The 277352-nt window shown below is 39.5% G+C and overlaps 7 protein-coding genes and 1 non-coding gene across 10 annotated transcripts; 4 read left to right on the forward strand and 4 right to left on the reverse strand.

The window, feature by feature from the left end:
- The first annotated feature begins 71048 nt into the window (after positions 1-71048).
- Positions 71049-90345, forward strand: LOC135471084 (uncharacterized). Its single transcript, XM_064750132.1, has 7 exons — positions 71049-71076; positions 81179-81470; positions 84001-84131; positions 84830-85030; positions 86988-87090; positions 87361-87402; positions 87732-90345. The coding sequence occupies exons 1-7, from the start codon at positions 71049-71051 to the stop codon at positions 87934-87936; spliced, it is 1002 nt and encodes a 333-aa protein (XP_064606202.1). The 3' UTR covers positions 87937-90345.
- Positions 90346-90390: 45 nt separating this feature from the next.
- Positions 90391-157212, reverse strand: LOC135470278 (uncharacterized). Of its 2 annotated transcripts, XM_064749120.1 has the most exons (8): positions 156448-157212; positions 104137-104356; positions 100638-100768; positions 100033-100236; positions 98805-98904; positions 97835-97873; positions 96610-96648; positions 90391-95315 (listed from the first exon to the last, which is right to left on the reverse strand). In XM_064749120.1, the coding sequence occupies exons 1-8, from the start codon at positions 156461-156463 to the stop codon at positions 95096-95098; spliced, it is 969 nt and encodes a 322-aa protein (XP_064605190.1). In that variant the 5' UTR covers positions 156464-157212; the 3' UTR covers positions 90391-95095. The 2 variants fall into 2 exon arrangements, with proteins under 2 accessions (XP_064605190.1, XP_064605191.1); XM_064749121.1 differs by lacking the exon at positions 96610-96648.
- A 6767-nt stretch (positions 157213-163979) lies between these two features.
- LOC135470277 (F-box only protein 7-like) lies at positions 163980-175373 on the forward strand. 2 transcript variants are annotated; one of them, XM_064749118.1, is made up of 10 exons: positions 163980-164156; positions 166646-167195; positions 167571-167718; positions 168698-168778; positions 169199-169288; positions 169481-169533; positions 171087-171210; positions 171455-171492; positions 174463-174640; positions 174983-175373. In XM_064749118.1, the coding sequence occupies exons 1-10, from the start codon at positions 164044-164046 to the stop codon at positions 175189-175191; spliced, it is 1584 nt and encodes a 527-aa protein (XP_064605188.1). In that variant the 5' UTR covers positions 163980-164043; the 3' UTR covers positions 175192-175373. The 2 variants fall into 2 exon arrangements, with proteins under 2 accessions (XP_064605188.1, XP_064605189.1); XM_064749119.1 differs by having other exon boundaries at positions 164018-164156; positions 166837-167195.
- A 2539-nt stretch (positions 175374-177912) lies between these two features.
- Trnai-aau (transfer RNA isoleucine (anticodon AAU)) lies at positions 177913-177985 on the reverse strand. Its single transcript has one exon. It is a non-coding gene; the product is annotated as a tRNA-Ile (tRNA).
- A 660-nt stretch (positions 177986-178645) lies between these two features.
- On the forward strand, positions 178646-217371 carry LOC135470079 (uncharacterized). The gene is made up of 23 exons (XM_064748821.1): positions 178646-178730; positions 181341-181771; positions 182022-182042; positions 186725-186968; positions 189076-189221; positions 190753-190911; positions 191127-191286; positions 192358-192563; positions 193522-193689; positions 196247-196436; positions 196898-197010; positions 199328-199489; positions 200440-200652; positions 200879-201009; positions 201233-201393; positions 210508-210651; positions 210822-210996; positions 212109-212226; positions 212558-212745; positions 213121-213273; positions 213801-214016; positions 215067-215671; positions 216153-217371. The coding sequence occupies exons 2-23, from the start codon at positions 181381-181383 to the stop codon at positions 216358-216360; spliced, it is 4272 nt and encodes a 1423-aa protein (XP_064604891.1). The 5' UTR covers positions 178646-178730; positions 181341-181380; the 3' UTR covers positions 216361-217371.
- Positions 202172-205107, reverse strand: LOC135469705 (uncharacterized; the record flags this gene model as incomplete). Its single annotated transcript, XM_064748266.1, is given in 4 exon segments — positions 202172-202523; positions 202525-202980; positions 203455-203603; positions 205027-205107. Coding segments are annotated over 4 exon segments (1038 nt in total), but the record flags the coding sequence as incomplete, so codon positions are not given.
- Positions 217372-219117: 1746 nt separating the features above from the next.
- Positions 219118-224419, forward strand: LOC135471085 (uncharacterized). The gene is made up of 4 exons (XM_064750133.1): positions 219118-219235; positions 223318-223467; positions 223812-223922; positions 224264-224419. The coding sequence occupies exons 1-4, from the start codon at positions 219137-219139 to the stop codon at positions 224417-224419; spliced, it is 516 nt and encodes a 171-aa protein (XP_064606203.1). The 5' UTR covers positions 219118-219136.
- A 13025-nt stretch (positions 224420-237444) lies between these two features.
- Positions 237445-263531, reverse strand: LOC135471087 (uncharacterized). The gene is made up of 10 exons (XM_064750134.1): positions 263323-263531; positions 263011-263115; positions 262184-262299; positions 261750-261860; positions 261290-261448; positions 256960-257101; positions 255035-255127; positions 254539-254654; positions 247936-248038; positions 237445-237782 (listed from the first exon to the last, which is right to left on the reverse strand). The coding sequence occupies exons 1-10, from the start codon at positions 263495-263497 to the stop codon at positions 237445-237447; spliced, it is 1458 nt and encodes a 485-aa protein (XP_064606204.1). The 5' UTR covers positions 263498-263531.
- Positions 263532-277352: the final 13821 nt, after the last annotated feature.

Genomic DNA, 277352 nt, shown 5'->3' on the forward strand with positions numbered 1-277352 from the left:
ATGGCCAGTAGAACTGCATTGGTTACAGTTTGTTAAGGTTTTCTGCATGTGTCGTTATACACCCCTCAATGAAATCAGGGGTGGGAGGTATACTGGAATGACCCTCTGTGTCTGTCCGTTAGTTGAATGCGTTATATATATTGTAAGTTAACCTGTTTTTACAATTTATATGATTGGTGTCTTGTTCTGTATTCAAGACTATTTCATTATAAATGTAAATAATACATTCAGTGGAAATAGAGAAAGCAAAGCTGAGCCGGTGTAAAATAGCTGCACCTCACTCTTTCCATAGACATTATGCTCTTGACATCGCCAACCAATTACATGCACATTGTAAAGTTATGAGAGCATAATTCTTTTGTCATTGAATAGAACAATCAAAATGTTTATTTAATAACACTTTAAATTATATTTTTTAAAAATTTCTGCATATTTGTGGAACCCAGAAAAGTTTTAAATAGAATACAATTCTGGCTCTCACAGTGCCTCCATATGTTCTTTTTGAAGGTTAATGTTTCAAATGAAACAAGGGATGGACAGTTCAAGAAGCCTATATTATTAATTTCCCATGATTGTTTTTCAACTTGATACTAAAATATTGTTTGCACAATAGATCATGGCAGCCAGTTTCATGGGTGGATGAAAGTTGGACGCCAGTGTTATAGCACAACTTTGTTGGAAGACAAGTGCTCTCTAATAAACATTAGACTACACAACTAGCACAAAGGACAAAGAAAGTGGTTGAATACACAGTGAAGATAGACAAGACAGGAATTCGCTTGATTTACCAGCACTATCCTTGCAGTTGGGATTCCTGCTCTCTAATAAGCTTTCCTCAGTGATGAAGGATAGTTCAAAGAAGTGTACAAAGCACATGTATTATGAATAATGTCTCAGAAAAACTCAGCACAAAAATATTTTCATTGATATTCATTGATATACTTTAGTACTGTACATGACTAACAAGAAATTTATTGTACAAAATATGTCTAATATGTATATATGTATGCTTGGGATTTAACGTAGTACTTAACAATGTTTAAGTCATATGACGACATAGAGTCATTACATGTATTGTGTATTCTTGTGGGGGGCCTCCGCGGCTCAGTTGGTTAGCGCGCTAGCGCAGCGCAATGACCCAGGAGTCTCTCATCAATGCGGTTCCTGTGAGTTCAGGTCCAGCTCATGCTGGCTTCCTCTCCGGCCGTACGTGGGAAGGTCTGCCAGCAATCTGTGGATGGTCGTGGGTTTCCACCCACCATAAAGCTGGCCGCCGTCGTATAAGTGAAATATTCTTGAGTACGGAGTAAAACACCGATCAAATAAATAAATAAATAATAGTGTATTCTTGTGGCGGGGCAAGTTCATGCCTCCAAAGTGCTGCAGGCACTGAATGTTATGTTTCCTTGCTCTGACGTCTCAGTGCTGTGTGCCAAGTGAGGCGGTAGCGAGTACCATTTTTAAGCCTGGTACAACCTGACCCAGGTTTGATCCCAGGGTTTCCCCACTTCGAGGCGGACGCTCTAACCATTAGGCCACCAAAGCGGTCGCGAAGATGTCTAGGTATGTTGGCCACTGATTGTATCAGGTATGCAGACCTTTTACTGCATCAAGTGTGATGTCATGGGCTCTAACTGCATCAGATGTTATAAGGTCTAACTGCATCATGTGATAAGGTCTAACTGCATCACGTGATAAGGTCTAAATGCATCACGTGATAAGGTCTAACTCTGTCAGTTGTGATGTTAGACTGTACCAGATGTGATGAGATCGGGCTTTATCAGGTGTGACTGTAACAGGTGTGATGAGGTCTGACTGTGTCAGATGTGATGAGGTCTGACTGTATCATCAGGTGTGATGAGGTTTGACTGTATCAGGTGAGATGAAGTCTGACTGTATCAGGTATGATAAAGTCTGACTGTATCAGGTATGATGAGGTCTGGCTGTACCAGGTGTTATGAGGTCTGACTGTATCATCAGGTGTGATGAGGTCTGACTGTATCAGGTGTGATGAGGTCTGACTGTATCAGGTATGATGAGGTCTGAGTGTATCAGGTATGATGAGGCCTGGCTGTGCCAGGTGTGATGAGGTCTGACTACCAGGTGTGATGAGGCCTGGCTGTGCCAGGTGTGATGAGGTCTGAGTACCAGGTGTGATGAGGTCAGACTGTACAAGGTGTAATGAGGTACAAGTGCAATGAGGTCAGACTGTACAAGGTGTAATGAGGTTTGGCTGTACCTGGCGTGATGAGGTCTGGCTGTACCAGGTGTGATGAGGTCAGACTGTACAAGGTGTGATGTCTGACTGTATCAGGTGTGATGAGGTCAGACTGTACAAGGTGTGATGAGGTGAGACTGTACCAGGTGTAATGTGATGAGGTCTGGCTGTATCAGGTGTGATGAGATCTGGCTGTATCAGGTCTGACTGTACCAGGTGTGATGAGGCCAAACTGTACCAGGTGTGATGAAATATGGCTGTATCAAGTGTGATGAGGTCTTGCTGTACCAGGTGTGATGAGATCTGACTGTACCGGGTGTGATGAGGTCAGACTGTACCAGGTGTGATGAGATTTGGCTGTATCAGGTGTGATGAGGTCTGTCTGTACAAGGTGTGATGAGGCCTGGCTGTGCCAGGTGTGATGAGGCTTTATCACTTGTGATGGTTGGTCGAAACAAGCATTTTTTGAAGGACAGATTGTAGAATACACGTACATGCATCCACTGTATGATTCTTAACATGGTCCATTGTAATATGCATGTAGAAGCTGTATTGTTTTATTTACAGTCACTTTCATATAAACAATTTAAATGTTACACATATAGGACTACATGTATATACTTATTATTTTTATTCCTCTCCAGTCGTACATGAAGTGTGTCAGGAATCTGCCGATGATCATGGATTTCCATCAGGCTTTGCCCAGTTTTTTCCCTTCTTGATACAACCGTTGTTAATTAAGTGAAATATCCTTGAGTATGGTGTAAAACATCACTCCAACAAATTAATGAATAAAATAATTTTATCTCTGACCCCCATTTACAACTAAATGTCCAAATTCTTTCTACAAACACATCATCACATGAGCACCTGTTTCTTGCATCATGATGTATAAATGCCACTTATGTGTTAACTGACCGAAGTACTCAACTGTGCACCCGATATGAGTGAATAAATTTGTTACATGAAAATGCTGTGTGACCGATTATGTTATGGGGGTTACCAAGGGACAACACCAATACTGAGTTCTCTATATTAGGCACAAAGATTATTTGTTGACTTGATTGTCCGTTGTTTTATGTTGTGAAGACTGTTTCACTTAAATGTTTATGACAGAAGTTTCAAGGTTTATAGATGGATGGATGGGCACGAAGCATATGTAGCATCTTGCCTGACAAATATCTCCGACAAATACTGATAAAAGCTACTGTCGATGTGACCTCATTGGACAAGGACCAGATGTACCAGATAAGTGATTCACAGATCTACGGAAATGTTTGCAAATCCAACAGTGGCTATTTGAAGTGCGTGATTATAAGCACATAATATGTATTAATATATGTAATGTAATGTTCGGGCAGGTCTCATTTATCAGAGTAAATTAACAGTGACATTACTATAGGTAACACCTCATACAATGAATACAAAAATTAAAAATAGAAAAAAATGTAGTGTTACTTGTAACTCAATTATGTTTCGTAAAAAACATGTATATTACAAAATTTACACTTTTGTCTATGTATGTACTTGCACGTGGCTCGGGTGTGAAGCACTATATAATGAAATCGATCATTGATCAACAAATCTGAATTCTACTGTAAAGCTGTGTACAAACTGGTCAGAACTGCCCATTTTTTTTCCATTTTGAATGTGAAGCACCAATAAAATTTAAAGATTGCGAGTAGTATCAAGGTAAATATTTCTATGTCAATCAAAATACATAGGCTTATATCACTGGAATATAGGCCAATAATACCTGTGTATTGTATACATTGAGGCGTATATCATTGGTGGCGTTCAGCATAAAGGGGATAGTGCAACGACTGGTTGACCCGTATCAGTATAATGGCTCGGGCCGGGGCGGCTTACTTGCCTTCGGTAAGGCGCCTCAGATGAAAGAGCGGTGGAAATCCGTCCTGCATCAAGGAGGCACAATACATGCACTCTAAGGATTCCTTCGTCGTCATATGACTGAAAAATTGTTAAGTACGACGTTAAACCCCAAGCACTGGCTCACTCACTATATGATTGGAGGATATGTAAGCCTACGTGTGTACTGTATACCGGTACAACTTGGATTGAGGCCTGTATTATTGGAGTATATGTAAGCCTTCGTGTCATTCGTATTCCGGTGAAACTTGGATTGAGGCCTATATCATTGGAGTATATGTAAGCCTACATGTCAATCGTATACCGGTACAACTTGGAGAAGCTGGTAGGATTTCAATTCTAAGCTAGTGAAAAGCCAGAGGTTTTTCACTTGCTTAGACTGTAGATAAGGACAGATAACTCTGTTTGTCTATCGTGTCTACCCTGTGTTTACCTACAGGCTAGCACGCACTGCAAAGCGTTATTTTTCATTTACACTGAATTTCACGGATTAATTTAAAAAAAAAAAATAAAAGAACGCATAATGTAAATCAAAAAAAAAAATAATTAAATGACCCTATACAGGCCACTGTAAGATACAGGAAAAAATGAATAAAATGCTTTGTGAAAAGGGAGAGGATAACGGATGGGCTGTCGAGCTTTTACTTTGTTACCCTAATTGCAATATTAACATCTATAAATCCATAAAATTTCGGACCCAATCACGATAAATCTCCCATTAATCGTCATAACCGATCCGTCCATATGGACTCTGCTCCAAGATGTCTCATTTGTGTTTTTCAGTAATTTCCATAACATTTCGACACACCGATTCTTTCGAATTTTAAGAAGAACTCATGTTCGTTTTTTGGTCTAGATGTATACTTCAGTGGTGCCTTACTTGAATAAGTTTAGGCTTATTGCATGGTATATATGTCTGTCCTTCAGTGGAACATTTGTCAGTCATTTGCACTGAGTATATATAGTCCCATGGGTTATCAGCCATGAGCTATATCTTCATATCATGCTGTAAAACAGTCTGCATCGTAGGACGACCAAAACACAAATAAATTCTTTACATATGTGTGAAAAATCTGAAATGATGGCATCACCTTTTGGTTATTTATTTATTTATTTATTTGATTGGTGTTTTACGGCGTGCTAAAAAACATTTTACTTAATCGACGGCGGCCAGCATTATGGTGTGAAGAAACCGAGCAGAGCCCGGGGGAAACTCACGACCATTTGCAGGTTGTTGGCTGACCTTCCGTCTTACGGCCGAAGAGGAAGCCAGCATGAACTGGACTTGAACTCACATCGTGTCATGGTGCCGTGCTTTTTTCAACACGTTTTTTTTGTCTTCAAAACTGTTTTTTCTCTTTGAAAAATTTCACCATGTCACCATATCCCTTTTTACGGCTCCGTAATTTAGTCCTCAGCTGGTAGGAGTACGAGTACCTATTTTAAATTATTTATTTGATTGCCGCTTAATGCTGTACTATCAGGTATTTGTTGGCGTGTCGTTCTCTGGGTGAAGGAATCCGGAATAATGGGTAAAACAATGACCCAGAAGCCTCTCACCAATGTGGTTGCTATGAGTTCAAATCCAGCTCATGCTGCTTTGAGCAAAATGCGGATGGTCGTGGGTTTCCCCCTGTCTCGCGCCGGTTTTCTCCCACCATAACGGTGTATTCTAATCACATGATATAATCGTCATGTCCGACATTCGTATACCATTCGTAGTCCGTAAAAGGCGTTCCAAGTCGATAATCGCAAGATCCATTTCCAAAATAACGTTTAACACTAGTTCACAAAGACAAAGCTATGTAATAACAATTACGGCCCGCCCCAGGTTAAACGGTATTAGATAAAGTTCGAAAATGACGAGCGTTACTGACCTTAACCAAAAAAATTGTGATGCAAAAGTAATGGACGATTACCTCTTTACCGTTAATATGTAAGGATCTTATACTGCAAGGCGTGCCATCTATGATGTTACATATGACATGCTGGTCTGTATAAAAGCTGTCTACAAGATAGACGCTTACACTCGGCAACCAGCGCCACCTGTGTTGTTAAATACCATGTACGCGATAGATATGTACATGCAGATAAGGGCGCCGTCTATGTGGTTGATCACATTGCAGATTGCCAGAGATTCCGAATGCTCTGTCCATACCTGCCAACGAGAGTGTTATACTCATTGTAAAATTTGAGAAACTTAGAATGAAGGCGTTTGATAGAGTATCCTTGAAAAACTACTTTTTGAAAAAACAACATGTGACGAATATTAAAGTCATAACAATTTACGCAAGATCTGACAAATGCTACAAGGCGAGATATGTATACGCCATACACTTTGGTATATTGCTATCCAAATAAGGATAATTTACAATATCAAAATTGAAATCATCCCTTTTGGGAATTAACCGTAAAGACGGCGTGAAAGGAGACCTTGTTCGTCTTTGTACAGATATAGATCCAAATAGGATGTACCATCCGGACTATCTGTTGTCTCCTTTAAATCCAATGAAGGTGGATAGATTTCTTTCACCGCTTAAGCAATATGGGGATTATTTAACGCCAGTAGATCATCAATATACCGTTTGGTAAATGAAAAGGACCGAGCTTTAAAGATATTACTTTTAAGTAATTTCTACATATAGTCGTATTCATATGAAAACAGGTATACGTCTTCCAAAAGAGGCGCACAATTGGTACCCATTGGGATATCAATGCACTGTTGGTTAATGGTATCCCCGAATTTCGCATAGATGTTATTAATGAGAAATTCAAATAAATAATGTAACATCCCTTAAGTGGTAACCTTTATAACTAGTAGAACTAAAGAAGGCCTTCTGGCGTTAATGTAACGGTGACCTGTCTCGGTATTTACCGAGACAATGAACGACGATATTCTTTCAATAGGATCTTTGTGAGGAATTGTAGTATAGAGAGTAGAGAATTCCCATGTGGATACGTCTTTGTATGGTATATGCATATGAGCATCGAGTTCTTCTGTTAGGCGTTTGGAGTTTTGAAGAATCGACATGCAGTTGACACCTGAATTTTTTGTTATGTCTGAAAAATACTTATTCCAAAATGACTTTACTTCTTGTAACGTTCTCTCGTAGGTAGGGTTGACAAGAGTTTGGTGGTACAACTTCTTGAACCCGCAATAAATCGGGCCTTGTAGGAGGATTTATGCATTTTAGGAATCCAGTAAAGTTGTGGTATTTCTGTATGACGGGTGTGTATATTTATGTGCCTTTCTTTAAGAAAGGTTTTGTGTTTATTAAATAGTTCCTCCAGAGTACATGTAGTAGCAGAATACGTGGGTGTTGTGGTAGATGTACATAGCTCTTGAACAAGAATTTGATAATAATTATTCTCGCAAATAAAGATGACATTATTAGGAGCCTTGCCTGCTGCAGTGATGACAAATTTTCTATGAAGGTCAGCGAGTGTTTCTTGCACATTGGGATTCACACACACATTTGGCGGCGAGTCTCTGCAGTTAAGAGGAGAAAATCGTCACACAGATATTACACACTTGTGGCCACACTGGTGTTTAAACGAACATTTGTGATTGGCTGACTCGCACGGAGATAAGTCTGCTAATTTGGGGTAAAGTAACTTTCCTCGGCTTATTGAACCAATGGTCATGCTGCGTTCTAAATAAAGGCATTTCTGATTGGATCACTAACATGGGGGGGGGGGGGGTAGAAAATAAATTGTCTTTTTAGTCTATTTCCTCTAGAGAGTCACCTATATTCATTTGTCTCTAAAATCAGTCATACCAAAATTGCCTTTAGGCAGCGACAAGTAACAACCCAAGCTCTACACATTGACATGTTGACCGTCCATATTATTACAAGGAAAATGCAGTCTATTTTATATTGTTACTCCATAAGCTTAGTTTCGACACCAAGAGGTCATTGCCTCGGGTGACGTCGTAATTATTCAAAAGCAAGTTGCTTGTTGGACAATGGGCGAGGAGTGTAATTTGTTTTACAATGGCTGCGCCAAGAAGCCGTTAGAACAAACTCTTCACAGTAACACAGCCTACACTACTGTCTCTGCAAATAGACTACATGGCTAAAATTTCCTAACGTCCATGTCTAAATTCATGCCGCCGTGAGATCATATATTACAACAGACAAAATAAAATTCATTTATTAAGGTTATGCCATACTAAAACGCGTAAACAATTTCAAGTATGGCAGTGTCACTAACAGGGTTACCAGTTAAGTGGATAGCAGTTAAGGTAGCTGGTGTCGCCGTCTTTCAAAACCCGTTGAACTCCGCCCAATATCCAGCATGCCACTGTTTTTTTTTTTAAATAATTATGACGACACCCGAGGCAATGTGTTCTTGACTTCAGTTAGAGTGAGTGAGTGAGTGCTTGGGGTTTAACGTCGTACTCAACAATTTTTCAGTCATATGACGACGAAGGAATCATTAGGGTGCATGTACGTGTAATGTGCCTCCTTGTTGCAGGACGGATTTCCACCGCTCTTTTATTTAGTGCTGCTTCACTGAGACGCCTTACCGAAGGCAAGTAAGCCGCCCCGCCCGAGCCATTATACTGATACAAGTCAACCAGTCGTTGCACTATCCCCTTCATGCTGAACGCCAAGCGAAGAAGTTACAACTTCCTCTTTTAAAGTCTTAGGTGTGACTCGATCAAGGATTGATCCTGGATCTACCTGTCCCGAAGCGGACGCTCTACCAACTGTGCTATCCGGGCCGGTCGACTTCAGTTAGACCGAGCTTATGACCTTTAACATTGTGAATTAGAAAAAAGTGTTCTAACTTCATTTTCCGTGCACTAACATAGACTTTCAGCATATCCATGTGTAGAGCTTGTGTTGTTACGTGTCACTGACTAAAGGCAATTTTGGTAGCAGGTATGACTGACTTTACAGAGAGCTGATTATAGGCGACTCGCTAAAACAAACAGACTATAATTCAGTTATCAGCAGTTTGATTCCTTTGTTAAGTTGGTTAATCAGAACAGTTTGTTTATTTATTTCTTTTCATGTCTAAAAAAAAAAGAATTACAAAACGATGTCCCGTATGTGGCTTTGTAGTAGTTTCTGCAGTGAATGGGATACTTGTTTATGAAAGCAATCTGCTATTGTGGCTTGTGATGGCCACATTTTGCAGTAACACACGTACATACTTATCATAGCACACGTTTCAACGACTCCCCAAGATTCACAATTGCAATTTCCGTACTCTTGAGCTTTACATTGCTGGTTTCAAAAAGACTTTTCCATACAAAAAAAAAAAGCACTGCTGCAACACTGCTACCCATGGTCTTAGTTCGGCCGCCCTCGTCCTTAACACTTCTACCGTCGATCTTAACACTGCCGCCGTTGGCCTTTACAATGTACCACCGGCCCTAACACCACCGCCGTTCGCCTTTGCAATACCACCGCCGGCCATAACATTGCTGCCCCCCGTCTTAACACTTCTACGGTCGCCCTTAACACTGCCGCTTTTGGCCGTTACAATGCTATCATCGGTTTTAACGTTACACTGCTACGCCGCGGGCCTTAACTCCGCCGCCGTCGGCATGAACACTGCTACCACTGACATTAACATTGCCGCCGCCCGCCTTAACAGTGCTACCGCCGACATTAACATTACCGCGGCCGCCTTAACACTGCTACCGCCAACATTAACATTGCCGCAGCCCGCCTTAGCACTGCTACCGCCGACATTAACATAGCCGCGGCCGCCTTAACACTACTACCACTGACATTAACATTGCCGCCGCCCGCCTTAACATGGCTACCGCAGACATTAACATAGCCGCCGCCCGCCTTAACACTGCTACCACTGACATTAACATAGGTGCCGCCGGCTTTAACACTGCTACCACTGACATTAACATTGCCGCCGCCCGCCTTAACATTGTTACCGCCGACATTAACACTGCCGCGGCCGCCACTGATTTTAGAAATGCCGCCGCCAACCTTATCCTTCGGTAGCACAAAGAAACATACATGGCTTATCTAGGGTATACACGTTTAGGCCTACAGTAGACCCATATGGAAATGTAGTCATCATTAACAAGGGGGTAAAATAAAATACATATCCCTTAATGTATAATCGAGATGATACATGTTATAACATCTCCATAAGAAGGGAGATAGAGCGGCATGCTTTGGACATTATTTATTTGTTTGTTTGTTCTTTGGCGAAAGAGTACGCCAGTTAGACCTATTGCAGTCACGCAACAACAAAACCTTCATGGTGGCATCGGATTTAGGAGAGTGTCAACTACCCCCCGCCCCCTTCTCCAACTCTCCACCACCAAATTTTAATATGGAGGGGAGAATTTAACCTTGTATAAAGTATAAGGTAGCGTCTCGTTCTAAAATTTCAAATCGTCCACAATATTTACTGCAGTAAAATGAATAACAAAGATTAGATAAAATAATTATTTCTTAAACAGATTAAGTACTTAAAAGAGAAGAAAACATAAAATTGATGCCAAAATCAGATGAAAGAGCGTCAAAACTTATTTGCAAATATGATCTTTAATATTTTTTTTGGATTTTTTTTTCAAGAGAAAAGGGTATTTGAAAATATTTTTGTATGGTGAGTATTTGGGGCCACCTTTTGGTATTATAGTCTTTGTTTAATAATGTCATAAATTAGGATGTAACACAGGTTTAATAAATATTTTTGCACTAGAATTTGTTCTTTTCAGCTAACAAATGTATTAAACCTCTATTTGAATCATATTTATATTTTTAATATGTTCGTAAATATTATCATAATTTAGGTTACATGCATACGTTTCGATATAAACAACAAATTTACATTCAAATAAATTTATAGACAAGCATCACATCCTTATTTAGAACATTATTATGCAACAACGATAAATATCAAAATTGGTCCCAAAGACCCACCATACAATATGTTTTCAAATACCCTTTTTTCTTGAAAAAAAAATCCAAACAAAATATTAAAGATCTTATTTGCGAATAAGTTCTGACGCTCTTTCATCTGAATTTGGCATTTTCAAGCGTCTTTTTCTCCTTCAGGAAAATCGGAAAAAATATTGAAGACAACATTTGGGAATAACTTTTCGCACTCTTTCATCTGAACGTTGTCATTTTTACGTTTTCTCCACCTTTAACTGAATAGTTCTTATTAAGTTATATATAATTGCATTTAATTATATAGACAGCCTAGGATATACAAATTTTAAGAAAATATATAAATTTTCTGTCTATCAGATAAGACCGTTCAACGGAACCTTTTACAGGGTCGTAGTGAAAAAAAATTCGCCATCCGTGGCTACCATACAAAATTCAGGTCCCAAATTCACTTAAACTCGGAATACCGATACCTTCATGTAAATTTGGGGCACTGACTTTTTACCTTTAACGTTTTTTTATCATCTTTACAACTCCGTCACTATAATTAGATACCACGCCTGGGGACACCATTTAACTTTCAATGGCTTAAAGGTAGCCTATATGTAGATCTAAAGCAATCTGGGATTTCCCTCCTTTAAAATCCCTTCTGAAACGCTAAATGGTTATTGTCAGTTTCGAATCTAAATGGACTTATGGGAGTATGTATGTATGGCCTAATGTAGTGCTCAGCAAAGGACAGCTTGGTGTTCTCCCAGAAGTGCACCCGCAGCGCGTGTTTGTTACAATCAGCACGTGGTCTGTCGTGTTGTGAGCGCGTGTTTCAGTCTCGAGCCACCAGTGGCGCTGTGGTTCTGTAACTCTACACTGATGGAGAAGTGCGAGCTTCGTGCACCTTCCCGTTCTGTCACTGCTCATTACCTCCTGAGCACCTCGGATCAACGCTAGCTAGCCTACCATGAGAACTATTTCGACAGTCAGTTCCAGTTCATGTTCAGAAAGACAAGCAGCGATTCGGTGTACATCACAGGCCGGGAGGTTAATAGAGGAAAGTGCAACTGAGTAGGACATGTAGCCGAAAAGAAACAAGGCTGAGTGGAGAAAGCATCGGGTGAACGCATGTCGTGGCAGCATCGCTCTTTTCCAGATTTCAAGGATTAAAAACTTATGAAACTTTGAACCATTGTTAAACTGAAACGTTTAAACATTCATTTTTGGTTTTGACATTTCGCTTTCACACCATTGCAACATCACATAAAAATAGGCAATTTATTTCCTGCCCAGTGATGCTATTCAGAGTTTGCTGACTAGGTTGTAGAGGAATAGCTGGTTACCGATGAAGATGCCTGAATCAGGTAGGTTTCCTGCATGTTTGACACCTTAAATCATCATGGTCTCGTGGTCAATACAAATATGCTGCCATGAAATTACAGGCCTAAGGTTTTTTTATATGTAGTCCTACTCATATAATTTATACTAATTTATTTTTTTAGAAATTCTAACTTCAAACTGTATAGATAAGTGAAAGATATATTAAATTATTGTAATCAGTCAATTTCATATCATAGATATAAATATAGATTTACATCTCCATAGTGAAAAATGTATGTAAGATATATGCAGTTGTATTTCTGAGAGAAATTTTTGATTTTATATTTTCTTGAGTATGTTTTCTTTTGAAGTTTTAAATTCATTATAGTCCAGCTTTAGACACTGTCTATGGTACAGATTTTTACAGGCTTTGATGCAAGCTGACATAATTTGGCTTCTGTGAAATTGACAAGATTGTTTTTCACTTTCATCATTCAAGCATCACTGGAAACTGTTCAGTTTTCGCAGTTTCTACATTTATAAATACTATGTGTATGTCTCATTAAACTTGCTCCAATTACCCTTTATCAGTGCAGGTTTTCATTCTACTTGCCTCCTTTTAATACATCCAGCAGAATTTCTGCATAACATGTGTGTTGAAGGAGAGTTATGAGTTGTGGTTTCTTAAACAGTTCAGTAATGCTTTTTAAAATTGTGGTGCATTTTAGACATGCTGAGGTGAAGGTACCTTCATGTATTTCAGGTCAAACCTAGAGATGTGAGTTTTAGCTGCAATTCCTGAATTCCTGCAGGCAAGATGCTACTCTAAGGATTTTTCATGTGGCATATGATAAAGAAATAGATGTTGAAAGGTTATTAGCCATTTGGCAAATTAGATAGGTATATCTTGGCAGGCAGCTTGCATCAGGTCTTGTTAATCTTTTACTTGCCAGGTAAATTGGGCATTTGGTGGGCTGGTTAGCACCCAAGGCTGTTGTAATACACCTCAGGGGATTTACAGTTAAGTCAACAAACTATAATGCGGTCGTGTATTCACTTGGATTAGGTGGGAAAATTCAGCAGTAATGATGCATGGATGGCCATGGGGGAGGCAATGGCTGCTCATACCAAACCTGGGCTAAATGATTCAGCCTGTATGTACATGTGCCAAATGTCAGTATGATAGGATGTCATGGTCTAGCTCTGTGGGGTGAAATGTCTTACTATGGCTGACTAAACGTATCATATATAATTTTGCTGCACAGGTATAAAAAATATGTTTTTTATGGTTAGAGCCAGATTTAATTACTTCACACAGTGTTTGGTCCTGCAATATTTGCAGAATTTTTGGCATTGTATATGTATAGTTTTAACCACTGGAGTGGCTTCACGCTTTTTCCGTGGCAAAAACATTCTACCAGCAGGGTATGTGTATGTTTTTAAAATTAGGGCCCATTACTCGGGGCAGGTGTTAATATACATCTTAACAGGTAGACGGAAAAAGTGTTCATTCTCTCACCACCACATCTAAATATATCAGGTGTATGTCGAGGGATGCCTCTGTTTGATGAACTAAGCTACGCTGAGAAACTGAAAATAGGGGAAAAATGGTGATGATTGGATTAAGATAGTTTACAGGTATTTTTCTTCTGGAAGTATCAAATTGCTCTAAGGGAATTTTTTGGGAAATTGGATATCAACACTTCTTTCCCATGAATATATTATATTTTTTTGTAGGGGTTTTGACTGGTGGATGGTTTCCGTTAGATTGCCTATCTTAAATGTTTCTGTTACTGTGCCTAGTTGAAGTACACACATGTTACAGAAGGACAAACAGTTAACCGTTGATATGTTGAATTAAGTTTCTAAACCGTGGCACAAGTGCTTTTGTTATGACATCTTCATATTATTGTGATAATTTACCCATAAGAGGGCTGAAAAGTTATCCCTTCTTATTTTTGTTATAATTTGCCAATAGGAGGGCTGAAAAGTTATCCCTTCTTATTTTTGTTATAATTTGCCCATAGGAGGGCTGAAAAGTTATCCCTTCTTATTTTTGTTATAATTTGCCCATAGGAGGGCTGAGAAGGTATCCCTTCTTATTTTTGTTATAATTTGCCAATAGGAGGGCTGAAAAGTTATCCCTTCTTATTTTTGTTATAATTTGCCAATAGGAGGGCTGAAAAGTTATCCCTTTTTATTTCTTTTCTGTTATAATTTGCCAATAGGAGGGCTGAAAGCTATCCCTTCTTACTTTTTGTTATATTTTGCCCATAGGAGGGCTGAAAAGTTATCCTTCTTTTCTTTTCTTATAATTTGCTCATAGGAGGGCTGAAAAGCTATCCCTTCTTATTTTTGTTAAAATTTGCCCATTGGAGGGCTGAAAAGTTATCCCTTCTTTTTTTTTGTTATAATTTGCCTATAGGAGGGGCTGAAAAGTTATCCCTTTTTATTTCTGTTATAATTTGCCAATAGGAGGGCTGAAAAGCTATCCCTTCTTACTTTTGTTATATTTTGCCCATACGAGGGCTGAAAAGTTATCCCTTCTTTTCTTTTCTTATTATTTGCCCCATAGGAGGGCTGAGAAGGTATCCATTCTTATTTTTGTTATAATTTGCCAATAGGAGGGCTAAAAAGCTATCCCTTCTTATTTTTGTTAAAATTTGCTCATAGGAGGGCTGAAAAGTGATCCCTTCTTTTTTTATTATATTTGCCCACAGAGGGCTGAAAGCTATCCCTTCTTATTTTTGTTAAAATTTGCCAATAGGAGGGCTGAAAAGTGATCCCTTCTTTTTTTTTGTTATAATTTGCCCACAGGAGGGCTAAAAAGCTATCCCTTTTTATTTTTGTTAAATTTGCCCATAGGAGGACTGAAAAGTTATCCCTTCTTATTTTTTGTTATAAATTTGCCAATAGGAGGGCTGAAAGCTATCCGTTCTATTTTTGTTATAATTTGCCCATAGGAGGGCTGAAAAGCTATCCTTTCTTATTTTTGTTATAATTTGCTCATAGGAGGGCTGAAAAGCTATCCCTTCTTATTTTTGTTATAATTTGCTCATAGGAGGGCTGAAAACCTATCCCTTCCCTCTATTATGGTGACAATTTGCCCATAACATAGCTATAGGGGCTCTCATGGACCCCAGATGGCACAACACATGTTCTCATCAATTTTTTTGGGGGGGGGGGGGGGTGGAGGGGCTTGGTGGTAAAATGAGAAATTCTGACAATCAATACAAAGCCATATATAGACTTAATAGATCATAATATACTGATTCTACAACTGGCTATCTCTTTTATGATCAGTTGATGCTAATTATTGCTGGGACCAAGGGAGGAGAGATAAAGATGTATTTGCCAGGCCTTTCCCCATTTAGTCCTAATTATTGCTCCTTACCTATGGTTTCGCCGCACACGTAACAAAAATCTTTACTCTCCAGCAGGCCACAAGACTTAAATTAGCAAACCAGCCAAAAAAGCTGACTTGCTTACCAATGGCTTAATGACATGTTTACATCCTTATCTGATTTCTTAAAATAAAAGTATCCAAGTTTCTATGGCAACTGTTCAGTTTGGCTTTCATCGTTTTTTTTAGTTATCAAGCGGGAACACATGTATACATCTAAATATAATCACTGCTTAGTTTATCATGGCCACTGTCTGTGACATTAACCTTTCATTTTTATGTATTGAAGGGTGTTTCTCTCAGGAAGTCAACAATAATCTGTGTCTTTTGCATCTTATTGCTAGGGTAGTATCTACAAATGCCATAGCCCATAAAGATACGGACGGAAACGGTCATGTGGTACTTGATTTATCCTTAAACAGTTGGTAAAGTTTACACATTCTCTTACTTCAGCAAGAGAATGCGTAATTTTTGAAAGCATGGCATTTAATTTCTAAGTGGTGAGTAAAAAGAACAGTATCAATTGTGTAGGTGTATGTATTGTGTTGCATTCAGGCAGCCAATAAATGTAGCCTAGCTTGGGTAAAAAAAGTGTGGTAAAAGTCAGTGGCATTCAACTAGGCATATGCCACCACCATCCAATCATCAAGAAAATGCTAAAGTAGCCAAATATTTGTTTTTTTTTTTGCCTGACATTAGTTATGCATATGAAAATCTCTCTGTACATTAGTGGTTCCCTCCATTGATGTTTCCTTGCAAAATCATACATGAAAAAGAAAGCAAGGAAAAAAATCTCATCATTTCCAACAAAATAAAAAACCATGGATGTATAGTGGTGTTTAGGGACCTATTGTTGCATCATAGTTTTTTATGAATAATTTCTGAAGCTGCGCAGTTTGCCAATAAATTCCTTACTGTGCCTTATGTACAAAACTCTGTTAAGCTGAGTTAAGGGAACTGGTAGGCTGCAATTAAGGGAACTGGTGAGCTTGTGATTAAGGGAACTGGTGAACTGTGATTAAAGAAATTGGTGAGCCTCAATTAAGGGAACTGGTGAGCTGTGATTTAGGGAACTGGTGAGCTTCAATTAAGGGAAATGGTGAGGCTGTGGTTGTGGAAACTAATGAGCTACAATTAAGGGAACTAGTGAGCTACAAATAAGGGAACTGGTGAGCTGCAAATATGGAAACTTCTGAGATGTGATGAAGGGAACTGGTGAGCTACAATTAAGGGAATGGTGATCTGTGTATTTTACTGCTGATTCCCACAAGAACAAAAGAGACAGTATCAGTCTGAACCATGTATTTTATCAGGTAGCCAATGTGAAATGTCAGTCCGTAACCCAGCCTGGATAGTGGTATCGCCCCAAGTAGCATGTGACCCCAGGTTCCTGTTCAAAGCCCTATCTCAGGCCCATAACTTACTCAGAAGTATTCTCAGAGTTTTGGTAAGGGGACTGTCTTGTTTATGTTCTGTTATCTCGGACGTCAGACCTGCCCCTGGATATAAGGTTTTGTGCTCGATAAAGGATATATATATATACATTGTTATTTGAATACACAGACTATTTGATAGCTTTGAGAAAAACATTTGGAAATGTCTTCATAATGACATTATCTGTGTTGGTGGTGTTTTGTTTCATAGATTCAAGCTACAGCAGTTCTGTTATATGTTTTTTTTTCATGTGGAGGGTTTTGTCAGGCTTTGGCGTAATCTGCATTTAGTGTTCATGAACACTGGAACAAGGCAGCAAATTATCACAGAAGAACTGCATTCTTGCTGGAAACTATTTGCTATCAGAAATCTATGATAAACTGTTGTCTCAAAACAGGATGTTCTTCTGGATACTGTGTATGTACTACTTATACATGATGTATGCATGTACATATTTCTGTAATGTCAGATACTGTTTTTAAAATGATAAAACGTAAGTATAAAGTTATCAACCAAGGTTTTTGTAGGGTTTCAGAAAATGGAACAAAAATGCATGGAATTCTGTATTTTAGCATCTGTTGATAGATCTAAGGCTGGTAGGCGCCACACTTATAGTGAAGGAGTTATTTTGTGTTCAGACGGTTTTTGTAACAAAAACTTGATCGATTAACATCACTTACTGTCATAATAGTGTGAAATTGAAATTAACATGCAAAGACCTGCTGCCTAAGAGACAGAGCTTTCAGAAGGATCCTTGACAGCAGGACGTGAGGGTTGCTGGCATCACAGTCACCATTCTACATGCAGGTGACTGCTAAGATGTATCTAATGTGTAAGAATGCATCTGTAATTTCAGTTTCATGTGTGGAAGTTAAGGAAACAGGTTACATGCACAAGGTACATGCAGATAAACAAACCAGGTACTCACAGAAAATAATTAGCATGTACCAAATTTCTGAATGTCCAGATTTCTGTCAGGAAAAGATTTAACTGTAATAAGTAGGTACACGAGTGAACAAGTCTACATGTTATGATGTAGTATATTAAACTAAATAAACCTCATCAAAATGTTTGGAATAGTTGTATACCTGCAGTATACATGAACTGTTCAAGATTTTCTACATGCCACCCATATTTCTAACATTGTTTTAACACAATTTGTTGCCAACATGGGCATAAAGAAATTAAACTATACTTGTAAATCATTGTCTGGTTAATTAGATTTAGCATTTACCAAACTTTGAGTCTCCCAGATGACTAGACAGCAAACCTTTTAACACAGTTGTCTTTTTTTGTCCAGGGCTGTGGGATTTGGAGAGCATTGGCTCTCAGGGAGCTTACACACTCACTGATTTTTGAAGTCGCCTGTTAAGTATGGACAAATTATTTCCCCACCCCGCTGTAGCCACTTACAGAGGGTATGTCTGTGCTGTGTAGAAGTGATGAGACACTTGAGTTATGAGAGCTTAGTTCTGTTGGAAAAGTTGACCACCCTGGGTGTCTTGTGCTGCTTCATTTCAGTGAATAGAACTTTGATTTGGTCGAATATTGCATGGACAAATTGCAGGGGACAAGTCTTCACATAAATTATATCAAATGGTTTGAAACTGATTTTTGTTCTTGATAGGAGTAATTGTTCAAATGTTTGTTAATTATAAAATGAAGCTGTCAGAAATGAAACTTGTAGGATGCTCATAAACACACAGACAGATTATTATAGTGGGACACTCGCATTATGGGACTTTTTAAGGGATTGCAGATGGATGTTTTACAGCCATTTGAAGGCACAGATTTTCTGAGTTATAGCAGCTTCTTAAGTGCATGTCTCTTTTAAAGTAATAACCCATAAATTAACTTCTGATGGAACACAAGAGGAAAGTAAACAAGGGAATGAGAAGTTTAACTAGGTGCTAATTCAGAAATGTTTGAGAAAAAACTCTGGTGGAGTTTTCTGTGGGGCACTGTCTTTAAGCGATTGTTTGTGTTGATTGTCTATTGATGATTAAGTTCTTTTCCAGCCTGAGGGTGGATGAAAGGTTTCATGCTGTGACTATGAATTTGACTAAATATTTAAAAACTCTTTTTTCAGATTTCCTTACTTTGAAAAGTACAATTTCTATCCTACATGTACCTCAAAGAACGGTGAAGTTGTAAGGGTAGATTGTCACATGTCTTAAGACAATTTTTATGTATAGTAAGGTAACTGTAGCCCTTGGCTAGAGGCATGTTGTCAAGACATGCCTAATGTGTTTTTCTTGGGGGTCCCAGTGGAATTGCAAAAGTCTGGGGGTGTGGGCAAAGATAGACACCACATGCTCTCTGCTGGACCCAAACTGGGAAAGCTGTGGAGTGATGGACACAGCAGTTGGAATCAAACTCTGTGAATGCAGCAGAATGTAGCAGGATGTAGGAGAATGTAGCAGGATGCAGACAGAAGCATATACTTGTACATCCATTAAATGACTGACAAAAATTTAAAAATTTGGCTTTAAAAATGATTCTCTGAAACTGAGCACCAGCGTCTGTAGCTGCATGTAAAGTTTATTAGTTGTATGTTCCAAGGTTATTAATGTGGACAAAATTTCTGCTGTGTCATACTGCTCAGTGTTTGATGTACCAACAGGTGCTGCGTCATACTGCTCAGGGTTTGATGTACCAACAGGTGCTGCGTCATACTGCACAGTGTTTGATGTACCAACAGATGAATTTTTCTGCTGTGTCATACTGCTCAGTGTTTGATGTACCAACAGGTGTTGTGTCATACTGCTCAGTGTTTGATGTACCAACAGGTGCTGTGTCATAGTGCTCAGTGTTTGATGTACCAACAGATGAATTTTTCATCAACTCACAGCCACTGCACTGTTGAAATTCCTGAGTCACTGTGCTTTGCTAGCATGCTAAACACTTGGCCAGTACATAATGACATGTTCTTGACTGTATAATATATAGTAAGCAGCTATAGAATACATCAAGATAGATCTAGGAGAAAGAATCACACATGTTGATATTATTATTATATTTCTGCTCAAATAGCCCAAAAAATAATTAACTTTCACAACATTTCATCATTGTTTGTTGAAAATTGGTAAAGTGTGCCACATTATATTTTTATCACACTTTAGAATAATTGTAAAACTATAAATATCACAGATACATGTAGGAGTATGATATTTACTGAAAGGCAATATTTTGTGCTTTTCTTGGCTTATACAGAAAATTTGATTTAATTTAATTTTAGGTCAAAAATTTCCAGTATAGCTGTTTAAAGAGTCAGGGTAATGAAATGTTCAGAAAAAAAACCTTATCTACTAAGATACTGGACATTTTTGGGGGAAGGAGTAGCTCAAGCGAGACGAAAACTTCTGTTGCATTTAGCGATATATTTGGGATGTAACATAAGTATGTATGGGGCTAAGATAAGGGGGTAAGTGTGTTTGTAAGTGGTAGAGTCAGTTTGTTTGTCTTCCCAACAGGGCTTCAGGATGAAACCTGTGTACTTTGGGAATCAACAGTTACCAGTTTTATTGTCTATTGGTAAACAAGGTCTTAAGAGAGTCATTTATGGGGCACATTGGGTTATCGCATGATGTTGCCTTTCTGCCAATGGGGATACTTGTCAGCCTTGTAGATGAGAATCTGTAGATATATCAGTGATGGCATGAGAAAAGGAAGTTCTAGTAGAGAAGCCAGATTCTGTTTCCAGAGCGGAAGTGCAGCGATTGTTTTGATTTAGCTTACCAAGTGGAGCCTCCTTATTTACATAACATGGACAGAAACCTGATCCTGTAACCCCGTTCCAGGATGGCCGTCCTGTATGCACCTCTTACTGAGCCTATATAAGTGGTTGTGGGTGATCAGTGAAGGTGATTGGTGTGATGGTGTTGTTACTTCCTCACATCAGTGAAGGTGATTTGTGTGATGGTGTTGTTACTTCCTCACATCAGTGAAGATGATTTGTGTGATGGCGTTGTTACTCCCAGACATCAGTGAAGGTGATTTGTGTGATGGTGTTGTTACTTCCTCACATCAGTGAAGGTGATTTGTGTGTTGGCGTTGTTACTTCCTGACTTCAGTGAAGATGATTTGTGTGTTGGCGTTGTTACTTCCTGACATCAGTGAAGGTGATTTGTGTGATGGCGTTGTTACTTCCTGACATCAGTGAAGGTGATTTGTGTGATGGGGTTGTTACTTCCTGACATCAGTGAAGGTGATTTGTGTAATGGTATTGTTACTTCCTGACATCAGTGAAGGTGATTTGTGTGATGGGGTTGTTACTTCCTCACATCAGTGAAGGTGATTGGTGTGATAGTGTTGTTACTTCCTCACATCAGTGAAGGTGATTTGTGTGATGGCATTGTTACTTCCTGACATCAGTGAAGGTGATTTGTGTGATGGTGTTGTTACTTCCTGACTTCAGTGAAGGTGATTTGTGTGATGGTGTTGTTACTTCCTGACTTCAGTGAAGGTGATTTGTGTGATGGTGTTGTTACTTCCTGACATCAGTGAAGGTGATTTGTGTGATGGCATTGTCACTTCCTGACATCAGTGAAGGTGATTTGTGTGATGGTGTTGTTACTTCCTGACATCAGTGAAGGTGATTTTTGTGTGATGGCATTGTTACTTCCTCACATCAGTGAAGGTGATTTGTGTGATGGGGTTGTTACTTCCTGACTTCAGTGAAGGTGATTTGTGTGATGGTATTGTTACTTCCTGACTTCAGTGAAGGTGATTTGTGTGATGGGGTTGTTACTTCCTGACATCAGTGAAGGTGATTTGTGTGATGGCGTTACTTCCTGACATCAGTGAAGGTGATTTGTGTGATGGCGTTGTTACTTCCTGACTTCAGTGAAGGTGATTTGTGTGATGGCATTGTTACTCCCAGACATCAGTGAAGGTGATTTGTGTAATGGTATTGTTACTTCCTGACATCAGTGAAGGTGATTTGTGTGATGGGGTTGTTACTTCCTGACATCAGTGAAGGTGATTGGTGTGATAGTGTTGTTACTTCCTGACTTCAGTGAAGGTGATTTGTGTGATGGCATTGTTACTTCCTCACATCAGTGAAGGTGATTTGTGTGATGGGGTTGTTACTCCCAGACATCAGTGAAGGTGATTTGTGTGATGGCGTTGTTACTTCCTGACATCAGTGAAGGTGATTTGTGTGATGGCATTGTTACTTCCTGACATCAGTGTACGTGATTTGTGTGATGGTACCTATCTCTGGCTGGTGTCTTTGCTTGGGATGATCCTAGGGGTATGGTTGTAATGTGAGGCAGTTGGCATTTGGAACTAAATCTGGCCTTAAAACTGTCTGTGTCAGCAGAGCATGACAAACTGACAGTTAACTGGACATCCCATTGACAGCAGGACTGCAGATGTGTGAGGAAAATGGTTTTTATGCCTGTGAGAGGCCAGAAATTCTCTCCCTGCAAACAGCTGGGTCAATCTAAGTGTAAACTGCCTAAAGTATGAGAGCGGAACCTTTGAAAGTTATTAACTGCATAAGTACACAATTTTTAAACCTTTAATCTACAAGAAGGAAATACAGTTCATGAGCTTGTTTCATATATCACACACATTTTTAGAATTTTTTGTGTGCTTTTTTTTTGTCATAACATATGCAGCCATTACACCTTTTTACTCAGTTTTCATTAGAGAAGGAAGAGGTTTAAAGAAAAACAGAAGCCATTAGGGATGATTTAAAACTGAAATCTCATATTAATTCACGACGTATGTGTAAAGCTGGATGAAAATGTTATACGTATGTATGTGTATATTTGCTTACAGTGACACTGAATTTATACTATTGCTGTCTAAATACCATTATTATTCAGTCTTCTTATGTCTACTTCAGAAAACTGCTTTCTTAAACAGGGTTTTGATGTTAGTTGATTTCTTTAATCCTTTAGGACATTAGTTTCTTAATTAATGAATGTGCTTTCTAGTAAATCGTGTCTTTACTTAAAGTTAATATTCAAGTTATATGTAGTGTTTTTTCATAAATTACACCTTTTGTGTCGCAGTGAGGTTTGGGTGAAATCGCCCATCATAGTGATGGTTAAATGTATTTTTAAGAGCCAAATGCCAGATAGTTGGAACAAAGATGTATAATTAGGAAGTTTATGGTATGATAGTGGCAGTTCTTGGTTGGCTGGCTGTCATGAGTTAAACAGTTGAACTGTTTACAGACATACCTCTCTAATTGTCAGTTCAGATCCTCCAAACAGATAGATGGCATTCTAAACAGCCTGTAGTATTGTGGTCATGCAGGAAGAAACTAACCCAGTATTTGTGTACGAAGGAGACCTGCAACAATTCAAGCACCTGGCTCTCTGCTAGGTTTACATAAGCCTGCAAACCTCATGGACAAGAGCGATATCTACACCTGGGCAACATCTTGGCTTTGTTCCGTTAATGACCAAAACATCAGAGACCTTTGTCTTCTTGGTTATCTCAAGTAGCCACCTTTAGCTCACTTTTATGAGTACTTAAGTTACGCAAGCATACATATACATATACATGTTTTCGTTTATGTGTATGCTCATGTATGTAGTAAAATTTCAATATGCTGCTTACATTGGCATAAAAATTATTTTTTGGGGGTTGATGAGCATTTTATATAATCTTCCGAACTGCTTAGAAATTTTGGGTATGGTATCTTGGTTTGATGGTTTCTGGTGAATGTATATTGATACAGGTAAGTAGCATTTTATATACCTGTGCTTGTTTCTACATTGTAGTTATATGGATAATTGGTGAAGGTAGACAGAGGATATGTCTATATGGTTGTACCGTTATTTTTGTGGTATGAAGAAAGCTGCATGGAAAACATCTGATATAACTTGTGCCACACACAGCTGAAGATGAACCAGAATTGGCCCATATCAAAAACAAATGTGCAGAAAGAGTGTATAAAAGATATCTTTTGAGGAGTGAATGAGTTGAACATGCGAGTAATCTAAAGCATCTGTTTGTGGATAGGAACATTATGGATCAGAGGTAATTGCTTCTGTGTGGAACTGACTACAGCACCAGTACATCAACATGCACAACCCAATTTTTCTGCCTTGGACTGCACATGTTGTCCTTGATGGAGGAATCTAAGATGGCTGCCACCCAGATGGTGTGATGTAAGCACCAGATGGGTGGGGATGAAAGGTGCATAAAAGTCTGGAGCTGGGGATAGGGGTGGTTTGGGGTGGGGTGGTTTTAGTGGATTTGGGGTGGGGATTAAAGGGCAACATTAGAGTCTGACAGCTCAAGAAGAGCCTGTGCTGCCCACCCAGGGGGTTTAGTCATTCATTCATGACATGCTAGCTTCAAAACACCTGCAGGTAATGAAAAAATATGACATTCAATTTAAAAATGAACACCACAAATGGATCTTCGTGTGTCTAGTATCTAAAATCTATGTTTGCCATAGGTGAAGAATGCAAAAATGTCTTGTATTTCAACTAATTAACCTTCCTATCAGAACATGCAGAATTGAACTTCATTTCTTATGGAAATTAAATGAAACATAAAACACAGGGTCATGAAAAATGAAGCATGAATGAAACATGAGTCTAAAAACAGACTACCATGTGCAAATTAGACCTGCTGGTAGCCCTAATCTCTGAGGATGGTTGTCCATTAATTATCAAGTAAGCTTGAAAATGGAAGACCAAGTTCAGTCGTACATGGTATCACCTGTAAGTAAGTCTTAGGAATCTGGATATCTCTGTCAGGGCTATATTGATAAAAGGTTTTTGATCCCAATCTTAGAGTGATGCAAATGCAAATCAAAAAGCAAAATGCCAAAAAACAAATAGAAAGAAAGAAAGGAAAAGAATTGCTCTGTAAGATCTTTTAAGTCCTGTGAATAAAAGAAAGCCAAACTCATTGTAGGTAAATCATCATGCTTCTGTAATTACTTGTTAGCTTTTATACGGCTTGATTAGTTTTGGTGCTCAAACATTTACAGAACCAAACTTAGCTCTAAAAATTGCCTTTTCTGTGCTTTATTTTCTAAAACTCCAACCAAACAGGTGACTGTAAGGTTGGTTAGTCACTGTATTTGTAGCTTTCAGCATCTTAAAATAGTTCAGTGGATTACCTAAGGAAAATGGGCCAGGCCTGGTTTCCAGGATTCAGACTAGGTGCCACCTCCTTCCCAGGGGAATGGTGACATCTCTGATTGATGGAGAGGAAGTATCATTACATGGCATTAAGGGAATTTTGACTGGTCACAGTAATAGGGTAGTCTCTGTCTGACATGCTCATAAGTCTGGGACAAGCTGCTACAGCTGGGTGGTGCCCTCAGGATAAGGAAGTCACAGATACAACAATTTCTCTTACCATAAGACTGGAAACTCTTTGATTACACCATCTCCAAAACTCCAATCCAGACAGGAAAAGGTTTGGAGTTGTCAGCGTGTATGATGTAGGCCACATTTGTTTTGCTTTTGACATCAGTGAATCACACTGCATTATATATGTGTATTAAGTAATTACGGAAATTAAATGACATACCAAGATCCTGGTAGGCAACAAGTGTATGTACACACATGACATACCAAGGTCCTGGTAGGCATATTGAGCAAGGCAACAAGTGTATGCACACACATGACATATCAAGATCCTGGTAGGCGTATTGAGCAAGGCAACAAGTGTATACACACACATGACGTACCAAGGTCCTGGTAGGCGTATTGAGCAAGGCAACAAGTGTATGCACACACATGACGTACCAAGGTCCTGGTAGGCGTATTGAGCAAGGCAACAAGTGTATGCACACACATGACGTACCAAGGTCCTGGTAGGCGTATTGAGCAAGGCAACAAGTGTATGCACACACATGACGTACCAAGATCCTGGTAGGCAACAAGTGTATGCACACACATGACGTACCACGATCCTGGTAGGCAACATGTGTATGCACACACATGACGTACCAAGGTCCTGGTAGGCATATTGAGCAAGGCAACAAGTGTATGCACACACGTGACATACCAAGGTCCTGGTAGGAGTATTGAGCAAGGCAACAAGTGTATGCACACACATGACGTACCAAGGTCCTGGTAGGCGTATTGAGCAAGGCAACAAGTGTATGTACACACATGACGTACCAAGGTCCTGGTAGGCAACAAGTGTATGTACACACATGACGTACCAAGGTCCTGGTAGGCGTATTGAGCAAGGCAACAAGTGTATGCACACACATGACATACTAAGGTCCTGATAGGCGTATTGAGCAAGGCAACAAGTGTATGCACACACATGACATACCAAGATCCTGGTAGGCGTATTAAGCAAGACAACAAGCGTATGCACACACATGACGTACCAAGGTCCTGGTAGGCATATTGAGCAATGCAACAAGTGTATGCACACACATGACATACCAAGGTCCTGGTAGGCGTATTGAGCAAGGCAACAAGTGTATGTACACACATGACGTACCAAGGTCCTGGTAGGCGTATTGAGCAAGGCAACAAGTGTATGCACACACATGACATACCAAGGTCCTGGTAGGCGTATTGAGCAAGGCAACAAGTGTATGGACACACATGACGTACCAAGGTCCTGGTAGGCGTATTGAGCAAGGCAACAAGTGTATGTACACACATGACGTACCAAGGTCCTGGTAGGCGTATTGAGCAAGGCAACAAGTGTATGTACACACATGACGTACCAAGGTCCTGGTAGGCATATTGAGCAAGGCAACAAGTGTATGTACACACATGACACACCAAGGTCCTGGTAGGCGTATTGAGCAAGGCAACAAGTGTATGCACACACATGACACACCAAGGTCCTGGTAGGCGTATTGAGCAAGGCGAGAAGTGTATGCACACACATGACGTACCAAGGTCCTGGTAGGAGTAGTGAGCAAGGCAACAAGTGTATGCACACACATGACATACCAAGATCCTGGTAGGCGTAATGAGCAAGGCAACAAGTGTATGCACACACATGACGTACTAAGATCCTGGTAGGTGTATTAAGCAAGGCAACAAGTGTATGCACACACATGACGTACCAAGAACCTGGTAGGCGTATTGAGCAAGGCAACAAGTGTATGCACACACATGACGTACCAAGAACCTGGTAGGCATATTGAGCAAGGCAACATGTGTATGCACACACATGACATACCAAGATCCTGGTAGGCATATTGAGCAAGACAACAAGTGTATGCACACACATGACGTACCAAGGTCCTGGTAGGCGTAGTGAGCAAGACAACAAGTGTATGCACACACATGACGTACCAAGATCCTGGTAGGCGTATTAAGCAAGGCAAGAAGTGTATGCACACACATGACGTACCAAGGTCCTGGTAGGCGTAGTGAGCAAGGCAACAAGTGTATGCACACACATGACGTACCAAGATCCTGGTAGGCGTATTAAGCAAGGCAAGAAGTGTATGCACACACATGACGTACCAAGAACCTGGTAGGCGTATTGAGCAAGGCAACAAGTATATGCACACATATGACGTACCAAGAACCTGGTAGGCATATTGAGCAAGGCAACAAGTGTATGCACACACATGACGTACCAAGGTCCTGGTAGGCATATTGAGCAAGGCAACAAGTGTATGCACACACAGGACGTACCAAGAACCTGGTAGGAGTATTGAGCAAGGCAACAAGTGTATGCACACACATGACATACCAAGAACCTGGTAGGCATATTGAGCAAGGCAAGAAGTGTATGCACACACATGACGTACCAAGGTCCTGGTAGGAGTATTGAGCAAGGCAACAAGTGTATGCACACACGTGACGTACCAAGGTCCTGGTAGGCGTATTGAGCAAGGCAACAAGTGTATGCACACACATGACGTACCAAGAACCTGGTAGGAGTATTGAGCAAGGCAATAAGTGTATGCACACACATGACATACCAAGAAGCTGGTAGGCATATTGAGCAAGGCAACAAGTGTATGCACACACATGACATACCAAGGTCCTGGTAGGCATATTGAGCAAGGCAACAAGTGTATGCACACACGTGACGTACCAAGGTCCTGGTCGGCGTATTGAGCAAGACAACAAGTGTATGCACACACATGACGTACCAAGGTCCTGGTAGGCGTATTGAGCAAGGCAACAAGTGTATGCACACACATGACGTACCAATGTCCTGGTAGGCGTATTAAGCAAGGCAACAAGTGTATGCACACACATGACGTACCAAGGTCCTGGTAGGCATATTGAGCAATGCAACAAGTGTAAGTACACACATGACGTACCAAGGTCCTGGTAGGCGTATTGAGCAAGGCAACAAGTGTATGTACACACATGATGTACCAAGGTCCTGGTAGGCATATTGAGCAAGGCAACAAGTGTATGTACACACATGACACACCAAGGTCCTGGTAGGCGTATTGAGCAAGGCAACAAGTGTATGCACACACATGACACACCAAGGTCCTGGTAGGCGTATTGAGCAAGGCGAGAAGTGTATGCACACACATGACATACCAAGGTCCTGGTAGGAGTAGTGAGCAAGGCAACAAGTGTATGCACACACATGACATACCAAGGTCCTGGTAGGCATATTGAGCATGCAAGAAGTGTATGTACACACATGACATACCAAGGTCCTGGTAGGCATATTGAGCAAGGCAACAAGTGTATATTCATACTGGACATACTGAGACTAAGGTAGGCATCTTGAGCAAGACAACAAGTGTATATACATACAGTGCAATCACTATAATGTCTTGTCCGTGGGTTGTGCTTAAAACCTACTATTGTCTTTAAAGCATAGGTTACAGGCTTGTGGTATTTAAAATTGATAGAATGTAACATTGTATATAATGTTACAGATTCTCAGAAGAAAATATCAGGCATTTATAACAGATGTTTCCAGGTGTTTGACAACTTGAAATTAGAGAGGGATTATTTTTGTTTTAATAGGGAGAAGATTTAAATCATAAAATGTTCTGTATTTTATTTTATTTTAAAATTAGCTTAATTGTGTGTTAGGATTGACTGAAGCGGCATTTGCAGAGTTTGCATTTTTATTCCTGATTGTTGATAAGGTGTAATTTAACTGTTTCCAGAAATTATTTTTGTTTGTAAGGCGTATGTACATGTATAATTTGTGGTATCCTTTTATGCCTTATAAGAAATCACAAGTTTGTGATAGAGTTATGTTGTTTCACAGTTTTATGCTTTTGTAAATGAAAGGAGAACTTAACACCGGTGGGGTGTTTGCATCAGTGATGTTTATGACATAGTGCCTCTGCATGTCAAGTGCAGTAGGCTGGGCCTTGCTTCCTGTTACTTGAGGTGAAGTTTTTTTGTATTTGATCATCTTTAGGATGTCAGTTTTGATAACAGGGGTAATGATAAGGATAGCTCTGCTACTTGACCTTGGTACCACAAGTCCCCACCCAAACATGGGATCAATTAGTTCAAGATTACTGTCCCCAGACTCCCTTGGGGTGCTTCTGTAGCCTAAGACACATTTTCCCATTAATCATGCACCATGTTAACTTGGCTCACTTGGGAGCCTCACCAAAGCAGTGGAGCTTCATAAGAGTTAAAACAATTAAGCAAATTTTGAAGAAGATTGGAACATTTTTTTTACAATAACGAAGAAGTTGAGGCATCCCCATGTTGCCAGGATTTTTGTCAGATTTTATTTCAGATAAGTGGTGTACAGTAGAATGGTGGGATATTAGGAGCTAGTGAGTTATAGCGTTGAACATTTTTCAATGCTATAACGCTAAGGCAACATTTTTTTTTCTTAATATTTATTTTTGTTGTCTTTAAGTTTTTAAGTGGGTGAGAGCCCCATTTCACTGACAGACAGAACCCTCCTTGGCATGCACACATAATGGTTTGTTAAAATGGGCAGATACAGTTATATTTTATTCAGAAATTGATGAAGAGTCCATGTCAATACCATGTAGCTATGATGTCAGCTTCTTATATAATTATAAAGAAAAGTTTCAGGAAATATTGAAAATAAAAATATGAAATACTAGTACCTCTCTACTTAATATTATTCCAGTGGATCTGCTTGTTGTATAGACTATTTCCTATTATTCCAGTGGATCTGCTTGTTGTATAGACTATTTCCTATTATTCCAGTGGATCTGCTTGTTGTATAGACTATTTCCTATTATTCCAGTGGATCTGCTTGTTGTATAGACTATTTCCTATTATTCCAGTGGATCTGCTTGTTGTATAGACTATTTCCTATTATTCCAGTGGATCTGCTTGTTGTATGGACTATTTCCTATTATTCCAGTATTCCAGTGGATCTGCTTGTTGTATAGACTATTTCCTATTATTCCAGTGGACCTGCTTGTTGTATAGACTATTTCCTATTATTCCAGTGGATCTGCTTGTTGTATAGACTATTTCCTATTATTCCTGTGGATCTGCTTGTTGTATAGACTATTTCCTATTATTCCAGTGGACCTGCTTGTTGTATAGACTATTTCTTATTATTCCAGTGGATCTGCTTGTTGTATAGACTATTTCCTATTATTCCAGTGGATCTGCTTGTTGTATAGACTATTTCCTATTATTCCAGTGGATCTGCTTGTTGTATATTATTCTAGTGGATCTGCTTGTTGTATAGACTATTTCCTATTATTCCAGTGGATCTGCTTGTTGTATAGACTATTTCCTATTATTCCAGTGGATCTGCTTGTTGTACAGACTATTTCATATTATTCCAGTGGATCTGCTTGTTGTATATTATTCCAGGGGATCTGCTTGTTGTATAGACTACTTAGTTGATTTTCAGTTCATTCTGTGTTTTTCTTTGCCTTATCATATCCTTTGCTAAAGCTGGTGGGTTCTTTGTCTGAGGGCAGCACATCCTCATGATACCTGTAGCTGCATACTGAAGCTATGTGTACAACGTTTTAATGATGCTTTTGGCAGGGGGTGTGCTAGGCCCTCAGCTCCCTCATCCACCAGCTCATATAATCCGCTAGGCTTTAATGAGCTGGTCGCCAGTCTGTCTAGCAACCCGCTGACAAACCAAAATGATGTCCCTGAAATGGGTGAGAGAGCAGTGGTGACGTTGGTGTGCAAATTATGAAAAAATTGTGGAGGCATAATTTGATGAAGTGGGGTGGTAGATAATAATATGTCACTCTGATAGAATCAAGATGTGACAGACAGACAGACGGAAAGTGATTTTCTCCCACTACATATAACACTTCAAAATTAAGTAGGGTTTATCTAGTGCGCAGTTTAGAAGAAACTCACAAAGGTTTAGGTCTCCAGGCTATATAGTCCGATTTTGTTTCAACTAATCTTCACAAGTGGCAGGTGTTCAGTGCTCATTTGCTTGCAAGTGTGTTAGCTGATACTGGTATTAAGTCCTATTATATATTAGCTGGTACTGGTAATAAGTCCTATTATATATTAGCTGATACTGATATTAAGTCCTATTATATATTAGCTGATACTGGTATTAAGTCCTATTATATATTAGCTGATACTGGTATTAAGTCATATTATATATTTGAAAATTTTGAGAAACGTAGCAGTCAAAGTACAACTGCCGAAGACATGTAATCCATATTTAATACACTGTTATGCAATTATTTTATTATATGCAATGAACAACAGCGAAAACTTGGCTTACCTTTAAATCTGCTTTGACCAACTACCCCCAGGCTAGTATACCACAAAGCAGATTTCTGAGAAAAGGTATGAAGAAAATGTTGTTTCATGAAAGTTTGTAATGTGTACAGCCACATTTGACCCTTATTACTCTTTGATTGACTCATTCTTCAATTAATGCTATGTGGGAAAATGTAAAGGATGAAATATGCTTTCTGGCTGAGATTTGCCATATTTTATTGTCACAGTGAAATTACATGGACTGCATGGTTCTGATTTCCAAACTGAGCTCATGTAATTTTGATATGAGTACATACAAGTAGTGAGGGAGCCAACAGTTCATCGCCTGATTGAAATAAATGATTGAGAATTAGTACTTATGATTAGGATGCAACATACCACGATGTCTTGATGAGTTTTCCTACAGATGGATGTGTATGAGCTATTAGTGGTGTATGATAGGTAGTTTATGTAATGACAATCATAGTCAGATATATCAGTATGTCAGAACCATAGTTACATCTGAATCCTTAACCCTGGACGGCTGTAGAGCTCTAGATCTGAAGATCTTCCAATTGAGCGGATTGGATGATCTGGTCTGCCAATCACTCTGAAACCCTGTATGTAAATATTTGGAATCTTCTGACATCATCGTTATGTGTTTTTTCTCCCCCAGCCACGAGAGCTCATGTGATAAAATCTAGCTATGACCTGTGCATTTTTTAGTATTAGTAGTGCTGGCCTTTCTGACAGGGGAGTGGAAACGAAACACCAGCATTCCACACTTGGTTCACAAGGCTAAGCCACAGCTGGTTCATGGTTCATCACGCAAATCTGCTTCTACCAGAAAAATTCCCATACCAACTTTAAGATATATCATATTTTAAATGTATCAGAGATTAACAACACATTTAGACCGTATGTTAAAATATTAGTATATTGCATGTTCTGTAGCTAGTACACAATTTTATATGTGAGTGCATGCAATGAAGAATCTATAAGGGTGGTGATAAAGTCGTACCGTATCCAAGATAGCATATTTTTACTACCACATGTAGGTATTTGTTAGAAACATATTGGAAAGCATGTACATCATAGCCAATCTATATAATTAGAACAAGCGCGATTGTTACATTGTTAAGTGCTCTTTTCAGTAACGTCTCGCCATGATATGGCTGAAATAGTCTCGATGTGGTGTTAAGCCATGCTCATTCAGTCATTCATTTGATAACATGAAGCTTTGATGTGTACCACTTCAGGTCAATATATTAGGCTTTGTACATGACACTTCACAGTAACACACATACAATGTGAAAAATTCAGTTGTAAGAATTAAAGCATGACAGGATACAGGAGACATTCTTTGTTGACATGCTATAACTGTAATTTACAATAAACACAGATTTAAAAAACATTGACCTAAAAAAAGTACTGGTTCATTTCTTTTTCTAATGAACTTCTCACTGCTCATTTGGAAGAATTGGACTGAACTCTATTATCAGGATTTTTGTAGGAAGGGAGACAACTCCATCAAGCCTGCAGTGAGCCTTTGGACTGTCCATAGCTTTGGCATGTCTGGCTCAGCCTAAATAAGGTTTTACAATAAAGATAAACAGCCTCACGGCCTTAAAAGAGCAGCATGTGAAACTTAAAGCTTGAATCTGGACTCTCATTTATGTATTATTTATCAGGTTGAGACTACATTGTGAAAGCTTTAAACACTTTTGAAAGCTTTAAACACTTTTGAAAGCTTTAAACAGTTGTGAACAGAAGGAGTTAACCCATTTCCAGTCCTGTATAACATACCAATGATGGTATAATGGGTGCAAGCGATCTGCCAGTATTAATATTTATACTTCATTAGCAAGTTAAATCAAATTCCACTTGCGACAAGTGTGGCTATATGTGAGTAGAGGAGTTATCAAAATGTTGTTTGGTAAAAAGTGTAGCACTTGGTGCCCTGAAACTTTTTAACTGGAATGCTTGGAAGAATTATGACGTGTCTGTAGTGTGTAACAGCTGGGCTTAGCTGGAGGTTTGATCAAGCCCAATCTAAATTTACCAAGATAACAGTATGCAAACCTCATTACCGGCATGGCAGAGACCACTATCTCTCGCTGAGGGAAATAGTTGTGCCAGGTATTTTGGCCCCTAAAGCTTAACTCCGTACTTTTCACAGAATAAAAAGGAAAGATGTTACGTCTCATATCATATTTTGATAATTCAGTTGACTGGTTAGATAATTTTTCCATCATTAGGAGCAGAAATTCAGGTGCAAGAGAAAATCCTTGCTACAAAAGGCTGAAGAGCAACTGTTCCATATTGCAACCCACTTGTACCCCTGTATACAGATATTAGTCATTGACCATATTATGTAATCTGATTTGTACCCTTGTATACAGATATTAGTCACTGACCATATTATGTAATCTGATTTGTACCCCTGTATACAGATATTAGTCACTGACCATATTATGTAATCTGATTTGTACCCTTGTATACAGATTTTAGTCACTGGCCATATTATGTTATCTGATTTGTACCCTTGTATACAGATATTAGTCACTGACCATATTATGTAATCTGATTTGTACCCTTGTATACAGATATTAGTCACTGACCATATTATGTAATCTGATTTGTACCCTTGTATACAGATATTAGTCACTGACCATATCATGTAATCTGATTTGTACCCTTGTATACAGATATTAGTCACTGACCATATCATGTAATCTGATTTGTACCCTTGTATACAGATATTAGTCACTGACCATATTATGTAATCTGATTTGTACCCTTGTATACAGATATTAGTCACTGACCATATCATGTAATCTGATTTGTACCCTTGTATACAGATATTAGTCACTGACCATATGATGTAATCTGATTTGTACCCTTGTATACAGATATTAGTCACTGACCATATTATGTAATCTGATTTGTACCCTTGTATACAGGTATTAGTCACTGACCATATCATGTAATCTGATTTGTACCCTTGTATACAGATATTAGTCACTGACCATATGATGTAATCTGATTTGTACCCTTGTATACAGATATTAGTCACTGACCATATCATGTAATCTGATTTGTACCCTTGTATACAGATATTAGTCACTGACCATATGATGTAATCTGATTTGTACCCTTGTATACAGGTATTAGTCACTGACCATATGATGTAATCTGATTTGTACCCTTGTATACAGGTATTAGTCACTGACCATATTATGTAATCTGATTTGTACCCTTGTATACAGATATTAGTCACTAACCATATTATGTAATCTGATTTTATTAGATCACTATAATCTTTCTTCAGACATGAGAATGTCATGAATAATGTATATTATCTTCAGTTCTGCTTGATATGTACAGTATTAAACCTTGACATAAGGTATCACCAGGTGAAGAATGATATGGATCTATCTCACCTGTATGTTTTTCTCTAGATCACACAATTGAATATATTGTTATACTTATTATCTGCTACAGTGTGAAACATAACCTATAAAGAGTAAATTAAATACCAGTTATAGCATCTGCTAAGGTGCTGACATATACCACATGGTGCAGAATGTTGAAATCAGGATGCCATAAAGTGACTGTTTGGAGTATATTAATGACTAGGGGAAGCTCACACCACTGGGTTAGTGTTTGTGGGTAGTCATGGAGGAGTTGTGTCTGGCAGCCTATAAATACCTGGATTTATCAGAGTGATTTTCCTGGCGTATGATCAGGTAACAGCTATACGATACATCCAGTCAGCAGGTAGCAATCTGCTATCTATCCTTCAGGCAGAAGATCAATGTCTCGCAGAGTTCCAACCACTCACCTGGATGTACTTGAGACATACCTTGCATTTGTGTAAAGGTGTGTGTGGCTATGTTTCCATCTCACAGTGAACTGACCAGTCTGTTTGATTTATCTGATGTAGATGCAGTGACCAATCGCTGACAGATGAACCCAGTGTGAGGCAAGATCAGTGGCACTAGTGTTAAGCTTGACCTCTAGTCATTGTTATATCAGAAATCCTAGGTAGCAAACTGTTTACACTGTTACAATGTATTATTGTTGTTGTTCTGCTGTAACAATGTACTCTCTTCAATGTGGCAACATGATGGTGAGAGGAACATTTGACATCAATAAAATTGTTCCTGTCAGATGCCCATTTTAGATCATGTAGATGGATAATATTCTTGGGTATTATCCTGGGTCCATTATACTGTAAATGATACGGTAAATAGCTCTCCAAAGGGCAAATCAGTATTACAAAATATTCCTTTTGGCGATTAACATACAACATTAGACATAATCCTATGTTCAAAATCATGGACCCTTTTAAGATCAAATAAACTCTCAGGATTAGCAAAAATGAGCAACTTACCGATTGACTAATTTAAAGTCATTTACAATATGTTGACGCAATTTTAAGAATACAAGAAAAAAGTATGGGCATGAAAGTTGATTTGTAATTGTGAGGTAATCAGCAGTTGTTATTCGGACTGTAAGGGAAGCAAGAAGTACGAAATTTTCTCTATTTTCATCAAGACTGTATATTTATTCAAAGATCATAAACACACATTTAATTGTGATATGGTTGTGATTGTTAAGGTTATATCTGATGATTTCTAGGAGGTAACAAAAGGTTGATCCTTTCCAGTCTGTCTGCTTCATTGTAAAGACTTTTCGATTTGGTCGAATTTTTGTTAAAAAGAATGAAAATATTTCTGTACATTATTGAAGGAATCTGATATATGTGTAGCAGATTTCAAATGTACATTTATCCCATAAATGTTTTGCACCACTAATATAAATTCCTAAATTTTGATTGGTCTGTGTATCTTTTCATTCATCAAATCGACCAATCAATCAAAAGTTACAACTCAGCTGCACAGGCACTACTTTGTTTTACAACTTTTTCTTGTCTTCAAATGTCAACATGGCCGACATTCGACCCAGAGATATCGTAAAAATTGACAAAAAGAAAAAAAAAAAAAAATTAGCACATCAAACAAGAATACACTATTACCATGTAATAGTTCAATGCTTAGTGTATTTGAAGGAAGGAAAAAGTAATATATTTGCTATATGAATTGTTGAAATGTTCAGCAGTGTCCTTGTTCCATATTGTTCTTAGCCAACAATATCCTTGCCCAATCATGTCCCTGGTTTAAAGTTGTCCTTGTCCGAAAATGATTTTTTCCGCTATGAATTTGTAATAAGGCATATATGGGATAAATAGGATGCAATGAGTGACCGGAAGATATTAAATTTTTTAAACAAGAGTAGTATTTTTCATTTGTTCCGAGCCTCCAGAAGATATCAGATTTATTTCATGAGAGTAGAAGTTTCATCCTACTACTGCGAGGAACAAATGAAAACTACTACTCAAGATTAATAAATTTGATATTGAGGGTCACGAATTTCCTATCCTCTATTTATATGTTGTAGCCATTATAAAAGTGCCCAATAATGTAATGAGGGGGTATTATTTGGTCTGTGCAGTGGTTCACTGTATTAGACAAGTAATAAATTGAAATGACATTACTGCACACTTTCCCTTATTCTGATTGCCATAGTGCAAGGGGGCATGTAGTTTGATACTTTTGGGGATTTCTATGAACAGTTAGACTTTTAACAATTCATCCAGTTTAAGTGTGAAATAGTGGTAGTATAAACATTCTGCATAAGCAGCTTTATTTGGTAATTGTCTCTTTATGGAAATTTATTTATCAGCTATGACTAGTTTTTCAAAATAAGAAGAAACGGAAAATTAATATTGTCAGATAAGAATGGCTATTCTCCCTAAAGTAGATGTGGCAAGGGCTTAAATAAACATGGTTGTAATGATATATCTGGCAGAAAAATAGTCCCAGCATAACTTATAAATCTTACCCTTAGTGTTTGCTGAGTGGGGTGAAAAAGGTTTCAAGGGAAATGTATTTTGTCCATTAATAACCATCTGAATGGAACAGGGAAGGTCATTTGAAGCAGGGAGTATTGAGTGGGGAGAGCTGTAGGCATTCAGAGGGGTGCAGGGTTAGAGGTCAGCCAAATATCAGGTCTCCATACACTGTTCTCAGCAGCTGTATTAGACTAGACCATCATTTAACCAGCACATGTTGGCTGATAGCATGCAGCCGGAATTTCTCTATACTTTTTTAATCAAAGCCAAAATGTTTTCCATAAAAAATGTCAAACTCTGGAAGATGACCCTGGTTGAAGCGGTTCTATATGAGATGGAGAAAAGCCCTCAAAACCTCAAACCTTTACATATTTGTTTTTGTTGAGTCTTAGTGTAAACAGCAGACAGGACCATTCTTACCCCAGCCCTGGGAATGTCTGGGGCATATTACTCCGAGTGTTTGGACAGAATGGATCTCTGTGGTGATAAATAGTCTGTGAGTCCAGACAGTTTCAATGTGGTGAGCTGTAGGAGTAGCACTTCAAACAAGAATACACTATAACCATGTAATGGTTCAATGCTCAGTGTATTTGAAGGAACCAAAAAGTAATATATTTGCTATATGAATTTTTGAAATATTCAGCAATGTTTTTGTCCTATATTGTTCTTACCCAACAATATCCTTGCCCAATCATATGTCCCTGGTTTAAAGTTGACCTTGTCCAACAAAGCCCTTTTCCAACCATGCCCTTTTCCATTAATACCTTTTCCCATCAATGTCCTCTTCCAAGGATGTGCTTCTCCATTTGATGTCCATTTCCAACAATGTCTGTTTCCAACCACGTCCTTTTGCAACATTGTCCTTTTACAACTATGTCCTTTTCCAGCATTGTCCTTTTCCAATCATGTTCTTTTACAATTATGTGCTTTTGCAACCATCTTCTTATAAAACCACATCCTTTCCCAACAATGTCCTCTACCATTGATGTCTTTGTCCGAGCATGTACTTTGGCAACCATGACCTTTTTAAGCCGTGTCATTTTCCTACGGTCCTTTGGCATGAATGTCCTTTTCCATTAATGTCCTTTTCCAACAATGTCCTTTTCGGATAATATTCTCTTCCAGCATTGTTATTTTCCTGTAATATGCTTTTTCAACAATGTCCTTTTCAGATAATATTCTCTTCCAGCATTGTTATTTTCCTGTAATGTGCTTTTTCAACAATGTGCTTTTCCAGTAAATGTCCTTTTCCAGCCATGTCTTTGTGCAACATTGTCCTTTTGCAACAATGTCCTTTTTCATCCATATCATTCTGCAACCATGTCCGTTTCCAGCAGTGTCTGTTTTCAACCATGCCCTTTTTCCAATGAAGTTCTTTTACAACAATATCCTATTCTAACCATGTCCTTGTCCAATCACATCCTTGTCCAAGCATGTCCTTTTTCAATTATGTTCTTTTGTAACCATGTTCTTTTCCAGCTGTCTTTTCCTACATTGTCCTTTTCCAACAATGTCCTTTTCAAACAATATCCTTTACCATTAATGTCCTTTTCCAAGGATATCCTTTTTTAACTGTCCCTTTGCAACCACCTCCTTTTTCACTAATATCCTTTTCCAACCATGTCCTTTTTCACTAATATCCTTTTCCAACCATGTCCTTTTTCACTAATATCCTTTTCCAACCATATCCTTTTTCACTAATATCCTTTTCCAACCATGTCCTTTTTCACTAATATCCTTTTCCAACCATGTCCTTTTTCACTAATATCCTTTTCCAACCATATCCTTTTTCACTAATATCCTTTTCCAACCATATCCTTTTTCACTAATATCCTTTTCCAACCATGTCCTTTTTCACTAATATCCTTTTCCAACCATGTCCTTTTTCACTAATATCCTTTTCCAACCATGTCCTCTTTCACTAATATCCTTTTCCAATGATATCCTTTTTCACTAATATCCTTTTCCAACCATATCCTTTTTCACTAATATCCTTTTCCAACCATATCCTTTTTCACTAATATCCTTTTCCAACCATGTCCTTTTTCACTAATATCCTTTTCCAACCATGTCCTTTTTCACTAATATCCTTTTCCAACCATGTCCTTTTTCACTAATATCCTTTTCCAACCACCTCCTTTTTCACTAATATCCTTTTCCAACCATGTCCTTTTTCACTAATATCCTTTTCCAACCATATCCTTTTTCACTAATATCCTTTTCCAACCATATCCTTTTTCACTAATATCCTTTTCCAACCATGTCCTTTTTCACTAATATCCTTTTCCAACCATGTCCTTTTTCACTAATATCCTTTTCCAACCATATCCTTTTTCACTAATATCCTTTTCCAACCATGTCCTTTTTCACTAATATCCTTTTCCAACCATGTCCTTTTTCACTAATATCCTTTTCCAACCATGTCCTTTTCCATTAATGTTCTTTCCCGTTAATGCCCTTTCCAGTAATGTCATTTTCCAATGATGTCTATGTCCAACCACGTCCTTTTCCAACCATGTCAATATTCAACCATGTCCTTTACCGTTAATGTTCTTGTCCAACCATGTGATTTTCCATCCACCCCCTTTTCCGACCATGCCCTTTTCCAACCATGTCCTTTTCCAATCTAACCACTTCGGCAACCCAGTGGTCAGAGTGTCAGCCTCAAAGTCAGGAGACCCCGGGATCAAATGTGGTTTGGGTCACACCAAAAACTTTCAAAGTGGTACTTGCTGCTGTCTTACTTGGCTCCCAGCTCTAAGAGGTTAGAGCAAGGAAACAGGACTGGTTGGCCTAGTGTCAGTATAATTTGACTTGCTCCAACAATGTCCTTTTTCCATTAATACCCATTTGCAAAAATGTCTTTTTCAACAATGTTCTTTTGCAACTATGTCCCTTCCTGTCCGTTACAGATACGTACTGATCACATGGAATGAGTTACTGTAGTAATGAAAATGAGTAATGGTTTAAAACCATTTCACCATATACCCATATTAAGGCAGTACAATATGTTGGAAGTCTATCAGTGAGTGAGTGCTTAAGGTTTAACATTGTACTTAGCAATTTTTCAGTCATATGATGACGAAGCATGTAATGTGCCTACTTGTTGCAGGACAGATTTCCACCACTTTTATCTAGTGCTGCTACACTGAGACGCCTTACCGAAGGCAAGTAACCTGCCCTGCCCGAGCCATTCTACTGATACGGGTCAACCAGTCATTGCATTATCCCCTTTATGCTGAACGCCAAGCATGGAAGTTACAACTTCCTCTTTTTAAGGCCTTAGGTGTGACTCAACCCAGAATTGACCATAGATCTACTGCTGCCGAAGCGGACGCTCTACCAACTGTGCTATCGGGGCCAGTGGAAGCCTATCATGTTGATAGTATAAAGACAAACATGTTTTTCAGCAGTCTTTGTCTTTTTGGCATGTTTTTACCTGAATACCTTAGGCCAAAATGTAAAAGTAGGCTGCTAAGTAAAGGGTGGTTGAAATGGCAGCTCTTCTTTGTGTGTGGGAAAGGTAGTGATCGCACAGAAAACAAACGTGTGTTTTGCCAAGGAAAACACAAACATTCTAAGAGTGGGGTAGAAATGCCTGTGTCGGACAGGTTCACATTAGTCTGAGTGGCTACATCACAGGTTAACATCTCTATTACCATAACTCCAACAGCTCTGGGTCGGCCATACCTTACTGCTGTTGCTGCTGCTGTGACTAGTGCCAGCTAGATCTTACTAAGTCGCTGTTACACCTGCCTTGTTGGTAATAGGTGGAGTGGCTCCCGTCTGACGCTTTTATACCATATGCTTATCCCTCAGTCTTGGAGGCGCCATAAGACGTCACAGATGGTTCTAAGCTTCACTCATAAACTTGATCATGTGCACTGTAGACTCCATGTAATTGTCTGTGTCAAAAACTTCAACAAAATTTGTCTTATTTAACTAAGGTTAATCAAGACCCTCTTTGTACTGTATGGTGATTAAGCAGAGTACTAATGATTAGCTGGTTTAATGTGTATATATTTATATGAGAAAGAAAAGTTTTGTGTTCATGTGATTAAGTGTGTGTCATAATTACATCAGCAATATTGACAAGCAATACTGTGTGTTAATCAGCAGCACAGGTGAACTATGTCAGTCTTTGCATTGTGAATACAAGGAGAAAGGTGAAAAATATTTAAACACAGTTCATAGAGTGACATTGTAGGTAGAACTCATAACACTAAAACCAGATAACAGATGAATTTGAAGACTTAGCCAGTGATGTGTTGAATAATTTTGGATTTATTACTCTATTTCACACCTGGTTGCAGTTAATGGACATGTCTATAATGTCATACATAATAGTAACCCTGACAGATAGAGTGATACGTGAAGATTTTGGTTGGAAGCCTGCAGGATTTGCTTGAAACACTGGTATGCTATCCATTTTATCTGCTTGGTCAGTGATACAGAACCAGGGGCTCAAAATTCCACTGCCTCGAAGTGGTTTATCGTCAGGCCATTCCTGATTCTAGCTCAGCAAAGAAGGTCAGCAGTTCAAATGGTACCTGTTAAAATAAAAGAATACTTAAAAAATAAATAAGTTTTAGTGAATAGACCATGGGAATCTGCATGTATAATCATAACTGTCTTACTTATTTCTTAACATTTTTTATTGACCGCATAAAGTCAAAATCTTCTGATATATTTGTCAATGATCTTTCCAGTGAGGCTTGCTAATTATTTGTCTTTCCCTTTGAGTGTATGTGTGTTGTTAACAGATTTTTTTAAAGCAATTTAGTCTATATACTGAAATACCAATTCTTTAAATGCAAAGTGTTGATACATAAAATTATAGTATTTTAAAACAATTTAACAATTTTTTTCTGTGGATAGTGAAAGTATCCAGTCACAGTTGTCACACACCAATGAGGTTGTCCTTTCAAAGAAAGATTTGTGTGGAGGAAGAGTGTTGGTTTTTTTTTTATAGGTGTGAAGGTACATGTATGGCCCTTCTTGGTGGTCTTCTGAACTTGTTGAGACAGTTCGCTGACCAAAGTAGTTGGCGGAAACACATCGCAGGTTGTCTGTGTGTTTATCTAATGGTCAAAACTGACCGGTAGTATGAACATCTTATTGACCAGTTTATGTCCAGATGATTCCATCAAAGTGTAAACAAGAAGATTAGAAGAGACTCTCAGCATTACTAGGGTATCAACAAAAACTGCCCCAAGGAATGGATAGTTTAAGTCCATCTTCAGGGCACAACAACAACATAGCTGGAAGCTTTGAGGTTCTTTGCTAGCACCCAAATGGCTGACCACTTTGTGTTGGTTTTAGTGTGGCTCAGTTTGTTGTCATTTGATCTGGGTGAGATACTGGCTGGTTTAAGTTCGCTTTGGGGTGGTGCCAGGTGGTGGGAGGGATTTGCAAGTACAGAGACCCCTGGTGGAGATACTTGCATGCCTTTTGCCAAAATTATATCACAACAATCTGCTGGGTGGGAAAATAATAACGATGATCAACATAACACCTGATAACAGGTTATTTTGGCCCCGAGAACAAAGCATAAGGTATATGTGGATCACCTGGATTGACCCTGGCTGGGAAGCTGATAGAGGTGGGGCACCTCATCACACTGGCTTATTATAGAAGAGCTAAAACAATGGTATTACTGGCCTGGTGGGGCTAGAGATAAACTGGAAAGAGGCTTGCAGATATGTGGATCCCTGGGGTATAGGTAGGCCTGATCCCAGGGCGAGACTTTTAGAAAGGCTATCCTGCTGTACATCACAACTTCTAACAACCAGGCCAGTTTCACCTACTTTCTCAACACTAGGCACTCAAGAGAACACCAACACTTATCTCTCCATCAACTGGCTGGCATGAACCATACCTGTCATCATCCAATAAAGAATACATATTTATCAGGTGTCAGAGCTGAGGTAAATTCTTCACTCGGTAATGATCCTGTCTTAGTTTTAGACACACCTTTTGTATAGTAGATGCCAAGGGTGGACTTACACAATAGGTTCTCTTCAGTCATCACATCATGTCAGGCAGTAAAGACTTGGATATATCTATTTACCTTGCTACCTAATAATTGAGACCTGATTTGTTCTACACTTTCCTGATAATGTTAGGGGATTTGTTTGATACACTTCAGTTCACTTAAACTGATGTGACTAATTCTTGTATATTAGTTATCTAGGATGCGCTCTATATGTATTCACTTATTTAAGTGACATTAGCAAAAATTAAGTTCAATAAATTATAATTAAGTACAACATTTGATCAGTATAGAAGCATTTGATGTTTTCATAATTTCTATTCCATTTGCATCTAAGTGCAACTTTCTATCGGTATGTAAGTATATGATGTTTTCTTAATGACTATCCCATTTGCATCTAAATACAGCCTTTGATCACTCTGTAAGTGTATGATGTTTTCATAATGACTATTCTATTTGCATCTAAGTACAGCTTTTGATCAGTATGTAAGTATGTGATGTTTTCTTAATGACTATCCCATTTGCATCTAAGTGCAACTTTTGATCAGTCTGTAAGTATATTATGTTTTCTTAATGACTATCCCATTTGCATCTAAATGCAGCTTTGATCAGTCTGTAAGTATATGATGTTTTCATAGTGACTATCCCATTTGCATCTAAGTGCAACTTTTGATCAGTATGTAAGTATATGATGTTTTCATAATGACTGTTCCATTTGCATCTAAGTGCAACTTTTGATCAGTATGTAAGTATATTATGTTTTCTTAATGACTATCCCATTTGCATCTAAGTGCAGCTTTTGATCAGTCTGTAAGTATATGATGCTTTCATAGTGACTATCCTATTTGCATCTAAATGCAGCTTTTGATCAGTCTGTAAGTATATGATGTTTTCATAATGACTGTTCCATTTGCATCTAAGTGCAGCTTTTGATCAGTATGTAAGTATATGATGTTTTCATAATGACTGTTCCATTTGCATCTAAGTGCAACTTTTGATCAGTCTGTAAGTATATGATGTTTTCATAATGACTATCCCATTTGCATCTAAGTGCAGCTTTTGATCAGTCTGTAAGTGTATGATGTTTTCATAATGACTATCCCATTTGCATCTAAATGCAGCTTTTGATCACTCTGTAAGTGTATGATGTTTTCATAATGACTATGCCATTTGCATCTAAGTGTAAATGCACATACCTATATGTTCCTCCGGGAGTATTGTCATTGTCCTACATCTGTGGTAACCTTCTGTAAATGTGCGAGAGCAGTTCCAAACTACCTTGGTAATACAACCCATGGACCCCTATGTGGACAAAATTAGCAAACAAATGGACCCTTTTTTGTACAATTCCTATTAACTCTAGTTAGTTGCTTTCCCTGAAGACCATAGGATGTAATGGTTTCCATCAGTTGTTTTTAGCCCTGTGACAACCAGCCTTGGCGTCTCCACCATTGCCAGGATCACTGACATTTTCATCGCCTGCTTAGCTGGCACCAGTTTTATTTGTATTTAATTCTTGGCGAGCTGACACTAAAAATTCCAAAACTGGAATAAAATAAAAGTGAAAGTCTACCTTTTTATTCTGTTTGATCTTGACATTTTATGATTTTTCTGTTTTTCAAGGTTTTCCGATCCTGCCTTCAACATGTTGTTGGCACAGCACTGAAATTAGATGATTTTCAGGCTTTATTTTATTTTATTGTATACCTTCCTCTTTGAGAAAGGATTTATTCTGCACGTAAATTCTAAACAGTTTGAATTGGCGTGACCTCATGTCAACATGGATAAGCCATGATGTCACCTCACTCAGAACCATGTGGTCTTAGCGGATCTTTCAGCTGACTGATGAGTTTGGAACTTCCATCACACCTGTGACTGATGAGTTTGGAACTTCCATCACACCATCACACCTGTGACTGATGAGTGTGGAACTTCCATCACACCTGTGACTGATGAGTTTGGAGCTTCCATCACACCGGTGACTTATGAGTTTGGAGCTTCCATCACACCTGTGAGTGATGAGTTTGGAGCTTCCATCACACCTGTGACTGATGAGTTTGGAGCTTCCATCACACCGGTGACTGATGAGTTTGGAGCTTCCATCACACCTGTGACTGATGAGTTTGGAGCTTCCATCACACCTGTGACTGATGAGTTTGGAGCTTCCATCACACCTGTGACTGATGAGTTTGGAGGTTCCGTCACACCTGTGACTGATGAGTTTGGGGCTTCCGTCACACCTGTGACTGATGAGTTTGGAGCTTCCATCACACCTGGTTCTATGTAGACACTTTGCTGAACTGACTTTGCCCTGGCCCTGAAGTGATTAGTCATCCACAGAAACTCTACCACTTTAAACAGTTAAACTGCTATGATTTATGATGCTAATGTGACAGTCATTGTTATTTTTTTATTTTAATTTTTTTTATTAAGTGTTTCTTTCTCTCATTTGTCATATCATTTTAGGGTGAATAGGAATGTGAGACATTTACTGGTAGATACTAATGAATTTGACTAAATTTTTCATTTTTTCTCTGATAACTGCAGTTATGTCCATTTTGTCTGAAAATATGTAACGATTTGTTTGTTTAAACATAAAATATTAACCATAAAGCAGTGCACCACTTTATGCCTACATGTGTCCCAGCACTGTTATATCCAGTGGAAATGCAAACACTTCTCTAACTCCGGGAGTAGCATCACCATGTCCTCTTTCCTCATCATAATTAATTTTATGATGTGTCTTTGTGAATTTACTCAAATTATATTTACTCCAAACACTGTGTTAGTGAGATCTTGCTATTGGTTTTTCTTGTGTTTTGCCAGTTAGGTAATGATGATGTACATGTAGTTAGTAGATAGCATGTATGAGGTGAACAGGTAGAATGAATTGTGGAGTTTACCTTCCAGTCCCAGGTGCATGAAATGTATCAGAGATAATTTCCATATCCCACCTCTCTCATCCCCTGATGATTCCTGGTAGTTTTCACCCCAGTGTACTGCTGTACTACCTCTAATTTCCCTCTGCAGGGCCCCTCTATGGCCGACTTTGAACAGCATACTATGATATTAGACAAACAAGACATCCGGAGAAAATAAATAAACTTAAAATAGCAAAGCCAGTGTGACTTTCCTATGTTTTCCCATGATATAGAGAGTGCTGTAGAAGGGTATAGTGGAATCTGGTGCCGATCAAGTAGGGTCCATGTGGTTGGAAAAATGGACACATTTTTCCATGGAGGTGTAACCCTCTCAGTAGCCCTGCACCCCTTAGTGGCAGAATGGGCTGGCCTGTAAGAGGTTGGGAAACCCCTGGCCTGTTACATGGTTAAGTATAGCGTTATCATGTGCAGATGGGCTGTTATCACTGAGTGATGAGACCGTGACAATTTGATCAGACAGGGGCTTACCTGATATCTGAGCAGGGGTAAACTGACCAATTTGAAGGAGGGTCACCTATTAGCTTTGCAAACACTTAGAGGAGGATCCTTGCCATGGGTAGCTGGGGACATAGCTGCAGACATAGGCCATAAACTGTTCCCTCCTGTATGAAATATGGAAGTCTTGTGAATGTGACTTTTTGAAGTTTGACAGACTTGGTGTTGCCAGGTAAACTTTCAGAGAACTGTCATAACAGTTAGTGATCTGTGATTCCACAGGGAATATGCATCAAATATCGACTGATTTTCATTGATTTCAAACGTTTCTAAAACTGTGTCACTGAAATATTGTGGTAAACTTTGCTCTTACTAAAGAAAATGGGGAGAAGAAAGCTGAAGCAGAAAAAAGGTAATCTTTTTCAATATATTTAATTCATTTTCATAAGCTTTCAAACAAGTATTCCTGAGAATTGTTTAACACATTTGCATGAGCTTTTAAACTAGTATTCCTGAGAGCTGTTTATACATCATATACACATGTGTGCTCCTCAGGCATAAATGGATTTGTAAGCCTATATCACAATCTGTGAAAGTACTTTTACCTGTACCCAAGAGTATGGCGAAGCTGAGCAACATTGCATTGATAAATATTTCTCTCCATGGAATTTATTTATTTGTTTGATTATTGTTTAAAATTTGCAAATTAAATTTAAATGTTGACATAACATGATATGGGGTATGGGCTGTAGTGGTACAGTGCTGTGATGTAATGGTGTATGGGCTGTACTGGTACAGTGCTGTGATGTAATGGCGCAATGTACTGGTGCAATGCTGTGATGTAATGGTGTATGGGCTGTACTGGTACAGTGCTGTGATGTAATGGCATATGGGCTGTAGTGATACAGTGCTGTGATGTAATGGTGTATGGGCTGTACTGGTACAGTGCTGTGATGTAATGGCGCAATGTACTGGTGCAATGCTGTGATGTAATGGTGTATGGGCTGTATTGGTACAGTGCTGTGATGTAATGGCGTATGGGCTGTACTGGTACAATGCTGTGATGTAATGGCATATGGGCTGTAGTGATACAGTGCTGTGATGTAATGGCGTATGGGCTGTAGGCCTACTGGTACAGTAACTGTGTGTTGATCGTAATACCCTATAGTGGCAAAAGAGAATCAGCGGTTCTGTAATGCTCATCGACTAAAGCCCTTCCATCAGATAAGATTTTACATCGTTCTGTGTTATGTTTTGGTAACTCATATGTCAGTATTTTTATATCTATCTCAAATATATATTTATTGGTTACAGTATGCAAACAGTCTGTTTTGATGCAAACCAATCAGTGTGGATAATGTAACATCCAGTGCAATTCATATGCTACAGACCTACTCATCTTAAAATGTGTGCAATGAATTTTGTTCTTGGAAGATTACAGTCTTAATAGGTGATGTAATGGGATTAAAGTATCACATCAAGTGACTACTTTTCTGAAGCTCAGAGTACAGGATCAGTAGAGATAGGAGATACCAGGGTAGACCTCCAAGACCCCAGACAAGTATGACCAAAGCCGACTCCTCCTTATAGCCCTTAATTGCCCGTTAATGATTCTGGTTGTCAGGCAGAATTACCGTTACTCAGCTCAGAGATTTACCTGCTGGCTGAGGACATTGGTCTTTGGCTACCCCCCTAGAGAACAATGCTGGTATTCAGCAGGCCTATTGTTCTCCTTAGCCACACAATGGGGCAACTTTCCCCACAGGCTTATTGTGATCAGGCTGTTGATTGATGGAGACCTGGACAGTTGGGCTACACTGTCATCACTTGGACAGCTCAGCTACCTTGTCATCACCTGGCTTCCATGTAGGTTTTCTTACACCTTTACAGCCCACAAAACTGAAAGCCATAAAATACTGCCTGTGATTCATGTACTTACAAAGTGTGTGCAAAGTTCTGGGATGTCCAAGGCCCTGGGGCTGTACTGTGAGTTTCATCCAAATGAAAATGAGTTACAGTGTGAGAAGACATCACATTTGTTTTACTCTGTTTTTACATATTGTAAACCTGTAAAAGCTCCAGCCTGGATGATAAATGGACTACATAACTAATTCATCAGAAAACCCTTATTTATTATCATTTAATCTAACAAATGATATTACTGAGTTTGTAGGTTTTATTGGAAAATATAAGTTCATTGTTGGATTTGACTACATATGTAATTTTACCAGGTGTTTTCATTTCTTCATTATTTTTAAACTTTAAAACTATGTGCACCTTTAACATTCCTGCGATTGTCATGGCAGTCATATACTGAGGCTTGTTGTACAAAATTTAATGGGGTTATGAAGTTCAAACTCTTGACCTCACATGAGCAACAAAGATTTGACAAGAAATTGAGATGGATTGCAAGCTAGATACAAGGAGTCTGTAGAATCAAAACTGTGATGGAGAGAACAGCTTGAAGTGGGTTTTGTGGGTATTTGTCTGTGTGGCCAACCACTGTTAAAGTTATTGGTAAGTGTATAAGTACATGGAGTTTTATCAGAACCACTTGCTCAGATTGGAGTCCCATGGTTCACTCAGTGGGTGAGCCCATTGGGATCACCCAGTGTGAGATTGATGTTAAAACATTAATCTTCATTTGAGCAGCCTTATTACCATACATTTAAAGCTGTTTACTGAGAAATTCATCATGCTTTTATAGTGAGTCTATTCTGTAAATTTCTGTAAAAGAGATTTGTGAAGCAAGTCTGGTTGAAATGACTCTCTTCTCAGACATAGCTAATGTGGAAATTTTTCAAAAGTTGTTTTTTTTCTGCACCCATTCTTTAAGAATGAAGTGATATAAAGCTGTATGAATTCTGTTGCATAGTGTAGAGGCCTACTTGTGTCCACCATTCCACACTGTAGTTTTGTTCTCTGGTGAGTGTACTCAATCACGAATAACTGAAAGAATATGTGCTCACAGTTATAAGGTTTAAAAAATGCACATGGAAACAAGGGCCTTTTTATTTCTGTTGATTGTTGTTGTATTCAATCTCAGTAGAAAGTTGTTTTGATACGATTTTGAAGTAGGATTTTATAAACAGGAAGGCTGTTGCTCAAAGTTTCTATGTTCCTGGCAACAGATGTGGGATGATTTGGCACTTATTGAATTGGATATGAAGAGTTGTTTTTAACATTAACTTTACAGTTGTGCTTAGTGAAAATGAAATGACATGTTGTTGTAAACGAGGGATTGGTTTCTCTGAGATGAACTGTGATTCATTAATACTGTCATATCTTAGTTAGTTAATCAGCTTTGTCAGGAAAACTCCAGGGTGGGGTGGAAAACTTGCCAGGCTTTGGCTGATTTTATTGCATTCTCAAGGATGTGATCAATTCAAAAGGTTCAAATCTGTCATGGTTCATTAGCAGAAAATGAACCTTTTATGTTTCTGATTATATCACTGGCTGGTTAACTCTGGCACCAGAGACCTTTTTATTGCTGCCACATGTTCTCCCTATGTAAAGTGGGTTGGAGGAAGCTGTCTCAACCACCTTGTAATAAAGTACCCAAATGGACCCAGTCTATGTAGTGTTGAAATGTATCTTTTACCCCTTGGATTGCAACAGTGTTTGATGATGTCTATATGATTTGGAGGCTTGAATCCAAGGTGACTGATGGAAGTTTGAGCCATTCTGTGAAATGGGTGGTAAATATTTGAAGCTGGGAGTTTTTCTGAGAATAGGTTGAATTGAAACAGTTTTGAATTAAGACAAAAGATTTTCATTAGTCATAAGCTAACTAAAATATGGTTACATTTTACATTCCCCAACACATAAATTATGTTCTGTTAATATTGTTGTTTGACTTATAGTATCAGAACACACATTGTCCCTTTCCTATCAGAACCTGTTACACCTTATGAATTGTTGAAAAGATATCTTTCTGGGATTCACAACTGTAACTTAAGGTACCTGTAAGTGTGCACCAATAATCTATTAATTTTCAGGAAGAGTAAAGCTCTCTTGTCCTGCTTAAATATAAAACAATTGCTTTCTATAGGTGTCTGAGGAGATCAAAATAGACTTATTAACTGTAATATATTCCATTGTTGGAATTCCTTCATATGAAGTATAGTGGCAGGTCAATGAAAAGCGCACATATTTGTGAAGCGTGCGCCATTATGTCTACATGGCAAAGGTGTAAAATCTTGATAGGTAGGCATGTATTCATTGTTAGAGGAGGTAAGCAGTTGAGGCTACTAGTTAAACAGATGTTCTGGCCTTGGTTATAGGAGTCTGCACATGTTACAGCATTGTCAAACAGAAGTCTGCAGATCTCATCAGGAAAGTCTGCAGTTATGATGGTTCAGAAGTTAGCCAAACAGTAATGAGTTTTGTTTTTCCATGACAGGTGAGACACCCTCAACTCCTCCCATCCTTACTTCTGTGTTCCTCCTAAACATACCTTGATGTCAATTTGCCAGACTCCCAAACTTTTTAATGTGAGCAGGACAGGTTTCTCTACACGGTTTTTATAAACACAAATTGCACACATACATGAGCTGTGTGTCTTGTTTTGGGGGGCTGTGCAATTAATTTGTACTGCAGCTGCATTGCAGTTGCACTGCTGTTGCATGTTTTATAGATCATTTGTTTGTTGCCCTTTGCTTTGGGAAAATAGCTGTACTAACAACTGAAGGTCATAGTTGCTGTTGTGAGTGTATTGTCTGTATTGTATTTTACCTGGTCCTTAAAGAAAAGATGAATGTCAGGACAGAGGTTGGTCTGGAATGGCAGACACCACCAGGGAGCTGACTGCTCAAGTGGAGGTATTCTTGTGGGTGCTGTCAGTATTAATCAACTGCTGGGTGGGATGAAAAAAAAACACCTCTGTTCACTCAGGTCCTAGACTAGGTCTAAGAGCAAGGACTGGCCATCTTTTGACCAGCTAATGGGTGTTGGAATGCCTTTGCAGAAAGGTGTTCATCATCAGAAGATTTGGGTAACAAGACTTCTGAGTTCTCCCCCTGATTGAATCCCAAATGTTCCTTCTTGCATGTGGGCTTGATCGTGTGTGACCCTTAAGGATTTTACATAAAACTCACCCTTAAAAACTTAACCTTCAAGCCTTTGAGTGTTCATACCATGTAGCACCAAGCTTTACTGAATTATGAAAAATCAATCTTCTCAGGTCAAAGTTTTGATTTTATTAACATTTTGGTAGTAATATCCCTAAAACTCTCTGTAACTACAAAACAAAAGTAGTTAACACTGTACAATACTAATTAAGGGTAGTTTGGTGCGTGATGATGCATGTAAGCAGAAGGTCGGTTTGTAAAGTGTCTTGTGCTATAGATTTCTAGATGTAGTGTTCTGTGCTATGGCGTACATCTTGGGTAACACCCCACAGTTGTTAGCAGCTCTTGCTTCCAGGTGCCTGTTGAACTTTTATGCACTGTGTCACTTTTTTCTGGAGTAAACAAATAACACTGATAATGATAACAATGATAATATTTTTCATTTATCAGTAGACCTGTTAAGGAAGAAAACTGAGTATTCTATTACCCTTCGATTCCTTTTTATTACATACAATGCACTGCTTGACTCTGTGCCAAGTGCACATTATCTGAGTCGTTAGAAACCCCCCATCACCAGACAGAAGCGTTTGACTTCTGGACGGGTCTATTGTAGTTCTATGGGTGGATAGAGGTTGTTGTTTACATTGAATAAAGCAGACAACAAATATAAACAAAGACACAAAATGGCTATTTTATCTGTTAGAGCGAACGTTTATTTTAAAGAAGAAAAGTATCATGTTACAGATAAATTAAAGCCCATAGGGATGTTTGAATGCTACAAAATAAGAGATAATAATGGTTTCACGAAAAGTTTTTTTTTTACATACGGACCTGATAATTCTTCCTGCGAGTCTTTCTTTCAGTGGCCTCTCCTAAACGTCCCAGTTGACCACAAACCATGGTATGGCAATCAACCAATGGGTCACAGAACGATCGGATCCATGATGTCTGATATTTCTCGCGATGCAAAACTTAGCCGCCGGTACACGAATCACTGCATCCAGGCTACGACAACCACAGTTCTTGCTGATGGCAGAGTTTCCGTGATGGACGTTATGTCTGTGACGGGCCACTGCAGTGAATCCAGTGTACGGAGTTATGTCACCAAACCATCCATTTCAAAACGCGGTGAAATCAGCAATATCCTGCATGCTTCAAGTGTTATCAGAAAATGCTGAAAGTGAAAATGCCGTTGAGTGAAAATACTCCCATGTCAGTCGCGCCACTCGCAGTGCAAATGCCCGACGTTGTCGACTATAATGTTACACGTAACAGTAGCAATACCATCCAAATGGCAAAATCCCAGTTTTCAGTCACACCTCAACGTTTTGGAGTGTTGTTCAACAAAGCAACAATAAATAACAGCACAGTTCACATCAACTTCACATCCTCTGGATAACAGACTGGCTGCAGATCGTCCTTTTCAACTCCCAGTCCTTATTTGATGTTGATATGAGTTAAATTATTGTGTTTTTTCCCCCACAATGTTCAGTCCATTCACTCCTGTTTTCTCCCCGCAAGCGCTATTGTCTGACTGCCGCCAATATATTGCCGTTGACCCAGATCTTCAAATTTGGTACATCATGTCACTTTATGCATGAGTGTGACGTGTATATTTTACGTAAATGGTACGGCGCACTGAGTGAAACCTGCACAGGGCTGATTTAATGTACATATAACTTTGTACAGATTGCCTCATAACAAATTTAAATTGTGATAGCCATCCATTGTATTCCACAATACAATAAACGCAAATCATATTTATCCTCATGATACCTTGAACATATAAATTATAATATATTTATTTGCTTACTTATAATAAGCATAAACACATATCTATGATGCTGTTATTGTTTTGTTATTTATCAACATTTGTTTATTAAATTGAAATTAATATTGAATTGAAAATGTGAACTGAAGTGATCCATTATTTCAACATTCGTTACCCAGCGTTTATGAATTTGATACAGAAGACAACACGACCGCAAAGCATTTACACAAGTAAACGAAATAAAATTCAGTATCAAACTATTGTTAACCTAATTTTGTGTGTTTCAGTTATTTTTTTTCGTACGTAATTCAAACTTTAATTATGTTTAAATGGTTGAGCTTCCCATTTTTGTTGTCGTTTTGCTGATGCCAGAGGTTTCCAGCTCCTTTAGCTCTGTCAGACAGAGTTTGGGAAAACTTTTGACCTGCCCGAACTCTTGCTGCCACCAACGAGCGACCTCCCCGGCTCACTGTAAGTGTGGTCGCTGTTTGACACCGTGCCTATCTCACCGAAGCCTACCCTGATAACAGCGTCTTAGCTGAAATATGAAAACAACCCTGCAGATGTTTTATTTTATAGTGGTATATTTTATAGTCGGAATTGTTTTCGAGAAATAAACGTATTCTTTTTATTATTCTATCCCAGTCGTGAAGCACATCCGTAATATTTAGCATCGCATTTTAACACCCTCTGTAAAACACTTCATGGTTTCGTCCAGAATTAGGTCATGCCCCTTTAGAACGTTCGGTTGGACAAAAACAACGTGTCAAGGAAAGTGGGGGCGTTTTTTGCTGTTAATCTATACCGCAATGGCGTTTTTGTTATAATTGCGAAAACATTTTGCTGCTACCAAGGCAATAGAATATGAAGGCGAAGCCTGAGACCTAAAATTTGTAAACTCTTCCACATCGATTTGATGTAAAACTACCGTAAAACTACCCTCACGCAAACATTATTTCTTAAATAGAATGAGCAGTGTTTTCAATGTTTCTCATCTATTTTAATGTTCATGTGTTGGAAATTGGTGAGCGACGTTTATACGTGTACTTGTATTTTTAATGTAGGTTTGTTTAAATAGCCTTGAAGTAGCTAGTGTTTTCTGGTGAGAAATGGGCGACTGTCTAGTTCTGGCAGTGATATCAGGAAAGAAATGTTTGTCATCTCGAGGTTTAAGTTTCCATGGTAATTGATTATCCAGCATCTTAACACAGTCTGACAACAACTATGGTGCAAGACAAGGATGACTGCTTGGCCCTGGTGTATTTTAACAACTTGGGTCGTTTAGTGTAAAATGTCAAGATAACTCTCTGTCTGCTTACTGGACAGGACTGTCTGGAATGGAAATCACTTGATGGAACTAAATATATATTGTTAGTGATTGTTTGGTGCCAGCACTGTTTTATTTGGATAGTTTGCAAACTTGACCACTGAGAGATACATTAACATCCTGATTGTATTTATTCTAAGATGGAATAACACTCCCTGTTTTTGTACATGCCATTTCTAAGGATGAAAGAGGACAGCCGGAGCATCACAGAGTATCTTCATCAAATACACTCTTTGTTGTTTGACAGTGTCAAACTCAGATTGTTACACCATGTATATGTATGTAGAGTGTACAGTTTCAGGACAAGAGATCATCTCAAAGGAGTATTTTGTAAGAAAACAGTCCTGGCATTATATTTACAAACTTGTAAAAAGCATTTACATTCTGGAGTCAAATTTGGAGTCGCCAAAATTTTTCAGCATAATACATGTAAAAACTAAATATGTCAATGAAGTAAGAATAATGTTTTTAATTTTCTGTTGTATAAACAAATTAAAACAAACCTTAGTCAATATTTTTTGTACATCTCTTATTTTGCTCTAATGTATGCTGCAGTATAGTTCATAGAATTATCCATAGAATGTGTTTGTTGATGTGAGATAGGGGTATATCAATACTTATTTTTATTGTTTAATATCAGCCTTTGAAATCTTGTGGTCAGCATAGCATTAAATTTAGTTTTCCTAGAACATTATGAAAATATTTCATTGTGGTGCCTATATACAGACGGCACCTGGATTCTTAAAAAAAGGGAAGATACATAGACTGATTGCTTGGGGTTTAACTTTGTACTTAAAAAATACATAGAGATCAGAGAAAGGTTGTTTTGGCAGCAAAGGGTTGAGAGTTGAGCATTCACTGTACATCTTAAATTTATCACCCATGTCAGTATGACTGTTCTGTTTACCATGCCACTTGTGCCAGTATATATACACTCTGCTGGAGTCACTTTGGACTTCCTGTTGGAATTGTTAAGCCATTCTCCAGAGATTACAAGATAAACCCTGCCCTTAATTGATTTATGTCTGGATTTATCTCTCAGTGACTTTGTATTTGACATGTCAGTTAGGTCTTGGTACAGGTCCAATTCTCTCTGGAGTTAATCTCTGCACATCAGCCATCTATTACAACCACCTCCAGCTTAACAAGTGTTCCCTCATTGTGCTGGCTGGCAGGAAAACAAGGCCACAGTTTGCATTCCAGATCTTCAAAAGTACCCTGGATGTCAGAGGGCAGACAGGCCATGTTTAGAGCCTTGCGCCATTCATGGAACCTACATTTGCAGGCTAATCTTCCATTTGATTGTTTTGGTAATATACACTGACTAATGTTTTTTTCAAAACTATCAGTTATGGAATTAGATTAAATCATTAAATATTAAATTTTCAAGTCCCTGACGCGAGGGTCTCTGCAAGGACAAAAGAGCCTTTCACTAGAATGGTCGCAGTAAGTCCAAGTCTAGCTCATGCTGACTTCCTCTCTGGCCGTACAGGGGAAGGTCTGTCAGAAACCTTTGGATGGTTGTAGGTTTCATCCAGGCTCTACCAGGTTTCCTCCTACCTCAATGCTTTCCGCCATCGTGTATGTGACATATTCTTGAGTACGGCTGAAAAACAAATGAAATAAAAAACATAAAAAACATTATTTTCATCGTGCCATGTGTTAATTGTGTGATGCAGAATAGTACCTTGATTGTGCATTTGTCTATTCAGTACCTTTATTTTGTTCTGCTAATTTGAATATCATTACATTCCCAGCACATACATCACTGCATGTTATTGTCTCAATTATGTCTTTATTAAACATAGCTATTAAACATAGAGCACCTGATACATTTGGTGTGTCATCATTGACAGGTAGTCATGATGATACCTCATAAAAAAAAAACAAAGAACTTTAACATGTTTACCAATAATTTCCTTGATGTCACTTCTGCCTGTGTGCTCCACACATCAGTTTTAAAAATTGCTGTGGAGCGTTATATCTTTCAGATTGGCATGTCTACAACCTTTGCGGTGTTGGTGGTAGGATGTATTGGGGGGGGGGGGGGGGCGGGGTTATGGCTGGTCTGACCACAAAGGGTGAAAATATGTGGAAAAACTGCCCCTCCCTACTGCCAAACTAATGAGAGAAAATGCAAAGTGCAATGTGGGAGAGGGGAGTGGGGCATTACTGCTTCCTCAGCCCATGCCTAGATGGATGGGAATCTTATCTAGTGTAGAAGGAGATACTGGAATACCTCTATTTACCCTGATCATTTGGCAGAAAACAAAGAAAAGGGGGTGTGGTTCTAATCAGTGTGAGTGACCCCAAGGGACTGGACTAGTAACCCAGAAGGAGGCCCTGGCGAATGTCTTCATGGCCAAGTTTCTGGCCAAGTCTCTGGCTGGCGAATCCACTGACCAGTTTTGGGGGACTCTAGTCACAATATCTGCCAACTGTACAGCAGCAGAACAACTTTAAAGAGCTATTTCCTCAAAATAGCTGTCAACAGGGTTATAATAAATGGAGGATTTGATGGGGGCTTATCTGATCTGATAGGAGACATATGGCTGTAATGGGGTGCAGCATTATTGTCATTCTCTGTCACCATATCTCCTCATGCTTCTCCAAGTTATGGGAGGACTCAGGAGGGTCATAGGACGGGTAGTACATGAAACCATGACCAAGTGATCATAGGTGTACCTAAAGGCAGTAAGCAGGGGCTGATTCAGGGACTGAGTGATGCAGAGCACAATTCCTGGTCAAAAGGGTTTCTTGAGAGATAGATGGCCCGCTAAAGACTGTGTCAATGAATATAGCCTTGATCAGAGACCGAAGAAAGTTCACACTGCTTTAGCCACAGGTATGCAGTCATCTGGAGCATGGCTGTTTAAGAATGAGATATGTATGTAATCCATCTACACTAATGATATAACACCAGAATAAACTTGTCAGGGTCTGAAGAATCCTTGTTTGCTCATTGACTCTTGTGTAGCTTTTACAGGACTGCTGCAGAAGGGCCCTTTAAGGGAGTACCAACCCAGGCTGGCTGTCAGGATTGTAAGTGGATGAGGGAGGCAGACATGATACATGCTGTAGTTTAACATTCACCTCCTTACAAACATGATGTTGAAGTATCAGTCGTGTGTAACAATGACACTTGGTAATTAATTGTGACACAAAAAGTGTTTGTCTAAATTTCCTGTCCGTGACACCTGTCGTTGTTTAAATAGATATCTTATTTTTTATGCTTTAGTTCTTTTACTTCATAACTTTTACTCAGGTGCTTGTATTTTATTAAAAGAAAGGGTTGACCTGATGTCAACTACCCAAGATTGTTTGAGCTGGTTAAAAGATCAAAATTTTAAATAATATCCCATCATATTTTCAGTGCATATTTCAATGGCTTTATGTTGGAATCTGTTGAGAAAGAAATTCTGTTAACCATATATTATTGGATATTAATTTGTTTGTTAAAGTCATAATTACTTTATTAGTTTACAAACTAATGTTATGGTGATGGTAAAGGTGTAAGCATTCAAATACATGCATATTAGTGTTATCTTAGAACAGGGTGAATACTTCAGAAGCCCCGATGGATGGCATACCTTCGGTCTGTCCATCCATGCATGGGCTAGGTAGATGTTGGGGAGTCAATAAATAGATCAGTATTTGAGGTTCATGGAGCTAAAGCCAGGAATCTCACACCCTTTTCTCCACAGGGCCCACAGGCTGTCCTCCACTCCCCTCCCCTCCCCAAGTCTGCAGTGTAAGCCTGGAAGTGTAAGGTAACTCGTCAGCCATGTCCTAGCTGACCCTTCCACACAGGGGAGGTTTGATAACATGTCCAGTATTTCCTCACTAGACAGTTGCCACACTGACATTTTTATCTGCACTCGTCTCACATTGTTTTTCCTGTTATGGTGGTACACTGTTGTTCTCTTGAGCGATATCTCGGACAGGTGAGAAAGCCAGATGGTGTTACCTGAGTCTGAGGTACAAGGCCATATTCAAACACAAGCACCTTCCTTTGGTTTACACTATTGTATTGTATGCTACGAAATAATTATTCTCACAAAAAATTGTTTTTTCTGCAGCATGTTTCACATTTGTATTTATACATTTGTTCTAGTGTCCTCTTGTATTTTAACTTAAATTTTCTACGTGGAATGATATTGAATCTAATCATTGGTTGTTCACATAGAGGAATGTGGATGTCTGTAACATTCTCCATTGGGAATCAGAAAGGGTCAAACTCGATTTGATTTTGGGGATTGACCCAAAGCTGGATTGCTGGGGAATACTTCCATTATCCAGATTGAATTGAAACATTAATGTGTACAGTGTCTCAAGTAGGTTAGCCATAGTCTATGTGACCTTAGCTGCTGTTTCCAGCAACCTATATACGCCCAATGTGTTCAGAATGTGACTTGTGAGGGCACAGAGTGTGCATACATGAAAACCAAGCCTCTGTGACATAACCAAAGTTGTCTTTTATTACCACCATGATAATGCCCCTGACTGTGTTTTGGCCCTCAATCTAGGAAATCTGATGTCACAAGTATAAATATTTCTGGTTCAGCCTCAATAGCTGGATGTTGAGGCTGGTTTCTTGTGTAGGTAGAGCAGATCATCTGTCTGTAGATTGCATGGATGCATAGTGAAGGTGTGATTGAATCTCATACTTCGGCTGTACCCGAAACAAAATTCATGGCAAATAGTCTCAAGCAAGTTTTAACATTTCTCATTTTTCAGTTTTTTGTGAAAACGCTAAGAATTTAAAATAAGCTTAGTGGTCCATTAGCCAATTAGAAGACAGACTTGTGTACAATATTTGCATCTCTGGTTTGGATGTGCACACAGCTTATACACGAGCACCTTCTGCCGTATGTAGCTGACATGGCAGAATACAATGGGATCTGTGGAAGGTTAAACAATGTTACCTCCAGACAATCTTACATGTTATTTACATAAATTTGGTACATGGTTTCACTTATCAAGTTCGAGTCTTCCTTCTTTGTTTTCAGCAAAACTATGGCCATTTTGTCTTATACTCTGCATTATTGTCTATTGAAATGTGAGACAATGCTTCTATCAGATCAGTTACAGATCAAGGTAGGATTTTGGGATGTAATTTTTCTAGAATGCCCATACATATCTGAAAACAGAAACATGAAATCATTTTGCTAGTATGGCCAACCTTGAAATTGAGTGTTTGATTCAATTTGAAGACGTGTGGATGTGTAAACTGCTAGTGTTCAGTTCTGGCGTATGTTCATGGTTGTAAGTAGGCCTCTTCATCTTTATCACAAAGCCAGTCAAGTTTGTCCTTAGTAGAAAACAGTCCATCTAGAATGGTTCACAGTTGATGGTAAGCAAATCCTGCTGGGGTTTGGATAAGACTTCTGTTTATTTGTGTGTGTTAAGCCCAGAGTATGAGTAGCACCATATTGTACCAGGCAGGCAGCCTCTAGAGTAGGGCCACACTCTCTTTGCCCCACAATACGCCCTACCCCTCCCACCTCTTCTCCTCCATGGTTCTGGGTACTTAATTATAATCCACACACTCCCATCTACACCGGGAAATGGGCACGTGAATATTAGGTCTGAGAGATGTTGGGTGATTTTGTGATAAACTGTTATATTTCTTTACAGCATCTGTATAATTGGGTCTTGTTTATGTAAGGTCTGACTGCCCAAGGGGCATGCTGTATGCTAAGTTTATCCTGTGTATGATTAACTGTCCTGATTTTAAGATAAACATGATCTTATACAGAAGTAGATTACATTTACTTACGTTTTCAATACAATTTCATAAAATTGCTGCTCTGACCAGGCACCTAAGGCTAATTTGCTTACAGGACATGAGTCTTAGGTAGGTTTGAAGGTATAAAGACTTGATAAAGACAGAGTTGTGTTATTAAGGACATCAGTGGAATGTATGACAGGAAAAATCTTCTTTTGGTGTGTTACAATGTATATTATTAGTCTAAACACTATACATTGAATTAATTCAGAGATATTTGTTGGTTTTTACACCTGTTGAAATACGGATCAGATTGAAAAACTGCATTCCATGAATTATTTGGCAAATTTTATTGGTCCAGTTTGATGGAACTACATACATGTAGCCCAGTAATCAGCCTGAAGTATTTCCCTGGCTTGTTTTATGCCTTTCCTATTTGCTTTGCTGGTGAGGTAGCAAAAAGTGGGAAACAATGGCCGTCTGTGTTTTGATTACAATCCAGAGTTTAATTGAGTTCTTTGATGAAGCCAGTATGTATACTTGCAGCATATAGCTGTTTGTATTGGAGCAGTGTTGTCACATGACACACAAATACCCATGACAATTTGATAAACAGGTTGTTTGAATTTTCACCGAAGTCGATTCAGTTGTCACCTAAAAGGATAAGTGTAATTATAGATGATTGATCTTTTCTTAGCCACACGCTTACGTTGATCACTTTATAAAAAAAAATTAATCAACGACCGGACAGCTTGTGAGCTCTCAATCAAAAGAGGGTATTGTTGTCAAAGTGAAATGCTGGACGGCTGGTATTGATATCAACTGAACAGTTTGATTGTTTGATGAGAACACTGGATACTCGCTGTGACATCTGGCTGACATGATTTCCTCTTAGTTCTCTCACACATTGATATATATGCATGAAACTGATATAGGAGGTGCCTTTAATTAATACCACCAGGACTAAGTGCAAGATTTCTGTGAGCCTAAATCTTTCATAAAATGGCCTTCACCAAAACTCATGCCAAACCCATGCACTTAAATCATATATCCGTAGATATTTCTGCTTTAACTAAACACCCCTATACACTAATAATTGTCTAAGTTAATGCTACTCATGAAACAGATATTTCTAGCTGAACATTGTCACAATAATGATTGTCTAGTAATGCCTCTCACAAAACAGGTATTTCAGCTTTAATTAGCTCAACACTGTCACAGTAATGATTCTCATGAAATAGGATATTATTTCAGTAACAATTCTGTAATAATACTTATCATAAGATAGGAAAAAATGGTAGGTAAGATGAATACATTCTAATTCAGAGCTAAATCACATCATGTCTTCTTTATGTATTATATATACTTAATATTGACACGCTTTAAAATGAAGCATAATGAAAAGGCATTTTCTGCTAAAACAGTCTTCTTTTAATGGTTTGTTATTGTTTTTTTTAAACATGCACCTGCTGTCTTGGCATTGGGGAAGATTTTAGATTCAGTCTGGGCAACTTGCATGGTTAAACTCCTTGCAGACATGCATGACTGTACTTGTAGAACATAAAGATACTGAGATCACATGCATGTGGGTTGTTGTGGATGCTGTTATATCCCTGAAAGGGGTAGTATAAATCTACTTTTGGCCGAGACATTCCATGTCCCCGTTGACCTCGTGCCGGCTGATATACTTGTACTGTTCTGCAGTAACACAAAACAATGTTTTGGCCTTGATTCCAGGTTGTATTTGGCTTTTTACATCAAATTGTAGTAGTATTTTTCCGGAATTCCGAGTGTCATTGATATAAGGAAATGATTGCAGATTCATTTAGGTAGATGGAAAAAACTATTATTCATTTTTTATATGAATGTGGATGAATCCTGGGCCGAGATCTTTTGAATTATTAATTTCCTTTTGGTAAAATGAAGTATAGATAAAGTACATACATTATGTCTAGGTGAGATAATCGTGAATGAAGAGTCACTTTTCATTATAGCACTTGGAGAATCAGTCTGGATTTCAGATTTGACATACTACATATTGATTTAAAATTTTATTAGTTAATATCTTGAGACTGTTGGCATGACTGGGCAGACGTGTACCCCTAGTTATCAGATGTCAGACTGGTTTACTCATCTGAGGGATGTACCCAAAGGTTTGTGATAGGGCTTGTGAATTCAATTAGCCAAGGTCAGGAGTTTTTATGAGATTTGGATGAGAGTTTGGAGATGGGCTCTAGTACACATGGGAAAATTTCATAGGCCTGGAATTGCTTTTTGAACGAGTTGGTCAAGTGACTTGAAATCTTCTCAGGAGAAAGATAGGGGGGCTGAGAATTCCACTCACTGAAACTGCTTTTATTTAATAAATGATTCTCAATATGTGCCCTGCTGCTTTAGGACCTTATGGCCATGCAGTCCTGGAGTACTCTGAGGCTTAGCATGCCGGGCTTTGGGCCATCATAAAGATATGTATTAGAGTTATTGGCACATCTCTGGGTCTCGCTTGCTTGAGTTCTCCCTGTGAATCTTGTATCTAATGACTGGCAGATGGTTTGTGGCTGTCAGGGTCTACCTCTGGAGACAGTCCATTTAGTCTGGGGAATGGGAGGCCAGGGCAAACCCACTGCCACATACAGCCCTGCCATTGCTACCTTAGGATAAGATTTATCTGTTCCTGTAGTAGATCTACATACGTTGGTAGAAAATCTATCATCAACCTTTTTTGTAAAGGGCTGTCAATGTGCGACTCTAGTTGACTTCATTCAAATTTGACACAGTATTAAATACTTTCTTAATGGAGCCATGAATTATGATTATTAAGAGCCAATAGTCTGAAGACACGATTGCCAGAACAATACTTGTTGACTGTTTGAAGTCCTAAGGCTTTTCTGGAGGAAGGTGTGGGATCATACATGTATTTTGGCTCAGCTTTTCTGTCATAGGGCTAAAGAGTGCAAATTTAGTATCTAACCAGGAAAATAAAGAGTTTTTGTAATTGGTTGTTCCTGTAGCAATTACCTAAATGCCAGATAAGTTTTGAGGACACACTTGACTGAACAAGACTATCACAGGGCCAGATCTAAATACCACAGCAGAGTCACCAAATTATTGCATGTTAGCAATTTTTTGTGCTCCCATTCAAAAAGGCATTATTGGTGTAGATGATAGTTTTGTGTGATAATGGTAGGTTTGAGGGAGATATCTGGGACATGTGGAAGCAATAGATAGCAGGGAGCATGCACAGAATGAAGAGCCCCTCACACAAGTCCTAACCCCAGGATGTTGGCTAAGGGTGTTGTAAGCATGGTGTCATGTCAGTAGAAATTATATCAAATTTTATGTCTGGCATTTGGCAAGGGCGACTTCTTCCAGCTGGACTCTTTTTTTCTGTTGTTATGAAAACAAAGCATTAATAATATTTTCTCCTGATTAAGTCACACTTCCACTACTACATGTATATTTGAATTAATGTCCTGTTTTTTGTTCTGTATTAGAATGTAGCGGAAGTCCAGAATTTGAGGACATCAATCACTCATATTTTCCCTATGAATAAATTCGATATCCTTAGAGGGTTCTTTATATTTTTTCATTCTCATCACTTCATATAATGTTACTTATACTTTTTATACTTGGGACCTTGTTTCTTGGGTTGGTCAGAAAAAAGTTTTGCTTTTTGATTTATTCAGTCCCAGTTTTGAAATGTCTCTGCAACATGTTTTGCTGCATACCGACCATATAAATAAGCTTCGATTGGCAGTATGTAGATAATTGGTGTGTATGGCAGCGGGAGACTGGTCTCTCTGGCTCTGACAGGATAGGCTCTGTTTGAAATGGCCTGATATATGTAGCCTTAAAGGCTGAGGGTAAATCATTACCAGATTGTTGATGGATACTTGATGAACCAGTTATTAGAGGCAAAGCATAGCTGATTCTGTACTTAGCAAAAACATTTGAGTGTGTGGCATCAAGGCAAAATGAAGTTAATGTGTGTGTCATGTGTAAAAAGTAAAATATGTTTTGACATGGCTACATGTAATTGGGCGTCTGAACATTTCCGCTCACAACATTTCCACATGTGACATTGCAGGTAATCCCAAGATCATTCATTATTAAAATCCTATTTCTAATTATTCTTACTACTGATCGTTAGGTTATATTTACATAAATAGGCAAGTACATGTAATGCATATGTGATTGGGATAAGTTCCTGCGTTTTTATTTTCATCTTCATTTTCAAATATCCAGATGCTGAAATGTAATATTCCGAAATATTTCATTTTCGAAATATCTTCTTTCTTCTTCTTGCTCTGAAATATTCCATGCTGAAATGTCATGAGCTTAAATGCAGTCATAGGAAGATCTGTCAGCAAGCTGTGGATGAGTTTTCCCAGGTTCTGCTCGGTTTCCTCCCGTCATATAAATGAAATATTCTTGTGTATGCTGTAAAACGCCAATCAAGCACTGGTTTCAGGTGACTAGATGAATGTAAGGCCAGATAAAGAGATTTCCATAATTCAGCATCCTACATTTACATTTAAATACATGGAAGCTATCAAAGCCAAAACAAATCTATATTGCATTGTATTTTCTTAAAAGTATAATCTACCATCATAAGTGTAAGGTACATCAACTTGTGCCAGTTTCAGGCCACTACATTAAGGAGGCATCAGTGTTTGATATGGCATCCCCTCAGATGGTGCCCTCAGATTAGCCTACAGTGACCAGTGCAGATGTGGGATACAAACATTGACCATTGTCCCCCTGGGAAATGTGATAAGGGCTGTTATAATCAGGTGTTTACCTAGGTCAGCAGATTTCCGATTGAGTGACCAGGTTTCATCCAAGTTAGGAGACCAGACTTTTGCTTCACAAGGTCAGCTTTTGCCTGAGGAGAAACTCTATTGGCCTAGTAGCTTTCATGGTAGTCTACAGATGTTGATCATTGTAACAATAAGGACATCACCACCTATAGGCCTTTCAGCAAATGTTTACCAGCTATTTAGACAGGCTGGTGTGTAGGTAGTTCAGACTCTCATTATTTAACATCTATAGATATTTTTTCCACATTATTTAACATCTATTTCACAGATATTCAACTACCATCTGAACTTTTTAACATTTCAAGAAATGATAAGTAAAATACAAAAGATCTTTAATGTTTATTGGTTTTTAGCTTTCAAATTAAATTATCATAGTTTGCATTATGCTCTGAATAAAAACGTTGATCTCATCTATGCTATGCTTACTGTTTTATGTCAGACTTAGTTCAAGGATCACATGGATTTGTCCTGGTTAATACACTTGACTAACAGTACAACACAGTGCACTTGAGTAACAGTACAACATAGTGCACTTGACTAACAGTACAACATAGTGCACTTGACTAACAGTACAACACAGTGCACTTGAGTAACAGTACAACATAGTGCACTTGACTAACAGTACAACATAGTGCACTTGAGTAACAATACAACATAGTGCACTTGAGTAACAATACAACATAGTGCACTTGACTAACAATACAACATAGTGCGCTTGCTGTACATGAGCAAGTGCATGATCCAGTCCTAGGGAGGGAATGGAAGCAGCTACACCTGTTCAAAGAGATCAGTCACTTTTTGTGGCTCTAAATGGAACACTGGTAAACAGTAGGTGAAGGTGAAAATTGACTTAATTCTGGTCAAATATACAAAGACTGCGTTAAGCACTGTGAGATAATAAAGGTGTAAGCGACTGTGGTCTTACGTTGCAGACCACACAAGTGTACATGGGGTAGTGTGGCAAATTGTGTGGGTTAGACAAGAGGCTCAGGGTTCGTTGACAAGGCAATGGACTTAGCAGGAAAATGTATATACAACATGGCCGTACTCTGATTGTAACCAGCGTAGCAGGATCAGTTAAGTACTGAAGGATGGACATTATTATATAGACTTTATGACACATAATGTCTACCATACAGAATATTTGGTGTCAGCAAACATGGAATAGGCCTACTAGCTGTATCATGACATTGGACAAGGAGTATCTGTGTACAATACCTTCCATTTAAGAAGCAAATGGACTTACGGTTTTCTAGGAAATATGGAAAATTTTATCTTACTGCATCTTCTTGAAATGCAAGGTGATACACACTGAGTTAATGTAACTTACACACTTAATTTATTTATATGTATATAAGAAACAATGTTTATGTGTGTACATGTTTTGTATAGTGCTTTGTTTAATTGTGCTTCTATGAACTAAATGGATTAGATTTTAAGAATCACCTCAATTAGATTGCCTAAAGCCATACTAAAACATTTTAGAATACCAGGAAGGGTAAAAATGATGCGTAGGGAGGGATATCTTGGAAGCAGGCTCAAGCAGTCCGTACTGGTGTGAAGTCATCATGGTCAAGCAGGTGTACAGGTGTTTGCCGTTCAGCCTATGGGAACTGATGACTTTGGCAGCAGCCATTAAACATCCATTCAGACTGATAAATGGGGGACAGGTTGTTTGACAGACCTCTAGCATACATGTACTCTTGTACAGATGGTATTGGTCAGAGATATTGTAGCTTCTGCACCATGCAATCAGCTTACACCAGGCCTTTTGCTCTCTGGTGTGTATGTTATCTAGTTTGATTTGGCAACCATTCTAAATCCACAGACCTACAATCACACTGATCATCTTCCCACTTTTCCATGGAGAAAGTTGGGTTTCAAGTGAACAAGTGTAATATATGCCCATTAAAGGCATACATGTGCTTTTAAAAAAGTTTATCCCTGAAAACGATGTTTTTCTTTAAGTCAATCTACAAACTGCAAACAAGAGCAAGGGCTATTTTTTCACTCAATGGGGAGAAATCCCTGCAATTCTCATTAAAACCCATGATCCCTTCATACTGACCATAGTGCACTTGTACTTCATTAATCCACAGCCATTGACTATCATATCTGTTTTTTGTTTTTGTCCTAATAAAGGGAGTTCCAGCTGGCAATGATGAAGATATTTTAACAAAAGCTCTTCCATCTTGACAGATGCAATGATAATCTGTCCACCTCTTCCCTCGTCCTGCCCCTAGTCCTCTTGTCACCATGGGAACCTCTGGGTGGGCCAGAACCAGAGTGCCATTGGAGAAACCCCAAAGGGATCCATCATGCAGGATAACCAGCTTGTTTCAAGCAATATTGCCAGTAATTGCTTGGCTAAATCTATCAACACTGTTCCCTAAACACTTGGGTTTCAAAGGCAAACTGTTGACAAGGTCCAATAGTGGTTTCTTGTTAAAGCAACAATTGATGAGAAATGCATAACTTTAGCCTAGTTAGAAAACTCATCTTTTCCATCTTTCATTGTAAGACTGTGAGAAGATTTTGTGGATGGAAAAGAAGTGTTCCTTTAGGAGATTGATGAAGATGGTATCCAAAGACATTGCCTTCATGACCACAATGATGTGTCTAACTACTGTGTTCAGGAAAAGTCACACAACCATATGGCACAAGAAGAAATACAAAAATACTTCTGAATGGAACAATACATGTCCACAAGTATATGATCAGGCTTCAAGTTTATTACTGGAAACACCCATTCTTCTACAATAAAACAATGATTTAATTTCTGGAAATGCATATATATATATATATATATATATATATATATATATATATATATATATATATATATATAGATAGATAGCTATCATACTGATTCCAGCTCAGCAGATAACGGTCACTGAATGGTGGGCTCAGACCTCCCTCAGAAATTGGTAAGTGTGTGAAAGGAAATCAAGCCCACAGTCCAGACAAGAATGTCGGCAATTCAATACAGATCTCCTCCTCTCCTCTATCAGGAGGTATTTTTCTCTGTTTGTTTCTTGCCCTATCTTGATGATGCCTTGCCAGTGCACTGCCATGAGCTGATATACAAATTTGTTTTCTCTAGAACTGTCAACAGGCCCATTAAGGGGCTCTCAATCACTCCCAATGCGAGCAAAGACTACAGCCCAAGGCTCACCAGCCATAGATACGAGCATGTTGTAGTAGATATGATAACAAATATCCCAGAAAAGATTTGCAAAAGCGTTCATGTTTTGAGTGAGGACAGGCTCAAAGCAAACTTATATCACATACCTGTTTGTGGAAGGTAGGCCTGACCTTCAAAGCGGCTCCGTTAACAAAGTGGGAACAGTTTATCATGCGTACATGCAGTTGACTGCACTGGTATAGTTTCATTTTTGCGCTTATACCAATCTTCAGAGTTTTGTTGACTGTGTGCAGTAAATACATTAACTTGCATTTGGACAGTCTAATTTTCTTGTGGCTGTTTCAGCAGGTGAGAATTTTGCACGTGTATTTAGCGAACAACATGATGTAAGGTAGTGGTATCATATGAGGGCACCCTGAAATTCTTGCAGCTTCAACCAATGATATATGAAAAGGGCAGTTTTGCAGCACAAGAGAAATTTGATTCTGCATGTTCCTAATGCATCTATTTTTGATCTGTTCTGTTCTCTCTGTTGTGGAGAGTGTCCTCTTCCTCTCTGAGCTCTTCTCTAGCCCATCATCCTACAGATAAGGCAAGGCTATGAGGAGGAGTTGATGGTGAAATAGTTACACTTAGATGGTCTACAGGAAGACATGGTGTTTACACAACTGTAAACTGAGCAGATGGAAGCTCTTCCTGACCTCAGAAGAAGTTAAGTCTCCAAGTGGGCAAGGATGTGCCAAAGATTAGTTTAATGTAACTGACCTGAGGTCAGGTGTTGTCTCCTTTTGTGGTTTTGCATTCCTTTGCCACCAGGAGACTTTCATTGACTCTTGTGAGTTTTTATCTCTTCTTGCTGTCAGATAGCACATTTTGACCAGCAGAGATAAGGCAAAGCTGAAGGGGTTGCACAATCTCATCTGTTTTCTACCCCATCCCCTACAGTTTCTGTTCCATTACATAAGATTGTCAGTGTCTCTGCAGGGGCTATTAATGCCAACAATTTGTGACAGTGGGAAGGGCTGTAATCAGCATCATCGCCCTGTGGCAAGTATTATACCTTATCATAATAACGTGAGTTTTACGTTTGTCACATGACATTATGATTGAGGACATTACAGGCATTTACTCTTGGACACACAACTCATGAGGGTTTGGTGCATGTGGGCTAGTTTCAGACAGCCATGCCACCCAGAGAGCAAGCAGCTGTCTACATGTAACTTTATGGATAAAAATTATTTTCAGGTCTCTTTAAAATGTGATATTCTATTGCACTATAGTCAGTAGAAGACTTCAAATAGTGCAATACACGAGTATGTATGGGGACTGAATAGATTAAGCAAATGCACCATTATGTATCAGAAGGATGCGAAGCATCTCAACAATATTTTTGTAATATTGTTGATGTTTACTTTTGATCTTTGATTGTGGGTGCACATAAGGACTAAGGATTTTATCAGGCATATTCATTTAATGGTGCCCTTTGAAATTAACACACTTTGCTAACCTGCCCTTGAACATACATGTACTTTTATCAAGGGTTTGGAGATGTCTCCTTCAGTGTGTTATCTCTTATCTGGGATGTACAGTGTCATTAGAGGAAGCCCAGGCACAACCTGTGAGGGCTTGGTCTAACTCTTCAGCAGGAATCCGGGAGTTGTATCTCTGCATCTCATCACCCCGATGTTACCCAGAGACCATGTCTCTTTGTAGTCAGGCTTTAGGTACATGTATAGTCTTAATTCATATGAAATTAGCATGGATTCAAGAGGGAAGGCTCTGTTGGTTCTCAGAAGGAAACAGGCGAGACAGATACCCCGGCTGTCGGCAGCTCTTAAAGACACTAGCCAGAATGTGACTTGTCCAAATGGATCCTAGCCATATTCGGTTTCCCCTCTCCCAGCGTTGGCAGCAACTCATCCCACCACCACTCAGAGCTCAGTCCTATGAATTAGTTCTCTCCTGCATAGCTATACCCCTTTCCAGATTGCTCTCAGTGGCATTTGTTGGTCTGTACAGTTAATTCCTGGTAATGGAGGTACAAACAGCGTGTGCTCAGTCACACCACAACACTGTCCACGGATCTTGTGACTTTATAGAGAACCACCACTATGCTTGATACCTTTGTCAAATAAGCTGGACCTTTTTTTGCTTGGGAGAAATTTATTTCTTTGATTGCCAGGATGGTGGCTAGAAATCAGCAGTCTAAAGGTGAGATTTTCACCAAGTTTTTTTTTCTCATTTCTAAATATATATTTCTTGTGGTTTATTTTTGATAACTTTGTGTGTGTTGAATATGTTATGGTTCCATATTACTATTGCTTTTTTATATACTTCTTATAACTCTGTTTACTAGTATAACAAATTCGGGAGAGAATGTTTTATTACAGCATTCAATGTAAAATTTGAATCGTTTAACTGCAGCATTAATTTACTTGTGTTTTACCTCTGATTTTACTTTCTGCAAGCTGTGTTATTTTACACCATCATAAATCTACTACTTGTGTTTTTGCCCCTCTTGTTTGTGTTTCCTTTTGCTGAAGTGAGTTAGCAACATTGTTGTTTTGTCTATCAGAGATGCTCTTTTTGACAGACTGCTGCATTATCAGCATTCAATGTGTGGGTATACAAGATGGCAAAGTTCAGTTTATGCTCAGTTGATGATGCCTTATCTCAGTATCTTGGGCTTTTATTTGTTCAACACATGTTAACATTTGCTTAATAGGCCAGCTTTGTTGTTCAAAGTGCTAGTGATGCGCCCTCCATATTATTTACTAGTAGAAGTGATGTGAGTTGTGTGTCAGCTAGTCTGCAGCTGATGGAACCTCTGCATGCGCTGCATGTAGGTAGGTTTGGCAGGCAGATGGGCATGGGCAAGTGTGTGTACCACTTAAAGGGGTTATGAATAAAAATGCATTTGTACAAGTGTGTGCTGTTAACAGTTGGTGTGTAAATGCAGCAACTATAAGACGACAAAACTTGGTGCAAAATAGAAAATGATATTGTTATGTATTAATTTTTCATCAGCATATTCGAGTTGGAAAGACTGGAGTAGACTGATGGTAATACTAGCAGCTTAATCATTGGCATGGTTAAATGTTATAGGTAGGATTCAGGTAGTTGAAACATCTACAATTGTCAGACATCAAGTGAAACAAGTCTGCAACCAGACTGTAATTTTTAGGAAGTTAGGAAACAAATGCAATGTTTTGTAACACTCTAGTGTAGTATTTCATTGGGTACCTTTTCATGGTTTCCTTGTGAGGCTAAAGGTTGAAACAATGTAATATTTGAGGGCTTTACTATGTCATAATTCTGTATTTATTTGTAACAGAGTAGAGAGAAGCATTAATCATAGTTTAACAATTATCTGTAGAAAAACCCTGATGGTGTAATGGACTTAAAACAAGTAGAAAGATGTTGAGGAATGTTGATTGCTTTGACTGTGCTTACCTGTTCTTGGCCTGTAACTGCTTAGGTGCCAGCAGGTGGCAGGTAGATTGTGCCAGGAATGGTGGGAGATAATGTGTAAGCTATGTTCAACCACAGACAGTAATTATGTAACTCCGCCAGATGTCAGAGCATACACCCAGAGGTGAAACGTAATTTATGAAAAGTTAAGGGCAGGGATTATAGGAGGATCTAATTGTCCACCTGAGTAACAAAGTAGCAGGAATCGGTAGCAAGGTTTAGTCTGATAATGAACTCATCTGGCACATATCAACACCTTTACTTTTCTTTACACAAGCCTGATTCCCTCCCTCTGTAAAATCTGATGTTTCCCAGATGGCCATATAATTGCCTGCAAAATGGTGGGAAAAAAGCCTCACACAAAATGCTGATAGATCAGTTAAATAAAATACAAATGATTTGCATGTTACTGGGACAACAGGACAGGTCTGTAGGTTTAGTGTTATATATATTACTGTGGGAACAAACTTTGATTGACCAAATTCATCATGCTGGTTATTTGCATGAAAGCCAGATGTAGACATTTTCATATAAATTGTGTACGCTTAATATCCACATTGACTATTCAGTCAGCCTGCCACTGTTAGTGTGTCAGGAAACAAAAGCGATAAATATTCAAGTATTGTGGCCACCCCTGTCTTTCCTGCTCTCAAACAGGTTATATGTTAATCAGTGCTGAAACGAAGGAGCCCTGTTAAACACTGCCCACCTAAATGGTGAAACGAACCTATAGCATTGACCAGAAAAAAAAGCTTACAGCCCAATCTGAATGTTGTATTTTTACCCAGAAAACCTAAAAGGAATCTCACTAATGTTGCTATTTTCATGGCCCACATTCCTGTTCTGTTAATACTGATTTGTGGGAAGCTCTGTTATTCCAACTCCTTGTCAGGGCCCTACCATTTTACATGAGTGAAAGAAAAGCTACTGGAAAGCCCCTGTGCTGTTCCAATGGTTTTGTAAAACAAAGGTAATATTTTATGCCAAAATATCTGCATTAAAATGACTTGTCATTGTGATCCTGAGTTTAAAACCAACTTTTATTTCTGCTGACGTTTCTGGATCAGTTTCATTAGCACTGAAAAGAAATTATGAAAAAGTGCTTAGAAAAGAAACTTTTCAGCATTTTGTGGGTTTGTGTATAAATGAGTTATCTGAAATACAATTATCATAATGTTGATATCTACGTAGTTCAGCATTTAAGTCAAACATTTTACTCTTATAACTTAGTTGAAGTATTTCGATGGGAAAAGAAATTGTTGTTTTGAGAATAACCATATGTTTGAAATCTCCTGTATATAACAAAACCCAGTTCAAATATTTAGCACAAAATTTAATCTACTCTTAGACTTGCACAGAACTTTGGAGCTCAGTGAAACAAACTGTGAAGGAGACTCTCTCAGCTGAATCTTTCAGATCTGGACATTTTGGAAATGGTACTGTTAAGCAGTATTATGCGTTGTTTTCTTATGACATCACATACTAGTATTGTACTCAAAACATCATGTGATAGGAAATCATATGATACAAAGAATTTAATTGTTTCCCTCAGAGCTGCATGAGTAAACTGAAATCTTCAACCATTGCCAGATTATAAAGTGCAGTGTATTGTTAGAGATTTATTATATATTGCTCAGGTGTTCTGTGCAGTTTGCTATTCTGCTCAATGTATGTAAAACATAGCAGGACACCAAGAGCCTTTTCAAAACCAGAAACAGCTCAGAGTTTTGTGCGTTTCACTTGATGCTGAGTAAACACAGTTAGATTTGATTGGGTGCTTGTACAGAGCCACTGGTGGCTGCATGTCTCGTTTATTGACTGATGGGGTAGAGAAGATAAGTGTGACATGGCTTTATGTGTAACACAGGAGTGACATCCAACTTCTATGAGTGAATTTCCATCTTTTAGGTCAGGCTAATGTACAGTTGCAAATACTTAGTCCTTTCAGCAGCACTCTCTCTCATTTTGAGCAAGAAAGAGGCTTTTTATTGGAATTTTAATGGAAATCCAGGAGAGTTTCTCTGTATGTGTACTTCATTCTGATATAGTAAACTATCCCAGCACTGTTAGATGTCTGCAGGATGACTGACCTTTTCAGAGTGTTGTTGGCTGAAATGTTATCATTCGTCGTGTGCTTATACATGTGCATGTAGTCTTACTGACTTAACATGGATATTTGCGCACTGCATGGCTGTAATTTGTCATGAGGATCAGAATGATACTAGCTTGAAGCTGATTGATCTGATGACAAATTGCCTTACCAGTGAAAGTCAAAAAGAGATTTTATTGAAGGACAATGTTGAGAAGTGAACTCCTAAATAGTGTGTTGATTTGATTCTTGGTGTTCTTCATTCTGTGCAGTTCTTATAATAGTGACCTGTGCCTATGTCATAAGAGCTGCCAGCGTATAATGGGCACATGGGAAGGCGGTTTGTCTGTGTAATGGGCACATGTGAAGGCACTTTGTCTGTATAATGGGCACATGTGAAGGTACTTGGTCTGTATTTATCGTCTGTGGGGGTATATATTCCATGTTGCTAGCAAATGCCTGGGGGCAACTATTGTTCTGCAGATGTGGCCCTTAAGTCTGACTAAACTCTAATAGTGTAAGCAGGAAAATGTAAAAACACCTAAAACAGACATCTGTCATCTTCTATAAAATAAATAGCATAAAATCCCTGTGTTTGTTTTGTAGCAGCACTGTGATATTTTGAGGGGCTGAAGTTATGCCTGAACTGTGCCATGTCAGCCTCTGTCACTTTCTCGATTCCACTGGTATCTGTTCTTCCAATACAAGTATAGTGTATACTTTTTGGTACTGCACACCCAGTTGAACAGCTAATATGTGTGCTGTTAATACGAATCCAGCACATTTAGAATGGCAGTTGCTCGTAAGTATCATTGAATGGGAATGAACTACTTTTACTGAATGCATCTCTTAAAGTGTTTGTAAATGTACATCCAGTAAAAAGGTTGGAATTTAAAGCAGTAAGTAGAAAAAAATTTGATGTGAACACTTTTGTCAGCTCTTAATCATTGGGACAGCAGAATGAAAGTTACGGTAAACATATCTTACTGAGATTAATCACCTTACAGTAACCACTGGGTGTTGACCCACTCATATCTGAACAGCAATGACAGGAACTCTCTTTCACCCTAAGTTCTCTTATGCTGATGTGTGATTTTATTTATTGCTTGTATATTTAATATTATTCACTGCAAAGAATTACAGTTATGAGGGGCTTGACTTTTCATATTTTATAATGGTATGAAGAAGTTACTGATTTTCTACAGTATTTTATATGAGAGCTATTGTATGCTAAGTAGCATTTTAACATTTTTAAAGTGATACTTAAATTTTCGAAGACAAACACCATCATTGTTTATGAAATATTCTTCAGAAATAAATCCCAAGGAAATAAAAAAAAATGTTAGGGGCACACAGATAATTTTAACAGTGGAAAGGAACATGGCAAAAAAGGAAGATTAAAAAGTTGTAGAATGCCTAGCGACCTTCATGTGATACCCGTGTCAGGGAATCCGTCTTGATGAGCATGACACAACCCAGTTTGTAATGGTATTTTGACGTCCTGAGCATCATGGGAGTTAGCAGCCGGTAGTGGTTGTGCCAGTCTGGTGAGGGTTGGAGTGGGTAAATGTCACAGGAATTGTACATATGCCTACCAGTGTAAAGGGCAGATTCTTGGGCACCTTTCTTTATCACAGAGATTGCTGGGCAGTAAATAATGGCACTGAGTTGAATGAAAGCTGACGTTTAGTGGAATTGTTTTGGAGAACACCCAATACCATATTCATGTCATAATAATGGGCGTAGTCTGCCGGGCACACCCACTGACAACTAGAAGTGACTTGTGAAGAGTTTTTAAGCTGTAATAAAAACAAAAATATAATTAGTTGGAGGTGGTAGATTGAGTGTGGGACATGGCTGTGAGAATTACAAGTAGTTAGTTGGAGACGGTAGATTGAGTGTGGGACATGGCTGTGAAAATTACAAGTAGTTAGTTGGAGCCGGTAGATTGAGTGTGGGACATGGCTGTGAAAATTACAAGTAGTTAGCTGGAGGTTGTAGATTGAGTGTGGAACATGGCTGTGAAAATTACAAGTAGTTAGTTGGAGGCGGAAGATTGAGTGTGGGACATGGCTGTGAAAATTACAAGTAGTTAGTTGGAGACGGTAGATTGAGTGTGGGACATGGCTGTGAAAATTACAAGTAGTTAGTTGGAGACGGTAGATTGAGTGTTGGACATGGCTGTGAAAATTACAAGTAGTTAGTTGGAGACGGTAGATTGAGTGGTGGACATGGCTGTGAAAATTACAAGTAGTTAGTTGGAGCCAGTAGATTGAGTGTGGGACATGGCTGTGAAAATTACAAGTAGTTAGTTGGAGGCGGTAGATTGAGTGTGGGACATGGCTGTGAAAATTACAAGTAGTTAGTTGGAGCCGGTAGATTGAGTGTTGGACATGGCTGTGAAAATTACAAGTAGTTAGTTGGAGACGGTAGATTGAGTGTTGGACATGGCTGTGAAAATTACAAGTGGTTAGTTGGAGACGGTAGATTGAGTGTTGGACATGGCTGTGAAAATTACAAGTAGTTAGTTGGAGACGGTAGATTGAGTATGGAACATGGCTGTGAAAATTACAAGTAGTTAGTTGGAGACGGTAGATTGAGTGTGGGACATGGCTGTGAAAATTACAAGTAGTTAGTTGGAGGCGGTAGATTGAGTGTGGAACATGGCTGTGAAAATTACAAATAGTTAGTTGGAGATGGTAGATTGAGTATGGAACATGGCTGTGAAAATTACAAGTAGTTAGTTGGAGACAGTAGATTGAGTGTGGAACATGGCTGTGAAAATTACAAGTAGTTAGTTGGAGACGGTAGATTGAGTGTGGGACATGGCTGTGAAAATTACAAGTAGTTAGTTGGAGACGGTAGATTGAGTGGTGGACATGGCTGTGAAAATTACAAGTAGTTAGTTGGAGACGGTAGATTGAGTATGGAACATGGCTGTGAAAATTACAAGTAGTTAGTTGGAGGCGGTAGATAAGTAGTTAGTTGGAGATGGTAGAATGAGTATGGAACATGGCTGTGAAAATTACAAGTAGTTAGTTGGAGGCGGTAGATAAGTAGTTAGTTGGAGATGGTAGATTGAGTATGGAACATGGCTGTGAAAATTACAAGTAGTTAGTTGGAGACAGTAGATTGAGTGTGGAGCAAGGCTGTGAAAATTACAAGTAGTTAGTTGGAGCCAGTAGATTGAGTGTGGGACATGGCTGTGAAAATTACAAGTAGTTAGTTGGAGGCGGAAGATTGAGTGTGGGACATGGCTGTGAAAATTACAAGTAGTTAGTTGGAGCCGGTAGATTGAGTGGTGGACATGGCTGTGAAATTTACAAGTAGTTAGTTGGAGACAGTAGATTGAGTATGGAACATGGCTGTGAAAATTACAAGTAGTTAGTTGGAGGCGGTAGATTGAGTGTGGAGCATGGCTGTGAAAATTACAAGTAGTTAGTTGGAGACGGTAGATTGAGTGTGGGACATGGCTGTGAAAATTACAAGTAGTTAGTTGGAGACGGTAGATTGAGTATGGAGCATGGCTGTGAAAATTACAAGTAGTTAGTTGGAGGCAGTAGATTGAGTGTGGGACATGGCTGTGAAATCTTTGAAAATTGGGAAATTTTGTTAGGCCTGCCTCTTGTTCAGGACAGTTGACACTGATGTCAGATTACTGTGATTGAATGTGGAAGCTTGTCCAATCTCACTGAGTGTGGTGCCATGTCTTATGTCTACACCATTGCGTTCCATTTGGAGTGCTGTGAATGAGTGGGATGTCTGGTGTCTGCAGTTTAGACTTCCAGTGAGGCAGCATGACAAATATACCGGCGGAGATGCGACTATCACATTAGGGATACAACATTGTGATATCCTGACCAACATTTTTGAATGTAACAGCAGCGAAAGAGAACATCCTCTGTACAATAAAGCATAAAAAGTATGTAACCTTAGTGTGTTCCATGATAGAAGTTTACAGGAAATTTAGGGATTGGTTATATAGATAAGGTAGAAGAGGAATGGATATATTTTATGATAATGGAAATTTGAGCTCTTGCTATAATATTAGGATTGCCATTTGTGGAAAATAAAAGATCTCTTAACATGGGTTCAGTTACTCATTTGTCTGAAGCCAGCATAAAAAATATGGGTATAACCTGTCTCGTAGAGTTTTCCTCTCCCGCATTAGAAAAAGCTGGCAAAACAAAAACATGGCAACTCTTTATCATAAGGTTAATGTTTGATAGAGAAAAAATAATAATAATTGAATTATAACCACTTTTATGGCATCTGTTTGAAGCTGGTTGGATGTCCTAGTCGACTGTGTTTGGTGTGCGACAATGTGTATATGTAGAGATCTTGGGCTATCTACACCTCCATCCCAGCAGTAGCCTTATTCTTGTGCTCTCCTGTCAGCCTAAGGAGAGTCTTGGCCTCATTTTGGCTGACCCAGTGTAACTTGCGGTACTCAGTGACTTCCTGTTCCGACTCTGGTAAGGGTTACACCATCGTGCTTGTAAGATCCACTGATGCCGGCCACATCTGCCCATCTTACAGCATACCTTACGGCATGAAACCTTACCCTGAACCACAAACTGATATATTGTTGCTGTGATAAACAGAAAAGAAATCCAAAATCATCAGTTTCTTAATGTCATCAATATTTCCTGTCTGGTGTATTGTTTACAGGGAAAATGGTGCTTGTGGCAGTAAAGGATTCTACACCACTTGCATCTAGAAATAGGGAAGTGTAACTGACAGGTTAGTGTGGGTATGAAAGCCACTTAATGTGAACCACTCAATTGCTGGAAAAGGGTTAAGACAGGGAAAGGTAAACCATTTGCCAGTAACAGTAACACTGAGTATAGCAGTGAATGGGAAACAGTTTGCCATCTGCCAACTGTGTTGGCCATAAAACTGTTAGCTGTCACAAAAGGGATTCCCACAAAGCACTGAGGATCTAGCTAGTCAGTGTGCCTGCATATTTACTGAAGCACAGTCTTGGTAATGGTGCCGTATATTTCAGCAGCACTAGAGAATCAGCTGTTAAGTTCAGCCACTAAGCTCCAGGAAGAAACAGCTACATATAGATCAATCATTTAAACTGCAGTCACACTTGCGTTGCTCTTATGTTGCTCCTTTGAATTTCTGAAAAACAACAGCTGGATTTCAGCACATCAGTAGTGAAAATTACCAAGTTACATTGTGATTGGACAGAGATTTCAATATCTCAGAATATTCTGAAAAGGGGCAGAACATGACTAGGCATGGCTCGTCTGCAGTTATTTTGTTATTAGTTAATGCTGAAATGTATATTAAGTATGACGTGTATCTGTAATTAGGTGATGCATATCACGTTAGGGCTTCAGGTTCATTATGAGGACCTTTATGTGGAAGCTAGGTTTATTAATTTAATCATTAATTTACTTCTGTCTGACATTATGCCAGCAGTAGTCCATGTGTATATGGCCTCTGTGGTGGCAAGTACCACCAGTGTTGTCAAGGATATCAGCAGTTGGGTTTAGAAGAGCATAAATCTCAGATTCCCAGCCAAGCTGCAGCTATCTAAATGACCCCTGACACTGCTCTAACCCAGCCCTAGCCACAGCTATGGAGACCTGTCACTTGTAGTTATACAGGGGCCAAGACCTACTGCACGTTTTTTTGCTGCAATATGTCAAAAAAATGTCCCCACTGAAAAGTTGAAATCACTTTCCCATCAGTTGGGGGGCATGTTATTCTGCTATGGGGTCACTGTTATGGACATCAAAGTTTCATCACCAGGGAAGAGAGTGAGGGAAATAAAATAGCTGTGTCCCCAAGAAAGGTGCCAGAAAATGATGTTGGCCAGAAAATTGTGTAGCAGAACTGCAGAGAATCTGTTGGATGTCAGATATGAAATGGGATTTGGTTATTTGTGAAGATACATGACAGAGGAATGTGAAAAACTTGTGCCTATTCAGTGGAGATGGCCCATTAATGGCACACAGCAACGTTTGTCTTCTCCATGACTGATGATAAGGGACACACAGTTTGCTCTCAAATTAACCCAAACTTAAGAAGCTGCCAAGATGATTTCTCATGTTGTGAAAACTCTTACCCGTGACTCTTCACTTAAAGGGGACCTTTGCCACCATCTGGCTGGCAAAAGTTAATGTGTTATGCAGAATTGTCACATCTGTCGCTAACACAGAAGTCCATGGTGACATACAGTGACATCTGCTTTAGTGCATACTTCATTGCTTCTGGCAATTTTCTTGGTGGGATTGTTTGGGATGGATGAAGAATAACGACACCATGTAAACATATCAGGAGCCAAAGTTGTTGTCAGAACAAAAGAAAATGGTATTTGGAAAATTCAGCATCCTCAGAATGGGCTCTCAAACTGTCAGCAGCATTTACTTCCCAAATCGTCCAAAAGGGGTGTGAAATTTTTGTGGATTAGGGGTCTGTTAAGGCAGAAGGCCTAGCCAATCACAGCACTCTAACACATCTGGATAACTATCCAAGGCTATGTGTGGCAAATTGTTCAATGCTATGTCATTCTGTTGAGGTTAGAGGTTACTACTCACCTGTGAGTTGTTGCCATGAAGGACAAAATCAGTGGTAACCATTAAATATCTGAATGGGTTTCCCTTGACGAATTATTTGTACAAATAAGTTATTACATGTATTTACAGTTGAATATTTGAGTTGAATGTATACCTTTTTGTAATGTGTTAGACTGGCATCCCATTTTACAGTGATTTGTTTTGTTCATTTATTTTTCAGGACAACATGAGATTGAATATTGTCCAGGATATGTGGATGAACATGGTCAGTGGAACAATGGGTTTTATTGCCCTAAGTGGTCATCAAAGCCAAACCAGCAGTATTGCTGTGGCTCCCAGTATAAGCGTCACTGCTGCCCTCCTGGTGAGTCCCCACAAAGGGTCACACAGCAGGCCCTAACTACCTCAGCATCCTCAAAAACTACCACAGGAGTTGCAACAAAAGCCTTGACCACACCACTTACCACAGTTAGTGTTACTTCTGTGGCATTATCTTCACCAATCCTTGAAAAGTAAGTACTAATAACAGAATGGTGGAAAATGTTTTTTTTTTAGTGTAACTGGTCTCCATATCTTAACGCCTCTGAGGTGTAACAAAGTAAGAAGACAATATTGAAATGTTATCAGTACCACAGTGGAAGAAGCAAAAAATTAAAGAAGCATTCTTTATTAAGAAATACAACCCTATACTTAACAGAAACTTCACATCAACAATATACGGGATAAGTTTATTACAACGATGTTACTCCAGTTTAGATGTAATAGTTATTGCATGATCTCATGATCACTGCAGATTATAGTCTTTAAAGGGTGTGTAATGTGGTTAAATATTATTTCATATGATATTTACGCTGGTAAACAAACATTCTGTTTACTGGTTATGTGGTTCTTGTTTTCAATATATGTAAGTTCAGAAGTCCATTACCTAGAAGTATGCAACTTCCGTATTGCTAGTTTCCATGGCACGGTACACATGGTATGTTATCTGGAGAAGTTCATGCCTCCTGGTGGAGAAATATGGCAACCTCTTGGGTGGAAATTGCGGACTGAATCATGGGAAATCTAATTGTAAACGGCTGCTACAAGAACTGGCCACACCTTGAAAGCGAAACTCTGTATTTAAAAACTATGATTTCGATAATCATGGTTGGTATGCAGTTATAAACCCATTGACTATTTTTATATTTGCAAGCAACTCCAAAACAATTACTATCAAAGTCCATTTATAAAACTCTCCATTGTCGTAATTCTTTTAAGTCTATTTCAACACAACCGCGTTTGGAACCTGCCATGCATCAGCCATTTCTCAAATGTTAGCAATAGAGAGAAAAAAAGTACATGGCTGAGCAGATACATCATATAAAGTGTTAGAGAGCGAAGAAAAGTGTAAAGTGCTGTGGAGACTACCTTTATGGAAGTTGCATACTTTTAGGTAGTGGACTTCTGTTAAGACGCATTGTAAACTGCGTGACGTTGTTCCACAATACAGTGTATGGTGACATTATTCTAGACTTCATGCATATGTAGTTTTTTTCCATTAGCGTTTATGACATTCTAATTATATTGTGACATAATGCTGTGGTTGTAGGTAAACACTGCCAATGATTGGCTCTTGTATGTACACGATATACCGTTTATATTTTTTGAAATAAAGTGGTTAGTCATTTGATAATGATCCCATTGTGTGGATCGAAAGCTTGTGAAATCTTTTACATAGTGATGCCTTGACTTCATTATTGTTATTGAACCCGTGTAACTTCACGTAAAATCCTTTGTGCATTTTTAGTAATTTTATACATTTTGAGAAGTTTATTGAACATGAAAGGTAAGTTGCATTATAAGAATAGGTCAGTGAGTTTGCCCGACGCTTGAGCTAGTTTATTGCATGAAGATTAGTTCAGCAGTTTTGAATGCTAATTATTAGAGTGTTAGTGAAGTGTCAAAATAACTTGTAATTCCATGAGTAATTAGTACTAAAAATTTGCAACTGCTATAATTGTTCACCTGACACTTAACACCTTTTTTTTTGTACAAAAAAGGGCAAATATGTTCTAGGATTATAGGTTTATGCATAACAGTTGGTCTTGTTCCTGACATTCTGGGAGATTGGCACCCACTGATTTAGGGCATTTCTCTAAATCCTTCATGGTCTCACATCTAGCAATTGGCCCAACATGCCAAGCCTGACAGAAAAATTGCACAGCTAATTTGTTTGATATCTGGTCCCTTTGCAAAGTTTATGACTCCCAAGCCTCCATACTAACCCTGAGACCAGGCTGATGCTTGTAGAACTGAAGTGGTACGATGATCAGGGTATGATTTCCCTTTATCTCCCAGACTCTTGAAAGTCTCTGTCAGGTTACACCAGGACTCTGTCCCAGAGATGGGTCTACAGGAGTGATGCTGGCCGGCTGCTCTCAAGTGCCCAACTGTAAAAAGCACTTGATGCTCACGTGGCAGTGATCACTGGGAGTGCTTCGCAACCCAGACAACACTACTGCCCCTGTTACTTGCTAGTTCAGTTCCATCTGGACCTCAGATCTCTGGAGTAACCCAATCTATGGCCCATGGGCTGTCTACTCACCTTAGGTGTGAACAATCAGAGATCAAAGCTAAACAAGAAGTACCTGTGATTTAAGTGCAGCCTTGAGTCAGATTCATATCTCTACTGGCTCACCTCTAGGGACAGATTACATGGCTACCTTAGTAACTAGGATGTGATGTGCTGATGAGGTTGTGTGAAAATGGTCAGCTGACACAGGTTAGTGATTACACTGAAGTCAGTCTCAGATACAGGGGCACATTTGATGACTTCTGGGGACAGATGGATTAATAGGATACTGGTAACTTCAGGAACAAACAAAATAACAGGATTATTAATATCTTTAATAATGCACCCAGATTTGATGAGAAACAACTGAAATTCTGGCTTTGACCAGATTTTTAGCATTATTTTTTGTCAGATGGCTTAATCTGCACATTGCCATGTACAGTATTTGTCTTCCCCGATGTAATTGCCTTTGTGTTACCCTCTGTTGTCAGCATTCCGTTGATCGTGGGGGTGGCTGCAGGAGGAGTTGTTCTATTGGTCCTCCTGATTATCATCTGCTGCTGCGTATGTCCATGTTGCCCAATGAGAAAACATGGTCGCGACAAAGGCGTCCCACCTGATGGTAACTATGCACCATACTTTGCTGCCAGCTCCTGTTGTGAGACCTGTTCTTGTCAGACCTGCCTCCCTGTGCACTCTGTACAGTGCATTGCAAGTGCTGAGTGGACAGCAAGGTGCATTGTGCAACAACATGTCACCCTACAAGAGCTGACAACGAACTATGGCGATTGCATCAATTCAGAACTTGGGGAATAAAACCACCATTGTTTTTTGTTTTTTTTTGATTACCTTTTAAAATAGCTTCCTTAATGTACTTGTCTATTTAATATGTTTGCATTTTATGCAGAAAAAGATTAGTATCTCATTGTGAAGATTTATAAGTTATGTAATAGCCTAGTTGGTGGACATATTACTCATTATGCTTCTGATGAAAAGTATTGTTAGCAAATTAATCAAAACACATAAATATTATCCATTGGAGACATACATGAAGAAGAGAGTGAAAACAGAATTGACAAGAAGGAGAAATATAGTAAACAGTTTGAACTATTTTGCTTAAAACTGAGTTGAACACATCAGCAGATGTTTTCAAAATGATCATCATTTTAAGACTTGATTCAGATTGTCTATGAAATGACATATAAAGAATGTGGTTGTGGTAAAGCATTTATCATGGTTGGAACAAATGTATAATAATTGCTATAACTAGACAGAAGAAATGTCTACTGACAAGTTATTTCATGCATGTTTTCATTGCAGACGAGAAATCAGTGGAAAGAGAAAGAGAGCGGCGGATAAGTGATGTATCAGACATTTCCCTTCAGCGACCTTTGACCCCCAGCTACCGTAGTGAGTCCCCAACAAACCAGGAGATGACAGTGATCCCCACCTGTTATACTGATTCGGACACCATGTCTGGCAGCATCCCCCTGTCCAGAACCAAACACTCTCCATATAAAAGTGAGGATTTAAGCATTGCAGATTTCTCTTACCTACATGTAGTTGTACTACGTATACCATACTGCATTATGCTATTGCTCTTCTCCATTGAATATGTGAAGTATGCAGTGTATTGAAAAGGTTTTCTGTACATCGTGTACAAAAAACAAGATTTTAAGGTGGTATTTTTCTGTAAAGAAATGTATTGGATAGATTTTGTGATTTTGGTCAGACTGGAGTGATCCTGTCAGTCAGTCCATTTGTCTGTGGACATGATTTTATCAGTGCATCTACTCTCAACCTCCTGCGCCAATTTTGATGAAACTGACCATACATCTTCGCTATCATCTGAACTTCAGGTACTTGCAGTAATGGATTTCCATTTATACAGATTATGGCCATGCAACTCCTGCTAACGTATTGCACTATTTTCCTTGAAACTTGTGTATCTTGTATATCTGTGCGTATATCTTTTCTAAACATCTACATGCTGGATAATAATGATTTCTATTTTCATTTTCTTTCTTTGGTTTTGTTGGTGGAAAAGGGGTATTTCAGTTATTAGTGTATACATTTGTTAATGATGATTTACAAAAGGGGTATTTCAGACCTCACATCTTTAGTTATTACTGTGTACATTTGTTAATGATGATTTACAAAAGGGGTATTTCAGACATCACATCTTTAGTTATTAGTGTGTACATTTGTTAATGATGATTTACAAAAGGGGTATTTCAGACATCACATCTTTAGTTATTAGTGTGTACATTTGTTAATGATGATTTACAAAAGGGGTATTTCAGACATCACATCTTTAGTTATTACTGTATACATTTGTTAATGATGATTTACAAAAGGGGTATTTCAGACATCACATCTTTAGTAATTAGTGTGTACATTTGTTAATGATGATTTACAAAAGGGGTATTTCAGACATCACATCTTTAGTTATTAGTGTGTACATTTGTTAATGATGATTTACAAAACGGGTATTTCAGACATCACATCTTTAGTTATTAGTGTGTACATTTGTTAATGATGATTTACAAAAGGGGTATTTCAGACCTCACATCTTTAGTTATTACTGTGTACATTTGTTAATGATGATTTACAAAAGGGGTATTTCAGACATCACATCTTTAGTTATTACTGTGTACATCTGTTAATGATGATTTACAAAAGGGGTATTTCAGACATCACATCTTTAGTTATTACTGTGTACATCTGTTAATGATGATTTACAAAAGGGGTATTTCAGACATCACATCTTTAGTTATTAGTGTATACATCTGTTAATGATGATTTACAAAAGGGGTATTTCAGACATCACATCTTTAGTTATTAGTGTGTACATTTGTTAATGATGATTTACAAAAGGGGTATTTCAGACATCACATCTTTAGTTATTAGTGTGTACATTTGTTAATGATGATTTACAAAAGGGGTATTTCAGACATCACATCTTTAGTTATTAGTGTGTACATTTGTTAATGATGATTTACAAAAGGGTATTTCAGACATCACATCTTTAGTTATTACTGTGTACATTTGTTAATGATGATTTACAAAAGGGGTATTTCAGACCTCACATCTTTAGTTATTAGTGTATACATCTGTTAATGATGATTTACAAAAGGGGGTATTTCAGACATCACATCTTTAGTTATTACTGTGTACATTTGTTAATGATGATTTACAAAAGGGGTATTTCAGACATCATATCTTTAGTTATTAGTGTATACATCTGTTAATGATAATTTACAAAAGGGGTATTTCAGACCTCACATCTTTAGTTATTACTGTGTACATTTGTTAACGATGATTTACTAAAGCAAATGAAATTCCTCTGATGACCACGATAAAAAATATGGCTCTGTGGATTTGAATTAGATCAGGAGGTTCTAGGACAGTTCTAGGAAGTAGCCATGAGTTAAAAGGCAGTATGCATGTAGCTAACAATGCTTGCCTACCTTTGTAGCAGGTGTGGTGGTGGGAACAGTACCTCCGTATGTCCGTGAGGAACCTCCGGCTTACCCCGAGGAAGTAATGGAGACTCTGAAACCCCTGATGTATGGACAGTTGTAAGTACATCAATATCAGTGAGACCACAGGTTCTGTGAAGTGTATAGTGTCCGTGTGGCTATGAAATTGTTGTGACCATTGACTTAAGTGCTATTTTGATTGATTTTGTTTTCACAATGCCTGTCTTCTTTGAACAAAGAGACAAGGTGTCATCAGTATTCATATCTAAATGGATCTTTGAAACTGGGGTAGTTCGTTGTATGTGATTGAATGCCTGTCAAGTGTTATCTGACTATTTGTAATGGTTAACTTTGGTTTTGCTGTTACAGTTGCTGTGGCCAAAGGAACTGTCCGAAATGCCAGAATATGAGGTGAGTAAACACAGAGTTGTCTCCCATCTGTGTTGGAGCATCCAGGTTTCGATTTCATGCAAGCCCCAGATTCTTTTTTAGTGTTCTCAGAGAATGCATAGTTTGGGGAAAATGTTATCTTACACATTATAAGTCACAATCTGTATAAAATCAAAGGCTGCATGGATCAGTCATTAGGATAAATTCTTTGTCTCCATGATCTGAAGTTAATTAGTTTTTATGGGAAATGTTCTGTAATTACGAAAGAATTTGTCCATTGTGATAGTTCTGTGTTGGTGTTCCTTGTAATTAATGATTATGACTAACAGATATTTATTTCTCACCTCAAGACTACAAGAGGTGTGTCCTATGGAAGTGGAGATGGACCCACACCAGCACTGTATGACCAGTCCTCTGTCCAACTCTGTGTCCAGTTTGCACAAGCAGAACTATGGCCACCTAAAGCAGGGTCGTTATGTCCGGCCGCTCACACCTGTGCTCACCCCTCAGGGATATCGTCACTTCCAGATACAGAACCGCAGCAACATAATGTGACTGAGGAGAAGGATCAAGGTAGAACACACCTGGGGGACCTCTGCCGGTAACCATTCAAGCATTACTGACTCATGGATCCTTGGATTCTCTAGGATCATTAGGATCAGGTGCTAGCTAACACCTGTTCCCTTTGATTCAAGATTACAGTGTGGTCATGTTGTCAGCAAATTGGGCAGCTAGGAGATAAACCAGCACTGGATCATCTCTTGTATGAACATTTTGACCTGAATGAATTATGTTGGCAAGTCATCTGAGAAATAGAGATATATCATTCACAGGCGTGTGAGACATTCATAAACTTTTTTGCAAGTGGATGAACTCTTCTGAAAACATGGGTTGCAAAAAGTACAGAATGGTTTTCTGTGCCTTGAACTTTGCCAAAGACTTTTGCTTCTCTCAAAGGACTATTTGAAAGAAGTCATTTCAGTGTCAATCCAGAAATTCGGCCTGGACATCAATGGAGTTTCATATGCTGCTCCCTGCATGGAAGCCATATTGTCTTAAAGTGGACATAAAACATAAAAGCCTGCCATTATATATACATGACAAAAATTATATAGGACACAGTTAGCACAGCAAATAAGTTTTGAAAGCCGAGAAGATGAAGTTCAGCATTAGGGATATGGCATTGACAGACAGTTGACTCCAAGTAGCCATGTTGTAGAAGTCTTTATAAACTTGGCCACTCACTAGCACTGAAAGCATGATGTGATACTTGGCTGTCATGTCAAAAAAACCTATTAGCTCTCCATTGTCAGTGTGGTTTTGTATAGTGAATAGACAGATGTCGATGCAGTAAATTAGATTTTGTTATTAGTTCAAGTGTTTAACCGATGCGTTTTGAACCACACATTATGAGGAGGGACCTGAGAATGGCTGCTCATGTCACAATGCATACACGTTGTGCAGGATACTGCAGTAACTTGTCAGGGTGAGCTGGCAAGAAACTGCCTTGGGAGAGCCATTGCTTGAACGAAAATATTGTGACTTTTCATTATTTTTCCTTAGCAAAGTCAGATTTGTCACGAAAATATCTTCCCAAAATCTGAATGAAAGGGTCTGTTATCAGTCAAAAGGTCATACAGTGTTCGATAAATTCCCAGAAGTCGGTACAGCCAGCTAGACCAAATGCTTACACCCATGCAGGATGAGCATGAGCAGGGTTGTTAAAACACTACGCTTGTGTTCACGAACATTGCCCTGACTGAGCACCAATCTAAAATAAACATTTGCCCTTTGAACACGGAACAGAGCTGATACTCTTTTGGTTGGGTGTCAGGCATTTTTGTTTGCATTTTCTCATTTCACACTGTTTAACACAGATGGTGCGGGAGAGCTTCTAGGTTTGTGACATCACTCTCAATAGCTATAACATGGCGTCATCAAATGAGTGGCTTGGTACTGACGATTGTTTGCTATTTACTTTGTTGACAAGTGGTGTAGAATTTTTAAAATATTTTTAGAACATTTCTGGAATACTACTTTATCAATTTATTCAGCTTTATTGGCTGACTTATGTTCACCTTAAGTACGAATATTCGTACTATTTGTCATAGTGGATGGTATGTGTTACTTGCATTTTTGAATGTAGGAGAAAAGTGTTTTCCAGGACTAGAGAGCTACACGATAGTCCCTAGGAAAGAGCACTTATTACCTGTAACCATAATTATACATTGCACAGTTGATGAGGCATTATGCAACACAAGGATTTTTACCCCTTCTGTTCATCTTTATATGGCTCATTTTGTATACTGGAAACTGCTTCCTTACTATTGATTGTATTATGTAGTCAGTGGTGTGTTGTCTGGTAAAGGGTTTGTTCGTGGTTCAGTTTTGAATGATGTGCTATAGAAACTACATTTACTATTTTTATCGCAAGTACATGTGTGTATAATCTTTGTTCAAATATCTTACAGTTTTTGAACAGTTAAGTTTTCTTTTGAAGACTAAAATTTTTCTTGGATTGGTCAGATCTTGCATTTTGGTTGGTGCTCATATAAAACTGTCTTTTATTATACATCTCAGGAATAAATCTGCCATAATTGACCACAAAATACATAAGGAAATTAAAGGTGCTAATATGTAACAGATGCAGATCTCAAACTTTTCATCAAACTAATAAATAAATTTGTTCATAGTTCTTTGGCTGAACCAAAGCATGCAGGCAATTTGGTAACAGTGCTTCTTCAGATTTATTTACTGACATACCATTAAAGGGCCGAACTTTCATCATAAGGTAGTGACTAAAAATACACAGTAATTTGCAGATTTAACTGCTTAGCAGCGGCACTGTGCAGAAATGATGCAGATGACTGCTTTCAGACATGTGTGATGAATAAAAGATTAATTTAAATAAAAACCATTTATCATGGCTCCACAGAAAATGTTCTGCGACATGTGAATAAAGATTTATGGAACAAAATTCTTCTTGGTTTTGTTTGTATTTATTGCCAATGAATGTTTCTAATCTCGGATATTATATCAGGGTATGAGTACTAGCTCTCCTTGTTGATACAATGTGATAATTTTCCAACACGAGTCTGATTTCTTTAGATTGCACTACATAAAGCGTGTTTTCCAGATTATCAAACGACAGTCTTATCTTAGTTCTTAGTCTCCCCTTTATTCACCCAGTACTTGACCATTATTCAGTCTGAGGTTTTGACTCCTATTTCTATGGCAACAAATGTTATCCTACATTCAAAAATATGTATACTCCTTGAACATCAACATCAAATTCAGTATATATACCATACGTAGCATTACAGCAGACAGCAACACAGGTTATTCTTAGCCTGAGAAGAGTAATATATTAAGATCTGAGAAACATTTCACCTCCAAGAAGGTTATAAAAGTGTATCAGGTCTTTAACAGTATAAGTTATGTGAACTTCAAGTTGATCAAGCACACGTTTCAGATTTATCCCCCCTGGTGCTCCTGAAATGTAATGACACAAAGAGCAGAACCCTAGCGTAGGTTACAGGAATGCAATAATTGCCTTTATAACAATATAATGTCACAAAGTATTGGCTTGACCCTATGCCATACCACCACTGGTAGCTTCCTCTTTCTCTAAACCATTCAACCACTATATATAGCCTGCCTAATGTCATACCCTGAGCATCAGCTTCCAATAACAGTGAAACTAATGTTACTGTAGGGTGCAGGTAAATGTTAAAGGTGATACCTAAGATAGTACTGCATGTATCTGCCCAAGTATTGTATATGTATATTTATTTATTTTATTTATTTGATTAGTGTTTCATGCCGTACTCAAGAATATTTCACTTAAATGAAGATGACCAGCATTATGGTGCAAGGACATAAAACCTGTTACAATTTACAGGTTACTAGATCTTCCCATGTACATCCCAACAGGAAGCCAACATGAGCTGGACTTGAACTCACAGCGACAACATTGGTAGTTTTGTATGTATGTATGCTTGAGGATTACTTAATAATTTGTCAGTCATTTTAAAAACTGTAGATTGCTATTTGTGTCAGGATTGCTGACTAAGAAATATTGAAAGGTACTTATTGTAAAATTGAAACATAAATAAAGTAATTCGCAGTGCATACATTATTGTTTTTGTGTCATTCATAACATTGCAACAGGGAGATACATGCCAGGTGTTTATTCACAGGATAAAGGAAACACCTGTCTAGTCACCTGACAACATCTGACAGTTTAGTTCATGTGCACACCAATTGCTAAGATTCAAAGGTATCTCATTTTGGTCATGTACATAGACTAGTCATGAAACACTGTATACATTAGCATAAATTTTTAATAAGGCCTTAGACTTAGATGTTTAGCATGAATTTATCTAATAATAGACAAATGAAAAGCCTCACCAGTGTCCTCAATGGTGCACATAGACATTAATAAGGCTGTTCGCTGGTATAAAGTGACTGCTTTCTGTCTGATGAGCATTTAAAAGTTGGATCATTAACTTGATCAGTTTAAGGATTACAACCAATTTTGTTTTACAGTAAACCATCACTTCCCGCTATCCATCTTGGAAGTGTTGTATTTTACAGTAAAATTAAATGGGTAGTACAACAAAAACTGTCCAAGTCTATTCTGAATTGTTTGTCCTTGTTTGTTATTTGACGAGTGCAATCTACAGCAAATAGTTCATGACAAAAATTATTTCTTTCCACTAGGAAAGACCCCTTTGTCAAAAACCACTGAGAGAAGATTGCTCTTTTCAAATAGTTTTAAAATAGTGCAATGTAGGCATCTTTAATAATAAGTTGAGCTCATGTTAAAAACACTGTAGATATGGAAATCATCATCACTGGATATAATGATAAATAAAGAAGACATTATTTTGATAGAAATCATTCTTTCCATTAACTGAACTAAAAACCAAAACTAAATACAGCCACTGAAAAATGCTTTTAATTAATATCCATGTACTAAATAAACAGCCAAATCTGTCTCAGCACTAACCCTGAAATACACAGACCTCTACGCATGCAGACACTCTAGATAGCTCATTTACATCTGTTTACAATTAACCTGTGTACACAAAAACACAACAGGGTTACTCGAGTATATATGGTGATAAATTAAACAAGTTTTTGCCTGGTGAAATAAAGTCTATGAGACACTCTCTTGTCTCTTGCACACCATGTTCAGCCGTTAGTGCGCCTATCCATCTCTGACTTGTCTCCCCTTTTTGGCACAGCCCATGGAAACAGTTTAAGGAAATCCAAATAACCTCTGTAACCTTTTCAAATAGAAGAAAAAGCATCTTCTGCACCAGTTATACAACTTCCATGTGTATGTTATGAGTCCCTTGAGCGATTAATCCATGACAGCGTGGAGAAGGACATGGTGACAACTTGAGGCACTGGTTCAATGAAAATTGTGACTTCCTGAATTCAAAGGAGCATATGTGAGAAGATGAAGTCATCATGTCACAAAGTGAGCAATACAAGCAGTACACAACTAAAGAATTTTGACATCTGAAGAGGCTTTAGCTCATCAGTCAAACCACCATGGACTCACTCTCACTTTAGCAGGTCAGCATGGCATAGTTTTATAAGTACCGAAGACAATGATCCAACTTTTAAACACTACATGAAGGTTGCACAAAAATATCTGTTTTCACACACCCTGTTTTGAATCTAATGAATGATCATTCTGGAACAGGTCTCTTGAGTGCCTAGGATGTTGTACTCTAGACCTACGCATGTGAAAACATTTTAATACATCTCTATAAAGTGAATAGAAATCTTGCAAAAAATACAGCAAAAAGAGACCTGAAATTTCTTTTCATGGCCATTTGAAAAAAACTGCATGTACCAAGTGGGTTTGCTGAATATTATCATATTTATATAAACATTAAAAAAGAATAAAAAACAACACTGAAAATTGTATACATCACATACAAGTATTAAATTACAGGTATAAAGGACAAGAGCTCACATCATGTAAAGCACTAGAATCCTACAATCGGTCACTAGAATCCTACAATCTATCACTAGGGTCCTACAATCTGTCACTAGGGTCCCACAATCTGTCACTAGAGTCACACATGCTGTCACTAGAGTCACACATGCTGTCACTAGAGTCACACAAGCTGTCACGACATGCCTACAAGATGTCAAGAAAGGCTCACAAGCTAACTCCTTAGTGCCACAAGACATCCCACAAACAGGCAAAGAGTTTGTATAATAGTCTTCTCTTAATGTGAACAAAGCCAAGCTGCTTGTGTGATCACAGGCTTTTTGTGGGAACAAAACCAAACTGTTTGTGGGAACAGAGCCAGGCTGCTTGCGTGAACAAAGCCAGGCTGCTTGTGTGAACAAGGCTGGACTGCTTGTATGAACAAGGCCAGACTGCTTGTGGGAACAAAGCCAGGCTGCTTGTGTGAACAAAGCCAGGCTGCTTGTGTGAACAAAGCCAGGCTGCTTGTGTGAACAAAGCCAGGCTGCTTGTGTGAACAAAGCCAGGCTGCTTGTGTGAACAAAGCCAGGCTGCTTGTATGAACAAGGCCGGACTGCTTGTGTGAACAAAGCCAGGCTGCTTGTGTGAACAAGGCCAGACTGCTTGTGGGAACAAGGCCAGACTGCTTGTGGGAACAAAGCCAGGATGCATGTGTGAACAAGGCCAGACTGCTTGTGTGAACAAGGGCAGGCTGTTTGTGTGAACAAAGCCAAGCTACTGTTGACTACAACTGATCAGAAAACCATCTGCAATGTTAATCCTTTATACATTTACCTATGTATAATACACATCACACAGGAAGACACTCCTTCTGTTTTTTGCACCATTATCTTAGAGCAGCAATGTCCCTCTCTGCAAATTCCCTAGGTATACTCAATAGGATTAGCAATCTCAATATGCATCAAAAGTTAAAGCTTAAATGACTGAAACTTGTCATAAAAATTATCCAAACTTGTCATAAAAATTATCCAAACTTGTCATAAAAATTATCCAAACTTGTCATAAAAATTATGTAATGGCTTCCCAAGAACCAAAAATTGATTCTCTGGGGAAATTCATCCATTTTGTTTATTTGCTCTCAGGAATTCTGAAATTGGGCAAATCTGACTGAGTGATACGTTGTATAGACCTACAATGATGTATGAAGTGATATATATAGCTTTGCACATAGGTTCCTATACAACTCCATGTTGCCTCCGCAGTAATCTGTAGTCATAACCACACGGTTGGCAAGATCTTTCCCACAGGTGTTTAAAACAATGCAAAACGCCACCATTTCCACAGGTAAAACTAGTATCCATATGTGGTTTGGATATACGTGTCCAGTGAGCCATTTCCATTCCCAGCCTTCTCTAGCTTGGACAATATCTGAAATGACAAGCTGGAACAAAAATCTCCATGCCGCTTTCTCTGGATCCTCATGATACAAATCATTTCCTCTTCCACATATCACACTATTCAGCATGTTGATGGAGCTAAAACTATGTCCACTTCCCCACCTGTGGAGAAGACTAGCATTATAATTCACAACAGGAATGGACACTGGTTCACACTTAAAGTCAGTCACCAGAATCCCAACTTAGTCTCTGAAGAGCTCTCGCATTTCCACACCATGTGCAGTTTTCATTCTGTATTTGTAAATGGCTAACCACTGACAAATGTATGTCCTTGTCAATCTCTCTGAAGTTGTTTGAAATGTGATCACATTGCATATCTGTTCTGGATTTGCACATGCCGGCACGGGGTTGCATTGTGCCCGGGAGAAGGAGAGACTGGCCGTGGGGAGTGGGCACGAGCATAGCGCCCCTGGGTGTGGTGCTGGTAATTCTGGGGGAGTAAGTTTGTGACAGTGCTGGTTTGATGGTTCCCCACGTGGTGGACAAGGGGATCAACCTCCTCATGGGGACACACCTCTGGAGTCCTGGAACAAACAGAGAAACAAATTAACATAAGTGTGACACGAGACATAACCATCGTGTGACATGAGACATAACCATCAGTGTGACATGAGACATAACCATCAGTGTGACATGAGACATAATCATCAGTTTGACACAAGACATAACCATCAGTGTGACATGAGACATAATCGTCAGTGTGACATGAGACATAATCATCAGTGTGACAAGAGACATAATCATCAGTTTTACACAAGACATAACCATCAGTGTGACATGAGACATAATCATCAGTGTGACATGAGACATAACCATCAGTGTGACAAGAGACATAATCATCAGTTTGACACAAGACATAATCATCAGTATGACATGAGACATAATCATCAGTGTGACATGAGACATAACCATCGGTGTGACATGAGACATAACCATCAGTGTAACAATACATAACCATCAATGTGACATGAGACATAACCATCAATGTGACATGAGACACAACCATCAATGTGACATGAGATAATGTGACATGCACTCTGTGGCCACTGACAAATCAGAGCTGTCAACTGAGTCTCTCTCACCAGACCACTACCCATTAACCTTAACAAGGTGCAAAGATAAGTTCCCCAGGTTACACCACGTAAAGACAAAATCAGTTAAATGATTTGTGTGGGTGAATGATTTAAGCCTGGGTGATTTTATACCAAAAAACTTTGGATACAGTACAACTGTTTTTCTTTATTGCAAGGCTCAAGAATTAGGGTTTAAAAATTCTTTACTTTTAGTATTGAATAATTTACAACTGCTACAGGTATATGGAACATACACGTGCTAATGTGTCCTTAATGTGCAATGATGAGAAATGCCTAGATGTGTCTGAATATACAGAAGCATCAAATAAAGACAAATGAAATGACATTGATTTCATTGAAATGTAATATGTAGGAATAAAGCTGAAGATACATGCGACAGAAACAGATGTACATGTAATAGCAAAATATGAAACTATAATTAACTATCTGCTTACAAACTACATATACAGCTATACAAGAACCGTAACTAAAGACTATGAAATGACAAGGTGGAGATCATCAAGTAAAATAAAGTTTAACCCATATATAAAAGAATAGTTCTAATTTACTTAATTGCACTTTTATAAAAATAACATGGAAATGACAGGTTCACAGGTACACACCTGTAACTATGGTGACCACACCTGTAAAATAAAGTTTAACGCATATATAAAAAATAGTTCTAATTTACTTAATTACACTTTTATAACAATAACATTGAAATGACAGGCACACAGGTACACACCTGTAACTATGGTGACCACACCTGTTCTGACAGCATTGACTGAGGAAATAAAGACAGGTGACACAATTAAGGAGAAGACAGAATGAATGAATGAATGAATGAATAAATGGGGTAAGGACAAAATGGCATTACCTCCACTATATCGCGGTGGGGAGAGAAGGTAGCATGCTGTTCCAAAATTGTCCTACACAATATGATGTTTATCTCGCATAGATTCTCTACTGAGATGCATAGCCTATTTTGACATTTAAGGCTTCAGTTACCTTGAAAATGGATGATGAAAATACAAAATTAAATACTACCCTCTTCAAAATTGTACAAATTATGTGATTTGGAACTACATGTAGCCATGTAATTTATCCATTGAAGCAGTTACAGTGTGTGAGTACGCACAAGGGGAGATAATCATGGCTCAATGCAATTTACTTTCATTTGATTGGTATTTTATGACATACTCTCATGCTTAATGCTAACATTAAAGTTTATGAAAAAAATTACAGTGAAAATTTAAGACAAATACTGAAAGAAAGGAAATTGGTTTGGCAAGCCAAAAATCTTTCTGATTAGTACTAAAATGTTCAACCTTGTCGACCTCTAAAGCACTTTTTCAGTGGAATTTATGAATACAATTATAATCAAAATAATGCTAAAATGTTTTGTTTGTGTGACTAAAGATGCAAGTTTTAAAAAATGGGGTAAATTAGTTCTCCACATGCCATAGTTCTCTCAGAATGTTTCAAAATACTGGTTGCAGAAGGTTGACGAATTAGGGTAAACCTTCACTCAGCATAGAAGGCTTGCAATAATTGAAGTTAAAGGTAAACCAAAGTTTTAGACAACATAATGAACAACAGAAATGACGGATGAGAGAGTGACAGATAATTACTTAAGTAAGAATTTTACAGAATCTTCACATTTCAGTATGAAGCAGCAGAGAAGACTGAACAGACACATATGGGCACATGAGGGATAGGCTACCATGGAACACAATTTTATCAGGGAATAACAGTCGTAATAGATAAGGACTTTGTAGAAATCCAGATACATTTTCCATTTTTTCTCTTGTCATGCACACAGAAAATGAAAGCATAATTGCCAAGAATGAATGATGAATTATGTTAAACAACTTTTAACTGAATTCCCTCAGCCTTGAAAACATCCAAATATAGGCAAGAGTCTAGAGATTTAATCACTAGTTTGAGAATGGAAGTGATGTGATACAGACCTGTAACTGTGATGAACACAGTTTTTCTGGCAGCACTGACTGAGGAATAAAAGCAAACGAAAGAGAGATATAACCTGTGCATTAGCATTAGCATTAGCCAGAGATTGATTACAGAATATGTGAACAGCTGATTATTGCTAATAACCAGCATCAGGGCAGTTATGGAAAAATATGAACAAAATGCTCTAAACATCTAATGCTACAGGCAGAAAAACGAATCATGAACAATGAGGTTAACCCATAGAGCTATCTATGACACAAATTTAATACAGCGGTAAAACTGTCACACTCTGTTTGCCACAGTTGTATGGGAAAGCTTCAAAGGCATTATGTGGGGCCTCCGTGGCTCAGTCGGTTAGTCCACTAGCGCAGCATAATCACCAATGCGGTCGCTGTGAGTTCAAGTCCAGCTCATGCTGGTTTCCTCTCCAGCCGTAAGTGGGAAGGTCCGCTAGCAACCTGCGGATGGTTGTGGGTTTCCCCCGGGCTCTGCCCAGTTTCCTCCAACCATAATGCTGGCCGATGTCGTATAAGTGAAATATTCTTGAGTACGGCGTAAAACACCAATCAAATAAATAAATAAATCAAAGGCATTGTGGGTGCAGCTTTCAAAATCACAAAACTTTAGTTAAACAATACCAAGTTTTTACACATAGCTGTTCTAAATAGCTACAACAGCCATGTTCAGCTAGACTGTAATGAAACAAAATATATCTCAACACTTCTCCCACAAACATAATTTTATAATCAAACTTGGAACCAACAAGCAAATTATATTGTCATAATATTATTGACATATAAAATAATATTGACATGTGAAGCCATAATGTATTCCCAGACAAAATCAAACTTTAGCTATAAAGGGAACTAGCCACTGTCACAGGTGAACACTTTGTTAATTGTGTCACCTGTTCGTATATTACATGTACTATGTACCTAATCATCAGAATGCCTGAAGGTGAGTACTTACAACTGGCTACAGGTGAGCGGTTTAAGTCCCTCGAGGACCTCAGCAGGATATGGAGGAGGTTCTTCTCTCATATAGGGAGGCACTGTTCCTATAACTATACCTGAAACACAGTAGATCCTGTACAGTTTGACGCACACTAAAGAGGGGTAACTGTACAGTCTGATGCACACTAAAGGGGGATAACTGTACACTTTGATGCACACTAAAGAGGGGTAACTGTAGAGCATGATGCACACTAAAGGGGGATAACTCTGTAAGTGCTTCAGCTGAACGCATATGAGATAGTTTGGATTGGTCCAAACGCGTGCAGCTTCTGTTTCAGGCAAAACTCCAGTACACCTTGGCAACTATTGAGCTATTTGTCTCTTCTTTCATTTCCCACTGATGACGCTATTTCATGTTGGTAAATTTATTGAATATACAAGTAGGCCTACTGCATTATTACTACCGTATACCTTTGGTATTTACTATAATGCAGATTATGTACTTTCTTCCACATGAAGAAGTAGTCTGGTGAATCAAGATGAATGTGATAAATATTTACTGTTTACTGTTAACTGTTTGTTATCAAGTGATAAATATTAGAAGTAAAACTTGATATGATGATAAACTTACAAGGATAGGTGATGTTTTGAAACACAACTGTGCAGGTGAGTGTCCCCTGCCAAACAATGTGTTCATGTACTCGGCTTTTACAGGTACATGAAGTCATCAGTTAACAACATGATGGAGAAAGGAAGTTTTCATTTGTGGAGTCATTGTAAGGTAAAATGATTCACAATTCCCAAAGCTATCATGTGAAAGATATGTAATCATTGCGATTGTCAAAATCATTGCCTACTAGCCATTTTGTTTTGTGCACATAGCTGAAATCCACCTGAGCCAAACATATCAATGGTTGGAAATAGAAATTGGTAGTACCAGCCATTTAGTTTACAATATAATCAGCTTAATATTAATCCATGACACCCTCTCTATAATGTCATCCCACTGTCAAGGTATGAATTCACTCCATTATTTTTAGTTACACACATTTTTGTCCCGTTTAACAATAGCAAATATCACTATTTGGACATCATTTGTATGACATGTTCATGGATGGAATGCGAGACAGCGCAAATCTCTAAGTTTCCCTACCAATTCCCAGCGGGGGACAAAATGGCAGGGATCATACAAATTTTGTTTTTGTTAAAAATACGTGAACTGATGAGATAAGTGTAGTGCTAACCCCTGTAGTTGTTTTGGCAGGTGTGTGGTCTGCCATCCATCCCCTGCCTGTCGATGACCAGTGGTAGCTGGGTGGTGCCAGGGGGTGGGGGAGACTCTGCCCTGGAGGGTGTCGATGTGAACTGGGTGTTGACAGAGGTGCGTAATGTGTGCGAGGAAATGTCACTTCGCCGTCGCATGTCCCGACCATCAATGCTGGCTTCATCTATGAGGGGATAACACAGGTAAAGGTGAGACAGATTTAGCAACATCTACCTGTATTCATATTCACAAATCTTTGATTACTATACTTCTGGCATCATCTCAAAGTATTAGAGTGTACACTGTAAGACCTTGGTAGAGTGTAAATCATCTTACATTACTTTGTAACTACTTTTTAACTCTTCTTGACTTTTTTAGTGGGAGTTAATTTTCTCATGACATTTGCCCTTTATATATGAAGAAACTTTTACAAGTGTTTCATAAGTGTAAAAAAAAATTGTAACTATTTTTATTACTTATTTTTTACCCTAGCTTTGAGATACATTTCAATACTTCTAGTATCTGAGAGTCACAGATGAGAATTGCTAGAAATAATCTATGCAGATAACTGACAATGTATTTTACCATCAGAAGGTGGTCGTTTTCGCCCTCGGTTTCTGTTCAGTAAGCAGCATGGACAGAGAAAACAGCACAGCAACATGAATATTATAAACAGCACAACTCCACCAACGGCTATTCCCACAACCAACGGAATGCTGCAAATTAGGAAAAATGCATGACATGAGTGTATACATGACATAATAACCTATGTTGCAGGCATCTCAACATAAAATTCTTTACTGCTAATGTGGTGTTAAGCCATAATCATTCATTCATTCTTTACTGCTACCAGACACACACTACTCTCCCTCTAAAGTGAACATAATGTCAGCCACTAAAGCTGTATTAATTAAAGTGAAGGGCAGCACCTGACTAATGTTTATGTCCACTGAAAAACTACCATTCAAGGTATCTTAAAGCAGCAGTAAGTATTTTTAAACATTTTTTTCAGCCCAGTGAAACTTCATCTTGATACAGCTTCAGCGCATCCCCATTATCGACAGCAAGGTGACATCATGCTTACCCTAGCTTTCTAAAGCTAAAGTCTAGCTTTCTAAAGCTAGAGTCAAGTTATTTTCTGTACTGTAGTCAAAGCAGTAGCTTATGGCAAATAAAAGTTGTGGACTTCAGCGATGAAGGTCAAAATGATATATAGCTTTCTCAGAAATTGGACACACTGGAAGGATATTTCTTCCACTGCTTGAACTGTTGATACGTAAGCGTGTTATATCATTCACAGTTTAAGTAGCTCGCATAGGCATGGCCAGGGTATTCCTGGTTCAGGTTGTGGCCTCTGAAGAGGTTGTGCTTGTGATTTTGATCCCTTTTAAATGTTTACAAAATTACAATAGGATTTTTGTACAACTATATTCAAGCTCAATTCCGAAAGAAATGGAAATAAATCTAAGCACCACACTGAGGTTGATCTAGGCGTTCGACTGTCGCCAAATTTTATTTTTCAGTTTTGTGGTGTTGGCTTCTAAGATGACAGCAGAGCTGACCTAATTATCACGGACACGGCATATCTATAATTTTACAGTATTTTATAAAACAAAACAGAAAAAATATTCCCTTGTATGCAAGACAAAAGAGCAAAATTTAAATTCTTCAGTTCTCATAAACTTAGAGAAAAAGTCATATCATAAAATTAAATCACTCAGCATTCTTCTCATTCCCTTCAACCTTAGGCATCCCTAATGATATTTTCACAGAGTCTGAGATTTGTTATTTAGAAACTGCTGAGAAAACAGTTAAATGAACAACAGAAATGTCTGAGTTGGCCTAAGGTCTACTGGGGAGATGAATGCAGTTTGGGCTGAGATGGTATGCCTGACATAATTGTCTGACATAATTTGTGATACCGTCGCTCAATATTACACGGCTTGTAAATCAACTAATTTTACATCACTAAATCATTGTAAATGATCTCAAAATGATGTCTTATGCATTAGTTCTGTGTTATCATACATCACTTCATGGATTAAATGGGTAAGGCTGCGTCACAGCTTAGGCCACGCAATCTGATGTGTTTGATTGAATAAAATTCTCAAGATGTCTGCCTCGATTCACCTCAGCCATGTTATTTGGTGAAATCTCACTAAAGTAATAAAGCACGATACTTTTTAGAAAGTTCAAGAATCCTGCTTTTGATTGAAATATGCTTTAACTAAGTGTTGCCTAGACCTTTAATACAGTAGTATTCCAGGAATGTTCTCAAAATATTTAAAAAACTCTACACTGCTTATCAGCCAAATAAATAGCAATCATCAGTACCTAGCCACTCATTTGGTGATGCCAATTTGCTATGTTACAGCTATCTAGAGTGACGTCACAAGTCCTAGGAGCTATCCTGTAAACAATGTGACTCAGAAAATACAAACAAAAACTCCTGATACCCAATCAAAGAGTATCAGATCTAGTTTGGAGCTCGGTCAGGGAGATGTTCGTGGACGTAAGCACTGTGGTCCTGCTCGTCCTGTATGGGTGTAAGCATTTGGCCTTGCTGACTGTACCGACTTCAGGAAATTTACCGAACATAGCAGGGCCTTCTAAGTGATAACAGACTCTTTCATTCAGATATTAAGAAGACATTTTCGTAATAAATCTGACTTTGCTAAGGAAAAATAATGCAAAGTTACTATGTTCCTTACCATCTTACCCCCAAAAGTTACAGCAGTATTCTGCTCAACATGTAAGCATTCTGACATGGGCAGCTGTTCTGAGTTCACTGCTCAGAAATGTGTGGTTCAAAATACAACAGTTTAACACTTAAGCTAATTGCAAAGTCCAATTTTTTTCACTGATATCTGTTTATCACTCTAAGAAACCACACAGACAATCGAGAGCTAACAGGTTTTTTCAAGTGACAGCCAATTATCATGTGACGCTTTCAGTGCTTGTGATTGGTCAAGTTCATCAGGGCTTCTACAACATGGCTACTCGGAGTGAATTGTCCCTCAGTGCCATATCCCCAATGCTGAACTTCATCTTCTCAGCTTTCAAAACTTTATAGCATTTTTTTTACATATTTTTCTGCGATAACTGTGTCCTATATCCTTTTTTCAGTGGCAGGCTTTAAGTTCACCTTAAGTTACATCACCATGACGGGAAGATACAATTTCCCCCACTTTCATTGTTTACATATACTGTAAGGAAGATTTTGGGCCAAAAACATCAATCAGTGCAAATCCAATGAGGGAGTTTGGAGTTAAACGTAAGGAATGTTCTACTGTATCACGTGACCTGTCAAAAATGTATCAAGTGACCTGTCTCATTTACTATAACTTGGATATCCGCAAAAAAAGTTTCTCAAAAGTTTTTTAGAATAGACAAATGATGGAGAAAACTGAGGTGTCATTTCTGCATCTGGAACATGATGAGATAAGTTTATATTTGTAAATTAATGTCAACAAATTTTACCTAAGTGTTTCACAAGTCACATGGTACAGAAGGACTGTTTTTACCTTCAATGACAAAAACATCTGAACTCAAATCTCCCATATTACTCATTGCTTTAGAATAGCCCAAATAATTACCTCATATTTCATAAAATAATAGCCACGTCTGTGCACATGATATGGTTAAAAACTGGTAATTAAATTCATGAAATTTATGATTACTTCTAAGTTCAGAACTTTTTAAGTTCAAAATCATTTTACCATTATAACTAATACAGGTAGGAGTCACTCAGGTTGAGCTATTCTTGGCAAATAGAATCTTTGATTTGATTTGCGATTATAGACATCTCACACATACCCATCTTACTTTCTTTCATTTATTACATTCTCCTTTCACATCAAACATCTCATATTGTGCATGACAACTAGTGTTTGTTTCAACCAACATGGTGAGTACATCTGTACATGACATATGTGACAGTTTCTCAGTAACTTACCACAATCAACAGAAAGCCATGTTTCAACAGAAAATTTTTTTAGCATGGACAAAATGATCATAAATTTAAAAAGCATAACATAATCTGGAATCGAACAATACAGGAAATATTACTAGTACATGCACTTACTTTTCTAGCTCTGAAGATACAACTGCCACTGTTGTGACGCGGGGTGTAGTTGCCAAGGTGAGCACTGTTGATGGGCTTTCTCCAGGTGTGCAGCAGTAACGCTTGTATTGTGATCCACAGCAGTACTGCTGAGTCGGCGATGATGACCACTTGGGACAAGTAAACCCATTGTTCCATTGACCATGTTCATCCACATATCCAGGGCAGTAATGGAAGTTCTCTGTAATAAAGGGAAGAAGATTTGAGTATACTTAATGCTCAGCATCCATATAAAATTGTCCCAATGTAGTTTGTCAACTCTGAGATTTACAGATGATACACCATGACCCTTCTGGTGAGACTGTTACCTAAATACTAGTCAGATACTCTTTAGTGCGACCCTGTAAATCAATACATATATATTCTGGAAGTGAAAAGGTGTGCAGTAGTAATTTGGCCAATCAAACAGCCAAACTAATCAGTTTAACAGATCCCTTTACATCTTACACCATTACAACTATTGCTACATAAAACAAAATTTACACATTCTATATATATCTGGTTAGGTTTTCTGCACTTGCTTTCATTAAATTCAGTAAAAGCAATCTTACTGAGTTGATTGGTTTGTCTCGCTTCAGAGGAACAAAAATTTCTCCTTTTTAACGGCAATTTCTTCGCAGTACGCTGCCACATTTAAAATTCCCCCTATCAGTGACTCTCTCATGACATTGAAAATGTTTTCTAGATACAATGCATAGTCGGTGTTAAAAAAGTACCAAAATAAAATCTCAACTACAAGTGCATGTGCATGGAAATGATAATTAGGCCAATTTGGATAACATATATTCAACTATATGGTTGAAATTGAAGTAATAAAATGCAAACCATAGGATTAAATGTATATAGGATGTTGAGGCAGATGACGCTGACCAATTTCTGATAGCCAGAGAGATTTCTGGTGGGTAAAGTTACCAAAAAGGTAAAACCCAAGTTCTGCTCAGTCTATATAGCCTGCAAGAAGTCTGACATTTCTGTACTTATTTCAGTTTGATTGGCAGGCAAGGGTCTATAAGTCAGTGCCATATTGTCAAATCAAGGGCCATGGTTTGTAGTGAACTGCCCTGTTTGATAGACATGAACGGCCAACCCATCATGGGCCCCCCCTGCACATCTCTGTATCCATCATCAGACCGGCCTACAGGCAGCTACCAATGATGACAACTCAAGGAGCCAAGCCAGATTTATTTCTGATAAATGGTCTTCACAATACAAGCAGGTCCTGGCCAATAACCTGCAGCATTAACGCAAGGTTCACACAGCCTGAAAAACAGTTTGGGAATCTCCACCAAGTGGCTGTTTTTTTTTTTGAGCAGCCCTTAAAAAGGATGTGGCATATGGGTGAATTTGTATGGGTGGTTAACAAAGCCATTTGTCTTGGCCTATACTAATGGCCCATGCTGACTTTTGGTGACCTCTGGTGATCTTTGTTGGGCATGCAATAGATTTCTGCGCCACTTCCTCAGGTGCTCATCCACCATACCTGTATGTGTTACATAAGCCACACCCTAAAGGTGTTTTATAAGTTTTTTTAGTGTTCATAGATATAGTCTAGTACAATTTACACACTTAATTCACATCATATCATTTACATACCGGTTGAATTTGAAGTCATTCAGTAACACTTTGGTGCAATAAGATATTTAATATAATTTTATTATCTTTAGTATTTTAATGTAATTTCCCTGGAAGCTGATAATGCACACTAGGGACAATGGTTTATCCTGTAAACCTGTCTGACCCCTGGATAGATAAGGTCACACAACTACCACACATTTATGACAATTAGTGTATCTTTGTGCCTACAAATACCTTGTATTGTCATCAGCTTACAGGTACTGTAGAATTTATGCTCCAGTGTGTTTTTGTTTATTGAAATTCACCAGTAAATTCTTTGATGTTCTGTTTGCTGTATACATGTATATATTCATTTAGCAATATCATATCTATAAAATTTCAATTTTTTTCCCAACTTCAACTGCAATATGCAGAAATCTGAAGTAATATATGTTTGAAATGTTATCATCTGTAAATATAAGTATAGAACATGTATCTACTGCAATTTAACTTTATTTCATGTGTATGAATTACATCAGGAGATACATTAAAAGTATGAAAGTGGTAAGCAAGGAGATGCATACCCAAGTTTAGCTTTAAGACCTTAGCTACAATAATAATCAGGCCCTGTTGTCCTGAGCATAAAACACCGACATTATTATCCATTATAATGTCCTAATTTTATAAAACAGAAAACAGAAAATATAGTCATATTCTAAAATATACGGAAATACCTGTTATATCAAAACATAGATAAAGGCACATGTTATTAAGCTTAAAACCAAATCTGATTATTAAGACTTGGTCCCTCAGTTACTATTAATCTTTAGGACAACTTTGGTATTAAAAGATATCAATGTTAATTTTGGAGGTATCACATGAAGAAGTTTGTACATATATGTACTAAGCAGACAGAAACCATGAGGTAAAAAGGAGTTGTCATAAGTAACAAAGGCTGTCCATCTGCGGACAGTCTGCATGCTGATACAATAACACCAGTGAGTACAGAGCACCAGTGGTACAAATTCACCCAATGATCTTTAGTTGTCATGTTCAGGTGAACGCTCTCATGGTTTTTTCTTACTGACCAAAGCTGTATGAAAAATACTGATGTAAGATGCATGAATTTCAGGTGTTCAGAAGTAAGTATTTGTCAGACTATAGTTAGACCATGTAATCTGGTGTGCACCTTCCCCCTGAGCCCTTTAGCAGGGGCGACTGCAGCAGCGTCTGCAGATGTAAGAACTCCGGAAAGCAGCAAGGAAGCTCCCAAAAGAAAATAATCTCAGTTCCCGAACAAATCCCCCAAGATATTCCCATAGATTCCTCTGGCGATGGGCTGATGAGAAAAACCAAAGTCTTACACACAAAATTGTGATGTGAAAATTACACTAACAACTGTTGTTATGCCATCGCCGAGCCACCTGGTGCCAATATATTGCACCATGTTGTGTTGATGGCCAATGGGAGAGCACTTGGTGTATACAGTCCTGTCTAATCACAGGCAATCGGCGTAATCTGTAGCCCATAAGGAAAGCAGCGTGCAAATGTGCCAAACACAAATTACTCCCTGCAGCTTCTCTACCATTCCACGTAGTAAAGGCTCATCAGCTCTTGTTCACTGACTGATATATTACGTGCCAATGTCTTTCTGTTTGCATTCAGATGAATATAATTGCTTGCTGCAGTTCTACTTGAAAAAAAATAGCTGTCTGTATGATAATCCCCTAGTCAGCTTCAATATGGATGAATTTTGAAGATGAAAACATTTTTTTTTACTGAAATAAAATCATTTTTCATTATCAAAGGATGTGCACCTAAGTAGCACTAAAAGTGAAATGAGGTATAGAGATGGAGTAAACCAAACCCATACATGTACATACTACGTACATGTAAGTCACAAGACGCCCTAACGTTCAGATGAAGTCACTTATTTTCACACTAAATGTTCCCTAAACGCAATATTTATGCTATATTAGTCTGTAGACTGCATTTAAAAATCTATTATGTTAAGTAGCACCGTTTACAAAAAACATTAAAACTGGACCTTCTGCCTATCCTGTCGACTGTGGAGCCTTCTGAGTGACGTCACGCCGTGAATATCTGCCAGGAACATGTATTGAAAAGCCCTGCAAGCATAGCTGAATCCATGCATTAGGCCTACTTTTGTTGGCGAGGTGTGAACAGAGGTGGGGAACCGCCCTGCAGCCTTGTGGCTGGTCTAGTGCAAAGACTATGGTGACTCTCTACAGTTCGTGTCACAAGCTGCTGTTTCTAACAAGCAAGTCACTAAACAGCTTCTGCATACAGGGAGTGAAAATGCGGATGTCTTTTCTGTTTGGCTTTTTGGGGGGATGTTATAAGGCTCAACCTTCGGCCTTTTCCTTTAGAAGGTGCGATTGTTTCCTGCTGTTTGTTTTGTACACATAAAGAAACCTCAGATGCCTGAAGTGAATGTACTGCTGTAACGCCACAAGGTCAAAGGTGGCTGGATTGTAGCGGAGTATATTTTCTAATCTTTGATGACCTAATTCTGCAATTTTTCTTGTTTTCGACGTTTTCATCAATCAGAATTGATCCAGGAGGCATGAAACTAGCCATCTGCAGTTTGGAAGGCCCAGCGCTAGGGATCTACTTTAATGATCAGACTGAAATATTTTGAACAGAATATAATTTTGATGATGAATTTGATTTGCTTAGGAAATTGGAAATTTTTGGTCGGTTTCCTTTGTTCCTCGCTGGCCACTGGAGGAGGTAGTGGCCACTGAGGTGTCGTTCCATTGGCCACTGGAGGAGATCAGCGCCAAGTTGTTCAAAAGTGTATTAAGACAAGCCCAGTATTAACTATAGTCCAGACTAAAGTGCCATTTACTTTGTACTAGGATAAGACTTTATTAAGATTTAAGCCTGTCTTAACTTTAATACACTTTTGGGTGCCACTGCCTCCACAGAGTCTGACTTCAGTGTGTGTATTGTAACGTCGTAACTCGTGCGACTTGATGTGACTTCCAAAACACTGGGACCTCACACTGTACATCCTCCGATTGCAACTGAATCTGATTGCAATTACAGAGGCTCTGGAGATGTACAGCATGTAGCAATTGTATGGGTTTATTTATTTATTTGTTTGATTGGTGTATTATGCTGTACTCAAGAATACCACATTGGGCTAGCACTATAGTGGCAATAAACCGGACTGTGGAATGTAAAACTGAAGAATTCAGCGAGTAATGCTATTGCAATAGACATCCCCTACTGGTTTGAGCTGTCAGAATATCAGCCATGTTAAAGTCCAAAGTACCATAGGACCATAATTTTGTCAAAAAATTGACGAAATGTATCTGTGAACTTCAGAGAATATTATGGCACTATTTAATTGCTTGACATATTTTGAGTGGGTTTTGGAAACAATGACTTCATAACATTTACAAATGTGTACAGATCAAAAGGTATGCACCCTATGTAGTATAAACTGACCTTTATCTGAGGCGCATGCAGGTTAAAGAGATAAACAAGCAACAGTTGTGAAGGTCAGGTGTGCGCCCCAGGTGTGCCTGCTGCCATGTGATTGTACCGCTAACAATAAGAGCATTACTTGCAAGACTCTTTTTTTCAAAAAGAAAAACTGTCCCATCATTTCTATTAAGTTACACATTTAAGTCTTTTCATGACCTTCTTTAGATTTCATATGTTTTGATGTCTTTAATTGAAACAGCAGAGTTTTACATCACTATCTATGATCATACAAGTACTTTTGACAATTTATGTATCTCATGCAGTCAAGAATTACAACCATTTCTTGAAAATGTGTAAATATAAGCGTCATGTCTGACATTCATATACCATTCGTAGTCCGTAAAAGGCATTCCAAGTTGATAATCGATTAAATGTAGATCCATTAACACTGACACATTAAAAACCCCTGTATAATCAACCTTTTTTCAGCCCTCGATTATTTTGGGAGCACTGGGCTTCCATAGCTATCATGTTTAGCATGTTTGCATCTCTGGGTAAAATGCAGCTGTTCCTCTTCTCTGGGCACATCAATCCTGACTGACCCACCCGCGCGCGCCAGTAACAGTATAGCTGTGGAGAGCCCACTGCATCATAAAGTGGGTAGACAGACAAATTAGACCCCATAACCCCAAACTAAAGGGCAGTCCAAGAAGCACCTGCCAGAAATTGGTTCTGACAACCTTTGGCACTCAGGAAAATGTTTTCAGGATAAGCTTCTTGAAATCCATTTTGAGCAGATTGCATGCACACAAACTGAGGCTGACACACTTCAAACAGCACTCATGGTTAAACACTAACAGTTTTTTTGACTGGCTGTAGAAGAGCATCTGATTTAGTCGGCTAGGTGTTGATGGCCACACCTGATCAATCTCAAAACAAACAGCATCAACACCATAACATCACTCATTCAGGCACTACACCCAAAAGCCTTCCCCAAATGAAAGATTCATAAACTTGCCATGTCCACCTTTATACCAACTCTTCCTGGCCAGCTGGCCAGCCATGGCTCAAAAACCATGTTAATAAGTCAGCTGATACATACATCTTACTGTTGTGCAACAGCAAGGCATGTGCAGATGATCATTCCCGAGATGTTTGACACTCAGCTTTATTTGAATGAGAGACTACTCTGTCAGGAGAGGAAAGGTGGAACCCTCTCATTTTGATCACCGAGTGATAATCACAAAGACTTTGACACTGTGTGCTTTCACAAGCAGCCCTAGCTCAGGTGTGGAGTTCACAGGTAAATGCAGTGTATATTCATATCCAATAAGGGAGTCCCTCATTCTTATGGTAACCCACTTTATCTCCATTGTCCATGTGACATGAAAGTACTGACAAATACCTCTCTCTTAATGCCTACAGTGTAGGCCAACATACACTCACAGACTTCACAAGTTACACTTGCCTAGTGGTGGCAGTGATATAAAGCAAGCATAGAGTATGAGATACATGTAGTTCCATCAGAAATGATTTGGGTGAAAATAACTGTTTCAAAAATGTTTTGTAGACAAATAAGGGAAATTTTTATGAAAACATTGATCTGATATCACAATAACACTTGAATATGGTCTGAAACAGACACTATATATTTCAATCTTACTTCATTTGGTACTGACTCTGTCACGTCGTTTGGTACTGACAATGTCACGTCATTTGGTACTGACTATGTCACATCATTTGGTACTGACTATGTCACGTCATTTGGTACTGACTATGTCACATCATCTGGTACTAATTCACATCATTTGGTACTGACTATGTCACACCATTTGGTACTGACTATGTCACATCATCTGGTACTAATTCACATCATTTGGTACTGACTATGTCACGTCATTTGGTACTGACTATGTCACATCATTTGGTACTGACTATCTCACATCATTTGGTACTGACTATGTCACATCATCTGGTACTAATTCACACCATTTGGTACTGACTATGTCACACCATTTGGTACTGACTATGTCACATCATTTGGTACTGACTATGTCACACCATTTGGTATTGACTATGTCACGTCATTTGGTACTGACTATGTCACATCATTTGGTACTGACTATGTCACATCATTTGGTACTGACTGTATCACGTCATTTGGTACTGACTATGTCACATCATTTGGTGCTGACTATGTTACGTCATTTGGTAGTGACTATGTCACATCATTTGGTAGTGACTATGTCACATCATTTGGTACTGACTTTGTCACGTCATTTGGTACTGACTATGTCACATCATTTGGTAGTGACTATGTCACATCATTTGGTACTGACTATGTCACGTCATTTGGTACTGACAATGTCACGTCATTTGGTACTGACTGTATCACGTCATTTGGTACTGACTATGTCACATCATTTGGTACTGACAATCTCACATCATTTGGTACTGACTATGTCACATCATTTGGTACTGACTATATCAGGTCATTTGGTACTGACTATGTCACACCATTTGGTACTGACTATGTCACGTCATTTGGTACTGACTATGTCACATCATTTGGTACTGACTATGTCACACCATTTGGTACTGACTATGTCACGTCATTTGATACTGACTATGTCACATCATTTGGTACTAAATAGGTCACGTCATTTGGTACTGACTGTATCACGTCATTTGGTACTGACTATGTCAGGTCATTTGGTACTGACTATGTCAAATCATTTGGTACTGACTTTGTCACGTCATTTGGTACTGACTTTGTCATGTCATTTGGTACTGACTATGTCACATCATTTGGTACTGACCATGTCACGTCATTTGGTACTGACTCTGTCACGTCGTTTGGTACTGACTATGTCACATCATTTGGTACTGACTTTGTCACGTCATTTGGTACTGACCATGTCACGTCATTTGGTACTGGCCATTTCACGTCATTTGGCACTGACTTTGTCATATCATTTAGGTTCACTTTAGGGCTAAATTATTACCAACGTGTTTTCAGATATGGAGAGAATTACTACGCTCCAACGACACTCTCTCTGCCTGAAGTAAGGACAAGATGATGATGTGCATGCTCAGGACAGAGGTTATATACATTACATCCCTTTGGGGGTTTAAATGCAGGGTGGGACTTTGACGTACCATTTTGCCATATAAGTAATATTTGAACATTTGAACCTGTGAATTTCTCAGAGGCGACTGTAATCTGGCCAAGGAAAGCCACTTTAGGCCTCAAAGCTCTTCAGTTAAGAGGTGTTGAGAATCTGTGCATGTCACTGACCTGGAACAACAGAGGTCATCTGTACCCAGCATGCACTCAGTGAACCAGGAAAAATGACCTCATCAAACAAAGCAACACCTTAAATCTTCTTAAAACTAAAACAAAAACAACCTGCACATGAAGGTGACACAGTACACTTTGTGTACGTCACCAACATGTAGACAACATAATGTTCACTAATCAGTTTAATATGATTACAGGTATTTATGCAGATACAGATTTAACATGGCATTCTAACAATGAAATCCTTTTGACTTTAAAGGTAACAGAAGACAAAACCTTAACAAAAAATATGATAGGACTTATCATCATCTCTAAGCTTTACGTGTAAGCCTTTATTATAGAGATGGTTATCACAGAGCTTTTTGCCTAATAGCCTGTCCTCATGTTTCATGTTTATTTTTGATTAGGGTATCTTTGGGAGGAGTACAGGCATAATCAGGAAGGGGGTGGGGTGAGATGAGACACCTAATCCAGTATAAAGAGACAGGATGGATGAGCTTTCCTGGATCAGTAGTATAGGCATCAGTTGACATGATGTCCATACCATGTGGCGTTTGATTGACAGCTCACAGGGATGGCTGACACGGCAACTCTGAACACACAGGTAGGCCAGGTGAATTGGTGTTTAATTAAATCTCATCTGTTTGAACACTTCACAGAATGTCTTCTTATCAGTCTGTATCTTTGGCAAACGATGTTAGCATGTCTGACAGAGTCTGACGAATGTTAGCTGTTCTTCCCACATGTATCCTTGTTGTGTAATGCATTAGTGGTCGACAACATAATTAAAATGCCATTTTCCAAAATGCCAAAAACAGCTGACTGAAAAACTCTGAACCCAGTGAGAAAACAAGTATCTTTTTGTGAAAATGTACATGCTTGAAGGTAAAAAAAAAACACTGTTTGTTGCAATTATTTTACAAAGCACTGTGTAGATCAAGTTGTACCACATGTGCCTCTCCTTGGTTGTAACAAACAGAATCACATAAAAACTCCTACTCAATATTTCGCTAGTAAATCATGCATAAGCAGATGAAATGAAGCTTCGTCAACTGTGTTTTTCTGGCCAAGGCTTACTTCGACAGATGTAACAGGCCAAGGGTAGGAGAAATTAAGTGTAAGTCAAGTGATGTCATGTGTAAGCATAAAAAACTAGGGAAGATATTAGCCCAGACAGGCCAAGTATTTACATGTTATCCAGCATTGGTTGGAAGTGTCCATTTTGAGAAATGGAGAGTTTTAATCTGGATGAAAGATACTAAAAGTGACATTATGGATTATATTCACTTTAGATGCCCTATTTCATCTTGTATATACATGTAATGTAAAAAAGAAATAAATAAATAAAACTGATGTAAATGGCTTGAGTATGTTATTTTCTCACATAACCAATCAGTTGTAGACCAGTGTCCTAGTGGACACTTCCAGAGAACCAGGCTTCAGTACAATATGTAGGTATCACCTGATACCTAAAAGTGTTCAGTCAGGAAAACAAACAGGAAACAAAAGCCATTCTATGTCCACAAACAACAGAGGCCCTTTTTATCTGCTCACAAGCTCAGACAGGCCCAGGCACTAAATGATGATGATAGCCTCACAGAACAATAAAATGGGTTACTTACAGGTGAGGCTCACAACAGCATTTCTGTATCAGTTTACAATGATCCCTTTTTATATCATTAGTTAAAATAACAAAAAATTTCTGAAGCAACACATGCACTTATGAACAATTTAGATTTCAATCCAGCATGTATGTACTGTGCACAAATGTAGGCAGCCTATTGGTGGAAGGTGTAAACAGGAATGTTATACAGCTAAACTTTACAGTTGGAAGCAGCAGAATTTACGTTCCAACCTTGTAGGCCTACCCCACAACTTTAAACCTTGTGACAGTTAGTATGTACATGTATGCATGCTTGGGGTCTGTACTTAACAATTTTTCAGTCATATGATGCTGAGGAGTCATTAGATGCATGTGCATATATTGTGTCTTCTTGTGGTAGGGCGAGTCCATGTCTCCAAAGTGCTGCTGCCACTGAAACATCATGCTGAAGACACCGGACATGACACCCCACCCAGTCACATTATACTGACACCGGGCCAACCAGTCCTGTTTCCTTGCTCTAACCTCTCTAATATTGTTGAGCACCAAGTGATATACATATGCCTAACTATATCATAGGAGTCATACATATGACTCACAATATCATAGGTGGTAATGTTACGCATGCCCAATACTAACTATGTCATAGTTGGTAATATTACATATGCCTAACTATATCATAGGAGGTCATATTACATATGCCCAATACTAACTATACCACAGGAGGTAATATTACACATGCCCAATACTAACTATATCATAGGGGATAATATTACATATGCCAAATACTAACTATACCATGGGTGGTAATGTTACGCATGCCCAATACTAACTATATCATAGTTGGTAACATTACATATGCCTAACTATATCATAGAAGGTCATATTACATATGCCCAATACTAACTATACCACATGAGGTAATATTACATATGCCCAATACTAACTATATCATAGGGGATAATATTACATATGCCAAATACTAACTATACCATGGGTGGTAATATTACCTATGCCAAATACTAACTATATCATAGTTGGTAATATTACGCAGGCCCAATACTAACTACATCATAGGGGGTAATATTACATATGCCCAATACTAACTACAGCGTAGGTGGTAATATTACATATGCCCAATACTAACTACATCGTAGATGGTAATATTACATATGCCCAATACTAACTACATCATAGGGGGTAATATTACCTATGCCCAACACTAACTACATCGTAGGGGGTAATATTACCTATGCCAAATACTAACTACATCGTAGATGGTAATATTACATATGCCCAATACTAACTACATCGTAGGGGGTAATATTACATATGCCCAATACTAACTACATCGTAGGGGGTAATATTACATATGCCCAATACTAACTACATCGTAGGTGGTAATATTACATACGCCCAATACTAACTATATCATAAGGGGTAATATTACATATGCCCAATACTAACTACATCGTAGGGGGTAATATTACATATGCCCAATACTAACTACATCGTAGGTGGTAATATTACATATGCCCAATACTAACTATATGAAAGTGATTCTACTCAGTATTATGGGGGCGCCTCTTTTGGAAAAATGTAAAGAATGAAACCAAGAAAGCTAACTTTTTCAAGTTACATGTAGTAAGTCAGAATCTTTGTGTATACCCAAGTCATCCTGGTGGCTTATCCTGCTATTTAACCTTGCACTGCAAGGGGTAACTGAATGAATTAGCAAAATTCTTCACTATTCATGCAGCACATGTGGTAGCACTCATGTGCTCTGAAAGGCAAAGTGGGAAAGTGTTCATGGCTGAAAGATTACACGGAGTTCAGCTACATAATTATCACAATCTGAAGGGCCAACCACTGTATACACTTTACATGCATCCTTTTTTGGGCTATCAAAGAGATACCATACCACAAGTACTCAATCTACATCCACATTGCCTCATAAAATCACTATACTTACAATACAATTATTAAATGACTTTAAGTGACTGAATTAAGTCAAGAATCAAGATCTCCCTGCGGTGACACTGTGACATTCTCATGTGAGGGACTGATTAACGTGCATATCCTGACAGTTACCTGTACGAGGATAAGCTGCCTGACTTTCCACAACAACCTGCACATGTACAACTCGTGTACACTGTACTTACTGGTGGGTTTGTTTGTCCTTCTCCCCATGCTGCTTGTCAGATATTCTGTGCAATCAGGTAGTAATGCTCTGGCATTCTAACCTCAATAAAGCAACATTTTGAAGCACTACAAGTCTGGTACATGCTCTTCTACATCTGTTTTTCTGTGAATATGTACATTTTTTTCCTACGGACACACACTCCATCAAAATTCTTCTAGTTGTGCACGGCACAAACATTTAGGCCTACACATCCAAAGTCATTTTTTTGTTTAACAATTTATTGACATCTTTTTGAAGTCAATGTATGAGAGATTCTGTAAAAACACAAATGAGTGTCACTAAGCAGTACTGCGTGGAGTTTGTGAGAGCGTGATACAGCAAGGCCGAGCTTGGCTGTGAAAAGGATTGTCAGATCTTATGTAACAAAACACACCTGTCCTGGTTTCTTGTTAAGGTGTTTTTCTTGCTACAAAGGTTCTTATACTTCATCCTAAATGCTCACTGAAGTGTTGTTATTTCTGAGGATGTGCCTGGTCAGTGGACTGTTGGTGATATACTTTCAAACTGGATATAAGTTTTTTCCTCTTGGGAAAATTCTGACCAAAAAAAAATAATCATCCATAAACCACTTTGGGCAACTCCTTGTGTTTCCCAGTGATTCTTCCATTTCATGCCATGATTACTGAAACTGTTGATAAAATGCATCCTGCATTTACAAGTGACTCCCTCATATGTAGCCACAGGTTCAGCCATTGCCAATGGAACTACTGTTCATGTATGCCAAATGTGCAAAGCACCTGCATAATGGAGTCGCACAATCTCTGATAAACAATCTCCAGAAATAATGACCCCATTCATACATTGTCATGAGTGATGGAATGGTTATCTGATCCAAAGTCTGACCACTGTGGGGAATGTGGAAGGAAGAAATTCTGTGAATAGCTCTAAAATATGGGTGGGGAAGAGAGAGGGTGAAACATGTGGCAGATATTAAAACACCAATAGGTCCAGCAATTCAGTCTGTCAAAAGCCTGCTCTAGTGGTACGCATCATTTAAAGTGGTGGTAATAATTCTGCATAGTGATGCCTTAAGTTGTTCTGCTGGAGGCGGCTCTCTACCAATAACATGCCCTTCTCTATCTTAACAGCTCATTACAATATATACCTTAGCAAACCAGTATGTCTGCATAGGTTTCTCACTGCCACTAAAAAAGAAAGCTAACTCTTAAGAAAAAATAATACATCTCATGAATGTGGACTATAAATAATTTTATCTTCAAGGCATCGGGAACACACTACAAGCCGGAAAACAGATAGAAAGATAGAAAAGAGAGGGAGAAAGAAAAAGGAATTATTCCATTGCAGACTTCATTCACAACAAACATCTTATCATGCGCATACTTATACACCTGCATACTTATACACCTGCATACTTATACACCTGCATACATATACATCCGCATACATATACACCTGCATACTTATACATCTGCATACTTATACACCTGCATACATATACATCCGCATACATATACACCTGCATACTTATACACCTGCATACTTATACACCTGCATATGCATACTTATACACCTGCATACTTATACACCTGCATACATATACATCCGCATACATATACACCTGCATACTTATACATCTGCATACTTATACATCTGCATACTTATACATACTTAAACATGCATGTATTCTTCATTAAAGCAGCATTAAAGATATCAGATTACAATGTCACACTAATAACATTGTCTATTCTCGTAGGAAAAAAATGGCTAAATTTATTTATTCCAGAGTAAATGATAAGGAGGTGTTCACTGTACTGTGTATATTCAGCTGTGTGAAATAGGGTCAGATGTGTGAAACAGGGTGAGATGTGAGAAATAGTGTCAGCTGTGGGAAATAGGGTCAGATGTGGGAAACAGGCTCAGTTGTTAGAAATAGGCTCAGGTGTTTAAAACACACTGTGTGAATGATTTTCAATACCAGGACCAGTTGTGTGAAATAGGATCAAACATGAAATAGGGTCAGGTGTTGGGAATTTATTTTATTTTATTTTATTTATTTGATTGGTGTTTTATTTGATTCAGCTTTACGTACATACGTACAAGGTGTTGGAAATATGCCCAGGTGTGGGGAATAGACCCAGATGGAGGAAATAGTGTCAAGAATGAACTAGGCTCTGATGACTGAACTGAGAACACTTGTATGTGATATGTTCACATGTGTGAAGAAACTAAGACACCCATCCTCACTGGGGCCCCAGGGCTTTGTTCCCATAATAGTATAATGATGCATCCTACAATGTCCTGTAAGATTCATTCACTGGTGAATAAATCAAAACCAGATCAAATCAATAAAGATTAATAATACTAAATTGAATATTTATGACCACATATTTAAAGCTGTCATCCAGCTATTAATAACCCATGTCTGGCCAACCATCTTTTCTCACTCAGGCCTGTTTATTTGTAAATCTTGCAGATTTCTCCTCTGTGGTCCTGGGGAGGACCAGGTGGGAATGTCATTTACAGCTCTAAGCATCATCACAGGTCATCAATGCTATCAGAGCATCTACAACACCCACTGATGATCAACTCAATGTTTCATAAAACCCCTGTTTATTTCATCTCTGCCTGAAAACTCCTACAGAATGGAGTTACCTTTGATGTCACAAATATTTCACCATCTGAGTTTGCCGTCCACCTAAACGTGTAAGAACTACATGCTGTCATCCTCTGGCTAATGCAACAGTTGTATCACAATGGACTCCATATGCTGCATATGCTTGGGTTTTATCCTGAACACTGTAAAATTTCAGGTCAATACATACAATATTTTTTAAGATACCAACACTAACATTTTGTTTAACAGTGATTCTAATACACAATACTCTAAGTCAAGTATTCAGTAATTTACAGCACTTAATAAGTACATACCCCATCAAAGATGAAATATCCCCCTTGTAGTATGATGTTCTACATGTGTGCAAACCCTGAGCTCAATTCAAGCAGTGCTTTTTGAGACAACACTCCTAACACCCTGTTTAACATTGATTATTATACACAATACACTAAGTCACAAATTCGGTAATTTACAGCACTTAATATGCCCACATCCAATCAACAATGGAATATCCCCCTTGTGCTGTGGTGCTCTACATGTGTGCAAACCTTGCAGTATTTTTAAGATACCACCCCTAAAGCTGTGTTTAGCATTGCTTTGAATATTATTGAATGCTGACGCTCATGTTATGACATAAGCTACGCCTGTACTTTATTCGGGTGAGATAAACATTGTAATTCGAGAATGTTGCACTCTTTTCATAAAATCCACATCATCACATACAATGATGAGGGAAAAACCAAATGCAGAACTTTACAGTTATTGAATTTCCTCTATATTGATATTAGTTGTTGTAACTCCACGTAAGGGAGGCAACTGGGGTAGTTAAGGATATCCACGTACCAGAATATTACACTTTAGATCTGTATAGTTTTATGCAAATAGGACAGTCTGCATCACCCACTGTAACAAACCATGGTTTTATGCATGGTTTTATACTAACAGGACACACTGCACCAGCCACTGTAACAAAGAGATCTGCATGGTTTTATACTAACAGGACATACTGCACCAGCCACTGTAAAATAGAGATCTGCATGGTTTTATACTAACAGGACACACTGCACCAGCCACTGTAACAAAGAGATCTGCATGGTTTTATGCCAATAAGACATAAAGCATCGGCCACTGTGACAAAAAGGTATACACAGTTTTATACCAATGGGATTTTCTCCAACAGGCTCTATAACAAAACGAATGATGCTGTCTAGGTGTTCACACAATTTAGGACAAAATGTGTAGCTTCATGGAAATGGGTCCTCAAATTTTGTAATACATTATGTACATAGCATCCATTATTTATTAAAAATGCAATGGGACCTACTGGAGAAACCACATGTATATAATTTATGACACACATTTCCTTACTTCAAATACTAGCAAATAAATATCTAATGTGTAACAACTGTGTAGGACCAGTGTACATGTACATGTGCATGTATGTTTGCACAAGATGTGGATATCTCATACCGGTACAGTTGGTGTATCAGAAAAGAGTGCTCATTCCAGCACTAGGGCATTATAAAAAGTATGACGCACATCACTCCACCAGCATGACAGCTTGAAGCCAAATTCACAGTAGGCTGTACTAGCGTGTGGTAGGGCTAATAAAATAACCTTCAGCAGTGCACCAAGAGTTTGCGCTTTACCTTTGTAAAGATATCATGAGTACAGGGTTAGAGTTACTGTACATGAGAAAAATCTCATATTTATATAAATTTTTATAGTTTATATGTTTTACATTTTCTAAAATGGTGTTCTTTACTCCCTCACTCCAAAACTTTAATTGTAGGGTCTACAATGGCTGAAAACCAGTAACTTTGCCAGGCACCTGGCAAGATATACGTGGTTTCCACACATCAATCTGACTTATCATGTGGGGAGTATTCTTGGGCACACAGTAAGAAACTGTTTAAATAAATAATTAGACACATATAATCATCATTTTACAGATGCTGTATTGTGACATTTTATACCTCTTGGCTCATATTCATATAGATGGCAACATTTTATGTCAAAACACCTAGCAAGTGCACTACAGGGAGTGGCGTACCTGCTCTTGTGCCAATAGCTAAGGCCAGCATCACAAACTCAATCTGTCTGTTGATGTGGCTTTTATTATTTGTGCTGAGGAGCTGACACCCATCACGTATCAGAGCAATGCCCCCCACCCCCTTCCCTCCCCATCAGTTAGGCTTCTGAGGAGTCTCCCCCTCCCCCTGCTGTCACCTACTGCTAGAGCCCAAAACTACAGTCAGGAGGTGATAAGACATAAACAAGTACACACTCTCACTTGTAAGCTACTGCTAACACAAACTCTTCATCAGGATCAAATTTCATAAAAGTTATTCTGGTTAATTTACGATAACCAAGAGGGTCCCAAGGTTTTGGGGGAGTGACACATTCTATTAACATCAATGTGTACTCTGCAGAGTACGAGCTTAAGGTGTAACCTGCTTCTATACATCCACAAAGGTGTGTACATTTCCATGAAACCTCCATTTGTAATACTTATGACTAGACTCACAGAAAAAGAACCAATCCAACCCATTCAGTAAAAACACAAGAACTTGTGGGTTGCCATTAATTATGCAGCCATTGAACATAAACATCATCTGACGGTTCTGCAACTGGATGCATGCATCTTTATAATCAGTGGTTATACCTGTAAAGTGCCACAGCTGCTGCATAGGAGATTTGAAGCACTAGTCCACTGACAATGAGGAAAATCAGCCAGTGACAGTCTACAGCCAGTGCCCTCAACACAGGCCTACACTGAAAATCCAATAGGTTTTGACATTTCAAATGACTTGATGTATGAGAATGGGCAATGTATCATCACAGTTCCAACTGCACGATTGTCTGCTATCACACATACTCAGTTTGTTTTACATCCACATGGGCAAAATTAACCTGCAGAGAAACTTGGTCAGTTAACAAAAATTCCTTGAAAAAGCAGTGTGGTAATTTGACAAGTGGGCCCAAAACACATTTAGGCTTTATACAGCCTATACCTTTCAACTCAAGACTTCACAATTTATTTCTATAGCCACATTTAACACAGTTTATACCAGTATACATTTGGCTCCATTATTATAACAGGATAACAGACAATATGTCCCGGCTTAGGTTGGGTTATGCAGGTGATCATGTAGGGACAGAGTGCACAGCCGCTACACAGGGACAACTCTCTGACTGAAGGGAGGGTGCAAGGTGAGAGGTGATCAAGTAGGGACAGAGGGCACAGCCGCTACACACGGACAACTCTCTAACTGGAGGGGGTGGGGGAGAAGGTGATCATGTAGGGACAGAGAGCACAGCAGCTACACAGGGACAACTTTCTGACTGGAGGGGGTGGGGAGGAGGTGATCATGTCGGTAGAGAGGGCACACCCGCTACACACGGACAACTCTCTGACTGAAGGGAGTGTGCGGGGTGCAAGGTGATCATGTCGGTATAGAGGGCACAGCTGCTACACACGGACAACTCTCTTACTAGAGGGAGGGTGCGGGGTGGGAGGTGAGCACGTCGGTATAGAGGGCACAGCCGCTACACACGGACAACTCTCTGACTGGAGGGACGGTGGTGGGGGGTAAGGTGATCATGTCAGTACAGAGGGCACTGCAGGCTATACAGGGACAACTCTCTGACATGTAGGGACAGGTAGGAGGTGATCTTGTACATGTAGGGACAGGTAGGCGGTGATTTTGTACATGTAGGGATGGGTAGGCCATGCTTTTGTACATTAAGGGACAGGTAGGAGGTGATTTTGTACATGTAGGGACAGGTAGGCGGTGATCTTGTACATGTAGGGACAGGTAGCCCGTGATCTTGTACATGTAGGGACAGGTAGGTGATCTTGTACATGTAGGGACAGGTAGGAGGTGATTTTGTACATGTAGGGACAGGTAGGAAGTGATCTTGTACATGTAGGGACAGGTAGGAGGTGATTTTGTACATGTAGGGACAGGTAGGAGGTGATTTTGTACATGTAGGGACAGGTAGGTGATCTTGTACATGTAGGGACAGGTAGGAGGTGATTTTGTACATGTAGGGACAAGTAGGAAGTGATCTTGTACATGTAGGGACAGGTAGGCAGTGAGTTTGTACATGTAGGGACAGGTAGGAGGTGATTTTGTACATGTAGGGACAGGTAGGTGATCTTGTACATGTAGGGACAGGTAGGAGGTAATTTTGTACATGTAGGGACAGGTAGGTGATCTTGTACATGTAGGGACAGGTAGGAGGTGATTTTGTACATGTAGGGACAGGTAGGAAGTGATCTTGTACATGTAGGGACAGGTAGGCAGTGAGTTTGTACATGTAGGGACAGGTAGGAGGTGATTTTGTACATGTAGGGACAGGTAGGTGATCTTGTACATGTAGGGACAGGTAGGAGGTGATTTTGTACATGTAGGGACAGGTAGGCAGTGATTTTGTACATGTAGGGACAGGTAGGTGATCTTGTACATGTAGGGACAGGTAGGAGGTGATTTTGTACATGTAGGGACAGGTAGGCGGTGATGTTGTACATGTAGGGACAGGTAGGCGGTGATCTTGTACATGTAGGGACAGGTAGCCCGTGATCTTGTACATGTAGGGACAGGTAGGTGATCTTGTACATGTAGGCACAGGTAGGAGGTGATTTTGTACATGTAGGGACAGGTAGGAAGTGATCTTGTACATGTAGGGACAGGTAGGAGGTGATCTTGTACATGTAGGGACAGGTAGGCAGTGATTTTGTACATGTAGGGACAAGTAGGAGGTGATTTTGTACATGTATGGAGAGGTAGGAGGTGATTTTTTACATGTAGGGACAGGTAGGAGGTGATTTTGTACATTTAGGGACAAGTAGAAGTGTTAGAATAACATTTTTCATCTTTATAAAATCTGTTGTACTATAATTATTTTTTAAAAAACCTTTTGTGATGTGGAAATACACCGACAATGCAATAACAAATCCCCACCTGCTAAATGAAACAAAAACAAAATATGGAAAAACATTTTAAACCGAATACAGTTTAATACCCACACGTATAAAGTCACCTGGAGAGTTGGCTCTTCCTTATGAACTATCACAGATCATACAGTATATAATAACCATACAAATGGATCTCAAGTCTGACCTGTCTGTTTCATTTGACTCTCGCTTTACAGTTTACTTGTTGTGGCCTGCACAAGAAGGTAGAACTTCATAGGTGCTCCAGAAAATGGCTGCTAAATATACATTTCAATCTATATAAATACACCAGCGCCCTGTGTGACTCCCCTTGACTGTGGAATTCAGGGAGAGAGATTTATTTGGGGGCCAGGGGTCTGTCACAGGGCTATAAACTTGGAGTGGTTAGTAGTGATGCTGTTTGTCTATCAGCAGCATCGTTAGGGTAGGCTGAAGTGGGAGGGGTGAGGGGGTGGGGTGGTGAGGGGCCATAACACAGACATCAACCTGCATAACTCCTACAGCAAGAATGATATATACATAGATGAACTGAGCCTGCTTTCAGAAGCCTCTTTGCTAGGCTATAAATTATAACCTTGCTCCTTCCTTCTCTAACTGTTACTTTAGCAACAGAGATATCCATTGAGGGTATCACTAATAATAACCGTGATGATGGTGACATCTAACTAAAAAATGAGAAAGCAGTTTTATTGACTCCTGTTGGTTTACTTGATGTGTAATTTACTCTACTGTAGGTATGTTTTTCTCTCTGTCAAACTTCAGATGTCGCATACCTCCAGTTCAGGGATACACTCCACAAACATCTCTGTCACACCTCAGAATTCAAGTGTTGCATACCTCCAATTGAGGGAGACACTCCACAAACATCTTTCACAACTCAGAATTCAGGCATAGCACACCTCCAATTGAGGGATACACTCCACAAACATCTTTCACAACTCAGAATTCATGCATAGCACACCTCCAATTAAGGGATACACTCCACAAACATCTTTCACAACTCAGAATTCAGGCATAGCACACCTCCAATTGAGGGAGACACTCCACAAACATCTTTCACAACTCAGAATTCAGGCATAGCACACCTCCAATTGAGGGATACACTCCACAAACATCTTTCACAACTCAGAATTCAGGCATAGCACACCTCCAATTGAGGGAGACACTCCACAAACATCTTTCACAACTCAGAATTCAGGCATAGCACACCTCCAATTGAGGGATACACTCCACAAACATCTTTCACAACTCAGAATTCAGGCATAGCACACCTCCAATTGAGGGAGACACTCCACAAACATCTTTCACAACTCAGAATTCAGGCATAGCACACCTCCAATTGAGGGATACACTCCACAAACATCTTTCACAACTCAGAATTCAGGCATAGCACACCTCCAATTGAGGGAGACACTCCACAAACATCTTTCACAACTCAGAATTCAGGCATAGCACACCTCCAATTGAGGGATACACTCCACAAACATCTTTCACAACTCAGAATTCAGGCATAGCACACCTCCAATTGAGGGACACACCCCACAAACCTCTTTCACAACTCAGAATTCATGCATAGCACACCTCCAATTGAGGGATACACTCCACAAACATCTTTCACAACTCAGAATTCAGGCATAGCACACCTCCAATTGAGGGAGACACTCCACAAACATCTTTCACAACTCAGAATTCAGGCATAGCACACCTCCAATTGAGGGATACACTCCAAAAACATCTTTCACAACTCAGAATTCAGGTACAGCACACCTCCAATTGAGGGATACACTCCACAAACATCTTTCACAGCTCAGAATTCAGGCATAGCACACCTCCAATTGAGAGAGACACTCCACAAACATCTTTCACAACTCAGAATTCAGGCACAGCACACCTCCAATTGAGGGAGACACTCCACAAACATCTTTCACAACTCAGAATTCAGGTACAGCACACCTCCAATTGAGGGATACACTCCACAAACATCTTTCACAACTCAGAATTCAGGCATAGCACACCTCCAATTGAGGGAGACACTCCACAAACATCTTTCACAACTCAGAATTCAGGCATAGCACACCTCCAATTGAGGGAGACACTCCACAAACATCTTTCACAACTCAGAATTCAGGCATAGCACACCTCCAATTGAGGGAGACACTCCACAAACATCTTTCAAAACTCAGAATTCAGGCATAGCACACCTCCAATTGAGGGATACACTCCACAAACATCTTTCACAACTCAGAATTCAGGCATAGCACACCTCTAATTGAGGGATACACTCCACAAACATCTTTCACAACTCAGAATTCAGGCATAACACACCTCCAATTGAGGGATACACTCCACAAACCTCTTTCACAACTCAGAATTCAGGCATAGCACACCTCCAAATGAGGGATACACTCCACAAACATCTTTCACAACTCAGAATTCATGCATAGCACACCTCCAATTGAGGGATACACTCCACAAACCTCTTTCACAACTCAGAATTCAGGCATAGCCCACCTCCAAATGAGGGATACACTCCACAAACATCTTTCACAACTCAGAATTCATGCATAGCACACCTCCAATTGAGGGATACACTCCACAAACATCTTTCACAACTCAGAATTCAGGCATAGCACACCTCCAATTGAGGGATACACTCCACAAACATCTTTCACAACTCAGAATTCAGGCATAGCACACCTCCAAATGAGGGATACACTCCACAAACATCTTTCACAACTCAGAATTCAGGCATAGCACACCTCCAATTGAGAGAGACACCCCACAAACATCTTTCACCCTACAGAATTCATGCATAGCACACCTCCAATTGAGGAATACACTCCACAAACATCTTTCACACCTCAGAATTCATGGATAGCACACCTCCAATTGAGGGAGACACTCCACAAACATCTTTCACAGCTCAGAATTCAGGCATAGCACACCTCCAATTGAGGGATACACTCCAAAAACATCTTTCACAACTCAGAATGCAGGCATAGCACACCTCCAATTGAGGGATACACTCCACAAACATCTTTCACAACTCAGAATTCAGGCATAGCACACCTCCAATTGAGGGATACACTCCACAAACATCTTTCACAACTCAGAATTCAGGTACAGCACACCTCCAATTGAGGGAGACACTCCACAAACATCTTTTACAACTCAGAATTCAGGTACAGCACACCTCCAATTGAGGGATACACTCCACAAACATCTTTCACAACTCAGAATTCAGGCACAGCACACCTCCAATTGAGGGATACACTCCACAAACATCTTTCACAACTCAGAATTCAGGCATAGCACACCTCCAATTGAGGGAGACACTCCACAAACATCTTTCACAACTCAGAATTCAGGCATAGCACACCTCCAATTGAGGGATACACTCCACAAACATCTTTCACAACTCAGAATTCAGGCATAGCACACCTCCAATTGAGGGATACACTCCACAAACATCTTTCACAACTCAGAATTCAGGCATAGCACACCTCTAATTGAGGGATACACTCCACAAACATCTTTCACAACTCAGAATTCAGGCATAACACACCTCCAATTGAGGGATACACTCCACAAACCTCTTTCACAACTCAGAATTCAGGCATAGCACACCTCCAATTGAGGGAGACACTCCACAAACCTCTTTCACAACTCAGAATTCAGGCATAGCACACCTCCAAATGAGGGATACACTCCACAAACATCTTTCACAACTCAGAATTCAGGCATAGCACACCTCCAATTGAGGGATACACTCCACAAACATCTTTCACAACTCAGAATTCAGGCATAGCACACCTCCAATTGAGGGAGACACTCCACAAACCTCTTTCACAACTCAGAATTCAGGCATAGCACACCTCCAAATGAGTTATACACTCCACAAACATCTTTCACAACTCAGAATTCAGGCATAGCACACCTCCAATTGAGGGATACACTCCACAAACATCTTTCACAACTCAGAATTCAGGCATAGCACACCTCCAATTGAGGGGTACACTCCACAAACATCTTTCACAACTCAGAATTCAGGCATAGCACACCTCCAAATGAGGGATACACTCCACAAACATCTTTCACAACTCAGAATTCAGGTATAGCACACCTCCAATTGAGGGATACACCCCACAAACATCTTTCACAACTCAGAATTCAGGCATAGCACACCTCCAATTGAGGGATACACCCCACAAACATCTTTCACAACTCAGAATTCAGGCATAGCACACCTCCAATTGAGGGAGACACTCCACAAACATCTTTCACAACTCAGAATTCAGGCATAGCACACCTCCAATTAAGGGATACACTCCACAAACATCTTTCACAACTCAGAATTCAGGCATAGCACACCTCCAATTGAGGGATACACTCCACAAACATCTTTTACAACTCAGAATTCAGGCATAGCACACCTCCAATTGAGGGATACACTCCACAAACATCTTTCACAACTCAGAATTCAGGCATAGCACACCTCCAATTGAGGGAGACACTCCACAAACATCTTTCACAACTCAGAATTCAGGCATAGCACACCTCCAATTGAGGGAGACACTCCACAAACATCTTTCACAACTCAGAATTCAGGCATAGCACACCTCTAATTGAGGGATACACTCCACAAACATCTTTCACACCTCAGAATTCAGGCATAGCACACCTCCAATTGAGGGATACACTCCACAAACATCTTTCACAACTCAGAATTCAGGCATAGCACACCTCCAATTAAGGGATACACCCCACAAACATCTTTCACACCTCAGAATTCATGCATAGCACACCTCCAATTGAGGGAGACACTCCACAAACATCTTTCACAACTCAGAATTCAGGCATAGCACACCTCCAATTGAGGGATACACTCCACAAACATCTTTTACAACTCAGAATTCAGGCATAGCACACCTCCAATTGAGGGATACACTCCACAAACATCTTTCACAACTCAGAATTCAGGCATAGCACACCTCCAATTGAGGGAGACACTCCACAAACATCTTTCACAACTCAGAATTCAGGCATAGCACACCTCCAATTGAGGGAGACACTCCACAAACATCTTTCACAACTCAGAATTCAGGCATAGCACACCTCTAATTGAGGGATACACTCCACAAACATCTTTCACACCTCAGAATTCAGGCATAGCACACCTCCAATTGAGGGATACACTCCACAAACATCTTTCACAACTCAGAATTCAGGCATAGCACACCTCCAATTAAGGGATACACCCCACAAACATCTTTCACACCTCAGAATTCATGCATAGCACACCTCCAGGCATAGCACACTCTACAGCACAAGCTCTACACATGTACATGTTGGAAATCTGTATTATTGCAAGGACAGTGAATGTAGAACACCTTTTCTACTTTATAATGTTGAAGTCCATAAGCTCAGTTTCCACGGCAAGAACCCATTGCCTTGGCTGATGTCATAATTATTAAAAAAAAAAGTGGCTTGCTGGATACTGGGTGGAGTTCAACATGTTGTGATGGAGGGCGACACAAATTACATCAACTACTATCGACTTAACTGGTAACCTTGTTACTGACACAGCTATATTTGAAATTGTTTACACTTTTCAGTATTGCATAATCTTAATAAATGAATTTTATCTCTTGTAGTATATGGTGGTATGGATTTAGAGATGAATGTTTGGAAATTAAAGTGATGTGTAAATATGACAAATTTTACAGCCAATTCTCTGAAAGAAATAGCATCACTCACACATCAGGATTAATTTTTTGAGTGTACGTTTATGCTGTTTACAAAAATTACATCATCCACTTGAGAAGAGACTTGTATGTCAGGAAGACTTTATTTTCTAACTTTCACATCACAAAAAATTCTTTTTGCCATCCTTTTCAGCACCTATCTGCCGTCAGAAGGCTTACAAAACACTGCTTATAAACTTTTAGCCATAGGCCCACACAAACTGCACACTTGAAATGTTCTTGGGCTTGATTATCTAGAAATAAAACAAGGGGTCTGCCCATAAAAGTGCCAGCCATAACAGACTTTTGAAATAGTTGTGACAACGCCAAGTCCCGGGGACTAACACCTTTTTTATCCTCCATGATAATGTGTTGAATCTGATGTTAGCACAACTGAGATAGGTTGTTCCACAAGCAGGGAATGCTTCCTCAGCATGATAAGCCATGGCTGGAGCTGCTATAGAGCTGCCAGCTAACCCATCAGGGCATACTTATGCCTGCGCCCCACAGAGGTTTATTACACAACTTGTCAGTCTCCCCACACAGGTTTGGCCCCAGAACAAATCAATATAGTCCCAACCCAAGAGAAGAGGACTGCACCTCATTCCCATGTGGCCTGATGTTTCTAGGAGAGGTTAGGCTTTTGCACAAGAATGTTGTCAGCAAACTATAAAAATACTTATGCATCCTACACTAAGTGGCAATTTATCACACACTTGTTCATAAAAAGAACTGTCTATTCAAGTATGACATGTACCTGAACCAGTACCAGTTGTAGATCTGCACCTCTACAGGTTATGTTTGCCTTTGTACACAAGAGGAGAGCTCAATCACATCTATTCCATGAAGAATGCACCTGTGGCCAAATTAAGCAACTCTCTGGAACATCCATCTCTAAAATTTGTTAGATTTTGATGGAACCCTCTACTGATTCATTTATTTCACAGTTGTTTTAGGTTGCAGTCAAGAAGGAAAACAATCTGTTGATGTTGGTTGCTATGGGTATGTTAATGGTTTCTTGTGTGTCAGGTGTACCACAGCCCCAAGAGTACAGGTGGAGAAAAAGTTTTTCAATTTCCACTAACAATAAACACTTACATGTACCAATACCTATACCCTTAATTTCATAAAGCAACTTCAATGAATTCCAGGCACTGACCTTTCACCTTCTTAGCTCATCAATGTTTTTCAAATGCGAGTGTTTTCACTTTCTTCTGATTCTGATTCTGATTCAGATAGCGAAAGTGAAAACAATCTGACAAACAGTTGACAAGTAGCAGATTATATGTAACATGTGAAAACTGCACGGACATTTTTGAGTTATTAACGATAACTCTGTTGATTATACAACAACAATATACTGTTGATTACAGTGTAAAACTTATAGGTGTAATATAGATATGCTTACAAGTACATGTAGCCTCACTCCTTTCTACCAATTCCAAAGTTTCTCTTTTTGCAATTAACGAACAATTCAGGAAGATGACATCAGGAGCATATTCATCTGGCCTTCATCACTTTCAGTCGTCTTCTCCATCACTCATCTGGCTCTTCATTTGACAACTTGATCAAGTCCCTGTGACAGCTGATATGGCACCTTCACTGCACGGAAGTTATTACCTTAGCATGTTTACATGTATGTCAGAGACTATAGTGTGCATTCTACAGTTACATGTAACCCTTTTCATGTTTTGGTTCAACTTGTATCTGAAAGCTGTATTTTTATCTTAAAATTCTGAGTAAAATTTTACTGACAAAAATTAGTATCTGTTGCAGTTTCAGGCTTCTTATGGTGTTAAAGTGTTTTATCCTATTGACCATTGCAGAATTCCATTAGAAACAAAAGGTTTTACAAAGAACTATTGTTGTACACTAAATGAAAAAAATCGCTAGACCTTGATAACTTTAAATTTCTTGTTATGCATGATTCAGTCTATTGTTGGAACCTCTTCACACATATTGCCAACTCATTCACAATTAATATGACTTGCATATATGCGTAATATGGAATGTTATACTGTACATGTACTGGTATACAATGTTTGCCATTAAAATGAAAAAAAAGACTGGAAATGTGAACTGAACATACACAAAGACATGATACCAGCTGGCATGATTCCATAAATGTTACTAAAAGAATTAAGAACACATTTAGATCAATCATACTGAATTTAATCTATCTGAACTCTGTAATCCTGACCTTAAAGCATATTACAAATGTTCCCAATATTTCATCCTAGTTATTTTTCCCAAGACTTTTCAAGATGGAGTGAAAGTTACAGAAAGTTTAACAGAAGGCAAGGGGATTCAAGGATTGAAATATCTGATTTATAGAACCAGTGGGGCTGTTATCATACACCTCAATCAGTGTGTTATCATTAAGAAATCCTGCATTACATTTCCAGATCCTCCTGGAAGGGTGAGAAAGATTGGGGAGAGGGGGGCAGGGCTGGAGAGAAGCGTGAGGTGTGTGCTGTGTCTAATGTACAGCAGGATACTGTACAGCCTCAGAGTTATCTCTGCCAGATCCATTCCCCTGATACACCAAGTGACAACAGAGGCAGTTGCTCACAATTCTCAAACTCTAAAATCTTCTTTATGTTGGAGGATGCTGTAGTAAAATTAAAATAGGTCAGGTGCCTGAACAAATAAAATGCCTTTTACAACTTAATGAAAAGGAGATTAATTTGTATGCTTGTTATATGAACATCCCTTTTTTTAAAAATCATAACAAGCTAAAACGTTGGCTTTATAAAGACTTACCCAATTATGATATAGGATTAAAACCCATATAAAACACCTCAAACTTTACTCATCCCCTCTCATCAATATGAATTCCTTCTTAACACTTCTAAAATATGTAACCAAACACTGATTAAACATGGACTAAAATATAATCGACTTAACTTTCACTCTTTACTCTGCTAAAAATTGTATGTAAGAAAACACTGTCTTGGAATCTCTACTCTGCTTGAATTCAATCCAATTTCATAATTTCTAGGTTCTTTAGTGGTTTGTGTTGAAAGTTGGTTTGGAAATTCATCTTGTGATTATTGAGCTGGTAGACAAATATCTGATATGACACCTGAATTCTAAAAGAGGGTATATCTTTCTTGGAAATGTTGGACTTTTATTAGAAGACATCTTTTTGGGAATGTTTTGAGGGGATGAGAAAAGTTCTAACAAGCTTCCAAAATTGTTCTTCAGATTCCAACACTCTTTGTAAGTCACTGTAACACTTCTAAGTTACTATAACACTCGATCTCCTTAAGTTGCTATAACACATAACACTCTATCTTCCTAAGTTGCTATAACACTCTTCCCAAGTTCCTATAGCACTCTGCCTAAGTTGCCATAAAAGTGTTCCTTCAAAACTCTTCCTAATTTAATAACACACACCTGTCGTAGATTCCCTCCAAATATTAAATACTCTGAAAGTACTACCATCCTTGCATCATCATGTGTGGCTACTCCCCTTTAACATGATGGATTGATTTTATTTATTTATCTGGTATTCAAGAATATTTGACTTATACGACAGCAGCCAGCATTATGGTATATGGAAACCTGGCAAAGACGGGGGAAGCCCACGACCATCTGCAGGTTGCTGGCAGACTTTCACAATTATAATAATGGATTAATAAAGAGAACGGCACAGTTGTAATACAGTCCAGACATTTTGCTTGTGATCAAACACATATAAACTGTATAAACCAGCTCTCAGCTGTTGCTACTACCACACACACATCTGGAATATACATCAAAGGATTGGATAAGCATTAGCAAGATTTCGCTTAATGTAACTGAACTGGTAGAGAGTACTTCCTATCATAAAATACACATACCATCGCCTATATGTATGCTTCACTTTAATATCTCTACATCAATGTGCACTTAATAGTGAACAATATTGAGAAAATTCAGGATAATATTATAGCTGCAAGTCTTTACCCCCAGATAAGCTCTAGGCAAAAAGCTGTCACTGCTCCATCCTACTTGAAAATCCATGTAAAATTTGGGAGAAAATTAGAACCAGATGTTTCTGTGCATTAAACGTGGCTTAGTGGATGTCTAAGTACAAGGTGGTGTAAACTTAGAGAAATTAAATTCAACTAAAGAAAAAATGTTTGGTTATAATAAATGTTACACTTGCTGGTTGAAATTGCAGTAGTGTAAAATGCAGAAGATACATACATACATAATGGATTCTGGGAACTCAGGTGAACAAAGAGGCTGTAGCGCCTATGTTTGAAGGCTGTAAACTAACTGATATTCCTTCTGATACTGACTGGCAAAGCACTTTGTTGGTTCAATGATCATACAGCAACGACAGCTGAAAACCCAGCAGTAACAACTTTATCATTTAGAATGCTTGGAAATACTATCAAAGACCACCCACAGTTTTCTGTCTTTTGCTTAATGCAGCGCATCAATATTATAAACATGTGCTAGTTGAAAAATCTGGATTAAAATGTTTATGTTATACTCAACACACACTTACCTTTGAACCTTTTCCCATGATGTGTATATAATCATATCAGCATGCAATAATTTTTTTCAAGTTCATATAATAGTTTTAATAGTTCATTGGTCCCCCGGTGGTTTAAGACTTGCAGAGTAATAGAAATATGGGCAATAATTAAGCCCCCTTTACTCTCTTGTCTCCCCAGTTTGTCCCTCCCCCCTGTTAACTCTCACATTAGATTGTCGCTCCTCTCTCTTACCTCCCATGTCAGCCCTCCCCTCTCTTACCTCCCATGTTTGTCCTTCCCCTCTCTTACCTCCCATGATTGTCCATCCCTTCTCTTACCTCCCATGTTAGTCCTCTCCTCTCTTACCTCCCATGTTTGTCCATCCCCTCTCTTACCTCCCATGTTTGTCCATCCCCTCTCTTACCTATCATGTTTGTCCCTCCCCTTTCCTACCTCCCATGTTTGTCCTCCCCTCTCTTACCTCCCATGTTTGTCCATCCCCTCTCTTACCTCCCATGTTTGGCCTCCCCTCTCTTACCTCCCATGTTTGTCCCTCCCCTCTCCTACCTCCCATGTTAGTCCTCCCCTCTCTTACCTACCATTTTTGTCACTCCGCTCTCTTACCGCCCATGTTTGTCCCTTCCCCTGTGGCCTCCAAATATGTCTTTCCCCTGCTTTCTCCCAAGTTTGTCTTGTTCTTCTCCCATCTCTGGCCTCCCATGTCTGTTACCTCTTCCCCCACCTTAAACCTCCCAGATTTGTCCCCTCTTCCTCCTCCCATCTTTGGCCTCCCATGTCTGTTACCTCTTCCCCCATCTCCGACCTCTCAGATTGGTCCCCTTTTCCTCCTCCCATCTTTGGCCTCCCATGTTTGTTACCTCTTCCCCCCATCTCCGACCTCTCAGATTGGTCCCCTTTTTCTCCTCCAATCTCTGGCCTCCCATGTTTGTTACCTCTTCCCCCCATCTCCGACCTCTCAGATTGGTCCCCTTTTCCTCCTCCCATCTCTGGCCTCCCAGATTGGTCCCCTCCTCCTCCTCCCATCTCTGGCCTCCCACTCTTTCCACAGTGCAACTGATTCCAGGTCGGCTCAGTTTCCAAGCAGTGATTAAGTTTTTAGAGTTTATACCTGAGAGCCATTAATCAGTGCAAACCATCTGGTCAGCAGGATAAGCTGCTCACCTACAATTAGCTGCCTGACCTGTCTGAAACATGGGCAGCTTTCAGCAATAAGACATCTCTCTATCCCAAACTCTAAAATTACCAGCTGTCCTAAGTACTTAGACCTCTCTAGCTGTCAAAACATTGCCAGTTCATGTTAAAACCACCTATGATGGATATTGAGCAAAACGAAATCCAGCCATTCCAAAGCTGGTTCCACATGCTTCTGGAGGAGTCTGTTTTCAGCCAGTTATGTAGGTAAAATAAAGTGCTCTGTAATTATTTTATTTTCACAATAAAATTGTGTGTAACTTGCTATGCTAAAAATTTCAGTACTGCCTAAAACCTATATTTAATGGTTGTAGCTGAAATATCACTTACCATTTAAACCTCAATATATCTGTATAAAAGCATCCTGTAGTTTGCACAAGAAAAAGACTTCACACATTTAGCAGATAATTGCTTGCACACTCTGTGGCAATGGCCTTACAATTGATGACAGAATGAACATTCAAATACACCTGCAGAACTGTTCACTAATTTGATCCATTTATTTCCCTTAAGCAGTAGTAAGTTCTAATGGGCTGTAAGCTTTGGCCACAGTGAGTCTCCCAATTAGTAACCCAAAGTAAGATCCAATTCAAAATTAAATTTAAATTAAAAACTCATGATTAAATTTAAAGTCAAGGTCAAAATCAAAAATTCTTTACCATACTATAAATGGTTTCAGAGCATATATTGTGACAGATTTTGTCTTCATTATACCACCTATTACACGTATGCAAGTGTAAGTGCTTGGGTTCTGAAAAACAGAAAAACCTAAACATTCCAATCACATTTCTAATGTTGGTGTTGGGCCAGATTGTCCTCCTAGATCACACCAAGGGGTATATGCAGAGTCAGAGAAGAATTTAACCACAGCTATATGTAGCATACCCAGGCAGAAATATTAAATCAACTTTCTATCATGCAGTGAAGAAATCTGTGAGAATTGTGCAAGATTTCAAGCTGAGACTGGACTGGATTACCTCTTATTAGGCCATGAGTGTGGGTGCATGACCTAGCTGAGTCCTGCTGTGGTTATCTCTTATTAGATCATGGGGGGAGTCCATGACTTAGCTGAGTCCTGTTGTAGTTACTGCTCATCAGACAGTGGGGGATGGGGGTGGATGTGGTGTGTGTGGGGGGGGGTGGGGGGGGGGGGGGGGGGGGGGGAGGGTGTGATGTGCATTACCTAGCGGAGTTATGTTATGATTATCTCTTATAGACCATGGGGTGTGTGTGCATGACCTAGCTGTCCTGCTTTGGTTACCTCTTATTAGACCATAGGAGTGTGCATGACATCACTGAGTCCTGCTTTGGTTACTTCCTTATGGATCTGTAAAAAAGGGTGACCAAATTTGTGCTTAATTACTCTTGGTTCGGCATAGATCATCTTGTTTGAGATGGTTTGTTGTAAGAAGGCGTGATTTGGTTTGCTCTATCATCCAGGAATTATGTCAAGGTAGGAAATTAAAAACAGAAAGAAATGGAAAGAAATGTTGACGCACATGTATTGTTGAGGGCACGTGTTTGCACAAGTACAAACATAAATTTTTGGCAGCAACTGATTGCTTCACACATATCATAGTCCACCAATCACATATACTATATTTCAGCTGAAGTTTGGTATGTAAACACGCACTTTCAGAGACTCATAAAGATTAAGACATTAATAGAACTTCAAATAGAAATAAAACCCTCTAAAGTGAAACCCTATAAGGTGAATGAATCAATAAGAATCAATCAAAATGTGTCCCTTCAAAAATGCAACCTTCTGGTGAAGTATCTGCAATTAAATTGCTGTACAAGTAGAAAGTGGAAGCACACTACAACTGAGTATCTCAAAAGACAAAAAAATCTCTAAAATTTGTGGAAAACTCACTGAAAATCACACTTTGTGTGTAAATGGTATCATGTAGCACATTTTGTCTCACAGGATGGGAATGGTTAAACAGCATGGCTCATCCAACTTGTGGACACAGCCTGACACAGGCCAGTTCCCCTCACAGTCTGTACCTCATGTAGAGGGGAGAAGTTATGAGGAGAGTTTGGGTGAGGCTTGATATTATGAAGTTGTGAAATCTGAGAGGTGTTCTGAGCTCTCAGGATGCTCTCATGTTTATAGGCTGCCCTATGTAAAGACAGGCTGAGTGATGTTAGGACCAAGTACTGCTGGACTGCAAGGACAAGGCCAGCTGGACCATTTTACTGACCACACTTATACCAAATGGACAAGCACAGTGACCACAAACACAATAACAAATTACACCCAAGATCTCAGTTAGCCACACATTATCCCAGAGCTTTGGATATGTGCACATCCATGGCCACTGAAGTGGGAGAATATGACAGATCTCATGATACACCTTATTTGCCATATGTCAATATACATGTGCATCCATGGCCATTGAAGTCGAAGAATATGACAGAACTCATGACACACCTTATTTGCCATGTGTCAACATACATGTACATCCATGGCCATTGATGTGGAAGAATATGATAGATCTCATGACACACCTTATTTGCCATGTGTCAACATACATGTACATCCATGGCCATTGATGTGGGAGAATATGACAGACCTCATGACACACCTTATTTGCCATGTGTCAACATACAAGTACATCCATGGCCATTGATGTGGGAGAATATGACAGACCTCATGACACACCTTATTTGCCATGTGTCAACATACATGTACATCCATGGCCATTGATGTGGGAGAATATGACAGACCTCATGACACACCTTATTTGCCATGTGTCAACATTCATGTACATCCATGGCCATTGAAGTGGAAGAATATGACAGATCTCATGACACACCTTATTTGCCATGTGTCAACATACATGTACATCCATGGCAATTAAAGTGGGAGAATATGACAGACCTCATGACACACCTTATTTGCCATGTGTCAACATACATGTACATCCATGGCCATTGATGTGGGAGAATATGACAGATCTCATGACACACCTTATTTGCCATGTGTCAACATACATGTACATCCATGGCCATTGATGTGGGAGAATATGACAGAACTCATGACACACCTTATTTGCCATGTGTCAACATACATGTACATCCATTGCCATTGAAGTGGGGGAATATGAAAGAACTTATGGCACACCTTATTTGCCATATGTCAATATACATGTGCATCCATGGCTATTGAAGTGGAAGAATATGACAGACCTCATGGCACACCTTATTTGCCATGTGTCAATATACATGTGCATCTATGGCCATTGAAGTGGGAGAATATGACAGACCTCATCACACACCTTATTTGCCATGTGTCAACATACATGTGCATCCATGGCCATTGAAGTGGGAGAATATGACAGACCTCATGACACACCTTATTTGCCATGTGTCAACATACAAGTACATCCTTGGCCATTGAAGTGGAAGAATATGACAGAACTCATGACACACCTTATTTGCCATGTGTCAACATACATGTACATCCATGGCCATTGAAGTGGGAGAATATGACAGATCTCATGACACACCTTATTTGCCATGTGTCAACATACATGTACATCCATGGCCATTGATGTGGGAGAATATGACAGACCTCATCACACACCTTATTTCCCATGTATCAACATACAAGTACATCCATGGCCACTGATGTGGGAGAATATGACAGACCTCATGACACACCTTATTTGCCATGTGTCAACATACATGTACATCCTTGGCCATTGAAGTGGAAGAATATGACAGAACTCATGACACACCTTATTTGCCATGTGTCAACATACATGTACATCCATGGCCATTGAAGTGGGAGAATATGACAGATCTCATGACACACCTTATTTGCCATGTGTCAACATACATGTGCATCTATGGCCATTGAAGTGGGAGAATATGACAGATCTCATGACACACCTTATTTCCCATGTGTCAACATACATGTACATCCATTGCCATTGATGTGGGAGAATATGACAGACCTCATCACACACCTTATTTGCCATGTATCAACATACATGTATATCCATGGCCATTGAAGTGGGAGAATATGACAGACCTCATGACACACCTTATTTGCCATGTGTCAACATACATGTGCATCCATTGCCATTGAAGTGGGAGAATATGACAGATCTCATGACACACCTTATTTGCCATGTGTCAACATACATGTACATCCATGGCCATTGATGTGGAAGAATATGACAGACCTCATGACACACCTTATTTCCCATGTGTCAACATACATGTATATCCATTGCCATTGATGTGGGAGAATATGACAGACCTCATCACACACCTTATTTGCCATGTATCAACATACATGTATATCCATGGCCATTGAAGTGGGAGAATATGATAGATCTCATGACACACCTTATTTGCCATGTGTCAACATACATGTACATCCATTGCCATTGAAGTGGGAGAATATGACAGAACTCATGACACACCTTATTTGCCATGTGTCAACATACATGTGCATCCAATGATATCTATATCCTTTCATCTTAAACTGTTTTCACTTAAAATGAAAAATCCAAGACCAAAATGAAGCCCTTCTCTTTGTTTTTCATTGTTTAAATTTCCTATGCATTTAAAGAAAGTTTTAATTTCCAGACCAGAAAACATGTATAACTAATGTGTTTAACAACTCAGAATCTAACCAATCAAAGTGCAATACGATTTTTTACCACTGAATACTGAACAGATAAAGGTAAGATTAATGAAATAAAGCTAACTTTCTGACCATAACACAAGGTTTATTTCCACACATGCACTGACAGTATGGATTACTCTGGTACATGTACATCATAACTTCTGGAAATTCTAGCCCTTTTTAAATACCTCATGCAATATTCGGCGCTGGACAATTCTACTTTGCTGATACAGTTTTAAACATTCCACAAATATTGAGACACTCTCTTTAAATGGCAAAATTTTTTTTCAGGGTTGGTAAGAAGGCAGAAGAGTGTTTTGGTGTCTTGCATTGACAAACATCACATACTATACCATGTGCATGGTATACTTTATGACCATATGTTGTGTAATCTGTCTACATGTGAGATAACAAGCTTGGTGGCTTGAGCAGGAATTGAGTGTTGCACTACATTACCACTCTTGGCCAGCTGATACCAAAGCTCAGGCGCTATCAGTGGTATATGCCTGAGAGGTCTCCTGTACCACACATAATCTATCTGGAAATACCCCAGATGACCAGGGCTTTGAAGTGAGTAAAAAGATACTGACTCCCGACAACAACAACAGTTCTCAAAAGGAGAAGGCTGGTAGCATGAAGCCTTGTTTCATACCCCCAAGTCATTAACACATTCAAGATAGAACAACAGATGTGAGGCAAATACTTGGCCAAGCGTTTAAGTTGTGATTCATGTTGGCACAAACTGTTTCCTCACGGCAAGAGGGTATTATTACACTTGTGAAAACATTATTTCCGCAGAAAAGAAGGCCGCCAAACCACTGTGATAGATGCCCAGGGATCAGGAAATGTTATTGTGCCAAATTTACTTTTGTTTGGGTGCACTGTTTCCTCATACTAAACAGAGCTGACAAAAGTCATAATCATCTTAAGGCTATATTCTGTTTTACATCCACTATAACATGAACATGCTATATGCACATGTATGTAATATGTTGTAAATTGAAACGTAAATACTCAATACTATGACAAACTATGATAGCCTAAAAATTTCATCCCAACAAAGTGCATTTTAAAAGGTAAATGTCATCAAATATTAGTTCTGAACAGTACATTTTACAGCCGGATATCATATTACCTTTCAAAATTCTTTTCTGAAGATTGAAAGAACTTTGAGAATTCAGCAAGCTGTGGAACTTAGTCATAGCTGTACTTTTTACTCCTTACTGTAAATTAAACACACATGAGTATAAAATTTCACCCATGACATCGAACATTCTGTCTGATTTTGAGGGTTAAATGTAATATTGATCTCAGAAAAGCGTTTTGAGGATTGTTTGGAATTATGAAATAGTACTGGGAAAATGTGTCTCAGCACCAATTTTATGATATTTATTTGCTTCTTAACAGCACTGCCATCACATACCAGTTAAATGTTACTATCCTTATATTTAAAACATTGTATCTATTCTTTGAGGAGAGTTTCACTTTCAGATCCCTTAACACAAGTACCGGAGATACTTGTTTGCTTGTCAAATATGTCAGACCCTACTGTGATTCTAGGCATTGACCAAGAAAGCACTGGTCAGTAACAAGTGTGCCACATGAAACCAACCAGGCTGTGTATGTTTCTGCTGAAGATCAGGCTTGTCTTTTGGTCAACATACTGCCTTAGAACAACAATCAATCTCTGCCTGGTCAAAAGAGAAAACAAACTAACGGCCATGGAGTCTGGGAGTACTTTAGATTATGGGCATTCCATCCCATATATATATATCATCATACACAAGTTCATCCAGTTTAAGTCATTTCATCTTTAGTACAACAAACAGATGTTTTTCAGTACTGACGAGGCCTTCAAGAAATTTGATATATAAATACATGTATATATAAAACTACTTGTTCTGCCTTCAAATAAAGTCTGTCTGTTTTCTTGCAGACTATTAGAATGTAATTTCATTAAGAAATCTTACCAAATATGTGAAAAAAAGTTTTACAAAGTATTAATTTACTAATGCTAATTTATTTAAACAACACACTAATAATGAATTATTTTCAAACATCTTGGCCTCTAAATCTATACTAAAGTCAATGACTTTTTTCACAAAATGCTGGGCATTATGAAGACTTAACATAACTTTCTTAGCATCCCATTTATTGCTTTTGGCATGTTTAGTCTGACTTGGTTATGAAAAGCAGATAATATTAGTGCAGGGAAATTTGAAAATCTGGTCCAGATGAGAGTTATGGGTGATACTGTGGTATGATGGTGTCAGATACATTCCACTAGGAAGGTCTCACCAGCACACAACCTCACTGGAAGGCCAGGAATCAACAATGTTGCCAATAAAGGGATAGGAATATGAGTATGCCACAAAGAATCATGTCTAATAAAAGCTACACATACATATTTGTGTCCACCTGTACCCTGAAAATACATGGTTGATGTTCACTGTTGTGGTCTATGGACTGAATAATGCGGAGAGAAATAACCATGATGTCAATAATATCGAATTAAAAGATATTTGATAAATATAACGTATAATAAGGTAATTCAACAAGGGACACTGTCATTAATTACAAGCTAACATTGACTAGTAGCCTAAAAATGTAGTTTTACTTGAAAAGTTGTTATTGATGTGGTCAGTCATTCAGTACTGTTCTTTCCAGAGAAGCAAAACACAGGATTATACCATATCTCATAAACTAGCTGACTGTGTCTAGACAGATGAAATCTGTGGACATACATACATAATAATAGTATATACATGTATTCTGGCTATTCATGATGTACCAGTTATCTATTTCACCTTGACTCTGATAGAAAAAGCTTCCCTTATCTTAAAAACCTTTCACCACAGTTTTCCAGTATAGAAGTATGTCTTGACTACACCTTGAGTGGGGACGGGAATGTGCAGGGTAACATGTCTCCCTTAATGAGGAAAAGCCCAGGCTCTTCTGCCAGCACAATTGTACAGCAACCAAACTGCCACAAATGAGATGCATTAGCTACATGTATGACCTATAACAGTTGAATGAGACAAAAAATGGCATTTTGTAAGTGACGGTCATTCCATGAATGACTGTGTCTTTAAGCTGCTTACCTTTCCTTCAGAGTGTAAAACACTACAGCTACATGATGAAAATGCCAAAGAAATAAACACACATGAAACAGAAACTACATGAAACCAGGAATTCTTTCCAATGGCTAGGCACTGCAAATATGCCTTCCTGTCAGCAGGAAAGCCAAACAAATGGCACTGTGATTTGTGATCAACTACATACCAAAGGTGTTAATCTAGTGGTTGTCTTAAAAGCTTCAAAATACAATAGAGCGTCTTTTAGTGAGAAAGGAAACACAAACACAGACACTGCAAAACGCTTCCAGACGTGGTTTATTCTGCCAGTGAACAGTAGATATTATATATGCATGAGGCCAATTGTAATGAATGTCTCATGAAAATATATTATCCTGACCATAAAGACAACAAACAGCACTGTGCTATCAGAAATCTATTTTTGTCCCTGAAACAAGAAAGACTCAGCAGTGCACAACCTCTAGATCTGTAATTTATATCAAACATTTCAAAATCATTACAAATTACTACAGAATATAAACTTTGTTGAAGAAATAACTGATACACTATGGCATTATTCATTTCATGGTGCTTTGATAAGAAATGTTATCTTACCTACAGATACCAAAATTTACTCAATATTAAAATAATTTTCAGTTATTTGTGAGTTTAATTTTTTACTCCTGACTTGGGTTGGTGGGAAGTGATGCTTTGGTGCATGGTACCAGGGGTGTGCTTCTGAAGTTGTTACCTCCATCAAATGGCCCCTATCTCTACATTCCTCTCATGCCCACATGGAGTCTATCTGTGCTTGAGCTCTTACCCTGGGGTCCAGCCCCAGTCAACAAAACAGTCATCTGACAAATCCCCCTCCCCCCCACCCCCATGCCCTGCTGTTGAAATGTTGAAATGAAATATGAAAATACTATCCAGGTGATATCAGCCATGCAGGGACCACCAGTAAATATCATCTCATTCAGAATTATGATTCACTGGCATGTCGTAAGCATAAGCCATTGTACTGCTAACACTGTCAAGAACACATTCTTTCAAATCTGTATCAAAGAATCCACTTGATAATAACATTTTAAATGGTATTAATATCAGTGCTTTTTTATATGTGTGATTAAAATATATAATCATGAAGCCATTTGAGTTATGAGTAGGAGAAGCCTTTCCAATCTAAACTAATAAGTAAACAGATGTAAGGAGACTACACCTATTTGCATTATATAAAAAACTTTGTACTACAGATCCTCAATCAGAAACACCAATACTGTACAGCTCCTGACTGAAAAAACTTTGTGCCACAGGCCCTCTATCAGAAACACTAATAATATACTTCTGCCTCAAAAAAACATCATACCACTGATCTTCAATCAGAAAGACCAATACTGTACAGCTCCTAACAGGGAAACATCGTCCCTTACCCTTATCAGGTGTACTGGAGGTATACTTGAGGTACATATGAGGTGTACCATTGAGGTGTAGCATATCTGAACTGAGGTGTGTCTAAGGTATACTTGGGGTGTATGTGAGGTGTATTGAAGGTGTATCTGAGGTACTACAAATTATGCAAATTAGCACCTCAAGAACAACTATAGTACACCTCAGTGGAGGTGTAAACATTAGGTAAAAAATGATGCCTTAGGTGTACCTGAAGTATATCGTTTAGATATTTGCGCAAATGTCTGTCATATGCAGCGGTCCTGCTGTAGCAAGGCATTTGTGTCTGCTGCTTTGAGCAATCTGTGTAGCTGTTTTGCTGTTTATTTGCCACAAAGACTCACTCTTCAGAACTGTCGAACTGTCAATCTGTCTACCCTGTATACACTGTCTACGCTCTATACGTGGTCTACGCTGTATTCTGCCGGGCCACAGCCCAGACGAATTGATACCCGGTCCGATACAGCACTGTATGTACAGAGATTGCCATCACAGTCGGAGATTCCTTTGTCAACAGTGTCGTCAAGAGGCACTCACAGTAATTTGTCTAATTCTACGAGCGAGTCACGGGAGCCAGCCCAGAGAAATCATGGTCCACCACACGAAATGGACGTGATGTCTCCACTCGTATCACATGCACCTGATATCCGTCCACAGGCACCTGAATCTCGTTCATCGAGATACCAGATACCGCCCAGTCCAGAGCCCGTGGTGCCATATTCAGAGTGTTTTGACTCTTGGATAGATTCTTTTAGTAGAACTTCAGGAAACCGAAATTCCACCACCAGTTAGGAAAATGTCAGTAAATGAAGCCCTTCTTAAACTTGAGGCTAGCAGAGATATCCCTATAAAAATGTTAGATAAATCTGATGGGGATCCCTTGAGCTGTGTAGATTTTGTAGCGAGATTTAAAATTTACATCCATTTACATCCATATTTGTCAGACGATGTGCAAATGGTGTAGCTGCGGATGCATCTCTCAGGCGACGAGGAGCGCGCGATCTTAGGCTTAGGCGCAAGCAGTTTGATGTACGCTACAGCTTTAGAATGTTTAAAGGATCACTTCAGCCAGAAAAGTGGAGTTGCACACGCATGTTTCAAAAAGCTGACCATCGGCTCTACAATAGGCAAAAGGGACAGACAGGGTTCGCATGACGAGTTTTTGGATGTAATAAGTTGTATTTCTGTTTTCCATATAATCGGGTGCCAGGCTGACATAAATGCCAATGAGAATCTACGACAAATAGTGAAGTGTCTTCCAGTCTTACTCATAGGTAACTGGAAGCACATGACAGCTGAGATACAGGACAGAGGCCAGGTTCCGACCATAAATCAGGTGAGTGATTTGATCGGTAAACAGGTAAGGGCAGAGTTTGATCCGGATTTTGGGGACATATAATCTGGGACTATAGTAGAACAACCCGGATACACAGATAAGATAAATGGTGTACACTCAAATCTGGTGAAATCAAAAGCCCTGAAGTGTTACATCTGTGAGAAAATCCTCGAAATTCTGAGTGCCAGAAGTTTGTGGATTATGCAGTAGCGGAACGAGTGGAACTGGTGAGAAAACACAGGCTGTGTTTTTCTTGTCTCTTTCGTGGTATAGTTCGGCTGATGGACATAGTTCAGGAAAGAGAAATCCTCTTCGAAAGAGACATTTGATATAATTTCATTGAACAAAGATGGTGAGACAGAGGTTTTGGGGTTATCTGAAACGTCTAAAAAGATGTGTTCAAGTACGAAGTCAAACACATGACCCCTTGTGTCTTGACAAAATGGATTGTGTTATCCAGAATATCGGGGATCTTTGATACAGGACATCTGGAAAATGGAAACATTCGATTGGGATGACAAGTTACCCCAAGATGTTCAGGTAAGATGCGAAAAGCTTTTCCAAGAGAACTGGATATGGTTGAGTTTCCATGTAGCTTGAAGCCCACAGATGCGGTTGGAAACCCAGAACATGTATTCTGTGATACGAGCCCTGAGGCTTACGGCACTGTGGCTTGTATCATGTGGTCATCGGAAAGAGGTCAGAATCATTGCCGAAAAGGCTAGAGTCGCGCCATTGCAACAGACTACCATTCCGGGGATTGTGTTGATAGGAGCACTTGGAGCCTCCAGACTAGCCAGAACGCTAATGGAGGAGTTCAAAGTGAAACCAGTGAGAATTACACTGTGGTCTGACCCTCAAACTGTGTTGCACTGGATCCAGTCACAAACAGTTGCACTCAAGGCATTTGTGGAAGTTCGAGTATCAGAGATCCAATAACTGGAGGTTTGCACTTAGTGCACAAAACCCTGCAGACGGTCTCACAAGAGGTTTGTCTGTATGTGACCTGGATGAAAGATGGAAACATGGTCCTGCTTTTCTTCATGAATTGGAAAAAAACTCGCCTGCCGGAGCAGTGACTACTCTTGATGAGAAGAAAGCAAAGCCAGTTGCTGTGGTGAACGTCACGAAGCCAGCTATCAATGCAAGCAACTATTCCAGCTGGCAACACTTGACCAGGGTGACAGCTTATGTTCACAGGTTTTGTCACAAAGTTTGGATTAACACACAACAGTCATCAGAAAATCGACTGTCAGGTATGTTGCAGCCAGAAGAAATAGACCTAGCTGAGAGGTACTGGGTTATCATAGCTCAGCAGAGTTTGAGCGATTGGAAGGCGAATTGTCTGAATTAGTCACCTTTCCTGAAAATGAAATGGTCCAAGTAAGAGGCAGACTGAGAAAATCCTGTCTTCCGTATGAGCAGATTCCTTCCGTCCTACTACCAGCGTCTCATGACATCTCAAGACTGATTACGAGAGAAACACATCTGCAAATGTGGTATGTTGGTCCTGAAAGGACACAAAGTGGATACAGAAAGGTCAAAATATAATGAAGTCCATTGTCCCAGATTGTGTAGTGTGTTGCAAATTGCGACAAGCCCCGCATGTCACACTGATGGCAGACTTGCCGCCAGAAAGTATGACCCCTTTCTCACACCCGTTTTCAGTCACCCTATTTGAATTGTTTGGTCTGTTCATCCTCAAAGGAGAAATAAGTCACAGAAGGCATGGGGAGCGATCTTCACTTGACACTAACTCCAGCCCCAGTAGTTAATCCTTGATTAACACAGCCAAGCATCACGATTAGTTTTGAATTGTTTTCAGTTTTAATAGTCCTCTGTAACTGGTCAGAAACCGCTAGCATTACTGTAGCTGTCAAACAGCCATTATGTTGTTGTACACAGTTCACAGTTTGTTACGAGCTCACTCATTGGTCCACAGGAAAGACACAGCCAATGGGATAGCGTGTAACAAAGTGACATTCACTGGAATCCATCACGTGGCTGTATCTGCTTTTCTTTCGCTTTACCGGCATACCAAAGATTGATCAAACTAAGGACGAATGAACTCTCCAGGCCCTATCACCAGAGTTTATAACAACAGTGAATCAGATATACATTTAGATGGGATTTTTTAGCTGCTTGATCAAAATTTAGTGCTACTCCTAATCTTTGCCCGTTAGAGCTGTTCATGTACCCAAAACATGTTACAAATTATGTCCCAAGAAACATCATCTCATTGCATAATTGAGTTTTTCACCAACAACCTGGAATAAATATGCACATTGTCAACATGTAAATGGTCAATACTTGCACACTGAATGGCAAGTCATTAAAGGGTGAGACAAGGCATATATTTATTTAATAAACATTTTTCTTTTGCACCAAAAACATTTGTAATTTTGTACTCACCATTTTGTCTGAAGTAAAATGTCTAAATCTGATCTCTTGTTTTAAAACTTTAAAACAGTGGTTGAGGTGTACCCGAGGTACATAACTGCTAAATTATAATTAAAAACTCTCAAAGCTTCTTATGTGTATCTGAGGTACATCCTCTAAGTGATAATTTTTTTCAAAGTTACTGAGGTGTACTTGAGGTACGTTATCTCGTATTTAAAAATCTCTAAAAAAACTCTCAAAGTTTCGAAGGTGTACCTAAGGTACATCATTCATTTTAATAACTTTCAAAGTTTCTAAGGTGTACCCGGGGTACATCTTCTAAAAGTTGATTCTTCTCGAAATTGCTGAGGTACATCTGAGGTATAGGCATATGGTTGGGGTGTGCTTGAGGTACAGCACACCTCAGATAATATAACCGGCCCGGATAGCACAGATGGTAGAGCATCCGGTTCGGGATCGGTAGACCCAGGATCAATCCTTCGTCGTCAAATGACTGCAAAATTGTTGAGAACGACATTAAACCCCAAGCACTCACTCACTCACTCACTCAAATAATATAGGTGGAGTGTACACCTCTTCTATACCTCACACTATGGTGTACATGAGACGTACACCCCATATACACCTCATGTTTGTAAGGGGTACCACAAGTCCTCAATCAGAAACACCAGTACTGTACAGCTCCTAACAGCATGCCACAGGTACTAATTGTGGTGATTCAGCTTATGAATCAGAATAGCCCTGCTTTTGTACAGCTTATAAGTCAGAACAGCCATGCTTCTGTATAGCTTATAAATCAGAATAGCTCCACATCTGTACAGCTTATAAATCAGAATAGCTCCACATCTGTACAGCTTATAAATCAGAATAGCTCCACATCTGTACAGCTTATAAATCAGAATAGCTCCACATCTGTACAGCTTATAAATCAGAATAGCCCCGCTTCTGTACAGCTTATAAATTTGAATCACGGCACCTCTGTACAGCTTATGAATCAGAATAACCATTCTTCTGTACAGTTTATAAATCAGAATAGCCATGCTTCTGTACAGCTTATAAATCAGAATAGCTCCACATCTGTATAGCTTATAAATCAGATTAGCCCCACAGCTGTATAGCTTATAAATCAGAATAGCCCCACTTCTGCACAGCTTATAAATCAGGATAACCGCACTTCTGTACAACTTATAAATCAGGATAACCACACTTCTGTACAGCTTATAAATCAGAATAGCCCCACTTCTGTACAGCTTATAAGTCAGAATCACCACACTTTTGTACAGCTTATAAATCAGAATAGCCCCACTTCTGTATAGCTTATAGATCAGAATAGCTCCACATCTGTACAGCTTATAAATCAGAATAGCCCCACTTCTGCACAGCTTATAAATCAGGATCACCACACTTCTGTACAGCTTATAAGTCAGAATCACCACACCTCTGTACAGACTATAAATCAGAATAGCCCCACTTCTGCACAGCTTATAAATCAGAATCACCACACTTCTGTACAACTTATAAATCAGGATAACCACACCTCTGTACAGATTATAAATCAGAATAGCCCCACTTCTGTACAGCTTATAAGTCAGAATCACTACACTTTTGTACAGCTTATAAATCAGAATAGCCCCAAGAGTCACTGAACTTCTGTACAGCTTATAAGTCAGAAGAACCATGCACACTTATGTAGAGCTTGCAAATCAGAATCAATATACATGCAGTTCTGTACAGCTTATAAATCAGATTCACCACACTTCTGTACAGCTTATAAATCAGAGTCACCACACTTCTGTACAGCTTATAAATCAGAATTACCACACTTCTGTAAAGCTTATAAGTAAGAATCACCACACTTCTGTACAGCTTATAAATCAGAGTCACCACACTTCTGTAAAACTTATAAATCAGAATTACCACACTTCTGTACAGCTTATAAGTAAGAGTCACTGAACTTCCGTACAGCTTATAAGTCAGAAGAACCATGCACACTTATGTAGAGCTTGCAAATCAGAATCAATATACATGCAGTTCTGTACAGCTTATAAATCAGAATCACTACACTTCTGTACAGCTTATAAATCAGAATCACCACACTTCTGTACAGCTTATAAATCAGAATCAACACACTTCTGTACAGCTTATAAATCAGAATTACCACACTTCTGTACAGCTTATAAGTAAGAGTCACTGCAGTTCTGTACAGCTTATAAATCAGAATCACTACACTTCTGTACAGCTTATAATCAGAATCACCACACTTCTGTACAGCTTATAAATCAGAATCAACACACTTCTGTACAGCTTATAAATCAGAATTACCACACTTCTGTACAGCTTATAAGTAAGAGTCACTGAACTTCCGTACAGCTTATAAGTCAGAATCACCACACTTTTGTACAGCTTATAAATCAGAATCACTACACTTCTGTACAGCAGATAAATCAGAATCACTACACTTATGTATAGCTTATGGATCAGAATCACCACACTTCTGCACAGCTTATAAATCAGAATCACTACACTTTTGTACAGCTTATAAATCAGAATCACCACACTTCTGTAGAGCAGATAAATCAGAATCACTACACTTCTGTACAGCTTATAAATCAGAATCACCACACTTTTGCACAGCTTATAAATCAGAATCACTACACTTTTGCACAGCTTATAAAGCAGAATCACCACACTTTTGCACAGCTTATAAATCTGCAGAATAACAATATACACATTTCTGCACTGTGCCTGGGTCAGAATCACCTCATTTACCGTACATTTCATCCAAAACACAAACTTATTATAAATCTTATGAAACCAAAAACAACCATCTGTGTTCTGTGTGTCCCTTTGTGATATTGTATAACAGCCCAACCTCTGGAAACAAACAGAGTCAGGCCAAAGTTATACAAAACATGGCAAACTTGCTGAAACCACCAGTGATGGTGTACCTTAGAAAAGGGGGTTTAAACAGTTGAAAACTTTATAGCTTTAGTCTTTCACTGCTATAAAGCTATAATGCAATATCAGAAGTCATCCAACATAGTAATTCATCAGAACAACATCTTGCCGGCATTGTTTCTCAGCCAATAGCTTGCATATCCATGACATCAGATCCACAGTAGGTTGCTGCTGAGTATTGCCCAGATAATAAATTCAGTTACAGATGAAAGTCAATGGTGAGGAAAAAACAACATGTTTTTATAACCTTCTATCTAGCTAAAAAAAACGATCTTAAGCATTGAGTTTAAAGGAGAGATAAATATTTCTTCACTGCTACATTCAAAGTCAACTTTGGTCCAGAACCTACAGTACTCTATGACTATGCTGCAGTGGAGACAACTCATCAACTTCACTTTGCAAGTAGCACACAAAACATACCAACCTGACACAATGCAAACCAGCTATGAAATTTCTCAGACAGAAACATCGTCTGTGGTATGCAGACTATTTGGCGCTAAAAGACACATTGCTGCTTCTCCAGAATAGTGCAAGCAGAAATGTGGAACATGATTCTACTGGACACAAGGGCATATTAAGTAGTTGGATAACACTTAGCCATTCTGACTGTGCCATTACATTGTGTATTTCAGCTGGTCTAGACTTTTGCGAGCAGTTGAAAGGGCTACAGAGATAGAGAGCCACATGTATACTCTTTGCTCATGATGCTGTATTTTTATAAATATATGGTAATTAAGAAAGTTGGCAGGAGTGTGGATCTTGCACATGCATATCTGGAAGCTGTGGTTGTCGACAACAACTGGCAAATGAATGTCTCTGTTGTCTGTACTGATTAGTATCTGGCTCAGCAACACTTTGTTACTATGTAACCAATGGCATCCACACAGTAACCTTTAAGGAATGTATCTAGGAATGTTCCTGCTTGTTCATGACCTGGGTTAAGGCAGTCACCATGACTGTCTATAGGAAATGCTTGCTCACAACCCACTCTCACTATGAGAGTAACAACACACACGAAAAGGTATCAACGCTTAATCCCATAATCCTTCCTCTGTTGGCAGTTGGCCAAAACAATACAGTACAAACAGAAGACAGAAAACTAAGAACACCTTAAAAGGAATGACAGGACATGATGCTGCTTTGTTTAGCTTCATATAGATTGTTTCATGAGCCACTGGTACACCCAGTTTAAAAGGAGAAATATGTATCAGTCATAAGAGAATACAGTGTACATGAAAATCCAATATTCCACTAAGTACATGAATGAGGGAAAATATGAAAATAATGTTCCTCCATGTTCAGTAATTATGAAAGTATGAAGAAATGAAAATTATGAAAATAATTACCTGATAGTAATTAGAATTAAGCAAGCATAATTTTGGATTATAGTGAAGATGTATGTTAAGTATCATGGAATTATGTATCGTAGTTTGGGAGGCAATGTGAGGACAAAATCTGAATCTGAATTGTACATGACAAAGCACTAGGACTGTTAAGTCCTAAATAGGGGTAATTATGAAAATAATTAAACTTCAGCATGCACAAGTTCAGATAATAGGCAATATGTATGGTAAGTTTCATCGGAATCGGTGCAGTAGTTTGGGAGGCAATGCAAGGACAAAATCTGAATACTTGTACATGGAAAAGCACTATTATTATTGGTGCAGTATTTTGAGAGGCGATACATGGACAAAATCGTGTGTACAGACAGACAGGGTGATTCCAGTATAGCCCCCTACCCTTGTGTATAATAACACATTAATAGTTTTGTTACATACACAGATCAGTTTCTCAACTTTATTTATTCCTAAATTTGAACAATTAACTTATACACATGTATTTTTATTGTCCACTAGATATCAACATAAAAGGCACCTGACAGATTGTATTAGACAAAACACTTTAATAATATAGGGCTGATTTCCCCCATTCTCTGCCCAAACTGCTAGCCCTCCACCTGAACTTCCTTACAGCCCACATCTCCTCACAAAGATCGTGCGCCTGCTGGTTACATGTACTTTGCAAACCCTCCAGAAAGTACTGCAGCCCCTTGAGTTCACTGATCTGTGCCAGGGGCATGTGTGAGCAAATCACCCCAAGGATGATAGCCTGGCCCCTTGGGCCTCTTATCTTAACACCAGGGGACAGGTCACTTATCAGCTGCTCAAACACATGTTCAACTACAATATGCAGCTACGGTTTCATTGCTCTTAGGCCAAGCAGGGCAGATAAAGACCACATTATTTCCCCAGATATTTAGGCACATCTACTTCCAATAGACCAGCGGATGAAGACCTCCAGCTGCAGGTCAGTCCAATGAAATGGATGCCACAACAGAAAAAACTAATTTCTAAACTTCTAGCAGTTGTCTGAACTAGTCCCAATACTGATTTACATATTACATTTCACCATACATGAAAGGGTGATTAGCAAAGTATTAATTCAGTGAATCACTGATGTGTTTAAAACTGTTCATTCTTTAGCATAGCCACTGGCTATTTCTAGTTAACTCATAGTAATGATATTTTCTCAATAATATATTAACTTTTGTGTCCTAGAAATCTGTTTATCTTTAGGAACTAAATCATGCTCATGAACAGTATCTTGATTTATTTATTTATTTGATTGATGTTTTATGCTGTACTCAAGAATATTTCACTTATACGACGGCGGCCAGCATAATGGTCGGTGGAAAATGGGTAGAGCCCAGGGGAATCCCACGACCATCCACAGGTTGCTGGCAGACCTTCCCACGTACGGCCGGAGAGGAATCCAGCATGAGCTAGATTTGAACTCACAGCGACCGCATTGTTGAGAGACTAATGGGTCATTACGCTGCGCTAGCGCGCTAACCAACTGCACAGTATCTTGACTGTGTAGGTATATTTATACAGTAATGATATCTACCTAGTGTGTATTGTCCAGCAAACATGCCTGCTATTATTGTGGAAGTTAGTTTCTCTACATGCATGCTCCACAGACCACATGGACAGTCTAACCTATGGTAGGAAGGCTAACATCTGGGCTCTCAGCTCCTGGCTGAGCATTTCCTCCCTAGGCCCACATCATATAATGGTTTTTATGTCTGCACTCGCATAAACAAAGACCCAGCTAATAGCTACCTGGCCACATAATAATAGTTTATACATGTGAATACAAATAAACAGCATTCAACTGACAACAGGAAGCCTAGAACCTTAAATACTCTAAATATATTTACCTCAACATTCTCCCCAAATTTTCTCTTCAATTCCTGGAAACATGGCATGGAGTCTCCTGGGTGAGCGTTTACACACATTTATCAGTAGTATTAATACCATTTATCAAAACTAGTTTGATGTTGTAGATTGTATGTGAAGGTAACTCATGTTTCTTCTTGGACTGACATTGTCTGGTATCAAACTGTCTCACATTAGGTATTAGGTGTGACCTTTATCTTGTGCTGGAAGTATCTGTTACCTGCAATCACAGAGACTCTGTCAACACTTCTGGGACTGTGTGGCGATCCTGAACTCTATTGGTGGACTAATTTTATCTCATTGTTCACACTGTTCCATCCGTAACAGAAATCATGTCCGCTTCAGGAGATTTAGGATAATAACAACAACCACATTTCCATATTTCTTCCAGATTCATGCCAGTTACGAGCAAATATCACCGTCTTTAAATCCACCAACCCATATAAACACCATTTCCGGTAGTGCAACCCAATATCTGTGATATACACCAGAAAACATGTTCAGGAATAGACATGTATATGGGCATGTTTAAATGATTCATTTCCCAGCTCATAAAAAGATTTAAAGAAAAAAAGTAGTGACACATGGGTATACAGAGCGTTCACATTCCTGAACATGAAGCTTCTGAATGAGGTTGCCTGTGTTTCAAATGATGAGTGTTTCTTCTGTAGTCAATTCAGTGTTTTGATTTGTCTTGTGCTTTGGCATGGAACACCTGTCAGATGCTTGTCTATGTAATCCAGACCAAGATGTGTTGGAAATGGGAGAGGAGATTCTGTGGACTGAGCGGAAACAAACCTGACAATCCAAACTACTGAAGAAGTGAGCTAAAGGGGCCACCCTGCTGAGCTGTAAACTGAGAACTGGTATTCATCTGGGGCCTTTCCATAAACCAGATCAGAGTTGAGAGGGAGAAATAAACTGAGTGTGAACAAATTTAGAGTGAAACCAGTATACATGTAGTCTTAAATAAAATCACACAAGAGTATAAGATCGTGTCTGTGTCAGAAGAACAATGTTTGTGTAATTACAACACAAGCATTGCTTGGGGTTAACTTTGACTTGAAGATTTCAATGACCACTGCAACATACAGGCTTACTTGACCATGCTTATAAAACTTCTCAGAAACTGGCTATGTTGTGGTTTTATCAATTAGCCATCTTCAGACGTTATCCAAAAGTGTCAAGCATTCTGATTTGTGTCAGGCCATGATGAATAAAAGTGAATTATATCTTTAGTTCATGACAGACATTTGGACTCAATTATTGTAGTCAGCTGACAACTTATCTCTGCTGTAATTCAATAAAGTAACAGCAGAAAAAATACTGACTGGTGGATGCCAAATTGCCACTATAATATTGTATGTCACCGTTACTGTTAACTAGCTATTTATGAAAATGTTGACAAAAACACCAAAAAAAGAAAATGTCAGAATAGAAAATGACTTTGTAGCTGGGTGAGCAAAGAAGATAAACCATGCACAGCGGAATAAGTGAATTTACCGACAACTGTTCAGGAAACAGGGTGTGGAAGCAAAACATCAAAGGCTATCGATTGGATACAACTTGTGTAGCATAGTTTCTGAACTCAGAACTAGGTGCCTTGGGTTGTGTAGTACAGCACAGCCTTACTGGATTCCCTCCAGATCATTTTATCATCAGCCTTTAATCTCCCATATTTATTTTGGGCAGCCAGACAGCTTTCATGAAATAGATGAAAGGCTTGTCAGAAGACAAATATTATGTGCGCGTATGTATCAACAGGAATGCAACATCGTGCATTGTATCCAATGTATGAAGTATGAACATGAAATAGCAGTATGCTAGTCATTGTTAAATTGTACAGGACTTTATATGAATATGGATGAAATCCCTTGACAGGAAATAAACAAAGGAACATATCCTTATAACATATACTAGGAATTCTAGGACGAACTAGAAATAGTATGTATTAAATCTGAAGTCTAGATTGCGATAGTAAAAAGACTTCAGTTAAAGACTTAAAAACTGAATTCAGTTAAAGACTTACTTCTAGTCTACATAAGCATGCTTTCACCTTTAATTTAAACAAACTTTTAAGAGAACAGTAAAACTTACCTGCGCTTTCTGCCATGCTCGAATTTCCTCTTTTCAGCGACCACCTTCACTGAGAAAACAGTTTTCAAAGACAAGGGTTCGCCCAGGAGTGTAACCAAACTAATTTCCACTGTAATTCATGTCACAAAGCCTGGTGAATTCCTGTGCGATGTATTTCACTAGATCCAAAAAAGAGTATATTGCCTGAACACAAATCCACGGAGAATGGTCACGCGTCGGCCATCTGGAAAAGTAATACTCGACTCCGCTATCCACCCAGGAGAGCTTTCTTCCAGTGGGCACGAAACATTAAGTTTTGTGGGCTATCTGTTTCAGTGACACTCGCCTATTCCCGGCGTAGTACCCACAGATACGTCCTCGTTTGTATGTGTCTGCCTCCAGAAAACACATGTGCCCGCGTCTAAAATTGATGATCACCAAGATCAGTCAGTGGGCCGAAATGAACATGATGTCGGTAGCCGGCAATAGAAAGATCCGATAGGGCTGTTCACGGCACGATAAGGCTGCGGAGGAGAGGCGCACGGCGCTGGCTGAATTACGATACCAATGTAGCCCTATACCGTACGTCTCCGCCTTGGGCCACGTTCGCTCTGATATCTTGGAAATCTGCAGAATGACGGTTTCAAGGCGGAGGTAGAACGCGGCCCTAACATTCGGAGGTGCACTCTTCGCATGTCCACGCATCCCTGAGGGTTGACTGCCTGTCACCTAACACGTGGGTACCTGCAAACTACATCATAAACTCCCAAAAGACGACTGTCATTCGGTAATGTATCAACATTACTTTGTGGAATTTAGTAAGGCAAAGTATAATGTACCTGTTTACAGATAAAAATCGCAATAACTATGGGAAAATACTTGCAATCATGAAGTTTCCCCACCCCAATAATTATGTCCTGTCACCGAATTGGTGATGTCTACTTGGCAGGTTATACTCATCAAACTACTGCGGGCATCCGTTTTGTACAAGCTGGTGTGGGTATGTTTCCAGGACCGCCTAAATGGTCAAAATGACAAGTATCTTTACGATTTGTACTAACTTTATTCAAAAGTTGCAAAACGTTGTTTCTCAAGAGTACAGCAGCATTTGATGCTGTCTTTGACCGCTCCCTTCATCAATTAAGTCCTAAACGTTTAGGTACTCTTTGAATTCTGATATTATAAATATGTGCATCGTTGACGTGAAGAGATTGTAAATTTATACATTTAGTACCGTGACTGCTTTCCTTCTGGCTGTGACCAGAACTGGAAGTTCTGCCTAAAACAAAGTTATTTTGACTTTTACCTGGATTTATGCGTACGAGTTCACCTGTAAATACATATATATACGAGACGGTTAGACAATGTTAACAATAAAACTGAACAATAAGAAAATATTATTCATAACATTTTTATTTTTTAGGTAATCGCTGCACCAGCTAAGGGAATAGATATCAAAATCATCAGTACCCACGGTAATGTCAACTGTTCAACTGAACAAATTAAGATTTTAAACTTAGCCCTTGATTTTACACCTACCCCTATGTCTAACTCGGATGACTTTTGTAAAGACACCTGAAAATTTAGTAGAAAACTTTAACCCAGATAGCAATAAAATAAGCCCCCAAAGTGATAGTAGGCCTACATTAGATTTAGCAACGATGATCAGTGGGAACTATTTACTGACAGGTTAAACAACCTACCTCTAGCATCATCGTGAAAGGCGAAATCTAATGTTTTCTACTCTCAAAAGATTGCAATTACAATCTATTTATAGCAACCCATATACCATCATCAAAGAAGCAGACAAGCTGTAGCTATTACGGTCGGAGTTACTATAAAAACAAAATTCTAAAAATGCTCAATTATAAGCAGACATACAGACATATTTCAAGTAATCCTGATAATAGCATTTTAACGAAACCTCGTAAGTTAGTTCGTATATACGAACACCTCCTCACGTAAAAAGGGATTATTTAACGAATCCAAAACCAGCGATTTTTATGGCATGCCAAAAATTCATAAATTAGCGCAATTCAGGAATGCTATTGAAAGTCAAAAATCGGAATACATTACTCTATCAGATTATTACACACACATAAGATTAAGGCATCTTACGGATATCTTATTTAGATTATTTCTAGATTACATTAAAAGTTTACTTTAGGACAACTCTTTTATCATTACCTCATGAAGTAGAGGGAGATGATACAATGGCTACATTTCACGTACATAATATTGTATTCCACACGGCTTAGGGCTAAGAGCCGTACAATTTTGGCGTACTAAAGCCTCTAGCTCACTCCACCAACGTTTTAAGTGAATTCATTAGTGATAGTATTAAATTTATTTTGAACAATAATTCATTTTGCTTCAATGATGAATACTACGTGCAAATTTTAGGTACTGCCACGAGAACCAAAATAGCCCCAATATACGCAACATTAGTAATGGAATTTCTTGAAATTAAATTGTACGAAATATTTAACTGAATATGGGTAAAATTTTTGGAATATTAGTTTGTTTCTTGGTAATCAAGAATGTTACAGTCAAATTTCTGTTGGATATCTTTAATGCACTGCATCCTCACATTTCTTGTACTATGGATGAAATTATATCAGTATTCCTTTCTAAGATATTCTGGTTGTTATATCTGGACCAACCTATACCCAGTTATATCCTCATTTTAGTTCCAATCACACCAGTCACACACGGAAAATATCCCTTATTCACTGGCTATACGGGTGTGTACGATTGTCATCAACCCAACTATTCGCAATTAAACTTATTGAATTAATGTCTGCCTTATTCTGAAAAGGGATTAATAGAAGTTGGGAAAAGAAAAGTTTTATCGCACTCCATAAGCGTTTCAAGACAAATCTCACACACAAAAAAAACTCAAAACAGTATCCCTTTTATATCTACTTACAATCCCAGCAATAGTAATATACTCCCCATAATACTGAATACGTTACCTATACTGAACAGGTGGGAGGAAACCGGATAGAGTCCGGGGAAAACCCACGATCATCCGCAGATTGCTGGCAGACCTTGCCATGTACGGCCAGAGAGGAATCCAGCATGAGCTGGACTTGAACTCACAGCGACCGCATTGGTGAGAGGCTCCTGGGTCATTACGCTGCGCTAGCGCGCTAACCAGCCACCTTACCCTTTTTGATCTGTCACTGCATAAAGCTTGACGAGCTGTTATACTCCATTCCTTGATAGGAGCAAGACGTTCGAAAGTCTCATTTGTTTTTTTTTATTCTGTCATTTCTCCACATCAGAAAATCGCTACATCATCCGTGATTCTCGATTGCCATTGACTGATTGGGCGAATTAAAATGTTGATACAAACTTGTCAGAGCTACAGGCCACACCCACACATGGTATATATTGGTGGTTTAACTAGTTTGTATCTTGCGCAGTAACTGAATAAGCCTGACAATGTCGACCTCGTAATGCTACATCCCATGGCGCGTCAATGAATCATAACGCCATTATATCTGCGCTGTTTGCAGTGGACATGGCTTGCATGATTTTTGTTAGCTCAGCTTGGTATATGCGCAAGAATAGTTTCCTGTGATAAATACTGTGTAGACAAAATCGTTATCCATGTGTTGATAAGGGTATGTGGGGATTTAAACCCTAGCTGTGTGTAAAACTTTAACACCGAGTTCTCGGTATAAATCGCACACAGATATTACTAACGCTGTACTCAAGAATTTTCACTATTATAATTTATTTTCATCAGGTTTATAGACGGAGGAAACCGAAGTGCACTGAGTAACGGCCAGTGGACAGATATACATGGCACATTTCCTGACGAAGTGCCCTGAGTAACTCGCGGTCAGTCGACAGGCATACATGGCACATTTCCTGACAAAGTGCCCTGAGTAACTCGCGGCCAATGGACAGGTATACATGGCATACTTCCTGACGAAGTGCCCTGAGTAACTCGAGGCCAGTGGACAGGTATACATGGCACACTTCCTGACTTCATGCAGCTGCACTCTAACGCACCACTTCCTTGTTTGGGCCGTACAGTTAAGGGCGTGATCATCGCAACGAGCAAGCAATCTAACCTTCTGACAGAATAATTTAGACTTCAATTAAGGACATCAATTAATGAAGTTTTGGGGAAAATCTAGTCAACAGTTTCTTATATATGCACAATATGTGGGTTGAATTAAAAGAAATGTATGCTGTTATCTATATATTTCTTATACGCATATAGATGTCTTTAATTCTGCACTCTATTGATTCAGAATATACACCCGCCATATATAGGCGGTGAAAGGCGCGAAAATTGCCCTTTATGTGTTGTAACCTTTACACGCCGATGTATAACGCTAGACTGCCACATACCTCGCATAATATTTTCTTCTCTGGAACTATTTTGAACCCATACATATATTAAGAAATTGTTGAAAATTAATTGACAAAGCTTCCCACTGTTTCGACAAGGAGAAACATCACGCGTTTGCACGGTTGGGTGACGTCTTTGAAAGGCTTCATGACGCGCTTTAAGAAATCCCTCGGCTTTCGTATAACGCTCCCATACTTGCATACCGGTATACATGATTTGTGAAGATAAACATCATGCAGCAGGTTGTCTGGGAGGAGCCAATTCTCTCGCTCATGATAAAAAAATAATAAGAAAACAACTTGACAGACGTCGAGTAAGACCGAATGCTCGAAAGTCGTTGCTAGCTTATGTGGTGGGCAGGCGGGTGCCAAAATGGTGATAGAAGGTGATGATGTGTAGATATTTCCTGTATTTACATATATACACATATAGTTGTTTAATCATAAGGATCATAATGGATATACAGCATATATATAGTGGTATTTCAGATGTCTGCCATGGGCGTGAAACATTTAGTGCTAGTTCAATTATTCCATGGGTGTGCGGCATCTATAGAAAAAAAGGGTAATCCATTATGTCAGTAAGTCAGAACTGCCCACGAATGTTGGCACAAAAAACCGTTTTTTGACGGTCTTGGCCGGTAAGCCTATATCATAAAATTGACATTTTCTTCAGCCAAAAAAATAAAATATATATAATAAAAATAACTGCTTCCTTGTTAGTGAAAAGCAAGTCTTCAAGAGAACTTCATATAAAACCAAAGGAAAATCTCTACACATGCAACAGCACCCCTATCCCTGAATATCGTACTACAAGATCCACGAGAAGCTCCAAATTTGCATCTCATGCTGGGATTGAACACGTAGTGCTTATAGCAATTCAAAGATAGGCTTTCGTCTCATCCATACGACCCCCACCCCACCACACCCCACCCCGACCACCACTCGCTCCCCTCAACCTCCACCTCCACCTCCACCACCACCACAAATCCCACGTTAACAGAACATGTATAGATGGTAGTTTGTAAACGGTTTCGTGGATGCGCCACAGGGAAGTGTTGTGTTTTAAGGGCCTTTGAAGCTTCACTTGCTGTGAAGCTGCGGGTAAAAACATTTCAACGGTTGGCCGTCAGAAGCAGAGTGTCTTGTCAGGTACTATCTAGTTAAACATTCCCCATGGCGTACCTGGGGCCTGGATGAAGTGTTTTTGAGTAATATACCTTAACTATAGATGCTTTAGTCTGCAGCTCATTTTGCAAGTAAATATAGATATACGAGTCAAACTGCATTCATATAGTAGTATAGGCTGCTGTACATACACGATATATATATATATATATATATATATATATATATATATATATATATATATATATATATATATATATATATATATATAAGAGGCTGTTGTGGTATACATACCAACGTTCCTCCAAAGAAACAAGCTAATTTAAAAGATCCAGAAAGCTATATACAAAACATGTCTTGGCTTGAAGTCAATATCTCATGCCATATAACTGTATTACTGGTCCATATGCACATCAAAGTTAGTATTGTCCATTGCTCTTGGTAGGTCACAGTGACATTGTTTTTCCTGTTTTTGTCCCGCAACTCCTTTTCTCCGAAGAAGGAAAAATGTTTCTACTGGTTTGAGTGTAGTCCATCGAACCTGAAACAAAGCTTTTTTCTGTTTTGCATAGGATGTCTTTTCATTTTAGGCTTTACTCCAATGAAACGTGATGCAAAGTTGGGTTCAAATATCTTTAATTCAACCAGAAAGGTTTCTCCAAGATCCAACTGAAAGCATTCCTCACGGGCACAATAAGATCATTCATGCCCACATACATTGAAAATTAAGTGAATGTAGGTAGATTATTATAATTTATTAAATTGATTTGTGATATATGTAGGCCCGATGTGTGTATATGAACTGGCCGGTTTTAATTTTATTGTACCGGCACAGAACCCCCTCTCACTCCTACCAAACGTAGGGCGCAGGTATGGGTATAAATACACAGAGCGAGTGAGTGATACCGTAGCCTATTCTGACGGCTTATCCGCGAGAATCGCGATATGGCTAATGGTATACATAATGCCACTTTTAAAACTCTTCCTTTCTATCTAGCCGAACACCGATTATCGTCTAGACGAGACCAATAAATCACATGCTGGTCGCCATCTGCCCAGATGGTCACTGCCCAGGTCAGGGTCTTATTCCGGGCAGTCCAACTAAATCGTTCATTAACTCCTTGCGCCATCGTGGCAACGTCAAGCTCCCCATGCGAGCTCTCATACATGTCTCATTATATTTTAACCCATCAGAGCTACCAGAATATTTTACTGAAGCTGAGTGTCCATATACAGTTTCACTTTATTTTAACTCAGTGAAGTTGAGAGTCCATACCAGTTTAATTTCATTTTAAAACAACAGAATTAGGGGGATATTTTAAGGAAGTTGGGTGTCCACACCAGTTTCATTTTATTTTAACACAGCAAAGTTAGCAGTTTATTTTAATGAAGTTGAGTGACCATACTCTCTGTGCCATGATGTATGGATTTGGAAATAACTAAAAAAAAAGAAAGGATGTCAGCTGATTTGATCTTAGTTTCTTTTTTTTGTCTACATTATCATATTTTTTTAGGCTGTGGTGAATTTAGAAAGCATTTCCTCAGTAATCGTATTAGCCTATTTACATGTAGTGTTTTAATAGTTATTTTCTGCAATGTTAGCCTGTTTAAATGTTAGAGACAACATGTAACATTCAAAGGAGCACCATGCATTGGCTATACTTGCAAGTTTATATAATTCAGCTTTTGTGATGTGAAAAGTTGTTAATATCGGGTAGTACAATACTATAAATATAACTCAATAATTAAGCGGATTAGGTCGTAGACGATTAGAGCGTAGGCGGATGTGAAATGTTACTGGTACAGTAACTAGGGTCTATATACAGAGCAGTAGACAAGACTAACATCCCTTCTACTCCTCCCTTGTGCACAGCCCAGCGCAAGATTAATATAACGCAGAACTCTGTAAATATTAATGATTCTTCACCCATAATTCGGATATAATCCATATCCATTAAATTACCGCTATAGGTACGTTATGAAAGCGCCCCACTCTTGAACCCTACGTATTCTCCGCTCTCCTGTGTTGGAGTACAAAAAGGTGTGCATGGCGTATTCACAGGCGAATTTCATCAAACGGCGCAAAAGAGCATTTGTACTTTTTTCGTAATACTTTAAGAAATGAAGATCAGAGTACGACATAACAGAGCAACCAAGGCTTTGGAGGTTGAAAGTGGGAGTCTGAAACTTTGTCAACTGAAAGACATCGTTTTCACTATTATCCCCGGCTTGGGGTATGTTCTACAGGTTCTACTTCATGTCAGTCATGTCACTTCGGCTTCACCAGTTTACCTAGTTGTGGACGCTCGGTACCATTGTTGCTTTGCAGCATGGCTTATTTTTGAAGATATTTTCCCGATAAATGTCGTCAATCAGAAAGTCGACATTTTAGGAAGGATTTCACATTGTAACTCTCGTGCCTGCCCCACTCGATAGATAGATTAGTTACATCATGGAAGTATATACATGTATAGCAGGAACAAGTTGGGCTCTTCAAGGTGTTCAGTGTACAATACCGACACAGCAGGACTCGGGCTTTGTTTTAACAGGGGATTAACCTGTCTGCCTTGTGACAGGTCTTCTCGCTCTCGAGACTATAGCAGATTTTGACACCTGGCGTAATAGGTACTCAGGATGCATCCCAGTCGTGCGTCACTTGTTCACAACAGAGCCCCCTGTTCAGGCGGCGAGTAATGAATACAGAACAACAGAATGGTTGTCAAATCACTTTGCCGGTTTCCTTTCCCAGTATCATGTTTTAAAGTAAATAACATTATAAACAAAAACATGCTACCAGTAGTTGAATGGTAATGACCGCACTTGCATGGTTTGTATGCCCTATAAAGACAACAATTTCTGATTTGTTACCGTACATTTTAAAACCCTTTCCAAGCAAATGAAGATACCACTATTTATACATACATATGAACTTATCATGAATGCTTATTTCTGTCCAATCATTAAAAAGTGTTTTAAGAATATATTTACAAACAGTTCTAATATAAAGACTTTTTCATCAATTTAATATTTTTTTCATCGATTCATGAGTCCCCAGCCGAAAATGGACACGAATAAGTTTCCAGACATTTTCTTTCGCAGTGCTTCAGTGGAGCGAATTGAAATGTGATGCATTGTTTCGCCATGACATACAGATCACGTTTGAATTTCCGTCCGTTTCCTCCTCATTTTCAACAAAATTATGGCAGTTTGTGTCCAATATTTTCTGTATCTCTGACGATAATTTGGAGTGTGTATTTTTGCTTTGCACCATTTCACCTGAAAACTCTTTAAAATCTGGATGAAATATAGCTAGGCCTACTGGCTGATACAGTTACTCGTGTAGAGAAAACTCAACTTCTTGTCGTTAATTCGAATTTCTGTTTATGACATTTCACCATAAAGAGCCATTTTTAAGTAATCATAAAACAACATGCTGCCAAGATATATATTATAACTGTGGAGGTTTAAATCATTCCCGTCTAGTGGGATTTGAATTTGCCATTAAGTGGCATAATTGTCTGACCACTATTTGTGCCTAATATCTATAACAAGGTACATAACTTCAGTGCCTAGGAAGAAGACCCAACTTTTTATAACTGGACACAAAACACAGAAAAATTGTCCAATCTCAACCAAACGACATTCGTTCAAAAGATGACACATTAAGCTCTACACTGGTGTATAAATTGGCCCACAAACGCTCGCAAAGGCCCGGTGAGATGTGGTATCATACATCGGACATCATAGACTGCCTGGTCGCAGGAGGATTCATTCAGAGTAGAAAGGCACATCTGGTATGGCTGGCCGACTCGCTGGGCTGACTGGCTGAGTTGTTCCTCCTTCCATATATACCTACATGGTTACATTTATTGCAACTACAGTTTGCCGAGGTGTTAAACTGGGAGATGAAGCTAAGTGTATTTGACTATGTTGGAGAAGGAAAGAATTGGGTGATGCCAGTATTTGTTTTTGGCCTGCTTGTTGAATGTTCATTTTGAAAGCAAATTCGTCAATGAAAATATGTGACTCTCTCACCAGACCTTATATCTATAAAATTGATAAAAGTCGACAAAATTGCATTGTGCTTTTTATTGCTTGAATTTGTTGAGTTGATATGATAAATTGAACTGTATGAACACTGCTTCTGAGAGATGTCAGCAGTGATGTGTGATTTCAGTGGATTGGAGTCAACCTTTCCCAACTGTCAATCAAGGACATGCAATTGACCAGCCATAAGCAGCATTGTTGCAAATAGGTCAGCTGGATGGTTACAAATGTTCAATCTATCTGTGATGCCATGACGTCACAACTGCTTTCACCGTGAATAGAATGAAAGTAATGTCATGAGAAAGTGTGCTGGGATATGGGATGTGTTGGAATCATCCTTATATTTCTAATTATCACAAGTCATTGCACTTTATAGGTGAATACTGAATTTATATAATTAGTCATTGTGGATTTCAAGGAATGCTACAAACACAAATGACAGAGACAGGAACATTAATTTAAATACCTGTTATAATGCTAATAATGTTACACCCCCCCTCCCCCCCAAATATAAAACCACCCCCCCCCCCCCCCCAAAAAAAAAAACAACACAACACATTTTCATTCCAGGATTATTGTTTTTTTATCCGTGAAGTTTTATTGATATTTATTTTGTTAATTCTTGTTCATTGTTTTACATGGTGTTGAGATTGGTTGTCTCTTCTGTATTTTGCAGAACGGACTTTCAGTTCAGTTTGAATGGAAAAGACTGTTTACAAGGTGATGATGTAGAACTGGAAAAATTTGGCATTGTATCTGGTGACCTTGTTCATATTCTCTCTGAAAATGGTGATAATAATGGTAAAACTCTGAGAAATGGAGCCTTGGCGTCACAAGAACTTGAGGTGTCTCAGTCGTCATTTTCAGGTGGTGACCAGACAGTCAAGTGTGCACAAAAGCCAGACAAAGAGGAACACTTTGTTTCCCAGGAAGATTCATCCAACATGGATGTTCTTTGTGCAAAGGATGATAGAGAACCAAAAGTTACCCAGTCAGACAGTGAAGTGCTACAAACGTCCATGAAGTTGGAGGAGCCGCGATCCATAGAAGAACTGACTGAAATCAAAGGTTATTTAAATGAGCCCATGCTGTGTCGGGAAGCTACAGATACTTCTGTGCCCAACAGACTTGTTGAAATCTTCAAGAATGAATGCTCCTCCTCACAGCCTGAAGCCCTTTGTGCTGTTTTACATGTGCTAATGTTGGAGACAGGATTTTCACCAAATGTTAGTACATGTATATCCAACATCAGATTGACATATGATAAACTTTTGTTTACTGTTTTATATTTTACTGAAATGAAAATTTATATTTCCATTATTATTGTAATATTTATGGTGACATAAATTCCTTTGTCAGGGTTCCTAAATGTGGTTCACAAAAGGGGAGATAATTGATACTACCTTCTGTTGTGTGGTGTACAAGCCATTTGTACACTGCATTACAGGTTAAATGAACCAGTGTCTGCCACTGATTATGCAGTGCTGTTAACAAAAGAAATAGGTTTGTCATGAGTGTCACATGCAGACTTTAGACAAATTATCAAAATTAACAATTTCCATTAAATAAGTTTTCTAATCATTAAATCCTTCTCATTGCAGCGTAGTTCCAAATGTCATTCTGGCTACTGTATGCCAGATAGTTGGCGGTGTCCAGGCTCCTACAAGCTGACCTACTCCTATCCGGCCAGTGAGGCCTCCTCCTGTAATCTCCTCTTAGTGCCCCTCGGTTCACAAATGATGGTTCATGGTAAGCTTTTATGCTCATCAGCAGCTTTTTGTGATTTCACAATACATAGATTACTTCCCTTTACATGGATTACCACCCCTTGATGGTAGATATCAGCTGTTAGCATTTGGAAGTATTGGTGTGTGATGGAATTTAAATGACCACAGTGATTAGCTGTGACTAATGCAAAGATTTGTTTTCTGTGATAAAGTGGCTTTACAGAAGAGAACTATCTTAACATCTTGTCACAAGAAATCACACCACATCAGCTTTATATGGGATCACAGGTTTATATGGTGTCAGCTTTATATGGTATCACAGGTTTATATGGTTTCAGCTTTATAGGGTATCGCAGATTTATATGGTATCACAGCTTTATATGGTAACACAGCTTTATATGGTATCACAGCTTTATATGGTTTCAGCTTTATATGGCATCACAGCTTTATATGGTATCACAGCTTTATATGGTGTTAGCTTTATATGGTGTGACAGATTTATATGGTATCACAGCTTTATATGGTGTCAGCTTTATATGGTATCACAGCTTTATATGGTGTCAGCTTTATATGGTATCACAGATTTATATGGTATCACAGCTTTATATGGTGTCAGCATTATATGGTGTCACAGATTTATATGGTATCACAGCTTCATATGGTGTCAGCATTATATGGTGTCACAGATTTATATGGTATCACAGCTTTATATGGTGTCAGCTTTATGGTGTCACAGATTTATATGTATCACAGCTTTATATGGTGTCAACTCACATACAAAGTAGATATCTTTCAAGGTAATTATAGTGACCTGCCGCATATACATGTATGGGTTTTACCATGTTGGTCTATTTGTTTAATATTTAGTTATTGCCTCAGTACTTGTTAACCATTTGTGAGTACCAGTCATATGAATTAGTAAATAAATATTAACAACGTGTACCATAGTACTGTTATTTGGGAATTGACCTGTGGGAATTTACCTTGTTCCTTGTTTTCAGGAAATATCACAGGTGGGGAGCCACAGCCACCATGTAAGATTCAACTCAAGGTGCAGGACTACATAGGGTCCTTAGATCAAGGTACATCCTGTGAATTTCTCTCCTTTGCTGTGTGGGTTTTCTGTTCTCGATGATGGACAATGTATCTGGATTATAAAGTATAAGACAGTTATTGTTCAGGGTTAGTTTGATCATGAATCCATGCTGCTTTTGCATAAAGCAAAGAAGTAATTCAACACATCTCTTTAAACATTAAACATCTCTCCAAGTGAAAATAGCTGGATGGGTTTGTTCACATGGAAAACAAATCCTTTGATTTGGGAGACAGAAGTTATTAGTATAAGATTGGGCTGTAACATTTATATTCTGAACAGGACAGAGACACTTTGCTGAGTAAATTACACAGCCTTTTTCACAGTACATTCTTCATGCACAGTGAAAATACATAGTTGACATCAGTTCCACTCATTTGTATGCATAGTAATGTTTTAACTTTTACAGATGTTCCTAAAGTATACAGTAATCTGGCGAAGCTATCAAGGGTGTTTAAGGATACTATTTCTCTGCCTCTCTTACACAAGATCCATTCTGGTAAGCTTGTATTTTAGCATGGTGGCTAATAAAGGTCTGTTTACATGAATTATGCCTTTATAGTTTATTCTCGAAAAACACTATGTTGTACACACACAATTTAGTTTTACTATGATTTCCAGTTGGTATAAATGATGCATATGGTAATATAGGATTTGCATGTAATAAATGCATGCTTTCTTTTTCTTGTAGCTGGGGGAAGTTCTGTCCATCAAGGTTTCATGAGCCTCCCAAATGAACTGAAGGTATGGGATCTCGAATATTGCAATACAATAAGTAAATAAATTTAGATAAAATACAATTTGATACTTGTGAAAAAGCAATTTAAGAATTTAAGAAAGAACTACAAGACATTTGTGCATGAATATAAAAATTATCTCCACTTATTTAACGTACATGTGCAAAAATACTTACTAGCGCCTACATATCCAAGTATGGTAAAAGCAACATAAGTCTTAAAACATAAATATCTTACGTAAATTTTTTTGTACAGTCTTGACAACATGGTTGGTGGGGGGATATAGCATCTTCTGGTTTTTTTTATACCCGTGTACAACACAGTTGATAGACCCTAGATATAAAATCTGTCCATTTTTTTATTCCCTTAAAAACACAGTTGGTGGAGATGTTGGTGGAGGTATCATCTCTGGCTTTTTATCTCCTGTAAAACAAAGTTTTAAATTGTCATGTCATTTTAAAAATCGTGCTATTCACATTTTATTCCGATCTGCTGGTGAAATTAACCTCAGACTGTACAAACAATTTCTATCATAAATTAAAAATGTGGGATATTGCGAAAGTATATATCAAAACAACTTAATCCACCCCAGTCACGTTAAAGTGTACATAAAATGTTCGTTTTATTTCTAAAAATACAGTTTAGAACGTGTCCTAACATAGTTTTTCCAAGGCTCCAGCAGTCAGCCTGGATATTATGTAGCATGGAGCCATAATGTGATAGTTGTCAAATCATCTCTGTGTTTGTGTGTGTATGTTGGTTGGTGTTGGAGGGTGGGGGGAGGGGAGGATAAATGGGATGTGCTGAGCATGTCCAACATTACCAGTATGCCTGCTGATTCTGAACATGGATGGAAAGCGTGTGTAAAATTGGAGGGGTATTAAGAGATATAAAATGTCTCGAAATAAAGAAAAACGCTTTTTCTTCACTACTCTTAAAGTCATAATCTTCATTTTAGAGTTCTGTTTCTGTATTCTGTAAGGTCTTTTTTTCTCTCCTCTTCTAGCCTAATTATTCTCAAAGTTAGTTCCAGTCCAATCATGTTAAGGTTTATTTACTCTTATCTACTGGCTCAGTTATTCCCAAAGTTGATGTACAGCTCACCCAACATGCAAAGAGTAGAATGTCATAAATTCAGTGGTTATACACATGTCCATATGAATTACCTTAACAAGCAGGTTAGTTAAAATTGATGCTCTTATTAACATTTTTGTTTTTCACAGGGAATACAGGGAATTTGTAGATTTCCCTTCTCTCACTGATGGTGTGTCCTTGGTGACAATTATAGTCGAAAGTGCTTGTGTGGTTCATGGAAGATCATTTGTTATCTGTGAATATGATGTGCAGATCTCTGTGTCACATGTGGGAAAGTTCATCAGTGACACCGTGGAGGTTGTTGGTTTTGCCTGTGCAGTCTAACTCTCTCCACCCATGAAACTGTGAATAAGTGAAAAACTCTTCGAACTTTTGGCAAAACTCAACTAAATAAATAAATTAATAAGTAGTATATGGAGTTAACAAATGATATGCTATTATTGTATGTTTTACACTTTTCTGCAGCTTGTAATTTTGAAACATTTGGATGTTGGAAGCCTGTTGAAGGTTGCTGCGGTATCAAAGTCCTTAAATAAACTGGCCAAAGATCCTTGGCTGTGGAGAAGACATTACCTTCTGTATTGGCCCAGTGAGTCCTTCGTAAAGTTTATATAAATGAAACTTATAAGTTCTGGAATGAAAAGATACATTAAGATTGCTTAAAGATAGTATTCACTATAACTACTGTCTCAAAATTTGATGGATCAAACAGTGAGGAACTAACTGTTGGAAGTTCACTTTATACAATTTAAAAAAAAACAGTGCTTATGGTTCATTACTTTAATAAAGATATATAGATTTCTTAATTTTCTTATTTTATGTTTGTATTTTAGAGAGAAGTGATAACAGCCTAAATCAGGACTGGTATGAGGTAAAATGGTCAATTTTTTGTTGTATTGAAATATCAGTTCTTTAACATTCATATAATCATATACATTGACTTTAGTAAATTAAATACATGTATAAATACAATTTGAAAGCATTGGTCTTTTCTTTAAAATGTATATAAAATGTGAAATGTTGTGTCTTTGATAACATGATGGGTGTAGAAGACATAATCTTTGATTCAGGAAGCTGAGGCGGTATTAAAGGTTGGTAGTTTGCCCTAGCATGTAACTGATAGATCAAATCAATCCAAAAATAGTATTTTTCCACATTTTTTTTTTACAATTTATTAACATATAATGTATGAGTGTGTTTGTAATCAGGTGAAACTATTGGTATTGATATAGATGGTTCAACCACCTGAAAATGTGCTAGTGTTCATTTCTGTCAATTTGATGCAGTTTTGGACTGATTCAAGTCTTCATTTAGGAATTAAGGAAGTTATGCATCAGAACACCAAATGAACAGGATTTTTATCTCGCTACTTTTAAGCCTTGTCATACATGGTGAAAAGTAACTTGTCTTCTGTTTTATGAGAATTCTTTGACATACTGTTGTTTTAGTACACTGTTTTGATTGAGCCACACAGTCGCAAACATTCACTTGTCTTATTCATAGTCATGTAGTACCTGACCCATTATCTAAAGACTGATGACCCAATCAGTTTGTTGTAAATGATGACTGCTAAGGTAGATGTGTCGATGACTTTCAGTCTGACACACTCCGTTTCAGTGATGGGCGAAATCCCTGTATCATTGCATCGCCTCCTTTAAGATGCTTTGATAAAACAATGAGTTTTAGGTTGCAACAGGGTTAAGGTAAAATCTGATGGTAGTGTATAGATTTGATATTTGGGAAAATGGCACATAACATGGTTAACTTAATCCTCATTGTAATCACAATGTATGTATACATGTGCACGTAGCCTCCCTGTCACCTGGTGTATCAAAACATAATGACACATAAAACTGCCCTAGGCAACCCATGAAATGAAGATAGTAGGCCATTTAGGCCTTTTATAATCAACTTGACAATTAACTGCACATAGTTTGAGCAAAATGACATGCTGAGTGTTTTGTCATAGAATAGTATTATATTATAATAATGATATAGAGACATACCACTACATGATTCAAGTCATTACATGACATGTTTATATCACCACCTAATCTAATATCACCCTTACCTTTAGGGAGTTGAACAGGCCTGATGAAAAAAGCCATGCACTATTTTGTAAGCTTTGTTCTAATAATGTTAGTTTCCCCATTTCACGCCATCAGCTGCCTGGCATATTTGGCCATCTTTAAAAATTATTTGTTGAGTTTATCCTGACTCTGTCAAACAAAATGTGGTAATTCAGGACAAAGTTTGTGGGGATTTTTTTTATCTCACTAATGAAAAAAATAAGGACATTAAGGACTTTTCATATTCTAATCTTTCCTTTCACTTAAGTATGAAAAACAAATTCAAAATGTAAATACATTAAATTTAACAAAAAGTATAACAAAGGCAGTTGTATTTTCTTAGTTTCTCCTGAGTAAACAAATTAACTCTTTGAAAGGGATTGCCTGCTTTGAATAGATATGCTAGTAGTTACTGGTAATTGCCTTCTGCTCACATTTGTGTCTAAACTGTGCACCACTCAGTCTGCCTTATATACATTTACATGTGAATATAACCACAGTCTAATCACCCCACTGGGATGCCATTGTGGGAAATGTTTATAAACACATTCCAACAGGTTTTCCTCAGAACTGTCAAGATAAGACATGGGCAATATTATTTTTTAGATTTTAGTAGGTTGATCTGTTCACATTTTAACTGGAGGTGGGATAATTTTGATCAAAATTAATTTGCAAACTAATTAATGACTAATTTTGTCACACAGGAGGCTCCTCAATACATTTTAGTAATTTTCTCCCTTGTTTGTTTCTGAGAAATACTTTTATTTCTGGCAGTGTTTTTAAATTTTGGACTCATGTTGGTGAATATGTAAACTAAAAATGGTTCGACAGATTTTAAAGGGATTGAGAAAATAGGAATAAAAATCTGAATGAAATCTAGAGTAGGGCCAGTGAGGATCACTAAGGTTATGCCCAATAGACAGAGAAGGCCTCATAGGCTTGTGATGTCTACATTTCAAGATGGGTATCATATCTAGCTCATATTGTCATGTTATTTTCAAGAGATCTGATGATACAGACGAGGTTAAACTTGTTTATCCAAATTATCTACTGTAATAGCACATTTATTAAGAAAACTGGAAATAGGGGATCAAAATTTTGAAAACAGTATGCTTTCATGTACATGTACGCAATGTACAGGCCATCATTGGACTATCAAACTTCAATTCTGCCAAGGCAGCATCAGTCTGTCCCAACACTGACAATATGTTTACAGGAAGAGATGATTGTAAATAATTTATAAAACAAAATTGTCATATTTGAAAACCCATTTTCCTCAAACAAGACCAAAGATAACCTCCCAATGACTAGTTTGGAAAGAAATCTTCCAATTATATAGAGCTGGTGAAAAATCAAAACAGTATACTAAAATTTAATTTTCAGAAATGTCTTATTGATTAAGTGAGTCTATTTTTCACTTTAAACTGTTACAAAACTTCACTGTTATGTTTTTAGGCAATGAAAATGACAAAGACTGGGAGAACATGTTTATAGTCATATCTAAGGTTTAGAAAAACAGTTGAACGTACCCTAATTCCTCAACTTTTTCGCATATAAAAGAACAACATTCTGTGCAATTTATGTATCTTTTTTTTATTAGATTTTGGACAAAACTGCATTGGTTGGATTGGCAGATTTCAGGGCTTCATAAAAAATAAAATTTTTATTGTTCTACACAGAATAATGCGTTCAGAATATGCTTGAATAACACCTTGCATGTTGAAGAATTACAGTAATGCAATTTTTAATTTCTTCTTTTTTGTCCAACAAAGGTCTACAGAGTAGAATATAAACAGAGAAAGGATCTGAGGGAGAGATTAAAAAGGATGACCCCAGTTTTGCATCACCATCCCTTCTTCCCTAGAATCCATCCTATGTCAGACTTCATACCACCTCCTCCCACTTTTGTCGGTATTATTGGAGGAGAGTATGATCTCAATCCTAACTTTGGTAAGCTTACTTGATATCTCGCATACAGAATGTCTCCATTGCATTTATGCAATGTGTTGATGATTCCCATGTTGATGAAACAGAGCTGGCTATAGGTTTGAAGGTATTCATGTTTTTCGTAAATTTTTTTCAGGAGTATTTGTGCTTTGTTGGTTATGTTTACTTTTTAAAAAGGTAATATTTGATTGTTGTGAAGTGAGAATATTTCACTCATGGTATGGCAATCCTGTTTACCGCTGGAGGAAACCAAGTAGAGCCTGACCAACCTGTGCTATAAAATTGCACACGTAATGCTTACAGTCCATCCATGAGTATGATGTTTGGCTTAATTGATGTTGACAGGTTTTCCTGATCCCGTATTTCCTGGAACAGGGCGACTTATTACACCAGAGCGTCACCCTCAACTTCTTCAGCCTCGCTTTGACCCCATGGGATCTGACCCCGATATGAACATGTGCATTCCCACAAATCGGCCACGATCTCCCCAGCATGGTGGGAGGTATGGGGGCGGACGACCCTTCTTTGGAGGGATGAACCCACGCTTTCTGTAGTGTTTCATTTTTTGATCCAACAATTTGTCATTCTGCTGTGATATATATGACGCAAATATCAACCAAGGGAAGCTCCGAAAAGTAGCTTTTTGCTGCATTGTTACCAGAAAGTTTTGTTGCATGTTACATCAAAGTGTTGATCATTTGTATTTCTGAAGAATAAAACGTGTTATATAATGTTACACCAGTGGTGACTTTTGATGTTTTGCCATACTGCTGTACTATTGCTGAGAAGTTACAGCCTCTGCCCACTAAGCAGGAACCCTGGTTCAAACCCCAGTCGGGGCCTAATCTTAAAAGTTGGCAATATTGATTCTACTCCATTTTAGCACTGAACAGAAGCGGGTAAGCCTAATACTGATTAGCCCTGTGTTATTGCAATGTGGCTTGGCGTTTGATGCCTATGGAGGCAGTGATGTTTCATGATATAGTAGAATTGGGTCTGGGGAGCCTGCAACAAAGACACATCTGTTTTTCTTTTTATGAACAAATTGAGTTAAAAGTGACTTTAAACCTAAAGCACACACAGTCTTTAAAATTTAGTATGATTCCTATTTACTGAGATTACATTGTAACAATGAGTGGTTGTTCCAACCTGGAGATAGGACATGTAACAACAGGGAAACTGTAGACTGGATGTTCCAACCTGGAGATAGGGCATGTGACAACAGGGAAACTGTAGGCTGAATGTTCCAACATTGAGATAGTGCATGTAATAAAGGGGATGCTAGACCTGATGTACCAGCCTTGAGATAGGGCATATGATAACAGGGAAACTAGACTGCATGTAACAGCAGAGAAACTGTAGACTGGTTGTTCCAACCTGGAGGTAGGACATGAAACAGCGGAGAAACTAGACTGGATGTTCCCACCTAGAGATAGGGCATGTAACAACAGGGAAACTGTAGACTGGATGTTCCAAGGTGAGGAAAGGGCATGTAACAATAGGGAAACTGTAGACTGGATGTTCCAGCCTGGAGACAGACCATGTGACAATAGGGAAACTAGAGTAGTCCTTCCAACTTAGAGATTGGGCATGTAACAACGCGGAATCTTTGAACTGGATGTTCTATTCTGGAGATAGGGCATATAACAACAGGGAAACTGTAGACTGGATGTTCCAACCTGGAGATAGGGCATGTAACAACAGGGAAACTGTAGACTGAATGTTTCAAGGTGAGGACAAGGCGTGTAACAACAGGGAAACTTTAGATTGGATGTTCCAATCTGGAGATACACGTAAGGCGTGCAGCCACAGGAAAACGTGGACTGAATGTTTCAAGCCATAGGGGAACTCTAGTCTGACAACCAGGAGAGAGGGCACATAACAAGAGGGAGATTGCATGTTCCAACCTGGAGATAGGGTGCAGAAAAACAGGGAAATTGTAGGCTGGGTGTTCTCATACTAATATAGCACAACTTTACTGGATTCCAAAAATGTAAAAAATTCCCTTACAAAGTTTGCTGTATTGAGAGATCATGAAGCTGTACTACCAAACTTGAGCATCTACTCTCATAACGAAAGCACAAATAGAATTTTGGAAAAACTAATGATGTGCAAGTGCAAAAAAATCAGGTGTCAACCATGTGGATTCATAAAAACTCCAAACATCTCGCTGAGAAACAAGACGCCCAAATACATGTACTGTATAACTACATCTCCACTTGGGATTTCTCTACTCTCTACACTATTATTCCTTGCAAAGATTTAATTTACACAATTTCATCACTAATTGTATGTGTGTTTAAAAAAATTGGTCACTGCTATATTAACAGCAAAGGCAACAAAGCCTTCAGTTCCACCGCATACAAGGGTTACTATTCATGGGATGTTTCGATGTTCATCAAGTTGTTGAATTTCCCATTAATAACTTTTACGTTAAATTCAAGGAAAACATATATCAAGGGTGTATTGATATTCTGATGGGTGCAAACTGTACCCCCACATTGGCTGATCTATACCTGTCCTCGTATCAATATTACCATAGAAACTGTTAAAGAGTAATCCTCACAAGGTCTAATGTTTCTGATTCACTAAGCGGTATATTGATGATCTGCTTCCTTTAAACAAGTCAAATATAAGAAAGGCTGTAAATGATATTTACCTACATTTGCTGGATTTGTAATGAAACCACAGACTCTTCAGATGGCACATCTTATTTGGACCTATATTTGCTCGAAGACCTTATGACAAGAGGGATAATTATCCTGACTTGAACAGCCACATACAGAAGGATCCAGCACATAGCATGCACATATCTGGCCTTATAGCATTTGCTAAATCCTGTGTGTCACTTGTCAGTTTCAGATAATGTAACAAGTTATTACTGCAAAAAGAAGTGTCAAAGTTATTCAATCAAACACGTTAAGTTTTGCGATGATTATCATTTTCTTGTAAGTAAACATGAGTGTCCGTGTGCTTCATGATTGTTTCTAATTCTGCTTAACCTGGGGCTGTAGCTAGTGGGGGGGGTATCACGTTGAAGTGGATCAGAGAAAAGAACTTTCAGCAATCTTACCATATCATATCAACAGAAACTTATTGACAACATTTTTTGTGAAAATTAAAAAAAATAAATGGGGTGGGGGGGTGAGGTTCACTGTTAGGCGCTTAGGCATTAATAAATACAAAGTATATTAAGAAACTGTAATCCAAACATTTTGTCATCTTTACATAACGATAATAAAATGCAAAAACACAGAGTGAACAAAACTGTACATTGGCCGATATGGGGCTCGAACCCATGACATTCGCGTTATTAGCACGACGCTCTGCCGACTGAGCTAACCGGCCGTTCATAATTCACGTAAAAATTCTATGGGAAAATTACAATTTGTTGTATGAATCTCCGGCGATGACACTTTGTTCCACAATACAACAAATATTACAATATTCCAAGCACGACAATTTCGATAATTGCCTTATCCGCGCAAAGTTACTTTAATATATAGACGTTTATCTCTTCTTTGGAGTCTCCAGACAGTGCTCACGGTGCTAAATGCTTTAACCAACTTTCGTTTAGCTTGAATTCATTCGTGTGTTTAACAAATATATCTGTCATCAATTAATGCTGGGAAGAGCTCTGCCCAGTTTGGATTTAAATCCTGAGCTCAACCAGCTTATCTTCATTCCCCTTAGCTCACATAGTTTTAAAAACCTTGTCAAGTGCATTCAACTTGCAAGCGACAGCGCGGAGGTGATTTGTGTTGTAGCAACAGACCATTTAACAAATCATATTCCTCCGAGTTAAAGTTAGCAACGATTCAGTAAACTTAAATTGTTTGCAGTAAAAGCTTTTTCGTTTCTCTTACTTCTATATTGTGATTCTTTTTTATTGATATAAGATATGGCACGATATGGTCTTTATTTATTCGTTTTTTGCCTTAGAGCTATTTTTCTTATCGGATCGATACGGTTGTTAACTTAGGTGTAAATAGGTTCGAACATGTGCCAGGGTAAGTGTCTACAGGCGACACAGGACGCCGCCGTGAGTAGAAGGCAGAAAATAGGGAAAGTAACTGACTGGGTTGATAAAGCGGTAAGAAATAAGGGGTTTTGTATAAGACTGTTTTAGACCGGTTACATTTTATATGGATCGTTTTTCTAGGAAAGTTTCCAAAAGTTTTAACTGCGGGTCACATGATCGTCATTTATCTTGTCACCAACCCACTGCACTCACGGGTTGTAACAGTGCCCTGGGTTTATACTTTTAACTTGTAAGCGAGCGACGTATGCACTTCAGACTCAGTGGCCATAAGATGTAGGCCTACCTCCCATTCCTACCATCAGATAATGTACGCGAATCACATCGTCAGTGTATGGATAGAAAAAAAAAGTTATTGTTATGGGTAATCGATATATATCACAATATATATTGCCACTGGTGTTCACATTAGTCACATTAGTTGTGAACTTGTAAGATGACGATTTCAAGGGTCCTGATATAATACATGTACTTGCATGCAGTGTTACCTCTGTCAGGTAATTAATTATAAGCTTGCAATATCAAATACAAACTCTGTGTTAGCCCTGTAATCGAGTGTGATTTAATCTTGTAGATATTAGGCATAATGTAGCGCAACATACTACTACACCTTCACTAATCCTGCGGGATAGAGGTACACAACGTTCTATTTGATTTTCTTGGAGTAGTGCCAGAGTTTTGCCAACTCACATCTCAGTCACTTTTCTCATGTCTCCTGCAAAAGTACAGACCTACACAAATATTCAATTACGGGGACCACACCTTCATTCCTTAGGACATTGCCAGCTTTGAAGATCATTGCCCCATGTTAAACCGAATCCAACCTGTAATGGCGACCATGTCCCATGTGTAAGCAATGACCAGTGACTTTCGTAGCATTTTACCTTGTTTAAATTTATGCAGAATTGAATTAGTGACTTTTGACGACTCAGGTTGACCATTTTTTGGCAAGTAGTTTCATCTTTGTCAGTGGAATATTGCAGCTGTTGTAGGCTCAAAATGAGCTTAATTAAGGCAGCTTCACAGGGGAGGAGATTTAGTTTAAATTCACCACAGCCATCATGACGGATAGATTTCTTTTTAACATGGGGCGATGATCTTTGAGGTGGGCAATCTCCTAAATAATGAAGGTGAGGCTGCTAAAATTGTAGGGCGCATATTTGTGTTGGTTTGTACTTTGGCAGGAGGCATGAGAAAAGTGCCCGAGGATCAAGTTGGCAGAGCTCAGGCACTACTCCAAGAATCAAATACAATGTTGTTTAGCTCTACCCTGTAGTCTTAGCAAAGGTGTACTGGGATGTGGAGCTAGGTGTAGTAAGACTTCGGATACTGGGCCCTCTTTCACAAAACTTTGTGAATCAATTTTTCTTAAGTTTCCTCTTAAATTATGGCACTATAGCCTAGACAACATCTTTTATGAAAAAAGTTACAAGAAATACCTGAACATGCTAGATATCATTATCAGAAGATAGAGGTGGTTATAGGCCTTAACCTGTCAAAGGTAGCTGGATTTAAGCTGTTGGGCAGAATCCTCATCTTGGCTTCTAACAACAACTTCCATATTGGCTCGTTCACTGATACCACCAGGACCTTAACCAGTGAGGTCGCAAGTTTCAGTCTCACTCTATTTTTTCAGCAGTGGCTTTAAAGTGCTACTTTAGTCCTGAGAGAAACTAGGCGGAAATATTAAAATGATATGAGCCATACCCTTGGGAAAAGAGCTGTTACCTCGGTTCATAAACATTTAGGACGTATAACACTATTTAACCCCTATAGAGTCCTCAGAAACAAAATCTTTGGATTCTGTGAAATTTTCCTGATGTGACATGAAGTGATAATATTACTTACATGTGACGCTGGCAGATGTGATGTTGAGTAACACAGTTATGCAGGAATTAAGTCATGGATGTTTCAAAAACAACATCATTTGTTGCCATACGTCAGCGATGGGCTACGCCAAGTGATCTTACATGCTATCATACCAGTCAAAATCGGAAATGACAAAAAGCATTTGTTTCCGTGTCATCCTCGTAAACTAATGATCAGCAGTTGTAATACATTGCAATTTTTGTACAGTTTAGGATAGCAGTTGAGACTTTTCAATCTTTAGTATTTAACCGTGCTTTCATGACATACATGTACAAAGTCTTCATAGTGTAGTAGCTCTTTAAGTAAAGAAGTTTGTCAAATACCTGAAGGTGGGTGGTTTACTCCTGACACTTGAGTGTGCTTTATCCATGAACCCAATTGTAAACATGGCTTTAAACACCAATTATATATCAATGAGTCAATGAATCAATAAATTTGATTGATTAAGAATGTCACAGAGTTTGAATGTCATAGATGTGGTCTCATTTAAGTCAGAGTCAGATGGGCGAGATAGACTGTAGTCTCTTTCTGAGGTCTCACCTACATGGAACTACAGCGCTGTCCAAACAATGCAGCTTTTACAGCTGAAAGTGACAAGGGCTCTCGTTCAGTGGGACTCTATACATTCAGTTCGAGTACATGTCATAGATAAGGAGTTAAAACTGCTTTTGAATTTCAATGCCTTGTTTAGTAAAATTGACCCATGTGAACTCAATAATTTGAACTAAATCCTTTTGTTTTTATGTATCGGTAATTGAAAAATCATTGAAATGTAATGAATGGTTTCTTTTCAAGAATGGCAAGGGAGAGGCTGAACAAGCACAAGTAAAGGACAATGTCTTCCACTAGAGATAATGCAATGGAAGGAGAAACGTCTCCGGAAGCGCTGGAGAATTCTGACCAAGTGGTCGATACAGAAGGAGAAAATAAAATCAAGGCTGAGGAGTCTGCCTCAGAGAAAGAAACGACTGCAAACTCCGAACCTGGTTCAAGACCAACTAGCTCACAGTCTGCCAGCAAATATGATTCAAGGGAAGATGATGAGGCTTCAGGACGACAAGTTAGTGGAAAGAGTGAGGAGACACCTGAGAGACGACGACCGAAAAGCAGTTGTAGTGGAGAGGTCATATTTACAGCAAAGAGAAAACAGAAGTCTAAGATTCCTCTTGCTCCAGGAGCTCACAATGTAACGTTCACTGTCACCATAGCACTTGCTATCCCATCAGGTAAAGTTTTGGTTTTTATTTCAAGGACTCACATATTCAAAGAAGCCATGATCTTGACAATAAATTTCGAATGATTTTAATAATTGATGTTAAACCCAACATTTGTTTGGTGGTAATGCTGTTATTTATTTTGTGTAATCAGGTGTAGATCCTTTTCAGATAGCTTCGTTCAGAATTTGTAGTGTGTATGTTCGTTTTGTTTGTGTGTGCATTAACTTTTTTAACTGTTTACTATATATTAATTTTCAAGGTCCGAAGAAGCGTCGTAAGGGTATGTGAATTTCTGTTGATGTTTTATTTATATTTATGTAGGCCTTGCTATTTATCTTTATTGCATGTTAAATCACTTTCGTTCTTTTAGTGTATAGTTTGTAGTGATTTGCAAGTTGTTTGTAAATTGGTTTGTTTGCTGGCCAATATATCCTGTAGAAATTAGACTTTCTAGTCAAAGGGCAGTTTCAAAGTTTCATATTTATATAGCTACATGTAAATGTAGAGGTAGGAGATATAGATAAAACAACACTTACCAGTATTCTAATATTAAGGATACTGTAATAAATTCACATTGAATTGAACAAAAGCCCTTTGTCATGGGGCTATTTCAAGAGCCCTACTGAAAGGAAGTCAAAGTGCAGTTAAAATTAGTTGATTATTATTGTGATTTCCACAGTTTTCATGTTCAGTTTGCATGAGTATTAAGTAATACAGGTGTTAAGTCATATTTTGTATTGAAGAGTCTAGCCAAATTCAGCAGTCAATGCAGTTGTCTAGTCAAAGTCTAACAGCAGCACATTTAGTTAATAATACCAGTATTTAATACAGTGTATATTGTTATGTGATTTATTTTTTAGCTAAGTACCAAAATGAAGACTTAGCTTAAAGTTAAATCTGATATTAAATGTTAAAACAGTTTTGAACAACCCGGTCCTTGAGTTTAGTAGCTTAGTATTAACAGAGCAGAATTTGAACTCCAAATAATCCATCCACAAAACAGATGTACTTGCTTGTGATCTGTTTTAGAACTTCATTACAAGTACGTGCACATGTAGTGGCACTCCAGTAAGACCACTGTGTCATGTTTCAGTGCTTCCACGATGAAAAAAAAAATGTGGATATAATGTACTGTTTCAACATATTTTGGCTTATTTTACCAGATTTTAGAGCAGATCATGTGTTTACATCTAGTCTTTCACAATTTGTTTACACCCTTCATCTCCATACAAGAATGTATGTACATATACATGTAGATCTTTTAGTTGTATTCTGCTTTGGTTTTCACATTTCTTTGAATTTCTCTCTGCATATCACAGTATTAAGCTTTTGCTTGGTCAAAATGATTTTGGCTCATATTATAAGACGCTCTGTACTGTTCTTTACTTTGAAAATATTTGACTAATAACCCAATATTTGGGTTATTAATTATTGCATAGAACAGATAACTTAGTTTCGCTTATAGGGGGAGTGTTTGTACATCAGTTGGATACTATGTCATCGTGTGGAACATGTGGTGAATCTTTACGGAGCAGTCTGGTGTATTCATGTTATATCTCATACTACTGTGCTGCTTTATGGCTGGACTCAAGGGGTCAAAGTGTTTCATATTTTGAGCTCTTCAGAGTGATGACTGACAAATATTGAAGCCTTCCAATATGGTTTAAGATGTGAAGTGTGTTGCATTTCTTTTGTATCATTGTAAAACATTATAGAAGTGAAGAAACTACATCAATCATTTATGTGCCTGAAATTTTGATTTGCACCTGTGCTTACTTTTAGGTCATCATTTTTATGTTGATCTCTTGAAAACAAATGAATGAGCACACATTTTGACCCCTGGAACACCTGTAGCATATACATGTAAGGATACATATACAATGTGGCTACCACTTGTTTTTACTACAAATGACTTTGGTATTTTCAGTTTAACATTAATTTCTTTCAGTACTTCACCTTCAACGGAGGATCCAGTGCCCTTGAAGCCTTTTTGGGGTTTTAGCATATAAATGGTAATATGGTAATTCTCATACATGTGCCATTTCCCATACCCTGCAGGTTGCGCAGACTCAGATTCTGATGGTGAGACAGTGTCTTGTATGTCCCGTAGGGAGTCCGTGTTCTCCACTGCAATGTCTAACTGGTCACAACACAGCTTAAGTCAGTCTGCGCTCAGAGGTATTACCTGGATGTTGTAGCAATCCAAGTGTGATTCCTAGTTTGCTAAGTGATGTTGTCAGCAGAGTGCACGAGGTGGTTTGGTCTGGTGGCTTTTATATCATTGTATGCATGCAAACAGCTATCATCTGTGTGTACCACATATATGTATAGGTATTATCAGTAGGTGGCGGTACTGTTTAGGATTCACACAGCGAGTGGTGCAGAGCTCAGTTTTATAATTTGTCTTGTACAAAAAGAATGTTGCATGTCTATTATTTGTTGGTGATAATTGTTTTTGTGGTGAAAGGTATTTGCTGTATAAATGCATGATAATTTAGTCTGGTTTCAATGAGAGAAAAATAAATGTTATTTGAGATATATGCTGCAGCATGATAAAATATTTTGAATGGTACACCTGTCTGCATACTTGTCTCAAAGTTTTCACTATGACTGTGAAACATAAAGTAGTCATTGAAGGAATATCTATATGAAGAAAACTGTGTTTGACAAATGCTTGGTGTCATGCAGGCCATGGTTTCACTGTTCTCGGGGCCTTTTTTTTGTGCAGGCTGATGTTTGTTGAAGACCAGCGTCCATGTCTGTATGTCACATATGGGAAGGTTTATTAGCAATTTGCCAAAGGTTTTTGTGCACGACATGTGCTCAGGTTTCCTCCACTAATGAAACGGACCCATTATACAAGGGAAAACTTCTGGACCAACATGTTAAACAATGATCAAATAGGAAACCAGCAACAAAGTCAAAATACATTGTACCTTGGTGTAAGTCATTAAGACTTTTTTCTTGTGTTTATAAATACATTAAGTAATAATTTTAGTAATTGAATGAGTTTGATTTATGTATTCGTGTATTTTTTGGATTTGGGGTTTGTGCCGTACTCAAGAAAATTTCACTTACATGATAGTGGCCAGCATTTTGATGGGGGAAAACTGGGCAGAGCAAGGACCACCCACAGGTTTCTGGCAGACCTTTCCATGTACGACGAAATTTGAGTTTGTCGCTGATATTGTCTTAAACTTGATGCAACATTTCTAGGACTGTACATTGTGTGTTTATGTGCAGAACTCTATTACTCAATCATTAGAAGCCTAATTTATTCAGGCTAAGTAGTAACATGAGGATTTAACTGGTGGGAGACTGATGTGTTCCAATAGAGAACATTGCTTCCCTGAAATCAATATTAACTGGATGGGGGTGATTGTACTGACATTGCAGTGAGATCGTCCCATATTGTCACTGTATTTCTACAAATTTAATAATATCAGGCTTTCAGTACAAGGCTTTGAAACATTTTTATTGTTATGGAAGGCCTAGAAACCAGTGTTTGTAATATACGTCTTGTTTTGCCTCATGGGTATCCACTTGCTAATGTCTGTTTACCTCAGTATTACATGTGGAACAAATTTAACATGCACAGTGAGTATGTACTGTACATTTAAAGATAGAATAAAATAAAATAAAAAAAAAAAGGTCACCTGAATAAATTAGACGTATGAAAGCAGGATTAGAAGTGTCAAAAAAGATCAGACTGTGTAGATTACGTGTATGTGATAATCAGTGGCTTAAGCAGGCTTTATGTCAATGTCAACCTGTGCAAGATGTCAATTTCCTGCTATTGCTTGTAAATCTTATTCCAAACTTAAGTGGGGTTTCTCTAGCTGGCATTTCTTCCACAGTGTGTTATTCTGAACAATTCATTGTTGTGTCTTTGACCTGAACTGAGGCCTTCACTGAGATTACAAAATATTTTGATTAATTGCTTCATTTCGCTTTCTCATCTAATACTGACAAGTGCTTCAAGCCTAAGGTAAGACATGCATAGGTTTTGTACACAGTCATTTTGGGAGCACCTTCCTTGTCAGACATATAAATATGTATCTTGACATCTAAATGCAGAGTGACTGAACAGAATAATGCACATCATCTATGGTTAGCAATATTAGGATGTAATTGGGAAAATCTTAGTAATAAATCATATTCACACTGAATCAGTAGCCAAGCTGTTTGTTTATCTCAACAGCTTTCCTGCGCTGGAAAAACACTGCAATCATTGTAATGTAGCAATAAGCTGGACATCATGGTTACATGCCCCTGGTTATCTCCTCTCTAATCGGCCATGGTCTGTACATTATGTTAAGTTTTGATAGATCTGGAAGTTTAAATGTCTGAACTTGATTTGAAATATAGTGTTTACAAATTGGTTTCCGTAATAATTTACAATATTACACATACATAGTTTAAGACATATGTTTTATAAATCATTTGCTTTGAGATTTGTATGAGATTGATTTTAACTAAAAAAAGTTAGAATGGGTAATCTTATGCCCTTTAACAGTTACCGGTAGGTGTGGTTTGAGTTGTTTTCACGTCTTCTTTATAAGCAGGGTGATTATTATACTATTTGTAATAAAAATAAAGTTTTGTTTGTTAATTGTTTTACAATGTGTTTCTTTCAAATTTGAATATATTGAATTTCTCTTTTCAAATTAATGCTTACTTAAAAAATATTTGTTGTGTAATATGAATATGTTTTTTTTTTACAGCTAAATGGTGTTAACAGCACTCTGTTTCAGGTGTTTACTCTCTCAAATCAGAGGACAGTTAGTTGCTCTACAAAGGAGATTTTATATCTTTTATGGAATGCAATGTCTTGTACATGTATTTCTTACTTTCGTACTATACTAACTTTTGATATTTGGTAACATTTGGTTATCCTTTCCAGACTTAAAATTGTTACACACACATATTTATAACTTGCAATTTTTGGTTGTTTTATTACAGAGGAAGATCCTGATATTCCTGACCTCAAAGACCTGATGAAAAAGAAAAAAAGAGTGTTTGAAGCTCCTAGGGCACAAAATTACTATCACTTAGAATATTATCTTCTTCCTGATGACATTGAACCTATTAAGACAGATGTTGTAACATATGGAATAGCAGCAAAAATATACATGGAGCGCCATGATCCTCGGGTGTTGAAAACCTGGCAGGATGGTGAAGTTACTTGGGTGGCTTGGACACACAGGTGAGACTTACCAGTTTGCCTCGTATGAACCATTTCATCTATTGTGTATTTTGTAGTGTAGCTTTAAGGTTTTGGAGAACATGTATGTAAAACTGCTAAACCACTAATTTTGGTGTAGATTTTGGAAAAAACTAGCGTCTTTTATCTCAGTTATTTTATTTTGGAGGTAAAGATAATACTCTGGATGGGGCATCATCAGAGCTTTGACAGCATGTAATTTTATCTGTCAGTTATATAAAAGCTAGGGCAGTTAAAACTCGTATGTCTAAAGGCCAGTATACACTGAGTATACTGATGCGACCCGACTCGACTAAAAAATTGCATTAAGTTGCTGACAGATTTTCTTGTGCGTACCACTCCATGAACGAAAATCTTGTCCAGTTGGCTTTAAGTGGTGAGTGAACTGACTGTGGTAGTTATTTTGTAAAAAAAAATAGGGCCCAGTCGAGCATTTTGACTTTCTTTCCACTAGTGTATCCACCCTCCTACGACTAACCTCGGTGGCAGTCTTCAACCTTCATCCAATCAGAAGTAGGTGTATAGTCATGCTGATCAAATGCAGTCATGTTTTTGGTATGCAAAATGGTGGCACCCAAAATGGTGGCAACCATTGTGGTAACATGAACGACACAGGCAGAAGACAAGCTCATCGAGCTTTGGAGCAATGAGCCTTGTGAAAAAGCCCCTACTGTTCATGCAACAGTAGTCACAGCTGTACCCAGCAACTCCTGACTGGCTGTTTTCAGCGACGTCTTCGGCGAAGAATATTACTGATTGCTGCAATAGCTGCAAAATATCGGATATCACTATTATCCGGAGAATCCATGCCTGGTGAAGAGATGTGTGTATAGTCAAAAAATGTTTGTTTACTGGTAAACCGAAGCTGTTGAAAAAAATTGGAACAACTGCAACACTATCGGGAAATTACATTCGGACCTTCGTAGCAAAGGACAATGGGCACATCACTCGCTAGTTTATACATCCCTGTTACCGAGCGTGTACCTCCCAAAGATTAGACATGGCTTAGACTACAGTTGAGATAAAATTTTTGTTTACGGTTTCCTTCAAAGATTTCAAAATTGATGTCATTTCATGTCATTTGTCTAGAATATGATTTCTTGTGTACATGCTTGAATACATTTCTCGTCAAAACCTATATATGTATGTCTTTTTGGTAGGACATGTATTACAGCCCCACTGTAAGCCTGAACCTAAACTGCCATAACATAATTGAAAGTTTTTGAGTAAGGCATGAAACAATAATCATATCAAGAATTGACAGTATGAACCTACAAATTTGTCTGTTTGTTTGCTTCTGTGAAGTATGTAGTTAATGGTTGCAACATTCTATTCAGTTATCATATGTATATGTTCATATATTCTGAGTTAGAAATATTAATAGTTCTTCTTTTTCACATGCAAAATACTTGCTTTGATTAGAGCTTTAACAAACTAAATTTTGTCAAGGATAAAATTCTGGAGGAAAAGAATTACTGATGACTAGTTTGTTTGAAGTTGATGTATTTTGTATCTTAAAAATATTCATCTAAAGCTTTTCATGTTTAAGTCAAGTTAGCTGTTACAGTATTAAAGTACGCTTGCAAGTTTTAGTAGAACTAGTGAGCAAACAATGCCCTGCCTCATCTAAGAGCAACTTTGCTTATTGAGCAAACATTTCAACCCAGTTAATGTGTGTTAGGGTTAGGGACTTTAGCCATGAATCTGGTTAATTGATAGACGTGGAAGAGGTTGCAGTAGAAAGTGTTGATGTGCATTACATGTACACATGCTTGGTGATGCAGGGAATTGCCCAGCAAATACTTGCATTGGGTCTCGTGTGTACAAATGGAGAAAGCTGACTTTTTTACCTTCCAGCTATGATTCCAGTCCTGTTGAAATAAGCCTTTTGTTTGTGGGATCAATTTATGTGGGTTACCCATTAGACAGGCACATATCAATAATCCCATCTAATCGTCAATATCAGAAGGGACAATGGCTGCATTATGCCAGCTATTATTTCAGCAGCAACTTTCTTTATTATACCTGGTCATGCCTTTTTTGATCATCGTGCTATAATTGTAGCAATTGTCAATGTCCTGTTTTTCAGCCACTCAGTCACTGTTACAAAAGATGTTCTCCTACAGCTGTTCAGCCACAAGTTAGAGCTACGCATATGGGATTCTAAGGACAAATGTTCAACACGGGCACGCTTTGATCGCCCCAAGGCCTTTCGTATTCCTCAACCCAGGCCAGGTAAAATACATTATAGCACAGCTTTGCAAAAATGTTCATGTTACATGCATGTAGAAGAAGTTTCATTGAAACATTTATTTAATGGTATGGATGGTTTGCAGTGGCAATCTTTGAGGTAAGTTTGTGTATTGCCCACAGGGCGTCTGTTGTTAGAGTTGTCATAAGCTGGGCAGAGGCCCTTGGCTGGTAAGGCCATAAAATGGGCAATATACACAAACTTATCTCAATGATGGCTGCTATGGCAAACCATCTATAGGTGTATGTTTTTTGAAATCAGTGGAAGTAAAGCCAGATGATTTAGAAACTGAAAATGGTAATGAATTTTATGGGTAGTGTATAAGGTCATTGTATGATTTTTCATCCATGATCGCAAAAGCCATATACATGTATAGCAAAGTCTGTGAAAGATCAATGAATTTCATTTATTCTTTTTATTTGGTTGGTGTTGTACGCCGTTGAAGAATATTTCACTTATATCATGATGATCAGCGTTATGGTGGGAGGAAACCAGGCAGAGCCCTGGAGAAACCCATGACCATCCACAGGTTGCTTGCAGACGTTTCCATGTTTTGACCGCAGAGGAAGCCAGCATGAACTGGACTTGAACTCACAGCGATCGCATTGGTGAGAGGCTCCTGGGTCATTACGCTGCGCTAGCACACTAACCAACTGAGCCACAGAGGCTCCCTCAATGGATTTATAGTAAACTTGCAAGCTCTTAAGCTACTGTAGTACATTTATATTACTTGGACAAAAATCCTTTCCTGTCACCTAAAGTTTCACATTTGGTAGATCAAGTGTGCTGTGTGTATGATAAATAGTGTGTTAAGAATATATTTCATCATATGTCTTCACAAGTCAAGTTTATTAAATTTTACAGTTATAATTGTCTTGTAAGTAAACATGGACCATGTGCAAAATCATAGTAGTGTCTAATTCCACTTAACTTGAGACTAAGGGCCTTTTTTTCATCGTGTTGAATAAAATCTCCACATCAGATATATGAGTATTTGCTGTCAAAGCACAACTCAGATACATACTTTAAATTAATGCCTTTGGAACACTTTGTGTCCATCGTTCCAGGTCCATTAAAAACTGTTGACGACTGCTTCTCTTTATATGAGTCTCACCCAGATTCTTACTTTATACACGGTCACTGTAAGTTCAAGTTCAGCTCATGCTGGCTTCCTCTCCGCCCATAAGTGGGAAGGTCTACCAGCAACCTGCAGATGGTCGTGGGTTTCCCCTGGGCTCTGCCCAGTTTCCTCCCACCATAATGCTGCCCGCCATCGTATAAGTGAAATATTCTTGAGTACGGCGTAAAACACCAATCAAGTAAATAAATAAATTTATACCTTATACACGATCTTCTGGTGTGTGTTGAACGAAATTGAACTCGTGATTATTGACCCTGAACTTTCATCATGGTTGAGAATTGGTGTATGAATACCTGCTTTAAAGCTTAGATGTTCAAGCATTTTACGTACAAAAAAAATGCGATCTTATGTTATACCCTGTTTTTCTATTGCAGGAGAAGATCCAGAAGAGTTAGGTGGGGTTAAATCTCAGGTAGTGAAACAGTCACGCAGTTTTGTGAACATGCAACCTAGGAAGTCTTGCTCTGTTCGTCCTCTCCCTTCTCAAATCTCTATTCCAAAGCATGGGAGTAGCAGATCAAGTCGGCAAAAAGGTAAGTAATAGAATATTTCTCCTTTTCTCTCTCCCTTCAAGTGGTATGCAGGACATGTTTTTTTATTTGGGGGGGGGGGGGGATGGCATTTGGCCAATGCAGTAAGACAGAACAATAAGATTTAAGCTTATACAGACTTATGTTCTGATAATATCATGTACCCTGTTCATTTGTGTAAGTGTCTTGGAAGGCTTGTAACAATGTTTTGCTTGCAGAGGAGCATTATGAGGCCTCCACAGATGTATCTCCTGTTGATAAGAAAGTGATTCCACAAGGAGAAGTAGAAGCCCCCAAACCAACTGGTGATGATAAAACGCCCAATACTCTTGTTATTGTCCAGAAGGAAACTAATGATGGAGCTGATACAGATGAAAGGTAAAGTAGATATGACGTTTACAAAACAAACTGTATTGCCATTTTGTGATACCCCATAAACAGGTAATGTTGGGCTGGGTTTATTGCCTGGCTTTAGCGTGACAATTCATCCATCAGATTCTCTTCAGACACTTTGTTTGATTGTTTGAGTCCGGTTCACACAGCTTTGTAGTTTCATGTTTTCTTGTCATGAGGGTTGTTCAGGCTATAAGCCCATTAGGCTACATTTTTTTCAAGCACTCTATTTATGGTGAAATTGTATGAAATTGTATGAAGAAGGGACCTGGGCATTATACCTCTGTTTCATGCATCACCTCATAAGTAATTTCAGTGTGTTGCTTACCATGAAACTTTGTTTCGAGTTGTATTTTTTCAGATTCTTCAGTATCTGTAATTGGGCATGTCTGATTGACAAATTTCCTATCCAAATTTACTGTTGTTGGTATAAAATCAGGGTCTGACATGACAAACTGGTGTCATTTAACTTAGACAAGGCAGAGAGTGCCTGCCCAATGTGGAAAGTCAAAGTGCAAATTGTACGTATAATTTCCTGCTCTCGTCTCGCATTTGAGGAAAGTGATGTGTATTGTGAATCTGACTGGGAAGCTTAAACTTAAGCTTACATGTATGTTGCCTGCTCACTGAAGCATGAGCTTGTTCATGTGTTTTGTCAGCTGTCTCTATGCTTCTCCCCACTTCTCTCCAGTGTTACACAATTAATAAGAGCCAACACTGGACACAGTTTATAATTTGTGCTAAAAACTATCCACAGATAGTTGTTTGACGCTTGTTTGATCTATTTATTCATGGAGTGCTTGCATCTCCATGCTGTATGGGTAAGGTAGTTTGGTTAGCCAATCATTTTCAGTGTGAAGCTGAACTGCCTGCTCTCCCATGAATTTGAGACTTGTAATTGGACAGCATTGTATGTGGCTTTACAGTGACATTCAGGGACAGGCACTGTATGTATCTTCATACAAGTATACATTGCATATACTCTGGCATCAGACTGGGTTCTGATGTTCATATCATTAAAACATTAATGGAAGGCATTTATCTATATTTTATCAGTCCCAGAACATTTAGTCGCCTAGGTAGGCTAGCAGGACTGGAATCACCAACTAAGAACTTGAATGGTGCTGAGCAGCGGTCAGCAAGGTCCAGCAGAACTCAAAGGAACACTGGGTCTTCTAAGGAATTCTATGGTAAAAAGTCACCAGGAAGTGGTAGACCCACGCCATCACATCTGAGATCTAAGTCACCTTTGGACTCTGATTGTAAGTAGCTCATTTGGGAACATCCCAACAATTATTCAGGGACATCAAAGTGAAGGTTGAAGTATATGTTTAAACCCAAAGTGAATGCTCAATTAACAATTAACTTTGGTCATCATTAATGTGTGTGAAGTGCTGTTCTCATAAAGGATAATCATATCGTACTAAGTCGGGGCATCATTCATTCATTAAAAGGTGCCTCTTATACAGTGCTGTTTACCTCTATAATTTGGGCAAGTCATCAGTTCTTTAGATGGCAATGCTGAAATAGTGATATGCATTTGTGTGTAAAGCACATGCTTCTCTCACAGATGTAGTGTATAACAAGTATCACATATCCAAAGTCATAGACAGTGCATTTAGGAAAGAGTGAGACATGATATATGAGACGTGATATATGTGAGGTACACCTGTAGGAGGTGCAGGTTCTGTGTTGGATTGGGAATTTCTTCTTGTTTACTCCCCATATTTCGTTCCCTGAAGACAATTCTTTATTTACATATGTATTTGATTGGTGGTAATGACTTGATTAAGAATTTGCCCCTATATAGTGACAGTTGGGTGGTAGAATTTAACCATTAACCTTCATTTACAAACCTGACAAACCTCCTGACTTAGGGCTGCAGCCAAAACCAGGAGATAGCGCTGGACTTGAGCACATAATCTTTTGGAAATGGTCCTGATGGTAGGGTACATGTTACAGCAAGTTCATGTATTAACCATCTGAGCCAGAAGTCCACTTGTCTTCCACCAATGTTGAGACCAAGTTGGTTAGTAACTTGACCAAGGTTGGTGGTTTAACACAGTAATATTCCTTCCATCTGCAAAACATACTGCAAGAGTATAAGTGAAAATTCTTGAGTATCATGTATGGCAGTAAGGAATAATCAATCAGGGATTAAATAAATCAGCTCCATATGTATAAGGTTCTGTAGCAAGTCATTATTTGTTATCTCATCAGATTTTCCAGATTCAGCTGACAAACCACACTCTGAGCTGAAAGCAAACAGTAAATCTCCAGTTGTATGCAGAAAATCAAAGACAGACACAATTTCTGTGGCAGAGGTGGAAAGAATAAAGAAATTTGGAATATGTAGTGTCCCTGTCAGAATGGCTATATTGTTTGCAGGTAATGACATGTTTTAGTAGATGTTGTGGAAAATATATTATGAATGTAAATCATAGCCTTGTATTATAAATACATAGATTTCAATTGATTGAATCGCTAAAGTCACTTAAGTGTTATTCATTTTAGAGAGATTAAGAATTTTACACAGAAATAACAATGTACATAATATTTACAACTAATGTCATATGACTAGTCTATTACCACTGATGATTTTATTTATCATTCGTTCCTTCACTTTATTTCATCTAAGCTTTAGAGTGTAAAAATGCACTTTCAGAAGCACATAAGCAAAATGTGTCATCAGGAGTAAAGGTGGAGTTAATTATTGTTGTTGGTGGGCGATGTGGTCGAACCCATCCTTAACTGACAAAGGTGGAGTTAATTACTGTTGTTGGTAGATGATGTGGTCGAACCCATCCTTAACTGACAAAGGTGGAGGTAATTTCTATTGTTGGTAGGTGATGTGGTCGAACCCATCCTTAATTGACAAAGGTGGAGGTAATTTCTGTTGTTGGTAGATGATGTGGTCCAACCCATCCTTAACTGACAAAGGTGGAGTTAATTATTGTTGTTGGTGGGTGATGTGGTCAAACCCATCCTTAATTGACAAAGGTGGAGGTAATTTCTGTTGTTGGTAGATGATGTGGTCCAACCCATCCTTAACTGACAAAGGTGGAGTTAATTATTGTTGTTGGTGGGTGATGTGGTCAAACCCAACCTTACTTGACAAAGGTGGAGTTAATTACTGTTGTTGGTAGGTGATGTGGTCAAACCCAACCCTACTTGACAGAGGTGGAGTTAATTACTGTTGTTGGTAGATGATGTGGTCGAACCCCTCCTTAATTGACAAAGGTGGAGGTAATTTCTGTTGTTGGTAGGTGATGTGGTCAAACCCATCCTTAATTGACAAAGGTGCAGTTAATTACTGTTGTTGGTAGGTGATGTGGTCGAACCCATCCTTAATTGACAAAGGTGGAGGTAATTTCTGTTGTTGGTAGGTGATGTGGCCCAACCCATCCTTAACTGACAAAGGTAGAGTTAATTACTGTTGTTGGTGGGTGATGTGGTCCAACCCATCCTTAACTGACAAAGGTGGAGGTAATTTCTGTTGTTGGTAGGTGATGTGGCCCAACCCATCCTTAACTGACAAAGGTGGATTTAATTATTGTTGTTGGTAGGTGATGTGGTCGAACCCATCCGTAATTGACAAAGGTAGAGTTAATTACTGTTGTTGGTAGGCGATGTGGTCAAACCCGGCCTTACTTGACAAAGATGGAGTTAATTACTGTTGTTGGTAGGTGATGTGGTCGAACCCATCCTTAATTGACAAAGGTGGAGGTAATTTCTGTTGTTGGTAGGTGATGTGGCCCAACCCATCCTTAACAGACAAAGGTGGAGTTAATTACTGTTGTTGGTGGGTGATGTGGTCCAACCCATCCTTAACTGACAAAGGTGGATTTAATTATTGTTGTTGGTGGGTGATGTGGTCAAACCCAGCCTTACTTGACAAAGGTGGAGTTAATTACTGTTGTTGGTAGGTGATGTGGTCCAACCTTTCCTTAATTGACAAAGGTGGAGTTAATTACTGTTGTTGGTAGGTGATGTGGTCGAACCCATCCTTAATTGACAAAGGTGGAGGAAATTACTGTTGTTTATAGGCAATGTGGTCCAACCCATCCTTAACTGACAAAGGTGGAGTTAATTACTGTTGTTGGTGGGTGATGTGGTCGAACCCATCCTTAACTGACAAAGGTGGATTTAATTATTGTTGTTGGTGGGTGATGTGGTCAAACCCAACCTTAATTGACAAAGATGGAGTTAATTACTGTTGTTGGTAGGCGATGTGGTCGAACCCATCCTTAATTGACAAAGGTGGAGTTAATTACTGTTGTTGGTAGATGATGTGGTCCAACCCATCCTTAATTGACAAAGGTGGAGTTAATTAATGTTGTTTATAGGCAATGTGGTCCAACCCATCCTTAAATGACAAAGGTGGAGTTAATTACTGTTGTTGGTAGGCAATGTGGTCCAACCCCTTCCTTAATTGACAAAGGTGGAGTTAATTACTGTTGGTGGTAGATGATGTGGTTGAACCCATCCTTAATTGACAAAGGTGGAGGTAATTACTGTTGTTGGTAGATGATGTGGTCCAACCCATCCTTAATTGACAAAGGTGGAGGTAATTTCTGTTGTTGGTAGATGATGTGGTCGAACCCATCCTTAATTGACAAAGGTGGAGGTAATTACTGTTGTTTGTAGATGATGTGGTCCAACCCATCCTTAATTGACAAAGGTGGAGGTAATTTCTGTTGTTGGTAGGTGATGTGGTTGAACCCATCCTTAATTGACAAAGGTGGAGTTAATTACTGTTGTTGGTAGATGATGTGGCCCAACCCATCCTTAATTGACAAAGGTGAAGGTAATTTCTGTTGTTGGTAGGCGATGTGGTCCAACCCAGCCTTAATTGACAAAGGTAGAGTTAATTACCGTTGTTGGTAGGGGATGTGGTCAAACCCATCCTTAATTGACAAGGCACTGTGTTAATCCCATCATATAGGTCCCAGGAGTCTAACATGTCGTCTGGATAGTCCGGTGACTGGAGTGGAAGACGCCTTTGTGAGTGTTGCCATTGATGGGCCTCTGATGTCGGAGATGCAGAAGAAGGAGCTTAACCCACTCATCTTCAAAATACATGCTGCCACTGATATGCCAGAAACACCGTTGGGCTATAATGATCTCAAGGAAAGGTGAGCTCCAAGGCATTGTTGTACATGCACCTGATGACAGTGGTTTATTGTCAATTGACATGTACGATAATAGTTAAAGAAGGTGGTTAAGTGGAAAATCTTTCTGAACTTGAACTTGTTCATACAATAAACCTGCTCTAGTTTGCTGCCTTCCTCTCTGGCCGTACGTGTTAAGGTCTGCCAGCAAGCTGCGAATGGTTGAGGGTTTCCCCGGGCTCTGCTCGATTTCCTCCCACTATAATGCGGGCATATAATGAGGATGGCATAAAACACAAATCAAATAAATAAATAAATTATTTTGCTGCCTGTGCTAATTGTTTGTGTAATTTGTGTAGCTATCATTCCTCCAATGTAATCAACTAGCTCTTGCTCATATCATGTGTAAAGATTTCTGTTCAAAAGATAAATTAATGTGTAGATTAATTATGTATATTATTGTAAAATGTTTTATCTGTTTTTAGGTGCAATCCAGTGTATTGCAATTATCAGTTTTACAAACAGCCTGAGCACCGAAGTATTGGAAAAGAGCATAGCAGAAATATATATTGGGATGACATCAGTGTTTGCTTAACAGGTACTGTACAAAGATATCATCAGTCTGACAAGAAGCAGCTACATATATATGTAGATAACAACTCTGCAGTATGATTAATTATGATGATACATGTAGAAAACTTTGTGACAAGTGCAGACTGGTCTTCATGTATCGTATAGTTAGCAACAGTACCGCTGTATGGAACATGTAAACAGCATCCGCAGGGTAGCTTCATGGAGCATGTAAATAGCAACCCTGCAGTATGGCTGTATGGAGCATGTAAACAGCAACTCAACGGTACAGCTGTATGGAGCATGTAAATAGTAACCCTGCAGTATGGCTGTCTGGAACATGTAAACAGCAACTCAGTAGTCCCGGCTGTATGGAGCATGTAAACAGCAACTGCAGGGTATCTTCATGGAGCATGTAAATAGCAACTCTGCAATATGGCTGTATAGAGCATGTAAATAAGCAACTCTGCATTATGGTTGTATTGAGCACGTAAATAAGCAACTCTCCATTATGGCTGTATGGAGCATGTAAATAAGCAACTCTACATTATGGTTGTATGGAGCATGTGAATAGCACGTCTGTCGTTCTGCTGTATGGAGCATGTAAATAAGCAACTCTGCATTATGGCTGTGTGGAGCATGTAAACAAGCAACTCTGCATTATGACTGTATGGAGCTTGTAAATAAGCAGCTCTACAGTATGCCTGTATGGAGCTTGTAAATAAGCAACCCTGCATTATGGCTGTATGGAGCATCTGAATAGCACCTTTGTCATACAGCTGTATGGAGCATGTAAATGAGCAACTCTGCATTATGGCTGTGTGGAGCATGTAAATATGTAACTCTGCAGTATGGCTGTATGGAGCTTGTAAATAAGCAGCTCTACAGTATGCCTGTATGGAGTTTGTGATAAGCAGCTCTGTGGCATGATTTTATGGAGCATGTAAATAAGCAACTATGCAGTATGGCTGTATGGTGTTTGTAAATAAGCAACCCGGCAGTATGGCTGTATGGAGTATGTAAACAGCAGTTGTGCATTACGGCTGTATGGAGCATGTAAATAGCAAAACTGCAGTATGGCCGTGTGGAGCAGGTAAATAGCAACTTTGCAGTGTAGCTATATGGAGCATGTAAACAGCAACTCAACAGTACAGCTGTATGGAGCATGTAAATAGTAACTCTGCAGTATGGCCGTATGGAACATGTAAGCAGCAACCCAATAGTCCCGGCTGTATGGAGAATGTAAACAGCAACTGCAGGGTAGCTTATGGAGCATGTAAATATCAACTCTACAGTATGGGTGTATGGAGCATGTAAATAGCAACTTTGCAATGTATGGAGCACGTAAATATCAACTCTACTGTATGGGTGTATGGGGCATGTAGATTGGAAAACTGCGGTATGGATTTATGGAGCATGTAAATAGGAACTCTACAATATGGCTGTATGGAGCATGTAAATATCACCTCTACAGTGTGGTTGTATGGAGCATGTAATTCGCAGCTCTTCAGTATGACTGTATAGAACATGTAAATAGCAACTATGCAGTATGACTGTATGGCACATGTAAATAAGCAACTATGCAGTATGACTGTATGGTGCATGTAAATAGCAACCCTGCAGTATGCCTGCATGGAGCATGTAAATAGCAACTTTGCAATGTATGGAGCATGTAAATATCAACTCTACAGTATGGGTGTATGGGGCATGTAAATAGGAAAACTGCGGTATGGATGTATGGAGCATGTAAATAGGAACTCTACAATATGGCTGTATGGAGCATGTAAATAAGCAACTCTGCATTATGGTTGTATGGAGCATCTGTATAGCAGCTCTGTCGTGCGGTTGTATGGAGCATGTAAATAGCAACTTTGCAGTATGACTGCATTGTTCATCTAAATATCAACTCTACCATATGTTTGTATGGAGCATGTAAATAGCAAAACTGCAGTATGGCTCTGTGGAGCATGTAAATAGCAAAATTGCAATATGGCTGTATGGAGGATGTAAATAGCAAAACTGCAATATGGCTGTATGGAGCATGTAAATAGCAACTCAGCAGCATGACTGTGCGGAGCATGTAAATAGCAACACTGCAATATGGCTGTATGGAGCATGTAAATAGCAATAGATACTCTGTACCAACTTTGCAGTATGGATGTATGAGTCATGCAAACAGCAATTATGTAGTATGGCTGTATGAAGCATATGGATGCATGTAGTTGGTCTGTGGTGTAGTCATCTGAAGCCTGTGTTCACAGTGTGTAGAAAGTAAATGTGTGTAGTGTTGGCATAAGGCTAAAACTTTAACATGTGTCAGATGAGGACATCTTTTCTTTGAACAGGTGTATTAGAACCGTCTGAGTTTCGTCAGTTCCTCAATGGCCCACCCCTGGAAATTGAGTTGCATGACAGAGACAGAAAACAGTCATCTATGAAAGTAAAACCTACACTCTTTGGGGATGACCTTGAAGATGAGAAGATCAATAATGTGGGTACTGTCACAAGTAAGTGTGAACATTATTTTATGAGCTCATTTGCCTGCATTATGTTTTCAATTTCATCTTCAAAGAGTACTTTAATGGTTTATTGAATTTTCAAGAGGTGGCTTGACCATCCTGTCCCAACAGGTGAAGCGTTAAGGACCAACTATATGCTCTGGATGCTCTGAGATCTGAAATGGCATTACTTGAGGCCCAACTCAAATTTTGTGCAAAGTAGGCTAGCCAGATCAAGTGTTGTAGTATTGCATAGTTACTCTCTGAAATAATATCTTTTCCTAAGTTTTCCTAAATATGGTACTAGAAAATACCTGAAGTATCAAATGCAGTGATTTGATTAAAAATACATATATGTATGCATTTGGATTTACTTGTGGACTAACTCTCCCGAACGTACATGTACAAGCAAAATACATGTACATGACATGCAACACGTACCATTTTTGGGGACCAAGCCTGGGCCTTTGGCTTACAAGGCTTTAATCACCCTGCTTCAGTATCCGGTTACAATTAACTTCTTAATCTCTATATATGATATGTTTTTTTCATAAATACAAAGCACACATATTTCCTTCTTTTCTCTTTTTTTTCTGGGTCATGATAGTTGATCATAATATTCATTTCACAATAATTAACTTGATATGCAAGTCTTTGCTAGTTACAGTAAAATAAAAATGAGTTTTTAGCTCTTAGGAAGGACAAATATTCAAAAGTAGACATCACTCTTAGTCTCATTTTGTGTTGAATCAGCATGTACACTACAGGGTAATTGTTTCTAACGGTTATTGAGGATTCTCAATAATTTACCAATCTAGTTTTACCAATAAGCAGTGCAGCTTTGTCTCCAAAATAAAATTAAAAATGCACATAAACTGCACTGAAAGTTGCTCTTTCATGTATGAAAAGGCTGAGGAATTAGGGTAACTTTCACAAGCTGTCTACATTGACTTTTTCAGGCAGACGAACATTGCACAATGCCTTCCAAGGTAGAGATAAACCCTGGGACCCTTTTGGGGTTGCCAAGGTAGATCTCTCAGAGTTATTATTAGGTAACAAGTTCTTGTACCTTAAGGTACCTGTACATACCTGCAAGTCTCCAGATGTCTTGGGACTCACAAACACATCAGGTGGGCGATTAGTAGGAATCCCAGGTGCTGTGGATGGGCCAGGTGAGATGTACTTATTTATACAGATCTCTCTAGACATGGGTTGAATATTTGACACTCCCTGTTCAAGAAGTAACATCTGAGTTAAAAATCAAATGTCGTAATTGCCTTGAAGTTACTTGGCTGATGAGTAAACAAATTTGTTTAAAAAACAAAGAGAGAAATATGTACAGTGATACTATCAAAAAATAAGCATTGCCAACATTTTTACTGTACTCTGTCTTATTAGTTGCTCAACCCCTTCCTGCTGGTAACTTTGTGGAATCCAACACAATGCTAAAAGTGACTGTGGAATTGGCCTACCCACTTGCTACTCCAGAAGATATTGCTGCCAAGAAACCGGTACCATCAACTGTTGAGGTCAGTATGAGTGATACCACATAATTGTTTTTTTCTAACCTTCAGAAAGCAGTGCGTGGATGTTTTCAATTTATATTATTAAAGTATAATTGAAATCCTACTAAAATATTGTATTCAGTACTGTATGGCCATCTGACTGTTTTGACCTTAAAATGCTGTTTTGTCCATTGTACTCTTGCAGTGGAAGGTTAATTTTGAAGTTATGTGTTTTTTTTGTTTATAGTGTCCTTTTGGAAGACTGGTGTTCATATTTGACTACACCAATACCGAGGTGTTACTGTGCTTACTGAATGTGATATGTGCTATCAATGCACGAGCTTTAGACCTGGATGATATGCCTCAGCATGTTGTAGAGGCTGCCCTCTCCACATACAAGCTAACCCTGTAAGTTTTGCCGGTGTCATTTTCTGAAATGGGAAGTAATCCTAAGCAACTTCTACTTTCTACATACTTCTCTTAATTGAATTTTGGGAGCTTTAGGAGGAGCGAGAAATCTGCAGCAGACAGAGATTCAAGGTTGGGATGGGTGTACATCAAAGTTTTTTTTCCACGATCAGTTTCCAAGCTGTTTATATTTGTACCGACCCTCTGCCTCCATCAAAAAAAGTATGGGAGAAATTACTCCGCAGGCACAAGTCACTTGGGGTTGGAAGTAATCCTAAGCAACTTCTGCCTTTTACATACTTCTCCTGATTGAGTTCTGGGAGGTTTAAGAGGTGCTCTTAATACCACCTCATACTCACGGTGTCTTTCAATGTAACCAAATCTTTCACTGCTTGCTGTAACTTCTCCCAAAACTCATTCAAAAAAATCTTAAAATCAGCTACCGTGTGCAAAATAATTCCTAAATTGAAACCATCTGCACATGCAATCACTAGTAATCTGCATGAAAAGAAAAAGACAGTCCCACAGCCAATAAATAATTTAAACTTCAACATCCCAGTTGTGTTAATTACACTGATAAAACTTTATTCTTCAACAAAAAGGCATCCCATTAATATTTGGGTTACCCTCATGTTTAGATTATGATCATTACTTGTGCACTACAGTTCACAAAAGGAAATATTCAACATTGACCTCTAGTTACCTGAATGTCGGGACGTTTGCTTTAAACAGAACATGATATACTATTACAACTCCTAATACTTTGTTTTGCACACTTTTATACAAAAGCTGGTAACAGTACAGTACTCTCAATGTTATCCCTGGACAGCTTCTCTATTTCATCTGCCTTACCAACGTTATCCGTCAGCTGCTGGCCTACATTTTTAGCATCTTTTGACAAAGGGCTCCTGCTATAGTATTCTGCCATTTTACTACTAGACCAACCAACGTGTTTCACAGCACATCCCACCCATAGGCTGTGGGGAGTTTCACTCTCATCAGTTCCTAAAACTGCTAAATATGTTCTTAACCTGTTATGGATAACTGAATAAGTAATGGGCTGGCAATAAAAAACAGGCCCATTTTCCGACATACTTCTAAAGATGAAACCAGTGGTGAAGTCCCCAAGACTTGGCAAGTCTGACATACTTATCAAGGGCAACAACTGGGCAAATTGTCTCATCTGTATATTTCCTTATGACAAACTTGTTAACTGTCCCATTACCCCTACGCATCGCCTTACCAAAGGTATGGCTAAATAGTAAACCATTCCCATCTGGTATTTTCTTAATCTCCTGTGTTAAAATTAAGGATACATCGCTATGTCAGTACCCAGCGAAAAACTGCAGTTTCAAAATAGCCTGATTTATGAGAAATATAAATTTTTCCTTTACACTCAAGTGACAAATCTGATTCTGTATGTAAGAAGACACAGTCTTCAACTTCCCTAGATATGAAGGCTTTGCTTGTTTAGGTAAAATATGCATTTTAGCTTGTTCCTCACGCGACAACTTCAGGTACGACTTTACGCAAGGTGCTGGATTTCCACTATGGTGGCATTGTTGCACAGTCGACCCTACCATGTTGCTTAAACACAGACACCACCAGTTGACTTATGTTTCCCAAAACTGATGAGGCAAGAGTGAAAAAAAAATTGTTGAACACAACTACTAAACTACCCAGTCTTCTCACTCGGGAAGTCCCACTTTAAAGGAAATGCCTTTAAATCCCTTTATCCCTTTATCCCATCCTTAGTTGGACACTCCAAAATTGACGAGTGACCAGTGACCCCAAGCTGCATCGAAGAAACGTGATGTTGCTTCAACACCGGCCACCACACAGGAATGGGTTCCTGAACTGGTGCCACTAAAGTACATATTCTGACCTTTTGTTCCCTCAAACAAACATAGCACTGGAAAGATCACAGCAAATGGTGGGAAGACATATTGCTTGGGTTAGACAAATTAGAAGTCAGAAAATCAGAAAAATGTTTACACCAGCAGAAATTGGTGTTGGATAAGGAGTGTAGTGTTTCAACGGCACCCCTTCCCTGGACATCACATTGGTATCAAGAAACTTTGATCAAGATCATGTGGCCCATAAACACTATCAACATGCTCCCAAACTTCACATGACATCCTACAGTTTGATACACCAACCACAGGAGGGATTTCAACTTCATTTGATGGAACATTCAACTCTGTATTATTCTGTAACAAAATCCCAACAATTTGCTTAACTGGGTCATTCATCCCATTATTCTTCTTACCCTCATTGCTCCATAATTTCACTAACTCCAAACTATATGTGAGAATATCCAAATGTGACATTTAACCTGAGCACCCAATGATGACAATCCTGCCAACACTGCCCAGACGTCTTTTTCTTGGTTTGGGGCATTCCCTTTTCCAGAACCATACAACGTCACACCACTATTCTCGCTCATAAAACTGTGACACCCAACTGTTGTTTGGAACTATCAAATAAAGTTGTAGTTGCATATGACACTCCTTTCTCCACTGGACACAACCCTGCCAATTGTCTAAAAATCTCTAAGAACTCAGTTCTTCTGTAACTGGAATTGCCTTACTATTCCTGACACTCCGGGAAATAGCTGCATTGTCAGCATTGAAGTCTCGCAGCTCGAACAGCCAGTCCCACTGACACTCACCTGCCTGCTAACCTTTACGAGGGAGAATACTTTTCCTCAACTGAGCAAATGTCACCCTTTTACTACCAGGGAGAATGTATGCCTGTGTGTGAGAATCAACCATAAACCCTAAGAACTTGAAATAGGTCGTTGGAGTCCGTGTACTCTTATTTATTGATAATGTGTAACTTAACCTCTTCAGAATCTGGACAACTGCATACACTGTTCGAAGAGCCTGTTGTTTTAGCTCCTCAGGCTTCCAACCAGCCATTGCATTTATCACTGCTAACCTGTCATCATTGTATTGAGTGTTAATAATATATATATGATGTTACAATCATTCCAATACATTGGTAAATGTACATGTAAGTTGATAGCTTCCAACCGAAGGGTTAAGCAGTGCATGACAATTACAATCCCCCAAATTGTATTCCAAAATATGTCTGACACTATGGGGCTAGCTTGACATGCTCATAACCTGACTTTTCATCGGTATTAACTAAATAGGAGTCTCAAATATCTAGCATGGTAACATAATTTAGGCTTGTTTGGTTCTACTGTCGAAGGCAATTACAATGACTTTTGGCAATTCACATTGTCCCACTTTCCTGTAAACCCTAATTAATCCCTAATGACCATCCTACGTCATTACTCAGAGAAAGGCAGTCAAGTTTTGTGGTAGACATGGTAGACAAAACATGGTGTTCCATTGCCGTAATAAGTGTACATCTTTGTCACAGTAGGCGAGCAATTACACCCACTCTCCTTAAAATCTACGCCTATAGTTACAGTCCTTTGCAACAAAATCCTTTGTATTTACAAAAATACTATAGCCACTAAATACTATAGGCCTACTCCCATATTATTTTCATGACCAGGCCCAACTTAATTGTCATTATTATTTAGTTATTTATCTGTGGTTAATTTTTGCCAAATGGAAGAGAAGAGGCCGTTTAGTCAGGTTTTCCTCTCTGTCAATTTGCCAATTCCAGAATGTCTTCTGTCCTTTCTCCTGTCAGATCGAAAAACTCATTTTTCGTCTCCTCTACTGTCATTTCCTCCGTTTTGTTTTGTGGCGACGTTCAAGCCAGGCTGTGACTGGGTGATTCCCCTACAAATCGTCTCATTCGCTTTATGAATGTAAGCACATTTCTCTTCCTCCAACCCCTGTGTGTGTGTGTGGAAGCACATTTCTCCACCTCAGTGTGGAAGCAGATTCCTTCCCCTCAATGTGTGTGTAAAAGCACATTTCTCCCCCTCAGTGCATGAGTGAAAGCAAATTTCTCCCATCAGTGTGTGTGTGGAAGCACATTTTTCCCCTCATTGTGTGTGTGTCTAAAAGCACATTTCTCCCCTCAATGTGTGTGTGTGTAAAAGCACATTTCTCCCCTCATTGTGTGTGTAGAAGCAAATTTCTCCCATCAGTGTGTGTGTAGAAGCAAATTTCTCCCTTCAGAGTCTGTGTGGAAGCACATTTCTCCCTTCAGTGTCTGTGTGGAAGCACATTTCTCCCCTCAGTGTGTGTATGTAGAAGCACATTTCTCACCCTCATTGTGTGTGTGTGGAAGCAAATTTCTCCCATCAGTGTGTGTGTAGAAGCAAATTTCTCCCTTCAGAGTCTGTGTGGAAGCACATTTCTCCCCTCAGTGTGTGTGTGTGTGTGTAAAAGCACATTTCTCACCCTCATTGTGTGTGTGGAAGCAAATTTCTTCCATCAGTGTGTGTGTGGAAGCACATTTCTCCCTTCAGTGTGTGTATGTAGAAGCACATTTCTCCCCTCAGTGCGTGTGTGGAAGCACATTTCTCCCCTCAGTGCGTGTGTGGAAGCTCATTTCTCCCCTCAGTGCGTGTGTGGAAGCACATTTCTCCCCTCAGTGTGTGTGTGGAAGCAAATTTCTTCCATCAGTGTGTGTGTGGAAGCACATTTCTCCCTTCAGCGTCTGTGTGGAAGCACATTTCTCCCCTCAGTGTGTGTATGTGGAAGCACATTTCTCCCTTCAGTGTGTGTGTGTGGAAGCACATTTCTCCCCTCAGTGTGTGTATGTAGAAGCACATTTCTCACCTCAATGTGTGTGTGGAAGCACATTTCTCCCTTCAGTGTCTGTGTGGAAGCACATTTCTCCCCTCAGTGTGTGTATGTAGAAGCACATTTCTCACTCTCATTGTGTGTGTGTGGAAGCACATTTCTCCCCTCAGTGCGTGTGTGGAAGCTCATTTCTCCCCTCAGTGCGTGTATGTGGAAGCACATTTCTCCCCTCAATGTGTGTGTGGAAGCACATTTCTCCCCTCAGTGTGTGTATGTGGAAGCACATTTCTCCCCTCAGTGTGTGTATGTGGAAGCACATTTCTCCCCTCAGTGTGTGTGTGTGGAAGCACATTTCTCCCCTCAGTGTGTGTATGTAGAAGCACATTTCTCACCTCAATGTGTGTGTGGAAGCACATTTCTCCCTTCAGTGTCTGTGTGGAAGCACATTTCTCCCCTCAGTGTGTGTATGTAGAAGCACATTTCTCACCCTCATTGTGTGTGTGTGGAAGCACATTTCTCCCCTCAGTGCGTGTGTGGAAGCTCATTTCTCCCCTCAGTGCGTGTGTGGAAGCACATTTCTCCCCTCAGTGTGTGTGTGGAAGCACATATCTCCCCCTCATTGTGTGTGTGGAAGCGCATTTCTCCCCTCAGTGCATGTGTGGAAGCACATTTCTCCCCTCAGTGTGTGTGTGGAAGCACATGTCTCCCCCTCAGTGTGTGTGTGGAAGCGCATTTCTTCCCCTCAGTGTGTGTGTAGAAGCACATGTCTCCCCCTCAGTGTGTGTGTGTGTGGAAGTGCATTTCTCCCCTCAGTGCGTGTGTGGAAGCACATTTCTCCCCTCAATGTGTGTGTGGAAGCACATTTCTCCCCTCAGTGTGTGTGTAGAAGCACATTTCTCCCCTCAGTGCGTGTGTGGAAGCACATTTCTCCCCTCAGTGTGTGTGTGTGGAAGCGCATTTCTTCCCCTAAGTGTGTGTGTAGAAGCACATGTCTCCCCCTCAGTGTGTGTGTGGAAGCACATTTCTCCCCTCAATGTGTGTGTGGAAGCACATTTCTCCCCTAAGTGTGTATGTGGAAGCACATTTCTCCCCTCAATGTGTGTATGTGGAAGCACATTTCTCCCCTCAATGTGTGTGTGGAAGCACATTTCTCCCCTCAGTGTGTATGTGGAAGCACATTTCTCCCCTCAGTGTGTGTGTAGAAGCACATTTCTCCCCTCAGTGTGTATGTGGAAGCACATTTCTCCCCTCAATGTGTGTGTGGAAGCACATGTCTCCCCCTCAGTGTGTGTGTGGAAGCACATTTCTCCCCTCAGTGTGTGTGTAGAAGCACATTTCTCACCCTCATTGTGTGCTTGTGGAAGCAAATTTCTCCCCTCATTGTGTGTGTAGAAGCAAATTTCTTCCATCAGTGTGTGTGTAGAAGCGCATTTCTCCCCTCAGTGTCTGTGTGGAAGCACTTTTCTCCCCTCAGTGTGTGTGTGTAGAAGCACATTTCTCCACCTCAATGTGTGTGTGGAAGTGCATTTCTCCCCCTAAGTGTGTGTGTAAAAGCACATTTCTCACCCTCCATGTGTGTGTGGAAGGACATTTCTCCTCTCAGTGTGTGTGTGTAGAAGCACATTTCTCACCCTCCATGTGTGTGTGGAAGCAAATTTCTCCCCTAAGTGTGTGTGTAGAAGCACATTTCTCCCCTCAGTGTGTGTGTGTAGAAGCACATTTCTCCCCTCAATGTGTGTGTGGAAGCACATGTCTCCCCCTCCATGTGTGTGTGGAAGTGCATTTCTTCCCCTCAGTGTGTGTGTGGAAGCACATTTCTCCCCTCAGTGCATGAGTAGAATCGCATTTCTCCCCTCAATGTGTGTGTGTAGAAGCACATTTCTCCACCTCAGAGTGTGTGTGGAAGTGCATTTCTTCCCCTCAGTGTGTGTGTGGAAGCACATTTCTCCCCTCAGTGTGTGTGTGGAAGCACATGTCTCCCCCTCAGTGTGTGTGGAAGCACATTTCTCTTCCTCCATGTGTGTGTGGAAGCACATTTCTCCCCCTCCATGTGTGTGTGGAAGCAAATTTCTCCCCTCAGTGTGTGTGTGTGGAAGCACATGTCTCCCCCTCAGTGTGTGTGTGGAAGCGCATTTCTCCCCTCAGTGTGTGTGTGGAAGCACATTTCTCCCCTCAGTGCGTGTGTGGAAGCACATTTCTCCCCCTCAGTGTGTGTGTGTGGAAGCACATTTCTCCCCTCAGTGTGTGTGTGGAAGCACATTTCTCCCCTCAGTGCGTGTGTGGAAGCACATTTCTCCCCTCATTGTGTGTGTGGAAGCACATGTCTCCCCCTCAATGTGTGTGTGGAAGCACATTTCTCCCCTCAGTGTGTGTGTGGAAGCACATTTCTCCCCTCAGTGTGTGTGTGGAAGCGCATTTCTCCCCCTCCATGTGTGTGTGGAAGCAAATTTCTCCCCTCAGTGTGTGTGTGTGGAAGCACATTTCTCCCCTCAGTGTGTGTATGTAGAAGCACATTTCTCACCCTCATTGTGTGTGTGTGGAAGCAAATTTCTCCCATCAGTGTGTGTGTAGAAGCAAATTTCTCCCTTCAGAGTCTGTGTGGAAGCACATTTCTCCCCTCAGTGTGTGTGTGTGTGTAAAAGCACATTTCTCACCCTCATTGTGTGTGTGGAAGCAAATTTCTTCCATCAGTGTGTCTATGTAGAAGCACATTTCTCACCCTCATTGTGTGTGTGTGGAAGCGCATTTCTTCCCCTAAGTGTGTGTGTAGAAGCACGTCTCCCCCTCAGTGTGTGTGTGGAAGCGCATTTCTCCCCCTCCATGTGTGTGTGGAAGCAAATTTCTCCCCTCAGTGTGTGTGTGTGGAAGCACATTTCTCCCCTCAGTGTGTATGTGGAAGCGCATTTCTCCCCTCAGTGTGTGTGTGGAAGCACATTTCTCCCCTCAGTGCGTGTGTGGAAGCACATTTCTCCCCCTCAGTGTGTGTGTGTGGAAGCACATTTCTCCCCTCATTGTGTGTGTGGAAGCACATTTCTCCCCTCAGTGCGTGTGTGGAAGCACATTTCTCCCCTCAGTGTGTGTGTGGAAGCACATTTCTCCCCTCAATGTGTGTGTGGAAGCACATTTCTCCCCTCAGTGTGTGTGTGGAAGCACATTTCTCCCCTCAGTGCGTGTGTGGAAGCTCATTTCTCCCCTCATTGTGTGTGTGGAAGCACATTTCTCCCCTCAGCATGTGTGTGGAAGCACATGTCTCCCCCTCAGTGTGTGTGGAAGCACATTTCTCCCCCTCCTTGTGTGTGTGGAAGTACATTTCTCCACCTCAATGTTTGTCTTTTCTGCAACACTGGATAAATATATTTTCTGACCTACATACCCAAATAAGACCTATACAGCACATTTAACATAACTTTCTCACATCAACACTATGCCACAAGCATTTTATTCACCCGCAAATGCAATCAACTGAGTACTTACCACACAAAATAAGCACTCTTCCAACTATGCCAGACGTGTCAACAAGCAATACCGCTATCACTCTAGGCTATATTGACACCACGTGGAGCAATGCATCCTATAGGGATGTACCAATGACCCTCTATGCAGCCCGCTCTCTGAACCGACTCCTTTTACAATTTCACTATAATTTATTTCCGACCAACTTGAACACCGACTATTTTATTAAATTCACTGACATCCACTCTCTTGACCAGATTCACTGGATATCAAGTAATTCACTCATTCGTCACCGGTAAACTGGCCCAACGCCAATTTACTCCATAAATCATCTCATGATTTTCACCAATTCCTACCGCGTGCCTTATTCCACATTTTATCTGCTGCGCCATCTTATGCCCCCCCCCACCCCCACCCATGCAGGTCATGCATTAATTACTGCAGTGAACTGTGGATTAACAGAAATTAATCAAGAAAACAAACAACATACCTGTTCAAACGGATGCCACGCTAGTGTACATGTTGAGCCCACAGCATTCGTCAAAGAAAGTGCGGGAGAAGAGAAATTACTCCACAGGGAAAAGTCAATTGGTGTTTGTAACAGAGGTGATCTGAAACTTTATCCAACTGGTATAAGTTGTCAGTATATTGCTTTTCCTTTATACCAACATTGTGTTTGTTTGCATGGTGAAACAGTCCAAGAAATGTTCAGTCCATGATCCACAAAAATGTTGACTCTGTGTCTTTGATTTAAACATGCTCTGTCCTTAAAGATAACTTGATCAAGTCTTAGCAGAAATATCATAGTGCTTGAGAGGGCTCCGAATGCAGTGCTCATCATGGGCTTAATCTGTAGCCTCAGCTCTGCAGAATATGTCGTAGTAAACACGTACTGCTGCTGTGCTCCTCTATCTCCCTCATGCAGTTGTATACACACGTGAAGCAGTTGAGATTGCTTTGTATAAAGTGCTCTTCTTCATTGAAGGGAGCAGCAGAATAACCGTGTGCTGGATATGGTGACTGGGTTTCACGTGATGGATGAGGTGAAGCACATCTTTGTACTGGAAGGCCTCAGAGACAAAGGAATAACTACTGTCTGGGAATCTATTCCACAGCCAGAAAAAAAAAGGTAGCTTTAATTTTCAGACCAAATAGTGCTACATTTTTGTGTACTTAATTACAATTGATAGCCCATGAATATAGGAGTACTTTATACTGAATTTGACCTTTTCGTACTGCGATGAAAAAGCTATATGTATAACTATATCTTCCTGTATGTTGTCTTTCCAGATGTAACAGTGTTTGTATAATTTCTGACTTCACTTTTACCGAGCGTCTGTACGGGTCACTTGATGTGGACATTTGTCGTATTAAGCTTCATGAGCCCCTGCATACCATCATCAAACAGCCCCTTCTGTACATCAGGGATATGGTCCCCAAACCCTGTTTCCAAGCACTCGTCAAATTAGAAGAGGTAAACCTGGCCACGCTTCTTTCTCTCATGGTGCGCTCTATGCAAGTACATGTTGTGCCAAACTTTTCCACTTAATGTCGTTCAGGGACTGATATTCGAGGCCTCCATGGCCTAGTGTTTGGCATGCTAGTGCAGCACGATGACTCAGAAGCCTCTCACCAATGCAGTCATTGTGGCCACAGTCATGTATGTGAAATATTCATAAGTACAGAGTAAAACACCCGTCAGATAAATAAATAAATATCCCCCCTGAACAAAGTTGGGGGAGGGATCAACCGAAATGTCCCAAAGATTGGTTACATGTGTGTAATATACACTCAGTAATTTTTGTGCACCTTCCATATTTCAGGTTTACTTGGAACTACATTTGTGTGTATAGAAAAGATTATTTAAACTGAAAGAGCATATAGAAACATATATGAAATTCAGTTTGAATCCCTTAAACTAGAAATTGTTCTCTGGTATAATTTTGAGGCTGAAATTTATAAGTAAAGTAAATACTTGTACATGGTCATTGGTGATGATTGTGTTACATTTATGTGTTGTTTGGTGTATGTGTATAATATTTCTAGCCTGTGTTTAGCCAGAAATACATAGCAAAAAATCTATACTGTCTCTGCTTTAATTGCGCACACCACCATTTCTTCGATCCTCCTAGGTTCCTAGCTTTTGGAATGTTGTGATGTCATTGTGTGTCTGGTTTCTGGTTCGACTGATCATCAGTGTCAGATAAACTGCTGAACATAAACGACAGGGACCATCATGCATTGACGTCACATCTAATGCAGATACAGATTAAGAGAGATAGTAATGCATAACATTACATAGTACAATAGCAGGAAAAGCTACTTGACAACAACTTTTTGGTGAAAATTGAGGGCACTACAGTTCACTGTTAACTTCATGTTCACCACATTTCTGAAATGTTTTTACATTTTTACATCCTTTTTTTTTTTTTTTTTTTTTTTGCGTAAAGGAGCCGTTCCTTCTGAATCAATTTGTCCTTGGACGTTAAGATATAACTGTATTGTTAGTAGACGTACAAAATAATATTGTAATGTCTAGTGAATTAACCTTTTTGGTGATTAATGGGTATATCTGTGTTATTCCAGCTGTTAAAGGTTGTCCGTATCAAGGATGCCATCCGAAGTGATCTCTTTCCAACAGCAGATATGGTTATCTCCATGAGTAGGGAATTTGGTGTGCCATTGACTGCCAAGGACTTCCAAGGTGTGTGTGCTGACAATAGCATGTAAGCCTATGAATGATTCAAAGTACATACTAGGATTTAAGTCTGATACTTATTTTAAGTATTTATTATCAAAGTCTTCTTTTGTATACACGAGGGTAAAACTGGTGTTAATGTGTAACTATGAGGTTACCTTTTGGTGGTTCCTTGAGTGGCTGATCCCTATATAGACATCCTAATGTGAAGCTTACGTCGAGCAGGTGATTCAAAAATTCCTCCAAGTTCCAGCACATCCTTACAGCTTCATGGGCACTGTGTGTCAGATTATGTTTCTTCTTAATGGAGACTTTTGTCTTTGTTTGGTGTCACCAGATCTGCATCTCACCCCAGATGCTGATATTGTGGAGGAACCTTCATCTACGGCTGTGAAGACAGCCCCTGCACCTTGCTTAACCAGCCGTGAATGGACACCTATTGACAATTTCAACCAGCATTACGTCAACACAATCATGGATCGACATTTGTCTGGACAGGTTCACAACTTTGTCCGGGAAAATATTGTAAGTATCCTCAGGGATCTAACACATTGACTAATATACGGGATTATCATACAGTCACCACCCATGTTAAGCATAGCATATACATATTGGATCATCATATGGCCTCAGCCCTTGTTAAGCAAACAAAACCTGACATTGATGTATCACAGAGTATTTCAATTGGGTAGGATTCAAATATATAAGGAAATGGACTCAAAATGCCCCAAGTCTTCAAACCAAAATCACAGAAAATATGCAAAAAACAGTAGGTTAAATAATGTGACATTGTGTTATAATTGATAAATTCAGCCTTGCTCATATCCACATTTAAAGTGATTAAATTTTTTCTCTGTGGATGAAGTAACCAATCCATGGTTTGCATGTTGTCATTTTCAGGAGGAGATCAAGAGATCCAGTGACTTTAACCGAAGGTCAAAATCCCTGGTGGAAACAGTGAGAGCTGATGTCACTGTGGCCCATAACTATAGCACCCAGTCCTTGAATTCGACCGAACTTGCTAAAGAGAAAGTGCGTCAACAGCTGGCAGAGGTATTATGCTGTATGCATCATTATGCCTTAATGAGTAAAAGTTTAAAGTTTTCTTAACCGTTTCATCTAGAAAGAATTACCTATACAAGCAATATTTGCATTTAAAGAATTTTATTGTCAAATTTTGTGAAAATGTTTTACATGAAATGGCTACTGGAATTATGGAAAACCTCCAAAGCAAGAATATGTTTATATCCTCAGTTGACCAGATGACACTTAGAACTGAAGTATATTTTATAACATACACATATAAGTAATTATGTCCTAATATAATGCTGCTGATGTGTCTTTTAGTGTCCTAGTTAAATGATGCAAGCTGAATGTGATTGACAAAGGACCATTAAAATCAATGGTGTGTTTTACAATGTCCAGTATACAGATATGTATAGATTTCGTTTATGGATGTACCCGCATTTCCAGCATTGTCAGTATTTGTTACTGATGATACATGTGTATATGTGACGGGGGTAGTGGCTGTCCTATCTCTGGTGAGGTGCTAATGCTGCCAATGCAAACTGTTGCTGCAGATACCTGACCAGAGGTACACATACTGCCCTGAGTTCCACCATTCGATGACAGTTGTCCCCGTGAACATTGCTGTCCTCAAGAAGCAGTTGGTGGAGGAGTCAAGAGCCAGGTGGAAGACAGAGGAAGGCTGGGTGTACCCAGGAGTAAAATCCACTATGGAATGTAACAAACATTCAAGAAAACCAGACCAAGCTCGTAAAGAGGAGATCACAAATGTAAGTCTCCATATCCCCTGTGATATTTGATTTTCGTTTCCTCCAATCACTTTCGATATGCTGCAAAGGGTCACCTAAAACTCTTACCAGTATACGTCTTAAACTGGCTTGTAATGTGGGAAAGACTTCGTTAAGCCTACATTTTCCTCTTTATGCATCAAGTATTAGATAGACCCAGTGGATCCAAATTACTTACATCTTGAAAACTACCTGAAGTGAAACTCACAGGTTATATGTGTGACCCCTCAGGTGTGGTACAAAAAATGGTTTTATACATATATGTTTATTGAATTTCATGACTCAGTGGCTTTTCATTGGTTACTATACAATAACTACTCTAAACATTGTCCAATTTTTATAAAAGTTTGTGGGAAGGTGTAGGCTCAGATGACTCTTGGATCTATGCATAAGATTTGCATATTTAATGATTTCCTTGATTCTGATTGGATGTATTACAGTTTTTTTTTTGTAATTTGTTCACATCTTGAAGGCTAATTTGAGAAGCATGAAACAGATAACATTGTCACATCAGATATGAAAACTAGCCAGATCTTTTTATAGAATTTTATATACAAGTTAAAATTTGTGTAACTTTAGTTTAAGTTTGAAAACAATCCTTTGTATTAATTGTGTCAAATATTATCTGATTTCGATAAAAGGTTGTGACCAGGTTCATTTTTTTGCCCCTCAGATCGTCTTTAAAAACCAACCAGATTTATGTGTAAATTTTTCATATTTTATGATTGCCGTGATTTTGATTGGCTTTCCATGCTACATACTGTGCGATATTCATAAAATTTTCTGTGCTTTTTTATGCATCTGGTTAGACTTATGCAGAAGGTGCATACTAGTATCTTATGGCCTGTGGAACATTTAAAATTCTGTGTGTTACCCTCTGAATATGCTTGAGTATATATAAATGGTATTGTTATGAAAAGCCCAGCATTAGGGGTGGGGTGGGGGTGTCATTGATACCTGATTGTATCTCACCTTGTTTTGTTTCTTTTCACTGTGAATGTTGATGAACATGGATTTTTTTCTTCTCTACAGCAATGGCAAGAAAACATTTTGCATGCTAATATTTTGGAACCAACACTGGAAAGAGGTCGTTTCCCATGGCAACATCGTGTTCAGGATCTAGAATTGTATCGCAAACCTCTGCCAAATTTTGGCATGGCAGATCCACTCAGTATACATTACAGTGGGGACAAATTGGCAGAAGAGCAGCGACAGGCTAAATTGAAAGAGTTAGAGCTCTGGCGTTCTAGAGTAATTGTTGATAATCCACGGCAAAATTTCCTCCGTTGCCTAACAGAAACAGAGCTGCTAGACAGAGGCTATAAATGTAGTAATAGTGTTGAAAAATTGAAGGGGATCCTTAAAGATCCTCCAGCCAAAATGACTTTGCGGAAGCCTGGGTTGATCTTAGACGATATTCCATCATTGGGTGTTGTTGGCTACCCTTCCGTGGACACTGCGGCCAGGAAAGCTGGGCGGTGCCTGCATTCGGCAATACCTGATTCGGATCAGGTGTGGACTAAAGGGTATAACCCTGGTCCATATACTAACCTCAGCTGGACCAGGGATGAGAACAACATTCCTACCTATGACTACAACCACCAGGAGTTCCAGAAAACCAAAGGTCAAGATTTCAAGTGAGTGATCTTTGTTTGTAAGAGTGTCCAATCCATTCTCAGTACACATAATAAAAATTATGTTTTGTTGTAAAAAGAAAACAAAGAAGAGATACAAGGGATAAGAACTGAATTAGGCAAAGGACATGAATGAGTGTACAACAAACATGCTTTTGCATTGTGTAAGTTGTTTTAATCGTGCTTAAGCTTACTTGTGATGCTGTATGGATGGGAAAAAAGGAAGAAAGGCAATAAATGGTCAACCCTGAATGGTCAAACATCTCCTGTCAAAGACTAATAACATGCATAGCGTTTAATGCAGGACATTTCTGTCTTTGAAAACTGTTCTTTAGCACAATAGGTCAGCAAATGTGAGGCCATCCAGGTACAGTGAAAAATAACTTTCAGTTCCAGGTAGCCTAAATTGCAGGTAGTACATTGTTTTTGTGTGCTATTAAAACTTAACATATATTTACATGGCCTGTATTTTGATTTGTTACAGGTTAGTCCATAAGACTCATGTATTTCAAAGTAGGCGGCCAATACAGAGGTTATCTGAAGAAGAAATGGAACACCTCTATGGGTACAATAGGACCATGGGCTCCCTGGATTGGAAAGCTACACCACTCCCTCCAATAGAAGATGGTTTTTGCTCAACAGCTTCACCTTTGGTTACAGAAAACAAGTCATTAGAGACACTGGCAACCTGAATTTAACGGTACTGTTCAGTGCAGGGGCAGTGGAATAATTTTGCCTATGCAAGTTCAAGCCATTGTGATATACATCCATGTAGCAAATTAGTCCTTTTATAAATATCAGCCAATTTCCAGAGGTCCCCTTCGACTGTTTATTATTACAATTTTTTTAATTCAGATGTGTTTCTGACTTTCATAGTTTGAGTTGTTATAATTGATGTAGTTTGTTCTAGGTTCTTATGAGATTGCAGACTTACAAGTTTGTTATAAGAATTAAAAGAGATACAGAAATGGATGACAGTGGATATTTTGCTGGGTCAAAGCATTGGTCTTGCATGAATAGATCTGCCACGCCTGAAATTCAGCCCAGGCTACATGGCTTAAGCACAAATGCCAGTCAATGACGCTTCTGTATCCCTTTAACTATGTGTAATTGCTTTCATGTTAGCCATCTTGTTGACATGCATAAATGCATGTATGTAATATTGATGTGTTAAAGTTTTCTGAATTTAGTGATTGTGTTGACAAAAATTATTATCAAAGCAAATCTGTGATATGATATAGTATTTAACAGCTGTTAAGGACTTTTTATTGATGTGAAGATTACATATGTATTGAGGCATGGAGTTGATATTGTTGAATATTGTACAATTCCCTGATCTAAGGTTAGAGATTATAATGGTGATCTCTTAAGCTCTCGATTTTGGGACAAATTTGTGGTAATGACCTGCTGAAATAAGTATGTAGAACTTTTTAAATTGTTTTGCCTTCAAAAGTATTCAGTATTTGATCCTCTTTTGGGTTTCTGTATTTTCTATGTGTATATTTTGATATTGTTAATAAACCAAAAAGAACACTGTAAATAATGTTTTCACAAAGCTAATATCAAAGGAGTACAACACACTCATATTGGCTCATCAGCTTATATTTATCAGAAACACTGATTTATTATATTGAAATTCCCTCGGTTATTGGCGTTGTTCAGCCCGTTAAGTTCCAAGATTGGATAGGGTTGGAGATTGATGTAGATAGACATATAAACTTTGGTGAAAGTGTCAAGCGTGATAACGGTATTAGTATCAATACCGAAACGTCGCTTCACAATAAAAAGAAGTTATTATCCATATATCTCGTTATGTTAAAGGAGAAGAAAACTTAAATATCAAACAAATACCATTGAAAAGAGTGTGCATTTCCTCGCAGGTGCATACCATAAAAAATTCTAATATGTACCTCAAGTTGATAAATTATAAATAAAGCTCTGCGTCTAAATCAGCTGTGGGCGACTCCATTTTGCCTAAGAACTAGTCCTGAAGTCTTTTGTGTTGTGAGGAGAATTGTCGTCGGAAACCGCCGAAGTGCAGTTTGTACATTTCCGGTAGAACTCTTCTTCCCAGAAGCTAGCGTACAGTACAGTTCGTTTTCCGCCTGATGATCGGGAAACTGGAATGTCGGACGTAAGTTCCGAGTTTACACGAACAAGCCGGAAGTTTTAACGACTCTCATTGGCTAAGAGACAACAGCATAAGCTACAGGGTGTTAAAGATGGAGGACGCGATGGACTCGGCGTTTTCTGCCAGCTTTGCCGTTTTCAGGCTTTACGTGTGTGGCGAGGAAAAGTCGAAAAATTGTGCAACAGGCACCACCAAACAGAACAATATGTGCTCTTTTCAGCCTGTAGTGTCATTTTTTTAAAAAATTTTTCTTCTCCTTTAACGGTGTACATATCTGTAAGTCAGGCTCTGGTTTCATCCACCTATAAAACTGGCTATCACGGTATAAGTGTAATATTCTTGAGTATGATAATCAAATAAGGAGGAACCGGTAAATACTTCCAAAGGGTCGTAATATATGTATATATATATATGTATGTGTGGTTTCAGAGCTTCTACGCTCGTTCGGTGAACCTAAGCGGGTACCTTGGCGGATACCTATGCGGGCTGGCCTGACAGCTTCAACGCTGTAGATCTCAGGTGGACGCGGCCCTGGACCGAACGACCGCGGAAGCAGGTTAACCTTGGGGAAGGCCTGGCCGGACTAATAAAGCGGTTGCTTTATAATCACTCTGTTTCAGCGCTGTTGTTGTTATCCTGACATCCGCCCTCTGGCTCTCACATAGGTCTGGGAGGTTATATCATGTTGACGAGCCTGGTGTAGCGGGAGCTTTTCAAGGTCTTTTACGCTACCAATTGATGGATCATAGCTCGGCACGTTACAAAATTAACATGCATTGAAGCACTATATCATTGTTATTTGTCACCACATAGCAAATTCTTCTTGTATATATGGTTACCATGACGGAAAATCCATTAATTGTCTCTATAATGGACCTGTAACGTAAGATCCAACGTGCTCTCACGCGGCTAACTCGGAGAAAGTAGAAACAATGAAGATGAATCTTGAGGATTATGATAGACGTGTACTGGGACTCAAGTGAACCTAGTTTTTATTAGAGTGAGTGAGTGACTGCTTTGGGTTTCAAAGCCAAGAAACTAAAAAGTTTGACGTGCCAGATAAGACAGCTTTATCCTCGTGGAACTCTTCGAGGATTTTCGTGGCCTCAAAAGTAGTTTGACGGCAAACCGGTGAAGTTTCGAGTAAGGGTAACTTGACGTTCCGACGCACGAATATCTTCGAGTGTTCCCGATCGTATCACTAATTATGACGTCGATCGTTTGTGACGTGGGTCGCTTTTGCTGTTTTGCCGCAACTTGTCTCACCTAAGACAAAAGACACAGGGAAGTTCGTGAGAGTTTTACTGTGGATATAAAGCGTGGGGTGGCCAAGAAGTATGTATGAATATCCTGGCCAAGGCATGCGTATGTCCATGAACGGGCGCGCGAGCCCCACACCTCTGGAGGCTTCCGGACTGTGGAGAAACGTGCTAATGGTAGGCTGGTAAAAATCACTTGACAAAGCTCAAATTTATCGTTAGTTAAATCATTTGACAAAGGCACGGATACCACTGACACATTACACATATACGCTAATCATGTGATTAGCAATTATTAACTTTAGTGGAATTAAGCCTTAATTGTGACAATTCTATCAAAAATAAGTTAACATGTTTGACTCTTAGAGAAACATTTACGTGTGAGTTCTAATAGTCATGACACTGGGTTGTAATGTTCATAATCCCATGAGCGATGTAATATTCATGACACACACGTGTGACTTGCAGTAAACATGACACAAACCTACTAAGTTGTAATGTTCATGATATTCCCATGAGCAATGCAATATTCATGACCATCCCATGAGCAATGTAATATTCATGACAATCCCATGAGAGTTGTAATATTCATGGCACAGATATATGCGAGTTGCAGTATTCATGAAACAAACCCACTGGGTTGTAATTTCATGACAGTCCCATGAGCAATGTAATATTCATCACACAAATACATGGGAATTACAATGCTAATGACGCATACCCACGGGAGTTGTAACCGCTTCCGTGACCTATTGGTTAAAGCGCCTTCCTCGAAGTTGGGAGATCTCGGCTGAAACTCATGTCGGCTTATACCAATGGCTTTAAAAATGGTACTTGTTACTGCCTCAGAGATTAAGAGTTTAGAGCAAGGAAACAAAGACTGATTGGCCCGATGTTAGTGTTATGTGACTGGGTGGGGTGTCATTTCTAGTGTCTTTCGGCATGATCACTCGCCCTGCACATGTACATGTATATTTACACACACCTATTCACTCCTGGCCGTCATATGACTGAAAAATTGTTAACTACGACTACGACTACGACTGAAAACCCCCCAAGCAAACATAGATACACAATGTACATACACGGATGGTATTCAAAACACAAACTCATGCAAGAATCGTGATCCAAACTCATAAAAGTTGTAATATTCATGACAAACCCGTGGTAGTCACAGTGCATGTACAAAACAAAAAGGCTGAAAAATTCTTTATTAGGACTAAAAGCAAACACTCATTCATGAGTATTTTAATATCCATGACACAAACCCATGGGCGACGTAATGTTCGTGACACAAACTCATGGCTGATGGAATATTTATGAAACAAGCCCATAGGTGATGTAATATCCATGATACAAACCCATGGGCGATGTAATATCTATGACACAAACCTAAGGGCGATGTACTATTCATGACACAAACCACTGGACGACGTAATATTCATGACACAAGACTATGGGCGATGTAATATTCATAACACAAGCATATGGGTGATGTAATATTCATGACACAAACTCATGAAAGCTGTGATATTCATGACATAAACCCCTGGGCGATGTAATATTCATGGCACAAGCCTATAGACGATGTAATATTCATGACACAAGCCTATGGGTGATGTAATATCCATGACACAAACCCATGGGCGATGTAATATTCATGACAATTCCATGGGCGATGTAATATTCATGACACAAACCATGAGTGACGTAATATTCATGACAAGGCGGTGTAATATTTCTGGTACAAACCCATGAGCGATGTAATATCCATGACACACACCCATGGGCGATGTAATATCCATGACACACACCCATGAGCGATGTAATATTCATGACACAAACCCACAGGTGATGTAATATTCATGACACAAACCCATGGGCGATGTAATATCCATAACACACCCGTGAGCAATGTAATATTCGTGACACAAACCCATGGGTGATGTAATATTCATGACACAAACCCATGGGCAATGTAATATTCCTGGCACAAACCCATGAGCGATGTAATGTCGATGACACAAACCCATGGGCGATGTAAAATATTCCTGACGCAAACCAGTGAATGATGTAATATTCATGACACAAAGCATGGCACAATCGATACCATCCGTCGTAATCCATAAGAACCGGTAATTTCTATCATAAGCCTGGTTAATCCATAACAATAACTGGTAATTCGATAGTAAGCCTAAGTAATCCAGCAAAAGGTAATCCAGCAACTAAACTTTGGTATGAGCTAACGTAGCAGATAACCAGTTTTTATCTCGCACTAAGGTCGTCGTTGAAATACTGGTTTAGGGCCACTTCCCAGTCGGATATCGTGGCCCGTTAAATCAGCGTTTTTATTAAATCATTTACACTGGTAATTTTTTTCTGAGAGAGATCCCACGTGACGTCCACTAGCCAAGCAGAGACAAGATTTCAAATACCGGTACTGCGGTACAACATAGTAAAATTTCTACGACAGTTGACAGAACGTGCGAACAAAACTAGTTACCAAATAAGTTTGCAAAAGCCATACAGTAATTCATTAAGAATTAAGTAAATAATGTATGGATAAGCAGCTTTGAGGTGAATAGAACGCCCGAATCTTACCGTAAAATAAATACCACAAAAATCACCAATGACAATTTGTGTTAATATCCATTAGACAACATTTTTCAAATAAGTATAATAATCAAATGCCGCCTTCTTTCTCATATAGTAAGACTGAAATCAGTTAATTAGACATCAGTAAATTATAAAAGTATCAAAAGATCAGTACTTACCTTTAATATTACGTCCTTCGAGAAATAATTTTTCAAACCTTAAAAACTTTTCAGAACTTTGGTCACGTGGTTATTTGAAAAGTTCTTAGATTTGCTTTGGTGATTTATATAAAGTTTAACTATCGGAATTTCCTTCAGTGATAAAAGTGTTATTTCACACAGTTTAAAGATGTCGCTTCAGTTTTCAATTTTTTTCATATTTTATGATTCTCTCGTGAGCACCACTTATTAAAAAATACATAACTGACACTTTGAAAGTTGTGTGCGTGTATGTGTCTTTTCTATTTAAATTTTTCTGACCATGTCAATTTTACAGCTCCGTACAGAATCCGTTTCATGACGTTCCAATCTGAGCTCAGCGATATGAGGTCATGATACATATACAGTAAACTTTCACACTCCTATGTCAGGCAACAATTAGACACGACGTCATACATACGCGACTGTGAAGTATCTAGGTCAATTGCAATGGTCTAAGCTTACCGCTGACTGGTCTAAAATGCATGACCACTGCGGAGGGAGTAAAAGAGAACGGCAGCAAAAAGCTGCATGAAATTTTCTTCATTTTTTTGGGAGGGGGGAGGTACAATAGGCTTTAACACCTTCGCGTTGGTGTTTTTTTTTGTGTAACTCAATATCGCTGAACCTTCTTTCGTCAACGAAAACCAAGACGAAGGTGTTAAAGTTAGTCCACAAGTCATGAAAAGTCTGTATTTAGAGAAATTCACAATTTTTCGGGTACTAAAAGTGCCCAAACAATAATTCTACGGATGCATCCGACAGAAAGGGATAACAAGCAGCACAGTCACTATCTCAGCTATGATTGACGGGCTTCCTTTGGTATTAATACCGTCAGAAATTTCGTAGCAACAACAGCCCTTTATAACACACATTATTAAAACGTCTCAATGAGCAATACATGTAGAAATCCACCCCAAAACAGATACTGACTATAGGTAATCACAAATAATACTACAGAAGCGTAGTATAATTCTTGAACATACGGTAAATCCATGAAATAACAAGGAACAGTTAAATCTTCAGTAAATATCACGTTACAATAGGCATGACATAAAGCCATGAGCGATGAAATATTCATGACACAAACCATGGACAATGTAAAATTCATGACAAGAACCATGAGCAATGTAATATTTATGACACAAACCATGGGCAATGTAACATTCATGACACAAACCACGAGCAATGTTATATTCATGACACAAACCATGGTCAATGTCATATTCATGACACAAACCATGAGTAATGTAATTTTCATGACACAAACCATGAGTAATGTAATATTTATGACACAAGCCATGAGCGATGTAATATTCATGACATAAACCATGAGTAATGTAATATTCATGACACAAACCATGGATAATGTAATATTGTTTACCAGTACACATACATATCTCGTAGTACTTTCTGTTGAAATTTTATAGACTACGGTACACCTATATCCATATACATGTATTTCAGAGGCACGCCAGAATCCACAGGAACCATTTGGCAATAAAAGGCGATGGGACATGGTGCTTCCCTGGAGAACACGAATACACAGAAGAGGAGCTGGAGAATTACAAGTCCTCTTATTTCGGGAAGAACACCAACCCGGACAGGCCTCTGTCTGTGAGTCCATTGTCTTATATAGTGTAACTTTTTAGGGTATACTATATACAATACTATACTCAACAGTTCAAACCAATTCTGCCCGGCAGACGCACATGCAGAAAAAAAACACATCTGGACATCACAGGTGAGGACCTGTTGGTGTAAAACGATCACGATGGCCTAAGGTCTAACAGATGATCTCAAAACACCTTCTTGTGTTTTTTTCTACACGTTATACATGTAACATGGGTAAAGGTCTGGTTTGTCAAATCTGAGTAGCATATACTGATAAGTACCGTGCATTTTTATTTCCTTCTGTTGTAAGCTTTTCCAACTTCTTACGATCATATCTCCTTTTTCAGAATGATTCCTGCTATGATCGATTGTTCTGCACACATTACACATATAACAACAAAAATCCTCGGGATGACAGAACTCCAAGTCTTACGATAGGAAGGAGATATCACACAGAGGTACTATGTCGATAAAATCTTAGTACCAATATAGCTCAATATACTTTGAAAATTCACATGTTTTCAGAAATCGTATATCACTACAAAAATATTACTCTGCAAAAATGTGCTGCTTGCATGCATGTTTTGGCTTCTTTGCAACAGGCTTGCGACAACCCCTACCTCCACCCGCTTCTATGCGAGTATACAAAATATTGTTACGCAATATTGTTCGTTCTACCATAATGTGTTGTTTAGTTGAAATAGGGTTTTGAGTATATTATTTTTTCCAGAGCGATTCATTGGCCTCATGTAGATTTCATCAAACATTTCTAGGATTTCTCCCTTGTTGTGATTTTCAGGAGACAAAGCGTACTGTCCCGCTACTAACGTCTTCCTTGTACGGGAGCAGGCTGAACCATCCTGTGGAGCTATTTGAGAGGCATTTGGTGCGCGTTAATCACATAATGAAATCCTTCTATCGTAACAGGGGGACCGGATTGCCTCCTATATCCTAAAGTGGGTTTATCACCTGATCCTCAGTGAAGCTTGCAAACAAACCCCATGTTTAGTTTGCTTGTGCCCACTTTTGATTATTTAATGATCATTAAACTTTGCCTGTTTTCTGTCTATGTTTTTGTTCAGAATTGAGCAGTGGTAATCCTTTGAAAGGGCATCCCTGTTTCGGGCCAGTGTTACTTTTATTTAAAATAAAAAAAGCATCAAACCAAACTAATGGTCAACCTATATCTCTGCTGTGAACTTTTCTTGATTTGTTGAACGCCATACCTGAGGATAATTTACTACCTGCCTATGGCAGCTCATATCTGATATGTACATCATTTTGGTGGAATCTTGACATTAACTGATACATCAAAAGGCACTATTAAACAAAGAATATGGTTTTAAGGGAACTAACGCAAACATATACCAAACGAACGAGAAAATCGCTATTGATACATATTTTATACTTCTAATAACTCCTGTATATTACGCATATTTTGCGTCAATGATCGGAAATACTCGGTACTGGGAACGCAAGATCCGCTTATCGCCACCAATGAAAGACTTGAAAAAAGCTACACAGGCGGTCCAAATGACAGTAAAACGCTTCGTTTTCTTCTGTGACGTTGCAATGCGTGTGTACGCCATATATGTTTTATGAGCACACGCCATATATGTTTTAAGAAAGCTGAGAAGCTCTTTTGTACTTTTTATGTTAGGCCACCTCATTTAGTTCGTACTAAGAGATAAAAAAAACAGCTAGTATTCGATGCCTACAGAACTAGAAATGGATTTATACGTCGGAACAGACATTTGTATACCAGCCTTCAACGAATAAGGGCGTTCCGGATCAATAATCGCAGGGCCAATTCCCAAAACGAACGTATAACCCAAACCACCAAAGAACTAAAGAAGTATACAAAGTACGAAATTGGCACGGAATCACGCAAAGATAAACGTTATCGATAATAAAACATTTGCGCTTTATTTGCATCTGTTCATATATCCAACGTGGTGATCTGATTCAGCGCGATGAATACCAGGTCCCGAGAGGATTAGTGTCCAGATTTAGCTCCTTGTCCTATGTACAAAGATTATAACCTGTTTAACAGTAAGTTACCAGGAGGGCCTCTGAGAAATGTAATTATGACTTTAAATCCAATAAAAACAATAGATTTACTACCCTAGCCGATCTCCAGTCAGCCACCCGGTAAAGCTCAGTGGGTGACGTCATAGGTGGCCTAAATAAAAAGGGAATTCGGATTCCGAGTCTACAGACGTTTAATTTGATCTTTGTCCAGGTATTTCAACCACACTCGCAACACGGACTGGTGAGCTATAGCTTTATCCTGTGTTACACTGTAGGTCTACATCTTGTGTGTATATCACACTTAATATTTACTATTCTTCCCTTCTGCAATAAACATCATTCTTTCCCTGAGTGAATTTACTTTAAATGTGGGTTCTGTGAAGTAATTTGCTTTCGACGCTGTGCCCTAGTGCTGCTTTGGTATGTACCCAAGGTCGGGTTGGTTGGCCAGTAAAAGATGCTAAAACGTTCAGTAAAATTGTGCTTTCATGAGTTCATTTATTGACAACTTGTGCACTCAACAATCTCGTTTAAAGACGAAACATGGTGTCAGAAGTAGAAAGGACTCTCAACCTACTGCGTGATGTTCCAGAGACTATTATCTTTGTGACGTCTAAGAGCCAGCCCCAGTCACGGTAAATAATCTCTCAAACAAGCCGGGCAAATTTAGACACACAAGCAAAAAGCATAAATCTTTTCAAAAACCCCAAAACAAACCTCGCAGAAATAATGAGTGTAGAAATCGTGGAGCTGTTTGGACACATAGAAATAGAAGTTGTCCAGCTACTGGTAAACTATGTCGGAATTGTGGTAAATTCAACCTTTTTAATAGCGTGTGTCGTAGCTCACAAAATCGAACCAAAAAGCCCGTTATCATCAGATCGAATTGCACCCAGAGTCACGGTACCTGACAACATTTGCCCCACACAATGGCCTGCGACGATACAAGCGCCTGATGTTTGGTTTATCGTCAGCGTCAGAAATTTTCCAGGACGTGATTCAACAGACACTAAGTGACATACCGGGTGTGAAAAACCTGTCAGACGACATCATCGTGTTTGGCCGAAAACAAACTGAACATGACAAGTCGCTGCGAATGGTTTTCCAGAGACTTAGAAACAAAGGCCTTACACTGAGGCTGGAAAAATGTGTTTTTAACAAACCCAGCCTGGAGTTCTTCGGATTTTTATTTTTCAAGCAAGGAATATCCCCAGATCCGGCAAAAGTGGACGCAGTAAAAAACGCTCCAATTCCAAAGGATGCATCGGCTGTGCGAAGCTTCCTAGGGATGACAAACTACGTGTCGCGCTTTATTCAAGACTACTCGACAATACCGGAACCACTACGTGAGCCGACGAGACAGAATGTGAAATTTGGATGGACTAAAAAACACCAGATTCGTCAGTGGTGTCGTATTTTGATCCAAACACAAGTGGACGGAAACGGACAACACAGAGTCATCTGCTACGCAAGTGGAACGTGGAACGCGGATATTCCCAAATTGAACGAGAAGCTCTGGCCATGGTTTGGGCCTGCGATAAATTTCATCTACATGTGTCTGGACAGTCATTCACTGTGATAACTGACCACAAGCCGCTGATACCAATGTTCAATAAGCCGCGCTTCCAGTGCCCAGCCCGCATCGAGAGATGGCAGCTTCGTTTACAACCATACGACATGAAAGTTGTTTACCAATCAGGGGCGAACAACCCTGCAGACTTCCTTCTCTCGACATCCCCAGCCGACAGTTTCTTTCTCCGACAGAAACAAGGCCGATGAATATGTCAATTTCATCACCCAAAATGCTGAACCGAAGTCACTTACTCTGACTGATATTCAAAATGCAACCATACAGGGCAAGGTCTTGACAATGCTCGCGGCAGCGGTTTCATCTGGAAAATGGGACAGACATGATCCAGACCTGCAGCAGTTCTACAAAATCAGAAATGAACTGAGTCTGACACCTGGTGACATTCTTCTTCGCGGATCGCGTATCATCCTTCCACAATCTCTCAGATCACACACCCTTAAACTTGCCCATGAAGGACAGCAGGGCTTGGTGAAAACAAAGCGATTACTTCGCGAAAAAATGTGGCACCCAGGTATCGACAAGGACACAGAGACTGTCAAGCAAACGGACAATCTCCAAAACCAGGGCCACTGAATATGACCGAAATGCCTGACAAGCCCTGCAGTCATCTTAATGACGATTTTTGTGGACCTTTCCCAAACGGTCACTACCTCCTGGTTGTCATCGATGATTATTCCCGTTATCCGGAAGTTGAAGATGTGAAATTCCAACAGAAGTTTCTCCACACACGGCATTGTCGACGTACTTAAAACTGACAATAGCCCGCCGTACAGTGGTAATTAGTTCACGAATTTGCGGAAAAACAAGGCTTCAAACACAGAAAAGTAATTCCTTACTGGCCTAGAGCAAACGGCGAGGCGGAACGCTTTATGCGGACCTTAGAAAAGGCTGTTCGATCCTCTTTCATTGAAAAGAGAAAGTGGAAGAAAGATCTCAACCATTTTCTGCTGAATTATCGAGTAACCCCACATTCAACCACAGGTGTATCTCCGGCCGAGCTGCTCTTTTCGCGGCCAATCAAGACCAAACTACCAGAACCTGTAAGCTCTTCGTGCAACGAGAAACATCAATCTGCAAAACAAAGTAATGCACAAGCTAAGCTGAAAATAAAAGCCCATTCCGACGTGAAATCTGGTGTCAGTGTCTCCAATCTTAAACCAGGAGATACAGTTCTGCTAGCCAGCTAAAAACAAACCGTCAACCAAATTTGACAAACCCCCATTCAAAGTGGTATCCACAAAAGGATCGATGGTAATCGTCCAAGGTTCTAACGGTGAACAGTACGCACGGAGTTGTTCTCATCTGAAGAAAATCCCGAGAATCAACCCACCTGAAGTGGAAGTCAACGATCCGTACGATCATCTGGACATTCCATCAGAACCGAACCAGCAGGATATTCCGAGACGCTTCCCGACGAGAAATTGCGTCCGGCCCGCGTATCTGTCAGACTATGTGTGATGTGTTGGAATATGAACTTCCTTAGTGAAATTTATTTTTTTACATCCACACTGACCTGTGAAAATTATTTGCATTGAGTGAAATGATTGTGATCAATTCATTTGAACTTTTCAGATATTTTAGTTACTGACAGTGCTGGCAGTTTCAGTGTGAACAGTTTTGATCAAGTGCATTTGTTTTGACTGTTCGCGAAATTATATTAATTGTGTTCAAGTAATTTTAAAGGGCGCTATCAACGCATTGAATTCTTTAATGTGCAGAGAATTCACTTTTATGAACAATAGATTACCTAACACTGTAACCTCATGGTTTTTAACTTCAATGTTCCAAAAGATTTCGTAAATTTTACTATAATTCAACGAGTAATTTGGGTTAATCAGTTATTCAAAAAAGGGATGTAATGTCTAAGTTTTAGGCCGCATCGATACCCCCTACTGGTTATCTAACATGAGCTAGTCCGTCTCCATGGGAACTAGCAAGGGGTGCGGACCCCTTGCTAGTTTACATCATGTAAAGAAGCCTGAATAGAACCGTCATTGTGTGCCACCAAACAAACTGTTGTTATTTCTCTATGTACAAATAATTAAGACATTATATCTGGCGACGAGGCGAACAAGGCCAACGGATATCCAAACGATGGTTCAAGCGCTGAACATACCGGCAATTCCTCCCTTCCAAGCGGACACTGATCAGTCATCGCTCGCCACACGATGGAGAAAATGGCGTAAGAGATTTGACCTGTACGTAAGTGCAACTGGTATCAACAACCACAAACAGAAACGCGCGCTGTTGTTACATCTGGGAGGTGAGTCTGTTCAAGACATTTTCCGAGGACTCAAAGACACTGGTGATGACTTTGCAACCGCTTCAGAAAAGCTTGATGAATATTTTTACCGAAGAAAAATGTGCGCTTCGAACGGTACGTGTTCAAGGATGCAAATCAACAGGAGGGTGAAACGATAGCACCGTTCGTCACGCGACTCCGGTCCCTTGCAATAACTTGTGAATTCCCGGACCCGGGCGACGCCATCGCAGATCAAGTGGTGGAAAAGCGCAGATCAACCCATCTCAAACGCAGACTGTTGAGAGAATCTGATATGACATTAGATAAAATTCTTCACATTGCCCGAGCCACAGAAACATCTGAACTCCAAAGTAATGTCTAAGTTTTAGGCCGCATCGACACCCCCTACTGGTTATGTAACATGACCTAGTCCATGGGAACTAGCAAAGAGTCCGCCGTCATGTAAAGAAGCCTGAATAGAGCCGTCATTGTGTGCCACCAAACAAACTGTTGTTATTTGTCTATGCACAAATAATTAAGACATTATAATCTACTCCTTAAAAGTCGTTCAAGCTCGCTTCGAACGGACTATGCCCTACGTCGGATCAGCGATCTCGGAGTCATTGTGCGTGAGTGACTTTTCCCACGCGCTAGTGCTCAACCTGATTGTTTTGTCCATTGGTGCAACAATTAACGTTACGGGCGTTGTTAAAGTTTCTGAGGAGAATTCAGTAGTGCGACTCGAGAAACTGTGACCTTTCTGTGAGCTTTCCTGTCGGCAATGCTGCATGGTGGTGGTGTTGTTTTGCCCACCAAACTACGGAAGCACGTTTGGAGCATTTCACATGTGTGATAGTCTACAGCGACGTGTATCGTCACCCGTGTCATTCTGCTCGGACTCTTTCCCGTAACTGGAAGCTGGAAACTCTGTGTTCTGTGCCCTTATCGCGAATTAATGAATCTTGCCGTAATCTCTCGACGTGAAATCAAGTTTTCTCATGCTGACTATTTTGCGGTGGATGTATGTGTAACTGTATAGTGTTCTGTACAAGCCACCCGGACTGCACCAGACTGTGCCAAATTGTGCATACAGATTTCGTTATACTCTCTGAGGTGTGGAATTGTGTTCTTGCTGGAGATCCTGGACTGACTAACTACGGAAGCCTGTTTCTGCCATCTCTACTGTGCTACCCATTGATGTGTACAGTTCTTTCTCTTGATAAATACACCAAGACTGCTGCGTGTTAGAGAACTGTACATGATATTTGGTGGTCTGTCTGTGCCAAGCTATTTTTTCTTACATATCTTACATATGTTTGTTTGTCATGTTTGGAATTTAATTAGTCATTATTTAGGCTAAGGTTAAAAGCTGTACAAGTACATGTAACAATGAACAAGAACCTTGTGTAACACTTACACCTGCTAACATTCCTTTACCACAGAAACTTGATTTAAGGGGTAATTTATCTGCTGACTGGAAGAAGTTTCGTGGAAGGTGGGATAACTATGAAATTGCCACTAGAATTTCAGAAGCTGACAGTAAATACAGGACAGTAAATACAGGACAGCTGTACTCTTGACCTGTATTGGGCCCGATGCTCTAGATGTGTATGATGGACACCCCTTTGCTCAACAGGAGGACAAACAGAATATTGACACTGTGCTTCAGAAATTCGAAACCTTTGCAGTGGTGAAACCAGTGAGAGGTTTGAACGTTATTGTTTCAACAGAAGAGATTAGGAGCAATCTGAAACTGTGGATTCTTATGTGGCAACTCTGAGAACTATGGCTAAGACTTAAGTAATTATGGAACTTTGGGAGACAGTCTCATATGAGACAGAATTGTAATACGTCTTAGAGATAATGCAAGTCGGAAACAACTATTACAGGATCCCAAGTTAACTTTGAAGACATGCATAGATGTGTGTACAGCCCATGAGAGTGCTACTCATCAAGTCAAAATCATGGCTTTAACAGAAGTTCAGGCTGTGCGTGATAAAAAGTCTGAGGCTACTGCTAGAAAACCTGCCAATAAGAAAAGAGGTTTCAGACAGAAAAACTGTAAGTTCTGTGGAAAACATCTTGAGTTCATTAAGGAAAAGTGTCCAGCTTGGGGTAAGACATGCAGGAGATGCCAGAAAACCGCTGCAAAATGCCCAAATAAAGGAACTGGTAAACAGAAAGTCCAACAGTTAGATACTGATAGTGAATCTTCAGAAGAAGAATTTGTGTTGGTTGTGAAGTCCAAGGAAGACTCCTCCCATTTTAAGTCCTTAAGGTATCAGAAGAGGATCTTTGCTCGTCTGTTGTTGCAAGGTCACACACTTGTATTTCAACTGGATTGTGGTGCAAGAGTGAATGTGCTTCCCCTGGATGATTATGTCCGCATATATGGTGACAAAGAACTGAAACATTTAGACAAAGCTTCACCCACACTTGTCATGTTCAACGGGACACAAACTGTTCCCGTAGGAAAACGTAGAGTTTCCGTTAGAAATCCTAAGAATGGAAAAAAGTACAATGTGGAAATGGTAGTGGTGAAAGGTGATTTTAAACCACTTCTTGGAGCCAGAGCTGTTCAGCACATGAACCTGATCAAGGTCAAATCTGAGAACATCATGGCTCTTAACAAAAATGTTGAAGGAAATCCTGGAGACCATGATATCCTGAACTCCGGAATGACAGGAATGATGTCTCTACCTACAAAGATGTTTTCCATGGCGATGGGAAACTAGATGGACTACTCCATTTAGAATTAGACAAAAACTGTATCTCCTGTAAACTACCCTGTAGAAAGGTACCGGTTGCTCTACAACCGAAAGTGATGGAAGAGCTAGATCTACGTACCCACAATGCATTATAGCTCATGTTTTAGGGCCTACCGATTGGATTTCTGCTATGGTGGTGGTATCAAAGCCCGATGGACGTTTACGATTGTGTATCGACCTAAAACCTTTGAACAAGGCTTTGAAGAGGAATCACTACCCGACTCCAACTATAGATGACCTGCTCCCAGACTTGAGTAAGGCCAGAGTCTTCGGTCATGTAGATGCCAAAAACGGATTCTGGCATGTACAGCTGGATGAGGAAAGTAGCCTGCTGACTACCATTCGAGACCCTCTGGAGGAGGTATCGCTTACTGCGTATGCCCTTCGGTATTTCACCTGCCCCCGAGGAATTTCAATGTCGCATAAATGTGGCCTTCGAAGGACTGAATGGTGTCCGTGCACTACACGATGATGTACTTATCTATGGTGTTGATGACAATGATGATGAAGCGGACCTGGAAAATGACAAGAAACTGAGAGCCTTCCTTGACAGATGTTCAGAGAAGAACATCAATTTGAATTCAGACGTCTGGACTTAAAGTGGATCAGTCTAAGGTTGAGGTCGTCAAGGACATGCCTCCGCCCACTGACAAACAGGGTGTAAGACGCATTCTTGGAATGGTGAATTTCCTACAGAAGTTTGCACCCCGACTCTCTGAGATCACAGCTTCTATGCGAGATCTTCTGAAGGATCAAACGCATTTTGTTTGGGACGAACCCCTCCATGGTAAATGTCTTCACGATGTGAAACAGGTGCTCTCAAGTCCACCAGTCCTGAAGTATTTTGATGACAAATGTGCGACTGTGTTCCAATGCGATGCATCCCAGAGTGGACTTGGTGCCTGTCTGATGCAGGACGGACAACCTGTGGCATATGCTTCTCGTTCACTAACTTCTGTTGAGAAGAAGTATACGCAGATAGAACGTGAGATGTTCGCAATCGTCTTCGGAATGGAGAGATTCGAGCAGTATGTATATAGCAGGAAGGTGACGATTGAAACAGGTCATAAGCCTCTTGAAGCCATCGTCTGTAAAAGTCTTCATAGCTCACCCAAGAGATTCCAACGTATGCTCTTAAGGCTGCAGAAGTTTGATGATAAAGTTGTCTACAAGAAAGGTAAGGAGATGTTCTTGGCTGACACGTTGAGTCGAGCGTACTTACCCCATTGTGGACCCATTACGGGTTCAACAGGCCATGTGATGACAGTTGACAAACGATCTTCTACAGAGACTGAAATAAAGTCCATAAATATGATTGAACATTTGGCAATCTTAAGGAAGAGAGTAACCCAGATACAGAATGCTACAGAAACAGACCCAACTATGATAGACGTGGAGAATGTCATTCAGCAGGGCTGGCCAGAGAATAAAGAGCAACTACCAAACTCTACCCTGATGTATTTTCCATTTCGGGATGAACTTTCCCTCCAAAATGGTGTCGTCTTTAACGGCGAAAGAGTGGTCATTCCGCTGAACTTGCGACCAGAAATTCTCACTCGTCTGCACTCCTCACACATCGGCCTACAAGCTTGCCTCCATACAGCCCGAGAGTTGGTGTATTGGCGTAATATGGCAAAAGAACTAGCCGAACTTGTGCAGCAGTGTGAAGTTTGCAGTACTATTCAGCAAAGTCAGTCTATGGAGACACCTATTAGTTACGAAATTCCTTTTTGCCTATGGTAAATGGTTGGATGTGATTTGTTTGAGTTTGACCAGAAGGATTATCTGATTACTGCAGATTACTAATCAGATTATTTTGAAATGGATCGTCTCCATGACAAGACAGCCAAAACAGTGATCAAAACATTGAAAGCTCAGTTTGCAAGACATGGTCTTCCAGTAAAACTGATTTCTGATAATGGCCCTCCTTTCAACTCATCTGACTTCAGAAGGTTCACAAGTACTTATGACATTGACCATGTGACATCCTCTCCTCGTTACCCTCAGTCGAATGGAAAGGTTGAAAGTGCAGTGAAAGCAATTACACGTTTGATGGAGAAATGTCTTACATTTCAGTTTATTCCGGTACATTCTTCAGACAAAGCACCTGACAAGGACATTGACCCACCTTTGTCACAACATGCTTACTCTCCTGTACAAAGTCAACCCGTAGTACAAACTTCAAAGGGTAGAGTAGTAAGACGACCAGTTAGATTTGCTGATTATGATACATAACTTACAATAATATCTCGATATTATTGTAATATCTAACTGTTGATAGTGTAAGCCTAAGGGGGGCCTCTAAAGAAGCATTGTAGTTTTGGTTGTGTTGATTAAAGGTACAGACTGTACAAGAACATATAAGTTGTATGTTGACAACTACACCGTAAACTAGCATTTCTTAGATGTTCATAGATGTTTTTTTATATTTTTTTCAAGCCAGTAATAAAATGTGATGTTTTTTCTGACGTTTCTTAAACTGTTTAAGATACGCAACTTGTTTGAAAGGGGGATGTGACGTAATTTGCTTTCGACGCTGTGCCTAGTGCTGTTTGTGTATGTACCCGAGGTCGGGTTCGTTGGCTAGTAAAAGATGCTAAAACGTTCAGTAAAATTGTGCTTTCATGAGTTCATTTATTGACAACTTGTGCACTCAACAAACTCGTTTAAAGACGAAACAGGTTCAGGGGAATTAATTTTGAAAAAGTACTGAACAAATTCTTACAACTGTTTAATTTTCTTAGCTATATTATGGCTGGAATTACTCAGCCATACGTCAAGCAGGTGTTATGATGGGTGGCTTTGTTTCCTGTGGTGTCGCTAATTCTCGTAATCTGGATCAGAGATTTATACAATGGGGGATGGATTATCACATGTAAGATTGCTTTAGCACCTACCCTGGGCACCTTTGATGAGCAATTTTAATCAACAACCAGTATTTCAACCCCAGTCATTAATTCTTGATTAACGGAGTCAAGCAACATGATTAGTTTTGGATTGTTTTCGGCTTAGATCGTCCTCTGTAGTCTGTGAGAGACCACTACCTGTCAAACAGCCATTGCGTTGTTGTACACAAGCCACACACGCATTTACCCTATATATTGACCATAACCTACAAAGCGAAGACCCTGAAGTGCCCAGATAGGTTTGATCTCGTCGTTGACATATAAATATTCCAGGTCAGTTCTTGTTATAATGCATGTCCGAGGCTTTCACTAAAGAGGCAAGTTTTTCTGCTTCCATCTTCGGAGTGGGTGAGGCTGACCTGCTCAATATGTTAGTATGCGTACATTGTTAAATAAGGTGTCAGCTTCACTCTTGGATCTATATACCATGAGGCTCGAGGGCGCGATCGTATACTAGTGGTTACCTGCGATATCATTTTTGTTCTTTTTACGTTATTAGGACAAAATGGTAAATAATTTGTAAATAAGTTTAAATGTATCAATATATTTTTTTCACCCATATCAGAATTGTCCAGTCTCATACTATGAAACCATGGATGAGAAGTTTTTTCTCATCATAAGAGTTCGAACTCGAAACTTCCTTATTAACACTGTGGGGCCTACATAGGCCTACAGGATTAATGACCATAAATTTATGCTGGTTAACAAGGGAAAGGCTTGGACCATTGGGATGTCTAATGAACGCTTTTAACTGTAACATGATCTGTCCAAGGGAGAGCAGCCCCAAGCTGAAACTACCACAGCCATGGTAGAATGCCCTCCCCCCGTGAAAAGCCCATTGTGATGGTAAACAAAAGTGCAAAAGCGAGTTTTACATATAGATCAAATCTGCTGAATCTACAATATTTCCCTCTTGCAGGGTGTTATGTGTTGACTGGCTTGACTCTACACAATTTGATAATAATTAGGGAGTAGGCTGGAATAGGCTAAAGTACTCTCCAACTAATTCAGGTCACCCGACCTGGAGACATCAAACCCTTTATAGTTACACATGCATGTAATGTGTGTGGGATCAAATATGTTGTTAACCCAACACACGGACCTTAACCTTGCCACTGACATTTGGAGAAACCGAGTTCGCAAAGTTATAATTTCCCCTCTGACACACATTGTTGAATAAACAAGTGGCCACACGGATGACGCAAATAGGTATCTGGGGACAAGATTCACACGGATGGCTAACACAAATAACTATCTACAGACACGGACAACAAGGCTAGCCTCTGGATAAATATCTGAAGGCACTATCTACACTGATGGCTTCTGGAGGACAACACAAATAAGTGTTTGAAAACACAGTCCCCAAGGATGGTGTCTGGAGCAGAAGGCGAATAAGTGTCTGGGAACACAGTCATCATGGATGGCCTCGGCAGGACAAGACAAATAAGCGTCTGGAAACACATTCCTCACGGATGGCCTTTGGAGGACAAGACAAATAAGCGTCTGGAAACACAGTCCTCACGGATGGCCTCTGAAGGACAAGACAAATAAGCGTCTGGAAACACAGTCCTCACGGATGGCCTCTGGAAGACAAGACAAATAAGTGCCTAGGAACACGTTTCCCACGGATAGTCTCTGGAGGACAACACAAATAAGCGTCTGGAAACACAGTCCACACGGATGGCCTCCGGAAGACAAGACAAATAAGCATCTGAGACACAGTGTACATGGATGGCCTCTGGAGGACAAGACAAACAAGTGTCTGGGCCCCGTTGTTCGAAAGTGTATTAGCAAATACTGGTATTAAGTCAAATTTTATATTTAACATTTTAGCCCAACTCTGCAGGCAGTGCAGTTGTCCAAAGCCAGAGTATAAAGGAGAAGATTTAGTTCATATTTAATTTAATGCCACACAAATATTTTTAGGTTAAGTACAAAATGAAAAAAAAATCTGGTATTAAGTCTTGAAACAGTATTAAGTTTTGAACAACCGCGCCCTTGATACACGGCCCCCCCAGATGGCCTCAAGAAGACAACACAAATACTTGTTTGTAAACAGGGTCCCCACAGATGTCCTCTGGACGATAAAACAAATTAGTGTTTGGGGACACGGTCCCCACGGATAGCCTCTGGAGTACAACACCATGCCAGTTCTGGAGGACATGACAAATAAGTGTCTGAAGACACAGTCCCCACGGATGGCCATTGGAGTATAAGACAAAAAAGTGTCTGGAGACACAGTCCCTACGGATGGCCTCTGGAGGACAAGACAAATAAGTGACTGGAGACACAGTCCCTACAGATGGCGTCTGGAGGACAAGACAAATAAGTGTCTGGAGACACAGTCCCTACGGATGGCGTCTGGAGGACAAGACAAATAAGTGCCTGGAGATGGGCTCTGGATGCATGAATGGTTTATGAAGGACAGTCCTCACAGATGGTCTATGAAGGACAGTCCCCATGGATGGTCTCTGACGGACGGCTCCCATTGATGGTCTCTAGAGGATGGTCCCCACGAATAGTCTCTAGAGGACGGTCCCCACGGATGGTCACAGGAGAAAGGTCCCCACGGATTGTCTCTGGAGGACGGTTCCCGCGGATGGTCTCTGGAGGACCAGGCAAATAAGCGTCTGGGGACACAGTCCTCACGGATGGCCTCTGGAAGAAGACAAATAAGCATCTGGAGACACAGTCCACACGAATTGTCTCCACGGACGGTCCGTGGGTCGCTGGAGATGGTCCTTGTGGATGATCTCTAGAGGAAGCTCCCAACGGAGGGTCTATGAAGGACGGTTAACACGAATGGTCTATGAAGGACGGTTCCCACGATTGTTCTTTGAAGGACGGGCCCAACGGATGGTCTATAAAGGACGGTCCCCAGGTATGGTCTATGAAGGACAATACAAATGACTGTAGGACAATGTATCATTCACTAATACGTTGCTAATTAAATGGAGTGATTTTGTTTCTTCTAAAAGCTGGCATTATCACAGAGTGAAACAGAACTATACGCTTATATTATTGACGTTCATTTTATTTCAATATTCATACAGTCAATAAATGTATAGATGAAGACATTTACAGTTTGTAATAGTGTTCGTATTGTGCAGTATATTTAAAAGTAAAACGTTGATTGGACGTGTACACGTACATGGAATTAGATTAAAACTGGAACACCTACACTCTGTACGTCACGCTCTATGGGCCTGTAACAGTGACACCTGGTGTTCCGTACTAGTGGGAGAGTAAATTTGGCGGGTACAGATGTGCACGTCTTTACTGCGTTTAATGCCAACACAGGTACTTCCAGTTGATGTTACTATATCTGAAAGTGGCTCTCAAAAGAGAACATGTATAGCTAAACTTTTTTTATGTCTTAGCTGGGAAGCAGAGACTTTTAAGACCAAATGTAAACCCTCATGTTTAGTATGTTTCTAACTACAGAGACAAAAATTGCCCTAATCTACATTGGTGATCAAAAGTGCAACGAAAGATCATCAATGGCGCGTGGTTCCTAAAAGTCAGAGGCTGGCCTGGCCTTCAGGTACGAGCTGAGGTTAGGGAGGCTCTCGATCCTCTTCTTGAATGCCTTGAGTTCTGGAGCCTTGTCAAGAGCGTTTGCATTTTCTAACGACAACATGTCCAAGGTGTTAAGAAACTGCCAAATCAGCCCAGGTTAGCTGGAAAAGAAAGGAGATGATACAATACTTATTAAGAAACCTGGAACAAAATGTTATTTGCATATACATATAACCCTAACCCCAAAAGTCAAATACGTTTCGTCTAAAGAAAATATCCTTAACTTTATCCAACCTGGAATACAAAACACATGTCTGTAAACTGAGTCGAACAAGTGACTGTTTGATACACAAGTTTCTTCCATTCTTGGCTTCTGGGTAAGTAGGTCTACATATGTTACTGGAGAAAACAAAAAAGAAAGTAGCTCAGACAACGGACTACGGCTCAGTGGCTCCCGTATTCCCTTTGTCAGACAACGGATTACGGCTCAGTGGCTCCCATATTCCCTTTGTCAGACAACGGATTACGACTCTGTGACTCCCATATTCCCTTTGTCAGACAACGGACAACGGCTCAGTTGCTCCCATATTCCCTTTGTCAGACAACGGACTACGGCTCAGTGGCTCCCATATTCCCTTTGTCAGACAACGGATTACGGCACAATGGCTCCCATATTCCCTTTGTCAGAGAATGGACTACGGCACAGTGGCTCCCATATCCCCTTTGTCAGACAATGGACTACGGCGCAGTGGCTCCCATATTCCCTTAGTCAGACAACGAACTACGACTCAGTGGCTCCCATATTCCCTTTGTCAGACAACGCATTACGGCACAGTGGCTCCCATATTCCCTTTGTCAGACAATGGATTACGGCTCAGTGGCTCCCATATTCCCTATGTCAGACAACGGATTACGACTCAGTGGCTCCCATATTCCCTATGTCAGACAACGGATTACGACTCAGTGGCTCCCATATTCCCTATGTCAGACAACGGACTACGGCTCAGTGGCTCCCATATTCCCTATGTCAGACAACGGACTACGGCACAATGGCTCCCATATTCCCTTTGTCAGAGAATGGACTACGGCACAGTGGCTCCCATATCCCCTTTGTCAGACAATGGACTACGGCGCAGTGGCTCCCATATTCCCTTAGTCAGACAACGAACTACGACTCAGTGGCTCCCATATTCCCTTTGTCAGACAACGCATTACGGCACAGTGGCTCCCATATTCCCTTTGTCAGACAATGGATTACGGCTCAGTGGCTCCCATATTCCCTATGTCAGACAACGGATTACGACTCAGTGGCTCCCATATTCCCTATGTCAGACAACGGATTACGACTCAGTGGCTCCCATATTCCCTATGTCAGACAACGGACTACGGCTCAGTGGCTCCCATATTCCCTATGTCAGACAACCGACTACGACTCAGTGGCTCCTATATTCCCTATGTCAGACAACGGACTACGGCTCAGTTGCTCCCATATTCCCTTTGTCAGACAATGGATTACGACTCAGTGGCACCCATATTCCCTTTGTCAGATAACGGGCTCTTGCTCAGTGGCTCCCATATTCCCTTTGTCAGACAACGGATTACGGCTCAGTGGCTCCCATATTCCCTTTGGCTCTGTTATCATGTGCATTAAAGTCTGCAGAATTTTAAAAACCTTCGTCACTGACGACTTCGGAAGACGCATTGAGAGAATAAATTACACGTTACATGAAACACACGGACCACCTGACACGTGCAGAGTATTTAATGACCCTGCATGCTCTAATTTTCCAGTTGTGTGTGTCATTGGGGGGCGGCCTAATGGCCCGAATGAAAACCCGGAATATAGGAAAACCCGAATAGCAGTACCCAGGCGGGAAGGCCTAATTACCGGAATGAAAACCTGGAATGTACAAAAACCCAGAATGTACGAAAACCTGGGATAACAGTACCCAGATGGGACGGCCTGATGACCCAGAATGAAAACCTGGAATATAGGAAAACCCGAAATAGCAGTACCCAGGTGAGAAGGCCTAATTACCGAAACGAAAACAACCGGAATATAGGAAAACCTGGAACAGTAGTACCAAGGGGGGATGGCCTAATGACCGGAATGAAAACCTGGAATGTACAAAAACCCAGAATGTACGAAAACCTGGGATAACAGTAGCCAGATGGGACGGCCTGATGACCAGAATGAAAACCCGGAATATAGGAAAACCTGGAACAGTAGTACCATGGGGGGACGGTCTAATGACCGGAATGAAAACCTGGAATGTACAAAAAACCCAGAATGTACGAAAACCCGGGATAACAGTACCCAGATGGACGGCCTGATGACCAGAATGAAAACCTGGAATACCGGTACAAGAAAATCCGAAATAGCGGTACCCAGTATCGGTAAACGGCGATTATGGAAGAACTACTGCTCGTATCGTATCAAACTCCACGGATTTAGAAAGACAGTTTCTAAGCTTTCTAAAACAGACTATATTTGTTATTACCAATCGATTTTAGTACTAATCCTGTCTGGAACGGAGTCGACTGTGGGTGATGGAGGCTGGCTTCGGCAGGGGAGATAACTGGTGTGACGTTAGCCATCTAGGCATGTAAGATTTTGTAAAACCGTGCTGTGTTTAAAATAAATGCCCAGCCTACCACTGTCCAAGGCTTGTAAAATGGCCTAAAGATCCAAAATATATGCTGGACCGAAATACATTTACATTTAGAGATTATACTATTGCTCTCAGTAGTGATTTTCTTTGCAATATATACATGATGTATTTAAAAATACATTAAATATACTAAACAATATTGATAATCTATTTTCAGAAATTTAGTTAGTTTTCTTAAAGGTTTAATTAATTAAGTAAAATATTACCATGAATGTTTTTCAATACTTTATTGCAGGGTTACTGTATGCAAGCTATCATATTTTATGAGATCCAAATGTATTACCATTCACTAATAATTCACCATGTACAAAATATCTTTACTATTGTTATTTCAAACATGTGCATCAGGTACGAATACTACATGTTTTGCATAGCAATCATCTATAACATTACCAGCACCAAACTGTAGAGAGTTTATGGCAATCACAATCGTTGTTCCCTTGTGGTAACATGTTATTTCCGCTCAACCGAGTCTAAAATGTTTTTGCATGATAAACTGGAATGGTCATGTGCAAATAATTATAGATTAAACGATTACTATCAATAGTTTAAAAAGAGGATCCCAATGTTAGATGAAGTACTTATTTATTTTACAAAAATTCTGTAAAGTATTTTAATTCATTTTCATAACCTATCTTGTAATATTTTTAAAGCAACTTTTACAGTATTTGTATAGATTCAAATTATTGAAAGATGTTCTGTTGGACACTTATAGGTTTCAATTAAGATATCAAGCTTGTCGCTTCATAGATCACAACTACATGTTATATACATATCTACAATTACATTTTGTGCAGCCAGACCTTAATTTATTTAAACATGTACATTTTGTATTATATTTTCATAATATGTGAGTTCAATTCCAGCTCAGGCTGGCTTCCTCTCCGATCATAAGGGGGAAAGTCTTTCAGCAACCTGCGAATGGTCTTGGGTTTCCTCTGCGCTGTGCTCTTCTTCCCCCTACCAATAATGCTGGCAGCCGTCAGCATAGAAGTATAGAAGTCTCTGCTGTTCAACGACTTTCACGGACATCACACGTTGCCCTAAAACGAGTCTGTACTAAGGCAGAAGCCAAAAATTGGATGTTGAAAAACTGTCAAACTGAACAGATTCTAGTTTATATTATATCTGCTCTGATATGTGCAAACAGACCAGGATTCCAATATAAAATGTTACGTGGTAGGATTTATACTGGTACCCACATGCAGGAGAATTTCGCATTACGTGATAAACTCTACAGTGATCAAACTTCAGTTTTTTTTTAAATTAAGAACACTCCACTTGTTAACATAATTGCGGAATGAAAATCAATTTTTGATCGTTGTGTTTGGTGATGTTTTTTTGAAGAGTTGGGGGCAACATTTTTTGCTAATGAGGATTCAAGAGATTATTACACCCTGCTTACAACGTATTAATGTTAAGGTTATAAAAATACCAAGTACACAGCACATTGTGTTGGCCAGGAGGACAAAGTGTGAAATGTGTCATGTTCAGTTGTTTTAAGACCAATCACAACTACCCACGACATCTCACTGAGTGGAGGAAGGGGAGAGGTGGGAAAGGGTGGGGGTGTTAATTAGTGGTCGGTATAACAAACAAGACTTCTTTGTTGAAACTTCAACATAATATGTTAAGAAATAAAGTTTTAAAACATGTTTGGAATGTTAATCACATCCCCCTATTACATTCATGTAACAACCCACAAAATGACACTACTACTTTTCCTATTGGAACTGGTATTCCCTTATCGACCATAAACCATCTGTGCTTTTCACTTGATTGGGGTCATGTTGATATCTTTCGGGTCGACGGACGAATGTCTGGAGTTAGGGACTTGCATTTGTGAAATTATTGAACACAGTCATGGTTGAATTCACATCTGCAGACACAATAGATGTATATACAGACTATACTATAATCATCTCGGAAAATTTTACCAAATTTATAAAGCCGTGAAAATATCCCTGTCACTTATGACTGCTTAATGTTTATTTTATTTATTTATTTAACTAGTGCTTTACGTAGTATTCAATAATATTTCGCTATACGACGGCGGGCAGCATTATCGTGGGAGGAAACTGGGCAGAGCTCTTGCGAAACCCATGACCATCCGCAGATTGCAGCAGACCTTCCAACGTACGGCTGAAGAAAGAGCAAAATGGAATTTGTACAAGAAGGCTTACAAGCACAATAAGAGAAATAATTTTTATATGTCCCTAATGAGAAAAATTTAACATAATAACGTAATTTATATCACCATGCAATACAAATGAAGTCAACTGGGTTTTTACAAACACTGAGCGAAATATATAAAGAAAGGTATTGTAAAATTCCTTTTGACCTTTCTTGAGATCAACGTTCAAACAAGATTCACTAATATACATTTTGTTTATTAATTAAAATAAATTAAATTTGAGTTGTAATCCTCAAACCTTATAAAAACGCAATAAGTTAGTTTTCGTTATTACTTTACAGGAATGATTATATTGAGTTCATCATTAAGTGAATACCCTCTAGATACATTGCAAAAGGTATCATGGAAACATAAGCAAACAAACATTTTAACACGTGTGATTAACAACTTTCACCGTGACGTGGTGCATATTACTGATGAGGATGTGCCGCAATGGTCATCGACGACCTCAACCACTTCGGTAAGTTATCTGGGCATACATGCAACTATGAATTATGAGGGAATTATCAAAGTTCAATAAAGCTGGTTATTTCCAGTCTGCACCTTGCTGCTGTTTTGTAATGTGCCGTTAAATTCTCATCTGGAAGAGGATGATACCCAAACTTAGAACACTGAAATTATGTAGAAATTTCTAAATTATAAATACGAAATTATAATAAGCCATATAGCTACTCAATTTATACAGTTTTAACCACAGATTGAAATGATACAGTTTGACAAACTTAAATACATGTACATAACTGTACGCCACATTTTTATTTCACGAGGTTTTTTTTTTTATTGGATTATACAAGTTTATTTAACAGTACATGTATGACACTTAGTACACTAATAGTACTTTTAAACATTTTCAGTTCGTGTTACTAAAATTTCTTTTTAAATTCCAAAAGGTTTGAAAAAGTACTTCAAAATCTTATATATAACTTTTGGATCTGTAAAAATGTAGACATTTCTAAAAATAACAGAGCGGCTCTTTTCAAAATAAATTTTTTCACCAATTTTGAAAATTTTGAAAATATTATTGCCCTAGTGCATAGTTTTGTACATGTAATTAACTAAGAAATGGCCCCACAGAATTGTCGCTTAGATTTTGATGTTCTTTTTACAAATATCTTTAATCCTAGTGAGCAAAGATATCAAAAATGTGAGTGACAGTTTTTTTTTATATTAAGCAAAATTTCAAAGTTTTAAATTGATGATAAGTGAAAATTAAGGGTATTTGATTTAAAACAGAAAGGGAGAAAATTAGTGAAATGTGTGATGAAATTGCCATTGCTTTGTTTACAAATTAATTTTAATCACCAATGTTCTGCTTCCATTCAAAAAAATGAGAACCGGTATAATTGATGTAAAACTGGGCAGAGGACTGCAGGAGCAGTGCTGCACAGTTTGTAGACAAAGGTATAGCAGGAGGCAATAAACATTGGGCAGAGCATGGGTATTCACAGCAGGTAATCCTCCCCAGTGAGTTAATCCTCCTAACTCATGAGAATTAAGAAGACATGACTGCCTTTGTTTCACACCAAGTTATACATTTTGTCAAATTTTATTTGTTTAAAACTTTGAATTTGGCTACCCTGAGTCTTAAAAGAAAATGATACAAGGTAAATGGAGAATGGCTTTCCTCCCCCCACTACCTAGTGTTCAATCTCCAACATATATGAAGTACTTTCAGAAACAATCAATAATCATAATATAATCATTAGTTTTAAATTTGCTTTTATGTAATTTTGTTTATATGGCATTTATTTATCCTTTAATGTGATTTTCTATAGCAACTGTCATCTTCTTCAATTACAATAAAGTGACCCTCAGTCAAGTAATCTAGAGATGTCATTGTGTTTGTTTTATCATTTGTTTTCATCAGAATGTTTTCGTAGAATGTTATCTAGCACTGTATCAAAACATTACTGTAAATGCATATCCGGAAAGGAGCATTACCATTCCCCCCTTCCGCCAATTTCTAAAGTTTGAAGTACTATAGGACATTCAAACTATCATATCTGAAGGTTAGGCACATTCTGATTGCTTTTCGAGAAAAAATGCCCTACCTAAAGTCTATACTTTTTATTATTCCTGCTAAAATCTTATTCAAGGCTTATCTCACCTGGGTTAAATCTGGTTTGTTTCGCCTCCATTACTCTAGTCATATGACTAATGAGTGTGCTGATGATTGGCTCAGACAAGCTTTTGACATCACTGTAAAACTATGAATAAGCTGTATTTAATTCTAAATTAGTATCATTTATTAAAGCCTACGACTGTTTATACCATGCACAACATTTTTGGCACAATAACTTAAAATTCATGGCTTAAAAGCTCGGGGGGGGGGGGGAAGGGGGGCCCTCCGTGGCTCAGTTGTTTTCGCTCTAGCGCAGCGTAATTACCCAGGAGTCTCTCACCACTGCGGTCACTGTGTGTTCAAGTCCAGCTCATGATGGCTTCCTCTCCGGCCGTACGTGGGAAAGTCTTCTAGCAGCCTGCGGATGGTCGTGGGTTTCCCCCGGACTGTGCCCGGTTTCCTCCCACCATAATCCTGGCCGCCGTCGTATAAGTGAAATATTCTTGAACACAACTTAAAATGCATAACATGGCGTGGATGTCATAGTTGATATGAAGCATTCATGATACGGACAAAAGGTCAAATGGACAAAAAGGTCTCACAGTCAAAATACCCTAGGACAAAAAAACCCATCCCTTGCGTCAAGAACAGGCAAAACACCCACAAATCATAAGTCCACCAAAAATTGTTTTAAAGAGATATATGATGAAATCTAAACTTGTTAAATAAAGTAATGACTGAACACAGTCGATATGAGTAAAATGTCACCAATTTCTTTTTAAATTCACCTTTTATTAATAAACACATGAAAAAAGCCTGCCTTTACATTTTAGCCAATTCAGTTCACGCGTGTGTAGTTAAAACACATCTTTTCAATGATTCCATTGGAACTCTCCCGACAAAAAAGAGTACAGTGTGCCATCAGAGACTTGCAACCAACGGCTTTGTTTAGGCGTTGCAGCGGGACAAAAAACATTACAAGAATTTCTCCATGGAAATGGCCATTGCACACGTTTATAACTGCTACAGCTGCAAACGCTTGAACACATGAGCCTTATTCTGTGATTATGCATGTATCATTTTTTGTATATCTTGTGAAGAAGATTTCAATGAAGTAATAAATTCATTTCTTGGAAATTGTTTTTCCATCACTTTGAGTTATACATTATTTTACATTATTAGAGGCTTATAGATATTATAAAAAAATATATACATGGTGCATAAAAATCTTCTTTTTCCCATTTTCTTTAACTATTGATAACCATAACATATTCTCTAACTTCAGTTGTATTTCGGCATTGTATATACTTTGTGGATATATATACGAAATCTCCCGTAATTGCCGTTTACATATACCTATTCCGGGTTTTCTTGTATTCCGAGTTTTCATTCTGGTCATAGGCCATCCCTGTCACGGAATAGTCACACTTAAGCCATTGCAAAAGAATGATTTTATTGAAACCATTAAGATGCATACCATGTAAAGGTGGACTGACAAATTGCCTGGGAATCTTAATTTAAATCTGTGTGTAAATAATGAACAGAAATGAACTATACTCAATTATATTGTAAGAACAGATGATTTTAATTTTGGGAAGAGCAGCTGAGTGCACCCTATCCGTCGAGACACGTGCTTTGAAAATGACGACCTGCGAAGTTCCGATGCCGTCCGAGTGGGTGCGTTGGTAACCTTCGTGTTATCCCAGGAAAAAAAATCCCAGGACATCTCTTTGACTAACATGATTAACGCAACAGGAGGTCTTGTGGCGGATGCAGTATCATTAAAACGTTTAAGCAGCGCACATCCCACGCCAGAGAATTCTTCAGGGCGTAAGGGATCGTCTGCCGTAGAAACAGCTCAAATCATTCCTGACTATTGTTGCATAAATCCTCAACCCGTACGAAATTGTCTGCGGGGGATGGCGTTGCGCGCACATCGTCCTGCGGTACGTCCGTCGTCCGGCGCCACATCGTCACTGTTTACGGACGAATCATGTTTACACCTTTCCCGTCGTCGGGGTGAGCGTTACTTTGACGCATATGTTGGTGAGAGAAACCGCTCTGGCGGAGGGTCAGTGCTGGTGTGGGGAGGTTTAACATTTTGCAACAGTAACCTACCGACCGCCATCATATAAATCAAAAATTCTTCGGTTTGGCGTTAAACAAAATTAAAACAAATAAATAAATAAATAAATAAATAAATAAATAAATATGTTTTTAACTGTGATTTGTTCCGTTTCGCCAGTATCCCGTTCATATCAATAATACTGACTGAAAAGCCAAAGGAAATATCAGACCCATGCGTACGTGAAAAACTCTGCCACAGTATTATAAAGATTAATACACTAGAGAACACCAATTGTTTTATGCTATTTAATAACACTAGGACATATAGATACTCATTTGCTACTCTGTCACTACGGATATATTTTTATATGTGAGACAGGATACGTATCAGGCAGGTAGAGGCGAAAAAGCATACTTACGGATTTTACCAATGAAAAAGTCCCCGCTGGATTTCAGCAAATTTGAAAGCTTTGAGATAAAATTGGGCACTGTATTGGCTTGAAAATCCTTCTTTAACTCTGCCTGGAAATAAAAGGAAATTACATGGAGGATAACAGTCCATGTGCCAGACCAGATATTGGGTCACCCGGCATGGCCAAACCTAATTGGTACTAACATATTTATAGGCTCACAAGAAGTAAATTAAGATGTGAAAACCTTTCGACAATGGCAGCTTTATCACATTCTTTGAGAAAAAATCTTAACTTTCCGTAATGCGTACATAACGAAAAGCCAGAAAAACGCCATATGTCTCACGTTATTCAAGAGAAAAACCAAAAGGCCATGTCAAAAAAGCTGGTTTGTATTGTTTATGAAGTAAAATAAATTTAACAATCCACTAGGGAATTTAATATGAGCTGTTAGCACAATATTACTTGACTGATACCGTTTACATGTAAAATCCTTTTCAGTAGTTTGAGGACAATTTGGCCAGATACCCATGCATGCAAAGCGATGTATTTCTTTGCTTTACGACTATAATTATTTAGGTTTAGAGAAGGTCATTTCGCTCAAGTAAGTAAATGGTCACGTGATTGTCTTACCTGTTATAAGGATGAGTCATATAATTACATTGGCATTGCTATCATTTGGTGATATATTTGGCTTTTAATAAATATCTATTATAAAAACGGTCAATCACCAATAATAAAGTTTTCACAAAGGGTATAGGTGACTCCTGTGCAAAGACAAACAAAACACTAACGTGAACTATAGGAAAAGCATTAAACACTGTTCCTTAATAGTAAAACCAAGTAAAATGCGTTTGAAATATTACATTCTGCAATAGTCATAATAGCCGTTTTGGCCACATATATATATTGAAATAAATTATGTCGCATCAGGTTTTTGATACTTGATACATGCATACCCCTTTACTTCTGCATTAAAAATGTACAGGAATATATAGCCAAGAATACATTCTTCAGATAAACCTTCAAATATTTCAAGGCAAAACATATGAATGTGACGTCACTGATATAAATTGGGTTCCAACAGCATTTTACTGGGTGGTGATAAATGTAAGGAGAAAAAAATATCAAACCATTTTTGTACTCAATGTTGTACGTCATTGAGATTATAATATGGACAAATGACAAATTTAAAATGCATTTTCTTCTTGTGAAAAACTTGACTCTTTCAAAGGTGCCATTGATACACCTTTCATCTGCCCCATCGCAAGGAAATTTTGGTACACGCGCAGACGAGAACATACGTAGGGTAGTAACTTGATTAAAGAATCCTTGCCCTACTGGGAGACAGGCTGATACAGTGCTCTTGCAAGTAGACAGAAGCGGAGTGACCAGAATCTCACTACGATTTATACATATTATTAAATGTGTCTAATTCGCTTAACCTAGGATAACGGCCTTATGTTTATCCCGTTGAATAAGGTCTCCGCGTTTTGTTATGAACAGTCGCAATCCAAGCGCAGTTGAGATACATATTTTGATTAACAAATCCTAAGGTCTAGATTACGGACGATACTGCGCTAGTTGGATACTGATTTAATTCATTCGTCTAGAATGTTCCTGATGTTTTTCTATCATTACTGATATTAATGCTTCACTTTACCCGAGTCCGTCGTAATTTCCTTATTGTGTCATCACAGGCATATTGTTGGTGAATGTAAAGGTGTCAAAAAGGTGATGTCATGTTGACTAACCCCGAACAACAAAGAATACCAAAAAATAAAAAACAACAACAAAAAAAAACAAACTGGAATAGAACGATCTTAATTGTCAAGAAAGTCCCCTGTATTTTGTCGTGGCCTGATTGCGCGCGCGCGCGCACACACACACACACACACCGGGAAGGGAGCGGGGGGGTGGGGGGGGGGGGGGGAAACTTGCTGCCATACCTTCCCACTTACTGCCGGAGAGGAAGCCAGCTCTAGCTGACTTGAACTCACAGCGACAGCACTGGTGAGAGCCTCCTTGGTCATTACGCTGCGCTAGCGCGCTAACTAACTGAGCCACGGAGGCCCCTGTCATATGTATAAACATGAACTAAAGACATGGACCAAGTTAAAAGTAGCAAAGGGGAATTTGCCCACCTTCGGTGATATAAATGTGTAAAATTATGGGCCTTGACCCATGGAATTATGGGTCTTGACCCATATATTAAAAACGATGGACATAAGTGTATAAAAATGCTTGGGAAAATGTAAGACAAAATGGAGTTCACCTAAATCAGCAAAGAAATCGCAACTTGATTCTACCTGTCAAAGTTATTACATACAGTTAAATTGTCCTCTGAAACATCGCAAAGTAGGCTTACTAAGAGGTCAACTCCACGTGTGTAATGTGCAGCGAGAAAAAAGGTGAAGATGCCTAAACATGAGACCTTCAGAGGGCATTGCAGATGATTACTGTGGACTCCCTTGAAAGGGAAAGTCATGGCAGATGGTTACTATCGACTCCCTTCAAAGACATTGCAGATGATTACTATGGACGGCCTTCAAAGACATTGCAGATGATTACTATTGACTCCTCTCAAAGACATTGCTAATGATTACAGTGGGCTCCCTTCAAAGACATTCCAGGTGGTTAATGTGGACTCTCTTTAAAGACATTGCACATGATTACTATGGACTACCTTTAAAGATAATGCAGACGATTACTGCGGAATCCCTTTAAAGACATTGCAAATGATTACTCTGGGCTCCCTTCAAAGACATTGTAGATGATTACTGTGGACTCCCTTTAAAGACATAGCACATGATTACAAAGGACTCCCTTCAAAAGAATTGCAGATGATTACTATGGACTCTTTTGAATGACATTGCAAATGATTACTGTGGACTCCCTTCAAAGGCATTGCAAATGATTGTGTTGACTGCCTTTAAATACATTGCAGATGATTACTGTGGACTCCTTTTAAAGACATTGCAGATAATTACTGTGGACTCCCTTCAAAGACATTGTAGATGATTACTGTGGACTCTCTTAAAAGGGAAAGGCATTGCAGATGGTTACGGTGGATTCCCTTCAAAGATATTGCGGATGATTACTGTGCACTCCCTTCAAAGACATTGCAGATGATTACTGTGGACTCCCTTTAAAGATAATGCAGACGATTACTGCGGAATCCCTTTAAAGACATTGCAAATGATTACTCTGGGCTCCCTTCAAAGACATTGCAGATGATTACTGTGGACTCCCTTCAAAAACATTGCTGATGATTACTGTGGACTCCCCTGAAGAACATTGGAAATGATAACTATGGAGTCCCTTCAGAGACATTGCAGTTGATTACTGTGGACTCCCTTCAAAGCCATCTAAGATGACTGCTGTGGACTCCCTTCAAAGACATTGCAGATGATTGTTGTGGACTCTGTGATTGAAATATGAGCGTCATGTCTGACATTCCTATACCATTCGTAATCCCTAAAAGTCGTTCAAAGTCGATAATCGCAAAATCCATTTCCTAAACAACGTTTAACACTACCTCCCAAAGACAAAGGTATGTAAGAAAGTATACAAATACAAAATAAAGCCGGGAACAAACAAGAGAGAAGCGGTCATCAGTTTTCAATGACGCCGGGCAGACAGTGGATATTACTGGCATGAATTCCATATCAAAGTTCACATTCGTAGTCCATTAATGAGTTCCTGGTCAAATAACAATTAAACAAGGTAACCCAGTCGCGCTTTGATTGCAACTGTTTACAAAGGCAGCATGCAGATGTCATGAGCATGGCTGCCTTTACGGCCCCTCGTACCATTGCAAAGGCAAAGTCATTGCAGATAATTACTGTGGACTCCCTTCAAACGCATTCCAGATGAATGATTGCTGTAGACCTCCCTTGAAAGGCATTGCAGATGGTTACTGTGGACTTTCTTCAAAGACATTGCACATGATTACTGTGGACTCTCTTCAAAGACATTGCAGATGATTACTGTGGACTCCCTTCAAAACATTGTACATGATTACTGTGGACTCCCTTCAAAGACATTGCACATGATTACTGTGGACTCCCTTCAAAGACATCGGAGATGATTACTGTGGACTCCCTTCAAAGACATTGCAGATGAGTACTGTGTACTGCTTTTAAAGGCATCGCAGATGCTTTTTGTGGACTGCTTTTAAATTCATTGCAGATGATTACTGTGGACTCCTTTTAAAGACATTGCAGATGATTACTGTGGACTCCTTTCAAAAACATTGCTGATGATAACTATGGACTCCCTTTAAAGACATCGGAGATGAATAGTGTGGACTCCCTTGAAGAACATTGGAGATGATAACTATGGACTCCCCTCAAAGACATTGCAGAAGATTACTGTGGACTCACTTCAAAGACATTGCAGATGGTTACTGTGGACTGCTTTTAAAGGCATTGCAGATGCTTTCTGTGGACACCCTGCAAGGACATTGCAGATGATTACTTTGGACTCCTTTCAAAAACATTGCTGATGATTACTATGGACTCCCTTCAAAGACATCGGAGATGAATAATGTGGACTCCCTTGAAGAGCATTGGAAATGATAACTATGAACTCCTCTTAAAGACACTGCAGATAATTGATTTGACTGCAACTGTTTACAAAGGCAGCATGCAGATGTCATGAGCATGACTGCCTTTACGGCCCCTCATACCATTGCAAAGGCAAAGGCATTGCAGATAATTACTGTGGACTCCCTTCAAACGCATTCCAGTTGAATGATTGCTGTAGACCTCCCTTGAAAGGCATTGCAGATGGTTAGTGTGGACTTTCTTCAAAGACATTGCAGATGATTACTGTGGACTCCCTTCAAAGACATTGCAGATGCTTTCTGTGGACTGCTTTTAAATTCATTGCAGATGATTACAGTCGACTCCTTTCAAAAACATTGCTGATGATAACTATGGACTCCCTTTAAAGACATCCGAGATGAATAGTGTGGACTCCCTTGAAGAACATTGGAGATGATAACTATGGACTCCCCTCAAACACATTGCAGAAGATTACTGTGGACTCACTTCAAAGACATTGCAGATGGTTACTGTGGACTCCCTTCAAAGACATTGCAGATGATTACTGTGGACTCCCTTCAAAGACATTGCAGATGATTACTGTGGACTCCCTTCAAAGGCATTGCAGATGATTACTGTGGACTCCCTTCAAAGACATTGCAGATGATTACTGTGGACTCCCTTCAAAGACATTGCAGATGATTACTGTGGACTCCCTTCAAAGGCATTGCAGATGATTACTGTGGACTCCCTTCAAAGACATTGCAGATGATTACTGTGGACTCCCTTCAAAGACATTGCAGATGGTTACTGTGGACTCCCTTCAAAGACATTGCAGATGATTACTGTGGACTCCCTTCAAAGACATTGCAGATGATTACTGTGGACACCCTTCAAAGACATTGAAGGTCATTGCCACACAGCTACACCCGTACTAACTCATGCAAACAATGTTAGTCGAGTGACCTTTCCCAAAGTTTTTTTAATTGCAGGTTGTCTGTACACGGTTACACCGCAATATTTACAACGTTGAAGAGATCAAGGATCAGGCGGTGTCTTCACTGTATGGCCTGCGTTTTAGGAGCTTTTCTGTATTGACATTATCTAAAGTAGAATTGTGGACTTATATATGATGTCAGTGTGGTGCCTCCTGGAAAATAAAAATAACCTCTTTGCGAATTGATAAATTCTGCTTATTCTGCCACTTGTGTATGGGGAGGTTTTCACTGCACATTTTTGTTGTAGTTAATTGAGTATCACGTATGCGCGCTAGCGCAGCGTTATGGCCCAGAGGCCACTCACCAAGCTCATGCTGGCTTCCTCTCCGGCCCTAAGTGGGACGGTTTGCCAGCAACCTTAATCAATCATCAATCAAATAAATAAATCGCGCAAAATAGGACGAATGTTACCTTCTAAGTACACATACGTGTACTCCAGAATACAACTGATTGGAGACATACCTGTACTCCAGCATACAGGTGGTGGGAGACATACCTGTACTCCAGCAAACAGGTGGTGGGAGACATACCTGTACTCCAGCAAACAGGTGGTGAGAGACATATCTGTACTGGATCATACTGGTGGTGGGAGACATACCTGTACTCCAACATAAAGGTGGTGGGAGATATACATGTATTCCAGCAAACAGGTTGTGAGAGACATACCTGTACTCCAGAGTACAGGTGGTGTGAGACATACCTGTACTCCAGCAAACAGGTGGTGTGAGACATACCTGTACTCCAGCATACAGGTGGTGGGAGACATACCTGTGCTCCAACATACAGGTGGTGGGAGACATACCTGTACTCCAGCAAACAGGTGGTGGGAGACATACCTGTACTTCAGGAAACAGGTGGTGGGAGACATACCTGTACTCCAGCATACAGGAGGTGGGAGACATACGTCAAGTTTCCACAAAAAGTCTCAAAAGCTCCCGTATTTGATAGGTTGTTACTATGAATTTCTCCTAAACTAGATGACAATTAAAATTTACACTTGTAATTTTCCTTATTGAATCTGGATATTTGTTTAGAGGCCTCAGCAGCATTTCCTAATTCCAGCTTACCTTTTTCGCCTCATCCTTTTCGAAGCGTACTTTAATGTACGCCTGACCAAAGTCAGTAACGGTGTCTACGAGTTCGTCCGCCCTGAACTCTTCTATCGGCGTTTTCCCCGCCAATCCTAAAACATAATCAACATTCTACTCTAAGAGTTTTATCTCAAAGGTATAGGATTCCATTGATGTAGGCCTACTAATTAACTTTTGTTTGGTAAATGGCAATACTGACAAATATATGTTTGGTTTACAGTACAAACTTTTATCATGGCTATATAGCGCCAAGAGTAACATGGAAGGCGAGGATTTATTTTGACACATACTAACAAGGAGTATTGTAAACGTAACTTTTCTCTGTTATATTTTTCAGGGGAAAATAGCTTGCGTTTGCTTACAAGCTGATTGGTAATTTCATTCTTTGCTTGTTTTTTTCCTGGGAAGCTCGAACTAATACAAGTGGCTAATGTGTATGAAAGACAACGGAGAAGAGCAAACTTATCCGTACCAACTTGCCGCGCCACGTATCTGGCAATAGCGATGCTCTGGCCGAAAACTTGACCGTCCATCTCCAGCGCTGGGAGCGCTCCGTGGGGGATTTCTGGAGAAATATTAACATTTGATTAACAATTTATCGTAGAAATAAACTTTCATAACGAGCAAGCGAGGAGGCCTGGACGATCAAGAATCATTCTTAACTGAAACATGCAATGAAACTTCTGTATGCTTCCGTCTCTCCACAAGACCTGAGCAGAGTACATTTTCGGCATGTTGCCAATAAGTGCTGTGCAAATTAACTATTCGTAGCGAATTATCCGTAAATATAATTATCCTTAGAATTCTAAGTATGTGAAAAAATAGATTGATATTAACTGACATTAGTAATTAGGAGATAAATGGGAAAACTAAAAACGAAAGGTCATCGCAGAGAGACGAGCGACTCTGTGAAGTAGGTATGGACAGTTTTTATCTGGCAAGCCGAGACAATGATACGAGTTACGACGTCGACTTTATCCTTAAAGAGATATACCGCCCAGGTCGCAAAAAGTTGAGACTTCCAAAAGTCTACTGACTCTGAGTGAATGATGGTATGTTTAGTTTTATCCGTGGATTCCCTTTGACCATCAACTCACTCAAATCAATGTATTTAGAAAGTCTGATTTTTAAAAGTCAGTTACCTCCCCTTGTTGTCTAGACAACGGGAGATGTTCGGTGAACTTAAAATGTCAGACACGGCACTGTGTTGTAATTATACGGTCTACCGTCTAACTTGAGTTCTACCATTGGCAATTCTGGAACTCTATAAAACATTATCAGTAGAAAGGAAGATCGTATTTGATTTACTAGACTTCTGGTTTGCTTTCAATCTATGGCATTGTTTACATGTGCTATCGACGAGCGAACGTTGCGTTGTGGAACTCATTGCGCTGTCTCATTTGCATGTTATCTCGTCGAGTCGACAGTTTAGGCCAGTCAAGGATTTCCCCTTTTAATTCTCTTAATTTACATTTTGTCGAAAATATAGGACCAGGAGGCTTAGTTTGGAGTCACTTGCAACTCACTTTTGTTTTTAGCTGAACCAACTCAAAAATTTTGAATTTCTTTCGGCGATATGTCCCTTAATGAACGGAGATCGATGGCCGTTCAGTCAATCACCATAGAGACAACCACAAAGCCCGCACACCGACAGACGCGCCATTCAGGTTTACCATAGATACAGTGCTTGTATATTATATATGGGTCAGGTCAACGATTCATTAAAATGATGAGTCGGCGGATTTTCCTTCTGTTTACATTGCGTGCAGTGACCAGGCAGAAAAGGTAGACCTGGCTATCAACATTGACAGGGCTCTTAGTACTCAGCGACAGCGCTTGCTGTCAGCGAGTAGTGAATGGAACAAAACTGCAAACTGTTTGCATGGATTAAATGCCACTGCAAAGAAACGAGCCACATGCAAGGTTTATTTGAGCAACAGCTACGTAAAGCCTGAGGTTGTAGGCTTATATAATATATGGAGCCCATACGCGGAATTCAGTACACCAAATTAAAAGTAGGCCTAGTATGACAGCAGTTAACATACCATGCTTGATCTAAAGAAGGTACATGGGTGCTAAATAGCTTTCCATATTGTAACACTGTAACAACTAAATTACTGTCATAAATCCATGTTTACGATCAAATATGGTCGAGTGATCCACATGACAGTTTCCTCATGTGAAAAACTTTAATGTGTCTGCATACATGCAGATTTAAACTCTTTCACTATGCACGATACCAGACAGACTACGTGCGCACCCATCTCGTCCCCTGATGTACACAGCTTCAAACGGCGATATTACACTTTCACTATGCACGATACCAGACAGACTACGTGCGCACCCATCTCGTCCCCTGATGTACACAGCTTCAAACGGCGATATTACACTACTTACTTGGTTTTAAGGCGGGCCAGTCTTTGCCTTCGATTCGCTCATCCACAAACTTGACTCCGCCAGCGTGGAAGATAAGCCGAATGAGTTCAGCTCGTCCACGCGCCGCAAAGTATGTCAGTTTGTAATTCACCATGTTTTCAAACTTACAGGGTAATTACAGTGGAGTTATCAGAGCTGTGATTACGCTTTAACAGGTGTAGTATGCGTACGTCTTATAGCTGGACTCTGTGCTCAGATGGACAATGACGCGCTTAAATATCCTCTCCTTAAGCCGAGGTTTACTGTCAGAGTGTACTCGAGCGTCACGAAGATCTTTCTCATGCAAACAAAACGCTTGAGTAAATACAGAAAATTTCATGGGAAAATCCCACCTGAGAATGTTAAATGAACCTTTCCCGAAGCTGTTTATTCATTGTTATAACGGATGATTCCAAACACGTTTAAAGGGGGTGTATGTGGTTTGAAGGGTTTGTCATGGTGATGACTCAGCATTTTGTGCCAATGATCTTTGAATAGCAGCAGACTTGCACTGGAAATTGAACAATCGATGGTAAAAATGCTGTGTCACAAGGCATCGTGTGCGGCATTATTTCCTAATTGTCATCGTGCTTAGCCAAATGTCAACATACCTATAATTAAAGCCTTTAAATTCTACGCCTGCCCTATATTATGACCTTTCAGAGAAAAGTGAACAATTCGGCCTGCATAGATTGCTTCTTTTGTTGTCAAATTGTATTTATGACCATAAAATCTAAGCCCACTGTCGTTGTTTTTCGATTAACGATTGAAAAAACCGAAGTGCCCCGTGTGAAAAACCGACGTTTGGCAAGTTACTGACGAACATTCGCACGTATATCGTACATGTAGATCTACAGATGCGCACATTATTTTTACAAACTGCGTAATGGGCCTGATGAGCTTCGTTAGACGCTTTAATTGCCATCAATATCCCAAGAAGAGAAAGAACGGGGAATTAAAAGGCCGGTTGTGAGCCACATTTCGTGTTTCTTACCGACTGAATCTATGAATGACTATGGCTTAACGCCACGTTTTGCTCACTGAAACAAGAAAAAGCCTTTAAAATTCGGCACGTACTGTTCCCTATTACAGCTGTATTGGTATTTAGGCTCTGTGCATATCGCCCCCCTGCTTATTAATGAATTATGTGTCTATAATATATACATTTTTATTGCAAATCCAACAGAATATAAACCACACCCTTGCGGTTAATGTAAATGAAAACATAATTTGTAGGCTACTATAGCGGGGGGTACATAAGGTTTTCAGTTTCCGGTAGCTATATATAAATAACCATCTTTTCTCATATACTAACGTCGCGGGTTTACTGATTAAAAACACAATCTAACCAATTTTTGTATTTAAAGCATAGTACTCACTTTACTACTCTTATACTACAAAAAGTAATCTAATTTAGTGCTGTGTTTTGTCACATCACAATCTTCCCAATCGACTACTCCAATTCTTGGGGTTCTGGATGCAGCCAATAATGTCCCGATAACGCACGAAACTCTGGTGATAAACATTGTACACAGGCCACCTTCAACCCTGCCGACCTATCTCTAGCCAGTGAGGTCTCGCAGGTTCAAGTTATCCAGACACCTCACCACAGGTGTATGTAACTATACAATATCTACGAGAAGGCGGAGTTCAACCGTCAACATATAGAACATGGAATTGATGTAGGCATTGTATACTGTGGATATAGAAGCGCCTGGTTGTAAGGTCACCGTGTGTTGTGATTTAAGGGGAACGGTCCACCCGGGAAGATTCAGACCAGTCATCCACACGGACACACAACACCGTCCGTGGGAACGCTATAATTAACTAGACTCATCCTAATCGACGTACCAGAGATATTTGTGAACTAACAGTTAAAATACACATCTTGTTTACCTGTGGATAAATTGGCTATTGTTAAGGTATAAATTAAACCAGAACATACGACTTTGAAAGTGCTGGAGTTTCGTGAATGTGTTTGCTTTGGAAAAGTTTATCAACACGCCTGGTTAGGTCAAAATTGTTTCTTAGAATAGACGAGAAGTTATCTCTAAAAGAGGTTTAATAGATGTAAGGAGCATGAGTTCTTCCTCCTAATAAAGATGTTCATGCACTCTGACGAGATCTGTCCTCACACCGACTGTAGACGTATAATGACGTCACACAAACTGTAGACCTATAATGAAGTCACACCGACTGTATAATCACGAGATCTGTTGCCACACCAAAAATAAAAGCACTGCGACAAGACCTATCGTAACACACACTTATCACACCGTCAGTACACGTACAATCACATCTGTGGTCACACGTATAATCACGAGGTCTGTTGTCACACCGAAAGTAGACGTACAATAACGAGATCTGAAGTCTCATCGAGTGTGGACGTATAATGACAAAATATGTTATCACACGGACCTTAGATATATAATGACGAGATCTGTTACAATCTACAGACTTACAATCATAAGATCGGTCGTCACATCGATTGTAGACGTACAGACACGAGATCTATTGTCAGAGCCATTGTAGACGTATAATAACGAGATCTGTTGTCACCCCAACTGTAGACGTTTAATGACGAGATCTGTTGACACACAAACTCTAAAGGTATAATCACGAGATCTACTGTCACACCAACAGTGGAATAACGAGATTTGTTGCGATACCGACAGTAGACGTACAATCATGAGATCAGTTGTCACACCGACTGTAGACGTATAATGACGAGATCTGTTGTCACAACGAATGTAGACGTATAATGACAAGATCTATTGTCACACTGACAGTGGAATGATGAGATGTGTTGTGATACAGGCAGTAGACGTACAATCGCCAGATCTGTTGTCACACCCACTGTAGACATACAAGGCCGAGATCTATTGTCACACCGTCAGAAGACGTACAATCACGAGATCTCTAGTCACACCGACTGTGGACGTATAGTGACAAAATCTTTTTTCAGATCGACTGTAGACAAATAATGACGAGATCTTTTGTCACACCGACTACAGACGTACAATTATGATCTGTCGTCACATCGATCTTAGACGTATAATCACAATATCTGTTGTCACACCGACTGTAGAGGTACAATAATAAGATCTGTCGTCACATCGATGGCAGACGTATAATTAAGATCTGTTGTCACATCAAATGAAGACGTATAATGACGAAATTTATTGTCACACTGACAGTGGAATGACGAGATTTTTGTGACACCGTCAGTAGACGTACAATCACGAGATCAAATATCACATTGACTGTAGACGTATAATGAGGAGATATTCGATCGCACCGATCGTAGACATATAATCACGAGGCCTGTCGTAAAACCAACTGTAGACGTACAATCACTAGATCTGTGGTTACATCGACTGTAGACGTATAATGTCGAGATCTGTTGTCACTCCCACTGTAGACGTATAATGCCGAGATGTATTGCCACGCGCAATCACGAGATCTGTTGTCACACCCACTGTAGACGTATAATCTCGAGATCTCTAGTCACATGGTCTGTAGATGTACAATCACTAGATCTCCCGTCACACCGACTGCAGACGTATAAGCAGTAATTCTGTGGTGACAGACTGTAGACGTATATTCACGAGATCTGTCGTCGCACCGACTGTAAACATATATATTTACGAGATCACACAGACTGTAGATGTACAATCAGATATATGGTCACATCGACTGTAGACGTATGTTCACGAAATCTGTCGTCACACCGACTGTAGAGGTGTATTCACGAGACCTGTTGTCACATCGACTAGATTTATATTTTTTGAAAGGCATAACGGCTTTGCATCACGTACCTGCTACTATCGGTGATGTATAACAACGTGTTGGAAAGTGACGCCCAAATTTGCTGTCTTACAAATCTCTCCCGGCCACTGCTGCCACGTGATCTAGATCTGCCAGTGTCCATAAGTAGCAGCATATGTATCATGACAAACAGCAATAGTTTTGTAGATGTTTTGTAGATGTTACAGCTGTCTATCCCTAATATAAAACGAATTCACACACACGTCTTACATAATCACAGACTGTATAATATGGTTAAAACCCCAAAAAGCCGAGTGAATGAATTTGTTTTATTAATCAGGCTTGTTGCACAATAGTTGAAGACAAGATATTAATAAAATGACACTGACTTGTGTTAATAATGGGTGGTGGTTTAAAGGCCATTTGGCATGGAAAGACACTGGAATGTATTCTCAGCAGTTGTAAATACGTTACCGTGACATACTGATGTAGATGAAATCGTACACTAGAAATATTCTACTTGTGGGATAAACCAAACTTAGATGGAAGTTTCTGGACGAGTTTCAACATGTTTCGTGACACCGGCATTCTCGGAAACTTTGGCTCTGTTAGCTTTCAGTTTAGGGTAATCATCCAATAATTTCGGATTTGACTTCAAAGGACTGAATAAAATGTTGAATACAGCAAGATCTGCCCACGTGAGCTGAAAGCAAATAAATGTGTGAAATATGCATATATTAATAGAGAGTGGCTTCAACCTGCTATATTGACAATCTGATTAGAAGGATATAGTCAAGACTAAATTGGTCACATTTATACCAATAACCGGTTATGATTAATAAGTATACAAAGATTTAAAAAATGAACACCTCATTTGTAAAGCATATGTTGCAAAGGTCCTTCTGAGTACTGGTATACCAAGTGACCAAAGGCCCTTGACTGGCCCTGGTAACGTGAACTTCTTAGGGTTATGAGTGGAACAGCAACGTGTGTTAAAAATTTACCTGATCTCCAACAAAGTAATCACCTCCATTTTGGTTTCCAGTCAGTAGTTTACTAAACATAGACAAGTACTTGGGCAAAACCTCTGAGTCTAATCTCTTCTGGATTTCATTCTGAAAATACGGCACAGAAAGAGTAAGTATATATGTCCATGTGAGAACGGTAGGCTTGTACCTAAATGGGTTCGCGCTTTAAAGGTGCAAGTTAGAAGAACCTTCTTATGAATATGGTACGCAATGAATCCATCCTAAACCCCTAATCTACCATTATAAGCAATTCAGTCTCATTCATCGAACAGCTTTACCTGTAGCTGAAATGCGACAGATCACTTTAAATAAACATACACATCAGCGCCACATATATTTTGGGTTAATGGGGCATTTTTACACATGCTAATTTTTGTAGTGGAAGTGCACAAAGTCATAACCCTACTAACCTTTTTCGCCTCGTCCTTTTCTAAGAACTGCTTTAACAGCTCAGCAAATAGGTCCACCGTACTGTCTACTATAGAATCCGCTCTGGCCTTCTCTAAGCTGGTATTTCCTGCTAAGCCTGAAATACATTGTTAGACTCATTCATGAGGCTGTAATGTGTGTGATCTTCACTTTGTGTTGGCATTATTCAAATATGGGATCATCTAACAACTGACAATGTCTGACTTAACATGATTTTGTTTACTGCCTTCACATGTTTCTGGTTTGAGCATTTTAGGTTGTAGATTGCCCTTGGATTAAACCTCAGATGATGTTTCTGATTTAAGCATTACACTCATGTAGATCAGACGTGAGTCAGCGTTAACATTCTGGGGATCAGGGATTTGCACACAATACCGCGAAACACCCTTTGCTAATCTGTGGTAAGCAGTTGTCATCTGTATATAGAGACTAACTTATGATACATACCGACATGTTTGTTACATTTTGCTACATCGATGCTGTACTGTATCACTTTTAGCCGTAGTGAAAAAATAAGTAAAAGATTTTGCACGTTCATGTATACACACTATCATGCTAGAATGATCCATGTAATGACGAAGAAAAACACCTTTTTTTCATCATTCTCGATACGGGTTACTTTTAACTATTTTCCACGATGAGAGCATTCACTATCACTAAGAAAGCATTCACTAAGAAATAACTATATTTGTTGTTACTGATGGTGTATAAAAAAGTGACAACAGGATGTCTACAAAATGACTAGCGACTCTAAACACTGTAATTTCCCCATAATACTATTTTTACCAAGATGTGATCTTTCACTTACGGTGTTCACGCGCAATATAACGAGCTATTGCCATGCTCTGCCCCAGCCAAACTGTCTTCCCGTCAATCTCAATTTCCATGCATGGAAGTTGGCCAGTTGGCGCCTCTGTTAAAGGAAAATTATTGTATAAATTCACACTGCCAAAAAAAAAAAGAAAACAAGAAATTAAGAGGAAGTGGAAATAACGCTGAATTCAAAAATGTGTACTCACAATTATCTATTTATTATTTTCTTAGATATTTGTTACCGGTACTGGAAATGCAATGCAAAAAGATGCTGATAGGCGACCTGTATAGCCTGGGCGACACTTACGTGACTTGAGCTCTTGCCATTCGGCTCCTGTCATGCGGTGGTCCGTGTACTCCACACCGGCCGCGGCGAAGATGAGTCGGGTGAGCTCGGCTCTGCCTCGAAGATTGAAGTAATGCAGAGTGTACTTTGCCATGGGGCCACAAGGACTAGAATCCGCCGTACGGGTGCTGTGCATATGCACTGATAAAACGTGAGGTGAACTGACTCAACGATGTCGCTGCCACTAATGTCGAAACACGCTGGACAGTGCCGTGTATAAATAGGCGGAGTAAACCCGGATTTATTCTTATCCTGTTACATGCTTCCTTTATTATATTAAGAGCTATCGTTTCCTGAAAGCCTCTGGCTGTAAGAGGAACCCGGATAGACTGTCGTACTCATTTTAGGCCTGTAGATCAGCCGGGACTTGGACGTTTCCTGACACAGCGAATACATGTGTTTTGTTAGCCGGCCTACCGCCTTCTAAACAATAGACATCGACATACTTCGCCCACGTTTTAATAAATGAATAAATGTATTGATACACAGTCTTCTGTAGCACAGCCGTGCAGGTATATGCGTAGAACTTTTTGTTTGTGCTATATATAGCGCTAGCGCAGCGTAATGACCCATGAGCCTCTCACCAATGCGGTCGCTGTGAGTTCAAGTCCAGCTCATGCTGGCTTCCCCTCCGGCCGTAAGTGGGAAGGTCTGGCAGCAACCTGCGGATGGTCGTGGGTTTCCCCCAGGCTGTGCGCGGTTTCCACCTACCATAATGCTGGCCGCCGTCGTATAAGTGAAATATTCTTGAGTACGGCGTAAAACACCAGTCATGTATGAAAATAATTTAAAGGATTTTCATGTGGATGACATAATGACCATGTAGTGATTGATTGCGTGACACACAGAAACAATATTTATTTATTTATTTGATTGGTGCTTTACGCCGTACTCAAGAATATTTCACTTATACGACGGCGGCCAGCATTATGGTGGGAGGAAACCGGGCAAAGCCCGGTGGAAACAGACGACCATCTCCAAGTTGACAGACCTTCCCACGCACGGCCAGAGAGGAAGCCAGCATGAACTAGACTTGAACTCCCAGCGACCGCATTGGTCACAAGGACCACCCTTTTGCTGTGCTAGCGCGCTAACCAACTGGGCCACGGAGGCCCACAGGAATAGTAAGAACAGTCGTTATTTGAGACATGGTGCATGTACAGTGTATTTTCCATTGTATATATATACCCATGTACAAGTGTTACTTTTTCCTTCCCTAATCTGTGTACAGCAAGATTGGCCTTATCAATATATATAAACGACGTGTTCAAGATAGTCAACGTGTAGACATACAATACTGTCACAAACCATGGTGGATATAATACAGACACATCAGTAACAGAAATATTCCCCGAGATTTAAATATAGATCACGAGGCAATTAAACTACGTGATTCTGCAAAATTTTATCTGCGGTGCGGTGGTTTTCAATAGAGGGGCGCGTCGACTTCCCGCTGTATCACGGTATAATTTGGTATAATATTTACACATAAGAGACAAATAAAACCCCCGATTTACATCCGTTTTGTAAGAAATCTGAATAAGACATACTGATCTGCTGACTTGAAGACGTGACGAATTAATTAAAGGAGCCAAGCCGTAATACCGCTTTATATGTCTTTTTGTGTATGCGTTTGAAAACAGGCTGTGGCATGAGTGGCGAGGTATGTGTACAGTCTAAATGAATTAAATATAACTCAATACTGGTAGTAAGGTGACAGATTATATAGTTTCCCCGTCTGCAGATAGTGTTGGCCTACCAGTGTGGAAAATTACATTTATCACAGAATTATCGGAACATCGAGAAATTATTTGTTAAAAAAATGCAAATATGTCATCTGTTAGAATATAATTGTAATGCTTTTCATGAATACAAATGCTAAATGACGTATTGATGTTTGATAATTTTTCCAGTATTTTATCAATATGAGCAGTTCTTGAATGAGCGTTAATTCCATCCAAATTGAAATTGACAACAAAAAATGTATTAAAAACATAGCCAGTTTTGCTAAAGTATGAGGCCTATACCTGCTGTTATTGTCTCTCGACCATAATGTTGGCCTGCACGTGTTGCTAAAGTCAGTGTCTGCTGTCTATGATGTAGGCCTATACGTACTGTCAGTGTCTGCTGTCTTTAATGTAGGCCTATCCGTGCTGTTATTGTCTTCCTGGTATAATGAAGGCCTACATGTGCTGTCATCGTCTCCAGCCTATAACGCAGGCCTATATGTGCTATCATTGTCTCTCGTCTATAATGTAGGCTTATACGTGCTGTCAGCGTCTCCCTTGTATAATGTAGGCCTACACGTGCTGTCATCGTCTCCCGTCTATAATGTAGTGCTGTTATTGTCTCCCTTGTAAATTGTAGGCTTATACGTGCTGTCATTGTCTCCCATGTATAATGTTAGCTTACATGGGCTGTCATTGTCTCCCTTGTATAAAGTAGGCATATGCGTAATTTAAGGCCATGCCTACCACTTACGTGTTTAAACAGCACTTGACACCTGCTACGTTCAAGGGCGTAATTTAAGGCCATGCCCACCACCGTCGTGTTTACCAAGCACTAGACGCCTACTTCATGCATGGGCATAATTTAAGGCCGTGTCTACCACCGATATGTTTAACTACCACATGACGCCTGCTGCATGCCTGTATTAAAAAGATAGCCAGTTTTGCTAAGTATGAGGCCTATACATGCTGTATTTCTCCCGTCTATAATGTAGGCCTAATACTTGCTGTCATTGTTCCCCGTTTATAATGTAGGCTTATACGTGCTGTCATTGTCCAAAATGTATACTGTAGGCCTACACGTGTCACTGTCTACCGTCTATAATTTAGACCTGTACGTGCTGTCATTGTCTCTCGACCATAATGTTGGCCTGCACGTGTTGTTACTGTCAGTGTCTGCTGTCTATAATGTAGGCCTATACGTACTGTCAGTGTCTGCTGTCTTTAAAGTAGACCTATACATGCTGTTATTGTCTCCCTTAACCATGATTATACACCTCTCCAGTCTCATCTGCGACACAACATAAATATATCTCGTGTCAAATAATTTATAAATTTACAAATTGTTATAAACACAACCAATAAATAAATAAAATAAAATACTAAAGGTCAAACTTTCAAACTTGTGCACTGTGATAATAACGGATGCCTGAACCTAAATGGATTTTGTTTCTTAGCACCAATGTTGAAAGCTTAATGTGTTCACAACGTCATAATCTCATAGTATCTATCCCAAATGTTACGCGATTGCATCATGCCTCTACCATTGGGAAATTGCCCACTTACTAATGTAATATCGAAAGAACTTAAAATATTCCCACCTCGTGAATATGTTTTATAAACATGCCGGAACCCATAATTTTGACTATTTCATGGATTTACCTAAAGCCATGGCCGTAGACAAGGGCGGGGCATAGACCATCCCCCAAATTTTGGCTAGACTTTGTGGAGATCTGGAGAAAATATTTATCACGTGAATAAACAGAACTTTAAGGAAGGTTCAGACAAATCAAAACTTTTAATTTGTAATAAATGAAAACCGATCTTTAACTATCGTAGTAGACGGCACGACTAAATTAAATATCAAATATAGGATCTGTGGCAAAAACGAAAATTCGCGGACAAACTTTATTGATTGGAACATACTGCTTTAATATTTCTCCAAAAAAGATAAAGTTGTTGGGACAAGGAATTAAACACTTACTAATTTAATTTACAAACGGACACTTTTCGTGTTTTATGGAGGTGATCAAGAGGTGAAGTCTTTCCGTAGTATAAAGTAATATATAATAATAGCAAGCGAAGTGTCCAAATATCGAATTGTATTTCTATTTGCCATAAGCAGCAACTTCAAAACTGACGCTAGGCGATACATGATTCAGTATTTCAGTTTTATTTAAACAATTTTTAAGATTAATAAAGAATCTAAGATTAGGCATATGTATACAGAAACAATGTTTATTACAGAACGATTGAGTATAGCATTTCAGGGCAAAGTTAAAACAAGTTCAATATGCAAGAATATAATTAAATTAACAACATTATAAGTCATTACTTTTAACTGCACATACAGTGCAAACAGTCGAACAATTATTTCGAAAAAAAAATAAACGATACACAATATATGATAGACTATTTACATGGGGTGGGTAATATTGTTTATAATTTTGATACAGTTGTATAACATGTCCACCGAGACGATACTGCTGAGCTGGATCTGGAAGAAATAGCCATTGAATTCATTGGTAGAAACACAAGTCGGCAGTCAGTGCTTTCCAGTATTTGCTCACTTGCACACCTAAATTTTAATTATTCGTACCCAATTGCAAAAAAAGAGAAAAAAAATGCTGAGTTGATTTAGTACAACGTTGATTACAAAAGTCCACTGAACCTCTTGACTTTTTTCCCAAGAGAAAACGCGTGCATAGTGTGATAAAAGACGCCTTTTGGCAATAGAATTTTAGTCGCCCTGTAAGTGCGAGGTTACATCTCCAGTTGTCTAGGACCTTGGGACCTAGATATGTTGTCAACATTCTTTTTTGCAGGACCCTTCGGTATATAGTTGTCCAAGTAAGGATGATTCACACTGTCAAAGTTTAGACTGTCGCATGTCGTAAAGTCTGCAAAACAGGAAACCGTTTTGATTTTCGCCTCAATACAGGTCCAGATAAGATGTACCACCTAGACAGTCTGCTTATTTGAGAAAGGACTGACGTTTTCTTCAAATACTTCCTCCAGAGTATTTATAGGGTAATTTACCATCATTTAATAACCTATTTATTATACACTAAACATCATTCAGTTCAACAAGAGTGCAAAATTTAGCCACTAAAACAGACAATTTGACAAAAAAGTTAAAATACTAAAAGTCGTAGTAATATTTGTATGAATGGCGCAAGAATTTGTACAGGGGGAAAAGACTCGGTGTCGTTGAATGACGTCACTGTAACGTTACGTTGGTAATGCAGACGTGCAATATGAACGTGGTTAATCCCGACATGCAATATGAACTACATGCGGCGTTATCATACATTTTCTTTTAGGATTAGGCCACCTCTGTCTTTGACAATTCATTTTCATAAATTAAATTACTGGTACGAAACATAATCTTACGTTTTTGGTATTGTATATAATATATATATGATTTGCTGTTTGAGATGAATTTAAAGACACTTACACCATAAATAATATGGGTATATACGAAATCGAAATCGAAGACACTGACCCCATCCAAGGTTAAGGTTCATCTCACTGACACCATCCAAGGCCAATGACCCCATCCAAGGTCATTTTCCATCCATCTGACCCCATCCAAGGTCAAGGTGCGTCCCACTGGCTCAAGCTACAACGGCACGATTTCTTCTCATCTTTCTATATTAGAAAGGATAAAGGCAAACTATGGGGTTGGAAAAGTAAAAGTATTGTTTTCTTCCTATATTGTCCTGAATCATCCCTTGCACGGATGTATCCCAAAACGTGTATAACTTACTTGGTCTTTGTCAAGCAATTTCTACAAGCCCCATAGATTCAGTGAGCTGTATCCTGGTGGTTGGCGTACCTTGAAAAATAGCTGGTGAGTTCTTAGGTGGAGTCCTTACAAATATCACCCAGGTCCCCACCTCGTGATCATCCAAAGACCTTCACAAGAAGAACAATAGTGTTGTTTTGAACAACACTGTCTTGAGTTTAATTAACACAAGGTCTCGTGAAAGAAACACAAGATGATGTTGGATGTTGTATACAGTACATCTTGCAAAATACACAAGTCTTTCTTGTATTGCATAAATTATCTCTTTGGATCTTTACGAGACCTACCCGGTACGTCTACCTAGATGAAGGAACAGCCTTGTGATTACCGACTTGGAACGCCTTTTACGGACTACGAATGGTATATGAATGTCGGACTTGACGCTTATATTTATAACCTGTGCATGCCCCGATTCTACTGGGGGTATTTGACCCCGAGACTGCACAATTATGCCAAAAACTATGAACTACAACAAAATGTATAGGACTAACGCTGGGAATAGTGGTGCATGTTCCCAGGACGAGTCAATAAATGATTCGTTTGCTCCAAGACCCATTTCCATCCAAATACCGGATATATTTGAGAACATTAAACATGGTATTTCCACCAAACCGTGTTTTATCCAGCTGAACGATTATTTGACAATGAATTTCCAAAGCAAACATTTAACTATTTCCAAATGTGGAAATACCAATTGTCTTACATGTCTATCATTTGATACATCCACCACTTTTATTTCCTCACTGACTGGTAAATGTCATTCTGTTACTTCCTATGTTAAGTTAAGTTGTATTGCGCCCAACTGTACTTACTTGGTAACATGCAAGAAGTGGTGTCAGCAGTATGTTGAGAAGACCACCCAGAAACTACATCTACTGGTGAACGGGCACCGTAAGTCCGTGCGCAAGAAAATATTGCTTATAGGCAAGTATTTCTCTGCCTCCGACCATGACTGGGACAATTTCAGCATTCAAATAAATCAATCGGTATATCCATCAACAAATGAGACAGATGTCGAATTTGAACGTAAAATCCAGATGCTAGAGATTGGTTCTTCCCATATGGGTTGAATGATAACGTTATGGGAATCGGCAATGTAACATCTAGCCAACCACATGACTCCATCATAACAAATTTATTCAAATACCATAAACGTATACCTCGCAGTCATGGTAGGGGGAAGTTCAACACAAACATGATTCACAAACACGTTACAGTTAGCTATTTAGTAGGATTGTCGTATGACACCAATAGCATGCATGCTCTACGCACAGTATTATATGCACTGCCATTGAACTTGCTCGAACAGGTAGTTCAAGACGTGTACAGTAACATACACAATTTTAATGTTCTACAACAACGTGTACGTCTGTGTCAAGACATATCGTATTTTCGATTGTATCGCCCTGTAATTACAATTTGAACTCAACACGATCGACTCTTTCTGAAGATAAAGTATTTAGAAAGTGGCCTTGATTTAATTAACCTACCACGCATCTTTAATGAACCTGATGTTCGTAGTGCTGTGCCTAATTATTGTAACATCCAAGAGCCACCTTGTATATCCTATGAGTATACAAAGCTTATCGCTCCAAAATTTTCAATTATTCCCAGGCCATCAAGGAGTTCGATTTGGCGACGTATACTTCTGGCGGCTATAACTGTGATTGTGAATCCTCAGTTTTTACCTACGACAAATGTAAACATGCCCTGACTGGTGAATTTAATATTGTTAAGAATCATGATCTGAGGAATCTCTTTGTGAGGGGTCCTAAGTATAGAGAAAAGACAAATCATATCATCTCAATATCACCAATATCATCTCGGCACTTGAGGAGTAGGTTAAAATATGGTCAAAACGGGAGAAAGTGTATTCTTCGGTACTTAACGATTGGCTTGAGATTGTCAAAAAGAAGGTTAGTTTAACTATACACCGTCTAGACATTGATGCTCTACCTCAAGTTAAACAGGTTCTGAAGGATCCCACTGTGCAAGAAACACTCGCTGACCTTCATAGTAAATTTTTCATCACTGTAGCAGACAAGGCTCCTAATAGTGTCATCTTTATTTGCAAGAATTATTATTATCAAATTCTTGTTCAAGAGCTATGTGCATCTACAACGACATCCACGTATTCTGCTACTACATGTACTCTGAAGGAACTATTTAACAAACACAAAACCTTTCTTAAAGAAAGGGGCACAAATATACTTACCCGTCATACAGAAATACCACAACTTTACTGGATTCCCAAAATGCATAAATCCCCATACAAGGCTCAATTTATTGCGGATTCAAGAAGCCGTACCACCAAACTCTTGTCAACCCTACTTACGAGGGCGTTACAAGAAGTAAAGTCATTTTGGAATAAGTGTTGTTGTGCCATAACAAAAAATTCAGGTGTCAACTGCATGTGAGTAGTATATTACGTAGGTTTCGCGTCGTTTTGGGGTGAAGGAGAAGGGCGTTTTGGGGTGGAGGAGGAGGGAGTTGTTTTGGCTGTCAGGCGCGAGAGTAACAGTGTGGTGGGTTGTGTAAGAGTTGTGTGGCGCCAAAACGGTTCTGTCGTCGACTCCCCGCGACGTCACCAGCTTGCTTTCGTTGACGTCCGCGCTGACGGACCAATCAGCGCGACGGGAGCAAAACGTTGGCTTGTAAAGTTGGGTGAAGTAGCTTCTGCAGCTCCATATCGCGCCAAAATGAACCCATGGGTGAGCCGCATTCCACGCCGACACTGACCGATGGGTGAGCTCCATTTGTACCAAAACGGAGCCTGAATTTCGTTGAGCTACGCGCTGACAGCAGACCACATTTACCCGGAGAGTAACGACACTACCATCATTATGGATGACGGAGAAAGACGAGAGGGTGAGGCGGAGGAGTTTACCTGCGGGACGTGTGAGGGAGGCTTTTCCCGGCGGGACAACTGGCCGTGTCATGAACAGACGCAGCACGCCGAGGGGGTGAGTGGAGAAGGAGAGGGCGAGGGGAAGTTTATCTGCTGGACGTGTGGGAGAGGCTTTTCCCGGCGGGACAACTGTTGGCGTCATAAACAAACGCAGCACGCCGAGGGGGTGAGTGGAGAAGAAGGAGAGGACGTGGGGAAGTTTACCTGCCGGACGTGTGGGAGAGGTTTTTCCCGGCGGGACAACTGGCGGCGTCATGAACAGACGCAGCACGGCGAGGGGACGAGTGGAGAAGGAGGAGAAGGCGAGAGGGAGTTTACCTACAGGACGTGCGCCAGGGCCTTCTCCCGGCGGGAAAGTTGGGTGCGTCACCAGAGGATGCACCACGCCCTGAGGCGTGGAGAGCCGCAGCACGGCGAGGGGAAGAGAAGGTTCACCTGCCTGACCTGCGGGTGGACGTTTCCTCGCCGTGTGCATTTGGTTCGGCACCAGCGTCGGTGTCCATCAACGTGTGGAACACGGCAAGGTAAGTCACCACCACACTCACAGACACCCTTTTGGTAAAAGCCAAACGGTTTGGACCATTTGACTACGCGGTGATGTCCACCATTTGGATACGCGGTGATGTCCACCGTCTAGTGCGGACACATCACCTCAAAAAAGTTTTTTCTGCCTGTCTGTCTGTCTTTCTTTTCTTGCTAAGGACTTTGTATATTTTGAATGGGTTTATTGGCCACCGACAAGATTGGTATACCCGGACAGTCGTAGTTGTTGACATCGAGTACACTGGCCCGGCTTAGCTCTTGCGTAAGGGGTGCGCCTTTCACAGCGGACGCTGAAGGTTGGGCGAGCCAGGTTAACCAGCACTCGCATTAAGGATAACGCAAGCCCGGTAAGAGGTAATTACACATCCGCCCTGACAACAGCTCAAACTTCTGGCAGGCTCAAGCGCGGCTTGCATTCGACGACGGCCGCCATCTTTCGAGAATATATATATATATAATATATGCATATATCTATCACACCGAGTCCACTGGACCAGGCTTAACGCTAAGCCATTTCGAGTATAGCAATATATATATATATATATATATATATATATATATATATATATATATATATGTCATCGCTCCATGGGCACATACGCCAGGTGCCACACAATAGATCAGTACCAGAATTCACCATGATCACCTCCACGCCGTATAGAGGTAGGGAGAATATACGCCATCTCCCCCTACACCCACACCACGTTCACATCGTCGATAAAAACAACATTCCCACATCGTGTACTACCGCCTCGGCCAGGTCTTGCGTAAGGGGTGCGCCTTTCACGGCAGATGCAACATCCTTACTCCCGCTAGTAAAATGTGAACCAAGTTTTCAACCGGCTATCAAGCATCCCACTAGATTTTGCGCGAGTAAGCGCAGTGCTTCTTGTCCTGACTACTTCCGCCAAGCACGCACGCGTTCCACGGTGTGGTAGTCGTTGTTTCACCGACAGTGTAGATCATACTTTGCTTGTGCAGGTTTACCTCCAGAGGTAGGTATCCGAGTGCGAACATAGGCTGCCTTCATTGGTGAGATGATCTGGCCTCGTTGACGAGGGGATCAGTCACGGACCGCTCTCTCACTCACCCGACGAACCTGATATGAACACAGGCCGCCCTCATTAGTGAGATGATCTGCCGTCATTGAATGAGGTGCTCGGTCATGGACCGTTTTCTCACTCACCCGACACCTCTCTACCTAGAGGTTATACCTGTACCATGTCCCGTCGCACACAGCCGCGAAACCCCAGAGGTATCAAGGCCGCCCTCGTTGGTGAGGTGATCGGTGACTGTGTAAACGGCGACCTCTTTCACTCACCTGACGCCTCTACATACACAATGGGGTGTGTATGTAGAGGCGTGGTCCATATCATGCCACACGACACCTTGCCTGTTTTTGTGATCAAAAGCCTTCTCTCTAGAGCGAGGGTTTTTTAGAGAGAGTTTTTTCCTTCTCTCTCTTTCTCTTATCTTCAGTATTCATTTGGTGGGGAGAGTCGTGTTTTCGAGAACCGTACAGGCTCCCACAGCGGACTATAGCTAAATTAATCGGCTCTTACGACAAGCCCCTAATGGGTTGTGGTGCTATTCTTGTCTAGTGCCGGCTTACACACAGCGGACTATCGCTAAGGGTGGCCTAGGTTAGTGGCCTTTTATGACAAGCTGCCTAGACGGCTGAGGTGCTATTCTTGATGTCAGGCCCCCCGGACACCCCACGGGGGAATTATCACATTCACCGATATGTTGGGTACCGTCTCCATGCTTCTTGCCACACTCTATACCAACATATACCATTCACCAACTATATAGAGTTCCGGCAAAGTGGCCGCCTGGCCCGATAGAAAAAACCGCAACCTTTATCGGCGCGCCACTACGGCTCGTATCTCCAACACTTTCCCCGGGGAGCATGACCCTTCACGCACAGCTCCCCGAGGTCTACCATCCACCGTCTCCATGCTTCTTGCCATACTCTATACCAACATATACCGTCCCCAACTATATAGAGATCCGGCATACCGTACTGCTTTTTTCTTATTCTTCTTTCTCTAAGAGTGTCATTTAAAAAAACCATAGACCCGATTTAGCCGCCGACAAGTCCGGGGCTTGTCGGCTGGGAACATAAATCATTGGAGGGTGTTGGGTTGGTTTCGAATCCGCTGTCGCACCTCCGCCACCAGAGCCTGCCGCCTACGGAAGCCTGTCAATCCCTCCCGTATGGCGCGTTCCCGGGAATGCCACCCATCTTCGTCCCGGCCGGGGACTCACTGGCCTCGTCCTACACCGGTTCGCAGCTGGCCTCGCCCTACACCGGCGCCTCCCCCTACACCCGTTAGGACTTGTGGTTGTGGGGGAACCCGAACGACTCTTCTCGTGGGGGGAGGTTGCTATTGCTCGGGTCCTGCTGCATGATGTCCTTCCCTCATCGACCGCTCTCGCCCGGGTGGTGAGTGTCGGCCACCCCACAGCCGCCGTTCTCCTTCTCTTCCCTGTCTCGGTGGTAGCGCAGGTACAGGTTGTGCTGTTTTGTGCTGGGGTTATGGTGGGTGACCGCTGGGGGTGGGTCCTCCTGGGTGAGGATGTGCATTCCACCCCAAGGTCCGAGTCCTGGTCGAATTATCGGTCGTACATATTCACACCACCCTCCCATACCTCACCCCAATCCTCATCATCTTCCTCCTCCTCCTCCTCCCCAATACTCACCAACAACCGCCTGAGGTGTAATTCACCCCTTGCCCCACGGTCTCGACCCCGGTGCTGTGGGGTCGATGTGGATAGCTCTGCCGAGTCATCATCTGAGATTGTCACAACTCTGCGCCGTGGTTCACTTGGTGGTCCCTGTGTTCTTCACCCACGGTATTCTGGGGGTGTTCTAGATGGGGTTGAGATTGGGGGGGAGTTAGGAGCGCGTGCTTCTACTCGCCGGGCTTATGTGGATGGCTCTGGCGAGTCATCCGCAAATGCAACAACTCTGCTGTGGCGCCGAAGTTCACCTTGCTAGGCATGGTATTTAACAACATAGATGGCGCTGGTTGCCCAGTGTAACCGTCTATCTTGTATGTCATGTGTAACATCATAGATGGCGCCTCTTGTAGCATGAGATCTTTACATATTAACGGGAAAGACGTAATCGTCCGTTACTTTTGAATCACAATCTGATCGGTCAGCATGATGCCTTTATGAACAGTTGCAATTAAAGCGCGACTGAGATACTTGTTTAATTGTTATTTGACATGGAACTCATTCACGGACTACGAATTTGAACTTTGATATGAAATTCATGCCTGGAATATTGATTATCTGCCCAGCATCATTGAAAACTGATGACCGCTTCTCTCTTGTGTTTTACCGGTTTTATTTCTTATTTGTATAATTTCTTACATAAGTTTGTCTTTGGGAGTTAGTGTTAAACGTTGTTTTGGAAATGGATCTTGCGATTATCGACTTGGAACGCCTTTTACGGACTACGAATGGTATAGGAATGTCGGACTTGACGCTTATATCTACTGTCGTTTAACATCTACGACAGTTTAGAATCTACTGTAGTTACCCTGGATCTACTTAGGCTATTATTAGACACGCTTCCGTGTTACAGAGACCCTCTTCTTCAACCACCACCGCAAACAAAGCCAGCTCGAGTGGAGCTAGTGTAGAAAGGGAAGCATCGCTCAAAGAAAAGCGGCGGATCCCGGCGAGCCAGTTCCAGCCCGACCCAACCCAACCCCACGGTGATCTCTTGGCCAGCGATGAGACTGATTTGCGGAGTTGTATCTGCAGCATTGGCGGTCGATCCGGACCCATTTTCATCACAACAAGCCGGTCCAAGACTGTTACAATTACCAGCTTAGCGATCTCGGAGCCACCCTCCAAGCGGGACTTGTAGTCGGGTGCCTCCTCACCGGACATCAAGGCAAACGAATCCTTGGCCGGGGTGAGACGGATGCGGACGGTTACGTTGTTCAGCAGGTGACGCCGTTGCAGGAACATGTCACAGTGCAGGTGCCCCAGCATGTCAACCGACCGACTTTCGACCGTGAGCTCCTTCCGTTGGTCAGACCCCGTGTTGGTGTCATCCGTCTCATCAAAGTTCTCTGGAGTGTCCGTGCACCACAAGGCGGAGGACAGCTGGGTGTTCTTGGCCTCTTCGCCGTCAGGGAACAACCTCTCCAAGTAGGCACGGTACGTTTACATGTTGGTGGAAGCAGTGATGGGTTTGTCTGTCGCCACAGCGAATGCAGCCACAGTTTAGTCGGTGCCACACTCTTGTTGGTATCCACAGTCTCCCCATCCCCGTCGAGGATTTTCGCCATCACCGCGTTAGTGATGAGAAATTCCACGGGCCCCACATCACTGAGGCTGACTGGCTTTGGTGCGTCTTCTGGGCCTTAAGGGGAGGTGAGGACGGTTGGGAGCAGCGGTACGTCTTCTATCTCTTGCGTGCGGGTGATGAGTGGTAGCAGTGCATCGAGCCTTCCGTTTTTATAGACGTCCCTCCCAGCAGCCCGGTAGTCTGGTTCGTAACGCCGTTTTACCCAGCGCTTTCACAGCCGGCTTTAACAAGGGCTGTGCCATTTTGGTGAAAGTGCCAAGCAAGCCTTGACCGCGCTGTCCAACCGCACCCCGAAACACAGGTAACCCACCTCCCCTTCTTGCTTGGTGTAATAGTCGATGTAGGATCGGTACATGTCAGGGTTGTCGACGGCCGTCATTGCAAGGGTAAAGTGCGCCGCTGTGGAAAGTGAAGTGTCAGCACCACTTTACCGCGTTTATCTTTGAAATGCTTGGACTGCACGGGGATGTATTCCGCGTGTTGGAAGGTCTTGGAGATGTGCTGCCCGTACTTCCGTTTCGTGGTGACCAGCCGCAGCAGCGGGGGCGAGCGTGTCTCCCACCACACGTGGTTCGATGATGTCCGTGTACAGGTACAGCGTGGGTATGGTGGTCTTTAAATCCTCGGCACCGACATACAACAGATCCGCCGGCCCCATGAGCCAATCGTACGGTA

Source organism: Liolophura sinensis, chromosome 7 (genome assembly GCF_032854445.1).
Source record: "Liolophura sinensis isolate JHLJ2023 chromosome 7, CUHK_Ljap_v2, whole genome shotgun sequence".
Lineage (NCBI taxonomy): Eukaryota > Metazoa > Mollusca > Polyplacophora > Chitonida > Chitonidae > Liolophura > Liolophura sinensis.

Excerpts from the sequence above, each read along its gene's own strand:
- LOC135470278 (XM_064749120.1), bottom strand. Across the intron at positions 100,237-100,637 it reads AAAACGACCACCTTCTGATG|ATGAAGCCAGCATTGATGGT; the intron begins GTAAAATACATT and ends ATCCCCTCATAG. Across the intron at positions 98,905-100,032 it reads CTGCCAAAACAACTACAGGG|GTATAGTTATAGGAACAGTG; the intron begins GTTAGCACTACA and ends ACTGTGTTTCAG.
- LOC135470079 (XM_064748821.1), top strand. The coding sequence starts at position 181,381 with ATGTCTTCCACTAGAGATAATGCAATGGAAGGAGAAACGTCTCCGGAA. Across the intron at positions 191,287-192,357 it reads GGAGCTGATACAGATGAAAG|TCCCAGAACATTTAGTCGCC; the intron begins GTAAAGTAGATA and ends ATATTTTATCAG. Across the intron at positions 214,017-215,066 it reads GTAAAGAGGAGATCACAAAT|CAATGGCAAGAAAACATTTT; the intron begins GTAAGTCTCCAT and ends TCTTCTCTACAG.
- LOC135471087 (XM_064750134.1), bottom strand. The coding sequence starts at position 263,497 with ATGCACAGCACCCGTACGGCGGATTCTAGTCCTTGTGGCCCCATGGCA. Across the intron at positions 262,300-263,010 it reads TTATATTGCGCGTGAACACC|GCTTAGCAGGAAATACCAGC; the intron begins GTAAGTGAAAGA and ends AATGTATTTCAG. Across the intron at positions 261,861-262,183 it reads AAAAGGACGAGGCGAAAAAG|AATGAAATCCAGAAGAGATT; the intron begins GTTAGTAGGGTT and ends CCGTATTTTCAG.
- LOC135471085 (XM_064750133.1), top strand. The coding sequence starts at position 219,137 with ATGTATGAATATCCTGGCCAAGGCATGCGTATGTCCATGAACGGGCGC. Across the intron at positions 219,236-223,317 it reads TGTGGAGAAACGTGCTAATG|AGGCACGCCAGAATCCACAG; the intron begins GTAGGCTGGTAA and ends CATGTATTTCAG. Across the intron at positions 223,468-223,811 it reads ACCCGGACAGGCCTCTGTCT|AATGATTCCTGCTATGATCG; the intron begins GTGAGTCCATTG and ends CTCCTTTTTCAG.
- LOC135471084 (XM_064750132.1), top strand. The coding sequence starts at position 71,049 with ATGGTGGCTAGAAATCAGCAGTCTAAAG. Across the intron at positions 71,077-81,178 it reads TAGAAATCAGCAGTCTAAAG|GACAACATGAGATTGAATAT; the intron begins GTGAGATTTTCA and ends TTTATTTTTCAG. Across the intron at positions 85,031-86,987 it reads CAAACACTCTCCATATAAAA|CAGGTGTGGTGGTGGGAACA; the intron begins GTGAGGATTTAA and ends CTACCTTTGTAG.
- LOC135470277 (XM_064749118.1), top strand. The coding sequence starts at position 164,044 with ATGAAGATCAGAGTACGACATAACAGAGCAACCAAGGCTTTGGAGGTT. Across the intron at positions 168,779-169,198 it reads CATAGGGTCCTTAGATCAAG|ATGTTCCTAAAGTATACAGT; the intron begins GTACATCCTGTG and ends TAACTTTTACAG. Across the intron at positions 174,641-174,982 it reads TGATCTCAATCCTAACTTTG|GTTTTCCTGATCCCGTATTT; the intron begins GTAAGCTTACTT and ends TGATGTTGACAG.